Source organism: Castor canadensis, chromosome 18, assembly GCF_047511655.1.
Source record: "Castor canadensis chromosome 18, mCasCan1.hap1v2, whole genome shotgun sequence".
NCBI classification, from domain to species: Eukaryota; Metazoa; Chordata; class Mammalia; order Rodentia; family Castoridae; genus Castor; species Castor canadensis.
Window position 1 is genome coordinate 41055967 of NC_133403.1, and position 284179 is coordinate 41340145.

General features: G+C 48.1%; 7 protein-coding genes across 56 annotated transcripts; 3 read left to right on the forward strand and 4 right to left on the reverse strand.

The window, feature by feature from the left end:
• Positions 1–13094: 13094 nt before the first annotated feature.
• Positions 13095–51630, reverse strand: Abcb9 (ATP binding cassette subfamily B member 9). 3 transcript variants are annotated; one of them, XM_074060694.1, is made up of 12 exons: positions 51507–51630; positions 33389–34076; positions 28203–28317; positions 27594–27724; positions 26440–26645; positions 24023–24220; positions 22738–22866; positions 20414–20602; positions 19837–20010; positions 16676–16835; positions 16169–16305; positions 13095–14266 (listed from the first exon to the last, which is right to left on the reverse strand). In XM_074060694.1, the coding sequence occupies exons 2-12, from the start codon at positions 33987–33989 to the stop codon at positions 14006–14008; spliced, it is 2301 nt and encodes a 766-aa protein (XP_073916795.1). In that variant the 5' UTR covers positions 33990–34076; positions 51507–51630; the 3' UTR covers positions 13095–14005. The 3 variants fall into 3 exon arrangements, with proteins under 3 accessions (XP_073916795.1, XP_073916796.1, XP_020014993.1); XM_074060695.1 differs by lacking the exon at positions 51507–51630 and adding an exon at positions 40024–40189 and having other exon boundaries at positions 19837–19902; XM_020159404.2 differs by lacking the exon at positions 51507–51630 and adding an exon at positions 40024–40188.
• A 268-nt stretch (positions 51631–51898) lies between these two features.
• On the forward strand, positions 51899–55425 carry Ogfod2 (2-oxoglutarate and iron dependent oxygenase domain containing 2). 5 transcript variants are annotated; one of them, XM_074060696.1, is made up of 7 exons: positions 51899–52033; positions 52419–52475; positions 53107–53220; positions 53315–53414; positions 53709–53836; positions 54063–54320; positions 54395–55425. In XM_074060696.1, exons 1-7 carry the CDS (start codon positions 51902–51904, stop codon positions 54656–54658), a joined length of 1053 nt encoding a protein of 350 aa, XP_073916797.1. In that variant the 5' UTR covers positions 51899–51901; the 3' UTR covers positions 54659–55425. The 5 variants fall into 5 exon arrangements, with proteins under 5 accessions (XP_073916797.1, XP_073916800.1, XP_073916798.1 ...); XM_074060699.1 differs by lacking the exon at positions 53107–53220; XM_074060697.1 differs by lacking the exon at positions 52419–52475 and having other exon boundaries at positions 51901–52033.
• Positions 55426–55943: 518 nt separating this feature from the next.
• Arl6ip4 (ARF like GTPase 6 interacting protein 4) lies at positions 55944–58451 on the forward strand. Of its 7 annotated transcripts, none has more exons than XM_074060705.1 (6): positions 55944–56070; positions 56406–56576; positions 56937–57161; positions 57336–57453; positions 57889–57958; positions 58240–58451. In XM_074060705.1, exons 2-6 carry the CDS (start codon positions 56417–56419, stop codon positions 58294–58296), a joined length of 630 nt encoding a protein of 209 aa, XP_073916806.1. In that variant the 5' UTR covers positions 55944–56070; positions 56406–56416; the 3' UTR covers positions 58297–58451. The 7 variants fall into 7 exon arrangements, with proteins under 7 accessions (XP_073916806.1, XP_073916803.1, XP_073916804.1 ...); XM_074060702.1 differs by having other exon boundaries at positions 56961–57257; XM_074060703.1 differs by having other exon boundaries at positions 56406–56543; positions 56937–57257.
• A 434-nt stretch (positions 58452–58885) lies between these two features.
• Pitpnm2 (phosphatidylinositol transfer protein membrane associated 2) lies at positions 58886–196163 on the reverse strand. 17 transcript variants are annotated; one of them, XM_074060688.1, is made up of 28 exons: positions 196052–196163; positions 165575–165676; positions 109900–109984; positions 98646–98822; positions 84414–84628; positions 83267–83388; positions 81914–82141; positions 78007–78312; positions 76865–76960; positions 74320–74424; positions 74072–74142; positions 71509–71756; positions 70900–71089; positions 70652–70771; positions 69501–69733; positions 68835–69013; positions 67494–67664; positions 66784–66933; positions 65607–65771; positions 64965–65126; positions 64014–64162; positions 63560–63676; positions 63116–63232; positions 62860–63008; positions 62614–62763; positions 61987–62170; positions 61773–61901; positions 58886–61685 (listed from the first exon to the last, which is right to left on the reverse strand). In XM_074060688.1, exons 4-28 carry the CDS (start codon positions 98721–98723, stop codon positions 61362–61364), a joined length of 4158 nt encoding a protein of 1385 aa, XP_073916789.1. In that variant the 5' UTR covers positions 98724–98822; positions 109900–109984; positions 165575–165676; positions 196052–196163; the 3' UTR covers positions 58886–61361. The 17 variants fall into 17 exon arrangements, with proteins under 17 accessions (XP_073916789.1, XP_073916790.1, XP_020015024.2 ...); XM_074060689.1 differs by lacking the exon at positions 196052–196163 and adding an exon at positions 194601–194922; XM_020159435.2 differs by lacking the exon at positions 109900–109984.
• Positions 196164–200395: 4232 nt separating this feature from the next.
• Positions 200396–249580, reverse strand: Mphosph9 (M-phase phosphoprotein 9). Of its 16 annotated transcripts, none has more exons than XM_074061342.1 (23): positions 249425–249580; positions 244738–244847; positions 241670–241759; positions 240967–241490; positions 240017–240140; positions 234714–234804; positions 233351–233457; positions 231644–231766; positions 231020–231477; positions 230272–230427; positions 227386–227473; positions 224432–224647; positions 217577–217624; positions 216575–216639; positions 214575–214676; positions 211045–211179; positions 209378–209553; positions 207407–207553; positions 206392–206512; positions 205582–205685; positions 204668–204915; positions 204353–204421; positions 200396–200968 (listed from the first exon to the last, which is right to left on the reverse strand). In XM_074061342.1, exons 2-23 carry the CDS (start codon positions 244792–244794, stop codon positions 200867–200869), a joined length of 3351 nt encoding a protein of 1116 aa, XP_073917443.1. In that variant the 5' UTR covers positions 244795–244847; positions 249425–249580; the 3' UTR covers positions 200396–200866. The 16 variants fall into 16 exon arrangements, 15 of the variants coding, with proteins under 15 accessions (XP_073917443.1, XP_073917441.1, XP_073917442.1 ...); XM_074061340.1 differs by having other exon boundaries at positions 240005–240140; XM_074061341.1 differs by having other exon boundaries at positions 240017–240143.
• Positions 249581–249617: 37 nt separating this feature from the next.
• Mtrfr (mitochondrial translation release factor in rescue) lies at positions 249618–264280 on the forward strand. 5 transcript variants are annotated; one of them, XM_074061351.1, is made up of 6 exons: positions 249618–249884; positions 253418–253629; positions 256221–256393; positions 256507–256686; positions 259876–260185; positions 261964–264280. In XM_074061351.1, exons 5-6 carry the CDS (start codon positions 259904–259906, stop codon positions 262201–262203), a joined length of 522 nt encoding a protein of 173 aa, XP_073917452.1. In that variant the 5' UTR covers positions 249618–249884; positions 253418–253629; positions 256221–256393; positions 256507–256686; positions 259876–259903; the 3' UTR covers positions 262204–264280. The 5 variants fall into 5 exon arrangements, with proteins under 5 accessions (XP_073917452.1, XP_073917454.1, XP_073917453.1 ...); XM_074061353.1 differs by lacking the exon at positions 253418–253629; XM_074061352.1 differs by lacking the exons at positions 253418–253629; positions 256221–256393.
• Cdk2ap1 (cyclin dependent kinase 2 associated protein 1) lies at positions 264274–273138 on the reverse strand. 3 transcript variants are annotated; one of them, XM_074061355.1, is made up of 4 exons: positions 272989–273138; positions 268831–268928; positions 267251–267377; positions 264274–265021 (listed from the first exon to the last, which is right to left on the reverse strand). In XM_074061355.1, the coding sequence occupies exons 1-4, from the start codon at positions 273065–273067 to the stop codon at positions 264954–264956; spliced, it is 372 nt and encodes a 123-aa protein (XP_073917456.1). In that variant the 5' UTR covers positions 273068–273138; the 3' UTR covers positions 264274–264953. The 3 variants fall into 3 exon arrangements, with proteins under 3 accessions (XP_073917456.1, XP_020015014.1, XP_073917457.1); XM_020159425.2 differs by lacking the exon at positions 272989–273138 and adding an exon at positions 272798–272921; XM_074061356.1 differs by lacking the exon at positions 272989–273138 and adding an exon at positions 270448–270468.
• Between the last annotated feature and the right edge of the window lie 11041 nt (positions 273139–284179).

Genomic DNA, 284179 nt, shown 5'->3' on the forward strand with positions numbered 1-284179 from the left:
TACCCAGCACCAAACAATAATTCATTCATTCATTCATTAAATGCTATATATGGCATAAAATAAAATTCCAAAAGCAGAGGAAGAATAAAATTAAAAAAGGTGCTTGGGAAGGAGGCTGAGGCAGGAGGGTCACTTGATCCCAGAAGTGTGGGGTCAAGCCTGGGTAACAGTGAACCTGCCCCCCTCCAAATACAAAAACCCTTCTTTACCAGCTTCTTGATTTTCCTTCCAAAAGCTTTTTCAATGTCTATTCAAGCAACTATATTCACGTCACTCATATTTACCTTCCCATCCACTCCTTTCCTTTCTCTTTTTTGTTTTTCACTCCGCTACCCACTCTTTATCCTAAAGCAAGAAAGATTACACTCTGCTCAGGAGAAACGTGTCGTTTTGAAATCCTGAAGGTAAAGACACATCCATGTGACCCACAGAGAGTTCCCAAAACACTTGAAATTCATCAGCAGACACTGTCCAAGTTTACAATTCCTCTCTTAGTACTGAAAATAGTTTGGATAGGGTTTGTTTTTTTTCCCCCCTTCTTCTTCAATTCCATGCAGGATTTTTTTTTCAAGTGAAGATTCTTCTCACAGAAGGTGTTAACTCAGACACTGAATCTTGACCGTCCTAACCGCTGTGAAGTTTCACATGTCTTGACTTAGACGCTAAATGTGTGAAGATCCGGGATTATTTCACTTACTTCATCTCACACTCCTGTACCCCCACCTCCTCCCCCTCATGCTTCTAACTGCAGCGTTCAGAAGCCTGCCCCCCCCCGCATCCTGTTCTGTAACATCCTTCTTGTGTAATTTATTATTATGAAATCATATAAGTAAAGACTAGATGCTGGATACAGAGGTGCATGCCTGTGATCTTAGCACTTAGCATCCACGAAGCGCTGGCTTCCACCACAGCGCATACATACACATGGGGCCAGGTATGGTAGCACACATCTGTAATCCCAGCTACTTCAGAGGCTGAGGTAGGAGAATTGTGGGTTCAGAATGGACTACATAGTGAGATCCTGTCTTAAAAATGAACAAACAAGCACAAATAGAGACTTTGGCAGAGAGAGCGATTTGGGGTCAATCAGTTAAGGCAACTCATCTCAAACGAAGAACAAAGTGTGAGCATTAATCATTTATCTACAGTGTTTTGAGGCTCATGCAAAGAGTTTTGAGGCATTTGTCACTGTTACAGGACAGAGGCAGGGCTTGGGGTGTGGCTCAAGCAGGACAGCACCTGCTTAGGAAGGATTAGGCCCTGAGTTCAAACTCCAGTACCACCCCCCCCCAAAAAAAAGCAAAATAAAAAGACAGATGCACCTAAGAAATAATGTGGATCAGCTCTGCCTTCCTTGACGCCTCCCTCTCTCAAATGAATCCCCCCGGGGGGGCTTTCATTTATCTATCTTTTCATAAACTTTTATTGAACGCCTGTTATAAACCAGGCACAATTCTGGACACGAGGAATATTGCAGTGAAAAAGAGAGGCAAGGCCTTTGTCCTCACAAGACTTGCATTCCACTGCAGAGAAGCACACGACAGTCAAGGAAAGCAGTTGTATAACAAGAGAATTTCAGACAGCAATAAAGCCAGCTCATGTTTTTTGTTTTGTGGTACTGAGGACTGACTTCAGAGTGGCTCCACCACTCGAGCCACATGCCCAGCTCTTTTGCTTTAAGTTGCTTTTTCAGATGGGCTCTTGTGCTTTTGCCTGGGCCAGCCTCTAACCATGATCTTCCTATCTCTGCTTCAGAAGTAGCTGGGATTACAGACATGTACTACCACACCTGGCTCCAGGTGTCATGCCGGAGGTGGAACCCAGGGCTTTATGCATGCGCCTCACCCCTGGGCGATAGCCCCAGCTAGGCCTTTTCTATTACAGTGACAGAATTAGAATCCAATATGGGAATGCAAGAGGCAACGGAGAGCTATATGCAGGGAAATGATGAATTCACATTTTATGAAGACCCTCTGTCTCACTCTATATATGAAGCCTCTTCTGGCTGTGGTGGAGAATGGCCTGTGGGAGGCCAGCCTGCTGCAGTGGTACTCCCCCTCCTGTTTGACCAGCCACGTTTTCTTTGTTCTCTGCAGATCTGTCCTTGTTTGAATCCTTTGTAAGCCATCTGAAACCTTTGCCACCAGGGTTTGACCTATCTCCACCAATTAGCTGTGAACGCCAGGGTCAGGCACAGCAGATGACCTCTGTGGAAGCTGGCAGTGCTGGGTACACACAGCGGAGAACACAGAGTGCTGCTGTGTGGTTCCAGTGAGTTGAGATGGCCTGGTCTGGGCAATGAGGGCTCTGGTCATTGAGAACAGAGTACTTTGTTTCTTGGACCTCAATTTTTCCATCTGGAAAATGGGACTAATCGCCTCAGCTCCTTCACTACAGAAGGAGGGATCATGTTTACAGAAAGGCATGCAAGACACAGGCATACTGCCATGACAGGTGGGCCCCTGGCAGCCCCGTCTACATGCTGTGTGTTTGCCTGAAGCCTGCTGGGGATCCAGAAGCCACAGGATGAAAACCCCCCACGCCCTTCCTAACTCTGCTCTTTCCTGCCCTCTCAGTAAAGGTGGTATTAGGCTTGGTTCTTCTAAATTCAAAGAGTTTTCTTATGCCCCTTGAGAGAGAGGCTACTACCCAGGCAGAACCGTTCCTCTTCCAGGAGGGGGAGAGAAGGTTTGGGAGGATCTGAGGCTGCGAGCTGAGCTTGTCACAGCTGAGTCGCTGGGCAACATTCCTCCCCTTGCCTGTCTATTTTAAACTCACAGATAACCAGGGAGGCAAGGCGGAGGCAAGACAACAAAGGCTGAACAGTGGGTGAAGGGTATCTGGCAGGGAGAGCTGGCAGCAGGCTCACTGGCTTCCAGCGATGAGGACTGGCTCCTGCTGTACAGAGCCCGGGGAAAAGAAGGGGCTTTGTGTCTGGGGAAGCTGGGGGGGGCAGGCAGGGCACACAGATGGGGGAGTCATCTTCACTCATCCTTCACTCCTCCGCTCAACAGCGAATGCTTGCTCCCATCAAATTTGGAGACTGGAGGCTGTCTTTCAGCAAGTCTAGCTAATCCCCAGCCATCATCATCATCATCATCATCACCATCATCATCATCTCTCTCTCTCTCTCTCTCTCTCTCTCTCTCTCTCTCTCTCTCTCTCTCTCTCAGTACTAGGGCTTAAATTTAGGGCCTGACACTTCCTAGGCAGGCGATGTACCACTTGAGCCACTCCATCAGCCGTTTTGTGATGGGGTTTTTTGAGATAGGGTCTTGTGAACTATTTGCCTGGGCTGGCTTCAAACTTCCATCCTTCTGATCTCTGCCTCCTGAGTAGCTAGGATTATAGGTGTGAGCCACTGGTGCCTGGCTGTCTTCTGTTTGGTCTCTGTGTGGCCTTCTGGATAATTGCTTCTGCTATCTTTCTCATTCTTCCACTGCTATCAAATACAATGCTTGAGTTTATTATCTTTTTCATTTCTAGAAGTCCTATTTTCTTCTTTTTATTACTGTCGTGTTGGAGGTACATTGTGACATTTACAAAAGTGCTTACAATATATCATAGTTGACTTCACCCCCCCCCATTCTCCTTTGTTCTATTTTATTCGTGATACCACTTTTTATAGCCAGCTATTTCCAGCTGGATGGGTAACTCCAGTACCCGAGATCTGTGTTTCTGCAGGTCCTTGCTCATGTTGCCTTGTTGCCCTTCAGGCCAGGATATTAGTTCCCTTTTTGCTACAATGACAAAACACCTGAGGCAGAATGCTGAGGTGGCTCAGGACATCCTATGGCCAGAGGCTCCTCCTGTCTCTCTGCTTATAGAGTGTCACCAGGATTGAATTACGGGCTCCACCCGGAAGGTCTTGTCTAATTCTAATCAACTCTCAAAGGCCCCATCTCTAAACACCATAGCTGGATTAAGGTTCCTCATGAACCCACAGAAAGCACACTCAAATCAGAGCAGACATGTTTTCTTCCACTGTGTGAGGGTCACTCCCCTTGAAAAATTACTTGTGGGGACTCCCTGAGGCCTAGGAAGAGCAAGCCATCTTCTGGAAAGATTTGTGTTGTTGCTTCTGCCAGCTTAGGCTCTTGATGACAGGGCTACCGCACATCAAGTTCCCAGCCCTGCTTCCTGGGCAGGCAGTAGACGCGTGTCCATGGGCAGGCAGAAACGTGGCAACAACTTCTACAGAAGTATTTTCACTCCCAATTCCTTTTTCCTTCTCTGGGTTGCTGGGTACCAAGCGGATGGCATGTCAGAACAACAACAAAAAATCAGTGGAGCCAGGTGTGGTGGTGCACATCTATAATCCCAGTGCTCAGGAGGTTGAGGCAGGAGGATCACAAGTCCAAGGCCAACCTGGGCAAAAAGTTCATAAGATCCCACCTCAAGCAATGAAAGCTGGGTGTGGTGGCACACACCTGTTATTCCAGCTACATGGAGAGTATTAGTAGGAGAATAGAGGTCCAGGGGAGTGAAAACAAGACCCTATCTGAAAAATAACCAAAGCAAAAAGGGCACTCAAGTGGTAGAGTGCCTGGCTAGCAAGAGCAAGGCCCTGAGTTCAAACCCCAGTACTGTCAAAAAAAAAAAAGTCTAGTTTTAAAAACAATTCCCCTGCTGTTTTGTGGAGAATGTGTTATGGGGTAGGGCCCAGAGAAAAGGAGAAGGCAGATGAGGATGACGACACAGCCCCTAGGTGAGACAGTGGCTTGGTTCTGGGTGGGGCAAAGGACTTGGGGAAATAGGTCCAGCTCAGAAGGGAACTGACAGACAGGTCTCCAGTCCTTGCCAGGAGATGAATTGTGGAAACTGAAGAAGGGCAGGAGTCTCGTCAAACGCCTAGATTTTTCGACTTGAGCAACTGGCACACAGCACCATTACCTCAGATGTGCTTGAGTGGAAGAAAAACAGGTTTGGGAGAGATCTCAATAGGCTTTACTTCCTCCAGGCTGGGTCTGAGGACTGTTGAAATACCAGACAGGGGCTATGCAGGAGGAAAGAGACAGATTGATTCATGCAAGGGCTAGACCGTGAGCACCTACAGTGAGCTAGGAACACACCTTCCTTATGAGGGACCTGGTGCCGGCCTTTAGGAAGCTTCTAGTATGTTTGAAGAGCAAGCAACATGCCAGGGGAACTCAGGTCAAATAATGAGGATGGAGACCAGCTCAGGTTGTGAGAGAGAAATCAGGGGAGACTGCCTGGAAGTGGTAGGACACAACAGGCATATAATCTAGGTATACTTAAATCAGTGTTTTCCCGTTCTGAAAAAACACAGTAGTTGCTGATGCTGTCACCAGCCTCCAGTCAGGTGCTGCAGCTTGGAAGAAGCTAGACTTTATCCAGAAAAGTCAGATATTTAAGGGTCAGAGGGCAGGGAGCTAACACTGGCAGCTGACCAGGCCTCATCAACACCAGGCCTCTTGCTGGGCTTAGACTGTGAGTCAGTCCGTAAATCAATAATCACCTCTGGGCGGGTGTGTCCAGCACTGATCTGAGGCCAGACAGGGTGAAGCCTCCCCAACACCAGGACCCTCCTAATGGGCCACATTTTGCAGAAATTTCCTAAAAGTGTTTCTCAATGCCATGTCAACTAGTAAGGTTCCTTTGGTTATAAATAACATCAGGACATCCTGAGCGGGACATTGCTGGGGGGAAGGCCCAGCAATGATGCAATGGCTGCCCTGCTCCCCTGCAGGCTGCCTCACATACAGAGTGGGTAAGCCAGGCCCAGCACCCTGGAGGTGGCTGCTGCCTCTCTCGGCCCTGTCCCTACAGTCTGCATCCTGGGTTGGAAGGAACCATCATGTCATGCCTTGATCAAAACCCCCCATTTTCAAAACCCTCCGTTTTGATCAAGTCTTAGATTAAAAGTCCAGAGATCCCTGCCTGCCACCTTCCTGTCCCCTCCTCCCTCACATCCTCTACCTTCTGTTCACTGCCCACTGCCTGCCCCACAGAAGTTCCAGCTCCTTCCTGCCTTGTCTTTGAACTTTCCCTCCTCTGCAGGATCAATCATCTCCCCCACACATCTTTGTCTTTTAAAAAAAAATCCATTTTTCCCCTTAAGGAGGTGGGGATCACGTAACACGTAACCACCCATCTAAAACATACAAATTCTCTAGTGTTCAGCTGTTCACTAGATGAACAGCCGTGCAGCCATAGGTCTGCAGTTTTCAAACTTTCTCACCATCCCATAAACACACCTCATCTCTGTCACCCCCCATTCCTCCCTCCTGGCTCTGGGAACCAGGAATCTGCTTTCTGCCTCTGTGGATTTACCTGTCCTAAATCTAGCATGTAAAAGAAACATATGGGGCTGGGAGGAGCACCTCTTGGTGCTTATGAACAAGGCTGTTATGAATATTCACGCACAGGTTTCTATGTGGACAAGTTTTCATTTCTTTCAGGTTTTTTTTGGAGGAGGAGGTAATATTTTGGCAACAATGGGGTTTGAACTCAGGGCCTGTGCTTGCTAGGCAGGTACTCTCCTACTTGAGCCATGTCACCAGCCATGTTTTCATTACTTTTGGGTAAACGTCTTAGTAGAATCACCATCTCCATGTTCCACTTTGTTTTTGATGTTGGAGCTCAAACCCAGGGTCTTGTGAATGCTGAGTGACACCCAGCCTCAGAGTCCATTTTCAGGAAGTACCAAACCTTTTTTTTTTTGCTGTGCTGGGATTTGAACTCAGGGCCTACACCATGAGCCACTCCACCAGCCCTTGTTGTGTTGAGTATTTTTGAGATAGGGTCTCACAAACTATTTGCCCAGGCTGGCCTTGAACCTCGATCCTCCAGATCTTTACCTCCTGAGTAGCTAGGATTACAGGCCTGAGCCACCAGCACCTGGTATGCGAAACTATTGTTTGTGATGCTCTTTTCTGTCATCCAAGGTTGGCCCCTCCTTGTCACTCAGGTCTCAGCTCACATCACCTTCTCACACAACCCCAACCCAAGTCACTCTAGCCTCATCTTTTCACGTCTGGGGGATGATCAGCCATTAAAAGGTATGGGACCTCTGACCTTGGAAAAAAGTGAGGCCTTATCTCAAATTGTTGGATCTGGGGACCTACAGGACAGATGAATGAGTATCCCATCCCCCATGGAGAGCACTGTGAGCCATGCACCCTGAAAGGAGATACATGGTCTCATAAATCTGCCACAGGGCTGATAAACAGAATGCTCTCCAGGGTATTTCCCCACATAAGGGGCACACAGACCAGCTCATCAAAGACAGCACGCGTGCACGAATCCATGGCCGATGGAAAGAACCCACCTAAAGGGAGTGTCCATGAATCCATGGCCGATGGAAAGAACCCACCTAAAATGTCCATGAAAAGCCCCAGCCTTCACCTGAGCAGGGAGCCACCGGTTTCTGGGCTCCACGGCACTGCTGTAGCTGTAGTCTTTCCTTTCTCTAATAGATCTTACTTTGTGTACTGGCCTTGTCTCATGAGTCACTCAGCTGCCCCATGAGCCAGTTCTTTGGCCTGTGAAGGCAAAGACCCTCAACACCAGTCAGCAATATTTCACACTCGCATGAAACAAAAACACAAGGCAAGAATGGTGGTTCACATCTGTAATCCCAGTACTCAGGAGGTAGAGGATCTGAAGCTGGCCCACACAAAAGCAGTTAAAACAACCCTGAAGCCAAAAGGACTGAGGATGTGTCTCAAGTGGTAGAGCACTTCCTAGCAAGCATGAGGCCCCAAGTTCAAACCCCAGCATGACAAAAAGAAAAAGGCAAAGGTGGAAAAGGGTTTGAGTGTGGCATGGGATCCTCACGTGAACTTGTGGTCAGTCTACTGTGCTAGTTACTAAGGCTTCCACCTTGAGGGGTTCAGGTCCCGCTTTGTCGTTTAGCTATGTGACTCATTTTTCTTTATTGGAAAATCAGGTTAATTAAGAGTAGCTGCCCCTAGACTTGTGAGGGTTGAAGAAGTTCGTGTGTTACAGAGCTTGGACGGGTGCTGGGTGCACTGAGGAGTTTCCTCATCTTTATCTCATCCATCTTGGTGCTGGCGTCTGCAGGCTGGTCATTCAGATCAAGGGAGACAATGAAAAGTGCTTTTAAAAGCTAAAGGAAGCAATGTGAGTGGATGTTCTACCTTGGGATTGTACAATTTAAACTGGCTAAAATGGCCAATTCATGCCTTGGGCATTTTACCACAATTTTAAATACTAAGTACTAAACAACCTCTTTTTTAGGCCCTTGTGTGTGTGGTGGGGGGAGTTAAAGAATTTTTCTCTATTTTTCACAACAGCTGGGGCCAGAAATAAGTTGGCTGAGTAGGAATGGCTGTGTCTGTGTGAAATTCTAGAGTCCCATCTCTGTGGAGTTTTCTAGAAGGCCAGGCTGGCCCATTTTCAGGCCCTAGAGAAGGGCAGGACTGAGGATTGGTGGTTCTTAGGGAGGGAGGACATGGACATGCCCTTGGTGACTGCCTGGCAGGGTCCGCTTGCCCCCGGCGGCTTTTATTTTCAGTGAACACAGTGCAAACACGGCTGATTTGCATTCCCCAGCCCAGCGGAAGGAAGGAGTGGTGTAGGTTCCTTTGACTGCCCACCTCCAACCAAGGGGATGTTTGAATACTCAGAAACATCCACAGAGCAATGTAACGTGGGGGTGCCCACCACTGACAGATGGCCATGGTGACCCTTTCCTTCTGCTTGCTTAGAGTCTATTTTTCTTTTTTTTGAGACAGGGTCTGGCTGTGTAGCTCAGGCTGGCCCTGAAACTTTCAATCCTCCTGCCTCAGCCTCCCTCGTGTTGGGACTACAGGTGTGCACCCTCATGCCCTGCTTATTTTTATTCTTAATGAAAGAAGCAAACTCTTCATATCATCTTCATGTCTCCCATCCCCAGCGAGAAACTCCATCGTGATTAAGTGTGTGGCCCCCAGTCCATTAAAACTTTAGGCTCATATTTCCCTACCCCAAAATATATTTGATATTGTTTTGTGTTTTAATTAACATAAGCAGTCCTGTTTTTCTGCAGTAGGCTTTTTTGCTCATTTTGGGGTTTTGAGATGCATATTCCATCTATGCCTTCCTTTTTGAGCTGGTATAACAAGACATGACAGACCAGGAAATTTAAAATGAGCAAAAAAATAATTTGCCTCACTTTCTGGGTGCTGGGAAGCCAAGACTGAGGGGCTGCGTCTGGTGAGGACCTGCTTACTTCGTCAGAACTTGTTGAAAGGTGTCACATGGCAGAGATACAGACAGGACTGGAATGGTTTTTATAGCAACCCTACTCCCAGGGTGACATTTACCCATTCATCAGCCCCCAAGACCTAATTGCTCTTCTCAATATTGGGGATTAAGTTTCCAACACATCAACATTGGGGGACACATTCAAACTATAGCCTCCCCCTGCGTAAATTTCCACCACACGTCTTGTACTGTACTTAGTTTAAAAAAAAAAATTGAGTGGGGTGCTGGTGGCTCAAGCCTGTAATCCTAGCTACTCAGGAGGCAGAGATCAGGAGGACTGAGGTTTGAAGCCAGCCCAGGCAAACAATTCTGCAAGACCCTATCTCGAAAAAAACCTTCACAAAAATAGGGCTGGTGGAGGGGCTCAAGGTGAAGGCCCTGAGTTCAAACCCCAGTACCATAAAAAAAAAAAAAGCCAAACCCACTGATGGTGGGTAATTTATAAAGACTAGACGTTGTTTAGCTTACGGTTCTGGAGGCCAGGAAGTTCCAGTGCATGGGGCTGACGTCTGCTTGGCATCTGGTGAGGACCTCTTTTTGCATCATACATTTCAGAAGACACTGCATGGCAAGACAGAAAGCTGCCAGAGAGCTGGGCACTGGTGGCTAACACCTGTAATCCTAGCTACTCAGGAGGTAGAGATCAGGAGAATCGAAGTTCAAAGCCAACCTGGGCAAGTAGTTCGAGAGACCCTATCTCAAAAAAAACCCATTGCAAACAAGGGGCTGGAGGAGTGGCTCAAATGGTAGAGTGCCTCCCTAGGAAGTGTGAGGCCCTGAGTTCAAATCCCAGTACCACCAAAAAATAAAAAATAAAAGAAAGCTTCGAGAGAGAGCTACCCTACCCCATTTATCCATCAGTCCATGCAGTGGATTAATCCATTCCAGAAGGCAGAGGTAATCACCTCTTAAAAGCCCCGCTTCCCAACACTGCCACCATGTCAGTCAAATCTCAACGGGAGTTTCCAGGCTGGGGAATGTAGTTCAAGGGTAGAGTGAAAAATGTGAGCCCTGGTTTGCAGCTTATTCAGAATTTCAAGATGGCACCTGGAGAGCTTTAAACAAGCATGCGTCCTTTGTGCACGAGGCCTTGCATCTGCATGGCTGCATGCCTATGAGTCTGCCCCGCCTAACCCTGAATCTCACGCAGGACTCAGCCTGCTCAGGTCCCCACAACCCTCCTGGCTTCCTTACCCATCTCTCTGGCTGGATATGACATGTGCCTGCAATCCCTGAAGACCCAGACTGGAATGGCTTTTCCTGGCTCAGTTGTAGCATAGCGCCTGGGACAGATGGCAGGCTAAATTAATTGCAACCAAAAAAAAAGTTACCTTTCAAAGTCATCTCTACCTCTCCCCCACTAGGATGGCTATAATTTAAAAAATAAAAGATAAAAAAAATGAATAACAGAAAACAGAGTGACTTATGTGACCCAGCAATGCTTAGTGTATACAGTGTAAACAGAAGTCTGCACAAAAAAAAGATGTTCACAGCAACACTATTCATAACTATCCATCAGTGGGTGAATGATAGACACTCTGGTCCCTTCACACAATGGACTATTATTTAGCCAGAAAAAGGAGGAAAGTTCTGACACATGCTGTAATACGGATAGACGCTGAAAACACGCTGAGTGAGAGAAGTCAGATACACAAAGCCGCACATTGTAGGATTTATGAAAATGCCAGGGGCTGGGGGAAGGGGAATATGGGGTTGTGGTCCTAAGTTGTTTTTTGGGGGGTGGTGATTAAAAATATTCCAGAACTATATAGTGGTGATGACTGCACAGCACTGTGAGTGTCACTAATAATGATTTTTTTTTTTTTTTTTTTGCGGTACTGGGGTTTGAACTCAGGGTCTCATGCTTACTAGGCAGGCACTGTACCACTTTCCGTCATTCTGCCAGCCTATAAATAAAAAAAAAAATCATATCTCTAAATCATATCATGTAGTACCCTAGATTGAGTCCTGGAACAGAAGAAAAGACAGTGGCAGAAAAATTGTAGAACTAGGGATCTTCAGATGTTTCCAGAGAAGTTGGAAGTGAGGTCAGCTGATTTATTACAGATCAACTTAAGTTGTTTTTGTTTTGACAAAAGCAGGACTAACAGGGTGCCCCTGTAGGTCGTCTGCAGCTGGGGGGGTCCCTGGTTTGCAACCTCAGTGTTGAAGCAAGCTGTTCTCCAGGGTCCGTGTGGTTTCCCAAGGTGAAATACCAAAAAACTCAGTTTCCTTCATTGATGTGTCTAGCTGTGACAATCGAACTTTAGGAGGGGAGATGTTTGTGTAACACTGGGAACTGTTAGGAACTCTGTATTTTTTTCTGTAAGTATAAAATTATTCCAAAATAAGGCATTTATTTAAAACTCTACCTTCTAAAGAGGGGCTGTCCCTGGAAGTTTCTTTTGTCTGCCCAGGATTCACTTTTGGGTTTGGGGTGCTTGAGCTGACCTCCTTGGCTTGGGAGAGGAAGAAGACTCTGGGGTCCCCAGTGTGGGAAGGAAGAGATGAGGGAAGCAAGGGGCAGAAGGGGAGTATAGGGTCTGGGAGTCAACGACCCTGGAGAACAGCTTGGTTCAACACTGAGGATGCAAACCAGAGAACTCTCAGCTGGAGATGACCTACTGGTGTGCCTTGTTGGTCCTGCTTTTGTTAAGATGTCTTAAACCAACCTATAAAACAGCCGATCTTAAAAAAAACAGCTGGTCTCTTTCAATAGAATTGGTACTTCCAGCTTCTCTGGAAACACCTGAAAATCCCTAGCTCTCCGAACACTTACACCCTCAAAACCAAACATCAATTTCTGAGGTTAACATGAGCCAGGGATGCAAGTTCCCCTTTGTAGGGAGCTCAGTCATGGTCCCCCAAAGAAGATTCCTGTCAAATCCCTGGAACCTGTGAATGAAACCTGGTTGAAAAAGGGTCTTTGCAAGTGGGATTAAAATTTTCTTTTTTATGTTGGATATTTTCAAGATAGGGTCTCATGAACCATTTACCCTGGCTGGCCTTGAACTGTCATCCTGCTCCCTGAGTAGCTAGGATTACAGATGTGAACCACTTTAAAATAGGAAGAATACTGGTCTCTGAAGGTAGTGGTGAGGATTAAATGTAACAAAGGGAAGCTCAAATTAGGGTCCAGGCTGGCCTGGGCCAAAAATCGAGACAGTCTCCAAAACAGCAAAAAGGGCTGGAAACATGGCTCAAGCAGTAGAGTACCTGCTTACCAAGTGAGAAGCCTTGAGTTCAAACCCCAGTACCACCAAAAACAAAACAAAAGAAGAAAACACCAAAAAACCTCAAACAATGAAAAATCCACAGGGTCCACCCAGGCCTCCCTCTGAGCTGTCCTGCAAGGTAGTATTTTTGTGTGTGTTTGGTATTAGAATTTAAACTCTGCCTACACCTTGAGCCATTCCACCAGACAGTGATGGGGTTTTTTGAGATAGGGTCCCTCGAATTATTAGCCCAGCTACCTTTGAACTGCCATCCTCCTGATCTCTGCCTCCTGAGTAGCTAGGATTACAGGTGTGAGCCACTGGCACCCACGGTAGTATTTCTCTACTTCATGGGGTAGATGAGTGTGGTGGGCCTGGACCCTGGTAGAAAACACAGGTGGTGTTTGCAGGGTCCCAGCCATCCTGGGACACAGAGAGGTCTCAGATTTGGAGATCATTTTTATCACCCTGCAAAGGCTCAGAGAGACAGATGGGCATGAATGCCTGGGCTAGAGATCCTGGGTGCAGATGGCCTCCCAGACACTGGGTGGAGGCCTGGGGCCACCCAAGGTCCCTTGGCAGCTCCACCAAACAGGGCTGGGGGAAGAGCCAGGCAATGGGGCAGATGGCCCAAGGACAGGTCAGAGGTCAGAGGTAGTACACTTTATTGACCGGACTCTTCCAATATCCAGCAACCCTGGACAAAGCTGGACCCTGGGCTTTGCCACAGTCCCATCACAAACAAGGAGAGAATGCACCTTGCAAACAACCAGAGGCCTCCAAACAGCAGAGCAGCAGGTGGACATGAAGGGAGGCTGCCAGCCAGGGGGAGGGGCGAGGCAGGCCAAGGGGCTAAAGCGCTGTGTGCAGGGCTGGGGGCATCTGGAGGACCCCCAGGCCTGGCCAGCGCCTCACTCCCCTGTTGAGGTTCGTAGTGGTTCACAGTGAGACTGGCTTTGATTGGGAGGGGTAACGGGCAAACGGACGCTCTGGCACCCACCCTGGCCTGACTCACGGAGCTGGCGGAGAGAGAGAAAGAAAACCTGGCTCCTATGTCTGGCTTGAGACAGGGAAGTCCCTTCTCTGGAGGGGTGAAGGGTAGGGCCTAGTTCTCTCCTGACATCCCCCAGGTTTTGGGAAGGGCAGTTCACTCCTGGCTCAGAAGTTTCTAGAACATCTTGGTGAACTTACCACCATTAGTCCTAATTAGAAAAATGGTTTTGAAATCTAGGAGTTGACTGGAGTGAATTGAACCAAGCAGTAAAAAAACCTGGTAAGGTCTTGATTTAAAAAGGTGGCTCTACATTTACTACAGCCTGGGAGGCCAGGTGGGGAGACTAGGACAGGGAGGCCGATGGCAGCATGGGGCTGGAGGTGCCCTCGGGAAGAGGGTGGAAGGAGGCGAGATGCAGGAAGCAGTGAAACATGGGACGTGGCAGGTCACCCTCCAGTGTTGCAGCCTGGCTGTGGACAGCCACTAGGGGCTGCCAGGGTCCCACGGGCACATGTGCCAGGCAGGCATGGGGTCTCTGCCCCACTGGGAGAAGCCATGCCGATGGTCAGGCCTTGTGACTACCGTTCCCAGGTGGCTCCTTGTGGCTAGCCGTGTAGTCTGAGGGGGCTTCAAGCCCCAGCATCTGTCGCTGCACCAGCTTGGCATAGAGACCTCCCTGAGCCAACAGCTGCTGGTGTGTGCCCTGCTGCACCACACGGCCCTTGTCCAGCACCACGATGAGGTGCGCCCGCTCCACAGTGCTCAGCCGGTGCGCAATGATGAGCACTGTGTGCTTCTGCAGGTTGCCGTGGATGGCCTGCTGGATCTGTGGAAGAGCAGAGAGCAGGCTCTCAGGGCTGCTCTGTGCCACCTCGGCCCCCACACCCCTGCTCCAGCTCAACCTGAGACTCAGCTCCCCATTTGTAAAATGAGGGCTGCATCTTCATTTAAAGAGAGACAGAGGTCAGGGCCCAAAGTTTCAGTGGACAAAATCAGGCACCTGCCTCACCTTGCAGCATCACCCAATGCTGTGAATCCTGCAGCTTCTATCTCCCCACAGTTTCCCTGTTCCTGTCTCTCCCACCATTACTTGTCACCTGCATGCCTACGACTTTCCTGCTTGGCTCCTGTGCATTTCCCAAATGGATTTAAAACATTTTAGTCAATTAAGTTTGTGGTACTGGGGATCTAACCCAGGGCTTGTGCATACTAGGCAAGTGCTCTACCACTGAACTATACACCCAGATCTAAAATATGGTTTAATCAGTTCTTGTTAAACACATGCTCCAAACCCTTCAATAGCTCCGTATCTGACATTAGGGTATGTCTCAACTCCTAGGTGAATTCTTGGGTAGTGGTACTATTCTGTATGGCATTGTGACTAGGTATCTGACTTTCTGTGTTTGTCAGAGGCCACAGAACTGCATAACACCAAGACTTGAGCCCTAAGTAAACCATGGATTTTAGTCACTTTGGTTAACCAATTGTAACAAACATGTCATGCTGGTGCAAGAGCTTAACAATGGGGGCCAGAGGGGAGTTTAGAAGGGGGTACATGGGAACTTTGTGCTTTCTGCTTTGTCTTTAAACCTCAAAAACTGCTCTAAAAAATAAAAGTGAATTAATTGTTACAAAAAAGTCCAAAATCCTTACAAGGGCCCAAGGAATTTGTGTCTTGCTATGAGTGTGTCCTGGCTTCTTTCTGCTCAACCTCCACCTACCAGCCATATTGACTTTTTTGCTTGGCTTTCAACTTGCCAATGTCATTCCTTGCATCTGCTGCCCCATCCTCCTGGGATGCTCTTACCTCTAGAACTGCTAACTTCCTTGACTTGGGTCACTCACACAGACACAGGGCCTCACTGTATCCACCCTGAGAACCTTGGTAATTCTGCACTTGAGTCCCTGCTCTCTCCTCTCCCCACTCTCTCCTTCTCCCTTTCAAACCACCCAAGGCCTCTGCACAAATGGGGATAGAGCTCAGCAGTTCTGACTGTTGCCCGTTACTGAACAAAAGCTGGTTTCGGGATGTCCAGCTGTGTTTGTCTTTGGCAAGGACAGCCCCTCCCAAGCTATCTGAATCACATGATCTTTCATTTTCTTTTGTAGCACAGGCCACAGGGGGAACACATGCTTGTTTCCTTAGTTATTATCTGTCTGCCTTCCCCGTGGGACTAGAAACACCATGGGACAGCTGTCTTGTTGCCAGGGGAATGGCGGTCAGCCAATCACTGTAACTCCAGCGCCTAGAACAGTGCCCAGGAGGAAGTCAGTCATTAGCCATCTACCAATACATTACTGGACCTTCTTTACCAATGAAAATGAGACTTAAGAGAGGAGAGACTAGTTCAAGGTCATGTTATAAGCTGCAGGGTGGAGCTAGGGGTGTAGTTCAATAGTGTACTTGTGCAAGGACCTGGGTTTGAGCCATAGCACTACCAAAAAAAAAAAAAACCCAGAAATAAATAATTTTCAGGGTGGAGCTTCTGATCCAAGTCCTCTGACTCTGATAACCTTTTGTTCCTGTATTAAATGGCTTTAGTTGTGACTAGAACTGGGAGGCTGGGCCCAGAGTGACCAAGGCCAGGGCCTCCTCTCCCCACTACCCCACCCTTAGCAAAATCACCAGTTCAGGGAGCTGATGGCCTGGGGGTGCCTATGGCCATCTATAAGCTCTTCCTCCTGGAGCTACTCCTGCTCCAGCATTCCTTGGCCACCTGCCACTCACCAGGTACTCGCTCTCTGCATCCAGAGCACTGGTGGCTTCATCCAGGATGAGGACAGGTGGGTTCCGCACCAGGGCCCGGGCCATGGCCACCCGCTGCTTCTGGCCGCCTGACAGCTGAGCACCCTTCTCCCCCGTCTCTGTGGTGGCGGCACAAAGCAAGTTAGCAGGAAAGAAGACTGGGAAGCCACTGAGAAGGGCAAGAAGCCTCTCCCTGACACCCTGGGCAATGGGCTTTCCATAAGTTTCAAGGGATCCTGTGGCTAGAACTACCAACAGCTGGGACTCTCAGGAAACTGAGTTTATGAACCCTGTTTATAAACCACACAGATTAAGCTTTCATGCAAATGGATACCATGTTAAAATGGTAATGTTTATGTTATGTGAATTTACCTCAATGAAAGGAAAATAAATGACAAAGAACAGGTGGCAGAGGACAATGTAACTCAAGAGGGTCTCATCCCTAAGGGTGGCTTCCAGGCACAGTGGAAGTGATGCTAGACTCTGTACCTGTGCTGTAGCCATCCTGGAGCTCCATGATGAAGCCATGGGCGTTGGCCTTCTGTGCAGCCTCCACCACCATCTCAAAGGGCACAGTGGGTAGGCCATAGGAGATGTTGTCTGTGATGGAGCGGGCAAATAGCACAGGTTCCTGGCTGACCAGGGAGATCTGTGAGGGAGAAAGGAGGCTGGGAATGGGTCCATCCAGCTGTCACCAGCAGCTTCACCAGCATGGCCAGGCCGACGCCAGGAGTCTCAGGTCTGAAACCTGATCTAGTGGCTGTGCTCAGCTGCCTCTCTTCCTTCCCAGTGGAAGAGACCCACGCTCCACAGCCTCCTAGCCTCCCCAGTTGGACCCAGTGGGGCCCACTAAACATGCTGCTCTGGGCTTAGCCACATCCACCGTCTGTGCCTGTCCTGAAAAAAAGAAAGAGCAAGTGAGAATGCAATTCTGTGAACGCACCTGCCAGGTCAGGAAGCAAGAGGCCATAGCAGGCCTTCGGGCCACAGAGATCTCCCTGACAGTTGTCCCCTCCCTTCTAAGGGAACAATTCAAAGAGCTATTGTCCTATGATCCGGTTTAGGAATCTGGCCTATAAAAATAATGGCATGGAAGATATCATTGCAGTACTGTAAAGGGAATGAGTGAACGACTGGAAACAACCTAGCTGTCCATAAACTGAGGGCTGGTTAAATAGCTACATTCACACAACCAAACTGCAGTAAATACATATAAATACCATGATTCTACTTCGCTAAAAATTATGTTCCTGTGCTGTCATATGTCGATGTATTTACATAAGGACAGGAAGTGAACTGGAAAGGAATATACCAACACTGGCTACTCCATGGGGTAGAATTTGAAAGGTGAGATAGCAGGGCACTCATGTCCTCATTATAAAATTCACTGAAAATATGGGCTGGGCTGGTGGAGTGGCTCAAGTGGTAGAGCACCTGCCTAGCAAGCCTGAGGCCCCAAATTCAATCCCCAGTACTGCCAAAAATAAATAAAAATAAAAATATGGGACTGTGGTGAGGTTGCTATGGTTAGTTCTTCTAGAACAGCAGCCTGGTGGGTCACAAACTTAGATGGTCACTTCTCAGCCATCTCTCTCTGGTTATATATGTTCCATGTATGGAGATTTCCCAGTCTGTGGCCTATGCCACCATCTGGAGTTTGGCAGGGGCTGGTAGTGTAGCCCGGTGGTAGAGTGCTTGCCTCGCATGTATGAGGCCTGGGTCTGTCCCCAACACACAATCACACAAAAGAGCTTGGTCAGTAATTCTGGAACCTGTGTGCCAACCTTAGGTTCTCATATGACTTAGTGTATGTTGATGTAAGTGCCACCCCCTAATACTTGGTGTTCCTTGGACAGTACATAAGTGAATGCCCATATAGACCTTCTTGCTTGTGTATCAGCACAGATCCAGTGTTGAGGCTCCTTTTCTGAAAGGATTACCAAAATTGTACGGTCACTACTAGCTTCCTTTGAGCATGCGAGATGACCTATGTGTGGAACAAACGCAACGCCTATCAACTGCTAGTGGGATGTCATTGGTACCATCACCTTGGAAAACAGTTATGCAGAAACTGGCAAAGCTGGGGATAGGCACCAAGCTTTTCTACTCTGAGGATTACACTTCGGGGAATACTCACGCACACCAAGAAACAGGGACACCCTTCATTGGTAGTGTTGGTAATGGTTAGAAAAAAAAGAAAAGGAAAGAAAGCTGGGTGCTGTGGTTCACACTTGTAATCCTAGCTACTCAGGAGGCAGAGATCAGGAAGATTGTGGTTCAAAGCCAGCCCAGGCAAATAGTGCGAGAGTATCAAACTATTTTGAGAGTATCTCAAAAAAACCCATGACATAAAAGGGCGGTGGAGTAGCTTAAGGTGTAGACTCTGAATTCAAACCCCAGTACCGGGGTGGGAGGGAAGAGAAATGACCCAAATACCCATCAAAAGCAGCATGTGTGCATAGACTGTGTGTGAATGTCAGCACAGTGGAGTAGCATTTGGCAATGAATGTGAGTCACAGCCACAGCCTCAGCCTGTTACACAATGCAGAGCGGGACAGTGAGATTCAAGCACAGTCATCCCTCTGCATCCTCAGGGGATGGGTTCCAGGACCCCTCTGATATCCAAATCCCTGGATGCCCCAGTTCCTTGTATAAAATGGTGAGGTATTTGCATAGAGCCCACGTCCATCCTCCTCTATATTTTTTTGCTCTCTTTTGGTTTTGGCAGTACTGGGGATTGAACTCAGGACCTCACACTTGCTAGGCAGGTGTTCTAGAACTTGAGCCATGCTCCAGCCCTTCCCTTATAGTTTTAAGCATCTCTAGATGACTATGATACCTAACACATTGTAAATGCTCTGTAAATAGTTGTTATACTGTACTAAGGAACAATGATTAAAAATCTGTACATGTTCAATACAGATACAACTAAAAAAATCATCAATCCACAGCTGACTGAATTTGCAGAACCCATGGATACAGACAGCCAACTTTGATTCTTCTAGATGAAGCTTAGACCAGATGAGACAGAGCTATACTGTTTGGGGATGCACGAAGAGATAGCAAAAGTAATGAAAAGCAAGAAAATGAGCCAGGGTAGTGGTACATGCCTAACATCCCAGCACTCAGGAGGCAGAGATCCAGGAAGATTGCAGTTGGAGGCCAGATTAGGCAAAAAGTACACGAGACCCCATCTCAATCAATAAAAGGTAGTGTAACATGGAGCCTGTTGTATAGCTATGGGGGAGGTATAAATAGGACTGAGGTCCAGGCCAGCCCCAGAATATAAATGCAAGACTCTGCTCAAAAAATACCTGAAGGGAAAAGGCTGGGGGCATAGCTCAAGTGGTACAGCATCTGCCTTGCAAGTGGGTCCCTGATCCCAATGCTACCAAAAAAAAAATACATAAATAAATAAAAGAAGGAAGGAAGATAAGAAGATGGTGACTGTGAAAAGTCAGGTGCAACTTTACCCCTGGGGGAAGAGAAGAGGCATGTGGAGGCTTCTTGGGTGCTGGAATGCTGGGTCTCATGACCTTGGTGGTGTCACACTGGAGACAATTCTTCCAACTGCACCCTTCTCTTGAGCGTGCTCAATCATCCGAGGGAGAGGCAGGGGGGCAGGGGAACAGCAAGGCTGAGGCACTCACCACACGGTGCAGGTACTTGTGGTCATAGGCGCCGATGGGCTTGCCGTCCAGCAGCACACGGCCACCCTGCAGCGGGTAGAAGTTCTCCAGGATGTTAACACAGGAACTCTTCCCACTGCCTGAGGGCCCCACAAGGGCTGTCACCTTGCCTGGGGACAGGCTGAAGGAGACATTCTGCAAGGAACACAGAGGCACTGTGTGGGGTCACTGCTCAGGTCCTGAGACTGGAGGCTTGGGCCTCAGACAGATGGCTGCCCTTTCCACCCACCCCATGTCCCCCTCCTTGGCTGGGCACAGCTGGCCCCTGGATGTTGTCCTTTCTAGGATACAGGGGCACCCTTATGCTTCCTCTGCCAAGCTCATACACTATCTCCAAACAGTGCTCTGGTTTATTTTCTTCCCAGCACTTCTTATCTGGAGTCATTCTGTGATGGCCACATTTTCCCCAACTGGAGCCCAGACTTTTCAGGGCAGGGACCCTGCCTCATGTATTCCTGGCCACTGTGCCGGGGCCTGGTGTGCAGGAGGTGCCAGAAGCAAGAGGGAAGAATTCAGGCAGACCCTGAGCCCCTCTCACCTGCAGGACCTGGGTATGGGGCCGAGTGCGGTAGGTGAAGGTCACATTCTCGAAGTCTACCCGGCCCTCCAGGTGGTCTGGGGCCAAGCTCCCATCATGCACCATGGTCGGCTGTCGGTCAATGAACTCGAACACCTTCTCAGCAGCCCCCACACCCTGCATCAGGCCGCTGTACACGGAGCCCACGGACTGCAGGGAGGAGACACACATTCCCGTCCCACTGACAACCCGCTCCTGAGTCCCACCATAGTATCAGGGAAGTAAGCAGGTGCAGGGAGAACGAGGACAGAGAAGTGGCTTTGGGGGAAATGCAGAGCCCCCCCCCACCTCAGGGTGCTACGTGCTACTACAGTGTACAATAATGATAATAAAAAAATGAGGGTGGCAATAAAAAGTAATACTGCATTTGTCAGAGCAGTGGGAACCACGCCTCACAGTCATTATCACTAACTAATTCCCCCAGCATAGGTGTTACCAACCCTCCAGAGAAGGAAACGGAATTGCATAGAAGTTAAAGGAAGCAGCAAGAAATGTGTCAAAACTGCAATCCAGCCTTGGTCTTCCAGCCGCTGTGTTTTAATTTAAATTTTAAAAATGGGTCTTTGTGGATATTGTACATAAATATATTCTCTCTTTGGGCAAAAATATACTCAATATAAATATGAATAGTAATAATGGTCCATTTTGTTGACTTTTTTTTTTAAGATAGGGTCTCACCCTGTATAAAGAATATATCCTAATAAAAAATTTATAATAAGAAAAAAAAAGGATAAGTGTCTCACCGTGTACCAAGATTTGAATTCAGGCATGCCTGGCTCCCGAGTTCAGGCCCTTAAAGGCTCTGTTGGAGTGTCCTTAATGGTGATATGGGGGTAGCATTAACACCAGGGGCATGCTGTCGTGAAGACAGTGTTAGCATTGAGGACACACTCAATCAGCCACAAGTGAGCTGGTTACCACTAGCTTCAACACACTGCTGAGAGCAGGGTTACTAATGATCAGAGACCAAGACTGTGTAGAGGGGCTTTCATCCCCTTTATCCCAGAGGCAGCTACCGGCAGCAATGCACTGCATCTTTCTAGTCCTTTCTCTGGCATTCCCAAACACAGGCACATACATGGTTAGGTTGTTTTGAGATTTTCAAAAGACGCTAATGGGATCAGACCACATCTTAGGGATCTGTCTTTTGCACTTGGGGGTATGTTAGCTCACATTACGCCCCACTCCCTGAAGGCTGCCTTGGCTCTCCTGGGACGACAGGCTGTCTCTGGAGTACAGATGCAGCATACTTACTTATCCCATCACTGCTGCATGGGCACTGAAGGGTACTTCTATTTCTCACTCATAAATGACACTGCACTGAACAACCTGGGAGGTGCCTCTTCCCTCTGGTGTATTTTTGAAGCACGATTCCCAGAGGCAGAATTATTGCTAAGTCAAAAAAGCAGCAGCAGTGCCACTTTGGGGCTTGTGCAAATGCTGCCAATGCCCCCACATCCTTGTGCCTCACCACTGTGGAACACAGATCCAACCTCTAACTACCTGGGAGCCTTTTCCTTGGGAGGGAGGCAGAGCAGGGAATCAGCGCCCACTCCAGACTCACCTGGCACAATGACTGCTGGCAGGTTGGGTATAAACTTTCTGGGGTTCCCTCGCCCTCAGGTTGGATGCTCTGAGGTACTGTGCTACACTGCCCCCACGATGGAGCACCTGGCCATGCCAGGAACAGGCTTGGAAAGTGGCCCTTTGTGGACTTCCTTCCTTTCCCATCTCATTGTCTATCTCTGCCCCATTTCCTGGACACCTCCTACATAAATCAGTTGTACCCCAATTCTGTCTCAGGGTCTGCTCATACTGGGACCCATGTAAGGAACCCAATCTGACACCCCTGGTTCTCTAAGGGGGGTGAAGATAAAGTCCCACTTGGCTAGCTTTGGCATATTCTTTTTTTTTTTTTTTTTTTTTTTTTGCGGCACTGGGGTTTAAACTCAGGGCCTCACCCTTGGCAGTGCTCTGCCATTTAAGCCACTCCCCCAGTCCACCTGGCTAGCTTTGAACCCAGTTCCCCCTCCAAGCATGTGGGTGGGTCACTTAACCCCTCTCAGCCTCAGTTTCCTTTCCTGAGAAATGGGAATTTCACAGCACTTGAACCTCTCATGGAGCTCCTGAGTGTTTCCCAAAGCCATCTCTGTCACTGTCCCTTGCTCAATCAATGGAGTCACCTGTTGTTAGCAGCACTGTCACACTTGGGGCTCCTCTGTTCTCTGCACTACCTACCTCAGGCATCCCAGCCAGCCCTTCTTGGACTCCCCCTCGGGTCTCACCTCCATGCAGTCCCCCAGCACAAACTCGTAGATAATGAAGGCGATAAGGTTGCCGCTGGTCATCTGCCCTGAGATGACGAGGTGGCCCCCGTAGTAAAGGATGCTGACCTGAACCACCAGCAGTGTGAGCTGCAGCACATGGAGAGGAGGGCTCAGGTTACTAGGGGTCTTGCCTCAGCCCCACCCCCCATTCTCTACACCCCAGGGAGGTGGGATCAGCCTGGAGGACTCAGCACACTGCAACAAACTGCAGCTCCAGCCACTGGCAGGATGCCCTGGAGCAGCTCCCTATGAGGCCCCAGCTGGGGCAGGCTGTGGGCTTGGCCTGAGAACAAGGCTTTCTTTGTAAGGGCCTGGCTCACACATGCTACCCCCAAGCTCCTCAGCTGAGCCAAGTGGGGACTATCGGTCTTCCTCATTGAAAAGAGCATGGCTCAGAGAAGTTAGGTACACTAGCTAAACTCACACAGCCAACTGGGCAGAGTAGCATGATGAGATCTTTGTTTCCTCCTCCAACTAGGCTTCATGAAGGAGGGGTGTGCCTGGGGCACCTTTGCCCCCATCCTGCTCTGCTGTTGTTGCAGGAGGAGGTGTTCAGGAGATGAGCGGATTCTGAGTACCCACAACCCACAACCTAAGCAGGGTCCCAATCAGTTCTCCCCATGCTACATGAACAGCTGGACCTAGCTACAAATGATGAGTGGTAAGAATGGTGCCCCTGCTGGGGACATATTGCTAAGAGGCTTGGCTAGCAGACTGGAACTTTGGCCCTTTCTCTCCTTTGCTGGTGCTTTTCAGCAGGGGGTGGCCTCCTGGCAGAACCAGATGGTCCCTGCCCGGGTTCTCCAGCAGATCTCCAGCTCCTTCCTGCCCTGAAACTCCAGCCCTTCTCCCTCCTCCCCCAGCTAGCACCAGACCAGCCGCCTCCCATGGAGCTGTGAGGCAGTGAGGGATCATGTACTCTGATTCTCCTGAGGAGTGTATATGGTTGTGACACTGGACCTACTAGAAAGTGACCTAGGTTGGTACCTGGCTGGCCTGGGGGTGAAGTCTCTGATGTGTCCCCAGCTGGGAGAAAAAACTTGTACCAACCCTGCCACCTAGCCCAGGAGCAGGACAGAGGCAGCACACAGAGGGCATATGCCAGGAGCTGCACTCTTTTCTGGAAAGATTCTCTGCTACTTTGATGCTAACATGTGATGGCTGTGCTAATGTCCTACATGGAGGGGTCCCCATCTGTGCATCTGTCTCCTGTGGTCAGATGGCCCAGGCCAGGTGCACATACCCCGCTGCCCCAGACATAGGACATGTAGGCCGCCGCCTCCTTCCTGTTCAGCTTGTACACCTGCTGCAGCTTCCGCAGGTATACTTCTGCCTCCTCTTCCTCATTGGCAAAGCTACGGACCGTCTTCATGGCGCTGATGGTCTCCTCAGCTGTGTTGCTGGCTCTGGCAAGGGCGCTCTGGACCTCTTTGGAGAGCCTCTGTGGGCAGGAGGGCAGGAGGAGACCTCAAAACAGAGAGCTTCACTATTTTCCCGGCTTTTCCACCCTTCTGCGATGCCAGCTCAGTGCAGGAAGCTCCCTGGGACAAAAGGACAAGATCTACCTCCACTACAATCCTATCTCCCAGCTTCATCTGACATGCTCAGAGAACAGACTCAGGCAGGGCTCTTGGGCGAAGGATGAGGAAGAATAAGTCACCTTCAGTACTCAAAGGCTACTCACAATGATGGTTTTAGGTAATTCTTTCAGAAAAGAAGCTTCAACACCTGATCCTGTGCTGGAATAAGAGCAGGGAGGCCCTGTGCAGTACTTTAGGCTGTACACAATACAAGAGACACCAGCTCTTAGAGGACACTTCGATTCTCCACGTAAATTAGTGAGAGTCTGAGAATCGGTCCAGAGATTCCAGAACTCCCAGTCAAGTTCTAGATAGTGGTGGACGCCTTGGGCTGAGAAATCTGCCCACATGGTGTGTGTATAACCACAGGAAGATGGCAGAGAAGTGGGCCTACCATGATTCTGATGGAGGGTCTGGGCAGAGCTGCTCCAACTGTGCAGCAGTTAACACTTGGATTCCCAAACCAGCCTCTGAGAGGCCAGGATGGGACTGTGCACTGCATGTCCTGAGACCTGCATGTCAGGCCTAGTCAAGGACAGCAGGTAGGGCACCCCGCACCCTAGAGGAGCCACTCCACGCCCTGAGTCATGTCTGGTGGGTGGTGTGTGTGGTTTGTGGGGATGACTTGCTGGTGACAGTCTACATTTAGGCATGAGGTGGAACATAATGGAGCTTCCTGGAGGCTCCACCCACCTGAACATGGAGGAGGGGATTGAGGTGCAGGGAAGTGGAAGAGGCTGAGGGCTCCAAGGTTCCTGACCCAAGGGCTGGTGGGCAAGCAGAAGGTTGGGTGAGGGTAGAGGAAGGGAACTGGTTCCAACCCCAACTATCTTCTTTTTCTCCTTCGTGAGGAAACTAGTGAGGCTCATGCCTCAGGACTGCAAGAAAGAGGTCCCTCCTGTGTGGCTGGAGGAGGCTGTGGGGAATGGGTTCATTTGGTGCTGGCAGGAGATGGCTCCTCTTGCTACCCTGCCTTCAGGTCATGGGCACTGAAGGTTCCCACAGAGCTGGGGACAGTGAGCTACCGAGTAAAATCTGGAGCCCCTGCTCAGGACCCTCCTCCCAGGATCCTGGTTTGTTGGGACAGAGGCTGCCTGCACCTGTCAGGGGGCCCAGGCCTGTCTGAACTCAGCCTGGGTTCCTTAGGCCTTTGGGGCACCCACCAATCCAGGAGGCAAGGGAAGGTGAGGCTGGACCTACCTCTGCTTGCTGGGAGGCAGTGGCAGGAGGAGGAAGCTAGAGGGGGCTGTCGCCTGCCCTTCACGACACCATAGGCAGGGCCTAAACTTCCCTCCCCACCAATCCATAGAAAGAGCAAAGGGTCCTTGCAAAGGCCTACACCATCTGGCCTGGCCTGTCACCTCCCTGCTGTCCTCGTCACTCCAGTCTTACAGTTTCTCAAACATGCTAAGCACATTCTTGTCTTAGGGTGTCTGCACTGACTGAGCCCTCTGCTCAGAACACACTGTCCCAAGCTGCTTGCCTCCTTCAGGTCCTTACTCCAGTGTCTCCTTGAGATGTGTGCAGAACTGCAGCCACACACACTCCCATGCTGCCTGCCTCCCTGCCTCGTGTTTCTCCTCAGCACCCACCATCTTTCACCACATCATGTATTGATATTGTCACTATCTATGGCCCACCTATTCCAGTAACCATTAGTCCCATGAGGGCAGGGGTCTGTTTCACTGATGTTTCCCAGGCCCACGTACAGGAGGCACTTGGTAAGTATTTATCAAATGAGCCAGGCACTGATGGCTCATGCCTGTGATCCTAGCTACTCAGGAGGCAGAGATTGGGAGGATCATGGTTTGGGCAAAAATGTTTGTGAGACCCTATCTCGAAAAACCCCTCACAAAAATAGGGCTGGTAGAGTGGCTCAAGGTGAAGACCCTGAATTCAAGCCCTAGTACCACAAAAAAAAAAAAAAAAAAAAAACCAAATGAATGAACACAAACACAGCCTCAAGATGTCCCTTCCTAGCTCCCTAGACACTCCCACCTCCGTGGTCCTCTGAGCCTCGTTTAAGGGGGTGGAGTAGCTGTCAAGGCTCAGATCACAGCAAGGACAAGGCGAGGCCTACCTTGTAGTACTTGCCATAGATGTTGGACACCATCATTATGATGGGGAAGCCCATGAAGGTGACCAGGGAGAGCTGCCATGAGAGGCTGAACATGAAGACCACCACGCCTGTGACCTTGACTGTGTTCCTCAGGAAGATGTTGATGTTCTGGGAGACCAGGTCACTGACCATAGTGGTGTCCGAGGTGAGGCGGGAGATGAGGTCCCCTGGAAGACAGGCAGCTCAGCTCCCGTTGTAGTAACAAGGGCCACTGTGGTGGGCGCGAGAGACACTAGGGGGCTTCTGAGACAGACATGGGGGAGTAGGACCTCCCCTCACCTTCTGGGTGGAATGGGGTTGGGGAAGAGACACCCCTCCAGGGCTACGGGAGCCAATCCTGGACACTGGCATCCTATATAAACCACACACCTTCCCATCACGTGGAGGCAGCGGCTGAGGTTCAGATGGAGATAAATTCAGTGCCACAGGCTTGCCTGTGACTGAGCCAGATTTCAGACCTGTGTCTACTCCCTGCACTGTCAGAGAGGTAACTCTCCTATTCCCTCCTTGTGAAGGGGAAAAGAGCAGGTACCTCTCGCTCACCCAGTATGGTACATCGGGCTGTGAACCTCCCAGCCCCATGGATGTTCTTATTGTTCCCATTTCAGAGTAGACAGTGGGCTCCGAGAGGTGAGTGGTGGAAACTGAGCTAGGCCAGGCTGGTCTGTCTCAATACTGTGACCTTGGCTGGATGCTATATTTCCTTCCCTGCAGTGGCCTGCATTCCACTGCTAAGCCCGTAGGAGCTGGGCCTTTGCTGGCCTGAATTCCACTGCTCAGAACGTAGGAGCTGGGCCTTTGCAGGCCACAAGTTTAGGCATTCCTGGCCCTTGTGGCTTCCACAGGGCAGTGAGAAGTGAGGCCTTGGTCTCTCCAGGGACCTCGGGTGGCCTGGCGAGGGTCCTAGGAGGCCACAACTCACACCAAAACCTCAGCAGGCAGGCCAGCTCCCCAGGGTTCAGAATGGACTTATGATGCAAGCCAAGCCCTTGTGTGTTTCCACCCTGAACTTGACCACAAGAAGGGTCAGGAAAGCCAAGACTACCGATATACCCACTTGACTCCTCAACAGGAGGCAAGCCCACCCTTGACACCCAAGTCTCTTGAGTACCAACCTGTGCGGTTCTCATCAAAGAAGCTTGTCTCCTGAGATACCAGCGAGCGGAAGAGACAGTTTCGGAGGCGAATGTTCAGTCTGGCAAATATGAGGGTAAAAATGCCGCCCCGAATACCTGCGGCAAATGAGCTAATTGCAGATAAGAGATGTTATAGCACGATGTCCTTCTGACAAGCAACAGACACCACCCGGCCCCTCCCACTGCCGGCAGGTGAGGGCCCCTTGGGGGGCAAAGGCAGGTGCTCAACCTCAGGCCACTTTCCAGGGCCAGCATGACTGTAGGGTCTCCCTTGTGGCAAAGGACCCAAATCTGTCAGCTCATCTCTTTCCCTTCCAGAATAGCACAAAACAAGTCCTCCTTTTAGGCCCAGCTTCCTGCTCAGACATCAGCCAGGGATGGTGAGAGGGAGCCCTTGGGGACTAAACCATTTTTAGGGACAAGAGGGTATGGTTCTAGGATGTGGTTCAACTAAAGGGGTGTGGGTTCTAAGCCATCTTGAGAGCTGCTCAAGACATGTGGGACATGTCTGAGGCCTCACATTTCCTTTCCTCCCTCCTAGGTGAAGGCGAGGGATGTGTGGGACAGGGCACAGGGTCGAGCGGCTACCTGCCGATGGCTAGCAGACACACGACGACGACAGCTGTGCTGAACTGATCCATGCTCTTCTGGATGACAATGCTGTCGATAGCGCGGCCTGTATAGTAGGGCAGGAAGGTCTCGCCTGCAGGAGGCAGGGTGGGCTCAGGGTGGCTGCGCATAGTGGGGAGACCACACTCTATCCTCTGTGCTCACTTCACAGGTGACCTTTCCTCCTAGAAAACCTCTGCTTCCCTCCACCGGCCCTGTGCTGCCTACTGCCCTTCTCTTCAGAAGAAGACATTCTGTGGGCTGTCTCTTTCCCTTGGTGGTGGCCCTGTCATCGGCCATTTTACACATGAGGAAAGAGAAGCTGAGGTAAGATGCCACACCCAGGCCACACAGCTAAGCATCTGATGACTGACGCCAACGGTGATTTCATTCTTCTCCTTGGTAGAGGGGTCAGAGTCCAAATTCTAGAACCTTGTAAGGTGCTGACACTGGCAATTGCTGCACTGCCTCTCTTGGTGGGGCCCTTTACAGCTTGCCAGAGAAGGTTGGCCCTCTCTTGACCTTGGCATTCTACATGTGAAGACACAGTGTCCTTCCCTCCTAAGGATACAGCAACAAGGCCTCATCTTGGAACTGAGAGCAACCCTCCAGATACTGCTTGCACCTTGGGCCTCACTTCCCCGACTCCAGAACTGTAAGCAAGACTTTTCTATTGTTTACAGACTACCTAGGCTGGGGGATTTTGTTGTAGCAGCATAAACAGATTAAGACAACTGCCCCCAATAATCTAGAATGTGGTTGGGTGTCAGTGGCTCACATCTGTAATCCTACGTACTTGTGAGGCTGAGCTCAGGAGGATCACAGTGCAAGGCCAGCCTAGGTAAATAGTTCATGAGACCCCCCCCCCATCTCCAAAATAACCAAAATGGACTAGAGGTGTGGCTCAAGTGGTGAAGAGTGTGCTTAGCAAGTGCAAACCCGAGTTCAAATCCCAATCCCATTAAAAAAAAAAAAGCTGGTGGAGTGGCTGAAGTGTTAAAAGCACCTACTCATATTTAGAACACTTGTGTAACAGGGGAACTTCTCTATGGGACTTGGGGAAAGAAGGAAAGGAAAAGAACGATACAGCATCAGTAATATCGTAAAACAAGACATGAAGGTAGAGGATATAGGATGTGTATTGAAAGCTGTTGAAAAATGGGGGGGTGGGAGGTAAAGGGGTAAAGGAAGGGGTTAAACAGACCAAAGCAAAGACTATCCATAGTGGGCATTCATTGAGAAACCCCTTTGAACATCAACTTAAATATTAATAATGAAAGACAGGACTGTAAAATAGGTACAATGTAGGGGGGGTACTTGTGGGAGGGGGAGGGGGAGTTTCTAATAGGAAATGTCACTATGCATTCCCCCCGTATAACAAATATATCCTAATAAAAAAGATAAATAAATAAATAAAAAGAGCAAATAAATAAAAAAAAAATAAAAGAGCACCTGCCTTGCAAGTGTGAGGCCCTTAGTTGACAGTGCTGTAAAAAAAAAGAAAAACCCAACAGTCCGATGCCCAGTGTCTGGAAATGTTGGCTGTGAGATGCGGAACTCTGGCCGGGTCCTTCCTCTCTCAGGACATGCTTTCCCTGCAGCCTTCCAGGCAGAGCTGGGCTTCAAGCTGGGCCTCAGGTAGGTGGTCAATAAAGAGAACACCCTGCCACGCAAGCTCTGTTTGGCCCTGACCAGCAAGGTCTGCTGTGTGGCTCTGGTGCCCTCTGCTGGACATGGCACAGGAGCCACCAGGTGGCAGCCTAGAAGGCCTCCCATCCCTGGGCTTTGGCCAGCTGAATTCCAACTGAGCTGCAGTTCTACCTCAGTTTACCCATAGGGAAGAAAAGAACATAAGGCAGCTCTGACAGCAAGCACCGGTGACAATGACAAACTTAGCGGGTCCTGGGTGCCATGCAAAGCATTATCCAAACTCAAATGTGCACAAGCATCACATGAACCTTTGAGTCCTGTCTTTGGGAGACTTCCAGAATCCAACCCCTGCACTGCTTCAATGCCCCAGGCTGCTCCAAGCCACCAGTCCCACACCAACCAGCTCAGTAACCACTCCCACTCTTCTGCCCTTCCCTGCACCGGCAGAGAGTGGTCCTGTAAAAGCCCACTCAGCTCTTTCTTCCCCTTGGCTCAATACAGTCTGCTGGCTCCTACCTAATCCAGGGCAAAGCCAATGTTTTTGCAATGGCGCATGACAATCCTTGTGATAGTGCCCCTGTGAGTGACCTGATTTAAGTCTTCTACCTTCCCCACCTTGTTCACTCCACTCCAGCCACATTGGCCTCTGCTATTTCTTTATCAACCAAGGCGCACATCTGCCTCAGGACCTTTGCATGACTGGTCTCTGCCTGGAGCACTCTCACCCCAGATATCTTATCTCCTTTACGTCCCAAATGCAGCCAATGTCCCATGGGTTTGGTAGTTTGTTCTTGTTGTTTGTGGGTGTACAGTCTTTTTACAGAAAAGGAGACTGGAGCTCACAGCAGTTAAGTCACTTGCCCACGTTTACAGTTGGGGTGCCAAGAAATCCACATTAAAGAATCCTAGCCAGGTGTGGTGGTCACACTTGTAATGCCAGCACTAGAGAAGCTGAGGTAGGAGGGTGGAAAATTTGAGGCCAGCCTGGGCTACATACAGGCCCTGTCTCCCAAAGCAAAACAACAACAAAAATCATGATTTCAAAGAGAAAGAAAAAGAATCCTGATTTCATAGGAAATAGTCAACACTATAATTAACCATTCCCCCCCCAGTGAGTGGGAGGGGTTTTTTCTTTTTTCCTTTCTTTCCCTCCTTCCTTCCCTCCTTTCTTCATTTTAGGTTACAGAAAAAGGTAGGAATGCATGTTCATTGACTGAACAATAGTACTTCATGATCACAGTACCTAACACTATCACTTTTGTTAAGCACCATGCTGCATCTCATTTAAAGCTCACAAGAGCCCAAACAAAGCCCCATTTCAAGATGGGAGACTGAGGATTGGCCAGGTTAAATAACTGGCCTAAAGTTAGCAGTAAAGTCGGGGGCCTGTGCTCAATCTGAGTCCTTGACCTTCACCCAGACCTACAGGCTAGCGAAGTCTGTTCAGCTGTGCTGTAGGACATCTGTGTTCTGCAAGTGTGCATCAGCTGACAAGGCCCTGCACACAAAGTCGTGGGGTAACATCTGTCCATGCAGACAAGATGGCCACTCATGCCTTTACTCATTCACAAAGTGAGCCTGTCTCAGTGCTTGGGATGTGGATCCAGGGTGAGTTAGGCTTGGTAGGGGAGGCAGGACAGGGCATGACTTCTGCCATCAACACTGTAACTGAGGTGCAGATAAAGGCCAGTTGGTAGGATCCAAAAAGCTTCCCAAGGAGGGACATCTGGTCCTTGAAGCTGGAGCAGGAAGAACTGTCTGGCTAAACAGAAAGGGGTCACCCCAATACCCAGTCACCATTATCTATGGGGCTTTCCGTACGCCAGGGGCTGTCTAAGGCCTTTGCTCCCCTCGTCTTATCACCAGTGATGTGACGGTGACATATGGTTTGGATCTTAAATGTCTTCCCAAAAGCTCATGTGTTGGAGGCTTGGTCCCCAGCCCCTGACACTATTGGGAAGGGGTGTAACCTTTAGGAGGTGGGCCTAGCTTGAGGAACTGGATCATTGGGGGTGTACACTTGAAGGAGATGGGGGGACCACAGTCCCTTCCTCTATCTCTCTGTGCTTCCCAGCCACCATGGGGCGAGCAGCTTTGCTCTACCACACTGTCACCATTGATGTTCTGTCTTGCCACAAGCCAGAATGCACTGGAGTCAGCCGATAGTAAACGAAACCTCTGAGTCAAAATAAACCTTTCCCTTTTTTTCTTTTGCAGTACTGGGGTTTGAAGTCAGGGCCTAAACCTTGAGCCACTCCACCAGCCCTTTTTTGTGATGGGTTTCTTCGAGATAGGGTCTTGTGAACTATTTGCCCTGACTGGCTTTGAATCTCGATCCTCTCAATTTCTGCCTCCTAAGTAGCTAAGATTACAGGGGTGAGCCACCAGCACCTACTTGTCCTGTAGGTGCATTTTTAATTCATGTTCACAAGGCCAGGAAATAAGGACTTTACTGATTCCCCTTCCACAGAAGAGGGATGTAAAGTTCAGAAAGGTTTACAGACTTGTGCAAGGTCACACAGCTGGGCAGGAAGCAGGACCAGTGTTTGTACCCAGGCCTTGCTGGCACTAGCATCCAGGGAGCAATGCCACCTTCCAGCTCATGTTGCTGGAGGGGACCAGATCACACCAATCACCACATTTTGCTTCCAAGCCAAGACATACATGTGAGTATATATAAATAAAATAAAAATTCCACAGATTGGGAGCCATGCCTGTCACTCAGGGGGTGGAAGTGAGATGATTACAGATAAAGTCAAGCTTAAGACCCTATCTGAAAAGAAAAATTTAAATCAAAATGAGTTGAGGTGGCTTAAGTGGTACAGCACCTTCCTAGCAAGGCCCTGAGTTCAATTCCCAGTACCACCAAAAAAAAAAAAAAAGAAATCCACAAAACAAGTCTTTATCTTACTACAGGGAACATTCTCATAGGTTTTCTATTCTACTCTGTTTTATTACCAAAATCCCTTTTGACCCAGGGACTCTACTTCTAGTGATTTAGTCCGAAGATCCATTCATAGTCATAGGAAATGTGTAAGAACAGCGTTACTCATTGTAAAAGAAAAAGACCTGAAATAACCCAAGAGCCCAACAATGGGAGACCAGCTGAAAAACCTATGCTGTAGCCACACAATGGAATACTACATAGCCAGAGAAAAGAACAGAATCCTGATGGGGAAATTCCAGAATATATTAAGTGAAAAGAGCAAAACACCAAACAGTATGGTCAAGGTGAAGAGTGATGTGTCCTACGTGCTTGTAGCTGCATAAGTAAACACTGGAAGCATAAAAAAAAGGAGAAAAAGTGTTTTTCCTGTCCACCTGGAAGTTCTGACTATCTTTTTTGTAGTTAGTCCTGGGCAGAAGGATAGGCATAGGAGTGAAATTCACAATGTTTTCCTTTTCATTTCACTTGGAGGTTTGAACAGTGTTAAGTAAAACGGTACACATTCAAGAGGGAAAAAGAGGTGGCGGGGCTCCCCATAGTGAATTCCTGGGGCAAGGTCCTCACTTACCCAGAGCTGCCATTATGAGGAAGAAAGAGGCAGCCACAAGGAAGGCCACGTCAGGCTTGGTGTAAGAGAGCAGTTTCTGCAGTGTGGCCCCAGATGCCTGCTCAGCAGGTGGCCGGTCCTCCCTGTGGAAGCCCTCAGCCTCGGCACCAGCCCTGGGCTCCAGGGCCTCGGCATCAGGCCGCACAGTGGACAGCAGCCACCAGAGCAGGAAGGAGGCAGCGAGCGAGATGTACGTCCACACAAAGATGGCCCAGAACCATGGGTCCCGGATGGGCCTGCGCACCTCTGAGAAGAGTAGCAGCTTGACCATGGCGTAGATGCCCACAAAGAGGCACACGAGGGTGATGACGACCCATGAGGCTCGCAGCCGCCGGGGCCCCAGGGCGCTGTTTTTGGCCACACCAATGGTGGCCCCTAGTAGCAGGCAGCTGCGGTATAGGCAGGCAGCCCAGAGGTCCAGCACCGAGTCAAAGATGTTGAAGTGGCGGATGTCCTCCAGCAGGCTGCGGTCGAGGTGGCTGAAGGCATAGATCGCCGTGGTCACACCAATGTCCGTGGTCATGAAGGCCAGGGTCACCACCACCGCCTTCCACAGCCGCATCCTGATGGCTGGCAGAGGGCGGGTGTCCAAGCGCAGGCTGTACCTCACCGGGGCAAGGCCATCATTGTCTGTGGGGCAAGGCCAGACCTACAAGGGTGACAGTGAGCATGAGGGCCTGGGTTGAGTTTGCTGCTTGGGGCTGCGTGACCCTGAGCAAGACACCTGGCATCTCTGAGCCTTAGTTTCCTTATCTGTGAGATGGCAATAAGAATACTGACTTCCTGGGGTGTTATGAGTTCCCACTCATTTGAGGAATATTTATTGAGCAACTGCTATGGAGACAGACTTTGTCTTTTTTTTTTTTTTTCAGTGAGATTGGGGTTTGAACTCAGGGCTTCATGCTTACAAAGCAGGCACTCTGTGGCTTGAGCCGCACCTCTAGTTCATTTTGCTCTGGTTATTGTGGAGATGTGGTCTTGAGAACCACTTGCCCAGGCTGGCCTAGAGCAGCAATCTTCCTGATCTCCCTCCCAAGTAGCTAGGATTTCGGGCATGAGACTCCAGCGCCTGGCTGGTTTTTTTTTTGGTGGTGGTGGTACTGAGGGCTGAACTCAGGGCCTCACACTTCACTTGAGCCACACCTCCACCCCTTTTTGCTTTAGGTATCTTTTGAATAGGATCTCGTATCTATGCCTGGGCCACCTTGGAGCACAGTCCCTCTATTTATGCTTCCCATATAGCTGGGATGATAGATGTGTGCCACCACACCTAGCTTTTATTGGTTAAGATGGGGATCTTGTGAACTTTTTGCCTGGGCTGGCCTCAAACTGTGATCTTCTTTATCTCTACCTCTTGAGTGATTAGGATTATAGATGTGAACCACTGTGCCCAGCCAGACTCTGTTCGTTCTGTTAGGATTTAACAATGAACAAAAATAACAAAGATCCCTAGTCTTATAGAGATGATGTGCTGGTGGAGTGGCACAAGTGATAAAGCACCTGCTTAGTAAAGTCTAGCAAGTGTGAGGCCCTGAGTTGAAGCCCCAGTACTGTCAAAAAAAAAAAAATTTACATTAGCGATGACATGGTCCTGGGGGAGACTGATACATATTTTTGTGGTTTTTGGTGCTAGGGATGGAACCCAGGGCCTTGCACATGCTAGGCAAGCACTCTACCACTAAACTACATCCCAGCCCGAGACAGATTAATCAGTAAATGACATAGAATGTTAAGAGATAAAGGCTATGGGGAGAAAAGAGGGGTGAAGGGGGTGAGGGGACTGAAGGAATTTTAAATAAGAGGTTCAGGGAGGATCTTGCTAAGAAGATAACACTTGAAAGAGACCTGAAAGAGATGAGGGAATCTGCCATGTGGACATGTATAGGAGAAGCATTTTGAACAGGTGGAGCAGAGAAGGCCAGAGCCCTGAGGCAGGAGTGTGCCTCATGTACTTGAGGAAAGCAAGGAAGCTCCAAGCAGTCAAAGAAGGGAACAGGAGGGGAAGACCTGGAGGGCTTTGTCACCCCCATGATTGTGATGTTGAGATTAGCAGGTTGCCATCAATTGATGGTGCTGTTTTTAACACTACTTATTCTCTGAACCTATTTCCTCACTTGAGTGCAGTGTTTGTAGGTCCAGTGGGCATCAGTGCGGGGCACAGTGCCTGGCACATAATTGCTATTGGTTGTTACCAACTGTATACCACAAGACCTTAACTGAACCTTCACCTCTGACAAAGCAGTAGACTGAAGGGGGTGGGGTGGCTGGCTTTCAGGTCCCACAGCAACCCAGAGACCTTTGCATGTGCTTAGAAGTTTCCAGATCTTTTTGTCCAGCTCAGGCTGGCCATCATCCCCAGCCCTAGGACTCTTTGGTGATCTTGATGTCTACTTCATCCTAGCACCTTGTGCACTGGACCCCTCAGGACTCAGTGGACCTGGCAGACCCCAGAGCTGTGGAACCTTAAGAACAGGCCTGGTAAAAAGGACAGGTGATGGTGGCTCACACCTGTAATCCTAGCTACTTGGGAGACTGACATCAGAAGGCCAGCCTGGGGAAATAGTTCATGAGACCCTATCTCCAAAATAACCACAACAAAATGGAGGAGGTATGGCTCAAGCTGTAGAGTACTTGCTTGAGCATGAAGCCCTGAGTTCAGATCCAGTCCCACCAAAAGTAATAATAATAATAATAAATTAAAAAATAAAAAAGTTGACCTAGTGACCTCCTGGGTTTGTCCAGGGTAGAATTGGGACCAGACTGGGGTGTGTCCCTGGGCACTGCCTTCTGACCAGCCCTTCCTGGGAAGGGGCTTTGTTGTCCCATCTGCAAAATCTCTGAGCCCCATGTGGAAAGGAAGGCCCTGAAACACAGGAGATCACTGGGTCATGTCTGAGGCAGCCCACCTAAGGGAAGCCCTCTCTCCTCACCTACAGAACCAACTTCATGCTGTGTCGTGGTCCGATATCACATAACCCAGTTTCTCCCCATTCTCACTTATAGCTGGCAAAACTGAGGCACAAAGAGACAAAGTCACTTGCTCCAGACACCCAGCCAACAAATACCCAACCAGCACTTGAGTTGGTATGTGAAGGAGCCCAGCACATAGCCTGGTGTATGGCAGGTGTCTACTAACTGCAGTAGTTATGTAATGCAGTGCTTTCTCTGGGCCCTGCCCTGAGATGTGTGCCTCATGTGCAGTCACTTAATCAGTCCTCATAACAGTTTTTCACTGTCATTATCCCCATTTAGCAAGTAGAGAAAGTGAGGCCCAGAGAAGACAATAACTTGCCCAAGATCACATAGCTGGTGAATAGCAGAACTTAGAGCTGTTTGAATCAAGGATCTAGCTCTTAATCATTAAGCTAAGACTTCTCAAAACAACAAATGCTAACAGGGTCCAAATCAGAGGGGGTTCAGTCAAGCAGCAGAGGTGATAATGATGTAAGGATGATAATAACAATAACAGTTGACATTTATATTAACATAGAAAATACTGTTTTAAGCAGTTTGCATACATTAACTCAAGAATCATATTAAGTAGGTTCTATTATTATCCCCATTTGATAGTTGAGAAAACTGAGGACTGAGGCACAGAAAGGACAAATGATCTGCCCCAGATCATGCAGCTAAGCAAGCTAGGACAGGAAGCTCCAAAATCAGTGCTGTCAATTCCAAAGCTTTAACCCTGAAAAATAGCCTTTTTGGGGAGTAGGCAAGACCTCTACTGATACTAAGGAGGGGCTTGAGATGCAGAGGGCTTGGGGTGTGATGGCCCTGCCGTCATTCCAGTGCCTCCAAGCACATTCAAGCCCATCTCAGATATGTCACTTGGAGCTGCTTAGTCAGCAGCTCCAAAGGGAGCCAGGGCCAAGTGGGGTCAGGGTGTGGAGAGAGTATAAGACAGGAAGGCATTCCTGCCCAGTCCGCCCTTGCTCCATCCCATCCCATCCCATCCCATCCTGAGCTGAACTGCCAGCACAGCCTCCCAGGCTCTGTACTGCAATGCAGAGGCCTCGGGGAGCAAGTGAGTGGGTGAGCTCCAGCTAAAGCCCAGGAAGGGAAGCTCCTGGCCTAGCACTACTCCAGGCCTCCTGCCAGCCCAGCCATAGACAGCTGCTGCCTCCTCTTGGTGGGCACAGGGATCCATGGCCCCAGAAAGGGGCTGAGACTCAGCAGATTAGCCAGAGATGGGAGGCTGGCCTATAGCCCAGAGGCTGCTGGCTCTCCCCACCTAGGACTCCCAGTCACTGGGGGAATTCCTTCCCCATACTCTGACAGCCCAGGCAGCCAGCTGCCCACCTGGCAGCCCAACTGTTTTTGTTTTTTGTGCTGGGGATTGAACCCATTACCTTGTGCATGCTAAGTAGGAGCTTTGTCACAAGATACACTCCCCAGCCCAACTATTTATCTTCATTGGAATATACAAAACTCCAAACACCAAAAATCACAGACTACTGAAGCATGATTTGCAGATGGGGAACCAGAAGCTCTGCAAGTGTGGAGGTGAAATGTTTGTAGAGCCACCCAGGGCAGAGCAGCGATGGCACCTGATCCCCTGCCCCCACCCCCAACCCAGGGCTGAGTTCTTCTACTCCAAGCTCCCTAAAAGCAGAATCCAACTGGGGTTAGGTTGGGTTACAGTCCTCAGTGGGGGCAGTTTACTCTTGTTATTTTTAAAGTTATTGAGCTCCAGAATGAAGGGGATAAGACCACAAGCTAAGACTTGGAGGTGGAGGATGGGGATTGTGAGGCTGTTTGGAGGCGTGTTCCTGCCCTCCATCTACCTGACTCCAAGGATGCAGCTGGATTCAGCCAGGTAGAGATGGAGGGCAAATTGTGGGCACATGGGTGAAATGTGCAGCCTAAGAGACAAGGACAGGTAATGGCCAGAGGCCACAGCAGTCCCTACCCAGGACCCAACATGGCCCAGGAACAGTGGCACAGGATTGGCAAACTACCCCCTCCCCTCTGGGGGGGTCTTGTAGAAGTCTTTCTTTCCCAGTAGAAATGCTGGTCGAGCACCTCTAGATGTCAGCTGCAGAAAAGGAAAGTATTCACCTATCTAGCAAATGTGTGGCCTTCAGTTCAAACCCCAGAGCCATAAAAAAAAAAGGAAAAGAAAGAAATCTAAGCAGGGTATTGGTGGCTCATGCCTGTTAATTCTAGCTACTCAGGAGGCAGAGATCAGGAGGATCACAGTTTGGAGCCAGCCCTGAGTAAATAGTTTGGGAGACCCTATCTTGAAAAATCCTTAACAAAAAAGGGCTAGTGGAGTGGCTCAGAGTGTAAGAGCCATTAAGCCTGTCTAGCAAGCGTGAGGCCCTGAGTTCAAGTCCCAGTGCCACCAGAGATTTAAAAAAAAAAAAAAAAAAACCCCAAAAGGAAAGTGTGGAAGTCTGGAACAGCCAGGAGATCATAAGTAACTATTATAACACCCACAGTAGCTATTATTTTCAAGCACCCAGCACCTCCAGGCTCAGTGACCCACTGCCCCGGGAGGCTCAGGTCATCATGCTCATCCCAGCTTGAAGTTTGTGACCTGCGGAAAATGAATGAAGGAGAACAGAAACCCAAGACTTGACCCTGTGGTGGGCCCTTGCCCAGACTACTGAGGGACAGGGAAAAAGGGTCCTGACTTGGTGGCACATAGAGGCTGCGGTGTCACCCTCATGAAGTGGGCCCAGAGAAGGAAAGGCGGAGGCAGCAGGGACTGGTGACAGGCCCATTTGGTGGAAGGAAGTTGCAGTGGGGTCTCTGGAGGCGGGGACCTGCTTTGGCTGCCATCCTTACTGCCACCCTTGCTGGGCCATCACATCCACATCCCACGCTGGGACTGCCCCTCCTCCTGGCACATGGGAAAGTTGCCTCAGGTAGCTCGTGGCTTTAGGCCAAGCAAACTGGAGGAGCCCTGGCTACAACCGTCCTCTTGTCACCTGGCGCTGCGCCATCTGAAGCGAGGCACAGGGACCCCCGCATCTCCAGGGGGAGGGGCAGAGGGCGGGAACCCTGTCAGCCCAGTTTACAGCTATCTCAGCTCCCGCAGCCTGGGGAGGAGGCCCAGAAACAAGGGCGGGCGGGGAGGGTGCGGGAGGGTGCGAGAGCGGCGCCCGCCCATTGGGCAGCTGGGGAGACTGAGGGGAGGGAAGCGCTTCGCCCAAGCCGCCCTCCAGCCTCCGCCGCAGCCAGGGCGCTCGGGATGCCTGGGCGGGCCCGCCGTGATGGGCAGTCCTCAGAAGTCACGCCAGCGGGAACCTGCGGGGACAACTGTCCTCCCAGAATCACCTCACACACTCCCCAGCACCATTTTTCCAGAGACTGCGTCGCCCGAGGGCTTTAAAAAAAAAAAAAAAAAAAGCAACATTCACCCTGCGGGCGCAGAAAGGATGCCGCAGAGATGGGGGGCTGGGACCCGCGGATGCGGGCTCCGGGGTGCCGGGGCAGGCGCCCGGAAGGCCCCCACGAGGCTCCCACCTTCCACCGAGATGCTGCTCCCACCGAGGCAGAGGTAGCCAGACGCCCCCTCACCGGTGTCCGGCCTGGCGCCACGGCTTCGTAAGGTCCCGGGTCGGGGGTCCCGAGCGCCGCGCCCTTACCTGCTACCTGGCACCAGGTGAGCCCGGGGACGGGGGCGCGCAGCGGGTCTGTGTGGCCGGGACCGCAGGTTCGGCGCGGCTCATTGGAGATCGCTCCGGCTCGCGGCGCTGCGCTCCCTCAGCGCGGCTCCGCCCGCTGCTCCTCCCGCCTCCCTCGCGCGCTGCGCCGCTGCAAGGTCGGAGCCGCGGCCGGCTGACGGGCGGGGCCGCAGGGTCGGAGTGGGCGTGGCCTCGGGACGGGGCGGGGCCTCGGGGGCCGGGAACGTGGGAAGCCTCCCTCGTGGGGTGGGGCCTTAAGGGGGTGGGCGGGATATCCTGGACGGGGCGGGGCTTCCGGGGCAAGGGGCCAGCGGCTGAGTTTACCGCTCCCACCCATGCAACAAGCTCCGCCCCCACCTGGCCAGCAGGCCGGGCTTGCTCGGAGCTCTTCACCTGGAGGCATCAGCGCCTCCTCAGCGGACAGAAATGGCCCCACCTGATTTTTAACAGAGACATCCTGTTCCTTGGAAGGACAGCCAGCCAGCCCTGGAGGATGGGGGTTATGGTCCTCCCTCATTCACTCGTTCACTCAACATCAATTATGTAACACCTATTATGTGCGATACATCATTCTAAGCATTTCAGAAGCCGGGCGCGGTGGGAAGTACGCATCTGTAGTCACAGCTACTCAGGCTGAGAAAGGAGGATCACTTGAATCCCGGAGTTCAGAGCCACCCTGGGCAGCACAGTGAGACCCTGACTCTTGAGATCCTAAAGCGAGCCAATCAAGATCCCTTCTCTCCTGGAGTTGACAGTCTAGTGAGGAAGTCAGACGATATATATAATAAGTAAATTATATTAGAAGGGAATACATTATATGGAGAAAAGTAAAGTAGTTTATGGGAGAGGGAGAAGAGAGGCAGCAATGTGTACTGAGTGACTGCTAGGAGCTGGAAATACAGCTGTGTGTGTAGAGCCAGGGAAGGCAAGAAAGCCACAAGAAGATAATAAGATAATTTCAGGTAGTGTTAAGGTCTGAAAAGGAAATAAAACTCAGGGAGGCCATCAAAAGTGGCCTGGGGCAACTTTAACTGGAGGGGGAAAAAGTGAGCCACAGGAAGACCTGGGAAGAAGGGCAGTTTAGATGAAGGAACTGCACGTTGTAAGGCTCTGACGTGGGAACTAGCCTGGCCACTGGAGGAACACAGAGTCAGTATGGTGGGACTGTGGGAATGGGTGGGGGTGAGTGGCCAGGGAAAGACTCCCCAAGTCTTCACAAGCTCAGGGGACCCTGGGTGCTCAATGAATTTAAAACAGCTCACTGCTCTCATGGGACAAGCTTATTGGAGGGAAATTTGATAGAGTTCAGACTTGAAAACTCATTTTTTTGACCCAGTAGGAATTTCTTCTACAGATAGACTTGTTGAAGGGAGCTAAGATACTAGCTTGAAAACAGTTACTATAGTAGCAAAAATCTAGAAATAACCTAAATTACCCTTCCATAGGGAACTGGAGGAATAATTAGAGGGCATCCCATCAGCAGAACACTCTGTAGCAGGAAAAAAAAAAGCACATACATGACAGAAAGTTATATAAAGGTATGGCATGACCTCTTCAGTCTACCGAGTAAAGTTGAGCCACGTTACTGTTTGCGTGAAGACGTGTATATAATTGTACTTAAAGAGACACTTTTGGATGGGTTATCTAAAAAGGTGAGTGACTCAGAGCTGGGTCCACATCCAGGCTCTGTCCTTTTTGCTGTATGACCTTGGGAAGGTGACTTTGAGTCTGTTTCCTTATCAGAGAAAAGGTAATAGGTAGTTAACACACCGGGGTACTGGGAAGGAAAACTGTCCTTAAAAAGGCAGCCCCTGGCACATGATAAACACTCAATAAATGGAAAGGAGGATTATTTTACAAAAGCTAAGTGACTCAGAGCCTTTGGGCACTGAATAGCACTGGAAATCCATCAGCAAGAACTGTCAGAGTTGTGAAACTAAGAGATGTGTCCGTGTCATCCCATGCCATTCCTCCACATGAACTTCACCTTCTGGTTGACAAGATTCTCCAGTCCCTTACACCCTTACATTTCTGTGTAGTTCATCTGTCTCCAAGGACAGGCTTCCCCAAACCTGGACACTGTATCCCTTCTACATGAAATCTGGCCTACTTTTTCCCCTCCAATAACATGGTGCTATGTAGTCCAGGCTGGTCTTGAACTCTGTCCTCCTTTCTGACATCCTTTCCACTCATCCCCTACTGTGTGGCTGTTCACATGGGTTGAGTGACCCCATGCCCAGCCTTAGTCAGAGAAACTGGCTCAGGTAAGCTGGGACTAAAAACCATTGTGTGAACGACTAATGTGTCATTTCTTCTTGGAGAGGAATGCTCTAAAGGTTGGTTGTGAGGATGGTTGCATAACTCAGTAGTCTACTAAAACCATTTTAAATATGTGAATTGTAGGATGTGTCAGGTATAGCTCAACAAAGCCTTTATTAAAAGAGAAGAAAATGAAGACAATACTGTGTGCATTTGTCTAAGCACAGGAATTGATTCATAGAAAGTAAAACTCAGGACTTTCTCTGTGAATTCTGGAATACAGACAACTTTCCTTAGACATGGGTGAAAAATAAATAACCCCAAGGGCTTGAAGTCACACAGGGGACCCAGGGAATCCAGGCTAAATAAAGTGGATACACAACAGTAAATACAGGGAAGGAGGGAGAGAGAGAGAGGACACCAATGAACAAGAGGAATTTGAAATTTAAAATTATACCATCAGTCAGGTGTCAGTGGCTCATGCCTATAATCCTAGCCACTTGGGAGGCTGAGATCAGGAGGATCATGGTTCAAGGTCAGCCTGGGCAAATAATTCTCAAGATCCCCATCTCCAAAATAACCAGAGTAAAATGGACTGGAGGTGTGGCTCAAGCAGTAGAGAGCCTGCTTTGCAAGTGGGAAGCCCTGAATTCAAATTCCAGTCCCATCAACAAACAAAACATAATACCATTTACATTAGCACCCCTGAAAACAAATACTTGGGTGTTGATCAAAGAATACAAGATCTATGGGGAAAACTACAAAACTCTGATGAAAGAAGTAAAAAGAGGGAACTATGCAAATGGAGAGACTTAATATTGCCAGGATGCCAATTCTTCCCAACTTGCTGTAGAGATTCAGTACAATCCCAATTAAGTCCCAGCAGGTTATTTTGTGGTTATTGACAAATGGCTTCTTTTTTTTTTTTTTTTTTTTTTTTCATTTTTCTTTTATTATTCATATGTGCATACAAGGCTTGGTTCATTTCTCCCCCCTGCCCCCACCCCCTCCCTTACCACCCACTCCACCCCCTCCCGCTCCCCCCCTCAATACCCAGCAGAAACTATTTTGCCCTTATCTCTAATTTTGTTGTAGAGAGAGTATAAGCAATAATAGGAAGGAACAAGGGGTTTTGCTGGTTGAGATAAGGATAGCTATACAGGGCATTGACTCACATTGATTTCCTGTGTGTGGGTGTTACCTTCTAGGTTAATTCTTTTTGATCTAACCTTTTCTCTAGTTCCTGGTCCCCTTTTCCTATTGGCCTCAGTTGCTTTAAGGTATCTGCTTTAGTTTCTCTGCGTTAAGGGCAACAAATGCTAGCTAGTTTTTTAGGTGTCTTACCTATCCTCACCCCTCCCTTGTGTGCTCTCGCTTTTATCATGTGCTCATAGTCCAATCCCCTTGTTGTGTTTGCCCTTGATCTAATGTCCACATATGAGGGAGAACATACGATTTTTGGTCTTTTGAGCCAGGCTAACCTCACTCAGAATGATGTTCTCCAATTCCATCCATTTACCAGCGAATGATAACATTTCGTTCTTCTTCATGGCTGCATAAAATTCCATTGTGTATAGATACCACATTTTCTTAATCCATTCGTCAGTGCTGGGACATCTTGGCTGTTTCCATAACTTGGCTATTGTGAATAGTGCCGCAATAAACATGGATGTGCAGGTGCCTCTGGAGTAACAGTCTTTTGGGTATATCCCCAAGAGTGGTATTGCTGGATCAAATGGTAGATCGATGTCCATCTTTTTAAGTAGTCTCCAAATTTTTTTCCAGAGTGGTTGTACTAGTCTACATTCCCACCAACAGTGTAAAAGGGTTCCTTTTTCCCCACATCCTCGCCAACACCTGTTGTTGGTGGTGTTGCTGATGATGGCTATTCTAACAGGGGTGAGGTGGAATCTTAGTGTGGTTTTAATTTGCATTTCCTTTATTGCTAGAGATGGTGAGCATTTTTTCATGTGTTTTCTGGCCATTTGAATTTCTTCTTTTGAGAAAGTTCTGTTTAGTTCACATGCCCATTTCTTTATTGGTTCATTAGTTTTGGGAGAATTTAGTTTTTTAAGTTCCCTGTATATTCTGGTTATCAGTCCTTTGTCTGATGTATAATTGGCAAATATTTTCTCCCACTCTGTGGGTGTTCTCTTCAGTTTAGAGACCATTTCTTTTGATGAACAGAAGCTTTTTAGTTTTATGAGGTCCCATTTATCTATGCTATCTCTTAGTTGCTGTGCTGCTGGGGTTTCATTGAGAAAGTTTTTACCTATACCTACTAACTCCAGAGTATTTCCTACTCTTTCTTGTATCAACTTAAGAGTTTGGGGTCTGATATTAAGATCCTTGATCCATTTTGAGTTAATCTTGGTATAGGGTGATATACATGGATCTAGTTTCAGTTTTTTGCAGACTGCTAACCAGTTTTCCCAGCAGTTTTTGTTGAAGAGGCTGCTATTTCTCCATCGTATATTTTTAGCTCCTTTGTCAAAGATAAGTTGCTCATAGTTGTGTGGCTTCATATCTGGATCCTCTATTCTGTTCCACTGGTCTTCATGTCTGTTTTTGTGCCAGTACCATGCTGTTTTTATTGTTATTGCTTTGTAATATAGTTTGAAGTCAGGTATTGTGATACCTCCTGCATTGTTCTTTTGACTGAGTATTGCCTTGGCTATTCGTGGCCTCTTGTGTTTCCATATAAATTTCACAGTAGATTTTTCAATCTCTTTAATGAATGTCATTGGAATTTTGATGGGAATTGCATTAAACATGTAGATTACTTTGGGGAGTATCGACATTTTTACTATGTTGATTCTACCAATCCATGAGCATGGGAGATCTCTCCACTTTCTATAGTCTTCCTCAATCTCTTTCTTCAGAAGTGTATAGTTTTCCTTGTAGAGGTCTTTCACATCTTTTGTTAGGTTTACACCTAGGTATTTGATTTTTTTTGAGGCTATTGTGAATGGAATTGTTTTCATACATTCTTTTTCGACAAATGGCTTCTAAGGTTTGTGTGGAGAGACAAAAGACCTGTACTAGTCCACAAAATCTTGAAGGACAAGAATAAAGATGGGGGCTGGGATGTAGCTCGGTGGTACAGCGCTTGCCTAGCATGTCTGAGGCCCTGGGTTCAATCCCAGCACCAAAAAAGAAAAGACTAAAAAAATAAAAAATAAAAAAAGAATAAAGATGGAGGATGGACAGTCAAGACAATTTGATATTGGTGGAAGAGTAAACGAATCAATCAATGGAACAGAATGGAGAAGCCAGAAATAGACCCATATAAACTTAGTCAACAGATCTTTGACCAAAGACCAAAGGTGATGGAATGAAGAAAAGACAAATGGTGCCAGAACAACTGGACATCTACATGCAGAAAAATGAATGTAGATATGGAACTTACAACTTTCAAAAAATTAACTCAAGGGATAATGGAGTATCCCAAATGGTAGAGCACCTGCCTAGCAAATACAAGGCCTCAGTTCAATCCCCAGTACTGCTCCCCAGAAAAATTAACTTAGAGGGCTGTGGTAGATGCTTCTCTGGGTTCAATCACCAGCACTACAAAAAAAAAAACCCATAAAAACTATAAAACTTCTAGAAGATAAAAAAGAGAACGTTTAGATGGGATGGGTTTACTGATGACTTTAGACACAACACCAAAGGCACAATTGACAAAAGAAATGACTGATAAGCTGGGCTTTGCTAAAATTAACAATTTCCCCTGTGAAAGACAGTGAAGATGAGTTGCAGACTGGGAGAAAATATTTGTAAAACATATATGTAATAAAGGACTGTTATCCAAAACATCTAAGGAATTGTTTTTATTTTTTATCTTTTGGCAGTGCTGGGGTTGAAGTCAGGGCTTTGTGCTTACCACGCAGGCACTCTACCACTTGAGCTATACCTCCAGCCCACAAGGAACTCTTATAACTTAGAAGAAAACAAAACATTCAATTAAAAAATGGCCCAAAGACCTTAATGCACACCTCACCAAGGAAGACGCACCGTTAGCCAATAAGGGTATGAAAAGATGCTTCATGTCACAAGCCATCAAGAAATGCAAATTAAAGCAGGAGGAGAGGGCTCACACTTGTGATCCTAGTCACTTGGGAGGCTAAGATTGGAAGGATTGTAGTGCAAGGCCAGCCGAGGCAAATAGTTCATGAGACCCTCATCTCCAAAATAACCAGAGAAAAAAATGGACTGGAGGAGGGGCTGAAGTGGAAGAATGCCTGCTTTGTAAGCATGAGGCCCACCAAAAAATAAAATAAGAAATGCAAATTAAAACAACAGGGAGATACCACCACACACCTATTACAACAGCCAAATCAGAAACGCTGGCACCAGCAATGCTGGCCAGCACTTGGAGTAACAGGAACTCTCCGTCATTGCTGGAGGGATGCAGAATGGCGCAGCCATCCTGAAAGACAGTTCAGTGGTTTCTTACAAAGTAAACGTCCTCTTCCCACACGGTCCAGCAATCATACTCCTTGGTATTTAACCAAAGGGCTTGAAAACTTACGTCCACACAAAAAACTGCACACAGATATTTCTAGAAAGCTTTATTCAGAATTGACTAGCCATGAAACCAGGTCCTTCAGTAGGTGAATGATAAATAAATTGGGACATTCAGGTAGTGGAATATTACTCAGTGCTGAGAGCAATGAGCTGTCCAGCCATGAAAGGACTTCAGGAAGACTATTAAATTCAAATTAACATGTAGAAGAAGCCAACATGGAAAAGCTTCTTAATTACTGAATAACTCCAGGGTTGGAGGGTGCTTCAATGGTGCTTAGCCTATGTGAGGCTCTGGGCTTAATCCCCAGCACCAAAAAAAAAAAAAAAAAATTAAAACAAAAATAAACAATTAATGTATAATTCCAACTATGTGACATTCCAATAAAAGCAAAACAAAGGAGGTACCTTAAAAGCCACGGCTGGGTTGTGGCTCAAGTGGGAGAGCATGTGCCTAGCATGCTTGAGGCCCTGGGTTTAATCCCTAGTACTACAAAAGAAAAGAGAAAATAACTGTATTTGTCAGGGATGAGGGAAAGGCAGTGAAACTGCACTGCCTGATGTTATAATGGTGGACACAGGGCAGGGGGCATATACATTTTTCTTTGTTTTGGAGTCACTGGGTAAGCCAATCCACCAGTATTTTCCAGACAAGGGTCTTTGGAACAATTTACCTGGGCTGGCCTCCAATCTCAACCCTCCTAATCTCTGCCTCCTGAGTAGTTATGATTACAGGTGTGAGCCACCAGTGCAGTGCATTTGTCAAAAACCATAGAATACACAACTCCGGGAGTGAACCCAAATGTAAACCAATGTAACAAAGATTGTCTGTGTGGTTCAGTGACATCACATCACTCCTCTATGGTGTGGGATGTTGATGGGGGCAGGACATACATGAGTGTTCTCTGTACTTTCCACTTGATTTTGCTGTGCTCCTTAAACTGCTCTAAAAACAAAACCCATTAAAAGTATCCAGAACAGTAAATCTTCCTATGCATATTTCACCAAATGTTAGGAAAAGCAGCTTCATTCATAATACTGTCAAGCTAGAAGCAGTATAACTGTATGTGGATGGACCGTGAAAAGCTCACCCTAGGGAATGCAGCACAGTCTGGAAAAAGCATGAGTGGCTACACACAAGAATGAGGCTGGGGTGGGAGTGTAGCTCAGTGGTAGAGCACTTGCTAGCATACATGAGGCCCCGGTTTATATTCCCAGCAGCACAAAAAATAAAAAAGAATGTGTATGAGCCTCAGGAACAGAGGGCTGAGTGCCATCAGTACACAAAACAGTAATACTACATGACATCATTTATATCAAGGAGTCCTGGTAATGGTCACCCTTGGGAAGTGAGCAGTGACTTTGAGGAAACATGAGGATGCTGGAATGTTCTGTGTTGGACTGGATGTTGGTATCATGGTATGCACTTTGAAAATTCACTAGATCGTACACTTAAGATTTGTACTTTTTTTTGTATGTGTGATTGATGCCTATTAAATATTGTGTACACACAGATACACAAATATATGTACCTGTGTGCATTTGTACCTGCACACACATGCCTAATACACACACCACTCTGGAGTCAGATGTTCTCATTCTTGTTCTGCCATGCACTAGGTTTTTTAACTCTAGACAGGCCATTGGGCCTCACTGAGCCTCAGTTTCCCCATCTGTTAAAATGGGGTTAACAGTACCTCCAGCAGTCAATGGAGACACATGTCAGTGCTGTGGACAGACTTGGTGCTTACTATATTCTTGCTGCTGGTCCCTTTGGTGACTGAGCCCAGGCTGAGGCAGGGTGAGGGGTGGGGATAGTCTGCAAGGAGGGGCTCTTGCAAACCAGTGCAAAGGGAGAGATGCAGTCAGGTGAAGCTGGGTGGTAGGGGCTACCTGTGCCAGGCTGTGTGGTGCCTGGTGCCTGGCTGCGGCTGGCCGCCCTGGAGAGAAGGGTAGTTAGGGAGTTAATGAAGTTTGAGCCAGGGAAAGAGATCCTTTCCTGGACAGCAGGGCCTTTCCCTATCGCTGGGCAATCAAGATATCTGTAAAACTTTAAACACCTTGACCAGGCAGCTCTGGGGTGGGGAGCTGGGTCCTTGAGGCAGAAGCATACCCCTCACAGTCACTCCTCTTTGGGGAAGCCCAGTACCTTCAGGATCCCTGTGTTCCAGCAACTTCACATCTGAGAGAGGGTACTGTTGGAGACAGACAGTACAGTTAGACTTGGGTTCAATGCCAGTCTCCACCACTTACTCCTCCTCAGGTGGGCCAGTCAACCTCTCTCAGCCTCATTTTTCTCCTCTGTAAAATGGGGTTAGTTCCCACCTCCCAGTGTTTGTCGTGAAGATTAAACAGCTTCCCTCTGTATGCAGAGTAAAATCCAAGATTTTACAACGATTTCCCCGCAGGCCTACAGGGAACTCATTCCCTATGTCTCAGGCTTTTGCGTTCCTTGCTGTTCTTCAAGCAAGCCAAGCTCATTCTCACCACAGGGCCTTGCTCTTTTGGTTCCCCTGCCTAGAACCCCTTCTTGTTGCTGCAGTTAGAACTCAGCTGACTGCCACTCTAGAGCCTGTCCAGAGCAGCCACCTCCAGGTGTCCCTCCTCCTCACCTTCCAGTTGCACCTGAATGGGAAAACTGGATGGTGAATTTACTTCCTTGCTTAGCCTGTCCACTTGCCTGACAGCTGTGGAGGGTTGAGTGATGACGCTCCCTAAAGGCAGGTGCATGTCCTAATCCCTGGAACCCGGGACTAGGTTTGGAAAGTGGGTCTTTGCACATGTAATCAAGTGAGGGCTCTCAACATGAGGTCATCCTGAGTACCTGCCTGGGCTCTACCTAAATCTGATATGTGTCCTGTCAAGACACCTGGGGAGAGATGATCGGGAAGGGGGAAGGCCAGGAAAACAGAGGCAGAGGCTGGAGTGATGCAGGTGCAAGCCAAGGAACACCTGGAGCCACCAGGTGGAAGATGCAGAGAAGGCCCCTCCTCTAGAGCCACTGTGGCTCTGCTGACACCTTGATTTTGGATTTCTGGTCACCAGAATCATGACAGAATCATTGTCTGTTGTTTTAAGTCACCCAGCTTGTGGTCATTGTTATGGTAGCCCCAGAAAACTAATATAGGCTCTTTTGTAGCTCCAAACACACTTATGTGCACTTTTTGCATGCCCACACATACACATGCAAGTACACACCTGGGAGGACTCACTGCCAGTGTGAAAACCAGTAAGGTTGTTAGAGCTTTGCCTAGAGACCTTCTCTATCCCCTCTGGTGCCAGCTGGAGCCTGGGATCACCAAATGTGCTGATGCAGACAGCTAGAAAGGACTCAAGCCCAGGACTGCAGGATGTCAGAGAGCCTCGTTCTCCTTCTGGAGCAGCCACAGGGTGGGCTTGGAGATCAGCTTGCCAAACAGAAGATTGTGCTGGTGGTGTGCATACAGATGAGTGTGTGACATCTATGTGTGAATGATGCTGGATGTGGAATGTTGGGAGTGGAGGTGTTGACAGTGTGAAGATGACTTTGTGTTGGAATCTTTGTGTATCAGTGCATGTTGGTGTAAGATTGAGAATGTGTGAGTGAGAACCCTGAGGACAAATGGATTGAGTCTGTGAGACAATGCCAAGCTGCCCAAACAATAAACCTGTAATCCCAGCTACTCAGGAGGCAGAGACCAGGAGGACTGCAGTTCAAAGCTAGTCCCACAGTTTGAGAAACCTTATCTAGAAAACACTCACACAAAACAGGACTGGTGGAGCGGCTCAAGTGGAAGGCCCTGAGTTCAAACCCCAGTACTGACAAAAAACAAAAACAAAAAAACCAAACAACCCCTCCCCGCCACCAAATCCTCTAGAATACTGGGGAATGGAAAGTGGGACTCAGAGGGTAGACTGTTGGGTTCAAACGTCATACTGTCCTTCACTGGATGTGTGACCTGGGGCAGGTCACTGTACCTCTCTGAGCCTCAGACTCCCCACTTGTAATATGATGGTACCTGGCTCAGAGGCTTGCTGTAAGAAGAAAAAGTGATAAGGTGGGCGGCAGATTCTCAGCGCAGGTCCGGATAGAGGAAGAGAGGTCAACAGGAGCCATCACGTGTCACCTGTTTATCTGGCACAAGGGCTTCCCTACCCCATCCCCGCACTACGCTGGGCCGTACAGGGAACTCTAGGGCAGGGGACAGTTACAGGGCACACGACTTCCTCCCCCACTCGGCGCCTACTGTACACCTGGGGAGGAGGGGACTGGCGGGCGACAGCGGGGACCCTGAGCCAGGGCTGTGTGTGCTGTGATGGGTTTCCCACAGGTCTGGACGCTCACGCCGGAGGACATACTTAGCTCACGCTGCGGCCGAGCAGAACTTGAACCAGGTCCACACGTGAGGCGTGGCCACCGACAGACCGCGATCAGCTCCCCGCCCACCTACGATCCCGCCCACGTCGCATCCCGTGGGGTCGCTACCGGAAGTGATGCGAGACGGAACGTTTTCGCGGAGACACCCTCCGAGGCATTCCGGGGTTAGGGTCTGAAGTTCTGGCCGAGGTACTGGGAGCGCCGGCCAGGGATCCGGGACAAAATGCTAAAATCGAGCTCAGACGCACAGAACCGATGGCTCCTACCAACTGACGGGAACGAGGTCGGACCTCAGAAATCTCACCTGTCCTGACTTCCACGTCAGGTCAGCAGGTTCTCCAAAAGCTACTAGCAGAAGAGAGCATAGCGGTTCTGCATCCCAGCCTCTCGTCTTACGAGGGTGTGAATCAGTTCACCTGTCAGTAAAGTGCGACCACTAGTTAGTGCCTCGCGGTAGGGAAACTGAGGCGAGACGAGGAGACCTCGCACTCTCTGCCAGGGGCGCCGCTGGCCCACAGTATGGCCAGGGAGCATCTTTCTTCTCGCCCCGACCGTTTTCTGGAGAAGAGCGTCTTCGTTTTCTTTTAATCTTAGAAACTTACAACAACCCCTCGGCCGCTGAGGCCACACCTCCCTCGGCTGTGGGTGTAGCCGGAAAGAGCCTCTACGGAAGCCGGCAGGGCCGCGCGGCGCTTCACCATGGCGACGGCTGGGGCCCCGCGGCGCTTCTGCCGCTGCGCTTGCTTCTGCTCCGAGAACTTGTACGTGGCGCGTTACGGGCTGCACCTGCGCTTCCGGAGCGAGCAGCAGCTGCGCCAGGACTATGTCCCCGTGAGTGTCTTCTGCTGGCTTTCCGGAGAAATGCGAGGGCGGAGGAGGGACCTTCCTCCCCGAAATCGTTTGCTTTGCCCGCCTCGCGCTCCGGGTGCTAAGGCTGGCCCTCTCCGTGCCTCAGTTTCCTCGTCTTAAAGGGAGATCATGGAATCTCCTGCGTGAGTGGTGAGGAATGAATGAAGGCGATGAAGTGTGGAATGCGCTGGGTGGGCGCAGCGGGGAGCACTGCTCTGTGCTGAACGAGGTGTTGCAGTCCCCCTCCAAACGATCCTGTGACATCGGGTTCTCAGCTTCTTTTTGAGGGGGAAATGGAGGCTCAGAGACGTTAGGTGATTTGCCCAAGGTCACGTGGCCATGCCCACTGATGTCTTTCTACTTCTAGATTCTGCGCAGCCGGGGCTGTATTAGCCCCCAGGACTTCCAGCAGCTCTTAGCAGAGGTAACACTGCCCGCCCTTCCTCTAGATCTGTGTCAGCAGGCTGCGAGGTCTCCCAGCCTCAGGCCTGGCCTCCCCTGATCCCTAAAGGACTTCTTAGCTCTCCTCCCCGACTCCTGGGTCCTGGTACCAGGAGAGAGAAATCAAGAAATGCCAAGTTGTTTGCCCCTGGCCATCACCCCCACTTGGGGACGAGAAACAAGTGTTGGTCACTGGCCAGGGTCTCTCACAGCAGGTGGAGTTAAAACGGCTGCAGGCCCCTGGGCTCTTCCACTGCACTCACTTCTCCCATAGGTTGGTGCGAGGGCTGCTGTGGCATCCCTTGCTGCCTTCCCCACCTGGGGCTGCTGGAATGCAGGACTTGACCTTGACTCTGTTCTCTTCTCCTGAGTGGCTCAGCTGGTTAAGGTCCAACCAGAGGCTCTCATCCTAGGCAGACTCAGGCTGGGGACAGTCCCTTGATGCTCCAAGGTAACAACTTGGTGCTGCCACCCACCTAGATAGACTCAGGATTCTAGGGAGACTTGGCTAGGAAGCCAACTCTGGCTTTCCTGGGCCTCGGTTTCTTCACGTGTACAATGGCTTCGGGGGGCTGCGAGGCTCTGCCTGACAACTTAGCCCTGTGCCACCCCAGCTTGAGCAGGAGGTGGAGCGGCGGCGACGACTAGGGCAGGAGTCAGCTGCCAGGAAAGCCCTCATCTTGAGCTCTTACCAACCAGCACGGCCCGACATTTACTACCCACTGCAGGTACCAAGCAGGCAGCTTGGGGCTGGTTACTGGGAGGAGGCGACAACACTCAGGTGGGGGCTGCCTTTCCCACTGTTGGTGTGCTTTGCCCCAGGATGCAGCTCTGGCCCCTGAGTTTCTGGCCGCTGCTGAGTACAGTGCATCTCCGGGCGCAGACCTCCAAGGCCTTCTGCAGCGGCTGGAGACATTGTCGGGTGAGGTCTTGGTTGGACTCGGGTGGCAGCCTGAAATACCTGGGCATGGGGGACTGGGGACCCTTCACCTGTCATTTCTGCCCTCGAAATCCAAACCAGCAGGAGCTGGAAGGGCCAATGGGACTACCCTGCCAGGAGCAGGGTAGAAGTGAAGGCCCTCCATATCCCCATTGTATAAACGAGGAAACTGAGGCTGGGGCAGTGCAAAAACATGCCAGGATGCTGAGACCTAGGCTGGTCCAACCTTTCCTCAGAGCTCCCAGCCCACTGTCTGTCTTTCTGCTCTGTCCACAGAGGAGAAGCGCATCTATCGGGTGCCTGTGTTCACGCCGACATTCTGCCAGGCCCTGCTGGAGGAGCTGGAACACTTCGAACAGTCAGACATGCCCAAGGGAAGGCCCAACACCATGAACAACTACGGGGTGGGTGAAGTCTGGCCTGGGCACCCGAGGGCAGGGGCAGCCAAGTGGGGACACGAATCCCAAGTGCTGCAGGTGATCTCCCTGTCTGTCTGCAAAATGAGGTTATGGCAAATGAGTTGATACCTGCAGAACCTTTAGTACCTTAGTGTCATTAGTAAGGGATGTCCCATGGATGCAGGGCGAGGCCCCAGCAGTCCCCCTACTCACTCCAGGGACCCTCTCTCAGATGCTGCTTCATGAGCTAGGCCTGGATGAGCCACTGGTGACACCACTGCGGGAGCGCTTCCTGCAGCCGCTGATGGCCCTACTGTACCCAGATTGTGGTGGGGGCCGGCTTGACAGCCACCGTGCCTTCGTGGTCAAATACACACTGGGCCAGGACCAGGAACTAGGCTGCCACTACGATAATGCTGAGCTCACCCTTAATGTGGCCCTGGGAAAGGCCTTCACCGGGGGTGCCCTATACTTTGGGGGCCTCTTCCAGGTGAGCGGTGTGAAACCCGCAGGGCAGGCCCTGGGGTAGTTGGGAGTGCCCACACCTGACCCCTCTATCTGCAGGCACCCGCAGCCCTGACGGAGCCCTTGGAGGTGGAGCACGTGATGGGCCAGGGTGTGCTGCACCGGGGTGGTCAGCTGCATGGCGCCCGGCCCCTGGGCACTGGCGAGCGCTGCAATCTCATCGTCTGGCTCCGGGCCTCTGTAGTGCGCAACCGCTTCTGTCCCATGTGTTGCCGTGAGCCAGACCTGGTGGATGACGATGGCTTCGGGGACGGCTTTACCCGGGATGAACCCACCACCGTGGATGTGTGTGCACTGACCTGACCAGGTTCATCCAGAGATGGCAGTGGTGTGACATGACAAGTGAAGGCTCTGCCACCTTGGCTTGGGAAGGGCAGAAATAAACTCTACAACCATGACACTCCTTGGATCAAAAGGCCATGCTGGCGCTGGAGGCATGGCTCAAGTGGTAGAGCACCTGGCTAGCAAGCATGAAGCCCCGAGTTCAAATCCCAGGACCACTCCCCATCCTTTCCCACCCCCACCCTTAAAGGCTTCTGGGTTACTGTATGGCAGGTTTGCTTGAAGCAGAGCCTGACGGGGGATTCTTGGAGAGAGACCTCAGAGGTGTGTGGGGGGGAGCAGAAGAGAGCACACAAAGCAGCCTCAGCCCAACCCCTGGAGGTGAGTGGGAATCCCAGCACAGTTGTTTCCCAGCAGCAGCTAGTGGCTCTGGGATGGGCCAGGGAGGAGCGAGTGACTTCCCAGACATCCTCCTCTTGGTCAAGGGCTCCCAGTGGCCATGGGAGGCCTCCAGCAGAGAATACATGTGTCACCTATCTGCAGTGCTAGGGGGTTGGGTGGGCCACCAGTAGCAACCTGTGGGTAGGTGTGGAGGGCTTAAGCCACACCGAGTTCAAATCCTGGTTCCGCCACTCTGGCTGTGTGTGTAACCCTGTGGACTTCTTTGTACCTTGGAGGGTGGTGTGAGAATCCAGTGATTTCGACACTTAAAAAATGCTTTACAACAGCCCTCCGTGTTTGCTGCTGTTAATAAAACGCTCAAAACTGGTGGCTGCAAGATTAGACGAGACACATGTGCACCCGAGTTTTCCTGGGGCAACAAATTTGAAACCCAGGGGATTTCCATATTGAAATCTTGACTTCTGGCTTCCCTGGAAAGGTGGGCAGATGTGGAAACACCAGTCCCCATTCTCACACTGCAAAACCCAGCTGTAATGAAGCCTTAGTTGCGCACTCCCAGGCCCGGGGGGTCCACTTCTTCCTTCGTTGTCATCATCTCTCTGGCCCCTCTTGCACCCCCGGTACTGGGTGATGTTAGGAGGCCCTGGAGCCCAGTCTGATGGCCTGGACAGGCCCGCAGACAAAGCGGGAAAAGAGCGCTGCGCAAGAAAGTCATCTTCCCAGTCTTGAGGAGACTGGTGATGCGGGTGCGATTCTTTTTGGAGGAAGGCAGAGAGAGGCGTGAGGGGTCTGAGAGCTCAGGGCTGGCGCCAGGCTGGAGAACCCTGCCTGGTCCGGGCGCGGAGCTGCGGCAGTGGGCGCGCCAGGGACGGAACCCGGGGCTTCGGAACTAAAGGCAGCTGTCCTCGCCTTACGTCCGGACGCGTCCCAGAGCACCGCCGCGGCGGAAGTGGGTCCGACGCCACCTGGCGGCTGCTTTCTCATGCGAAGGCGAGGCGTAGGCTGGCGGTGCGGCCTGATGGGCGGTTGAGGTGGGAACGGAGCAGCCTCGGGACCTCCCTGGGGCGGCGAGGCCGCGGGAAGCGTGGCGGAAAGGACCCCAGACGCCCTCGCGGCTGAGGAAAGCAAAGGGCTCCCGGGGCGCCCAGCTGGGTGCGCAGGCGTGGAGTGTCCGGGCGGGGGCGGGTCCTTAAAGGGGCCGCAGCCAGGGTTTCAGAGTCCCTAAAGGGCACGGGTGGGAGGCCACCGCGCGGTTGTTCGGGTCGGTGACAACCACTGGGCGCCCCGTTGGAGCTGCTCTTCGAGTCCAGTGTGTGGACCCGTCCAAAGGGAGCCGCGGATTAAGCGCGACCCTTACCGTCTCCAGCCCGCAGAGCAATGGCTCACATTGGTTCTCGCAAGCGCTCGAGAAGTCGCAGCCGGTCCCGCGGTCGAGGGTCGGAAAAGAGAAGGAAGAAGAGTAATAAGGACACTTCGAGGAACTGCTCGGCCTCTGGATCCCAAGGTCTCAAGGCCAGCAGCATCCGTGGGGCGGAGGGTGAGGACCACAGGGCCTGGGAAAGGGGGTGCGCCAACTTCCCTGGAGGCAGCTGCAGTTGCTGGGCCAGCTTCCAGGTACTGGCTGCTAGCAGCAGTCGGATACCGTGTCGGGCCTGGACTGAGAGGCCGCAGACGGGAGGAGGCTGGGTCTGGCCATGCCTTTTGTGTAGCTGGGCCTGACACATGGGGCCCGGCCTCCGTGCTGGGCAGATAGTAACTTCCAGGAGCCCGGAAGGTGCTCCTCCAGTGTGTGATCTGCCCTGGACAGCCCTGCTGGGAAGTCTCACCCTGTGCAGGCCTGAGCCTGCCCAGGCCGGAGCAAGGGAACCAAGGCTTACTTCCTCTCCTGGCCTTCCAGCCTCACCTTCTCCCTGCATCACAGAGAGAAGCAAGCACAAGGCCCGGAGGAGACCTCGATCCAGCTCCTCCTCCTCTTCTTCCAGTTCTTCTAGCTCCTCTTCTTCCTCTTCGTCCTCCTCCTCTTCCTCCAGTGATGGCCGGAAGAAGTGGGGAAAGCACAGGGACAAGAAGGACAAGAAGAGGAAGAAGAAGAAGAAGAGGAAGAAGAAGCTGAAGAAGAAAGGCAAGGAAAAGGCAGATGTGCAGCAGGCTGAGGCCCTGCCTGGCCCCTCACTGGACCAGTGGCACAGATCCACTGGAGAGGAAGAGGACGGCTCAGGTACCATGTCGCCCAGCATGCAGGGCCAGGGTCTGCTGCCCAGGCCTGCCTAGCATCTCCTCCCATCTTCCCTTCCAGTTCTGACTGACGAGCAGAAGTCCCGCATCCAGGCAATGAAGCCCATGACCAAGGAGGAGTGGGACGCCCGGCAGAGTGTCATCCGCAAGGTGGTGGACCCAGAGACAGGACGCACAAGGTGGGGAGCCTCAGGCACAGCCACGCCCCACACAGGACATCTGGAAGTCTTGGCCCGGATGTGTACTTGGGGGGTGTGTGCCACAGCTGCTCCAGAAGGCCAAATTGGAGGGATGGCCACTTGTGATGGCGACATCTCTGCTGTTCCTTGCTGTTGCCCTGTGTGAGCAGCTGCAGGGCTGCAAGGGCCTTGAGGCTTTTCAAGTGGCTGCTGTTGGCGGGGCTAGTGGTACAGGCACAGGCCAGCAAGACAGAGCCTCCCTAGTCTACCTCCATTCCTTTCCCAAAGCTGCTTGGTGGTTGCAGGGAGGAAGCACTCAGTCCCCCCGCCCACCTCAAGATGATGGGGCCTGAGGTGGCCCTGGTTCTGTTGCTCTGGCATGAGGGGCTCAGGCTCAGCCTGTTCCTTGCTTAATGGACATCCTCCCACCCCCAGGCTCATCAGGGGAGACGGGGAGGTCTTAGAGGAAATCGTAACCAAAGAACGGCACAGAGAGATCAATAAGGTCAGTGTTGTCCCTTTGCCCCGGGTCTGCCCTCAACTCTTTTTTTTTTTCCCTTTTAGTGGTACTGGGGCTTGAACTCAGGACCTATATCTTGAGTCATTCCACCAGCCCTTTTTTGTGATGGGTTTTTTGAGGTAGGATTTCAAACTGTTTGCCAGGGCTGACTTTGAATCGTGATCCTCCTGATCTCTGCCTCCTGAGTAGCTAGGATTACAGGCGTGAGCCACGGGCGCCCAGCCCCAGCTCTGTTTCTGATGCCTCCTCCTGTTTTTCTTCTCTAGCAAGCCACCAGAGGGGACGGACTGGCCTTCCAGATGCGAGCTGGGTTGCTTCCCTGAGGGCTCTGGCTGGCTGAGGCCTGTGGACTGCTGGCGGAGGCCAGTCTGATGGGGGCATCTACTCCTTCTCCGATGTGGTGGGGGGGGGTACCTGGCCTCCTCAGCACCACATCTGGATTACAGTGTCCCAGTATTAAATGTTCCCTTGTTACAGACTTCCTGTCCTGTTGGTTTCTTGTGCTGAGGGGGTCGGGAAAAACAGGCTCCAGGAGCTTTGAGGAGAGCTGCGCGTCTGCTGATGGTAGTAAGCACAGGTCACCCCAGCCAACTCTGTTCCTCCGTCACTCCACTCCTAAGTCCAAACTCAGGCTTCGGGTGAGAGTGCTGCCTGGCTGTGCTCCATAGATCACCACAAACTGAGCCCCAGCTCCAGGGCCAGGTGGCCTGAACGGGAATGCTGACCCTGACTTACTGGCTTTGCTTCCTGTGCAGCAGAGAGGCTAACAGATCCACCTCACTCGGTGCCTGGAAAGGGCCGTCAGCCTTCCTGGCATTGCTGACTGGGAGGGATGCCTCTCCCACCATGGCCTCAGCTTGAGGACCACCCTGCCCCACCTGTACCATGGTGCCGCAGTAATGAGACCAGAAGGAAGCGCCTGCTTCTTTAATTGGTGTAACAGATAGTGATGCTGCATACAGAGCACACTCAGGCTGACGATGCAGGGACAGCAGGGGAGGGAGAGTGAGGACACACTCACACATGGCCCAGAGAGACAGACAGCACGAGGACAGACAAGGGGCCGAGATGTGAAGACTGGACTGGATGGGGCAGGGTCTCTGCGGAATCCCTCTTCAGAAATCAGAGAAGGCAGGTGGTTGGAGCTGGGTGCCGTTGAGGCTCAGTCCTGGGGTCTGGGGTGGGGGTGGGAGTGATAAGGCTTCTATTCTAACAGGCCTGGGATGGGGTGGCAGTCAGCGAGGCCTGCCTCACCCTTTGGTTACCACTGGTCAGGCCTGAGCCCTGCAGCTCAGCACCCAACGCTGTAAACATTTTTGGTATTTTAAAGGACTGTGCCTTCCCTCTTAGCTTCTTGGAAACTGGTGCTTCCTCCTCAAGAGAAGACTGTGCCAAAGGAGTCCTAGGGAGGCAGAGAGCAGACCTGGATACAGAGTGGAAAGGATGCCCGTCTCGCCATCGATGGCTGAGGGCCCTGGGAGAGGCCCAGGGGACTATTGCTGTTGTCCTTGGCATGGCTGGCGGCTGGGCAGGTGGGGGTAGGGGAGAGGTTGAGCCCGCTGCCCACTGGGCCTCCCAGCTGGGAGGCCTTCTGGCCTTTATTGCAGGTGGGCCCAAGACTTCCAGGTGCTTCTCTGGATGGCTGGTCACTGAGAAGTAGGCAGGACAGGGTGAGGTGGGGCCAAGAGGAGGCATTGGCCGCAGGGCCCTGGCAGGGTCTGTCTGTGACTGTCGGGCCAGTGGGCTCCTGCCAGGAGCAGAGGGGCCAGTATTGCACTTGACTGCAACACTTACATGGAAACTTGGTCCATAAAATAATTGTTGCTTTATACGTAACTCCTGAAACAACAAAAAGCTACATCTTAAATATGAATAAACCCTGAAGGTTCTTTTCCTCCAGACATTTTTCTCTGCACAAAATAAATAGCTTTCCCTCTGTACACATCTACACAGGAAAGTCAGCGCCCACTGCGTTCCTCCCTGGGCCAGCCACACAGCTGAGGCTGAGTCCAGCTTGGTAGTGTCTCAGGGACAGCCTGGTTACTGGACTGGGGTGGGGCCAGGTGGGCTCACCCACTTCAGGGAAGGTATAGAAGCACAGGAGGTCGCACTCAGTGCTGGGATGGGAAGGTAGGTGCTCAGACCCAGCGTGCAGGACAGTGTGTCCTTGTTCTGGTGAGAAATGAAGTTGAGGCTGCCTGCTGTTAAGCTAACGAAGCGAGCTGTGGCTTCTTAGATTCAGCATCGAAACGGAATTGGCATAAAAAACCTAAGTGTGTGCCCCACCCTAGAGTAGAAATTCAGTGGAATTAATGGGTCAGGTGAGGCAGGGAGACCACACCTCGCTGAGTGGGCCAGGGGCAGGGCCCACAGGCTAGACCAGGCTGGACTCCGTCACAGTGCTGGGTGTTTCCAATGTAGAGGGGCTGCGCTTATACTGAAAGAGTTAAGAAAAGGAAGCAGCCAAGGATTGCTCATTTAAAAAAACATCATAGAAATCAGATTGAGAAGTAGAAAGGCGTAGAAACGCGGGTGGGTGGGCCTGACCCATGGCAGGCAAGGAGTGGAAGTGGAGACCAGGCCTGCCCAGGCCCTGCAGCCCAAGGTGCGGCCACTTGGGCTTCACAAGCCTCGTGCCTGTACTGTGCTCAGGGCTGGGAATGACATCGGGCCTGGGACCAGACTGGGCTCCAGATGGGGCAGGTGGACAGGTGGGCAGCAGTCCAGGGCTGCCACAGCGCTGGAAGGCCAGGCAGGGCTGCAGAAATTAAGATATGGCCTTTCTCTCCTGCTTGCACAAGGATTTGCCACACTGGAACCTTCTGTGTTAGTGACCAGTTCTGATCAGCAAATACTGAATTTTCATGCATATCAACAAATCTGTAGCCACAGGAGATGGTAATGGGTCTCCACTCTCAAAAATCAGTGCAAAACCAGTGAGGTTGAACAGTTGAGAAACAGGAGTCAACAAGAAGCAGGCTGGACTCCTGTTGGAGCTGCTACCAAATAGGAGGGGCTTGGGGGAAGGGAAGCTAGTGGACAGGGCGGTGGCAGGTTGGGCCTGGACCCACACGTGGCACCAGGAGGCTAGGAGATCAATGCAGGGAAAAATGTTCAGGAGTGCCTCCCAGGCCAGACTAAGTGGGGTATCCTGGTCCCTCTGTCATCCTGGGCTGGTTGTCCTGCCAGCTTCCACAATAAGCTGGAACCCTCCACCCTAGGACACAGGACTGTGTGGCATGGCTATGTCCTCCAAGGGGCCCTGGGACAAGCTCCCAGGCTGCATCTGTGCTTGTCCCCAGCTGCCGGCATGTTCCCAGGCCAGGCCTCCCAGTGGGGCTGGCACCCTGGCCTAGCACCATGGAGACCATAGCGCCTATAATGTGCCCTACTTGGGGCCCATGGCTGCCCCAGGTTCCAGCCGGCCAGTCATGGTGCGGCCCCAGCAGCTGGCTGCCATGCTCATGCTGCGCTGGCCCCGCAGCTCACTGTCTGCCTGACTCTGCGTCCGCTCATGCCGGTGGCTGGGCCCCGTGGGCTGGGCTGAGATGGTGCGGAGCAGGTGGTTCCGAGAACGCAGGAAGTCACCCTGGCCGGGCAGACCAAAGCTGCCTTTGCGCAGCACCATGCGGGTGGCTGTGTTGCGGGCTGGTCGCGCCCGGTGGTTGTACTTGAGCTGGGCCAGGTGGGCTGCATAGCCATCCGTGATGAACTGCAAAGGCACAGAGGGGGACAGGCTGTCAGAGGGCCAGGGGCTGCCTATGCTGCCCACCTGTGCCCCCTCAGTGTGCCCACTCACCTGGCACTGCTGCTGCAGCTTCTTGGTGGGCCGGCCCACAATGTAGATCTGCATGGGGGACAGGCTGATGGAGCTGTACACTGCCACGTCCTTCGTGGAGCCGTATGCTGCATGCACGCGCAGGTGCAGCTGTGGGCGAGAACAGCGCGGGCACTCCAGGTCCGTCCTTGTCCTCCCACCCCGCTTCACTCTGCCCTCTGCCTCATGGTCCCACCTCGGAAATCAGCAGCTTCAGGAAGTTGGCCTTGTGCCTCAGAGGGTCGTGCACCAGGCCATCACAGAAGGACACCACCCCGTGGGGGAAGTTGTGCTGAGCCAGCCACGCCACCACCCGCTGCTTCTGCATGTCGGGGCGGCCGGTCACATAGATGATGAGGTAGCCCAGGTCCTGCCAGTGCCTGCAGCGAGGGGGCAGGCTTGGGTGTCCCACAGCCACCCCTCCTCTTTCCTGGCCCTCCCTGTCTCCTTCTTGGGCCACCAAAAAGTGCATCTCTAATGGAGCTCATGACAGTGGTCAAAAAGGATGAGTGACAGCAAACCCTCCTGGGTTCCTAAGTGAGCCACAGTCCTCCCAGGTGCTGTGGCAGTGGCAGCCTGCTCTCACCAGCAACCTTGTCATATGGGAACTGAAGACTGGCATCAAGAGCTTCAACAACTCACTGAAGGTCACGCAGGTAATGAGTGGTGGCAATGGACTCTAGAATCAGGTCCCCAGGGCCCAGGGGTTGTGCAAAGTTCCCTTCCTGGTGCCACTGGGCCCTCCCCCACCTGGCCTGCAGGATCCTCCTGCTGCTAAACCCACTTTTGTGACAGTTACGTTTTGCCCCTCCGGGCTACTCACCGCACCACATCCACAGCCCCGGCCCGCACCTTGGGGTCACTGCCCATGATGGACACGCTGGCGGCAAAGGAGCCGTCAATGCTGAAGACCACAAACTCCGTGCCCTTGGGCAGCACAGTGATGTAGCTGTCGGCAAATGTGTGGTCTCCCCTGGCCAGTGGGGACAGCTCATCAGAACCAACCAGACCCCTCCTCCTGCCCCCAGGAGGCTGGCCCTGCCCTGACCACCCTGTTGGAGGTGCATACCTGACCACCATCTTGATGGGGTAGACGCCCACTCCCAGGCGGTGCGTTTCAGGGATGGTGTAGGAGACACGCCCACTGCTGTTGGTCACCAGTGTGTCCAGGTGCAGCCACTCACCCGAGGGTGGCTGCATCATGACATGCACATCCACCTGGGAGGCCAGGCAAGCTAGTCACAAGCTGCCATGTCCTGGCGTCCTCAACCCCTGTGCCCCAGCCAGGGGAAGCAGGGGTTTCCTAAGGTCCCCTGTGTCCTCACCTTCTCCCCAGTCAGGGTGACCATGTCTAGGGGCCCATACATGAACCGGCCTGTCACAACCTGTGGGCCGTCCTCATTGGCAACCGCGTCATTGATCCGGTGGTTGGCTGTCACATTCTGGGGAGGGGAGAGTGATGTTGGGTGAGGGTGAAGCATGGAAGGCCACTGGGGTCTCAGGCTCAGCTCATGCTCCTGTGGGTCTGAGAAATAAACTTGGGCTGAGAGCCACACAGCCCGTGCTTGGTCCAATTCCTTGGCCTTGGGGAAGAGAGGAGCCTTTCTGGGCTTCCTTTCCTGGTACTGTGCAAGGGGCTAACAGCTCCGGCCCCACACACACAGAGTTGGAAGAAACAGTGCGCCTCTCTGCCACTCAGCTTCCTCAGTAAGACTGGGGGCTTCCATGAGGGCTAAACAGGACTTCAGGGGCAACCAAAGGACCCTCACCCGCAGCTTCACATGGGTCCTCTTGCGCTGCCACTTCTCTCTTGGCTGTGAGGGGGTGAACACAGACACCTCCTTGCCGTCCAGCTCCAGGATGCTAGAGCTGTCATGCCTCATGACCTGGAGGGCAAGTCACAGGGCAGGCTCACATCGGGTCTGCCTGCTCCAGGGGCCCAAGAGGCTGGCAGTGGGAACCTGTGAGGGTTTGGGGGGGACACTATCCAACTCTCTTCAGCCTGCCCCCGGGCCCCCAAATGCCCATCTGCTCTGTGAGTGTGCAATGTATTCCCCTCATCCCCCAAAGTTGTAACACATCTCAGCATAAAAGTTCCTCCATCCTGCATGGCCTGGTAGGGGATAGAGGGAGGAGGTCCCTTATCCATGGTCATCTACCCACAGTGTCACTCAAGGCCCCCCGTGAGGCCTGGCTGCGCCCAGGAGGTAGGGCTCTGGGTACCTGTCTTAGCAGAAAGGAGACCACGTCTGTTGACTCCCAGTAGCTGGCATGGAAGAGGTGGGGCAGCGCCACTGTAGGGAAGGCTGTGAGGGCATCAGGGCAGTACAGGGCATAGTCGATCCGCTTTTGGCCCCACCACTTTGCAGCGACTGCCAGGAGGAAGGGCCATGACTGTGCTGGGCTGGACACTTGGGCAGGGACTCCAAAGGGTCACCTGGCACCTCAGACCTATTTAGCCCAGACTTGCCTCCCTCCACCTGCAGTCAAGGCCCATCTTCTCTCAGGCCAGTGACCAGCAAGTAGCTATGTGAGTAGAAAATGCCAGGAAGCACAGGCAGCCCAAGGGCCCAGAGGGTGGCCCTGTGGTAGCTGAAGGTCTCCTCAAAAGTTGTGGGGGTGCAGGGACAAGCCTGGGTTTGGAGACAGGGCCAGCTGTCCTGATCTGGTGAGCCTGCGCCTGCTCTGGTCCTTTGTGCCCCCAGGCTTCAGGGCTGTGAAAGGCATCATGGAGGGAGTGTTTGTTTCATAATTCCTGACCCTCGAGGCCAGGCCTACTGCCTCTCTCAGCACCTGGACTGCCCCAGGATATAGGTGAGGCCTTCCAGAGGAGTGGTCCTGGGGGTCCTCTCTCATACAGCCAAGGTGTGTAGCATGCCCTGCCTGGTGGCTGCGCAAAGGAGCTGCCTGCTTTATGTGTCCTGGCTCCCTTGAGTTCTGTCTTCGGCCTGTGTGACAGAGGACTCTGAGGTGCTCCATTGGTCCTCATCTGGTCTCATTCCAGGTCCTTGGGATCCCCCTGAACCCCCTGCTAGCTCCAGCAACTCCCCCCTCCCCCTCTGGAAGTCTTCCTTCTCCCAACCCAAGGCTCCAGGACCTGGCGGTTAGGCGGTGAGACATGCTTGGCATAGCAAGTGACCCCAGAGTTAGAGGGTGTGCTGTAGGCGGAGATACCTTCTCTGAAGTCCAAGTCAGGGAGGCAGGGGGCCCTCTCCAGGCTGGGGCTTGCCTGCCTGGCCCAGGGGCGGGAGCCAGGGGTGGTGGGAGATGGGGGGGGCAGGGCAAGCAGGGACAGACGCCTGACACTGGGGGTGTGGCTGAGCGACGAGGGGGCCTCTGAGAAGCAAGAACAAGGGGAACAGCTCAGTCACACCGTGGGTCACCACATTGCCAGGGGCCAGGGAGGATTCTAGGAGATAGCCAAGGCCTGGGGCCACTGAGGGCAGACTGTCCCCATAAGAAAGAAAACTTTCAGAAACATCACATCAGCCCCAGCTCCAGTGTTCGCTGCTCTGACCACAGCTCAGAGAACCTGACCCCAGCACTGAGGGTTTCTGAGGTGGTCAGGGCCAAGCAGCCAGAGAGGCCATGGGCCTCCTCAAGCCCCTCTCTCCAGCTTCTCCTGATGAGGCCACATCCCTTAGGCTGGCACTGCTGACCCTGGGGGTCCCTGTGGTGGGGCTGTCTTGGCCCTGCAGGCTGGTTTCTACCAGCTGGATGCCACCAGCGCCCCCCTCCCTCCCAGGTGTGGCAACTAAGAATGCCTCCAGTTGAGACCACTGTGTCAGGGAGGGTGGTACAGGAAGCAGTACTCACTCTGGGTGATGCTAGATGCCGTGTAGCTCTCAGCCATGCCAGACACCTGGCTGGCAATGCTGACTTCGCTGGCTCTGCGGAAGCCACGGCTGGTGGGGGCTGTTTCAGGTGATGAGGGGGCTGCATGCTCCTGGAAGACTGTGCTGTGGGTCTGGAGTGCATCCGCTGTAGGTGGAGTGACAGAGGCCCAGGTAAGGGAGGCCCAGAAGTAGGAGAGGCCAGGGTGCCAGATGCAGCGTGTGCCTGGGCTAGGTAAGCTGGGCTGTGGCCTGCTCAGGTATTGAGAGCCAAGGGTCTGAGCAGAGGCAGGGAAGGAGAGACAGACACACACAGACACCAAGTGGGGAGGCAATGCATGGGCTCCCACCACCCCTGGCCACCTCTTGCCCCATAGGGCTCCTCAGCTGGTCTCTAGTAGCCCCAGCAGCACCCAGGCTCCCGGGCTTTACCTAGCCCAGCCTGCCCTGCAGCTTGCAGAGCAGTGGTAGCCCCAGCTTGGGTTTGAGGGTGCTAAAAACAGGGGCGTTGGGTGGCTTCCTAGGAATCCCCACCATATGCTGAGGAGCAAGGAGGCAGCCTGTGGGTGGCCCTCACACATGGGCCATATAAAGCCATCATGGGGGGTCTGAGGACAAAGGCAGGTGCCGAGGGTTCCAGCAAGGCTCACCTGGGCCTGGGCTGAGAACAAGACAGAACAGGGAGGACAGGGCTCAGCTAGAGGAGCCAGTCTGGATGGAGTGTGTGTAAGGGACCTGGACATCCTCTAGGAGTGATGGGTGGGACCTAGAGACCCCAACTCCTTACTGGGATCAATGGCTTTTCCTAGGTGAGGGGTAGGGGTGACTGACTCAAGGCCTCACCCCAACTCATCTGCTCCTCACAGCCTCAAAAAGGGACAGCACCCTGTGACTGTGTCACTGTCATGCTGTGTGACCCTGGGACAGCCTCTGCCTGTCTCTGGGCCACTGGGACCTCTTTTGCTTTGGGTCTCCTCAGCCTCTGGCCTACCACATACAGGGAGGAGGCACCAAGGCTAATGCCCCAGGGTCTTGCAGGATCTCTCCTTGCTACCAACATCCCACAAACTAAGTGGCCAAAGAAGGCATAAAGGTGTGTGTGAGGACCAGGGGTCAGCAGCCAAGCAGACATTGGTCATCATGGGGGAGGGGGTACACACACTCAGCACAGCCCGGGCTCTGGCGGGGCCCGTCTTGCCAGGTGAGCGCGGGAACGGGGATACTGGTTTCCAGGAAGCCATTCCCTTGGGGGAGAGGGGCCAGGGGGCCGCCCTCCAGGACCAGCTCAGGGTTTCTCTGCACGGTCTCGACTAGAGGCAGACGGGGAGAGAACAGAGAGGACAAGAACAGACACTCGCGTGGGCCTCTGCACACGCATCAACACACACTCAGGTTCCTCGAGGACCAGGATGCACGACAAGATACCAGGATACACACTGGGGTTGGGAAACGGGCCTCTCTGGGGCTGCCCCCTCCCAGGCTCCCAGCCCAGTCTCACCCACCCTGTGCCCCTATCTGGGCCAGCTGCCTGCTGTGACGGACCCAGCCCACAATGCCTGTGAGGGGCCCTCCTGGGTCCTCAGCTGGGTGCCAACAGAGCAAGAGGCTTGGAGGAGAGGAGTATGGCTCCAGCTGCCCCCGAGGCACCATGGAGAAGCCTTGACCTGTGCCCACTAACAGGAGAAAGTCACTCTTGACTCACAGGGATCAGTGAGGACAACGCACCCCCACCTTGCCAGGTATCCACTGGGGATAGGTATCAGTGTCACTGTCTCTCCCCCTTTGGAGAAGCCACAGCAGTTTCACTGCGGAAGCTAACCCCAGCTCGGAGAAGGCGGTATGCTAAGTCCCACCTTCCTGGAAGCCTCACCCAGCAGTGTGGAGCAGCCATCCCCCAGCGGGTAGCGCTGGTAGCGAGGGACGCTGAAGGGTGGCAGGGCGTGGAAGCGCCGCTCCAGCAGTGGCTCCAGGCGGGAGGCTGATGGGTCCGCGGGGTGGAAGAGGTTGTATATTTGCTGGCAGGCTGGCCGCAGCTGGAAAACTGGGGCAGTGGGATCAGATGCAGAGAAAGCACACTGGGTGGGAGGTGGGGTCTAGATCCCAGGCTGCCTCTGCTACACCTTAGAAATTTGGGATTTTTTTTTTTTTTTTGCAGTGCTGGGGGTAGAACCCTGTGGTACCACTGAGCTACATCCCCAGCAACCAATTTTTGTAACTGAAAAAGTTATCATGACCCTGAAGAACTGTTTCAGGAGAATATAGGAGGAAAGGCCTCCAGAACTCTGCTGTGACTTTGCGTGTATCTTTGGGAAGTACCACACAGGCCGTGGCTAGGGTTATTCCACTCCTGTCAGCGTTTAGCAATGTCTACTCATCTGTCCGATGGGGCTGCTGTGCAGACCTCCCCCTGGAGCCGTGAGGACAGGATGCAGGTGTGAACGAACTTTGCTCCCCCTCTCCCTAACACAAAAACTGCTCAAGTTTTTCGTTCTAGCACGTGTAGTTCCACCTCATTCTCTCATGGTGGCAAGAGCCCCACTGTGGCCTCTGTGCATGTGTGTGAGGCTCTGTGCGATGGTTCCAAGTGGGCTGGATGGCACTGCCCTCCAGGTGGATGGCTGCTCCCATAAGTGCACCTGGTCCTGAGGTCGTTTTAAGGCTGTGGGCTGCCTTGTGGATACTGAGCCCAGTCTGCATCTTCACCCAGCACCATGGACTAATTGCTCTTGGTGGGTGTTTAGGCTTCTCTGAGCTTCAGTTTCCCCCTCGCAGTCCATAGACATCTGCTACTGTGGGGATTCTGTGACTCCCTGGAGCTGCCCTGGATGATCCAGCAGGGCACAGGAAAGGATTCCTGCTGGAGGATGTCCAGCCCTGCCACATGTCTGTGGAGACCATGAGAAACCAGGAGGCCACTGTACCCAGGAGGTTCTGGGGGTGCTCAGCTTCACATCTTCCCTAAGGGAGGGCCTTACACCCAGAGACTGGGTCAGTCCTACCTGACCCTGTTGGTGCCTGCAACTAAGTACCTTTGAGAGGGAGAAGTGGCAGGTGTGGGGGCAGTCAGAGAATAAACTGCCAAAGCAGAAGAGGGCAGTGGCCCTTGTTGGTTAGGGTGTGAGAAGGGCCAGATGTGACCGTGGCCTCAGGATGGGTCCAAGAAGCTCTTGCCCAGATCGTGCCCTCTGGCCTGCCCCTGTAGGGCCCTCACCATCCAGTGCAGGAATGACGGTTTTCCTCAGGGCCAGGACCAGCCCTAATGGGCACCCAAACAGGAAGAGGTCAGCGATCTCGAAGTCAAACTTGCCCAGGGCCCCGGTGCCATCCAGCATGGTGGAGCTGCTTGAGCGGCGGGAGCTGGACTCATTCCTCAGAACACTGGCATGGAGGCTGCAGTGGGGGACATGCAAGTCATGCCAGGGTCTTTCTTAAGGCTGGCCTTCCCTCAGACTCATGGGGGAACAGGTGGGATCTGATAGCCCCTCAGGGACTCAATCCTGTGCTGTCCTGAGGATACAGCTGCCCAGCTGCCCAGCGGCTGTTGGGAAACTTCTGGTGCTAGCCAGTCACAACCTTTGGGGAAGCCCTGAGTGGACCACACTGTCCCTGGGCACTTCTGCCTCCACCTTGGCAATGCTCTACCCTCCCCCCACCCCAGGACAATGTTTCCTATATCTTTGGGTGGCTTTGGTGCATACAGGATGACGATACCCAGTAAACTGGGGCACCCTTCCCAGTACAGCACATCTGGTAGAGATCTCCAGGACCCATGCCAATGGCTAACATTTGGGTAGTGAAGGGCCCTCTGGTACCTCTGCTCTGGGCTGCCCCTCCCTCTGGCAGTGTCCTTCTTTGCCCAGCCTGTCCCGAGCCTTACCTGGACAGAAAGGCCTGGTGCTGCTGGATGGTGTCCAGCTCGTAGGTGGAGGAGTCGCTCCTCTTGCGGGGCAGCTGCCTTTTGGGGTCCTCTGCACCATTGCTTCGGGGGATGTCGACGTTGCTGCGGCTTAGGTGTCGACTGCTCTCTAGGTTGGAGCTGCTGCCACTACCACTACCGCCAGAGCAGTGTGCTGCGTTCACCATGATGCCCGGGGAGAGCAGATCGGCATCCTGGAATTGCCCCATGTAGGCTCACTGCTGGCCAGCCCTGGCTTGGCCCCTTCTTCAATGTCCTGTGCTGCCCATCCTCCTGACTGCAGGCCCTGCTGGCCACTGCCCAGATGTAGGCTTCTCACCCAAGCCAGAGAGGAAGAGGGGAAGCCCTTATCTCCCACCAACCCTAGACCACCAGCCAACTCCTAGCAACCTTCATTCCTGGCCTAGCTGACCACTAGGGACCTTGGTGATCTCCCTTAGGCCGTTGGCCACTCTGTGGCAGGGGGACCTCAGTCCTCCCTCCTTGATGGGAGGACAGGGTCCACCTGTCTCACCTTCTAGTACCAAAGTCTGCTCCATATGCAGTAGGCCTTGGTTTGTGGTCTACTATGCATACTTCCCTGGGCTCAGCCATGATGCATGGTTCATGTGCTCTCATGCACCTGTCCTGCCACATCTGGTCACCTGCACTGGAAGCCTCTGCTCTTCCCATCCCTCTACTGAGGGGATTCTTAGGAATTCTCCCTAGCTCATGTGGGCTGATGTGGACCTGTGCCTTGGTTCCTTCCTTGACTCAGCTCTACCCCTGGCGGGCATCCTCTGCTCCCCTGCACCAGTTCTAGCCCTCCTCGTCTCCTGGTCTAGAGGGAAACTCCTGCCAGGGTTAGGTGCTCAGTGTTTGCTGAGTGAACAAAATAAATGGAGCTAGGCTGGGTAGTGTGCAAGTCAGCTCCTTGGGGTCTTTGCGGGGCACTCTGGTTGGGAGCACAGCATGGGGCTAGGTTAGCTTGGGGCCCCACAGCAGACCAGGCAGCCTGATGATAGGCGATTTGAAGGCCTTGTGACACATGACATATAGGAGATGAAGGCACTGGTGAAGCTTTGGGGCCAAGGGAGGGTGGTCCTCCTGTATAGTATCCCCCGCTCAGGTACCTGCACGCTGACCACGCTGCCCCGGCGGCTGCTGCTCTGACTCTCAGACACTGGCTGGCTGCTGTAGCATAAGGCATCAAATGCCAGGATGCCCCCAACGCAGTCCCCAATCAGGCAGACCTGAGGCAGGAGGGGCCCAGAGTCCTGAGTGTCCACCATGCTTGCTGGGCTGCAGGCTGGGGAAAGCCATCCCCCAGTCCTCTAGCCAGCCCACCTTTCAAGGTCTTCTCCTACCCACTATGACTCACCTGTCCATTGAAGGTCACACCCTCCTGGGACTTGATGAAATCCCCATAGGCCAGGTTGGCCCGCTGAATCACCATGGCAACTGCCTCCTGGTACTGTGGTGAGGAAGTGGCCAGCAGGGGCAGGGCAGCCAGGGGCATGTGGTCCTGGCTGCTGGACAGACAGCCCTCGTCGTGCCCATAGGGGCTGAGGCTGGGGGGAGGGGCTGGGTCAGGAGAGGGCAGGTGGCCACAGCTTAACTCAAGAGCCTCCTCCCTTGCCCTGGGCAGTAAGCTGGACAGTAGAGTCCCTAAGTGTTCATGGAGATGTGCCCAGGCCTGGCCCTGGGCAGGCTCAGGGGACCAGGGCCACTGAGTAGAGCCATATTCCAGAGGCACATCAGTATCCCCACATAAACAGAATTGGAAACTGAGGCTCAACTTGGGCCTACTCTCCTGGAATTTAAGGTCAGCCTGTCTACATAGATTCTCCTATCTTTGCAAAGAGGGGCTGATCAGGGGACTGCACACTGAGGGGAGCCCCCTGATTCTCTGGGCACAGAGATAGGGGCAGTGTACCGCCCCTCCCCTCCCTGTGGGGCAGGGAGGCTGTAGTGGGCAGAAGCCACTCACTTGGAGACAAGGGCGAAGGCGTCAGCGCAGATGGGTGGGCAGGGAACCAGGCGGAGGGCAAGGTGGCCCAGGGCGCTGGGGTAGTGCACACGCATGACGGTGTCGAACACACTGGCGATGGTGTTGGTGTCGCCCTGCTTGGCGCTGGGGTCCCCGGCGCCTGCGTCCAAGATGGTGCCTCCGTGCAGCACCAGCAGCAGCACGTGCACCTTGGAGGGCGGCACAGCCAGTGGCTGACTCACCTCGTCCTGCACAGGTAGGGGACAGGTGTCACTCATTAGCAGGTCCCTGTACCCTGGGTGGGAGGCCTGTCTTGGTCCAATTGCTCTAAAAGATGATTTTGTATCCAGTCGTGGGCTATCTCACAGGAGTCACTGCCTCTGCCTCTCCCTCAAATCCCTGCAGAGACCAGAATCTGAAGGAGGAGTAGGGAGGCCGGAAGGGAGCACTGAGGACCTAAGGGAGGAGATATTCTTCTGAAAGCACTAGCTCTATTTCTTTCTGGGTGCAGGTGCCGTTTCAGGTTGGGATCCCTGCTTCAGAGGAGGTTGAGCCCCTTGCCTAGCCTCTGAAGCTCTGCTTCCCCATGTTTCTAGGTATGGGTCTGTCGTGGCCCAAGCAGTCAGGGCAAATCAAATGCTGGCTCAGAGTCACAGGGGTCCCTAGGAGTAGCTGGGGTCAGGGTGGCAATCTGGCCACTCTGCCTGCAGCTCTGCTCTGCTGGTACCCAGGCCCCCAAATGCAGAGGTGTCCTGGCAGAGGCAGGGCACCAGTGCCTTCTGTAAGGATGGTAGCACAAGTTTGTTAGCCTGATTACAAGGTCCTGACCCCTCCTTCCCACTCATCAGGCTTGCATGTGAGGTCAAAGTGAGACCACAGAAAGCACACCTGTGCATAAAGGTCTGGAGAGGAGGTGGTGGAGCAAGGAGAGGCCCAGGGACTGGTCTAACATATGGCATGTGAGCACCAAGCCACATCGAAGCCCCTGTCAAAGCTGAGGGCCCCCCAGGGGCCTCCTCCTGACCCCCACCCAAGCTTCTGGTGTGTGACTGGGAGGCAGGATGCCCAAGAGGGGCCACTGGTGAGTACATAGTATGTTATGCCAGGGTGTGGGCATGGGCTGGGAAGGGAACTGAGAGGAGACCAGTCATGGGCCAGAGGGCTCTCTCTCCTCCCAGGGGCCAGAGCAGGACCAGCACCTGTCTCCACCACTGGCTGGACTTGGCAGGAGGGATGACTAGACAGCCTTACTGGGCCCATGTGAGGACTTCTCCAACGCAATGAATCAAGGGCTATGGAAGAAATGTCTAGGATAGCCTGCTGTCCAGTGGCACTAAGTCACCCGGGCATAGGCAGGGTGGAGCAGTAGGGGCTGGGAGAACCCTGCATGTACTGGGCCCAGCACTAGAGCCCCCACAGGGACCACTGAAACACAACTGTCCTCATACCTGGCCTAAGACAGAACTCTTCCTGCCCTGAAACCCTGTGGGAACAAGCCCACAGGTATCATGGGGCCAGCTCTGGAGAACCAAGGTGTCCCCCTATCAGTGTCTCCATAAAGCTGCCCTCTTCCACAGGGGAAGACTCCAGGTTGGGGGTTACTGCCAGCAGAGGGGTCTGACTTTGGATGGTGGTACCCCAGAATCAGTGCTGGGTTTCAAACGCACATCCCAAGACAGATCCTGAGCTCCAGGCCCCTCTGCCCCTCCACTGGGAGCAGTCAGAGCTGTGTGTGCTGCAAGTGGGGGAGGGGCTCTGCTTTATGTAGCCATTAAGTAGCATCTGGAAATCACTCCCCTTATCTGTTGCTCCTTCCAGAAAAGCTCACTTTGACCCCAGACCTCAAAGAAGACCCCAGGAGGAAGGGGAGAGGTGTAGATGCTCCCCCTGCCAGACTCCCCCCGGTGACCTGAATTCCTATGGCAGTGCTGTCTCCACGTCAGGCAGCTTGGGGCCAGAGCAGTGTGACCGCAGCATGGTACAACCTGACTCAGCCTGGCTCTTGCCTTCAGTGCAAACAGCTCTGACTGCCCGCAGGTGGAGGAGGAGGGGATGAATTCCAGCAAAGAACCCCTGAAGCGGACATAGACTCCACAAAGACAGCTTTATTGGACACACTGAGCTCTGCCTGACCCCACGGGCCACCTCGAAGGCCACGGCCACATCACTTCTGCCTAGGCGACTTTTGCTTTCTTCCCTTCCGTCTTTTTATCTTCAGGAACAGCAGACAGGCTGGGCACAAGGTGAAGATCTTATTTTTGATCTGGAATTTACAAGTTTCTCATTTTACTTTCCCAACAGGTGGAGCTTGGCCAAGGTCTTCCTTGGGGGCTGTCTGCTGTCCCTGGTTCTCAGACATCAGCGAGGGCTGGCAGACCCTTCCCTAGCACAGTTGCAAGGAAAGGATGCCCTGGGCCTTTCCAGCCAGTGCTCCAACAAGCATGGATGTGAGGCTTTGGTGCAGAGTTCTATTCTGAACCCCAAAATAGGTCCTCTGTGCCCTGCCCCCCCTGCAGTTCAGGCAGCACAGCCCCAGATCCTCAGCACCCAGGTGGGTACCCACCTCAATGATGTTCAGCTGCTCCACGCTGGAGGCCACTGTGAACTCAGGGCCACTCTGGCGGTACGGACCATCTGCAACACAGAAGCCGTGTTGTGAGCTGAGGTCCAACTGGGTAGCCTGGCCTGAGGCTGAAACTGTGATGAGGGAACTTGGGTCAGGGGTCCGCCCAAGCCCTTGGATCTCAGCACTGTGCAGAAGCTGGGTGAGAAAGGAGCGGGCAAGCTCCAAAGACTTCTAGTGCTGGTTACCTTGTGTGTCCTCTGGCTCTGGACTCTCCATTTTGTCCATGAGGTCATTGGAGCTCCACTTAGTGATGTCCTCAGGAAACATTTCCTCCGAGTCAGACAGGTCCTCTGGGAAGGTAGGGGCTTCACTGGAGACTGGGGGCCACACTGAGAGACCCTGTGCTTGAGTCCACATGTCTAGTGTGCTTGGTTCTGCTCTCTGCCCTCTTAAAATAACAGCCATGCAGCTGCATACCACCTGACCTTTCCTTTTTTTTTTTTTAAATGTGGTCACATTCACATAACATTAAAATTTACCATGTAATCCATTTTAAAGTAGCACTTAATGCATTCACAATACTGTGCAAGCATCACCACTCTCCAGTTCCAGGATATTTTCATTACCCATAAATGGAACCCTTACCTATAAGCAGTCAGTCCTCACCTCCCTCCCAGCCCCTGGTCACCAGGAACAAATCTGCTTTGTCCTCTGTCCACTTGCCCGTTGGCAGAACCACATACTCTATGGCCTTGTGTGCCTGGCTTCTTTCACGTAGCATCACGCTTTCAAGGTCCATCCACGTTATAATGTCTCAGAGCTTACTTTCTTTTTATGGATGAACCTGATCCTTTTGTTTATCCATTCAGTAGGGTGGTTTTTTGTTTTGTTTTGTTTTGTTTGTGGTACTGAGGATTGAACCCAGGCCTCAAGCTTCTACCACTTGAACTACTCTTGTCCTTGTTCCTAACTGTGCCAGGAACTTTTTTTTTTTTGGTGGGATTGGGGTTTTAACTCAGGGTTTCCAGCTTGCCAAGCAGGTGCTCTACCACTTAAGCCATACCCCTAGTCCACTTTGCTCTGGTCTCTCAAATGATTTGCCTGAGCGGGACTCAAACCACGATCCTCCTGATCTAAGCCTCCCAAGTAGCTAGGATTACAGCCTCCCAAGTAGCTAGGAGCCACCGGTGCCTGGAGGCCTGGAACTCTTGAACCGCCTGCTTCTGTCTCCCAAGTAACTGATGTCTTTTGTTTTCTATTTATTTTTTGGTGGAACTGGGGTTTGAACTCAGGGCTCATTCATGCAAAATAGGTGCTCAAAAACCAGGCACTACCAATTGAGCCACACTTTTAGTCCTTTTTGCTCTGGTTATTTTGGAGAAGTATTTGCCTGGGCTGGCCTTGAACTGTGATCCTCCCAATCTTAGCCTCCCAAGTAGCAGGGATTACTGGCGTGAGCCAGTGACTCCCGGTGCTGATATCTTTTAATGAGAGCAGCTTAGTGAGAAAGACTTCTCTGAATACTGCATACCTGATCCTTACTTCTGTTTTTCTGGAACTTCCTCTAGGGCAGAGGCAGCTGTCCGGGCTTGGGGTCATGCCCAGCCATAGATGGCCTCCTGAGCCAGGTTCCCTGGGACACTGAGGCTCAGGCATCTCCAGCTTTCTCTCTTCTCTTTTACAGCTTTTCCTATACTTGATGTGTACTTTCCTCTTGTCAGGGACAAAGTGCCAGCTGGGAGGGGTGGGACACCAAAGACATCACCCTCAGAGAGGCCCCTCATGCAGAATTTGGCTCAAGAACCACCTGCCACCCCTTCTAGGTAGTCCTGCTCCAGGTAAACAAGGCACTTTTCTTTTGGCTGGACACTTGAGTCTCCAAGTTCTTTCTCCTTAGGGCCAACTGGTTAGTTAACTAAGGTGCTACACTTAGGTGGATCCTCTGCTCCTCTGAGCCACAGTGGTGGCATAAGAGGGCTTTTACCACCCCTGCCCTACTGTGTATCTGTGAGCAAGTCCTCATCCCTTTCTGAGCCTCTGCCCTGCCGCACACACTGGGGACTGACTCAGCATCCAGAGGAACCCATCTCCCTGTGCCTTCCTGCCCAGCCCCTTCAACCTCTTTGAGAAAAACAGTCAAGGCATCAAGCCAGTGAGTTGGTACTTGCACCTTTCCAGCACAGGTGATCCATCAGCTGTGTGCTCATGGTGCTTATTTTGGGATTGGTGGGAAAACGGACAATTCATCTAGTCTCTATTTATTGCATTTTCTAAAGTGTCTATATTACATGTGTATATAATTTGCATTAATTGTATTAATTTAATCAAGACAAACAAGGTAAGTACAAAATAAAATTTAGAATACTGTAAGTTATACTTCTTACAGAAATAAATTCACATAAGAAAAAATGCCTCCATGCCGGCAGTGTAGCTTAAGTGGTAGAGCCCTTGCCTAGCAAGTAGGAAGCTCTGAGTTCAACCCCCCAGTACCACCAAAAAAATGCCTCCATGTTACTGTATATCCTTTTCGGGTATTTCAAGAAAGAAGCCTTCTCCTGCCAGAACCATAGCACATCCTGACTTCTGGTTAGGATGAGTCTGAGACCCCAGACTCAAAGGAGCTGGCCTCCTGGTGATAGTATCTCATCCTTTGTGCCCCATCCCCAACCTCAGGCTGCCCCTAGGATGGCACAGGTATAGGTCACAGGAATAGCACAGCTTTGGGCAATTCCCACCACTTCCTGCCACACCCAGGAAGTCCCTAAGGGCTATAGGGAGCTGCCGACCTACCGTGTGCATCGAAGAATTCATCATCCGAGCTCTCATCTGAGTCTCTGGCGATACTCTGCATCCTCCACTCTGAGATGCTGTGGCGGGAAGGGCTAGCTGGAAGGTAAAACTCAGACTGACTGCCAGCCTGCAGGGGAGGGCCTAGTGGCCCTGCTGAGCCAGCTACAGCAGGAAGGGAGGTGTGAGGAAAACCCACAGGCCTATGCAGGCATTGTCAGAAGCTGCCTCTGGAGCCAGGAAGATTCAGAGATGGAAGAGGAGGCAGGAGGGGTATCCTGGACCCATCTTGATAGAAATTCCTGGATCCCTCAAGAAGAGCCCCACAGCCCATCTGACACAGGGTAGCCATGTCTGGGGAGAATGTGGGTATAGGGCATTGGGCCTAAGCCTAGGATGTGTGTTCAGATGTGCATGGTGTGCTTCTGGGCCTCTGACCTGGGTGTGATGGTGAACAAACACCTTAAACTCAACTACAGCACAGCAGACAAATGGTACAGCACTCAGGGTAGTGAGGGAAGATAGGGAGGTGACAGCACCATCTTTTTCCACAGCTGAGCCCAGGGCTGGGCTCATGGGAAAGTGGGCTTTCGGGGGACATGCTGGCCTGCATGGGGGGGACCATGCATCATCCCTTTGCCAGGATCTGATGTCTCATGTGCGCCCCTCAGAAGGTGAGGCCCCTCTGCAGGTCTGGGGAGCCCATCCAGACCTATCTCCTGGGCTCCTCAGTCTGTCTTACCCTAAGCTGTGTAGGTTATTCTGGGGGCCTGCTAGATGGGGGCCCTAACTTCACCGCATGGTGAGATCTAGCCTGGCACAGTTAGAAAGAGAAGGACTAGAAAATGCCTACAGAAAAAAAAAAAAAAAAAAAAAAAGAAAAGAAAGAGAAGGACTTTGGGCTGGTAGACTGGCTCAAGTGGTAAGAGCTCCTGCCTAGCAAGCATGAGTCCCTGAATTCAAACCTCAATGCCACCAAAAAAAATAAATAAAGAAAAAGAAGGTTCTGTGTGCCCTGACAGGCTTAGCTCCATAAAGTCTATGGGAAAGAGGTCATTTTCAGAGCTAGAAGGACACAGCAGTGGATGGCTACAGGGTACAGGGACCCCAGGATAGAGGCTGGGCAGTGCTGGAGCTCAGCTCACCTCCCCGCTTGGATGACCTTGAGGACTTGGAGGACGTGGACCACTGCTTCTTCAAGCCCCGTCCCACCAGAGGTTCCCCGTTGCTGCTACTGGTCTCAGGGGGCACCCCAGACTCCTGGTCCTGGGCGGCATGGTCCTTGGCGAGCTCTGCAGCCCCCTCATCCTCAGTGAACTGAGCCATCTTTCGGGACAGCATGAGCTGTGCCTCCCTCTCCAGCTCCCGGATGTTCTCCATGCTTAGCCCATACCACTCGTCTTGCCAACACCAAGCCTGCCGGTGGGCACGCACCATCACCCGCCGCAAGCCTGCACGAGCAAGAGGGACAGGGGAAGGCTGAAGTCAGAGTGCCCAGGAGGTTCCTGGGCCAGCAGTACCCAAGGTGCAAGTCAGGCTAGAATCACTGCTTGTCTGTGCCTCACTTTCCCTACCTGTAAATGAGAGGCCTGGCTCCCAATGACCCCACAAATTCACAGTGGTTCTACAACTAAAGGGGAGGTGCTTCCTATTATAGTGTATCTGGTCAAAAGCCATAGTTAATGTGGGGGTTCCTGCCCCAGAGGGAAGTGGAATAGGATTTCCTTAGAGTCTCCTGTCTCAGTGCTTGGTTTACTTTTCCTGTTGAATTTTCCATGGAAAATCAAGCTCAAGTTCATAGTGGATTGGTCCTTCTTTTTAAAAAATGCTTTTAATAGCATTTCATTATGCATATGAGACAGAGAGAATTATATTATATACATATAATAAGGTACAAAAATATATCGTTATTTTTTTGAGACAGGGTATGTAGCCCAAGCTGGCTTTGAACTTGAGATCTTTTTGCCTCAGTCTCCTGAGTGCTGGGATTATAGATGTGTACTACTGTGCTCAGCTTAATAAAATTCTTTTTAAGGTATGAAGAGTAAAAAAGGAGCCAGGTGCCAGTGGCTCACACCTGTGATCCTAGTTACTTGGGAGTCTAAGATTGAGAATATTGTGGTTCAAGGCCACCCTGGACAAACAGTTCTCCACGCTCCATCTGCAAAAAACCAGAGCAAAATAGACTGGAGGTGTGGCTCAAGCAGTAGAGAGCCTGCTTTGCAAGCTTGAAGCTCTGAGTTCAAACCACGTTCCCACTAAAAAGAAAAAAAAAGATAGTAATAAAGGAACCATAGAGACAGAAAGCAGCTTGGAGTAGCCTTGGTCAGGGTGGGAGTGCAGATGACCCCACCCCTGAGGTGATGTGGCACTCTGAAGTCCAATACACAACTATGAATACATGTCCTAAAATTGAACTAACTGCTCTCTTACACAGGTAAAGTGGCATGTAAGCTTATGTATCCATGAGGCTGCTTTACAAAACAAGAAAAGAGGGCTGGGGACATGGTTCAAGTGGTAGTGTTTGGCCTGGCTCGCATGAGGATTTGGGATCAATCCCCAGTACTACAAACAAACAAACATCAAAAGAAAATAAAACATCCATATCTGCATTGCCCAGCAAAGGAAGAGTGTCCCCAGAAACAGAGCCTTCTACACACATGTCATGCTGTGTGCTTCTACACACACTTGCTTCTCTGGGTGAGTTTTATCCATGTCTACACTTGTATGGGGCTCTAGGGCATTGGGTTTGCTGTGGCATGATTTCATGTTTGAAACACATTTTATTTAGTCCTTTTCCTGCCAGTTGGCCCTTGGCTCATTTGCCAAATGGAATAATGATTTGTTCTCTTTGTGAACTTGCATGAGTCTCTTCAGGGGCCAAACCTGGAAGCAGTGGTGGCTGGCTCACAGGGCATACATCTTCCACTTTCCTCTGGAACACTGAATGGTCTTGCAAGTGGCCCGGCTCTGCCATGATCTCAGGCTGGTTCCCAGGTCTTCCTCCCTCTCCTCACCTTATGCCTGCCTCCACAGCCAGGTGCCTTCCTTCCTAAACCCATCCTTCTGAGAGGCCATCTGTGGAAGCTTTTGCACGCCTAGCTGTGGGACGGTGCTCTCCTTCAGCTGGCCCAAGCCCTGGTGGGGTGTCAGACACTCAGCACTAGAGAGTCCTGGTTCTCCTCTGGGCCTATCTGCTGGTCTCACGGTGCTGCTCTAAGCCAGTCTGAGCAAGGCCTTCTCCTGAGTGGCTGGAAGGGCTGGGACACAACACTCTGTTGATGTCCAAGCAGCAACAAGGACAGCTAAGACTTGTACCAACCCTGGTAGTCTCCTCTCCAAGGCCACCCAAGGAAACCAGGCCCAGCTCATGTGGGTTTGCTTGTGAGAACATTAATGTTTACAGTGTTCAGATGTGCCTGTGTGCCACAGCCATCCTTGGATCCTGCAGCAGGCCTGCAGGACTGGTGTTATTATACCCATTTTACAGATGAGGAAAGTGAGACTCAGAGAGGCAAAGAGACAGGTTGCTATATGGCAGAGCTGTAACTGGACATTAGAGATTGTGTCTTTTCTTTCCATCAACCTATTTTCTCTTCTGAGGGAAGAACTAACTTTTAGAGGGCTGTGAGTCCTTGAATTTGGCTTGGATCTTAGTAGCTTCATGTGTCAGGAGCAGGCTGAGGCCTGGGCACCATTGGCTCATGAGCCAGGAGCCCATGCATAGCTAACCCCAGAGAAGTCTCAAGGGGAAAGTGAGACAGGTCATACAGCTGACAGATTCCTGGAGGTAGAGAAAGAAAAAGGAAGGGCATGGGTAGGCTGAGCAGGAATGGGGAGCCATTGCCTAGCTCGTCACATGACCCCTGTGAGGTGAGAACTGTCACTCCCATCTCAGAAAGTAGGACCCACAACAAGAGGGGAAAAACCCAGTCTGGCAGGCAGTCTGATTGACACCCACACTGTGTCCAAGATACCGTTTTCTGACCTCAGAGTTGGTAATGTGGGTCCCAGCCTATGAGCCCTGGGTAATAGAAGGCTGCTTTGGGTCAATCTCAGCTCCCATGTGGTTGGACAGTGGGAGGAGACCCTTTTCCAGCCACCTCCCCTGGACACTGGTATCTCTCCTGGAAAAGGAGTAGTGCATGATGTGTCTGAGATTCTGCCTTGGGGTTGGAGCTGGTGACACCATCATTCACTTTTCAGGCCCTGTCCACACTGCATCTCTGCCTCTCCAGGTGGAAGACACACCTCCTCAGACTCTAGAGCTCTGCTTTGAGCACACATGCCTCTCTTGGGGTCTCCAGCACTGACACTGCACCTGGCTGTCTATGGAGATACCCCTACTGCTGGTACAGAGAACATTTGTTCTAGAGTTCTGTTCCTTCCTATATAAACACCACAACAATGGCTACCTTTATGAGTTATCATGAACAATGTAACAAGGGTGAAGTGTGTTATTAATAGCGTACCTCTGGTTCATATTTAAATTATATCATTCTTGTTTGTGACATCACAAGGTATCTACCTGAAGCTGCCTGGGTGCCTCTCTAAGGACATGAACCTGGGGCTGGGACCAGCCTGGGTGCTGATGTCATGTTATATGGTAGAGACTAAGGGCTCTAGGGAGGGAAGGAGAGCACTTGCTGGGCTGGGAGCCCCCAGGCACTTGTTGATCCCTGGACCCCTGCTCTGGGCAGGCTTGTGTAGGTGCAAAGAACAACAAAGTCTGAGTCACTCTGCCACTGGGAACTTCCAGCATCCATAGCTGGGGGCTGGGCCTAGGGTAAAGGAAACAAAGCCTGGGAACAGGAAGCCCTGATGGGCAGCAGAGAGGCTGTCCCTAGGACTGCTCACTTCAGGTCGGGAACATCTGGGCATCAGATGTTCAGCACAGTATTCAAGGATGGCTAAGACAGGCCAGGTGAAGCTGGACACGGGCTTTGGGGTCTCCTTTTAGAAAGCAGACAATGGCAGGCAAACACATGGAGCAGAGAGGCAGACAGGCAGGTAGGCCGGTAAGTTCGTGCCCACACTTCCGGGTGTGCTCACCTGTGTCATGGATGAACCTCTCGATCTTGGACTGCATACCCCAGTAGCGGAACTCCACCTTGCACAACTTGTAGGCACACATGACAGGGAGGAGCCGCCTCTTGTACTCCTCAATCCAGTTATCGGACAGGGGCCCTCGGTGGGTCTTGGTTGACTGGAACAGCTTGGGATCTTCTTCTGTCTTATATTCGTTGGGGGGCACGGGGTCCTTGACGATGTCGATGAAGTCTGTGGAACACCCTATGAGTGGCCATGTCTGCCTAACGTCTACCTCATCCCTCTCAGGCCTTCTTCCCCCAAGTCCTTGCAGGGCTCTGGCCTTGACACGTGGGAGGGAAATGATACAGAGTGAGGATACCACTCCCGCCTGCTCACTGACTGCCAGGCCTGCTCCTTTTCTGTTGTGTTTTTTGAGGTTATCTCAGCAAAATCCATGGTCTATGTGCAGCCTACTACCAGACAAACCAGGTAAATGAGGCAATGAGCTGAAGAAATACTGGGAGGTGAATTTTCATGGAGAATGTGGGGGTGGGGAGAGGGACAGATGAGAAGGCTGATAAGTTTCCCAGGTGGCATTTTGGCCAGAGGAGTGGGATTGTGAGGCTAAAGGTCCCAGCAGCACTGATGGTGAAATGAGGTGGGGTCTTAGGGAACCATCACTATTGGGGAAGGGGACAGCTATTACAAAGTGATGGGGATGCAGCTGGACACGTTGGCCATTTCCTGCCAGACAAGGTGTCCAGACAGCAGCCTGAGCCAGGTGGCCCTATGATGCTGAGGGCTTATCCTAGGAGGGACCCAGGCTATTTGACCCACTTGAAAAAACCCCTCTGGACAGAGGGAACTGCAGAGCTGCATTTGGCCCACAGATGTGTTTTGCTTGACCAGTGTAAGATTATTTACCAAGATTTTTAATTAGTTGCCAGTGTTTAGGAATTGGGAAATTTCACACGAAAAAATCCTGATCTCTGTCCTTTTTTTTAAAAAAAGGATTAACAAATTGGGCTTGTTTCCTGCAGGGCAATATCATCTAGAGGGGAGGGAAGTGGAGGCCACTCACCCCCAGGGGACACAGGCCCATCATCTGCCATAGCCGCCAGCCTATGGCAGTGATGCATAGCTGTCAGGCTAGGGTGGCTCCCCAAGAACATGTGGCCCCAAGCACATGTGTGCACTTCTGGGGATGGAGGAAAAGGCTTGTAGACTTGGGGTGTATGTCAAGAACATGGAAATCTGTCCTGTCTTGCCCTTGAGCCTCCCTCCACCAGGCCAGGGGATGAGGGGCAGCTCTAGTGGAGCCTGTGGATGGGGGTATAGAATGCGGCCACACAGGGTTCCAGTCCTCCTGCTCACCTGTTGTCAGCTGGTTCTTTTCCACGGGGGACAGGCTGAACACATTGGGATTTTCCCCAGCATCGGTCTTATAAAAGGTCTCAATGTCGATGGAGAACTTCTCCACGAAAGGGCAGGTGAATCTGAGGGCAGGAGAGCATCCATCAGGACTACACTTAGGGGGGCAGTGGCTGCCTGTTGAACCTCACTGGGTAGGGGCAAGACAGGGAGAGAAGGAGGGTAGGGTTGGCCGAGATGGGATAGCCCCATTCACCTCCTAGACTGTCACCTTATCCCAAGAACAGCCAGGCCAGCTTGGGGGAAGGATAGGATTGGTGAGAGGGGAGACAGGGAGGAGCTGCCTAGCTTTCTTAGCAGCTTCTGGAAGTCCCACATCTGGCATCCACTTGCTTATGGTATGGTAGGAAGGCAGGCACAGCTATAGCAGACAGTGGACTGCTGGGACATGCTACCCCACCCCAGAGGAGCTGGCTCTGGCAGGAGGGGAACAGCCCTTTTCTGAGATGCAGATGAGCTCCTGAAATCCTCCAGCAAGTCCCAGGTGCTCCCTGGGTTTGTGGGCTTGGGAAAGGAGGCTCTGGGAGGCTTGTGAGGAGTACACCGCTCAGTGAAAGTATAGCTAGTAGGAGCAGCCCCTGTCCACACAACCTAGCAGTGCTGAGCTATGTACTGGGGGCCATGGAGTGGGGATCCCCTGCTGGGAGCCCCGAGTCAAGCCCTGATCAGCATGGGATGTAGCAAAACACTGCCACAACAGCTGAAGGGCCCAGAGGTGGAGGACCCTAATGGTCCACCCTTAGTTCACATTTCTTCTAGCAGGCTGACTGGCTGGCCTGCTCGGCTGAACTTAGAATGAGTTGGCATTCCCTGAACTTTCCAGAAGCAAAGTGGTTTCCAGCAGCTCTCACTCAACTCCTGCCTTTGTGGCCTCCACCCTTGGGTAGCTTGGGAGTCACCCCAGGTTCCAGCTTTCCTTCTTCTGCATGTGATTGTCCTGGGGAACCTTCAGAGTATCCATCTGGGCCAGAGCCTGGTACCATTGGGAGTGGAAGGGTACAGCCTGCCTGGAGGTCCCAGCCCCTGGACCTGTGCTGCAAGGTTCCTCCCCCCAGGTGGTATGCTGAGGAGGAAGCAGAGGTAGGCACACCTGGTTCGGGTGTAGGGGTAGGCATTCCAGGATTCCTCCACCACCCGCAGGGCTGCCTTGGGCAAAATGGAGCGGAACCAGCCAGGTATGTGCATGCCCACATGGTACACCTTGTGTGTGTACTGCCCGGAGCCACCGGGACCATCAGTGTAGGGCCGGTTTTCCAGGATCTCCACACCACTGCCTTCACCATACGTCTCATTACGGCTCTTCTTCTGTGGGGACAAAACACCATGATGTGTGTGGTCAGAGCAGTCTGCACAAGGGAGGGGCTTAGGAGATGGAGCATAGGTGTGGAAAGGTAAGAGGGGGATTGGCTGTGAGGTTGGCTTCTCTTGTCACACTTTAGGACCCTTCCCCCAAATCTAGACCCAGGCTCCATGTGCCCTCATCCCTGAAAGGGCCCCAGATTCCCTCTCCAAGCCCTAGCACACACATGCTAATTATCTCTTCTGACTCCTTTCTGTTCCAGGACTGAAAGTTCCCAAGATCAGGAGCAAGATAAGGATGCCCACTTTCTTGCTTCAACTCAGTACTGAATGGAGGTTCTACCCAGAGCGATTATGCAAGAAATAGAAATGACAGGCATCCAAATTGTAAACAAATAAAACTATCTCACCTTGCTATATAAAAACCCCAATGAGGGCTAGAGGTGTGGCTCAAAGAGTAGACTACCTGTCTTGCAAACAACTCCAGTACTGAAAAATAAATAAATAAATAAATAAAAAATAAAAAAAGAAGCAGCTGTGTTTGGTGGTACACACCTGTAATCCCAGTACTCAGGAGGATTAAAAATTTGAGGCCAGTCTAAACTACATGGTGATACCCTATCTTAAAAAACAAAAACAAACCCTAAGGAATCACTCCCAAATCTGTGAGATCTAATAAATGAATTTGGCAAAGCTGCAGGATACAAAACTAGTACATGAAGGTACAATGCAAAAAGGAAATTAAGCAACCAGCTGCATTTACAATAGTACCTGAAAGTACAAATACCAAAAAGATGAAAATTTAACCAAAGAGATGAAAAACTCTTGCAGGGAAAACCACAAAACTGAAGGAAATTAAAGGCCTAAATCAACAGAGAAACAGCCTAAATTCCAGATTATGTATACTCGTTGTACAAGACCAGAAGATTTAATATTAATATAGCAATAATCCCCAAAGAAACCTATAGATCCAATGCAATAACTATCAAAATACTGATGGCCTTTTTTTTTTTTTTGGTAGAAACAGAAGAGCTGATGCTAAAATGTTTCATATTCATTATTGCTGAAATAGGCAACAATCTTGAAAACAAAACCAAATCAAATTGCAGGACTAATACTTTCCTATATCAAAATTTACTTAAAAAGCTACAGAAATCAAAACAGTGTAGTACTGTCATGGGATATGCAGGTCAATGGAAGAGAATTGAGAGTCTAGAAACAAACCATGTATTGGTAGCCAATTAATTTTTGGTAAGGGTGTCAAGACCATCCAATGGGGAAAGAAGAGCCTTTAGCAAATGGTGCTGGGACAACTGGATATCTACAAGCCAGAGAATGATACTAGGTCTTACCTCACACCATATACAAAGATAAACCCAAAATGGACCAGAGACCTAAATGCAAGAACTAAAACTATAAAACTCTTACAAGAAAACATGGCAAATAATGACCTTTGATTTGGCAATGACTTCTTAAATATGGTATCAAAAGAACAAATGGCAAAAGAAAAAGATACATTGGCATTCACTAAAATAAAAATAGTATCAGATGACACTATAAGAGAGTAAAGATAAACTGATGACCAAGAGAAAATATCTGCATATCACGTATGTGGTAAGAGACTTGTATCCATGATAAAGGACTATAATTCAACAGCAAAACAAACAACCCCACTCAGAAATGAGCAAAGGACTTGAATAGCTTCTTCTCTAAAGTGGGTATACAAACAACTAAGAAAGAAGGACATGAAAAATGCCTTCAAATCAAAACCACAATGAGATAGTACTTCATACTCATTAAGATTATTATTATTATTATTGATTATTATTTTTAAAAAAAGCAGATCACTTCTGGGCACTGGTGGCTCATGCCTCTAATCCTAGCTACTCAGAAGGCAGCAATCAGGAGGGAGGATTGAGGTTCAAAGCGAGCCTGGGCAAGTAGTTCATGAACCCTCCACAAAAAATAGGGCTGGTGGACTGGGTCAAGGTATAGGCCCCAAGTTCAAGCCCCAGTACTGAAAAAAAAGCAGATCACCCATGTGGGTAAGCATGTGGAGAAAGTGGAACACTTTGAACTGTTAATAGGATATAAAATGATGGGTATATAAAAACTGTGGGAAACAGTTTGGAGGGTTCTCAAAAAGTTAAACACAGAAGGAGCATATGACCAGCAAGTCCGCTGCTGGGTACGTACCCAAAAGAATTGAAAGCCAGGATTCAAACAGATCAGTAGTTCCCCTTATCTGCAGTTTTGCTTTCTGTAATTTCAGTTATGTGAGGTCAACCATGGTCTCAAAATATTAAACGGAAAATTCCAGAAATAAACAATTATAAGTTTGGGGTTTTTTTTCCGTGCTGGGGTCTGAACTCAGGGCCTTCACCTTAAGTCACTCCACCAGCCCTTTTTTGTGATGAGTATTTTCAAGATAGGGTCTTGAGAACTATTTGCCAGGGCTGGCTTCATACTGCGATCCTCCTGATCTTTGCTTCCTGAGTAGCTAGAATTATAGACATGAGCCACTGATGCCCAGCTTGCAGCAGTAACTTCTTTTTTTGGCGGTACTGGGGTTTGAACTCAGGGCCTTATGCTTACTAGGCAAGTGCTCTATCACTTGAACCACTCCACAGGCCTAACAATTCATAAGTTTATTAACTTATTTCAGTGTGTTACATTTGTTCTATTTTATTATTAGTTATGGGGGATGACTGTACTTGTACACCAAGCCTTCAGATGACTAATTCCACTAGCTGATGCCAGGTGCCCACACAAAAACTATACACCAATGTTTGTTGCAGCACTATTTATAATAGCCCAAAGGTGGAAACAACTCACTTTCCACCAACTGAAAAATGAGAAACAAAATATGGTCCCATACCATGGAATATTACTTGGCCACATGAAGAAATGAAGTACTGATATGTGTGTTTCAGCATGGATGAACCTTGAAAACATCACATGAGAGAAGCTAGCCACAAAAGAGATGGAGTCATACATAGTGACTCAATCTCTATGATATGTCCCAAATAGGCTGATCTGTAGAGAGAGAAAGTAGAGTAGAGGTGGCTTGGGGCTGAGGGACATACGTGAAGTGAAGAGTGACTGCTAATGGGCATAGGTGTCTTTTGAGGTGACACAAATACTCTGATGGACATTTTGGAGGGTACTGGGGATCAAAACCAGGGCATGTAACATGCAGACTATGAGCTGTATCAATGGGCCAGCCCCTGAACACTTGTGGAATTAGACAGTGGTGACGGTCACACAACTCTGAGTATAGGACCTGGCTGCACACCTGACATGAGTGGATTGTATGGTATCCTTACTATTTTGTCAGAGCTCCTCGGACCCAGAGGGCAAGTTATTGCTCAGAGCTGAGAAAGTTCTGTTTCTAGAACTGGCGCTGCTTACACAGGTGTGTTCACTTGATGTGACCTGCCATAGTAGGCATTTATGAATCTCACATACTTTTCTGTATGTTAAGTACTTGAGTTAAAAGTGAACAGACGGGGCCAGGGTATGGCTTCAGTGACAGTGCCTGCCTGCTTACGAAGTGTGAGACCCTGAGCTCAGAACTGGCAGTTCAAAAATAAAGAGAGACTGGAAAGTGTGGTGGTTCACATCTGTAATCCCAGCACTCAGCAGGGTGTGGCAGGAGGATCTCAAGTTTGAGGCCAATCTGGGATACCCTATCTCAAAACAACAAAAGATTGTAAGAAATCTAACTGGGGAAGAAAAGCTTACAGTCTGCTCAGAGTACTCCACCTTCAGAAGGCCAGGCCACTGAGGACCCTTCCTCAGTCACATTGCAAAGGGAAGCTTCAATTCATTACTTTTTTTTTTTTTTTTTAAACTCACGGCCTTGTGTTTGCTAGGCAGGTGCTCTACCACTTGAGTCACTCTGCCAGCCCCTCCAACTTACCACTGACTCTGATCAGTTGGCAAGGCCCTGGAGAACAATGGATGGCCCTTCTCTCCCTCTGGGAGTGTCAGAACTCTAGCTTCATCCAACATAGGGGAAGGCAGAGGTCCTTATAGTTCAAAGCTCAGAAATCTCTGAGGTTTGCTTCCCTAATGGAGGAGCCAGGCCTGGAGACTCTGATGCTTGGAGGCTCTGGGGATGTGGAGAGGTGTAGCGACAGTGAGGTGAGGGGCCAGGCTGCTATTTCTCTGCCTGGCCATGTTTTCTGGCCCTGGGTCAGCCACTGATGCTGGTGAATGGGAACTGAGGACACAGCAGAGGGGAGAAGATGGGTCCCCCATCTGCCTCTGAGCAGGACACAGCTGGGGAGGAATCCCCCCTCCATGGCCAAAGCATGAAGCCTCCTGAGGGACCCATAGGGCCTCAGATCTGGGCACTCTTGGAGCGTGCTGGAGAGACAGCAGTCATGGGCTGGCCATTGCTATCAGGAGCCAGTGTGGGCAGGGAAAAGCCTTTCCAGTAGAGGCAGCTGGGGGTGTGTGATGAGCCTTAGTGAGAGCCTTCCTGACCCTGCCTCAGCCTGAAGCTCATCCTCGCACCAGCATGTTCTCTGCACCTCAGAGCCTGCATTCCCCATTCTACAAGTGAGGAAACTGAGGCACAGAGTGCTGGAGGCAGCTCACCCAAGGCAACAGCCAAGACTCCCAGGCCACGGGTGACCATGCAGTGTGAAAAGAGAGGAAGTTGCAGACACCTGGAATCTCAGGCACTGCACAGGCACCAGGCCCCTTCCCTTCTGATGGGCCAAACCATGGCTGGCTTGTCTAGAGGAATAAGGGGGCTGTGTCTGAAGAAGGGGCATTGGCAGGATACACTCGGGGATCCACATGCCCTGATGCCCTAAGTGCCTCCCTCCAGAGCCCTACCTGGACCAAGCAAGTGTGGCTCTGAGCTGTCTTCTCTCACTGCCCTGGCCACCAAGTGTGGGAAAATGAGCCATAGCTTCTCCTGACCAGTAGTCCTGACATGAGAGAAGCAGTCGGCTCACAGTATGACATGGGCTGGGGCCAGGCACAGGGTCCCTGATCTTTGGAGGGACTTATTGCCAAAAAGCCTAATCCCAGGGTAGAAATGTGTGTCTCAGGTTCAGTATATGACCTGGGAGAACAACGGTTATGGCCTCATGGTGGGCTCACCAAAGCTGCTGCTCAGGATGTCTGTGTGCATGTGGCATGCATGTGTATGCACACGTGTGAAGCATGTACACATGGATTCAGGGCTCTTTTGAGCAAGGCAGAAGGACAGCATGCTAGGCGTGGTCTCTAGAGACTCCAAAGGCAAAGTCTCTTGCTGGGAGGACATTTGCAATAAGCACATTCTCAGGCTAGGGACAGAAGTGAGTGTGAGGCTAGCCAGCCAGGGGGCCAGAGCAGCTGGTGGGGGGCCGGCAGCAGGAATTTTGGCAGGATCCCTGGGCAGCACAGAGGGGCCACAAAACTCCCCAGAGGACATGACTTTTTCACTGTTTCTGTTACTAACTTATTAAAAACACATTTCAGGCTGAGCACCTGAAATGCTCACACCTGTAATCCCACATACTTGGGAGGAGAGATGGGAAGGATCACAGTTTGAGGACATTAGGGAAAAAAAATTTTTGAGATCCCATCTCAATAAAAAGCTGGGACTGGTGGTGTGTGTCTGCCATCCTAGTTTCTTAGGGGGCTGTATGTAGTAGGATCATAATCTGAGGCTAGCCCAAGGCAAAAAAACCTGAGACTCTAGCTAAAAAACAACTAAAGCAAAAAGGGGAAGGGGTGCAGCTCAATTGGTAGAATGTTTGCCTAGCAAATGTGAGGCCCTGAGTTCAAGCCCCAGTACCATCAACTTCCCCAAAAAACCAAACCAAACCACACATTCCCCTGAATGAAAGAGCTAAAACTATAAAACTCTTAGAAAGCTGGGTGAGGGGCTCACACCTGTAATCCTAGCTGCTCAGAGGCAGCAGAGGATTGAGCCAAGGCCAGACTGGGCAAAAAAGTTGAGAGATACCATCTCAACCAATAAAAGCTGGGTGTGGTGGCACATGCCTGTTATCCCAGCTATGTGGGAAGTATACATAGGAGAAATGGGGTTCAAGCTGCCCAGGAATAAACACGAGACCCTATTCTCCAACTCTAAGAATAAAACACAGGCATAAATCTCACGACCTTGGATTAGACAAAAGCAATAAAACACAGATAAACTGCACTTTCATCAAAATTAGTGACTCTTGTGTATAAAAAAAAAAAGAGAACCCGCATAATGGGAGAAAATTTTTGTCAGTAATATACCTTGTATCAGGAACTTATAATCAAAATGCACAGAGAACTCCAACTCAACAACAAAGAGACTAGTGACCAATTCAAAAGTGGGCAAAGGGCTTGAATAGCCATTTCTCTAAAGAATACAAACAAATGGCCAAGAGGCACCTGCAAAGATGCTCAGCACTGGTCATTAGGACGATACAGAGCCACACCACAATGAGTCAGCACTCCATACCTTAGGATGGTTAAAGATGGGCAACAGTATCTACTCAAAACAAAGGAAAACATGCCCACACAAAAATTTACAGATATTTAGTCACAATAGCCAAAAGCTGGAAATAGCCCAAACGCCAGTTAATAGACTAAACAAATGTGGTGTATTCATCCAATGGATTAGATTCAGTCATAGAACAGAATGAAGGTACCAACACCTGCTACAAGGTGGATGAACACTGAAAACATGTTTTTTGTTTTTTTTTCGCATCTCACAGACACAGCTTATTCATACCACATAGTAAATGGTACTCCTACGGGTGTACAGCAATGTCCCGTGTTCCCATCTAACAAAGCTTGCTGAAATTTACAGGCAGATTGATGTTTCATCTCGTGTGTACTCAAGAGCTGGTTAATGATGACCATGAGCAGGTGCAGGACTGGAACTTTTTAAAGATTTACCCCATTCCTACCCAGATCTCCTGGTAAGCCTGGGTATATTAGGGCTTCATGGGGACCCAGACATTTTTAATAATGCTTTGAAGCATCTTTGCAGGAGCAAGGGCTCAGGCCCCAGCAGACCCCGTAGCCAAACAGGAAATGAAAACATGTTAAGTGCCAGAAATCAGACACTGAAGGCCACATATTGTGTGGTACCAATGATGTGAAATGTGTGGAGTGGACAAAGTTCAAGTATTAAAAACAGATTGGTGGTTACCAGGGGCTGGGAGTAGATGAGTGGTTCCCTTTTAGGGAGATGAAAATATCCTACAACTGACGGTGGCAATGGCTGCATAGCTCAGTGAATATGCTAACAGCCACTGACCTGCATTTTAGGTTAGGTGAATGAATTATATGACTCTTATATCAATTAAGGTATCATAAAACTATCAAAACCATTCCTACCTCTTGGACTAACTAAAATTTAAGAATGGGAAGGGGTTTGGTGACTCTGTCTGACAGAGAAGACATCTGGGTCATATCTAAGTGTCTCTGTCACCAATGTCCTTGTCAAGTGTCCAAAAAGTCACTTTTCTGCTTATGCAAAGATGTGATGTTTGAGATGCTGGTGACTTTAGCCTAGTGCCTGTTTCCATGGTGATGTGACGGCATAGCCAAGGCCATTGCTAGTCAGCTTCCTGAACAGCAGCTGTGTGTCCATGTGTATACACGCTCAATGCCTGGCTAAGTGTGCACATCCAAGTGCCAGAAGCGTGTGCACACACAGCTGCTCCCAGTGCATTGCCTCACATGAGCATGACCTCTGCAGGGCACAAAGATGTGCTCCATCTCCAGGGCCAAGAGTGACTAGAGCCCCTTTTGATAAAAGAAAAGACCCAGGAGGAGGCCAGAGGTGGGATCAGACAGGTGTGTGCCATCTCTATCTCTCATGGAGCTCAGGGGCCAGGGACTAGACTGGCAATGCAAACAGCTCCTGTGTTCTGGACCTTTCTAAGCTCCTGCCTCTCAGCAGCCGTGGACCGTGGCTGGGCTGATGCTTTGTGCACACATTCTCCTTCATTTCCTGCATCACCCCCTGGAGCAAGGGGCGATATTGCTGTGATTCCATATGCAGATAAGAAGGTGGAGGTTAAGAGAGGTGGAGGTTAAGAGAATTGTTACACAATTCTAAATGGAAGACTTGGGTCTTGAACTTGTTTTACTCCAGGGTCTGCTCATCCTACAGCCCTAATTGCCTCAAGAAAACTCCTCAGCACAGGGCAGGGCAGGTGTTTGGTAAAATTTGAAGAAATAAATGGATTCTAATTTTAACTCTGTGGCTAACTCTCTCTCAGCCTGGACAAGTCACTTCTCTCTGGTCTGTTTCTAAAGCTAATGTAGTAATGGGGCTATCTATCTAGTCAACCCCTGGTTTAAAGGGTTGAAATACCCTCCCTCTCCCACCTGAAAGTTACATCTACCTAGAACCTTATTTGGAAGTAGGGTCTTTGCAGGTGTAATCGGAGTGAGGCTGCCACAAGTCACAGAGTGCATGGAGCAGCTGGAAGAGGCAAGGAAGGCCCTCACTCCTTGAGCCTTTGGAAAGTGTTCGGTTCTGCAGGCACCTTGATTTCCAGCTCCTGTGTTTCTGAACTGTAAGAGAACAAATCTCTGCTGTTTCAAGTCACCAGATCGTGGTTCTCTGTACCATACCAGGAAGCTAATCCATTGGGGTGCTGAGAGGCTCAATGAGATGTGCAAGAGTTTCTGAGGGTGGAAGGGTGTACCTCACCTACCATGCAGCTATGGGTGCAGGACAGGGGAAGTTGGAGAAGGGGCAGGGTTAGGGGAAGGTTTTTCACCCTGGACTCACAGGGTGCTGGGGGTATTACTGAACAAAAGTCCCCTGTCCACTCAGACAGAACTAGGCCTGAGCCATTCCCAGGCTCCTCCTGGAAAAGGAGGCATGCTGACTCAGCAACTCTCCCAAGGGTTCTAGGGAGGATTCTTCCTTGCCTCTTCAGCTTCTGGTGGCTCCCAGCAATCCTTGGCATTCCTTGGGTAGTGGCAGCCTCACTCTTATCTCTGATCTCTGTCTCAGTCTTCCCTGTGCTCCTCTCTGTCCTCTTTTCAGCTTTTTTTTTTTTTTTTGATGGTACTGAGGGTTTGAACTCAGGGCCTCACACTTGCTAGACAGGTGCTTGAGCCACTCCAACAGCCCCCTTTCTTCTTCTTATAGAAACAACAGTCATTTAATTTAGGGCCCATCCTAATCCTAGGTTATCTTATATCAAGATCCTTAACTAATTACATATACAGAGCCAGGCATGGTGGTGCACACCTATAATCCTAGCACTTGGAACACAGAGGCAGGGGGATTGTTGACTTTGAGACCAGCCTGAGCTACATAGCAAGTTCCAGGACAGCCTTGGCTATGAGGACCTGTCTCAAAAACAAAACCAAACTAATTCCATATACAAAGACCCTACCTACAAACAAGGTCATGCTCCTAAGTTGCAGGTAGATGTGAATTTTGTGTGTGGGGGGGACACTAATCAACCAGCTGGGTGAGTAGTCACAATGGACTCCTGTGACTGAGCTTCAGCCTGACTGTCAGATAAACAGGAGCACCACCTACTGATCCTCACCTGCCCAGCAGGGGAAACCTCGCTTCTCAGGGGGGTTTTTGCACCTCCTGCACAACCATGTGACTTTCCTCAGAGGTGGTGACTCTAGACCAACTACACCACTCAGGCCAGGCTGCCTACAAAGTGACCTCGAGTTATATGTGCACATATGAGTATCTGTTGTCTCTGGCAGCAAGGAGTAGGGCTGTGTAAAGATGGTAGGGGAAGAGGGCATCCTGCAATCTAATCATAGCTCTAACGTCAGAAAAGGTAAGAGACAGGATAGACTAGAAGATCTCAAAGCACTCAAAGCATGGAAAGTGGCTGGCCACGTCTCCAGACAAGGACTGGCATCATCAGGTCAGCTGTGCACCCCTGGAGAGACTCCTTGACATCCCTGGGCCTCCTCATCTGTAATGCTGGGGAAAGGTACCACAACTCTACAGGTTATCAAGAGGATTAATGCAGCTGATGTACTTCAGGCTCAGGGCACCTGGACTATCCTCATCACTGGGTGATGGTTATGGATAGCTGTGGTCACTCATGGGGGATGGATACAGTGGGGAGCTCAGAAGTGTGAGGGCCACAGTTGGTAACAGCAGAGTAAGAGTGGCCCTGGAGTCTGGGTGACCCCACACAGCACCTTGGCGCCTCTGCACAGAGGATACTTGGTAAAGAATGTTGAGTGAACCACCAAGTCTAGTCCCTAACTGTCACCAGGACCTCCGGAGCTGGCATCTCTTAGGGCAGCCAGACCTTCCCAGGTTGACTCCTGGGTCTCCACAGGCCACAATGATGGAGGGGTGGCCTGCCCTGACATGGAGGAGCAAGCTCCTCTTAGCTCACCCTGCCTTCTGCCACAAAGGAAACGTACATCCTTGCCCCCAACCTTTCCATTAGCAGTGTGTGGTACCTCCCTCAGAAAACTGAGTCAGCAGACAGTCTGGCCCTGCTGAAGACCAAGGGTACAAACATGAAGAAACACCTGTAGGCAGCAGCTCTCTGAGCTGTCCAGGGTCCTGGCCAAGCCCTTCTGGCCACTCCTGGGGTGGCAAACCCTCTCTAAGTACCTACTAGAAAAAAAAACAAAAAACAAAAAAAAGTACCTACTAGAAGGCCATCACTTGGTCTTTGTTTTGATACCATGCATATAGAGTGCTACTTAGATGAATGCTAGGTGCTTTTACATGCAAGCTTAGTTCATCTTTCCTGCAACCTCATGGGGACGGCTAATTCAGAAGAAGGTCTCTTCCCAGCTGCTGCCAGCTGTGGGCAGCGCGGTGAGAAATGAACTGAGCCTCCTTGCTAGTCTTTCCATGAAAATGCAGCTGCTTCATAAGGCCCAGTACAGAACACGGAGTGTCTGCCTGAGGCCTGCGGCCTGGGGCCAGACCCCTCTCCTGTCCCCTGGCCCTCTATACCCTTGCCTATATTTCACTTGGCTACAGTTGTATTGTCTCCCCAGATATGCTGGGGGTGCTTCATTCACTTCTGAAACCAGCCTTGCACAGGTAGAACACAGAAAATCAGAGTTTGACTTACTGTTCTAACAGCATTATGAAGATGTGACTGCCACACAGAGAACTAAGCTCTCCAGGGGCACCTGGGAGCTGGGCAGCTACAACCCTGGCTCTGGGGAATCTCAATTTCCCCCAACCCTTGTTTTTTTGTTTTGTTTTTTAGCGGTACTAGGGTTTGAACTCGGGGCCTTCACCTTGAGTCACTCTTTTTTGTGATGAGTTTTGTCAAGATGGGGTCTTGTGAACTATCTGCCAGGCTGGCTTGGAACTGCGATCATCCTGATCTCTGCCTCCTGAATAGCTAGGATTATAGGTGTGAGCCACCAGTGCCCAGCTACCCATCTTTAAAACAGGAAACTGACCTTTCAGAGCTTCTCAGGCTGACCTCCACAAAAGTCTAGCTTATGTTAGAAATGAAAAAACTGAGCTTGAGGAGGCTCAACTGTTTGCTCAGCACAGCTAGAACTCAACCCAGGGTCAGCTAGGCCCTAAAAGCCCACACTTCCTCCAACAGACCAGATTCCTAGCTGTGCTGTTTCCTGGAAACAGATCACACCTCAACCTCAAGCCAGGGCCACACATAAACATGGGTGTCACAACCTCTTTACTTAGAATTTGCTGCAATGCTTTTGCTACATGGGGACTCAGTCTTCTCTGCCTTCCTGCCAATGTGGGCCATAAGGAAAGGCTGGGGGACCACCCTTAAGTCTCTTGGGCAGAGCCTGGTGTTGCCTTGCAGGGGACCTGGTGTCAGAGGAAGGGGCTGCGCTGGTACTGAGAGTGGCCAGAGAGGAATGTCACATCCTTCCAAGGTCTCAGGCATGTCATATCCCTCCAGTTCTCAGGCCTGTGGGCCTCTCTCAAGTTTATGAGAACTGGAATGTGATTGTGCATGTCTGTATAGGTATGTGTGTGCACACATATCTGTGCACATGTTGGTGTGTATTCCAACCACATCCCCCAGCCACCCCTCTTGGTATGCTAACACTTGGCACAGAAACAATTCCTGGTGACACCTGGCTGGTTTCACCTTTCTATCTTAGGGGAAAGCAGATGTGTGTACATGTGCTTGCTCACCAGAAGGAACACAGGGAAATACTCTAGAAGCTCAGAATAGTAGAGGAGTCCAGCCAGTACTTAAGAGGCCACCCTGGCTCAGTTCAGCTGGAAGTGATGCCCCTTTGTTGGGCGTGACAGTTTTGACACTCATGATCTACAAGGTGGGTGACATTTCAATCTACCACAATCCTAGTTAACAATCCACATTCCTCAATGGACACTGCATGTGTTGGTCCAATGGACTGTTCAGAGCAGATGAAATGAAGGTCTGAGTATCACAATGGGGCTTGTGGGTTACTCAACAATTACATTCATTGGATAAAGACATGTTGTAGAAACTGCAGGTATCTGGAGGGGGCCAGAGTCAGAGGTGATTCTATGCTGGAGAAGTCCTGAGATATCCCAGAGACCTCCAGGTCCATTCTCCCGGAACCTGACTGTCCACCCCAGCAGGCCAGGTGCAGATGGGGGCTGCCTGCTAGGATCAGGGGGCTCACTGTTGGGGTGGGAATTGAGAAGCAACAGGACAAATGGTAACCTTGGCAGATGAGCCTGGTCCTTGAATAGGCTGAACTATTTCCAGAATGCTCAGAGCTGGGGCCTGATTTAAGCCTTTTCCTTTCCTTGCTCTCTAGAAATAATTAAGGGGTAAGTGGTTCAAGAGGGAATTGAGTGGCGCTTCTAAAGCAGCTCAGAGCAAACAGCCCCCCAGAGAGGCTGAGGGCACCTCCTGCTCTCTTTCCAGCTGAGATTCCCATGTAAGGATCTTGGTTAAACTCTGATAGCTCCACAAAGCTCCTCCCAGACTGGAGCCAGGGCTCCAGGCACTGTTGGGGGCTCATAACCCCTCCCCAAATAAGGCTGAAGGTGTGAGCCCACCAGGAAAATCTGGGAACAGGAGGTGGAGGCCCTGCCACTACAGCTTTCTTCCCACTGAGGGCTCAGTGCAATGGTTTATCTAGGGGGCTATACAGTGAGAAGCTGTAGGTAGGCCCTACTTGGTAACAGGGACCACAGACTCCATCCAATATACCCAGAGGAGCCAGGCTCATAATCGGTATGGGAGACCATGAGGCCCTAAGCATGGAGGCTGGGCAGAAGGCCAGCAGTGGGGCTAAGCAGGAGGCACAGAGTGAGGACATGTGCCCCTCAGTGAGGACACATCCTGTGCTCTAGGCTGGCCAGGCACTGAGGAGGGAGACTAGCAATGTCTCTCAGGAGTAAGTGGTGGACTCTGGCTCCTCACAGATTCTGTCATCCTCAAACTCAGGTGTGACAGTAAAGGCCACATATCCTTTCTGGGCAAGTCATTAACCTCTCTAGCATCACACCTCCCTGTCTGTTAAATGGGGTGCTACCAACTCAGTGTTATGTCTCCTTCAAATCCTTACACTGAAGATTTAACCCCCAATGTTATGGTACACACAGAGGTGAGTCCTTTGGGAGGCAATTAAGTTTAGATGAGGTCATGAGGTGGGGTCTCCATGATGAGATTAGTGTACTTACAGGTACCCCCCACCCAACACACACCATTTGAGGACACAGGGAGAAGGTGGATATATACAACCCAGGAAGAAAACCTCAACCAGAAACCAGCCCTAGCAGAAGTCAATCTGAGATGCCACTTAAGTCATAGGTGAAGGTACTTGTGATGGCAGCCTGAGCTAACTAAGATGTGGTCGGTTAGGTGACAGGTAGTAAAAGCAAGCAAGGAAGAGTGTTAGAATTGTGGCCCTGGGAATACAGGTCTGGAGAGATAACCCGATGCCACGGAGGTCTCACGATGTCCCCATGTGCTGAGCCGCACGTACAAAGTGGCACAGATGTTGCTCACCAAGAGCTCATGGTGCAGACCCTGCGCAGTGAAGAACAGGACCTCACTGGACCCATGTGCAGGTGTCTGCACACACAGAACTGCCCACCTCACCCTGAACCCACCTGTATCATGTACAGCTGGGCGATGCGGTACTCCTCCACAGTCATTGGCAGGGGAATCCGGTATTCCTTTATAATCATCTTGGAGTCCACGCCTTCTTGGCGATGGGGAACTGCGTGCGTGTGGGGACTTCTAAGCAAGGTTCCTTAAATAACCATGACAGAATTCACCAAGGACCCCTGAGAGAGAGAGAGAGAGAGAGAGGACAGGACAGTCACTTTCTGCAAAGCCTGGTGGATGCGATAGCAGAGGAAAGGCCGGTCTAAACCACAGGATAGAATTCTGGCCTCAACCCTGTGAGACAACAGTGTGACCTCAAGCAAATTCCTCACTTCTCCAGCAGTCCGTTTCCTTACTTGCTAAGCAGTCTTGAAGAGCTGCCGGAAGGACTCAGAGGCTGTGTGTGAACCCTCCAATCATAAACAGTCTCGGGGAGTGAAGGATGGCTGGCCTGCTCCTGAGGGCGGGGACAGGGCAATGTGTTCTTGCCTTACAATCCTATTGAGCTGCAGCCTCAGTTTCCCCGTGACATAGTGGTACTGATGGCTGTTCATGGGAAAAATTAAGGGTCAATGGGGCTGTTTCCAAAGCTTTTCCATGTGGTTCTTCATTGCAGTCCCAGGATCATCCAGCCCAGAAGTTTCTATAAAAGTCACAGCAGACCAAATGCTACTTGGCACCTATGCTCATATCTGTGGGACCTGAGGTATGTTCCTTCATTGTCCTGGGGTAAATGCAATTACCCAGAGTAATTCCCATTTTGCCATCTGACTCACAAGAGGTCAATGCATTCTTCATGTTCTTCAGACCCTCAGGAGTCTAACCCATCTGCCCTTTCTGGGCCTTAACTGATGCACGGTGAGTGACCTGTTCATGTCGCACTCATATCCCACCACATCATCCCTGTTCTCCTGGTTTCCCGGCTCCCCAGGGGCTGCGGCAGGCTCCTGGGTTAGGGGTGAGACAGGACCCTTGGGGGTGGACTAAAGTATGTTTCTAAAGCCCTGTTCCCTCACAGGGGACGAAATCTCAGAGCATGGGCCAGCACCCAGACACTTGGTCTCAGACTTCAGAGGCTCTGTGAGCACTCATCTAGGACAGGTACATAATGACACCCTCTAATGACAAGCTGCCAGGTGAGCTGTAATCACAGGGACGGTGTCCATACCTCCACCTGCAGGCAGAGGAACAGAGACACAGCCAAAGGGCCCAGAGGTCCCTTGGCTCCTCCTTACTAGCTGGGCTAGTGGCAAAGCTTAGAGCTGATTGGGGGCAGCCACATGACCATTCAGAGGGCCATCAGACAACGAGAATGCTTAGGGTGCAATTCCATCTATAACTAGGTTAGAGAACAGGGACTGTGCTTCTGCCCACAAAAACCTAAGGAACTATGGAGGTAAGCAGGTAGGCAGGTAGATGCACTGGCAGAACAATGGAATAAATAGTTTGGTACCCTTACAGGTGAGTGCAAAGTGACTAATAGCAGCAGACAGGACTCAACTCCAAGAATAACATAAAATGTGACAGGAGGTCAGTCTGGAGTTCCCTCTGGGATCCAACTGCAAAACCTGACGCTGCCACTACTAGATCCATGGCTTCCTAGGACAAGTTTTGTACCCACTGAGCCTTGGTCTCTCCATATGTAAAGTGGGGCTAAGACCACCTGACCTCGAGTTACCCTGAGTGTCACTAAAAGAAGGGTAAGTGAAGCGGATGGGCTCCCTAGGTGCCAGAGGACTTGGGTAAAGCTTTGCAGAAGGTGGAGCTAGAGTTCCTGAGAGCTGCAGGAATCTACTTGGCAGATATGGGAGCAGATGGGAGGGCATGCTCTAGCCAAAGGAACAGCATGAACAAAGGCCTTGAGGCAGGCGTGTGCTGCACCATTGGAGCGTCCTTGGGCACATCTCCAGGTCATGATACATCCTGGGGAGATGGTAGAAGACATGTTCACTCACAAGCCTGTGAAAGTGAGTGCCAGGTGTGGGGCAGAACAGGGTGGACTGAGAGTGTCACTGGCTTCTAGAGGTGCCCTCTCCCCCTGGAGGAAGAAAAGACACACATCAGCTGGAGGAGTAGCTCAAGTGGTACAGCTCCTGCCCTGAGTTCAAACCCCAGTATGACCAAAAAAGAAAAAAAAAAAAAAAAAGACACACACAAAGAGTGCCCATCAAGTATTAGGTTGCATGTTTCCGTGTTTGTCCTGCAAAGCAGCCCTCTGGAAGGCAGATGCTCAGACCACGTGTGCTATGACTTCTTTTTGGGCAGTTTTCAGAGCCCAGTACTGTTTTGGGATATGCCTAGCAGACAGAGGAACTGGGGAAATGGAGTCCCTTTCAGGAGCTCACGATGAAGGTGCCAATGGTCCGCCTGGCCAAGCCCTGGCCTTTCCTTGCTGAACCCACTGTCAGCATGGCATCCTGCTAGAGATGGCCAACAGGAGCACTTCAGCTCCCTGTCCTCCCTCCAAGACCAGAAGATTGCTAACAATTGCATTGTTGATAAAACGAAGAAATCATGACAGCAGACTATGAGGACACCATCCAGGTTCCATGAAATCCCATGGGAAGAAGGAACTTGCTAAGAGCTAATAAATGCCACCCTGGACTCCCAAGTAAACATCACCTCCTCCAAGTCACACCACAATCCTCTCATTGGAAAGATGAAGTCAAAGGTTGGGCAGGTACCCCAGGAAGGGTGAGGAATCTCCCTGGTTTTTATTTGTTTTGCTTTTTTACTTTTCATTGAAGTATTACAGACATACAAAGAAAGTGCCTATATCCTAAGTAGAAATTTTCATCAACCAAACTCATGCATGTGATTAAGCATCCATTATCAAGGAATACTGGGGCTGAGGGTGTAGGTGAGTGGTAGAGGGCTTATTTAGCATGTGCAGGTCCCAACACTGCAACAAAGCAAGCCGCCCACCCCTGCCAGCAGCCTGGTGTCTTCTGGCCACCCCCCCAGCTATGAGTAATCCTGCTTTTTGTGTTTTTGCACTTTACATCAGGTGGAAGTCTATGAATTGTCAACATTCACCTGTCCTTGACCTACAGGAAGAACAGTTTCATACAGAAACACACTACATGAATTCTTTAGTGTCTGGCTTTTTATGATCAACATCTCATGTTCATGGGATCCATACAAGTTCTTACACGGTACAGATTGTTCATCCTCTTTGCTCTACAGTATTCTGTTGGGTGAATGCACTGATTGCCTTAACCATTCTATCTTGATGGGCATTTGGGTAATCTCTGGTTTGGGACCAATGTGAAGAGTGCTCCCGTGGGTTACTGAGTACATGCAGAGATGCACTTTCACATTAAATGGAAGAGGTGTGTGTGTTGATGTGAATCACACCCACACACTTTCTCTACATGGGAACAGTTTTCCAGCTAAGGGAGATGCTGGAAGTCTAGAGGGGCTTGGGAGATAAGAGTGACAGGGAGAGGTAGGTTCTAGCACAGTCCAGGACCTATAGAACTTTGCTGTGAGTCACAATGACCTCATGAGCCCTGGCGCTGACAGAGGTGCAACAACAGCTCTAGGACGAAAGTCTTCCGATGATTCCAGATCACTTTGCACATTCTTCATGCCCTAAGAGGTCTGAGCTAAAGAAACAACATCAGAAAGGAACCCATGCGAGTCCTGCCCTTAGCGTTATGTGCTGCCGAAGAAGCATGAGACACAGAAATTTAAAAGAAATTATTTAACAACAGAGAGATGAAAGCTGAAAAGTGACCACGCTAAGCTCAAAGGAGAAAGAGAAAAGAAAACAATAAATACATCAAAGATATTTTTTTAATACTATGTTAAATCATGAATAAACAGGCAAAGCATGACATGAACAAGAGATGTGGGGACAAGTTTGAGGAAATCACAAGTTAAATGGAGAATGAGAGAAAATGGCAGATATGAAGCAAGTAATAGCAAGACACCCAAAAAAAGTTACTAACCTTAAATGATAAAGAAGGAAGCACACAAGCAGGAGTTGCAGGGAGTTGGGTTGGGGAGAACCAGGTTCCAAAGCAACACAAGTACAACATGGTGGAGTAATGTCTATAGAGTTCTAACAGACAGAAGTCAGGAAGCAGAATTTATACTTAGCTAAACTGTCCTGTAAGTATTAAGTTAGTAAACACTCTGAAACACGTCTGGGAGTTTAGACATCCATAAAGTCTCTCTCTTTTTTTTTACTTGACATTGAAATCTAAAAGAGAAGTAAATTCATTCATGGAGAAATCCTGATGAATACTGAATTAGCATTTTTGCAACCTTGGCAATTATGGTTATTGAAAAGAGTATAAAACCTCAAAAATGTACACAAATGATAATATAACAAAACTGGGAGTAAAAGAATGATTTGGAAATATAATCTTCTCAACTTTCATAGCATAGTAGTTGTCTCATCATGTAGGTAAAGAAGTGAATGAGGGACAAACAGGCAGAGCATGCAGGGCAGTGAAATTGCTCCATAGGACACACTTGCCCAATGCACACCACCAAGAATGACTCCTACTGTGAACTGTGGGCTTGGGTGCTAAGGGTGTGTTAGTGTGGGTTCCCACTCTGGTGTGGGAAGTTAGTAGTGGGGCTGTGGATGTGGGGACGGGGGACATATGAGAATTCTTTGTACTTCCTATTTAATTTTACTGTGAACCTAAAACTGCTCTGAAAAATAAGATTTATTATTTAAAAAATTAATGACTCCAATCTTTTAAAAGCTTTTCTCTTATGAATTAGATTAGCAGTGACCTGATGCTGGGGAAAAGAGGGCTGGGGAGCCATTGTGTAATAGTTAGAGTTTCCATTTGGGTGAAGAAAACATTTGAAAATGTAGAGCTGATGATTGCACAATATTGTGAGTACACTTAATGCCATGGAACGGAACTCTTGGGGAAGGCTGAAATGAGCTGGGGCAGAAGACTTGCCTAGATGTGTAGGGCCCAAGGTTCAATCTGCAGCCCTGAGAGGGGAAAAGGATGGCTAAAATGTCAATTTATATATCTATATATATATAGGTATACATATAATCACAATTTAAAAAATCAACAGTGTAACATACTAAGACCATTGAATTATACATTTTAAATGAGCAAATGGTATGGCTATGTAAATTATACTTCAACAAACCTATTATTAAAAAGTCTTATTTTTTTCTTAATTTTAACCTTTTAGAAACTGCTATTACTCATGATGAAGAAATGAGAAATGTTTTTCTGAAGTTTAACAATTCTCTTCCATTTCAGTTTAGATAAACTCAAATAGTTTTGTCTTTGGTTATGTTCAAGTAAAATTTTAAAATTTTAAATATTGAGGTGATGGGTATGCTAAAAAACAAAATTAATTTGATTTTTTTTTGGTGCCTTTGTATATTACTTGGCAGCAGACATTGAGCAGTATGTGTCAAATGGCCAGAGAAGGGCAGTTAGTGTAGTGATCACAATCATCAACCAGACCTTCTGCCCCCTCCTAGCCATGACCAACTGTGGAGGCAAACTGCCTATCTCTCCAAAATCTCATTTCATCCTCTACAAAACAGGGCAAGAGCTGCCCCAGAGCTGTGGACCATCTTGTGGGACAAATGAGACACTATTCAGCAAATGCTCGGCTTGATCTAGCTCTTCAGGCCTAGCAGGGTCGGTGAAGTGGGTCATTGGTTAGAGGGTTTTGGCCACACTGGTTGGTCTGCCACCCCCAGGAGTAGACACTAAATCCAATAGCCACAAGGAAAGAGGGTCTGACCCTGCCCCCTCCAGGCACAGAGACCCAAAGGAGGAGTACCCAGCTGTAGGTATGGTCCCTCCCCATTTGGAGAAGCAGTGTGACTGTGTCTGCTTGCCCCCACTCCTCAGCCAGCAGCTGAACCCTCACTCAATCAGTACACCCGCTGCAGCTGCCTGCCCATGAGACAGACATGTTTCATCATCTCTGGTTTAGACAGAATTATAGTTTCTGCTTTCCACAGGGCAGCTTTTGGAGCCTGGCACAGGGAGAGGAAAAATGAAAAACAGAGGTCTCCTTGTAAAGAAAGCCAAGCCACGCCAGCCAGTGGTCTGGCTGTGCCCCTCATACTACCTATATGGGTCCTCCTCAGGGAGGACTAGGAACCTCTCTGGGGCCTCAAATAGAGTACTTGGGCCTTTTGAGAAGACTAGGAGTTCCAAACCCTGCATTCAGGACCCAAGAAAGGACCATCCACCCTGTGTTCTTTGGTGTCTTTGGCCATGTCAGAGTGGGGCTACATACTGTGGTATCCAGGGAGGCCATGGGAGCAGGGGAGACCAGCCCTGGCAGGGTGCAGGATGTAAGCTGCATCTGGGCCAGAGGGAAGGTGTGCAGGGATGTCACCCCAGGAATCAAGGAGATGGCCTTCCCCAAAGCCCAGACCATCAGGCTAAGCCTCTCACGCCTGGAGCCCAAAGGTCTTCCCAAATGGGCCTTGCAGGGGAGGGGAGAGCAGGGCTCCACGGACAGGGCTGGCCAGTTGGAGGCCTGTGGGGAAGATTTATGGAGGATTATCAGGGTTTGGCTCTGGGGGTTGAGACAGTGGGCAGGGAGTTGGGTGGCTCCTTAAGACACCCTGACTGGGAGTGAAGGCAGGAGAATTAATCTGTTTTTCTGTGATTAGCTGGGGTTTGACGTCACAGATGGGATTTAGTGGTGAGGCTGTGCAGACACGAAGGATGGAACCCATCCAAACAGTTCAGCAGCATTCCATTAAGTCTGGATGGTGCTCGAAACCAGGCCAGTGGTAGCCTTGACTTTGGCAGCAGTGGGGAGAGTGGTGGTGGGGAAGAAAGGGAGTCACGTTTGATAGGAGGCCCTGGTACTCAGGGTGTCTATCCTCTACTCCACAAGCCTACTAGTCCCCAAGCAGGACCTGAGGAAGGTAAAGGTATGAAGGCTGCCCCACCCCCATACCTGCCCCTCCATCCATCTGTATCTAGAGGTTAAGGGGAGGTGAGAAGGCCACTGCAGAGCACAGGGGAAAAGCAGCTTTAGGCCTGGGCTAAGGTTGTGTGGTTGCTCTGGATATGTGTATGAGGTCAATACTGACCAGCAGTCTCTAAGTAGGAGAGAACATGTCCTTGCTGAGTCCCCTAGTCCCTCAGAGTACTACACATTCACCTGTCAGATGCTGGGCTCCCCACAGGCTTCGTTTCAGGAACATACATCTGGGCTAAGGAAGAAGGACACAGCTCCACCAACCTTCTCCTTACAAATGAGAAGACCGAGGTTGAAGAGGGAGCATGATGAGTTTTTCTCCTCCCTAGCCACCCTACCATCCTGGGCAGGGCCCCTTTAAACAGGATGCAGCCCTCTCCTGCCCTGGCCTGAGAACTGAAGGGAGGCCAAAGGGAACCCCAAATCCCTGGGCACTGCTGCAGTAGCCTCAAGTCTCACAGAAGGCCATAAATCTCACCATTATGCTGGGGTGATTGCCAAGCCACTGTGGGACTCGTCACTGGACCCCATGGCCCAGCAGCCAGCTGGGGGCACCACAAAGGTTCAAAGCTCTGCAGGGCATCTCACTTGTGACACTCCAGGACGCCCTGGGAGGCCGCCAATGCAGAAGCCAACAGCCCGGAGAAGGTGGCATCCTGCTCAAGGACAGCCACCTGCCAGGGGCACCCCGTTTTTATGACTTTGTATCTCTAGTGTGGCTGCCAGCCTTGTTACCTTGACTGGTGGACAAGAGCAGAGGAGGCCTGTGTGTGAGGAAATGACACTGAAACCTAAAGTCAAGGGCCAGGGACTTGCTGGATCTACCCTACTCAGGCCTCTGGAGACTGCCACCATCACACTGGCTTGCAGGGTTGGCTCCTCTGTTAAACACAGCATGGTCAAAATGAAGCTGGGTCCATCACAAAAAGCCCTGGGAAGCTCAGAAATGACAAGACAAACACAAACCCAAAGGGGCCCTGGGGTTTGTTTGGGAATCCCCCATTCTTACTCCTGTTCCCTCCCCAGGACCCCACCACTTAAGCAGCAGCACACAGATCCTCCTATATCAGACACGATAGCCTCCCAGGAGGCCGCTGGCCCAAGAAATGATCCTCCTCCAAGGAACAAAACCCCCAGTACCTGGGCTTTCAGGAGGGAGGACTCACATGCTCTAGGAGTGTCTCCAGGGCAGGAGGGTAGGGGGGCTTTTCAGGGAGTTGCTGTACCGAAAACACCGCCCAAAGCCCCCCAGGGAAAACCAAGCCTTAGAGAAGTACACCAGCATATCAATTACTGGGATTTTTACTAGCGGCTTTTTGCTCCAAAGCGGGCAGAAAGCCCTGATGTGACTATGATGTATGATGACACTAACACCTGCTAAATGTCAGCAGCAGTCACTGTACCATCTGGGACATGAACTCTGGGTCAGCCTTGCTCAAGGGTTTGAGGAGATACCTCAGGAGGGCCCAGCTCCTGCAATCCAACTACATCCATCCAGTTCTGTACTTTCCACTCTGGATTTCATGCCTTTTCTCTTCTCTTCTCTTCTCTCTCTCTCTCTCTCTCTCTCTCTCTCTCTCTCTCTCTCTGGTGCTGCATTTGAACGTGGCCTTGAGGCTGCTAGCCAAGCTCTCCAACACTTGAGCAAGAAGTTCCCAGCTCTTTTTGCTTTACTTGTTTTTTCAGATAAGGCCCCACATTTTTTTGCCTGGGCTATGCATGATCCTCCTACTTACACCTTCTGCATAGCTGAGATAACAGGTGTGTACCACCATGCCCAGCTTTTTTGTTGAGAAGGAGTTTCCTTAACTTTTTATGCAGGCTAGTCTTGAACCTTGATCTTCCTAATCTCCATCTCCTGAGGAGCTGGGATTACAGCTGTAAACCACCGTGCCCAGTGATCTTATCTCCTTAAACTCCCTTCATTAAATTGGACCAACCCACTGCATCAAGTCTACCTGCTGCCCTTACAAGTGGGCATCTCTGCTGCCATTAAAGGCCAACTCTGGCACTGGGCCCATTCCTTCTTGTCATTCAGGAACGTTTTCCCATAGTGATCCCCTCTCTCTGGCAGTTTTTACCACTCTGCTGAAGACCCCCCATTAGCATTCAAGCATGACAACAGCTCCCAAATTTGCAAAAACAAAATCAAGCAAAAGCCCCCAGCCACACTAAACCTGATGTCCTCAGTATCAAATCCTCCAGAAAGTCATTTCCACTCTTACTGGTGCACCAATCTTTGTCCAACTCACTTTGGGCCCCCACTCCACTGAAATTGCATCTGTAAGGACACCAATGACCATGACCTCCCTTCAATTAAAGCGGTGGCAGATCCTCATCAGATTCCACCTTTCCTTAAGTGCTGCATTTAACAGACAGAGGGCTGCTGCAGGTGTCCCATGGCTTGTAGGCAGGTAGGCATATCCCTGAAGTATGATTCTGCCAGAAAACTTCTTTCCTTATTTGGTCAAAACACCCATGAATTAACCTCTGCCTGGAGCACACTGTGTGCAAGATTCCAGCCTGAGGCTCTCAGCTAACTCATTCAGGGGCCCATCAATTATCAGCTGGTGCTATGAGACCTGCAGATGGCCCTGGGAGGCTAGCCTCAGTCTAGGGAGGCACAAATATCATGGTGGAGTTCTAGGAACCAGGGTCCCCACGTCCTGCCTCTTAAGTTCTCCCTGCTCATGGGACCAGGAAGGCATCTGGCCCTATATCCTGAGTCTCATGGCTATCAGGGTGTAGGCCCAGTGGATAGGCCTTACAGTGAGAGCACTGGAGCCCTTTAGCACCAGGAAACTGCCCGCAGCTCCCCAGCTGGAATCATCCACAGTGTTCCTTAAAAGACAGATTCCAGAACAGCCAGAGCAACCCAGGGGTTCCAACTCAGTCTCCACTTCCCCACCCCAATTATTTATGCTACTGTGAAGAGAATAGAAGAGAAAGCACAAAGCCATCCATCCCAACTCCCCTGGGGATATCACCAGGATGAAGGCTACCTCCTGAAGGCTGCACCAGGATCTCCTCAAACACCATGACTGGCAGCCCTACCCTTCAGTTGCACACCTGGAGAACCAGGTGGTGCCTTGGTGTATAAATCTCTTCAATTATTTTACATGCTCAAATTGTAAAAACTAATCCTCAGTGCTACCTTGAGTTATATGTACTGTCCCTGTCAATTTACTTACTTAATGGAGATATAATTCATATACTGGAGTTCACCCTCTTAAAGTAGTGTTTAGTGCACTTAGATTGTGCAACTATCTCCACTAATTCCAGAATGTTTTCTTTACCCACAAAGAAGCTCCATATTCATTAGCAGTCACTCCTATCACCACATCCAATCCTACCCCCTTCTTCCCATGGCACATACTAGTCTACTTTGTCTCTATGGATTTGTCTACTTGGGACATTTCCTGTAAACAGAATCATAGAGTTATGTGGCCGATTGTGTCTGGCTTCTTTCGCTCAGAATCATGTTTTCAAGTTGATGTAGCACGTGACGGTGCTTCACTCCTTTTTATGGCTGAGTCATATTGTACTACGTGGCTGTAGGAGACCGTGGCTTTCTGTCATTAAAGTACCTCACCCCAATCACTTGGTAGGTAGAGGAGTCAGGCGTATCTACTGTCCAGCCAGCTTAAGAACAAACAGCTTAAGAACTGAGCCATCATGCTCTCAATTTGTCTCCATTTGTATAGACATAGCCCCTAACATAGAGAATAGCATTACATGACTCACAAACACTCTTAGCCTTTTCAAAACAATCTTCCAGAGTGGAAAAGGTAAGGTGTCCCCATTCTGAAAGGAATCAAGACCAAAATTGCAGTGGTATGCATTTAGGATGAATGGCAGCTGCATCCAAATCTGTATGTCACATAAGGCAACAGAGCAGCTTCAGTGCTTTCCAGACACATGATTTAAGGAAATAATTATTGGTTTTTTTCTTTCAGATTGTTTTGTAGCGAGGGCAATCCTTTGGGCTGAGGGAAAGCCCTAATTAAGTCCCATCAAAGAGGGGTTGTTGGTTTTATTGTAATGTTTCCGACTGATGCTAGAAATAAAGTTGTCACCTTTTTCCAAATACAGGCTCCTTGTTTAGCCCAAACCGGCTGCATTTTAAAGGCAGTCTGGGAATATGTCTTTAATACACTCCCTAGGCAGCAGGTATGAAGGGAAACATGTTCCTGGATGCCAAAGCAGTATAGCTGGGCAAATAAGGTCTCATCTGATCCCCCAACCTCATCTCCCTGCAAGAACCCATGTCCCTCAGTCAGTCTGAACTTTGTGCTTCTCGCCAATACTCACTAGACACTTGCTAGGATCCAGGCTCTGTGATGGGCAGTGAGGGTTCAGGGAACCAAGATGGAGTCCTCAGGGAGCCTCCAGGTTACTGGGAAGACAGATATCCGTGAGTCAAAGCCTGACAGGAAATATCATTCAGCCTTAAAGATGAACCTTAACGGTATTATGGTAAGTGAAAAACACAAGTCCATGCCAGGTGTGGTGGTTCAGGCCTGGGTCTTAGTTCCAGGACTAAGGAGGCCAAGGCAGGAGGATCACAAGTTTGAGGCCAGCCTGGACTACATAATGAGACCCTTTGTCAGAGAGGGGGAGAAAGGAGGAGAGAGAGAGAGAAAGAAAAAGAGAGAGAGAGAGAGAGAGAGAGAGAGAGAGAGAAAGAGGTACTGGATGATTCCATTTACATGAGGTGTATGCAGTCAGAGCCATAGTGGCAGAAAGTGGCACTGTGGCCATGGGACAGAGCTTCACCTTGGGAGGGGGAAGCTCTTAATGCCACAGAACTGAGCATGAAACATAGTCAACAAGATAAACTGTAGGTTATGTAGTTTTGTTAAAAAATAAAAGCTGGGAGGGGGTGGGGGCAGGGGGGAGAAATGACCCAAGCTTTGTATGCACATATGAATAAAAAAAAAAAAAAAAAAAAAAAGCTATGGTGGGGCCACAGTGGAGAAGTGGGGCTACTGGAGGTTCCTGGGGCCACTGAGCTCGGACAGCCCCTCTCTGAGCCTCTTCCTCTCTCCCCAGCCCCAGGCAGGACTTTGTGCAGGGCTCTTTCCTGGCAGCAGCTCACTCTGCACATGGTTTACTTCCATCTTCCATCTTCCATGCCTGTAAGACTCCGTGCAACCCTGGCCCTGCCTGCCCATCCATGAACCGCATCTCCTCCATCACTGTACTGTGGCCACTGAGCTGCTGCCGTGCCCATGCTTGTTAAGTGCCTTCTGTCCCCATGGCTTGGTCACAGCTGATCCTGGGCATCATCCAGGCCTTAGTCTAAATGCCACACCCTCCTGCCCCTCTGCAGGCTGGCCCCCTCCCACCCATTCCATCCTGCAGCTCCTCTGAAATGATGTGTCTTGTTTACTTGTAGACTGCCTCCCTGTCACCCAGAGCGGGTGAAAGGAGGATAGGGGTCTGCCTGGCTCTTCTGTTGCTGCAATCCCAGCAGCTGGAGGCACAAATGAAATGATGGTGAGTTTGGTGGATTTGTCCATCTACTCACAGCAGATGCTAGGCAGCACTCAGTAGGTGCCTAACAAGGGCTGCCTGGCAAATGCCCACGACTCCCATCTCCAGGCAGACAATGCTGCTCAACAGTCAGAGTGCTAATCCCAAGCTGCTCCGTTAGCTGCTCCTCAGAGCAACTGTAAGATTCTCCAAGAATAGTGCAGTCGCCCACCCTGCCTGCCACGGCTCTGCTTCCTGACAGTATTTGTGACTCAGACTTTTCATGGAGCCAGACTTGCCTCCCCAGAGGGTGCATGCAGGGGAACAAATGCCAGATACAGACAATGGCTGGAGGCGGCCCTTCATGGCGTAGTGGTAGGCACGGAATATAGGAGGCTATTCAGACCCCTTTTGATGGTGGAAGTTGGGGAGAGGCAAGGATGGCCCCCAGTGAGACCCAGCAATGCTTGCAGAGCATGTGTCACGGTTTCTGAGACAAATGCTACAACTGCAACGCTGGGTGCAGTCAGGGCAAGATGGAGGGAGGACAGCCCAGAGGGGCTGAGTCACTGATGAGGCCACACAGCAGGTCACACAGCCAGTCAAGGCAGATAGTACTAGAATCCACATTTCTTGGCTTAAAGCATTCTCTGGTAAGCAAGGGTCCAGGGTGTCTCGGGTCACCAATAATCAATTCTGAAGGGCCTGCACGGTCCCAGACAGTGTCTTTGGGGAAGTCAGGACAGGCACAACTTCACCTGAATTCTCACTGCAAGTGCTTAGGTCTTTACCACCAGACCTCCTAGGGCTTCCAGGAACACAATATGTCTGGAGAAGTTCCCAGGTAACTGACTCTTCTTTACAGAGCTATTAGCTTCCTTTCATCATCCCATAAAAATTTCCAGCTGATGATGGAGGCCATTACTTTCCAGGGAGGTAACAGAGGGAGGAAAAAAAAAACCTGGGAAGCTCCATGGCCACATGGGAAAGAAAGGAACAGAACTATCTGGGTTGCCTAGTTCATGTCACAGGTTGTGTACTGCCCAACTCTAAGAGGTGGCAATCTCATGGACTGCAATGCAAATGGTACTCCCTTGAGTTAGGCAGTGCAGGGAAAGGGCTCTGCCTGATTTGGGGCCATGTCTTCAATATTCCCAAGGTCCAAAGTAACAAAAGCAGCATGGTATTATCACAAAATCAGACATGAAGACCAATGGAACAGAATAAAAGACCCAGAAACAAAACCACACAACTGCAGCCACCTGATCTTTGACAAAGGAGTCAAAGACACACACTGGAGAAAAGACAGCCTCTTCAACAAATGGTGCTGAAAAAACTGGCTGTCTACATGCCAAAGACTAAACTAGACCCACATCTCTCACCCTGTACAAAAATCAACTCTAACTGGATCAAAGATCTTAATGTAAGACCTGAGACACTGGAACTACCACAGGAAAAAATGGGAAAATTCTGGAAGATACAGCCTAGGTAATTATTTTATGAGCAGGACTCCAGTTGCCCAGGAAGTAAGAGCAAGAACTGACAAATGGGACTGTATCAAATTAAAAAGTTTCTACATATCAAAAGAAAGTCACCCATAATCAAAAGACAATCCACAGAGTGAGAGATTTTCACCAGCTATTCAACAGATGAGGGATTAATAACCAGAATATACAGAGAACTCAAAAAACTAAACAGCAGAAGAACAAATAATCTGATTAATAAATGGCCAAATGAATTTAAGTTCAATTCTCAAAAGAAGAAATAAAAATGGCTATGAAGCAATGTTCACCATCCTTAGCCATAAAGGAAATGCAAATAAAAAAATAAAATACACTAAGATTCCATCTCACACCAGGCTGGCTGTCATCAAGAAAACAAATAAGGGGGATGAAGGAGAATGATGGAGAGGTGAATCTAATTAAGATACATTGTAAGCACAATGAAAACTCCCTGTACAACAAATATATGCTAATAAAAATTAAAAAAAGAAAACAAACAACAAATGCTGGTTAGGATAGCAGGGAAGGAACCCACATACACTGTGGTGGGGATATGAACTGGTGCTACCCCTATTTCCATAGTGAGTATGGGGTTCCTCAGAACACTAAAAACAGACCTCCCTTATGACCCAGACATCCCACTCTTGGGCATATAGCTGAAGAAAAGTAAATCAATACACAAGGGGAATAGCTGCACACCCATGTTTACTGCAGCTCTCTTCACAATAGTTAAACTGTGGAATCAGCCAAGGTGCCTGACAACTGATGAACAGATAAAGAAAACTGCCATAAATATACCATGGAGTATTACTCAGCTGTAAAGAAAAATGAAATTATGTCATTTGGAAGAAAATGGATGGAACTGGAGATTGTCATGCTGAGCAAGAAAAGCCAAGCTCAAATGGTCAAATATTAAATGTTCTCGCTCATTTGCAGAACCTGGAGCAACAATGATGATGATGGTGGTGGTAATGGACTGAATGTACATGGTGGACTGTCTGAGGGGGGATCAGCGGGAGGGGAAGGGAAAAGGAAAGGATGCTGGGGGCAGTGAGGAGGATGAAAGTACACTGTATGTATACATATGGAGCAGCATAATGAAACCCACCAAACCCTGAAAGAGAGAAGAGGGAGAGGAGGGATGGGAATATACTGGAGGGATGGATTTACTTAAGGTACACTTTATGTATGGATGGGAATCCCCTTGTATTATTAATGTATGATAAATTTAAAAATACTCTCAAGTCCCACTCGTCACTGACAAGCCGTTGCTCGGTCTCAAGACCTGCTAATTGGTAACCTTCAGGCAGGAATAACTGACCAAGAGGGAGAAGTCACGGCAAAGAGATTGGCATCCACCTCTTGAGTTGTTCTAGGGGCTGAGCTGGAATCTATTCTAAGCCCAGGGCCCAAGAGAAGTATAGCTGTCTTTGGAGAGCTGACTCCCACTCATATGGACTCATTTTCTGGAACTCTGTATTAGATGAATGTTAGACTTTTTCCTTCTGGTGTCTTATCCTCTTTACAGCTTCCTTTTCTTTCCTGCATTGTATTCTTCATAATTTCTTCATATTTCACTTCCATGTACTAATCCTTTCTTTAGTCATGACTTGTCTCCTATTATAAAGTTCTGTTTGGTTCTTTTTCTTTTCTTTTTTGGCAGGACTGGAGTTTGAGCTCAGGGCTTCATGCTTCCAAAGCAGGTGCTCTACAGCTTGAGCCATGCCTCTAGTCCATTTTGCTCTGGTTATTTTGGAGATGGGGATCTTGAGAACTATTTCCCTGGGCTGATCTTGAACCACAATCTCCCAGTCTCAGTCTCCAAGTAGCTAGAATTACAGATGTGAGTCACTAGCACTTGGCTTGTTTGGTTCTTTTTCAAAATTGCTTCATCATTCTTTAGAGCTTTTTATTCCTGCTCGGATTTTCAACTTTGCCTTTTGTTGATTTGAATGCACCAAGCATAGCTCTCTTACTGGCTGTGCTTCAATGCTGCAGGATGTGAAGTTGCCCCAAGGGGTGGCTGTTTCTGTTCTAAGTTATCTGTGCTGGTCCTGGTCCATGGTGCTTGGTCTCCTCTTGCCCAGGTTTTTTTTTTTTTTTTTTTTTTTGCAGTGCTGGTATCAAACACAGAGCTTTGTGCATGCTAGACAAGTGCTCTACCACTGAGTCACACCCTCAGTCCAGAAAATGCTCTGTGGAAAGATTTTTCTGTGGTAGTGATTTGCAGAAGTCCTTTGACACAAAGGCCTATTTTTCCAGATAGGCCTTATGCTTGATTTTTCAAATGCTTGGAGACTACCCATCTGGGATGACTCTAAATTCTAAGAAAGAGGTCATTTTGAACCTCCAGGTGGTATAAACTCACTATTCTCAGTCTACTCTGCTCTGCTCTACCTCCAGGATAGATATGAGGTATACTCCCTTCTTGGGATCACTGTCATCACGTACTGAGTGGCTTTAACCAACATAAATTTATTCTCTCACAGTTCTGGAGGCCAGAGGTCTAAAATCAAGGTGCCAGTAAAGTCAGTTCCTTCTGGAGGCTCTGAGGGACAATCTGTTCCTTGCCTCTCTAAGCTTCTGGTGTTTGCAGTAACCTTTGGTCTTTGGTTGGCAAGTGCACCGTTCTGATCTCTGCGTGTTGTCACATGCATTCTCTCGGTGTCTCTGTCTGTATGTCTGCATATGGCCTTCTTATAAGGACAACTATCAGTGAATTTAGGTGTCCTTTGGACTTAAAAGATATGGCCAACTGGAACCTCACCTGTGAAAGACACCCACAGAAGGTATGTAGGAAGGGCAGCAAAGCAGCAGCCAGGTGTCATCCATAGTCTATTCTATGATGCAAACAATCTTAATTTTGAACAGCTTGACCATTAAAACAAGTCAATGAATTAGATGAAATATCTTCTAATACTGAATTTTCCATTTGTGAGCTAATCCTATTTAGTCACAGATATTATTCTTGTATTTTTAGTCTTACTGTCTCTAAATAACTGATTTTAGGGCTAGAGATTTTCCTTCCATAGTACTGATTTGGCTCCATCCCATAGGTTTTTATATCCATTTCCACTTACTGCCATGAAACACTGTAGTTTAAATTTTTCACTCTACCTCCTGGGATTCCTTATGACTTCTGTTCCACTAAAGGCATCTCTTTGGCTGCATGGGCATGCCCATGCCCATATGGGCTTTTCATACTATTTGTTCTGGAATATTAAGGGATTTGGAACAGGAAGAGAAGGTGGTGGCAAGTCCTTGAACTGCAACCATGATCTCACCCTGCTTAAACTTCTAAGAGACCTTTTTTTTTAACTTGGGGTCAAAGAGAGAAAGTGGGTCAGTTCCTCACTGTGGCCAAGGCCAGAAAACTGTCAGCAGCCAGGTCCTTCTCCACGGAGCCAGTCCAGGACGACCCTGGGTACCCATCATTGTAGAGGCTGGCTACACCCCTGCAGTGACAGGAGTACTCCAATTAGGTTCCCTTTTCGCCTGAGCTGGCTCAAATGGATTTCTGTTACTCACAGCCAGAAATGTCCTGACTAATCATAGGCTGATACATCTGCCTTTGACCTTCTGCATGCTACCTACTTGTTCAGCAAACCCTTTCCTCCTCACAGGCAGAAAGGCACATTTTCCTCTACCCCAAGGTCAAAAAATGATTAAAAACCCCCAAGCGATTATGTGATTTGTCCCTGTATAGTCATTCTGAACTCCTGCAGTTGGTCTTGGAGTCCAGTAAGATTCTGGTCCTGGGTGGGGTGAAGGGTATGTGCAGGGAAACCTGATATCCATGTTCTGGAAATGTGTCACCATTCACGAATGTTGGCACTTTCTGTGACTCTGGGAAGGTGTTCCAGGCCCATGTGCATGGGACCTAGAACCATCTCAAAGGAGTCTTCCATCCAGGAGGGCAGCAAAGGTCACCAACCTCAGCCTACTCACTGTGCACACAGCACCTCGAGGGCTGGGTGCTTAATAGATACAATACTTGGGACTAAAATAAAACCCAGCTTGGTGACATCTTGATGCAGCTTTGTAGGAACAGCAGGCTCCTGTGTACGCATGGTTTCCCTCTGTATGCCTATTTGTAAATTAATCACACATCAGTAGACTTGGATCCAATTCACATTCCTGGACCACTTTGAGGGTAGATCAAGCTGTGGGACCCTCTGTTCAACTTCCAAGCCAGAGCCTTTCAATAGATCCCATGAGTCTCCTTCCTGCCAGGCTCTCTCCAGCCACCCTGCTTTTGTCTCCCCAGCAGAAGCACTCGGGGTGGGGGAACAGCAGCTCCCCAGTAACAAGAGTGTCCCCAATATACTAATATGATAGTTTTAAGACACACACGTGCTTGCAAGATTTGAGTGAAAGCAAAATGAAAAGAAACAGAGAGAAGGTAGTTAGAGTGGCGCCTTTTCATTATGTGTTTACACTTTGCCAGTTGTTGTCTGTGCATCTTCTCCCTGGGGTTTTTTCATGTGGCACTAACCTCACTGTGGCTCCTGGATCACTGAGGCGTCCCTGAGTCATCTCTGAGGGTCTGGCCCCAGAGGTCAAGGTGGTAACAGTGAGTCAGCACTGTGGGTCAGGGGAAAGGATGTTAAGCCAAGCAGACTCCTCAGGGCCAGACATGACCCTGGCCTCAGTTTACTGACCTGGGAAGAAGATAACACCTGAACTTAGCCAAGTTTTCAGGCAATAGTGCTGGGGGAGTGCAAGCTGACGTCTCATCTGCGTGTCTAGGGGAGACAAATTCCTTTGCTATCTAGAGGTGCCTCACAGTGTTCTGTGCCAGACTCTTACCCTGAAGAGCCACTTAAGCAGATAGGTGTGAGGACAGTGCCACCCGGGTGGCTCACCTCGGCCCGACTTCATGGGCCCAAGTCAGGTTCTCTGCCAGCAGTTTCTGCCACCTCCAGGAGGCCAGGACCAGGTGCTTCTCCTTCTGAAAGACTCAAGATGAGAAACAGCTGAATTGCCCCCTCTTTCAGAAAGTCCTCCTGGATTAATGAAGAAGGGCTCTCCTTTCCCTGAGTGACACTGGACAGTGTTCTGTTCTCCCCTGGGGAGCCCTGGGCCAAGGGCTGTGGTGACCTTGGGGTCTGGCTCTCCTGCATTCAGTGTCATTGGGGTCCATACAAAGGATTTTAATGAGGATGTGGTGAGCAGAGAGGATAGGAAATACTGTGGTTTTCCCTGAAGGACTTTGGAATCCAGCAGTTGATGGTTCACTGAGTTCCATCCTGGTCTTATGTGGGGACCAGGAAGGTAAGGACTAGGAGCCTGGTCCCCCTCACTGCTGGTCATTGGCCAGGTCAGAGCTTGGAAGTCTTGGATCCCAAGCACATCAAGTGTGTGTGGCAACTCCTTCCCAAAAAGAACCTGGAAGAACAGGGGAAGGTGTGTTCCTAAAAGTGCAGTCCCACCAGTGTACCAGTGCCCTGGACAGACTGTCTGAACCCAGCCTGAGGTAATGGGATGTGACTGCAAAGGGCTATTTGTGCTGCCCCAGACAATAGCTTCCAGCCTCTGATGCTGAATACCTAGGCAGGCCCCTAGGTATGCTGGGACATACTGGGCCAGTATATTGGTGGTGAGAGCTCAACTGAGCTAATGTTGCCCCATACTGAAGGCCTACATCCACCTTAACTGAGGAGCAGCCCGGGCTTTAGATTGTGGAAAAGGAGAAGGGAGAGAAAGCAGGACCTGCTGGTCCTGAATTATTAACCATGGAGGAGGAGAAGCAGGCAGGTCTATGAGTGGGCTGAGGAGAATACTAGGCAGGGACTGGGGCTCTCTGGTGTAGAGTTGAGAAGTACGTGGTTCCGGCACTTTGGGAACCACTTCTGAACACTGCTGGGTGTGTCCTCCTCTCAGGGCTGCTCACATATGGCCTTCATTCCCTGACCTTTTTCTCTTCTAAGAACCAGCATTCCTCATTCCTACTTTTTGGGCATCTTGCAGAAGGGTAAAATCCCAGGGGAAGGCACGGCTGGACAGAGGTCAGCATTCTGGGTAAGGAGAGGACTAGGCACAGAGAAGACTAACGGTCTTTTCCAGGTGTTGAGAGAAAAGGGGCTCACAGGCTTTCCCAGGGATGGTCTGGGGAAGACAGAATAGGCCAGCTACCTTCTGTATTCACCACCCAGGCACACATCCACTCACGCCTTGTTCTAGGGAACACGGCACAGCTAGGGATAGAGCCCAGAGTCCCTACCTCTCAACCCAAAGCTCTCCTGATGGGGCCATGGCTAATTTGTTCAAGTTCCCAGTAGCTCTGAGAAACTTTCTGATCCAATAAGGGACAGACCCTGCTAGTGAAATGGGGGGATGGTATTAGGGTTCATGATGGGGTGAAGCCTATACCCAGCCCTGCTCTGAGGCCAGGCCTCATTCACAGCTGAGTGCAGCTGGCTCCACTCTGCAGATAAGGAAACTCTAGAGAGTTTGCCCACCACCCAAGGATTGGAGTGAGGGCAGCCATGATTAGTCCAGGGCTCTCTGCACACCACGATCAAGCTCTCTCACTGCACAATGGCAACACAGGTCATGAGTAGCTGAGGCAGTGTGGGAGACAGGTGCCCCGGAGAATGGGCAGGGGTCCTTGGGTGGTCATGGGATGATAAGTGTCAAAAAAGGCAGATGAGAAAGAACCTGGACACTAAGAGTATGAAAGCCTAGAACATCTGGGCCTGCCAAAGCTCCTGTATCCAAGGGGGTTTTTGAAGGCCGTGGGTGGAGGTGCCTGCCAGCAGAGTCCCCAAGAATAGCTAATAGATAGGATCCGGACAGTGAGGACCTCTCACTGTGTGCTGGTAGCTTCAGATAGTGCTGGGGAAAGACCCAAGAGCTGGAGCAGCCACAAGGGCTATGCTGCTGAGAACAGTCACATTGGGGTGCAGAGGGGCACAGGTGCTTCTACAAAAGGAACTCTCTGTGGACTAGAGGTGTGGCTCAAGCAGTAGAGCACCAGCTTTGCAAGCATGAAGCCCTGAGTTCAAACCCCAGTCCCATCAAAAAAAAAAAAAAAAAAAAAGAAAGAAAGAAAGAAAAAGGGACTCTCTGAGAACTATAAACTACAGGCAGGCAGGGAGGTGGTGAGTGGTGAGTCCTCAGGGATGCCTTGCTGTAGTCATAGCTGGATCCCCTGCTTCAATGGAGGCAGGCCTGGGCTGTGCCTGCTCCCCTCCCTCCACTTGGATCTGGGTCCCCAGATGCTTGCTCCTTCCCAATCCCTATGTGCTTTGGCTGCACATCCAATGAAACAAGTTGTCCTGTCCCCAGACTTCCCAGAGGTAGCAGGATAGAAAACAGTTTGGCCCTTCTCACTTCTCTGTACTTAAGAGAGGTTATCAAAGACATGGAGCCTCAGTTTACTCATCTGTAAAGGGGGTGATAATTTAGCCAGTGAGGGGTCTAATATAAGTGGGAAGAGCATCCACATGGGGTTTGGCCACAAAGATGTGTTTAGTCACTCAAGTAATATTAAAGACATCTAACCGCTGGGCACTCTGGTGGATGCTGTGGGGCCAGGCCCCTCTGGCATTACCCCTTTAGCTCCAGGAATCCCAGGGGAGGGACACTGGAGGGGAGACAGAAGTTGTTACAACCAGCAAAAAAAGCACAGAGCGCTTTGCTCTAGGGGCCAGATGCAAGTAGGATTTCAGAATTTCCTGCACGTCAAACAGGTAGTACTGCATATTTCAGCAGGGCCAGTAATCAAATACACCGAAAATTCTACAGTGAATACGTGAGTACAGAATACATAAAGGGTATAAATAGCTTCACTTGGACTATAAATAGCCTCACCTCAGTTAAGAAGGACTTTGCTGCCAAATGAGCTATGACGAAGCGCTTGGTTTTAGAGCTTGCTGGATTCTGGAGTTGAGAGTAAGGACTTGTGGGTGTGCATGTCAATGTCCTCACCACATGCTGTGAGCCAACTGTACATCATCCCTGCTTCATCCCACAACCCACATGGTCCAGGGCAGGGTTACATGTGCCTTGCTCTAAAACTCACCAGGCTCTCTGACCTTGGAGGACACAGGCTAAGGACATTAATCACATACAAAACCAAACGCACAAATAGCAATGCCTAAAATAGAACCACCTCAGCCACGTGCATGGAGGTAAACAGGGACAGGGAGCCCAGTTCTGGGGAAGCACCCAGTGGCTACAGACCCCTGCTCAGGCTAAGCCCTGCCTCCCTGCACTGACAAGAGCCAGGTGAGGATCAAGACTAGAGCTCAGTGGGTGAGAACTTCCCAGTCTCTGCACGTGCAGTAGGGCAGGACTGCCAAGCAGGGGGTTCTGATCCTGGTGCTGCTGCTCATGAGCGGTAACTGACCTGGCTGAACCGCATTTCTTCACCAGAAAAGTCTGCACCACAGGTCTTACAGGATGTTGGGGGGACATGAGGGCGCCCCTAGGGCTTGGTCCACAGTTGGTAGTTGAGAAAGGCCTGCTGGTTATGCTGTAAAGTTTCTTAAATGTGTAACACAAAAACCAGGGGCTTAAATGGGTTGCCCCCTCAGTCCCAGAAATGCTTCCACATGTCCTGGGGCTCTGTTTCAAGCCCCAGACAGTTCCCCTGTCTGAATGTAGATGGAACCTTCTGGATGCTCCTCTGAGAGGCCAGGTTCAAGATCTGCAGGGAAGAACCTGAAGCAAGGCAGTATTCTCCCAGAGGTGGGGCACAATGTCAGCAACAGAACACAAGGTGTGAAGTCAGGATGGGGGTTCTGCTTACAGTTCTACCCCTCATCTGGTCCCAAGCAAGTTACTTAGACTCTAAGCCTCAGTTCTATGTTTATAAAACCAGGTCCAAATCACGGACATCTCCTAGGGGAAGAGTGAGGGGTAATAAGTTAAGAGACAGTGGCGAGACACTGGTGGCTCACACCTACAATCCTAGCTACTCAGGAGGCAGAGATCAGGAGACTCATGGTTCAAAACCAGCCCGGGCAAATAGTTCATAAAACTCTATCTTGAAAAATCCCTTCACAAAAAGAACTGGTGGAGTGGCTCAAGGTGAAGGCCCTGAGTTCAAACCCCAATACTGCTCCCCCCACAAAAAAAAAGAAAGGGAGAGACAATGAATGTAAACCACGTCACACAATATTCAGGAAATGGCAGTGGTTGCCATGATGACAATGATGGGAACAGTCCTATTAATGGAGGGCTTCCCTTAATCTGTGACCTCACACTCAAAACAATCAAGATTAGAAATGACCCTGGTATTACTACTTCATCACTGCATCATCACCAACCTTCCCAGCAGCCATTGAGACCTCCACCCTGCTGCCTCACTCACCAATGCCGCAAGTAGGTGGGTAGGTGCCCACTCCCTACTTCAAATTAGAAAACTGAAGCCAGGAGAGTGACAGGGACTTGGTCAAGGTCATCAAGTAAATCAGTAACAGGGAGCAGGTAAGAATACCTGAACTTGCGCCCAAGGTGATACCAAATCCATCTTAACCAGCACCCTAAAGGCAGTGGCCACAGCAACCTCTGGCACACGGGGGCACAAGTATGTGGAGAAGCGTTGGGTGGCCTGGCCTGAGGGAGGGCTTGGGGCAGAGGAGCAGCAAGAAGGAGAGGGGGTGGCCAGGGTATAGGGAACTGAGTCATCTTCCAACTGGTCCAAGCCCATCGCACACAGTCTGGCTCCTCTATCTTTGGCTGGGAGCCGGAGACTATTCTGGGAAGCTCTGCACACAGCCTGCCACTTCCCTGCCAGGCTGACTGGGTCAAAAACAAAACCAGCTCAGCAACAGCCCTGTGTTAACAGGGTGGGAGGTGAGGAGGCGCTGAACAGCCCTGAACAGAACAGCAGGAATGGGGAAAGTTGGAGGAGGTGAGGGGAGAGCATGATCACCCCCACCCTGCAAAAGTGCAGTGGGGCAAAAACAAACAAACCAAGTTAGAGGCAACAAGACACAGTGGGAAAGACTAAGATCAGACAGACCTAAGTTCTGATGCAAGCTTTGTCTTTAACTCATTTAACTGCTCTGGGCCTCAGTTTACCCATTTGTAGGGCTAGCATCCACTTCACTGGGTAAAGGAATTCATATTGTTGGAAGGTCACAGTGGACACTAGGCATATGACCAAAGGGTAACTAATGCCTACTGTCTGCCTTGGACCACCATATTCTACTTAACCCTCAAAGCCCTGGCTCAGGACCACCTTTGCTAGGTAGCCCACCTACAATCCTATCCTGCAGGCATGGGCCACCCACAGCAGCTAAAGCCACTGGATGGTAGAATGAGGTACTTGTCTATCTATCCTTGTGTGACCACCGTGCTGAGGCCAGAGTAGCTGCCCAAGCAATCTATGAACTCAGGCCCAAAGGGCCACCCAGAAAGCTCTCTGAAGAGCATCCAAGAAACCAGAAGGGAGCACAGAGTCTCGACCCCCAGCATCATTGTTATGGGGAAAGCAGCAGGGCTCAGTTGGTCACTAGCTGCAACATGTCCTGGGCCATCTTGTCCCAGGGACAAAGCACAGTGCCCTGCCTACAGCAAGTGTCCACAAATACCTGTGAATGACCAAATGGAAGGAGGGCTGGCAGCAGAGGCAAAGGAGCAAGGATGGGAATGACCACTGACGGAACATTTTGGAGGTGCCACGCTCTGTGTGAGGAGCTAACATATGGGTCTCAGATGATTGTCTTTTTGACAGATGAAAGAGCTGAGAAGGGAAGGGACATTCCAGCTCTTGGAAAGTGGAGACAGGAGGATTGAGGTTGAAGCCCAGTCCTGGGAAAAAGACCCTATTTGAAAAAAACACACTAAAAGCAAAAAGAGCCAGGTATGAGACTCCATATCCAAAATAACCAGAGCAAAATGGACTGGAGGTATGGCTCAAGTGGTAGAACACCTGCTTCACAAGAGCAAAGCCCTGAGATCAAACTCCAGATCTACCAAAAAAAAAAAAAAGCAAAAAGGACTGCGTGCGTGGCTCCAGTAGTAGAGTACTTGCCACTTGCCTAGGAAGCTTATGGCCCTGAGTGCAAACCCCAGAACCACCAAAATACTGAGGGAACACACCCAAAGTCATTCAGCAGGGGCTATGGTTCTCAACATGCTATCTCCTGAATGAGAAACAGGGCCCTGGGGCAGAAAAGGCCACCAGAGGATAAGAAAGACAGGGCTCTCAGCAAAGAGCATCTTTACACTGGGGCCTGGGGCTATTTATAAATTGAGAGGTGCTTGGAGCATGCATTGGGGATTTGAGTAACCCTGCTAGACCCTTGGCCCTGGACTTTTCTCACTTGACTCTCAGGAAGTCCCACAGTTGAATTGGCAAATAGCCAAAGCTGGAAGCAACCCAAGTGTCCACTAATGAATGAACTGACGAGCAAAATGAGGTCCATCCCTGCAATGGAGTGTGATTCAGCCTTTAAAAGGAAGGATATTCTGATTCCAGCTGCAACATGGAGGAGGCTTCTGGACATGATGCTAAGTGAAAGAATAGAAACTAACAGAAGAACAAACACTGTTAAGAGTCCACCTATCCGACGCATTTATAGTAGTCAAACTCAGAGACACAGAGAGTGGTGTGGTGGATGCCAGAGGCTACAAAGTGGGACAAATGAGTAGAGTTTAACGGGATAGAGCTTTAGCTTGGGAAGATGAAAAAGTTCTAGAGATGGATGGTGGTGAAGGTTTCATAACACTGAGAATGTGTGTTCATTAAAATGCCACTGAACTGTGCACTTAAAAATGGTTAAGATGGTAAATTTTGTTTTATATATATATAACATAAAAAAAAAGACAGAAAAAGAGTCCCTAGATTGAATAGAGTCTTCTGTTGGAAAGGTGCAAGTTCTGGAACTAGATAGAGGGATGCTTGCACAGCCTTGCCACTGTCCCAAATGCCACTGAACTGTCCACTGTGAGATGATTAATTTCATGTTATATGAATCCCACCTCCATATAAAACATTGAGAAAGGCCCTGGTGTGAGGTAGCAGCTCCAGCCACCAGGTACCCAGACTAGCCTGGGAACTCGAGGATGTCATCACTGAGAAGTCTGTTAGTACTGTCAGAGAGGGAAGGGAGGAGCAGTAGCCATGGGGCATCTGTTATTAGCTATGGGGGCTGTCTGGATTAAGAGCATTTCTGTCACCCTGGACATCAGAAATTCCCAGAAGAAACACAGAGGAAAGGCTTCACAGAGTAGCAGGATCACTGTCATTAACCAATGGGGACACAGGGTACTTTGAGGGGCAGACACTCACCCAAGGTCTGTGACAGTCTTGATGAAGCTGGGTCTGGTTCGCTCTCAGCCCAGCCTGGTGTATGGAGATCAGTATCACCTTCCCTGCTGAGAGATGTAAGGTACACCTCATCTGGGACAGGCCCTGACACACACAGATAAACTCCAAGGTGCCAGATGTGAAGATGGCAGCTCCACAGTGTATCCCATCAGGTGACATGTCTAATGAAGCCAGGAGCCCTGGGAGCCAGGGCTGAGCTTGTGGAGGCTTGCCTGGCTGACCCTGGAAGAGGCAGCTCCTGAGGGGGCCTGGGAAGGAGGCTGAGCTTCAAGACAGAGTGCAGGAGCAGAAGAGACCCACCTGTGAACCACCCAATGCAGGACAGTGCAGGGAGGGGACCCAGGAGAGGGGGCCTGTCACTGCTGCTGCCCTGGCAGGGCATCGTGGGCACACACTCTCCCTACCCCACAAACTGAAAAGCAAGCCAGGAGTAAGAGCCCAGGCCAGGCCTGTAGGGAGGGTCTCGGGGTCTGAGGCTGGCTCTGCCACCAACACCTTGGATGGCCTTGGGGAATCCCTGATCTCATCCCATAGCTGTCAGGTGGGGCATGAATTCCTGAGACTCAGGTGGGGCCATTAATCCTTGACAGCAGCATAGACTCAAAGCTCTGATGGACAGGACTCCCTCCCCAATGCCCACCCTGTACAGGGGGCTCCTCCTGCAATGGGACACTCACCACTACCAGGAATTGCTAGAAAGTGCTAACACTGAGAGACTCAATCCAGTGTCTTTGGTGGCTCTTCAGAGCTACCTTCAGCCTTTCTTTTCCCCGACATCCTGATGTCAGTGTTGAATGATACCCTCTCCATAAAGGCTGTCTATCTAGGCACTCCTCAGTTCCTGCCTCTGATCTATTTTCCAAGGCAAGTAGTCCTAGCTGATGATGGGCCTGATGTGACTAAAAGCTGGAGATCTGTTTCCTGGACCAGTTGCCAGACCACTGCTCCCTCATCAGTGCAGCAGCAGGTTAACACACACACACACACACACACACACACACACACACACACACACACACACCCCACCTGCCAAATTACACACACACACACACACACACCTGCCAAATTCCTATCTCCTTGCAACCTCAAAATGTGACCTTCCTTCTTTGGATATGGGGCCTTTTGCAGATGTGTTAAGGATCTCCAAATGAGATTTTACTATATTTAGAGAGGGTTCAAAATCCAACAACTAGTATCCTTAGAAGAAGAAGAGACACAGAGGATGAGGCCCTGTGAAGATGGAGGAAAGATTAGGGTGACACAGCTATAAGCCAAGAACATCCTGGAGCCAGAAAGTAGCTGAAAGAGGCAAAGGGGATCCTCCCCAGAGTCGTCAGAGGGAGCGTGTGGCCCTGTTGACACCTTGGTTTCACATTTCTGGCTGCCAGAGCAGTGAGGAAGCAGAGAACAGATTTCTGATGTTTAAGCCACCAGCTTGTAGCACTTTGTTATGGCAGCCCCAGGAGACCAGCACACCATTTTTGTGCCATTGGGAGACAATACATATCCCAGGCTGACCATGTGCATAAGCCATGGTCCTCTGCTCTGGGCACCCAGTGGGAGATGAGCTATTGGCCTCCTGTCTGGGAGTGTGACCCCAGCACTTGGGCAGGACTGAGCTAGCCTGCTGCCAGGCTGTTACCAGGCTTCAGTTCAACTAGCTCAGGGCACTTGAGAGCCAGTGTGAGAAGCCAGGCTGCATCCAAGCTATTAAGACACTCGAGGGGAATTGGCCACCCAGCCTGTAGTGTACTGACTTCCTGTCACTCACCCTCTCTGCTCTCCCCACTGTCCCACACTGATGCCCAGACTTCTAGGCCCCCAAGTCAGGTGAGGCCAGCCAGTCCTGCCAAAAATTCTGGGGTGCACCAATGCTATGCAAGCAGCTTTCAATACTAACCCAAGGAGAAAAGCCTGGTGTGAGGTCTGAGACATATGTGATTCTCTTGGCTTAGCATCTCCTACCTGTCTCTAGTTTGTGGAAGCCTCTCAGGATGGGGAAGGAGGTGGTACCAAGGCTTCTAGAAGCTTCAGGACTAAGACCAAGGATGTCGCTGACAAAGTATGGGATCACAAGCAGCTTCAGCACTGGCAAGCCCTTCGCTTCCACCCTCCCAGCTCCACTGGCTCTCCAGGTCAAGCAACATGGTCAGGACCACGAGGACAGACACTGTAGGGCAGGGTCAAAGGTATCTGAGATGACTGAGTCCAGTACTGCGCAAACTAAAGTGCATGAATGTGACACTCTAGAAACACCTAGCAAGTGTCTACAGTGCAGACTCCTGGCTCTTCCTCCCAAACCCACCAGCTCACACCTTGTGTAGGGCATGGAACCTGCACTTTGAACACATCACCCAGGGATATATGGGAAGCACAAGGGGCCCAGTTCCATCTCTCTTGTTCACAGATGGAGACATTGGAGACAGGATAGGTTTGGAGAGGTCACATGAGAGCAAGGTTGGACTCTGGTCCCTCCTGTGGCCTGAAGTGCTCCCAGAGTCCTCTACCTCATGTCTCAGGCTCCAGAGACTTTCCCCTGTCCTCGGGCACCAAGGACAAGCAAACGACTTTGCTTTTGATCTTCATCAGGTTGTTTCTTGGCCACATGTGCCTTTGAGCTCAAGTCCTAAGCCTTGTTCAAAGTGGTTTCTTGAGTGCTGGGCCAAATGAATTGCTCAATAAAAGAAGGTGCCTAGTAAATATTTGTCAAATAAACTATTTTAATTCCAAATTCTGTTCCTGAGTGGTTATCTGACCGTGGGCAGGTCACTCAACTTTTGTGCCTTTAGGTGGAACATATTCTGGTGTTTGCCCTGACCATGTCACAGGCAAAGTGAGAGGCAGCTGACAGATCAGACACAATGAGCTCAGGAACTAGAAGGCAGCATCAGACTTCAGCCCTGCACACTGGATCCCACACAACAAGCAGGTTCTCCCCAGAGATTAGCCCCAAGTACAGAGTGCCCAAAGTATGTGAGACCCATTGGACAGATTTTGAAGGGGGACAGAGGCAGTGGGAGAGAGCCTGGGGGCAGGTAAGCATGAGTAAGGTGGACAGGCAGTTTCCAGAGGCTCCACTTGCCTCCTTCCTACATAAGCCCGGGGTAAGAGGTGGCTATGCCTTCCCTGGTCCTGCCCCAGCATAGTTCACTGCTCTTGGGGGCTTCCACTGCAAGGAGCTGGGACCAGCTCCTGAATGCCAACAGGCTGCAGACAGGAGGTCATATCAAGTACTGGTCACAGTCCCTGAAAGCTGGCCCTACATGGGCTTGAGTTTCCAGCTATGGAGGAGGGGCTACAGCAGGACCATACCCAAGGGCCCCAGGACTGCAGCAGTGGCACTGCCATTGGGGTCTTGGAAACACCAACAGGCATGAGTGTTGGAGGGGGCGGCAGGGAAAGGTCTGTCCTGTTGGAGAGAGAGCTGCTCTTGGAACAGCAGCGGGGAAGGAGAGCATCTTGTGCTGAGGCTGGCAGGAGGCATATCCCCACCGTTGGATGCCATGGGGTTCACAGGAACTTTTGAACCTGCGAGGGGAGCTGAGCAACCCATGGGAGGGATGTTTTTCAGTGGGCTGTTTCCTCATGCTGGGCAGGAATGGCTCACAGGCCAGGCCTCTGCCAAGAAGAATCTGGGGAACTTAGGCCTGAGCCCCGCGCAACTTCCACATTACCTTAGGCTAGCTGGAGGGGAAGGGAGGCTGAGGGCTCTGCAGCAAAACACCCTTTCATCTGTTCAACCTATGCAGCAGGGACATTAGCTGTGGCTCAGGTAACTTGGTAAAGCCACCTGAGTCTTTGCCTGTCAGTTCCCCATCCATCAGGTCTGACTTGGCTGTTAGTGTGGGACCTGCCCAGAGAGCAACAGACAGGAGCATGCTGGACTGCAGCAAGGAGGGCAGAGGGCTGTGGCAGCAGGGAGGGGACAACTATGTCTCCTCCAAACAGAGGCTACTTCTCTGGGTCCTTGGCACCGTGACCACATTCAAACTCCAACAGTGAGATACAGAGCTGCCTCCTTAACTTGCACTGGGGAGAGGGGCTGTCAGAAAGAGACCTGAGAGCTGGTTAGCATTGTTCCCCCCCCACCCCCCGCAAAAGGCAAGCTCATTTTAGGGAACGCTCTAAAGTCAGTGGCTAGTGGGTGTAGACAGCTCAGGAGCTGACCTAGCCCAGGACCTAGGATGAGCTGTGGTATGGTGCAGTCATTTGGAGGAGAGCCTATGAAGACTTCTGTGCCCCTTCTCAGAGAAGAGTGAGGAACAGTTTTGGAGTCTCACATAGCACTGAGGAGCGTGGGAACTGCACCTGTTCTGCCAAAGAAGAAATGGACAATGGGATTCAGCGGGTTCCATGGGTCACATGGCTGGGACTCAAACCAGGATCTGTATGGCTGCCATGTTTTACAGTTCCTACCATCTAGGAAGTCCCCGCCCCCAAGAACCCAGTCCCAATCCTCTCCATCCCAGGAAACCAGTCCTGGAGAGAGGACTTCAGCCATGTGATTAGCAGGCACTCAGCAGGCAAATGAAATCAGGTAGCAAGAGTGTTTTAAAATTAACTGTTCCCTGTTCCCTGTCTGCACAGCCTTGACAAAGCCCGCTCACAGCCACAGGCTGCAATCATGCTGTGCCCACGCCTAGAAAGCTGTGAAGTTCTTTACAAGGGCACAGGGCACCCGGCAGAGTGAGCATGCTGGCACAGAACAAAGTGCGCTGCATATGCCATTCCTTTTGTCCTTCCCAGGCTCCTGAAGGCACCTGTCACTAACCCTTGTGTACACCAGGAAACTGAGGCTCAGAGAGACCAAGGGAATCTCTAGGACCTCACCACCAGGCTGAAGGCGGAGTAGGGACAAAGACAAAGTCTTCCAACTTGCTTTCTCCCCCCACCCCCCAACTCTGCTTTGGGAGAGGCAACAGGACCTTATGAAGGAAATTTCTTTCACTATGGTAACGAGATGAGGAAACTGAGGCAGAGTGGGCAGTTGCTGCAAAGATGGACACTTGAGTTAAGGCTGGCAAGCATCCCCCTTCTGTCCATTACCAAAACGCCACACCAGCCCTTTTCAGGGTGACCACACATACAGGCCCCTGATTATTCATTTCCACTAAGCTTGGTTTTGTTGGAAAGGCAGTGGTGGTTTAGAGAGGTTCCCATGGAGCACAGCGGGGACCACAGACTCTCAGATCCTGGATCTAGTGCTCCCGCTCAGCAGCTGTCAAAGTTCTGAGGTTGGACATTTACATGAAAGGGGCTCACAAGAAGTTGAGTGGCAGCAGAGAGGGCCATAAAGTCCACCTGACAGGGGAGCCTGCTACTGTATGCTGGACCCAAAAGAAATCAGTGCCCAGCTCCAGAAACCAGCATAAGATCCAACTTCTTACCTAAAGCCCTAGGAGGAACAGCTGGGGCGACCAGCAGGGACTCTGGGGAAGGAAGCCAAGCCTGAATCCTGAGGCCCACCCTTGGAGGTGCTCATGTTTAGAGGAAGCCCTGCTTCAGAAGTCTGACTGATGACCTTGAAGACACAAGCCCCCATCACCCACACATCTGTCCCTTCACCCCCATGGCTCCATGAGGATGGAGCTTCGGTTTTATTCATTTGCCTTCCTGTGTGTCCTCAAGGTGCAAAGCCCCCTCTGTTACGTAGTAATCTGTCCGCCTTTTAAGAGGAGCCTTAAATCCTTAAGGCTTTTTGTTTTGTTTTATTTTCACATAATCTCTAACTTACAGAAAAGTTGCAAAACTAACCTAAGAATGTCATATACTCTCCCCTGTATTGTTAACAGTCCCTGTGGTGCCCCTCTCCCTCTGTGCACATCTCTACTGGCATATTATCTGTCCTGGCTGGTTAGAGAGGAAGTTACCAGAACATCTTGTCTGCCACCGCCAGTCCATGTGGTTCATTGCCAAGCACGTCACACCTGTCCTTTGTGTTAGAATGAAGCAGGCAGTGTTATCACCATGTCACAGCTGGAAAACTGAGGCACAGGTTCCTTCATGTGCAGTGCCTCTCCTATTACATAAAGCCACTGATCCCTAAGTCCTCTGTACAAAACAAAAATCCCCCACCATACAGACCATCTTCTTGATGCTGGGATTACATTGTAACAATTTGTAAAAGGAAGAGAGCCAGGCTGCACCCATAGCAGAATAAGAGCAGCTCAGGGCTAGGTGATGGGGATTCCTACAGCAGAGTTGACTCACATATGGTGGGCAGGAGCCTTGGGCGGAAGGGTGGGCTGGGTGCAGGGCTCCCCTCCCACCACTCTTCCCGAGTCTACTCCCTTTCCCTTCTCTTCCTCAAACAATGGTGATGGGGGGAGGAGTGCAGGTGGAGCCTGCACTGCGCCTGCCTGGCCTCCTCCCAGGCAGGCTTCCTCCCCAGGGCAAGAGCTGGGCGCCCTGGGCCTGCTATGCAGAGCAGCTACACGAGTGACTGATGAATGAGTGAGTCAGTCATAGAGCAGAGTTCTGGTTCTGCGCTTGCAAGCGCAGGCTGCTCAAGCCCTGAGATTCAGCTTGCAAGTATGCAAAATGGGTGGCTGCAAATCATTCAGTGAGACAGGCAGTGACGGTGCCTGTGTGGAGTGAGACACCAGGTCAGCCATGCTCAAAGTGTTTGAAAATGGGGAAAATGGACAGGAAGCCAGGAGGCCTGAGTAAGAGCAATGCAGAGGAAGTGTGTACACACTAGGCACACCATGCAGACACACAGATCCCATACACAGACACCACAAGACACATATACCACCCAAGCACAGGCATCAACACATGCACAAGTACACACACCCCATATACACACATCCATACCACAAAACACCTCACATACATACACATACCACACTATACCCCCCATGCACACATACAATGCACTACACATGCACATATCACACATGTGTGCACATGCCAAACACCCTACATGCACACACATAAAAATCACACCTACGCATGCACACATGCCCAACATACACACATTCACATGCATACTTGCACATATCCCACATATACACTTAACATACCACACAGCAGAGACCACATACATGTGCATACCACACACACTTGCACAAGTCTGTACACATGTATAACACACACCATACACACATACTACAAATACACATGCACACAGCCCACATACACCCATACACCACACCACACATACACAGGCACACATGCCCCAATCACATATACACACACTACACACTCACATGTACACACGAGTTCACACATACAGCCCACACAACATACCACACACATGTGCACATATAAATTCATGTATCTCCCCACATGTACACATAGGTTCAATATACACCACATGCTCACACTCTCCCCAGTGTATATACATCATAGGTCCACATTTGTGTGCATTCTGACACATGTGCACACATCCCACATACAGACATACATGCCACATACCACACTCACATGTACACACAGACTTGCAGCTCAGCACACCTTAAGCTTAGCAATCTTTCTCTGACAACTCCCATACCCTGAGACTGGAGACCCTCAGTGAACAGATGCCCAGGGGCTTCCCTTGCAGAACAGGCCCATCTTTGTAACAGACAGACAGCATAGCACAGCACAGCACAGGATGAAGAAAAGAGGGACAGTGGAAGAGGGAGGCAGTTCTTTCCAGAAGCGGACAGGATGGTCTGTCTCACTCAGGTGAGACGCCCAAGCTGGAAGGAGATGCGTAAAGGGACAGCTGCACGATCTCAGCAGTGCTGGGAACAGGTACCAGAGATCATGTTAACATGAACAGAAGGACAACTGCTTCATGTGCTCCTGATAGCAGAAGGGAAAGATATATTTGTGTGGTGTTTGCATGTGTGCATGTGTCTGCATGTATGTGTTGTGTGTGCATATGTGCATGCATATGTAAGTGTGTTGGGGAAATCACAAGGGCCCAGGGGAGAGTTCAATGTTCACGAGCTTCCTTCTTCCTGCACAGTTGAAGTCATTCATGTAACACTACCAAGAGACTTCAAGAGCTGGGCATAGGGTGACCTGGGTGGAGACAGAGGTTCAATTTTCCAGATAGATGCTGTCCTGAGCCCCAGAATTCCTGACCTGGATAAAAACTACCTGTTCTGCCCTGGCACGGTCTCAATGGTGGACCTGAGCACAGGGGAAATAAACCAAACTTTCCCCCTCAGAGCTCCAGGGCTCTGAGGTCTGTCCAAACCATGGGCTTCCCATCTGGCCCTTCCCTAAATCCCAGTGCTCCTGTCAAATTAAAGAAGAAAGACCCACTCACCGCCTGCAAGCCAGCTAACATGGTGATCATTCCACTTTTCCTGGAATGAGCTTTCCACACTTTCGCTGGTTGGAGCCATCGGCAGCCTGGGCTCCCACCTCTCCAAGCTGCTCTCACACCCTCTGCAGCTCTGTGTGATGCTTTCAAGTAAGTCAGTGCTACGTGCAATTGCAATTACACTTCAGAGCATCCACTTAAGAAAGATGTGGAGGGAGGGAAAGGGGGCAGGGCCAGCGGGACAGCACTCAGGGTCCACCTGGGGTGGAGGAGCCTGCTGTCTCCTTGACTCAGCTCTGGCTGTTCTTCCCAGGTTTGCTTTTTGATCATGTACTTGGATTGCCCTAGGCAGAGAAAACCCCTGCGAAGACTGCAGTGTGGGGCTGGATGGGCCTCCCATGGAGGATGAGGGCAGAGATAAGGACAGAGTGCTGCACTTGAGGGCTGGCCTTTAACATGTCACATCAGGTTTTCCATTTGCAGGCAAACAAAATAAAACCACACACTGCTTCCCCACCCATCATGCAACTGGTAAACTCATCAGAATTCACAACCAGCCAACCAGAACCCAGATGTAGGTAATGGCATTAAGAAGCCTGCACACCACAAGATGCCAGGAGGGGCTTGGTGAGTCTCCAGCCTTAAGCAGAGGAAAAGCAAGGCACAGCTCCGACTGTGTCTGCAGACAGAGTCCTCCTCTTTTCCTGCCCAGAACGATGGGTTTAATTGCTCAGAGGGAAGTACCAGTAATACAAGGTCTGGAGCAGCTCTCCCTCAGCTTTTAAAAAAATGGGGCTGTGGGGGAGATGAACACTAGACCACAGAACCACACAGGGAGCCCTGCCTTGGCTGCCTTCAAGGCTCTGATTCCGTATTAAAGCAATCTGTCAGAGAGAATGCTGAAACAAAAATAGCACCCAATCAGGTGGCTGTGAGCCTGACTTTACAACAGAGCACTAAGTCCTGTGCTCTACTATTCACTTAGTGAGCCAGTGCTCACCCCACCCTCAAGCCCACCAGCACCTAGGGACACAGGTACATACCTGAATGGCTCAAGGTCTCTGTAGTCAGCCCCCAAGCTGTGTATCTCTTTTAGAGTTGAGTATGGATTCCCTGGTACCCCCACCAAACTTTGAAGCTCTCCTGTGAGTCAGACAGGGCTACTTGGTGTGCGCTTTCTATTTAAAGATCAGACAGGGCTTACACTCAGAAACCATTCAAACCCAGAGCTTCTAAGAACTGGGTGCTAAATCTGGTTTCTTCGGCCCTCACTTTCCATCAACACAGGAGACGTTCTTATTTCCATCACTGGCTGCACAGGAAGCAGAGGTGATGGGGGAGCTGCCTATCTCTGGGCGGGGCTGTTGAAGGACATCAACATCAACTCCCTCTGGGAAGGACGTTCAAGAACAACTCAAACGCCACTGTTGAGATGGGAAGAAACGGAGAATGGAGTCCTGTCTGAGAGGCCATCCCAAATTGATGGGCTGCTGGAAACAGGCATAGGGCATACAGGCAGACAAGCCTCTCCACACCATCTTCTTAGAAATCTTGGTGGAGGGACAAAACATTGCTGCACTGAACGCCCATTTTCAGAGAAGGGATTAGTCAGACAGACAGCCAGCCTGTAGCAGGAGCCCTGCCCGCTGGGGGGCATGTGCATGCTTCTAAATTTCCTCCCCTCTCCTTGTTCCAACCACGCTCGAGGAAAGCAGACTGTCTGTGCTCTACAGCAATCATGGGGAAAAATGGAAGTGCAACAGAACGACAATCCCAGCCCCAGGAGGCAAGCTACTCACGGACTCTCAAGAGGAGAAGCTCATGCGCCCAAACTCTGTCCTGCCTGCTGAATCTGGGCAGGCCAAACCAGGCCTCTCTCTCCTCTATCTCTCCATCCCAGCTCCTCAGAGAAAACAAGTAGCCTGTGTGACCAGATGGAGCCTCCCTCACTAATAAACCCATCTTAAGGCTGAGATATGTTTCAGAGGGAGCAGAAAATTACCTTTCAGGAAGCCAATGTGAGGTAAGGGGATGGGAGGACAAAGTATCAGAGCCGGGAGCCACTTGCCGCAGAAGCCGGCCTGGGGTTCGTCTAGCAGCCCCATCCCTGCAGAGGTGTGCCAGGCTCCCCAAGTGCTGGCCTCAGAGAGCCACCCCTGGCCCTCAGCACTCCGGGCAGCCCATGCCTGGAGCTGGGAGGGTGTCAGTCTGCAGTCCCCCAGGCTGGGTGGGCAGAGGAGCCACAGCGGGCAGGGAGGAAGGCAGGCCAGAGAGGAAGGGGTGGGGAGCGGAGCGGGAGGGCGGGAAGGAGGGAGAATTGATTCTCTCTCCTCCACTGGGACCACTGAGCTAAGTTGCCATGGAGAAAGGGGAGCCGCTGGCAGAGCTCAAGGCGGGTGGAGGAGCCATATGCCAGAGGGAAGGCGTCAGCCGAGAGCCAATCCCACAGTTCTGCTGCTGCAGCCTCCCCCAAGCAGGCCTCTGGGCCCTGGGCGACAAGGCTAGGAGGGGCACCGGCCAGACGGAGGGCACAAGCAGCAGCCTTTGTCCACTGTGACCCTGAGGAAAAGAAAGGCCTAAGGGGCTGTCTCCCTGACTTGAGGAGCTCTGCTACCCCTTGGCCAGGAGCCTGGACCCCCTCTCATGCCTCCATCCTCACATTGCCTGGCCAGAGCCCAAGGTCAAGATCCCTAGGAGTAAGGAGACCATAGGCACCTCCCCATGTCTGGGTAACACCCTGGTCTACACCTGCCTGTTTCTTGAAATCAGTTGCTAAATCCTGAGTCACGCTTTCCCAACCTCAGAAAGGGGACCTACCTACTGGAGGGCTTTTATGAGCCAGAGCCACCCAGACAGGAGGCAGAGAGAAAGGAGATTGGGGACACCTGGGGCTAGACCTGGACTGGACTACACTTCCCACCGGGCTGCTGCTGTGCAAGCTCCAGCTGCAAGACTGGCTGGGTCTCCTGCTTCGTGCATGCCTGGAGCTGCAGAAATGGGGATAGGGCAGAGCCAGAAACCAGGGCTGGAGATTCTGTCGCTCCTCTTGGAGATCTCAGGCAGGACAAGTCCAGTCACACCTCGGGGCTTCCACTTCCTTATTACAAATGGGGACAGGTCCAGCCCACTTTGCCAAGCTGTACCCTGGGGCACTGTGATGCTGACAGAGCTGGGGAAGACTAGAGAGTGGATACCATGAAGTGCTCAGCTCTACTCGGAGCTGTGCCCTACCTTGGAGCCAGAAGCCCAGGGGCAGGACCCAGCTCCTGACTCCCTTCACTGGCTCACATGGCCACCAGACCTTGGAACAAAACCTAAGGCCAACTGCAGAGCCAACTGAGGCCTTGTCTCCCTGACACAGGAACATGTGAGGGGTACCATGCGTGACTCAGTGTCTAAGACCACAGCAAAGGAAACACTCTCTTTTCCCAGTTCTTCTCGCACTTCACTTCTTCCCTCAGTGTTTTACTGTGAGGATGCTCAAGCATGTGGCAAAGATGGAGAAATGTAAGCAGAACATCCCTACACTCACTGCCTGTTTCCTCTCACTTTCTGACTGTGGTAAATACATAAAAATTTCCCTTTTAACCATTTCAAGTGTACACCTTAGCGACATAAGGGTATTCACAATGTGGTGAAGCCAAACCTCTACCCAGTTTCAAACATTTTCAAAAGGAGAATTACTAGGCAACCACTCTCCATTTCCCCCATCCTATCTTTTCTATCTCTCCAGGTATGCCTGTTCTGGACAATGCACACAAACAGAACCATGCAGCACACATGGCCTTTGCAGACTGGCTCCTTTCACTTAATGTCATGTTTCTAAGGTTTACATGTGTCGTGCCCATTCAGTGCTTCATTTTCATGGCTGAGTAATATTCCATTGGATGGATGATCACATTTTACTTATCCATTCATTAGTGGATGGACATGTGGGTGGTCTCCAACTTTTGGTATTGTTTTCATACTTTTATTTTTATTTATTTATTTTGGCAGTGCTGGGGTTTGAACTCAGAACCTCATGTTTGCTAGGCAGGTGCTCTACCACTTGAGCCATGTCCCCATCCCTTTTTGTGTTGGCTATGCCCAGGCCAGCCTGAACCACGCTTCTCTTCTTTGTGGTTTTCCACACAGCTGGGATGATAGGCATACGCCATTGTACTCAGCCACTGGCTGAGATAGGGACTCGTGAACTTTTTGCCTTCACGGGCCTTGGATTATGCCGTGATCCTCATGATATCTGTCCCCTGATTAGCTAGGATTATAGGCTTGAGCCATCCCGCCTGGCTGTCTTCTCACTTTTAAAATGAGTTTTTCAGGTCCTAGAAAAGTGTCCTGGCATGTCCCCCCAGAGCATTTGCAAGCCCCAGTTGCAGTCCCCAGAGGCCCCAAACTGAATGTTAATCCACTCTGTCATTCCATTAAGCAAAGTTCCGTACTAGATGGGTAGTGAAGCTCTATCTGCCCAGGGGCCCAAGACAGAGACCCAAGTGGCCTCAGTCTCCTCTGTCCCAAGGAGACCACAAGCTGAGCAGGACACACATGTGCCACCCCCATGCTCTCACTCTGAGAGCAGATGAACCTGGGATTCTGGTGCTACCTGGCGCCTCCTGGCTGCATGGCTAGGGAGTCACTCCTCTCTCTAGCTACAGCTTCTCCGTCTGTAAATGGGGGCAGTGCTCTCTACCTTATGGGATTGCTCCAGAGACGAAGACGGCCCTGCACAGTACAAGTCTCCAGGATGACCGAATCTCAACATGCACCCTCCCAGGTGGCTGCTGCTACCACCACTGCCCCAAGTGGCTACTGAATACTCAAATATGACTAGTGTGAGTGGGAAATGGAAACTTTCATTTTAATTTACAATTAAAACTAAACAGTCACATGGGGCCAGTGACCATCACCTGAACAGAGCAATGCTAAGGGTTGAGGAGATGGCCAATGTGGAAGGACACGTGGCCCAGTCAAAGTGCAGTTCCTGGGTCTTCATCCCTCCCCTTCCTCTCCCTACTTACCCCAGGTGTCTGAGCGGTGGGGCAGGCTTCTGTCTGCAGCTTGGCCAGAGGCCCCTCTAGAAGGACAGAAGGTGAGGGTGGGTGATGGGGCCCTCAGGGAACCAAATGGATGTCAGCTGGGGAGTAGGATCCTCAGACTCCATAATGGCAAGGGTGTTTGAACCACAGTCCCTTCTCTCTGTTCTGTTCTAGAACTCTGTCCTCTGATCTCCCCCAGCAACTCCTGAGTTCATCCCTGGAATGTGTGGGCAGGGACTGGAGGATTAGAATTCCCCCACCATCCCCAATGTGGTGGCAGAACCCCCCTTGGATACGTCACAGAGGGTCCTTGGTTTTGGGTGGGTCGGGTGCTCAGGGAGACTTCTCTCGTGCCACGGAGCTGCTCTCTGGTGTGGAGAGTCTCATCAAGTCCACAGCACACTTTGGCCTGGCCCAGCCTTCTTGCTCTGCAGATGCAGAAGTCCATGCTGCAAAAAGGAAGTGGCCTCTCTCGGCTCACCTGGCAGTGAGAAACAGAGCAGGTCTGAGCCTAGGCCCGGCCCCTACTGGTGTGCAGCTAATGTGAGCATGCACCTTCCTGGGGCTTCACCACTCAACCCTAAGCTGAGCAGACACAGCTGTGAGCCTCAAAGTCCAGACAGCAGGGACTGAAAAGGGAGCAAGCCATCCCCATCCCATCCCTAGTCATCCAAACCTCCCCACAAGTGGGGGGAGAAGTGATAGGGAGTGGTAGTAAAACTCCAGGTAAACAAGACAAATTTAAACAGTTATACACAAGGTACAGTCGGCCTTCACACCTGTGGTTTCCACATGCAAGGATTCAACCAACCACAGACTGAATATACTCAGGAAAACAAATAGTGTGTGTACCAAATGTGTACAGGCTTTTTTCTTGTCATCATTCCCTAAATAATACAGTATAACAACTACTTCCACACCATTTACATTATTGGGTATCTCAAGAGGTGATTTAGAATGTCTGAAAGGCTGGGCATAGTGGTAAATGCTTGTAATCCCAGCATTCGGGGTGCTGAGCTAGGAAGATTATGAGTCTACAAACAAACAAAAGTATATGGGAGGATGTTCACAAGTCAATTTTCTGTAAGGGACTATAGTGTAGCATTTTGGTATTCTGTGGAACCGATCCCTTGGATACTGGTACTGAACCAGGGAACACAGGCTATCCAGACCTGGGAGCTCCACTGAGGACAAGCCTGGCCCAACCCTGCAGAGAGTCTTTACTTGGCTCTGCCCACTCTCCCTCCCCCACCATCCTCAACAGACTCTCTTCAAACCTGTGGGCACAGCCTGCCCTGCTCTGCTCAAAGCTCCTGAGGAGCCTCTCTCTGTTATATTCAGAGGGAAGGCCAGAGGACCTGCCTTACCTTCTCTCCTGGGGCAGGCTCCTGTTGGCTTCTGCTGGAGCAAGCTTCTCACTCAGGCCTTCCTTGACCACTCTTACTTAAAACTTAATCCTGACCCTAACGCTGGCACCTCATGTTCTTCAGAGCATCAACCTTATCTAACACGCTATCTACTTTTCTTCTTAATTTTTATTTTTTAAATGATGGTAAAACACATTTGCCATCCCTATCTATCTTTGCCATCCTACTCAAGTGCTCAGATCAGTGGTATTAAGTATATTCACATTCCTATGCAGCCCTCACCCTACTTATACCACTTGTTCATCTTCCCAAACCAAATGGCACTATCAAACACTATCCCCCACCCCAGCCCTGGACCACTGTTCCACTTCCTGTCTCTACCGATCTGACTCCACTTGGCACCTCACAGTATAATCATGTGTGTAGAACCTTATGATATATGTTCTTCTATATCTGGCTTCTTTCATTTAGTGTACCTTACAGAGCAACTGTTTTGAATGAATGGGTGGATGAATGCATGGCACATGGATGAATGAATGGATGGAGGCATGAATGAATGTACAGATGAATGGGTGGATAGATGGATGAATGGGTGGATGGATGGATGGATGGATGGGCAGATAGATGGAGAATCTGTAGAAGTTAGCACCTCATGGGTCTGCAGAGGCATGAATGAATGTACAGATGAATGGATGAGCAGATGGATGAATGGGTGGATGGATGGATGAATGGATGGATGGATGGATGGGTGGGTGAATGGATGGCTGGGTGGATGGATGGATAGATGGATTAGAGGATGGATGGATAGATGGATGGGCAGATAGATGGAGAATCTGTAGAAGTTAGCACCTCATGGGTCTGAAGAGGCATGAATGAATGTACAGATGAATGGATGGGCAGATGGATGGATGGGTGGATGGATGGATAGATGGGTGGATGGATGGATAGATGGATGGGCAGATAGATAGATGGAGGCTCTGTAGAAGTCAGCACCTCATGGGTCTGCAGGCCCTATCCCCTTACACAGCCCCTTGCCTTGAAGTCCAGGTCCACCACCCCTGAGGGCACTATATTCAGCTTGGCAGGACCCCTCAATTGGTGGCAGGCTCATTAGTTGCTTTTGGGAATTCCTTTCAGATGTGGCACATGCAGGGAGAAATTTTTTAGGTAGATACAAGTCCCCAACCATGATATCACAATGTGCCCGGGAATGTTACAGGGCAGCAGCCACCAGTGCAGAGAGAGAGGCCAGGAAGTGCCCAGAGCATACAGATTCTGCCCATGGAGTCCAAGGCCAACACCCAAGTAGCAGCAGCCTAGGTAGGTGTTCAGGAACCTGGGGGCTTGCCCTGCAGCCCTGCTTTGGAGCTAGGCCCACAACCCTGGTGGGGCTTGCCTCTCACCTTCTCTACATCCTGCCTGGCTACTTATAGCAGTCCTCTCACTGAGTACTCCTTTACCCATTTTTCTGAGCTGGAAAAACTTGATAAATTGAAGTCAAGTGGACCCTACCTGGACCCCATCCAGTAAACCTGAAGGGGTAACAACACTAAGCCAGGCCTGCCTGTCACCCTATCCTGTGACAGGGATCCTCAGGGCCTGCTGAAAGTCATAGGTGACTTATACCCAGTCAGGCTTGAGGTGCCCCTGGGGAAGAGGTGTCCAAGGTGCAGCCAAGCACCAATGCAGATAGCAACTTGGAGTGCTGAAAGATGGTGACCCCAGAAAGGCCTAGGTTGCCCCAGAGCATCTCTCTGCTCCAGGAAAGACAGAAACATTGGGATGGTGGGAAAACGTCTGTACCTTTAAATTGTCTGGCCCACAGAGATGAAAAACATTTGCACACTGAAGCTGTTTGCATCTTTGGTTATTTTTAGGGTGAACCCAGTTGCCTCCCCTTGGAACCGGATAAAGCCCTGGAGGCACGTAGTCCTTTTTCCCAGATGGGGGTCCTGCTCCTGCTTCCCTGGGAATGAGGGCTTAGCATGGGCTCTCTGGGACCCCTCTTCACCAGCACCATGTGCACACTGTGCTCAGCTCAGGCTGGCGGGAAGGACTCATGGGCCTGGGAGCTGGGCAGGTCTGCTACTGACATGACATCCACCTCCCTGAGCCCAGAGAGCCCCTTCCCGCTCCCCACAGCAGGGTCGGAAGGGAAGAGGTGCTACCTGCTGCCTGGACCCGTGCCAGGCCCCACTGATGGAAATGTCTGGCTGACGTACTTCCAGAACAAGCAGCAATTAGAGATTTTCTCTTCCACTCCCCCTCCCCAAAACAGGAATAAATCAGTACTACCAATTTCCCAGCTAATGATTTCCTCCATTAAATTAAAAAGAAGAAAATGTTTTTAAATGGATTACCAGCCCTCTGCTTTCAAAGACCACAAGACCTGCCAACTCCTCTTAAGTCCGGATACATCAAAGCCCCTCAATTGATTTTTAATAAATAAAACAATCATAGTGTAGGAAGCACCACCCTGCCCCTCCCACCACCCCCATTCACAGCCACATAAGGGTCCACTTGGGGCTGCTTTGGGAAGTCGGCTAAATTGGGCCAAAGATAATTCCTGGCAGTCAGGGATCAAGATCCTTGATTGGAAAAGCAAGGCAGAGAGATGTAAGGCTCCTCAGCACAGCCTCCAGCATCCCAGGAAAGCTAAGAGTTGTGACCTGTACCATGGAGTATAAGATGTGGATCAGGGCCCTTGATTTCCAGGTGCGCCTACTGGGAAAATGTGAGCAGGTGAACCTGGGCGCTGAGGAGCCCAAGCAGGAACCATGTAAGGTATTGCCACCATGGTGCAGACAGCAAGACATGCCCTTCTTGTTGTCTGTCTCCTGCAGCACCTGGTGACAGAGCGCTGACACCCTGTTTGTTTAAAAATGTCTAACCCCAACAACACAGACAAACCCTGAAAACATGATGCTAGTAAAAGAAGTCAGACACAAAAAATCACGTATCCCATAAATTCATTCCTGTGAAATGTCCAGCATAGGCAGGTCCACACATATAGTGCGATAGAGGTCACAGGGATGAGGAGACAGGAGCTGATATTAAGTAGGCGCAGAGTTTCTGTTCAGAAGATGAGAAAGTTCTGGAAAGGAGAGGCTGACAATGCACACACAGCACAGTGAATGCACTTAACAATACTGACTTGGACAACTATAAACAACCAGCACAGTGGGTTCTATGTTATGTATATTTGTCACAATAAGAAAAATACAAGAGAACAGAGGTCCACATTCCAAATGCTATTTGAAGACACAGGGGTGGCTGGCTGTGGCAGGACCCTCTGCAGTCTGCCCCAGTTCCAGGCAGGCCTCACTGCTACAGTACAGCTCAGAAGCCCGCAGGTCCTTTCACATCACCTGAAAACCCAGGGACCTTCAGGGAAAGCCTCCTCATGTTAGCCAGTGTCACTGAGTCAGGACTCCCTGTCTCCCTAATGGCTGAGGCTTGCCAGATGCCAAAGTGAAGAAACAGGCTTCAAGGACCCCCGGGATGCCCTCTGTGGAAGGTACAGTGGGGCCTTTGCATTTGCCATGCCCCCTCCCTGGAATGCACTTCCCCAGATGTTACATAACTTGCTTTCCTATTTATTTAGGTTTGTACAGAGGGCTCCTCTCTGACCATCTACAGTCAGAAAGATGCAGGGACGGTCACTGGGCCAGGGAAGGGAGCCATAAGCATGAACAGGAAGCCAAGAGCTCTGCATGTCCATGAGAAGCCAGCCCCTGTGTACTTCACTTGTGGGAGGCTGGCAGGTCCTCCTCCATCATTTATCAGCTAGAGGCCCTTGGAAAGTTCCTTCATCACTCTAAGTTTCTGTCTTTTCTTCTAAAAAATGGATGGAAATACTACATGTCTCTTGGGCTTTTTTAAGGATGGCATAGATGACACACTTATAGTATTTAGCATATGGCTAGGACATGGTCAAATCAGTAAATAGGTAGGACAAATGGATTATGATTATAATCTCCCAATCATGGGGGAATGTTGCTCCTAAGAGGATCAGGACAGCCATCCTGGAAAGCTCAAAGAAGGCCATGATACAATACTAATCACTCAAGGCTGGCCAGAGGCAGAGGAAGGACCAGATCAAAACCACAACTACTGCTAGCAGCATGTAAATGAACTGGTTTAATCCTTTTGTCCCCATTTTGCATGTGACCAAACTGAAGTGCAGAAAGTTTAGTGATTTGCCCCTCAGTCACACAGCTAGGAGGTTGTGAAGTCCAGATTCAAACCTTGGTTGTCATGCTCCAGACCTGAACTGATCACCACTGTTCATAGGGTGTCTCAAGGGAAGTGAGGAAGGAGGAAGGAGGAGACAGGCATAGAGAGAGCCTCCAACAGGCAGAGGCAGGCCCCAGCTGCTTCCACAGCTCTGACACTGGGACTGCATGAGTCTCTGGAAGCCCAAGGGAAAGGTTCAGTGCAGTCCCTTGGGGAACCCCACAGGATGGCTGAGAGGCCTGGTGCATTTCAAGGGTCTCCAGGGTCAGGCCCAAGATTTTCGTACTTTGTTCCTCTGGCCCGGCTGTTTTGGACAGCACCCAAGTGTGCAATTAACTCCCTCAGAGCCAGGGCTGGGAGCTGGAGGGAAGGGATATCTTCACATTCTTGCTTGCGAGGGCTTCACCAGCCTCTTGGAGACCCAGGGACACCTGGGGCCCAAACCCTTCCAGGAGCTGAATCCCTCACACACAGGTGAGGGACTCCAGATGAAAGCTGCTTACAACCTGATCTGAAGGTACTGTGCTGCTCTCCAAGCAAGTTCTAGAAACACCTACAAGCCTCTTCGCTGCTGACTCTCAGCCCACTGCAACACAGAACTTCTAAGCAGGTCAAAGCAAGCATGTTAAAATGCAGAGGTAAAGGAGATGATGTCATTCTACCTCAAAAGCCTACCTTCAGACTTAGGATCAAGTCCAAGGTTTTCACCATGACCTATGTATGAGCACCCAAGACTGGGCCCTGACTCACCCTGCCATCGCCCATGGCCTCTCCTCCCAGGTTGTATCCCTGCTGTTTTTCAAACTTGCTAAGCACACTTCTGCCTTAGGCCTTTGCCCTACTGTTCCCTCTTTCCCAGATGTCACATGATTGCTTCTCAGGTGTCTGTGGTTTCCACAAAGAGTTCCTTTCCACTCACCCTACTTGACACCCACCACTCCTCTCTCTCCCCTCCTTGCCCTTGCTTATTTTTCTTCCTGGCATTTACATCACTGAAGAGTATTATTTTAGGAAGAGAGTTGAACCCCTAGTGCTTAAAACAATGCCTAACACAATGGCATTCAAAAACTCTGCTGACAGCTTTGGAAACAAGGTGGAAGGTGGTGATTCCAAATAGGATGAGGCAAGGGCAAGAGGGGCTTCTGTGGATTAGGGAAAGAAGACACAGAGAGCTTAGATAAACAAGCATGAAATAACTTAAATGGTCAGCAAAGATTTTCCCTGCCCCCCCAAAACACCAGGCCCAGCTAGTTTCATAGGTGACTCTAGCAAACCTTTAAGACATTAAGTGGGAAAGCTCACTTTGTTGAAGGGGGAGCGGGGACAGGCATGGCTTCATGAACAAGATGCCATTCAAGCAGGCCCCAAAGTAAAACTGGGCATGAACCATGCAGCAAAAACTCGGTATCCCCCAGGGAATCATGCGCTACGCCTCCTTTGTGCGAATGCTGCTTTCTTCAGAAATGCCCTTTCACCTTTGTGATCTGTACCCTCTTTCCCCTTGCCAGCCCTATCCATCATTCTGGTCATTAAAGCACACAGTGAGCATCCTGTGAATATCAGCTGCTATTGGACTCACTCGTTTATATCTCGATTCTCCTGCTCATTAACAACCAAGCTGGGAACTTCCTCTAATTCATTCTGATACCCCCACTGCCTGAAAACATAGCAGATATTCTAAAAATGGTTAAGGAAATGAACAACACGTACAAAAGGCCCAGAAGCAGCCACACATTTACTTAAGAGCTTTCAGGAACCACTGCTGTGGGTATGCAGACCAAGGCCTGCAGGCTGTATCTTTAGGCCCTGTAAGCTAAGGCAGCAAGGCCCTAGGGGAGCCAGGGCGCTGGAGTTTGCCTGTCTTAGGCTCCTACTGCAAGCAAAGAGTTGGTAAGCCAGCAGAAATTGTGCCTCCTCCCAAATAAGGCTGAGAGGGAGGCTCTAAAACTGCTCACTTTTCTACTTGTTTACTTCCCTATTATGCAGCTCAGTTACTGAGATCTTTCTTCCTACTAGTGGGGGATGGAGTCCTGTGGTGAGAAAAAAGGAATCAAGGCCTCATTACCTTGGGTGGTCCCTAAGGTTGAGTCAAGGGAAAGGGAGAAGAAAGTTGGGAGAGAAAGAGAAAACATTTTCCTTTCTACACTCATAAAAAAAGATATCCTGGACATCCCTGCTTTACCTGCAAACAAAGCCAGGGAAAGCCTAGGATCACTGCTGTACCAGGAGTCAATTGGGTCCTTCTCACCCTCATCCACCCATCCCTGAGTGGCTCTCAAATTCAGGCCACAGACCAATGGTTCCATGCAACAGGAAAGCAGGTAGGACCATCGGTGCTATGAATATGACAAACCACAGTTCTTGTGGAAAAGCCACACTGAAGACATCAAGACCTGCAAACTCGAGTCAGAGCCAACAAGTGGACATCTTTGCTACTGGTGGAAGTGGTGAGCTTTGCCCCAGGAACAAAGATTAATCAGTGGTGGAGCAGACAGGGAACTGATGTTTGGGAAGATCTGCATGAGTTATCTATGGCTGTGTAAAAAAAAAAAATCAGCTCCAAACGGTGGTTAAAACAACAAATGTTTATTACTTCACGCTGTTTCTGTAGATAAGTAAGCTGAGGTAGCGTGGTGGTGGTGGTTCTGGCTCAGGGTCCCTCATGGGGTCATGGACAAGATGTTGACCAGGTCTAGGGCTTTGGTCATCTGAAGGCTTTTTTTGGGATGGAGAGTCACTTGAAGTGATTATAGTTAGTGCAGGCTGTTGACTAGAGGTCCATCTCTGTTCTTCCCCACCTTTCCAGAGCTTTCCAGAGGGCTGCCTGAGTATCCTCACAAGATGGCAGCTCACTTCCCAGAATAAATGATTCAAGAGAAAGGGCAGCAGAAACCATGGTCTTTTTGTTTTTCTATTTTTATTTTTTGGTGGGACTGAGGTTTGAACTCAGGGTTTTGCACTTGCAAAGCAGGCACTCTACTGCATAAACCACACCTTCATTCCATTTTGCCCTGGTTATTTTGGAGATAGGGTCTTGTGAACTATTTGCCTGCACTGGCCTTGAACCATGGTTCTCACAGTCTTAGCCTCCAAGCAGCTAGGATTACAGGCATGAGGCACCTGGGTCTACAGTCTTTTTAAAATGGGTCTTGTCATTTCCAATGTCCTACAGTATCCACAGGATGGACCTACTCATGGTCATAAGGGTGTGACGATGAGGGAATCCTGGAGGCTGCCTGCCTAGACACACTGTGGTGCTCCTGACCCTAGATCGAGACCATCTCCAGGCAGCCCTTGAGGGAGGCATTTTATCTTATTTCACAGACCTAGATCTCAAGCTCTGAAAAGGTAATTGCCCCACTTCCTACCAGAGTTAGAAACCAGCCAGCACCTAGTCCTGCCTAGCTAGCTCTCCACGACAAGCCCCTGGGCAGCTCAGCCTCCAAAGAAAGCCAAAGGCCAGGCCAGCAATAGCTGGCCATGGTACCAAATCTCTTGGCACGTCCTCATCTGTAAACTGGTCAGTCAGAGCCCTGTCTTTATGGACTGCTTGTGAGAGGTGCAGCCTGTACAGGCAAACACTCAGCAAAGGCAGTAGATGCTCTAACAGGCTGGGAAATGCGTGTCTTGATTTGTCCATGATCCCACGGCCTGTGAGGTTCCTGCAGGTCCTGCTGACTGCAGCTTCCTTGGTAGATAGGATAACTGGTAGTGAGCTGAGTAATGAGGACATGGCTGTGGGTGCTGGGAAAAGGGAACGCAGTTGGTTACTTACACTGTAGCCCCTTGTTGCCAGAGCCAGGCCACCTGGCTGCAGGCAGCCTTACAGAAACAGCAAGGAGCATTTCATCTCACAGTCCTGGCCCCCTGGCCCCCTGCCAAGGTGCCTGGCTTTGCAGCAGGATCCCCATCCTGAAGCCACTTCACTAGAAAGCAAGGTGTGTAAGTGGGGCCTCAGATGCACCTCGTGGGGTGCATAATTTACAGCCGCTCCAAGGTACAGGACCCAGGTGAAAAAGACATCAGTCCCGCCAGCACAACCAAGGCTTATCAATTTCCCCACATCACTCTTAACACCACAGAAAGAGAGAAAGGAGTGATCAGTCCATGAAGCTAACTTACCCCCTCCCAGGTTCCTTGGTTCTCTCCCTGGTGGTTCCTCTTTCCCTACACAGACCCGGCCCACTGTGGGTAGGTCTAGAGTGTAGATGGAAATCAGCACATCATCTACCCTCAGGACCAACCACTCCGAGGCTCCAATGCAGAAAAGTGCCCCATGTGAAAAAGCAACAGCCAGGTGTGGTGGCCATGCCTGTAATCCTAGCACTGGGGAGGCTGAGACAGGAGGATCTTGAGTTCAAGGTCAGTCTGGATTACATAGCACCACCTTATCTCAAAGAAACAAACAAACAAACAAGCAACCAACCAACCAACCAACCAACCAAGTACTAGGGTCAGCTTTGTTGATAGTCTTAAAGAGATGGTGTCATTACAATCCTCAGGTGGGCCACACTGACTCACAAAGCCAGAGCCTTCCGGAAGTCTGGCTGTGAAGCCTCATCTCCACAAGCCTGATGTTTCTACACAGAAGATGGGCTTTTCCTTTGAATAAAGGGACTCTTTTCTCAAGAAAGCACTACCATACCATGTAGACAGAATTACTAGTCACTGTTAGAAAAGACAATCAAAGCAAGATTAAACTGCCCTTCCCTTATTCCCCAGGCTGCTATCACTCAGATTGGCTCTAATCTCCATTCCATTTCCAGATCTGCCTTCAAGTCTCCTCAAGGCCTCAGATCTGCTCCTCAAAGCAGGGCCTCTTCAAAGCAGAAACAGATGGAGGCTCTAGGGTTTCTGCCCCCCACTCCCTCTGCAGAGCTGTGTCAGCCTTGGCCAAGCTTTCTTACCCACCACTGGCTAGACCTTCCTGGGTCTGGGAAAGAGTAAAAAGAGCTGTCAGGAAGCCTAAAGGAGACCCTGTTCTGCCAGGTCTCAGCTCTTTCCTTCTCAAGTGACTCCTTAAAAAAGATATAAACATGGAAGGTGAAGATGGGAGGATCGAGATTTGAGGCCAGCCTGCACAAAAAGGTTAGTGAGGACCTACCTCAAAAATAAGCTGGGCTGGTGGTACACATCTGTAATCCCAGCTATGCAAGAGGCAGAAGTAGGATTGTGGTCTGAGGCTGGCTCTAGGCAAAAGTGAGACCCTATCTGAAAAAATAAACTAAAGCAAAAAGAGCTGGGGGGCATGGCCCAAGTGGTAGAGTGCTTGCACAAGGCTCTGAGTTCAAACCCAGGTACTGCCAAAAAAAAAAAAAAGAAAAGAAAGTCAACCTCTAGATGCCCTGGAACTTCTGATGTTTATATTCTCTGTTACATTATTCCCCCATTCTCCCACCAACTAGGAAGTGTGTCAAGATGTAAAGTTACCCTTTAAAAACACACTTGTCATCAAATGTGGCCTACCCACATGATGGAATGTGACTCAGCCATAAAAAGGAATGAAGTTCTGATGCACACTACAATGGGTATCAATTTGAAAACATCCCACTAAGAGATGTCAGACATAAAAGGTTGTAGGAATCCATTTGAATGAAATGTCCAGAATAGGCAAATCCATGAAGAGAGAAAGTAGATTAACGGTTGCCTAGGGCTGAGGATTTGAGGAAAATAGGGATCTGGGGATGTGGCTCACTGGTAGAGCACTTGCCTAGCATGTTTGAGGGCCTAGGTTCAATCCCTAGCACTGGAGAAAAAGAAAGAAAATAAGGAAGGAAGGGAGGAAGGGAGAAAATGAGAGAGGGAGAGAGAAAGAGAGAGAGAGAAGGGAAAAGAAAAGAAACAGGGAATAATGTCTTCGGGCATCTTTCTGGGGAAATGAAATGTTCTAAAATTGACAGTGTCGATGGTGCACAACTCTGAATATTTTTAAAAGCACTGAATCGAGCTCTCTAAATGAGTGGTCTTTATGGTATATGAACTATATCTCAATAAAGCTTATTTTAAAATGCAGGGAAAAAAAATCAACCCCAAACAAGCACCCATAAGCACTGTACAGCTGCTGAGGAAGGCTGTGGTACAATCCGTCTGCTCCTGTGTCCCTCCTTTCCTGTCACTCAGCAGGTAGCCCCACCACGGACACTGCTCATGCCCTTGTCTCTGAAGTACCAATTCAGGGCCAACCCTGGGTATGAGAATGGGGAAGACACAAGCTCCCCCAGAGTGACCCACAAGAAATCAGAAAGCCCAGTAGACAGGTCGTGGCCCAGGCAGAAATACCATCCAGACCCTTGACCCCTTCCATCCTGTGACAGAAAGCTGCAAAACACAGACATCTAGGTGGGTTGTGAGTGAACAGAGCTGACTGAAAGAGGGTGCATCTTATCTTTACAAAACAACAGCAATGACAAACACTGCTCTCCCACGCCCACCCCCCAGACAGACATGCCCCCAGTTATCCCTCCTTGTCAGGCCCAGCTGCATCCTGGCCCATCTTGCTGCCAACACCAGGCACTCAAGTCACACAGGTTGGAACAACTATTAGATGAGGCTAAAGTGGAGGTCAACAGGGCTTAGGGGAAGCTGCAGAATGATGCAAAGCCAGTGGGCCTGGGCAGGGCCAACCTGACAGCACCCTCTGAACTAGGCATTTTACCCAAACTGGACCCACTCCTGGGATCTGCCCCTCATTTCAGGGACAAAAATCAGGTTCCCAGGGAGAGTTACTGTGGGCTGGCCCACAATCATGGGATTCCCAGCATCTGTAAAACTGCTAGCCTGGCAAGCCAAGAGACTCATTTCAGAAAGTTTTTGTGTGTGTGTGTGTATGGTCTGGGTTTGAACTCAGGGTCTACACCTTGAGCCACTCCACCAGCCCATTTTTGTGATGGATTTTTTTTCAAGATGGGGGCTCATGAACTATTTCCCTAGGCTGGCTTCAAACCATAATCCTTCTGATCTCCGCTTACTGAGTAACTAAGATTATAGGTGTTAGCCACCAGTGCCCAGCATCATTTTCAGTTTTATTTGAGTTCACCAGGCTGACTGTAGACTTAGAGAAAGTGGCCTCAACTCAGTGACAGTTCTGTTAGGGAGATGGAATTGGAGTGGTACAAGGGGCCTAGAGCCCTGAGAACCAGTCCAGGTGCTCAGAGAGTTGAGGGGAGGCTTCCCAAAGGAGGTGACCCTGTTGACCCCAGAAAGGCCCCATGTTCTCACCTAGTGTGCCTGAAGAGGGGCCTAGCCAAGCAGGCCTGGAGCTCTGCTTACACTCCAGGCTTGAAATCTGGAGCCTCTGGCTCATTCACTGAAGTCTCTATCATTTGCTCTGGCCCAGGAAAGCTGGCTGAGTCCCCTGGGGATGTTATCTAAACAACTGCCTTCAACTCTAGCCCTTAAAGCCAGAAATTTGGGAAGCTGATAACTAGGAATTCTTTTCCCCCACAGCACCATAAATCATCACCCTCCTCTGCACAGCTGAGTCAAAGGCCAGCAGAAACTAAAGCTAGGCTCAGGTGGGGGTGGTGGGGGTTCTAAGGTCAGCCTTCACCTCCCAACAGTGGCTTCCAGACTGCAGAGGAGAGGGAAGGGAGTTGGCTATGGGATGGTGGCCTGCAAAGAAGGAAGCCAAATTTCATCCAGACCTGTCCTGAGCACCTAGGACAGGCTTGTCCTCCCTCCATCCCAGAGGAATGGAAAGGCCTTCCCAAAGCCTGGGACAAGATATTCAGGCCAAAGAAAGAAAGGAAAGAAGAAAGAAAGGTTCTCCAAAGTCTCCCCATCCTTCCGATGTCAGCACAAAATTAGTCCTCAGATACCTCAGAAGTGCCTGCTAAACGATGAGGAAGCTCAGCAATTCACCCAGTGCCTGGGAGTGCCAGCCTGGGCTGTGTGCAAACCGGCCTGGACAGATGAGAAAGCTGCCTGCAGTGACTTGTTCAAGACCATCTAGCTGGCCCCTAACCTCTGACCAGGTCCCTTCCCTTTGTCCCCAGTCACCCGTAACATTATAGAGGAGGGCAGCAGGATTGCTGCTTTGTGGAACAACAGAGCCCCAAGTAAACAAGGTACAGGGCCATGCAGGCACCAGTTCTGTTGATTTCCTGAGTCTTGGTTTCCCTCTCCGTGCCACCACCTCCTTCAAAGGTCAGCTAAATGCCCTAAGGCCACATGTAGTCACTGATCTGCTCTGTCTTGCTTCATCTGAACCTCTGCCAACCTGACGAGGACGGCACTTTACGATTCTCGTTTTGCAGTGTGCCTGGCAGAAGCTCAGAGAGACAATGCTAACTTGTCCAAGGCCACAGAGCTCAAATCCCTTAGATCATAAGATGTAGGACCTCTGTCCCTGCACTGACCTGCCTTCCAAGTCACAAAAGTGGGGCACATACATCAGCCCTGCTTGGCCAGAGGTATGAACAGAAAAACAGAATGAGGAAGCCAGGGTCCCCAGGAAGGACTACATACAAGTTCTAGCATGGTTTGGTGTCCATCAGCTAGGGCAGGTACAAGAAAACCTCTGGGAGTCCCCTAGGGCCAAGTGAATGTGGCTTCCTCATTCTGCTGTTCCTCTTAGGGAGAGAGGAGAACAGACACCACAGATACCGGGAGAAGGCCCAGGGGAAGCTTGGCATCGCTTTTGGTTTAAGGCAAGCTCTGTTAGGTCCCATGTATGGGGCTGGCACCATATCCCCTGTCCCCACTTTCCCGTGGCTCAGTTTCCACATCTGAGATTTAGAGGCCCAGGACTGAAGGGCCAGTAGGAGTCTCCGTCTTGGCATTCTCAGCCTAGAAACAGTGTGGCCTTGACGTCAGCCCTTCACAGACACCACCCTATCCCCAGGGCAAGAGGGCGGGCACCCAGTCACTCCTTTCTTCATTGTTTATCAGTCAGCACCTGCATAACCACACACATGAAAATATTTACACTACCAGACTAACTTTGGGACTCTTTGGTCCCTCGTGCAGACATATTTATCTGTCGGTCACACAATGTCTTTTCCCTTACTTCTCTTTGGAGGCTGGAGTTTCTGGCTCCTAGCACCAGGGTGAGAGGTTCAGGATGGCAGGCAAGGACCCAAGCCCCGGCCTTGGCCTGAGCAGCTGCTGGGGGAGCTTGGTGATAGTTGGGCTCAGCCCATGAGGATAGTCATCTCTGCCTCAGACCCGGTTACACAGGGCCATGCTTGCTGGACAAAATCACTCCCAACGAGAAGAGCTGAGCACATTAGAAGCACAGGCTCCTCGTCTGCCCTGCTAACGGCCACTAAGTATTGCCATCTTTAGAAATAATGGTCTCTTGGACACGCACCCACATATGTACATCCCGCTTTCACAGGCTCCATGAAAAGCAAACAAAAAAAAAAAAACCTTTCAGGTACTCAACAAAGCAAGATATCGTGATGCTGTCACTAGCCCGCCGTCCTCCCCCACGCCTCCAACCTGTCACCCACACAAAGTCAGATGAAGCTTCTCCTAATAAACACATCAGTGTGTGTCACTCCTCTGGATTCTAAGATAACATCCAAACTTTTTAACCCAGGCGCAAGGCCCACTGGCCCCTCCCTCAGCCAGCCTCCCCTAGGCTTCCACAGTCAGGAGCTCACCACACCTCCGCCTGCCTTGGTCCCTTGTACGGGTTGCTCCCTCTGTTCAGAAGGCCTTTCCTTACATCCACCTAATCCCACTGTGTTGAAAGAACTTGGCATTCTCAAGGGTCCAGTTCATATATCAGCACCTCAGGAGCACCCTTCCCCCTTAGGTATCACCAATGCCTGGGGCTCTGCCCCCTCATGAGCTCCTTGAAACCAGAGACCCAACCTGGTTCATCCTGGCAGCTCTGTGAGTTCAGAAGAACATGTCCATATCAAGAGGCCCACTCAAGAGGCCAAAGTGGCCCTGTGGACAAAGAGTGCCCTCTTTGTCCCCTGAAGCCCTAAAGCACAGGGAGTACATGGTGAGGCACAGAGCACTCCCACACCAGGGCAGCTGCTCCCCTTCAGCAGTCATGAAGCACACTGGGGGTGCTTATTCACGAGATATTAATATATACCACTTATCACCAGGCCCTGCTGTACTCTCCAGAGCCCAGCCCTTGTTAAATTAGAGTGCAGAGGGGACAGGCTCACAGGATGCCACTTTCCAAATCTGGTGACTGCACAGAGATGGCATTTTATTCCCAGTGAGTTTCCAGGATCTTTGCCAGCTTACCAACTTCTATCCTTTTCCACGAAAAGTATCTCTTGAGCATAGTTCTGCTCTCTTCCAGCGCAGCCCCAGGTATCTGCTTCTAGTCAGGAGAAGGTGGAGAGAAGATGGGAAGAGGAGGCAGGAGGGGAGGAAGGTGGAGGCATGCATGAAGAAGGGGCAGGGAGGCAGAAACATCTGGGATTCCTGCCCCTGTGGCTAGCCCAAACAAGGGCTACCAGGAGAGCTGAGGATTGGCAATGATGACTGACCGGGAGCCAGAAGATAAACAAAGATGTGTTCTTGCAAAGAGTATGGATCAAGGCAGCACAGAAGCAGAAAAAAAACCAAACCAAAACACACCAGCATGAGGCATATGACAGCTTCCAGCAGGACTCCAGCCCAAGACCTTAGTATTCCGGAGGTCCAACCCGGCCCCTACCTGGCCCCTCTGCAACAAAGAAGCTGTGAGGACTGACTGGAGTAGGGCTACCATTCTCAGCACAACACACTTTCCATGCCATATGACTGTCCCCAGCACCCTCCTGCTGGGATACTCCACTATGTTCCCTCTATAAGTGGTTACACAGTGCTAAGGGGGAAGACTCGCAGCAGCCTGACCTGCTGTCCAAACTTTCCACCAGACAGCACCTCCCTCCCTCTCTTCAGCAGACCTTCCCGTGTCCCCTCCCCCTCCCCCGGCCAACCCCACAGGCACAAGTGCACTAGGGCAGGGACTTGGTGAATAAAGCATGTCTTCCGACAGCATGCACGCACCACACACGCACTCTGGCCTGGCAGCAGCAGCATGACTGGGGAGGTATTCCAGCAGACTTATTTATAGCCGAGCCCCGTCCACGCTCCCCAGTGCTGCCTGCCTGCCACTGGGGCTTTTCAATTTGTGTCTATATTTATCACTTGAAGCTGTTGGGATAATGGCAAGGCCAGAAATAGCCTTGAAGACATTCACGTGAAGCTGATGGGCAGGTCCCCAGCTCCCAGGCTGACCTCGCCTGGACATCTGGCAGTGGGGAATGGGGAACAGCTGGACAGAGCCAGGGAGGCGGCTGTAGCCAGATGGGAACAACATAATCCTTCTTTCCCCACTGGCCTCGGCCCTCTGTAGTGAGGCAGGGGACACATCCAAAAATGATACATCACAGCTGCCAAGCCAAGGGGAGAGCAGAAATGACATGGTTTCCTGATGTCAGTGTTATAATCAGAGCAAAGTGTCCAGCTCAAGGAAGGAGAGGAGAATCAGAGGCAGCAGGCCCAGGCTCAGTGAAAGCAGGTCATTGCTAACCTGGGGTTGCAGGGAGCTGCCCTCTTGCCCTGTCCCTTGCACTGGACTTGGTGCTGTCTGGCAGCAGGACAGCAGACCCCGTTTCCTGCTCACCTGACCACTTCCTACTTCAGGGTAGGAAGATACAGATAGTCCAGCTGACCAGAGAAGAAAATGAGGATAGCTGGAGCACTGAGAACCCCTGTTCCTTTTTCAGCCTCAGCTTCCACCTGCAGAAGTACAGCTGACAAATATACTGACAACCTCCCAGTAGGCAAGGGAGCAGTAAAGGACTCGCTGCGGAGTCAGAACAAGCCCCTTAGCATTGGCTGTATCACCCATGGTATGCGGGTGAGGGCTCAGTGTTCCGGAGCCTTACTGTCCTGATCCCAAAGTGGAAAGGCTGGCATCCCCATCCAGGGATCCTTCTCTGTCTCTCTCCTAAAGTTTGAACTCAGGGCAGTGGGCTTGCTAGGCAGGTGCTCTACCCCTTGAGTCCCATCCTCAGTCCAAATGGCTCCGCCCCTCCTCTAAGAGACTTTCCCCATCAGCTGTTAGTGGCTGCCATCTCTCTGCTCCAGCTATACTACGTGCCTCCCTAGTCACCTAACAGGAATGCTGATTTGCATGTCCCCCATCCCAGAGGGCAAGTTCTTCCCCAATGGATTCAGTAAACATTTGCTAGGTGAGGACATGAACTAATTACATCCTCCATGCTTAACCAGAGCTGTTGTTTTTTGCAAAATAAAGAGTTCAGCCTCATACCTGGACTCCTTAGCATGATGGGGCAAAAAGCAGACCTGGGTGCTCTTGGACTCTTCCTCACTGTATTCCTCAGAGACACCTGGTGCTGCCAGGTTGGGAGGGAGCTGCTCTACTGGTCTTTGCCAGCATGAAAAGCAGGCGGCCTTCCTGCCAGGGTACTTGGGCCATGCCTGAAGCTCTGGGGCTTCACAGCAGGGTTTCTACTGCTAAGTGGTGCTCTGTGAGCTCCTGGGCAGGATGCTATCTCCTTTCAAGTGGCCCATCAAGAGCAGAAGCCAGGTATGAAGCAAAACAGCAGCTGTGGGCTGCAACTTCTGAATGACCCAGTGTCTCCTGACTGGTGCCAGTGCTCACCCTGGGCTTGGATTTGGGTACCTCTCGACAGTAGTTGTTCCAGGGCCCACTCCAACCTTACAGATCCTCACAGCTGCTGTTACCCCAAGCAGCCCTTCCAGGTGGGAGAGACCCACAAGTGTGTGAGGCTCCATCAGCCTGAAGGCTTCACCTCAGGGGCAATCAGAAAAAAAGAGTGACAGAGAAGGCAGGGCCCGGGGAACAATGCTGGTAGCTAACATGATCAGCCTTGTCCTGGGACTCCACAGATTCGCACTCATTCAGTCCTTAGGAAGAACTTGAAATAAGTCCTGATGTTGCCCCATTCATGGACAGGGAAAGTGAGGCACACTGAGGGGCCCTGCCCAAGATGCCCCAGGCAGTTTGGCTCGAGGGTCTGCATTAACCAGCACACTGTATAAAGGAAGGTTTCTTTACTGAGCACCTGTTAAGTGCCTGGCATTGTGCATGAGTGTATTGTGTGTGGGGTTTTTTTTTTTTTCATTTTTCTTTTATTATTCATATGTGCATACAAGGCTTGGTTCATTTCTCCCCCCTGCCCCCACCCCCTCCCTTACCACCCACTCCGTCCCCTCCCTCTCCCCCCCACCAATACCCAGCAGAAACTATTTTGCCCTTATTTCTAACTTTGTTGTAGAGAGAGTATAAGCAATAATAGGAAGGAACAAGGGTTTTTGCTGGTTGAGATAAGGATAGCTATACAGGGCATTGACTCACATTGATTTCCTGTGCGTGGGTGTTACCTTCTAGGTTAATTCTTTTTGATCTAACCTTTTCTCTAGTACCTGGTCCCCTTTTCCTATTGGCCTCAGTTGCTTTAAGGTATCTGCTTTAGTTTCTCTGCGTCAAGGGCAACAAATGCTAGCTAGTTTTTTAGGTGTCTTACCTATCCTCACCCCTCCCTTGTGTGCTCTCGCTTTTATCATGTGCTCATAGTCCAATCTAGGGGGGTTCTTATTGCCTGTCTTTCTCTTAGTCCAAAGAAAATGTACCTGTAACCTCAGATGTGCCCTAGGGTGGGTATCAGGCATCCTAAGCCAATCTGAGATACCATCTCTGCACCTCCATCTCATCTCACTCTACCTGGCTTGTCCTGCTTTAATGGACTTCTCCACAGTGGAGACCAGGGAGTGACTTGGCCCCATGTACTGGGTGCATTGCCCTCTGAGTGACAAATGGAGGGAGGGCAGCGCTTGACTGAAGAAGAGAGAGGCAGAGGACAGCTTAGCACAGGGACAGTAAGCGGTCATTTTCCTAAGACACTCAAAACATAGCCCTTGTTTCTTTTACCTCCAGCACATAGTGCAGTTCAGGCACACAGAGGGTACTTAATATATGCTAGTCCAAAGATCACCCTGCCAACACTGCTCCTCCTGCCCATGAACCCACTTGCTCCCAGGTAAGCAGCAGCAACCTTTTCTTAAGGGAGATAGAAGCCAGGGAGTCCTGAAGCCACAATGTGATAGCACAGCCTGGGTGCTGCACCCAGCCTCAGGGGTCCCAGGCAGCCTCAGGGTTCTAAAGCATAGGTGTACACCTAAGATCAATTTGTGCTAGGACACCACGGCCCAGTGCAAGAGGCAGCTGAGCAGAGGGGCTGGAGTGCTTGGGGAGGATGGGGGTTAAAGGAGATGTGTCTTCGCTGCTCTGATTTCCTTAAGGACAGCAAGCTTGTCTATAGTTATTTTTCCCCCCACTAAGACAGGATCTCTCTATGCAGCTCAGACTGGCTTCAGACTCACAATCTCTCTGCCTCTGCCTCCCAAGTGCTGGGATTGCAGATATGGGCCACTAAGCCTGGATTTTAAGTTACTTCATAAGGGCAGGGAGTTTGTCTCTCATTTCTTTGCTGTCCCCACCCCACACTTCCTCTAGCCTCAAGAAGGTTCCAGCAACTGGCTTTCTGAAAAGACAAGGGACTTGCCAAACACTGAGCCTAGCCAGGGCACCCTGCTTCCAGTGCCCAACCCTGCTTGGTCCATCTCTGGTATCTCATTCTTAGTCATGTCCCTTGATCACCTGTGACTGCCTGGGCACTCACTAGAGCAAAAGGCAGTTGCTGGAGGTGGCCCATAAATCAATCAGTGGCAGCAATTCTCAAGTTGTCATTCCTCAAGAGTACATTTATTATGATGGGAACAGATGACTTAAATGGCTGAAAGAAAAATCAAACTGGATTTTTGCTCCCCCTTTGGCCTATAGATTCAACTTCTCTCAACAGAGCAAAAGCAAAATCTTTCTCCACCTTCCCCAGGCAACCCTTGTGCTAAAGATGAAACCCAAGTCCTCCCCTCTCCAGCTCAAAACTGCAAAGGCCTCCTCCTCTACTCCCCTGGCCACAAGGCACTGTAAAGCCTGTCATGGAGTAGCCTTGCAAGCCAAAAAAACAGCGACCAGCACATATTCTCCTTCCAAAGAAGCACCCATGAAATACAGTGGTCTTCTCAGCAATAGTGATGGAGCCAAGTGCACAGCAGGTCCTCGTGGTTTAAGGAACACCTGTTCTCAGTGATGCAGCTAAAGGGCAGTAAGGTTCTGGCCTCCATTGGCCTTCTGTGCCCCCTTTATTACAAGAGATGAAATCACAGATTGAAACAGACCATGTGGTAGATGGCTTGTGTTCAGTGGGGCAGCTGGTAGCTGCAGAGGCTGTTTAGTGCCTGACTTTATATCCATGATCCCTTGACCTTAGCCAGTTCCCTGAATGTGCCTCAAACAAGGCTTTTTGACCTCCACCATGGGCTTATCCTGAACTGTCAGCTCCTTGAAGGCAGGAATGCCTTGCTATTCTCTGGCCTTGAGTTTAGTTAGCAGAAACTCAATAAAAGCTGAATGAAGAGTTCATGGGAAGCCACACACTGGTGGCTCATGCCTGCAATCCCCGCTACCCAGGAGGCAGAGATCAGGAGGATTGACGTTCAAAGCCAGCTGGGCTGATAGTTGATGAAATCATATCTCAAAAAAAAAAAAAAATCACAAAAAAAAAAAGGGCTGGTGAAGTGACTGAAGATGTAGGTCCTGAGTTCAAACCCCACTACAGTAAAAAAAAAAAAAAAAACAGAGTTCATGGGAGCTTTGGCTTTGACCTGCCCAAGGTTCCAAACATCATCAAGACTGCAGCCCAGCCAGGTGCCAGTTGGCCCACACCTATCATCCTAGATACTCAGGAGGTAGAGATAAGGAGGATGGTGGTTCAAAGCCAGCCCAGGCAAATAGTTCAAGAGACCCTATCTCAAAAAAGCCCATCACAAAAAAGGGCTGGCAGAGTGGCTCAAGGTGTAGGCCCTGAGTTCAAGCCTCAGTACCGAAAAAAAAAAAAAGACTGCAGTCCAACTAAAGTCAAAACTTAGGACAGGGCTGGCAGAGTGGTTCACATGAGGCCCTGAGTTCAAACCCCAGTGCTGCCAAGCAAAACAAAACAAAACAAACCTTAGGTCAGGTGGTCATGGGATGCCTGTAATCCCAGCTACTCAGGAGGCACACACAGTAGGATCTCAGACTGATGCCAGTCCCAGAGAAAAGGGAAACCCTATCTGAAAAATAATCTAAAGCAAAAAAGGTTAGGGGTATAGCTCAAGTGGTAGAGCAGCTGCTTAGTGAGTGCCAGGTCCTGAGTTCAAACTCCAGTACTGCCACAAAAAAAAACAAAACAAAACAAAGCAAAAAAAAACAAAAACCCTTAGGTCATGGCCTAGACATTGCTGCTAAAAGCCCAGAACACTAAGAATCCTCAGAAGACTAAGCCTCAGATTTCTGCCTGTCAGTGAAGCCCACCACCCTGGGTGCTACTGGCACTGCCAGGATCCCATAGCTCAACTGCAGGGGCTTGTTTGGCCCTTCTTCCTGTGCCCTCAAACCTGCACAGCCCTACTCCCAAGAGGAGTTTTACAGTTCAACTGCAAAAACATTTGGCTTGGATTCCAGAGGCACAAATCTTGGCTCTACCACTAACCAGCTTGTCATGTTGCTTTGGACAAGTAACTTGCTTTACTGGGCCTCAGTTTCCCCACAGCTTACACACACACAAAAATCAGACAAGATTTCTTAGATCCTCCGAGTCCAGAGAGCATTCTTTTAAACAGAGACCAGCCAATGCGCTAGGAGACCTTCAAGCTCTACCTTTATTGCCCACCTGGAGCTCAATACCCTCCCCATCCCTGTTCCCTGGCAGCCTTCCTGGTTCAAGTACCCCTAGTGCAATTGAACCCCATGCTCTCCCTGCTTCCTTCCTCCATCCTAGCCAGTCTGTGCTCAACACAGTAGCCACAAGCCAAATCCTTGTCCTGTACTACTCAAAAGTTTCAGTAGCTTCACACCCTGTAGCTATAAGGCTCTGTTCCACCCAGGCTTTACCCTGCTGAGCTCACCCATCTCCTGCCTTGTCTCCTGTGACTCTTCCTCTCATTCACACTCTCCAGCTTCTTGAACATCCTTAACAACTTTGCTACAGTTTGGTTCAAGTTTATCCCCAGCCCTTGGTGCTATTAGAAGATAGCAGAAACCTTCTAAGAGATAGGGACAGTGAGAGATCTGAGATCACTGGGTATGTGCCCTTGAAGAGGATAAGGGGACTTAGTTCTTTTCTCTTTTTCTCTCTTTTGTTCCTGGCCAAGAGGTGAACAGCTTTGCTCTGTCACATTCTCCCACCATGATGTGCTTCCTTGCTATGGACCTAAAAGCAACAGATCATGGAATAAAACCTGTAAATATATTTTTTTCTCTTTATAAGTTGTTTGTCTCAGGTATTTGTTACTGTAAAGGAAAGCTGACTAACATAAAGCTCCTGACTTTTGCACAGGATGTCTCCACTGCCTGCATTAGATAGTCATTCCTCTGTATCTTCAGGTTTCACATTCATTGATTCAATCAACCACAGATCAAATATATTTGGAAAAATATTTGCAAATTTTACATCAAGAACTTGAACAGCCTTGGATTTTGGTGTCTGCAAGGGGTCCTGGAACCAATCCCATGGATATCAAGAGCCAACTGCACTGACACATCTTACTGCCTCTTTGTTCATTATTTGTCTATTGCACTAAAATATAAACCCCAGGAGGGTCAGAACTGTTTAGTGATTTATCACACTCTTGGATCCACTGTGGGGCTGCTCATACCACTCAAATGAACTGTCTGGAGCTACATAACCCTCCAGCTTGAATGTATCCTCTCAGGAATTCCTCCAAGAATTCCTAGTTCTGGACACTATCTCCGGGAATAAACACGGTTCACGTCTCAGGAAGTATGTGAAGGAACAAAGCAAGGAAATGACACAGGAATGGATCCAGAAAGCCCCTCCTGATGGCACCTGGCTATAGGAGTTACGAGGGGCCAGTTCACAAGCAAAGGCTTGCAGGTGTCTCCTAGCCAGGCATGATCAGGTCACAAATACAGGCTCCTTGAGCACACCCAGCACCCATCATGGGAAAGCACAGGAAAGAAAGGAAACAGAGGCCTCCTTATGAGAGCCAGGAGAATGTAGCCTGGAGGAGGAGGGAAAACAAAGGTGGAGAGAAAGGGTTTCCTGTGGAGACCCTGCAGCCCAGCTCAGCTCCAGAGGAGCACTCCCCTCTTGTTGGCTTGGGCTGCTTAGGCTTCACAGCTGGCCCTGCATGCCCTGGAGTGCTCCATCCCAGCACTCTCAGGCCCATACCTCTCAAAGTATGGCATATCTGGGCGTACCTCAAGTGACAGCAAGTAGTGGCCAGAAGCACAAGCCAGATTCTGCCACCTGGTTGGAAACAGAACATTCTTAGAAGGACGTAGCCCACCTAAGCCAACAGAGCAAAGGGCAGCTCTGGGGAACAGGACAGGCAGAGTGAAAAGGCCAGCCCTGGGGGCATACATCAGAGGAGGGGAGCGCTGAGAGCAAGGACCAGAGAGTTCTGGCTGGAGCCAGGTCCTGAGCAATGCTGGGTACAACTCAAAGTAGTCCATCAGACCACAAACATGTAGATGGGAGAGGACAGCAGGGGCAAGGTGACAGAGCTGCCCTGGGCATGACCCAGAGCCATCAAGCCTTGCCCACCTCTCTCGCCAGCACTGTGGCAACAGCAAAGAGTTCAGTACAAGTTCCCTGCCCTCACGGACCTCAGAGCAGTGTCTTTGCTCCGTGGCATATCACGTAGACCTCTCTGTCCCCTGGTCTCCCCCTGGTCTGGCACATGTGGCCTAGACCCAATGGAATGGGCTGTCCCCAGGGAGGGAGGGTAAAGCAGCACCTGTGTCCTGCTTCAGGCCAGGGCCAGGCAAAGGAAAAGAGGCCAGCATGGGGAGGTGGGTACCACCAAAGGGAATCTGTGTCTATTGCCGCTATGTTTTGAGGCCCTGCCCATGTCATTAGCTATCTCCCTCCTCAACAGTGACCTTGCAGGCTTGTCATGGAGACAATGGCAGGAGGTGTCCTTCCTGGTGAGCCCAGGAAGGAAGCCATGGCCTGGGCCAGGAGACCCTCCCTACTGTTCTCCTACCCCCAAGGATGCTGAAGTGAGAGCAAGGCCAGGAGCCCCGCTCACCTACTCAAAATGGTAAACGTCTTCAATTTTGAAGGGGACATGGAGGGCAAATGCTCTCCCCAAATTGGATCCCCTCTTAGAGGCAGACCTTCTTTGCAATCAGAAGAGGCCAGCTTGTGCTAAGAAAATCCAGCTGCCCCTACCCCCCACCCCTTTCTGGAAGGAAGGGCTCTGAGATCCTTTGGAGCTTCTCTAAAAATAAACCCTGTTACTTGGGCCCTTTCCTTCCTCAGCCCCCCTCTGAGGAGAGGATAGGGAACATTCACGTTCTCAGCATCACCCTTCACCCTCCTTTCTGCCCAGAGTTCAGCACTCTCTAAGTCCATCACAGAGACAAAGTCCTAGGGTAGCTCAGGGGCCTGAGGGGTGAACCTGATTGTCCCCACTTGGCCTGTTATATTCTGGGTCTGGGAGACTTTATAAGATAAGAAGGTGTTTGTGAGGACTGAGGGAAGGAATGGAGGTCCACAGTCTCCCCCATTAAAGGGTTCCCAGGCTGATGGCATACACAGACACTGAACTATTTGAGGGCATATAATGCCAAGAACCCTCAGGAAGGAATGACAGGCCAATGTAGATCTGGGGCTTACAAAGAGCTTTAGAGAAGACAAGGTATTTGAAATGGACTGGGAAGGGGAGACAGGAATCTGACAGACAGGGCCTGGGAGGGAATTTCAGGACAATGGAATAGTATAAGCAAAGTGCAGAGTACACTAGGGCACAAACTCTGCTCACATGGAGACTTTTTTTTTTTTTTTTTTTTTGTGATACTGGGGTTTGAACTTACGGCCTCACCGTTTACTAGGCAGGCACTCTACCACTTGAGCCACTCCACCAGCCTCACATGGAGACTTCTGTCTGAGCTCACAGCTGCCAGGGGGCACCTGGAATGGTACCTAGTACATATTAAATACCCAATAAATACTTTCTGGATAAGTAACTGAGCAGAGAAATCCCTGTGGACATTCTGGGTCCCAGCCAGTACCTTCAGGTGAGGTGGACTGTGATGTCTCTGCAAACCCACTGATCTCTGGGATGCAGTTACTACTCAGAAAAAACAAAAACAAACAAACAAACAAAAAATCCCTTTCCTATAAAAAAGGAAACAGGAAGCAAGCTGCTGGGTCAGGGTCTCTCAGAACACCAATAGGCAATGTCAGAGCTCAGGCTATGTGGGGCAAAGCTCTCTCTGGGCCCTTGCCTCAAGCAAGAGGCAAAGTCCACCAGCACGTGGAAAACCATGGGGCTCCAACCCAGCAGAACCCAAGTGACCACAGGAGAAGCTGAGAGTTAGGGCTGGGTTACAATACCACTCTCTTTACACCCAACTCCTGAAGCTGAGACACCTTGAAAAGTGAATTAAAACAAAAACACAACACAGCACTCTCTCCTTTGCACTTGGAGGCCTTTTCACAGCAAGTAAAGAAAAAGAACAATTAAGAAGAAAACAGTCCATGGTGGCAGCCTGGAAGCACAGAAGTGAGAGGAGCATACTTGCCAAGCCAGAGGCAGCCCAAGAAGCTCTGTGCCCTGCTCAAGCTCCCCAACCAGGAAAGGGGCCCAGGACGGGCAGCAAGTCTGGGTGGAGTCTGGGCTGAAATCAGCGGCCTTGTGAGTTACAGTCTCCATCTGGAAAACTGGGCCAAGAGCTTTTGAGTCTAGATTCAGGGTTCAATCTCAATCCTACTGGTGACTAGCTGTATGACCGTGAGCCCAACATCTACTATCTCTGAGCCTCAGCTTCGGCTCCCTTGTGTGAAATGGGATCCCAACAGCCACTGTTGGGCTGCTGTGGGATCCAGCAGAGATGGTACATTCAAAGGCCACAACCCAGCCCCCAAACAGCAGATAACGTGGGTACTAAACCTCCCTCCCCTCCATTCTTCACCTTCCCTCAAAGGAATACCCAGTTTCTGAGCCTCCAAAGCTTCAACTAGTTGATGAGTACCAGGGAGCAGGGTGCCTGAGAACTTAAAGAAAGAGAAAATCACTTCGCCTCCTGTCCTACCTGCCACAGACCCTGTCATGAAAAACAGGGGACAGGGTGAGACCCTGCATATGAAATGAAATGAATAAGGAACTAAGAAGCCCTGGGGCTCCTATGTTGGCTGTGGAAGGTGGGAGGCACCCAGCACTGGACCATTCAATTCCTGGACCTGAAGTGGCTATCTTCTCAGCTCTTGCTGTGGGAGTGAGTATGCCCAGAGGGAAAGGCCTAAGAAAACACACACAGGTAGGTTTCTGGGCCACTGTCATGGCTTGTAGGCAACAGAGTGAGAAAGCAGCCCAGCCTCTGTATATTGCCAAGGCTAGAGAGTGGGAAAATCCTGGACTTCCCAGGCCAGAAGAAGCTACTGTCTTCAAGTCAAAACTGCCTGCCCCATCCCAGGTCCTGTCCTGTGTCCTGGGTGAGGAGGCCAGGCTGAGCCACGAAACCATGCCCTAGGCTCTGTAAGCAGGAGAACAGCAGCTGCAGAAGCCTCCAGGCCCAGTCTGAGGGGTTGTATTGAGTTTGGAATCTCAAGGTATGCTCGGGCAAACTCCAATCCTTCTTATTGAGTGAAGCTAAGTCAATATTTGCAAGGAGCATAATCAATAAACACAGTCTACCCCACGGCAATCCAGTAGTCAGGTTTTTAGGGAAGAAGGAAATGGCGAAGTCTCTGCACCCCCAAATTCCAGAGGCACTCGGAGGTAGAGTCACTGTGCAAGTGGTTGGGCCTTACCTGTGGGTCTGAGCAGCTCAGGTTGATGTCTCTGCCACAGGGAGGGACGGATCAGCAGGCCCATAGAATGGTGTTGGGGACCAGGACACATGTACCAGCATCCTGCAGGGACAAACCCAGTGGGAAAGCTGATGAGATACCTGGACTCCCCTGTCCTCTACCCCAATGGGACAAGAAGGGGGAATGCAGGTGTCTGACAGAGGGTTTCTCCATTTCAAAAAGGGGCCCCCGTCGAGGATGCATTGAAGGAGCGAGTGTCTAACTAATAATGGTGACAGATGTGCCAACACTGCTCAGGACCCACTGCTTAGGAAAACTGTACAGTGAGCCAGAAGTGATGGCTCCAACACACATAGGTGCCTTGTTCTCACAGAGGCTCAGCCTGAGGTCTTGGACTCCAGCCTGAGGGTTGATGGGGGCTGGACTAGACAAAGTAGGAAGGAGGAAGGAGACACTCAGCCCAACGGTCCTGAGTTAGAAGATGCCGGTGACTTCCAGCTTTCCCAGAAAGCCCCTCCAGTTGGACAGCATGGGATCAGACAACCACCTCTGCCAATTCCCAGGGACCAGAGCTGAGCGCACAAAACAAAATGAGAAAGACGGAGAAATGGATTTTTAGGGAATCTAGGGTCAAACTGGCCTCACAGACAACAGAATATTCATAGGCATCACTGAAGCCACCACATACCCCAGGGGACTGAGACACCCCCAGGTCCCTAACACAGCTCAACACACAACCTTGTTTGCCTGGCACATTTATGAATCCCTTTACCTATGCCCGGGAACAGACAGCAGCCTAGAGACCCTCCAAAGACCATGACCAGAAGGCAGCTCCCTGCAGGTGGCAGACGTTGGAGTTGTCCCAGGAACCAATGGCCAAGTCCAGGACAACCCTACTTCAAGGGATGAGGCCAGGCACCAGGACTCCTAAGGCAGTCTACAGCCCTAAAGGGTGAGTGGTCTTGATAGAGGTAAGAGTAAAACCTGAGGGGAATTTAACGGAGATTCGGGATGACAAAGCGATCAACTGCCAGTGAGCAGCACAGACAGCAAGAGCCAGAGGAGGAAGAGAGGGAAATTGGGGAGGTGCAAAGAGAACTAGAGATGCACAGCAGTGGGAGGTATGGCTGCAGGTAACAGCGGCGCTTCACATGCCACCCCCATGTTGCATGTCCTACACTCCCAGGAAGCCACAGCAAGGGGAGCAACCAACTTTTGGAGGCTAGCTTTCAGGGCCCCAGGCTCCTTGGCCATCCTGCCTCTGCCACTCACCTTTGTGGCCACACAGACACAACCAAGTACATGCTCCACTCCTGGAAAACAGAACATCCCAGGTTTCCACTGCCCGGTGGGTGCAGCTCCCCAGGCCTTCCAGCCTCTCTCCTCTGCCTGTCACCGAGTATCATAGCCTCTGCATCTACTTCTCAGATTTCCCCAACACACCTCCTGACAACAAGGTCAGTGTTAAGTCTCTCCATTTTGGAGTAAGGAAACCCATGAAGGGATTGGGGATCTGTCATTAACGCCTGGTCAACAGTGAGCCCCCTCCATTTCAGACTCTTCCCTGTGGGTGAAAAGGTCAATAGTGACTCACACCCAGCAGAATCAGATCCACAGGAATGAGGCAGAAAACGTGGAGAAGGGCGCTGTAGGACTTAGGTCTCTGACAAAAAGTACTGAGAGACAAAAAGTACTGAAAGTGATACAGGGTCAGGGGCACAAGGCTTCCCTGGAATGAAATTAAACATGCTGCCATTAACTCAGGTTCCCTCCAGTGACCCCCAACATATGCACAGAGAAGCAAGCCAGTTCACTCCCTCACAACGCAATGAAAACCCACACCTAGACACTGTTCCTTGATGAGATCTACTGCTTGCATGTTCCACACATGTGTAGCCATGGCCCCGGGGTAAGGTCTACACCCAAATAACACACCCTGTGCTGCTGTGCCCAGAAACAAGAAGAAACATTTCATTGCTTTAAGTTTTAAATCATTAGTGTGTCTCTTGAATGATATGGACAACTGCAGGAAAACAAAGAGAAAAAAGAAAATAAAAACAGCCTGAGAAATAAAAACACCAAAGTTAGAACTGTTTTCACAAAATTCTCTCAGAACCCTGATGCTGTTTCAGTTAGTGGAAGTGAATTCAGATGTGGATCTGTTTCTCTATACAATTTCTAATAATAGAGTATCAGTCTCTGCTCATCCCCACTAAACAAACGTCAAACAAACACTTAAAGAATACTGGTTGATTGGGCACCAAGTTGCAAGCTTGCCCAGATGTCCGTATGCCTCAAGCTGGCCCTGGCTGGAAGTGTAAGTTCCAAACCAGTGGGTAATGTGCTGAAGGCAAACGCTCTCTCCACCCTCGCTGACACAGAGACTGAGGCAGACGGCTGAGAATGGGTAGAGGATGACACACATGATAGGTGGCCCCGAATCAAACTGTCCAGCTTCGACTGACAGGCCAGGGCCTTGGATTCCATGGGGTGGCAGGGCTCCTAATTTTTTAAAATTCAGATACAATGCACATGCCATGGAGTTCACCCTCTTAAAGTGTTACAGTCAGTGGTTATGAGTCTGTTAACGAAGTTAAACCTGTAACATTTCCATCACTCCTAAAAGAAACCCTACCCATAAGCACTCACTGCCCATTTCTCCTCCACCCCCCACCACTGGCAATCACTAATCTACTTTCTGTCCTTCTGAAATGCCCATTCTGGACATTTCACCCCAACGGAATTATATAATATGTAGCCTTTCATGTTTTCAGAGTTCATCCATCTGGCATGTAAGCATGAGGCAGTACTCCATTACTTTTTTGTGACCGAGTAATATTCCATTGTGTGCCAGAACGTGTAGATTACATTTTGTTTTTCTGTTCAGGTGTTGTTGGACATCTGGGTCATTTCTACTTTTTGGCAATTGTGAATAAAGCTTCTGTGAGCATTTGTACACAAGCTTTTGTGTGGGTATGTTTTTGATTCTTTCATGTATATACCTGGGGTTCCTCTTTTTTTAAATAAAACAATGTTAATTTTAATCAAGAAATATATTTGCATCTATTTTTTTTTTTGAGACAAGGTCTTGCTATGTAGCTAGGGCTGGCCTCGAACTCAAAGTCCTCCTGCTTCAACCTCTCAAGTGCTGGGTTTACAGACATATCCCACCACGCCAAGCTTTTCATCTGCATTTTTAAAACTCTTAAAACTCCAAAGATAATATGGGCATAGAGTGACTCTTCAGTGAGTTTCTCTCTTGTCCCTGGCCCCAGCACCCACTTTCTCTGCCCAGAGGCAAATTCCAGCTTCGGCCCAATCTTCCCAGAGGCTTCCCCTACACACACACCCTGCTTCATATAAAGACAGAGTGGCTGGGAGGAACGGGCAACTAGATCAGGCTGGAGTCACCTGGTGATGCCAGGGAAAGAGCACAAGGCACTAGATGAGTCCCATGCCTGCATTTGTCAGTGCTGAGCCCCTGGGAAGCCACGTAGCCTACAAGAGGAAGCAGAACCAAGGCTTGCATGTGGATGGACTCTGAAGTTGGGTTCTGCCTTGTCCTGGCTCTGAGACCTTGAATGAGCTGTGGAACCTCTCTAGGACTCTCTTCTCTTATCTGAGAGAGAGGACACTAGTACCTTCATCACCCAACTGCAGTGAAGAGTCCATGAGAACAGCTACTTAGCATCCACCAGGCACATAGCATGTGCTCAATGGGTGCTGTCATTACTATTTCTGTGCTACTCACTGAGCTGATCTTGGCTTCCTCATCTGGACAATGCAGTAGGCACCTGCATGCACACAAGACTCCAGGCTGAGTGCCTAGAGCCCAGCCACTTCCAGGCAGCAGGACTCAAAAAGTCAGAGGGACTGAAATGCATGGCCACGTCCCCACATGCTACTCCAGGCCCTTCTGAGAGCCAGGTCCCCATCCTTTCTCCCTGAGAACTGTTCTGGCCTTCTGTTGGCACCCACCCTTGGGGAGGGCCAAAGGGAAGAGCCTCCTCTTGCACCCCGCACCTGGGCAGGCGGGCTCAGCTTCTCAGTGCTTGACACTTCCAGTTCCTTCTATCTGCTTACACCTCACAGTGGTGGAACAGAGTTGCTCTTTCCCAGGCCCAGCCTGCTGTAGGCAGCAGGAAACCCTCAAGACCTTCAGAGTGGAGAGCCCTTGAGTGCAGGCGGAAGCATTAGCAGGGCCATCGGGAAGCCATGAGAGCTCTTTTTCTCTGTTGGTGGACAGTAAGGGCAAAGCCGAAGCATGAAACCCAAGGCTTGGAAAGCAGAGATGGGAAAAGAAACCCATTGCTTCCTTGAGTGTGTAAGAGTTCATAGGGGAAAAACCAACACACACACACACACACACACACACACACACACACACACACCCCAGCACATACATGCATAACAAAAAGGAGAAATTCTTAGCCTGCAGCAGTTGGTAGCATTATGTAAAATCCCAAACCACAAAAATATCATTTGGATGATAAAAAGTTAAATTTAGCTAAGTACAGAGTGACTAATACTATGAGGGAGAGGCAGCACCCCCAGTTGCCTGGAGCTGATACAGCTGGCTTTTAGAAACTTCTGACAAGTAACCAGGGCCTGGTGCAGCACAGAATAACAGATTATGTAATGAGAGGCACAGCCATCAGAAGCACAGAACATAGAGCCAGTGAGAAAGGAGAGCAAGGCAGCTTTCTCCAAGGAGGGAACAGCTGGGGCTGGCCTGAGCTGTGCTACCTCAGAGAACCCGGGCGACGGGAACCTGGGCCAGAGGGTTCCAGACAAGCAGGCCCAGGTCTTGGATGGATTTGTGAGAACAGGTCTCAAAGGGCTTCACCAGGGTTGTGACAGACTGCTACTTTGGTACCTGAAAGGAGCCACACTCTTGCAGCTTCTCCACCCTTTGAATCCAGTCTGGCCCTTCGACCTGTTGGAACCAACAGAGCACGTTGGAAGTACACTGTTCTGGCCTTTCGCCTCAGCCTTAGGAAGGCCTGGTTGAGAACTGAAAGCAGATACTTGTCCACCTATATTCACAGGAGCATTATTCACGACAGCCAGAAGATGGGAGCAACACCTGTGTCCATGGACGGATGAACGGAAAAACAAAATGTGGTCTAGCCACATAATGCATATTGGCCTTAAAACAGAAGGGAATTCTGGTAACACTACAGTATAAATGAACCTTGAGAGCATTATGCTATGTGAAGTAAGCCAGTCACGAAGGGAAGGGTACTGGATGATTGCATTCACATGAGGTGACTGGAGCAGTCAAATTCATAGATGGAAAGTAGAATGGTGGGTGGAGAAGAAAGGAGACAATGTGTAATGGCGCTTCAGTTTCAGATACGAAGAGTTCTTTGGACAAATGGCTACACAGCAATGTGAATGCACTTTAATGCCACTTAGCCATATACTTAAAAATGGTTAAGTGGTCAATTTTAGGTTACATATATTTTATAACAATAAAAAAGTTAAGAAAAACGAAGAAAGAAGTGGGGCTGCAGGCTGGATGCTTCTGACTCGGCTCTGGGGAAGCAGCAGACATGTTGTAAGGTAGCTCCCTGGAGGTCACCGAGCTGGGGGAAGGCCAGCCTACTTATCGGAAGCAGTTATGTGGAGGCAGCCCAGCCGGTACAGTCAAGTGCCAGTATGAAGCCGCCGCTATGGGAGCGGGGCCATCTTGGAACTGGATCCTCCAATACAAGTCAAGTTGTCCCAGCTGACACTAGTGAGCAGAGAGACACTGTCCCCGCCAAGCCCTGTCCAAATTGCCACACCATGAGCAAATACACAAAATGGCCAAGTTTGGGAGCATCTGGTTATGCAACAGACAAGTGGCCACGGTGCAGCTCTCTGTGGGGTTTGCAGAGTTTTCTGTTTCTAGTGGGAGACTGAGGAAGACCTTCTGCACTTTCGCAGATGAGTCACATGAGTCACGGAGAGGAACCACTGTGTAAGTGAGTCTTGGGAAGACACTGACTTTCCACTCTGCTGTCCCAACGGGGTAGGTGATAGAGTGAAGCCGGTGCTGAGGTACAGCTGTGCTGAAGCCAGGGACCTTCTCTAGTGGCCCAATGGAGGACCCAGACCACCAGTTGATCAGCTCGAGCTGTCACTTAATTATGAAACTCTCTGTCACCTTGTCCACAGCAGGGATGTGCACACAATTTATAGAATCGCAAACATGGGATTCCCTGTGTGTAGTGAATGATACTTGATGTGGAGTTGAGACAAGCTTTAGCTGGTTTACAATGTTAGTAAGTGGGCTCTCCTTGCTGGGCCTTGGTGTCCCAGCAAGATGCAGATGTGGATGTGAGGCAGAAGCTCTCTAAAAGGAGTCTCCATTCAGCAACCCCACATTTCTGACAGAAGAACATGTAGATACAGTACAGAATGTAAAACCCTGAACAAAGTCCCCTGTACTCTAGGTGAAGAGGCTACACAAGGTAACTGTGTACTCCTGTCTGGCTCTCTGTCTCTGTCTCTGTCTCTGTCTCTGTCTCTGTCTCTCTCTCTCTCTCTCTCTCTCTCTCTCTCTCATCAGCTACTGGACAGATCCAGAGGGCAGCAGAGCCACAGTGTGAGAGGATCCTGGGTCCCTGGCTCAATGCAACCAATTTGAGGATGACAAATGAGGGAGGATGGCCTTTATTGTGACTGGTAACTAAGATGAGATAACTGTTTGCCACAGCAGCCAGCATCACTTATCCCAACTAACCTATGTACCAAACTAATACTATGTGTCCAATATGTGACAGAAACAGGAAAATTCAGCCCAGGCCGAATCTGGGCTAACCCTCTTTGAACTACCAATCTAGCTCATAATTTAGGGAGATCATATGCAGACCAGTTCTGCACCCAGCATACATAGGCTAAGTACATAAAGGGAGCTTGTTTGTGCTCTTTGATACTACCTGCTTCCGAAAACCTTACAGCATAAAATGTTCACTGTATTTTCCCCAAAAAACATGAGATGAACAAAGAAAGGAACCAATAGGAAAGAGAAACTCTATATCACAACTCCTAATTGAGGACAATTTGCAAGCAAATGAGTAAAAAAAATATTAGCTGTGTGCTTCCTGGTAGGCAAAGTAAAGAGCGAAATAAGCTGGGTGGCAGAGCCCTTCCCACCTGGAGAACACACTGGCTCACAACGAGATGTAAACTCTGTGCTTGTATAGAGCTCTGAAGGGAATGGTCCACACAATCACCAGTTACGGTCTCAGTGCCAGGGCAGGAGCAGCCAGACACCAAGCTCGCCCCATAAGCCATCTGCCTCCAGGGTGTAGGGGCAGCTTTCAGCCCCATTGCGGCATCACTGTTCTTGAAGGGGAGCTCCTTGGCGTAATTCTTCATCATCATTAATGTCAACACAGCAGCACCATGATAATGATGGAAATATTTACATACCATGCCACTGATGGGTTGTTTGGACCATCTGGCTACTGGATGCAGTAAGTATTGTCAAACACATGGCCCTTTCATGAATGCCTTGCCTCAGTACTGACGGAGGCTGGGCTGGGCTGCAGGGACTGAAACAGCATCATTTGACCCCATCCTTGTCACATTCTCTACTACAGGGAACCACAGAGGCCATCTCCTGCTCCAGTCTCTGTGGCCTGTGCCCACAGGCAGCCTCAATCACCCAAAGGTCAGGAACAGGGCTTTCTTAATCCCATCCACTGTTCTATCCACAATGATGGTCGAACTTTCCCAACTGAGGACCTTTTCAGTACTCAAGTGTTCCAAACAAGACATCACACACACTGTACTGCACAAACAGCAAGGCAGCACTGATTCTGCAGCCACCTGGGGCTTCCCCAACCATCTCAGGGGATGCTGGGAATTCTCAGATGCAAATGGCTCAGCTCATCTGCACTGGAAGCAGTTTCTGCCTCCGTTCTGTCACACTCAGACGTGATTCAGACCTTACACCTGCAGAAGAGGTGGAAGATACTGACCTCAGCCTTGCCAAGGGGAGAATTTCTTCTTCATTTTGCCCATGTGTCTCCACTGAGTTCTAATGCCTTGCTGGACACACACAGTTTTTTTTCTGGGTTGATATTAAAACAATTTTTCTTTTTAAGTCTGGGTTGTTGGTGGGTTGTTTTATTATTATTATTTTCTTAATTTTAGTAAAGGGAAAAAAGTTCCGTTGGAAGTCTGTCCTAAAGTAGCAATTTTCTTAATGAGAAGCACACACTTGCAACCCACATGAGAACTGTGGCAGCACAGCACAGCAGGCACATTGCCCTGTGGGTATGGCAAGTCATCTCACCTCCTGACAGCCAGTGAGTCAAAGGGAGCTGGTCACCAGATGCCTGCATGTCCACCTGGGATTTGCTTCATGACTCTGATATGGGCTTTCTGAGAGGCACACCTACAGGGGAGGCCTGCCCTTGTTTCTGGTACTTAGGAGGCCCCAGGGTTGAGCCCACAGGCTTAAACCCTCTATGATTTAAAATGCCTCAATAAAACAAAGCCTGTAACCCCAGCACCCAGGAAGTAGAGGTAGGAGGATCTCGAGCTTGAGGTCAGTCTGAGCTACCTAGTGAGATCCTGTCTCAAAAAAAAAAATTAATTAATTAATTAAATAAACAAAAGCTCCAACAGGAGTGTTCAGACCCTGGAAAACAGACTGGGGTCAAGTGCCAACTCTGACTGCCTGGCTATGCAAGCTTGGGTAGCACCTGGCCTTCTGGAATTTATGTTTTGGCTATAAAATGATTACACAGTTCCAACAACTTCCTGATGTTGGGACACACTGGCCACAGACTCCACATAGGGTCACTGGTCTTCCCCAGGACTAGTGCTTTTCTTTCTATTGTGAGGTGAGGGTTAAAGACATCTCCTATGGGCAGAAGACTGTTACTAAAGTCAGAGACCTTGGCCAGATGAGACAGGAGGCTCATCTGCTGTTAGAGGCCACCCCTGGCCAGAGTGAGAATGAGCACACCCTGGACAGCACTGTGACTGAGTGGTCATGTTTCCTGAGAATTATAGTCTGGATGACGGAAACACCCAGTACCTCCGTGAGGAGAGGTGGCCGTGAGAGGCTAAACCAGATCTCAGCAAGGCTCCTCCTTGCCAGTTGGAGCCTGGAGCCCCAGCAGAGATGCATCCTGTGAGCACCTGCTCTGCATCACCCATGAAGTTCCAGATACCTGTTCTGTTCACCTGCATCTAGATTGCCTAGGCAAATGCTAGTTTTGCAAGTCATCTGAGCTCCTGGAGAAACAGGAAAATCATAAGGAAGCCCACACCTGGTCACTAAGTACTTCACCTGTACCAGTTCAAAACACCAAGCTTCTGGCTGGGGACGCATTTGTTAAAACACAGGAAAAATGAGATGTCCCCAGAGTGCACAGTGCCAGTCCCAGGTCCTCTGAGTTAGAGAAGAGGATCTTAGGCTCTGGAACTGCCTTGGGCCCAGTTTACCCCCTTCTTGTGGAGCCTCCCCCAGCTCCAGCATCATTGGTCTCCCTACAGCTCCCAAAGCCCACAGTGGATGGACTCCAGTCCTGGCCAAACTCTGACCAGCTCAAGGTGAAATGAAAACCAAATAGCCAATGGGCCATGCTGTTAAAAAAGCTCCTCAGTTTCTTTATTCTTAGATTAGATCTTTCCTACTTCTTTGTGTCCTTTTGTTCATAAGATGAAGGCTGTAGTAAACTGCAGCTCTTCTGTTAGAGTAACACCTAGGCAGTTCAGGAAGCTACTTCACCTTCCTCCTGTGCTTCCCTGAGACCCATAATCCCAGGAGATGGAGGGACAGGTGTGCAGGGTGTGATGCATAGTATGCCACATCTCCCAACAGGGTTATTCAGACAAGTCTCCTAGAATGCTCTAGAACACCTTTTTGTGCCATTAAGTTGTCATTACAGAGGCCAGAGGTCCATTATCTCAATCTTGAATGATTAATGCAACTCCATGAAAGATGAGCCATTCTCTAGGCATCCTCTGGGAGGGACTCTTGGGATGGTCCTTTAGATTTGTGTTCCTGCCCTGGCATCCCCAGGGCTGCTACGTAGAGTGGGAAGGAGGGCAGTGTTTCCAGGAGACCCAGGTGAGAACATCGGGGTTGTGGGAAGTAAATCATTAACTCCTGCTAGAAACCAGAGCTCAGCCACTACACAGTTTCATGGCCCACGTGAGGACACCATCAGCCAGGTTCATCACATTTTCCCAGTCAGTATGCTGATCTTTCTCAAGGGTATCATTTCTTGCCTGTCTTCCAATCAGCAGAGAATACTGGAGACAATTCAGTCTTTGAAGATGGCCGAGTTGTCCACCAGGGGTGGACAAAGTTCCTACATCACGAGCTGGGTTGCTCTCTGAAGCCACAGGAGGTGGACCCATTAAGGACTCCACACTTGCTTTTGGAGTGGTCTCCCGTCCTCCCTTGTGCTTTTTCTTTAGTTTTGCTTCTTTTAATTTTCTGCCTTATTTCAACCACAAATATCTGTGTGAGTGCCTGAGGAGCCAGTGTAACTCTCCTAGGAGTGAAGTCCTTAATTTTGCAGTAGCTTTTCCCTAAGGCTTGGTGATGGTGGTCTGCCAGTCAGCCTGCTTCTGAATGCCCTTAAGTTGTTGCCATCCTGCTCTGCAGGCCTAGCCATGCAGGTGAATAGGCAAGGTTCACAGTCAAAAGTTCCCAGGCTGGCATGCAGCAGTCCCTGGAGAGGCCCAGGGGGTCTGGTTGTTTTTGGTTGTTTTCTGATTCTTTTGGATCATAGAAGGAAGTGTGCAGAACAGTCCATAATTTGGTTCCAATAAACGTATTTTAAAATTGTTTGGAAGTTTCATCATTTTCTAAGCATTCTGCTATTTCAAAAGAAACATTTAATGTCAGCATTGTCAACGTAAAATAGTTATTATATAACACCACTATCAGTGGTGTGTATCATCCTCGAATCTTGCATCTGGGTTTTTTTGTTTTTTGTTTTTTTGCTTTGGACCTAGGTATCAATCTCTCCATTAGTTTTGGAACCTCTCCCTTCTCTAATTATTCAAGTCTCAATTTTCTAATATTCCAAAAACATTAGTTTTCAGATATTTTTCTTCATTATTCAGTCACTTGATCATTCACTCATTCTTTCATCTACAAAAATACTACAAAACCCTCAAAAAGTTGTGCATGACATTAACAAGATTCTAAAGATAAATTAGATCTATACTTTGATTTATGGAACTAAAGTACATAGATTATAGGGACATAATAAAATATACAATGGTCATATATGCTATTTTAAAAATCATTTGGATAAGTAATGCATTTGTACTTGGTACCAAATTGAAAAGGATCCATAGGCAAATGTCAGACTTCCTGCCACTCTTGTCTTCAAGTGTCTTAGTTTGCTAGTTGGTATGTATATGTGTTTCTAAGAGATTCTCTGCATATATGAATTTATATTACTTTTTAAAAATCAACACAAATAGCTGCCTACTATACCGTCATGCATCTGCTTTTTTTGACTTCACAGTATGGACTCAGAGAGGACTCCTGGTGGCTCATTTAGCACTGCTGTATCTTCAAATGGTGGGCTTCATGTACTGCTGATGGGTAGACCTTCATTTTTACCAGTTAGTTCTCTTGCTGATGGAGTTTTGGATGGCACTAGGACAGGAAGCAAAGGTGTTGCAGCCAGGGTCCTGGGAGTGTAGATTCTCATGTAAATACCTCTTACCTGCTGAACACAGTCCAAGAAGGTGGGGTTGCTGGGTCAGTGGTGCGTTTTCCTCTTGCTTGTGATGGCCATGGCTAAATTGCTTTCCATAAGGATGGGCCAATTTGCACTAATTTGTATGAATTAGAGGCAGTGGTTTTTAACCTCAAAACCCCAGGTGAGGAAGAGCTTTTAAGTAAAATGAAAATCTGGAAGCAAGTCCTGAGTGAGTAGCTCTTCTACCGCAGAGGGCAGGCTGCAGTGGGCGGACAAGAGCTCCTACACTTGTTAGACCCACTTGAATGTGACAAAGGGGCCCTTGGGTTTAGAGTCCTGCTGTCAGACTGTGGGGGAAATGAGGGGAGGGCAGTAGCTGTCTTGCCCTCCCTCTGTCAACTTGTCCACAGGGTGTCTAAGAAGCAACGGTCACTTTCTGGATACCCAAGTTTGACCTGACCAGAGATCTCACTTTTGGGGAACTATGTTTTGGGAGAACCCATTTGTGCTCAGGAGGATCCTTAATAGGCCTGTGACTTGGATTACACAAACTTGTGAAATTAAAAATAATTTTTCCAAGTATTCCATTATTCTAAAGAGTTCCCTTTTGGTCTGGAGGAATGGCTCAAATGATAGGGTGCCTTCCTGGCAATTGTGAGGCCCTGAGTTCAAGTCACAGTACTGCCAAAAAAAAGAACTCCCTTTCACAGAGGGGAAGTAGGGAGTTAGTATCAAAGGGGGACAGAGTTCTGCCTGGGAAGATGAAGTGCTCTGGAGATGGATGGTGGTGACATTGTACAACACTGTGGGTGAATGTAATGCTACCATACTGTATACCTCCAAATGGTTTAGTTACTCTAAACAGAAAAATGGGGTCACTGGCCACTGACGCCTAAGCAAATAGATGCTACACATCTCCTTTCCATCATATTCACCAACCAGTTTCCACTGACACATTAGAACAGGATGGTGGTTACTTATTTATTTTGCAACAGGCCACCATATTGTCTTACTGTACTTTCTAATTATTTTCCAGTTTATCTCCTTTGAAGACTTAAGATAATCACTGTAACTATTCAAAACATTAATTTTTAATCTCCTAAGAGTTATGTTCTGCCTCTTTTCCCCAGCCAAATGCACTGACCTGAATCTAGAGCGAGGATTAACAATGATGAGAGAGGTAATAGACATTTAAGGCAATGCCTTTTAGAAGAGATTTCAGGGTGTTATTTGGCCCAGGGATCCTATCTTGATGTAATACCCAGATCAGTAGTTCGTGTTCCTCAAACACACTTTAGAAAATACTACTAGAGTGTTCAGTTACTAAGGATGAAGTCAGTGCTGACTGGTGATGTTATCACATGGCAATCTTTGCCTATCCCTATAGTCTGTTTTTGAGAGTGATGGATATTGACCTTTATCAAGTGCTTTTCTGGCATCTATCCAAATCATCTTAGTTGTTTTATTTTTCCCCTCTTTTTCTTTTTTAGTAGATATCCCAATATGTAATCATCTGCTTATGTTTTTGAGGCTGGTCCACAACCTACTGTAACAAGCCCTGTGCAAAGCACAATACCGGGGGAACACAGAAAGGTGCAGAGAAACAAAGACTTCCTGACTACAGACTAAAGAGAAAGGAGTAGCCAGATGTAGTGGTTCATGCTTGTAATCCTAGCTACTTGGGAGGTAAAATTGGGAGGATGGAGTTTGGAGGACAGTCCTGGCAAAAAGTCAGCAAAATTGTATCTCAACCAACAAGCCAGGTATGATGGTGAACACCTGTGATCCCAGCTACTGGGAGGCATAGGTGGAGGATTGTGGTCTAAGGCTGGCCCTGGACAAAAGTGTGAGACCCTCTCTGAAAAATAACTAAAGCAAAAAGAGCTGGGGAAAGTGGCTCAAGTGGTAGAGTGCCTGCCTAGCAAGTACAAGGCTATAAGATCCTAAGTTCAAACCCCAGTACCAAAAAAAAAAAAAAAAAAAAAAAAGTGTGTGTGTGGGAACACAGGAAAAACCACTTGCACATACACACACATGCACACCATGGGAGCAGCAGGCTAGTACTTGTGAATTGATGTGTCACATACAAGGCACAGTGAGGACCCCAAAGACGAATCAGGCTAATCACAGAGGGTTTCTTGCAGGAGGTGGTACAGAATGTTTGGGGACAAAGTGGGAATGAGAGCCTCTGGATGGGAGTCCTGAAATGTATGGGGCCCCAGGGGACACTTCTGGCCCACAATTTTGTTAAGAGTAAAACAGCAGCAATATTACAGACTAACGTGATGTTCAGAGATGCCCAGTTTAGCCTTCTTTATTTGCAAACCGAGACTGAAGTTCAAAAAGGGAGCTGATTTGTCCAAGGTCACGGAACCATCCCTATGTCTTTCTTGGTTCCAAGAGAGGAGGATAAACAAGTGAGGGTTCTGAGATCTTGGGCAAAAAGAGAACACCTTGTGTATCACAATGCTCCCTGTAATAAGTATTATGTTTATGGCTCCTACCTGGACAATGGACCAAGTCAGGAGGCAGCCAATGTGCTAGCTCTGGGGACAGTGACCAGAGGTAGAAGGGGCCTGGACAAGCAAATGGGCCATCCTGAAGCTGCCCCCAAGGCATACTCAGGTAAGCAGAGTTGCCTCTACCTTCTACATCAAGATGCTTGAGCAGATATGCATGATGGCTGTTCACGTTCATTCTTCATTTAGGCAACAAGTATGGAGACGGGGCTAGCTTGAACAAGGTCACTCCAAATTCATGTTCTTCTCAGAGACCCCTATTTGGAAATAGGGTCTTTGAAGATGTAATTAGTGGAGGTGAGGTCACAATGGAGTAGGGTGGGTCCTAAACCCAGTAGACTGGTGTCCTTACAAAAAGAGAAGAGACTCAGAGTCGTCCTGTGACTGAGGCAGAGGGTGGAGTGATGCATCAAAAAGCCAAGAACACCAAGGATAGTGGGCTACCATCTGCAACTAGGGCAGAGGCCTGGCACAGGTTCGCTCACAGCCTCTGGAAGAAACCAGCCTTGCAGATTTGCTACATTTGGACTTCTGGCCTCCTGAATAAATTCTAGGTGTTTGAAGCCACCCAGTTTGTGGAATTTTGTATGATGGTCCAGAGACACAAGGAGAAAAACATATTAGTAAGCAGTCCCTCATAGGCTTGCCCTTGAACAGAACTCAACAAAGCAGAGGGAATGCCTGGTTCCACATGGTATCCCTTCCCGGCAGCATCAACAGCCCTTGTCCTGCCACCAGCCTCACCTCCACAGCACTTCAGGGACTGCGTTGCCTGAGTCTACTAGGATCCGATGGAAGAAGTAGCCCCAGTTGACTGCAACCACTCGCTGGAAGGGATGGTGGCCCAGATCAAATCTAGTAGGTACAGTTAAGTTCTACGATGTCAAGGCTCAGTGCTGGGCATTCTCACACTTTCTCCTTTAAGCCTCAGAGCCAGCTGAACACAGGACAGGAAATACAGCTCCCAGAGAACAAAGGACTACTTCAAAGTCACCAGCAGGGCTGTGGCAGAGAGTGGCTCTAGACCCAGCTTGTCTACATGGGGTCTGGGGGTCCTTAAGGCCCACTACTCCCAATGCCCTGGCCTGCAGCCTGTGCCCCTTAGCAGTGTCATCTCCCATTCACTATGCAGCTGGGGATCCAGGGACCGCCAGCAGCTGGCATCTGGTCTTTGAAAAAGTATTTGTCTTTCCACTTGCTGAGAGCAAGTGAGAGCCATAAAAGGTCATGCCCAGCGTCAGGTGCACCAGTGCTCCACGGAGACAGATGTCGTTCACAGACTGTGCTGTGGCCATGGCCGTTAACTGCCAGGAACGCCCTCACCCTCATGAAGAGCTTGGGGCCCTGCTAAGTGGGAGATCTCTCTTGGTGTCTCTTCCCATGCCTGAAACAATGAGGTGCTTCATAAATGCAGAGCAAGGTGCCATCTGCCCCAAGGGCCACTGGAAGTTCTGAGAGTATCCATGAACAAGCCCACAGGCCTGAGATTTGTGTTTGTTTTCTCTGTTTCATCATTTAATCATTTTAAGTATACAACTCAGTAGCATTTAATACAATGACAGTGCTATGCCACCCTTACCGTTCCCTACCCAGACCGTTTCATCATCCCAAACATACATTCTGCATCCACCAAATGGCAGCTCCCATCTCCCCTCCAGCAACCCCTGCTAACCACTCTTACACTTTCTGTCTCTGAACACTCACCTAGTATAGGAACTTCATATAAGTAAAATCATACAGTATGGTCCTTTTGTGCCTGGCTTCTTTTATTACATCATGTTTTCAAGGTTCATCTATGTGGTTGCATGTGTCAATGCTTCAATCCTTTTTCTAGCTGAATAATATTCCATTGTGTGAATGGACCACACTCTGCTTATCTGTTCATCTGTTGCTGGACACCTGAGCTGATTTCACCTTCGTGCTACTGTGCATAGTGCTGCTGTGACCAAGTGTCTGCTTGAGTCCCTGCTTTCAGTTCTCTTCCTTTTCCTTTTCTTGTGCTGGTAATCAAACCCGAGGCCTCAAGCATGCTGAGCACATGTTCTACACTGTGCTACATCTCCAGCTTTTACTTTTCATTCTCTTGGGTGTAAATCTACAAGTGAATTGCTGGGCCCTGTGGTGATTCTGCAGGTAACTACTTGAGGACCTGCTGGACTGTTTGCACAGCAGCCAATACACCCCACCAGCTACACAAGAGCCTTCAACTGCTCCACGTCCTCTCCAACACTCGTTATTTTTTTTCTAGTTTGGGATAATAGCCAACCCAAGATTGTCAAGAGAGGGGAGCCCTGGATTTGGCTCCATGGCAAATGCCATGTGTCCACTTTGGACCTGCTGTTCCACAGAGGGCAGTGGAAAGTATGAGTGCTGGTATAGAGTCAGCAGAACTCAATTCCAGCCCCAGCTCTGTGCTCACTGGCTGTGTGACTCTAGACAAATACTTTAACCTCTCAGGGTCATCCACGGGAGAGGAGCTCATGCACCAAGTGTTACTTCCCCATGGAGGCGGGGCTGTGAATGCAACACCATTTGAGTATTTTCATCAACTATATGGGAAAACACACAGGTGGGGGAGGGGGCCTTGATATTTCTTTTATGATAAGGCACAAAGGGGACTAGAATGTTTTTTCCTCTCAACCTCTTCTCTGACTTCAAATGGAAAAGGTAAAACAATTAAAGGGTTTTTGTTGTTTGTTTGTTTGTTTTGGCTGTACTAGGGTTAGAATTTAGAGCCTTGTACGCCTACTTAGCAAAAGTGTCCTGAGTTCAAATGCCAGTGCCCCCCAAAATAAAAAAAATCTAGATGCTTTCCTGAGGGCAACCTTAGCAGCACAACAATTACTGCATACACATGTGCTCCTGCGCGCCTCCCCCAACACCCACCCCCACCCCCACATAGACACACAGAACACTCGTCTCTTACTATAGACTCAAAATTGTCTCAATCCATTATGTTGCCAGATCCAGAAAAGCACATAAGGTAGGTAGTACCATTCCAATTTATCAGGTAAGGATGTGAGGACCTAAGGAGATGAAGCAACCCTGTCCAAGGTCATGTAGCAACTCAAATGGGGTCCCCAGACTCCTCTTGGTTCAGTCCAGCCAAGCACGAGACGCCATCCACACACAGGGCCAAGTCCGAGAGATAGCTCAGCAGCAGTGACAGGAGCAGCAGCTCCAGCCTCTGTGTCCCTGTCCCTGAATCCCTCTCTCCATGTCTCTGGCTCTCTCTCTCCCTCCTTCCCCCTCTCCTCCTCCCTCTCTTCCTCTCTCTCTCTCCCTCCATCTCTCTCTCTCTCTCTCTCTCTCTCTCACACACACACACACACACACACAGACACACACACACCCGACGAAGGTCTTCACTGTGAAGTTGCAGGAAGGAAACAGGACCCCTTTTCCTCCCTGCCAGTTGAGGCATGAAGCCCCATGGGCCACCAGCCTCATATCTCCATAGTGACAGAGGCTGTGGGGCTAAAAATAGAACCTTTACCTGCTGAAAGCCCTGTGTGTCCAGCTCTAGCTGCATGGGGCTCTCAGAGTTTGAGGACTGACACCTTGACAGCAAAGAGGCCCCTGAGCCATAAGAAGGATGACAGCAATCTGGGACACCACCCACGCTCACAGGAGAGGGGGTGGGTGCAGCAGCGTAGCCAAGGACTTGGGCAAATAAGCTCTGCGTGGGTGGCCCCGGAAGGCCTCTGCAGAACCATCCTGCACAGGCAAACACCCCTTCCTGGCAGGCCGTTGTCCTCAAAAGCCTTTGACAGTAAGAACTATCCCTTCTAGCCAAGAACCTATGGCTCATGCCTAGCTATTTTGGAGACTGAGAGCAGGAGGACTGAGGTTTGAGGCCAGTCCAGACAAGGAATTTTTGAGACCCATCTCAACCAATAGCTGGGTGTGGTGGCATGCACCTGTCACCCCAACTTACTTAGTAGGCTGGGATGGGGAGGATCAAGGCCAGCCCAGGCAAAAATAAATAAATAAAGTTTGTAAGACCTCGTCTCACTAGAAAAAAGCTGTGCATGGTGGCACACACCCATCATCTCAGTGATGGCAGGAAGCTTAAAAAAAAAGGGGATCATGGTCCAGGAAGGCCTGGGCAAAAAGGGAGACACCATCTCCAATCTAACTAGAGCAAAAGGGCTGGAGGTGTGGTTCAAGTGGTGGAGCATCTGACTAGCAAGCTCGAAGCCCTGAGTTCAAACCCTAGTACCACTAGGGATAAAAAGTACACATTCCCAGGTAAGCCCTGGAACAGATTTCTCACTAAGAGCTGGACAGTCTGAATATGATCCAGGAGCACCAGGAACTTTGAGGATGTGACCTTCCCTTTCTGGACCTCAGCTTTCTCATCTGGGTTAAAGTTAGGGCACTGTTGTGCAGTGAAGTGAGGACCCATCACACAGCCAGTGTTCCAAGGAGCATCATACCTGGTAGGACCAAAACTCAGTGATTCAGCAGTGGGGTGAGGTGTGTTTTGCTGGTGGTGGGCTAGCCTGAGAACCTAACCACATAAACAGACATATCCATGGAAACCAGCTTTTTGCAGCACCACCTGTGTCAACTGGACACTCCCACAAACACCCAGTACTTCACACACCAGAGCTTAGGTTGGCCACAACCAGCCAAGGAGACCACAGGGCAGAGGTCAAGCTGAGATGTCCAGGATGAAAGCGGAACTGTTTCTGGTGACAGGATCACTCCTGAAAACCTTCAGGTTCAGGTAGGGGCTGTGGGCACAGCTAACAGTAGTAGAGCACCTGCCTAGCAAGTGTGAGGCCCTGAGTTCAAACCCCAGTATGAGAGAGAGAGAAAGAGAGAAAGAGAGAGAAAGAAAGGAGAGAGAGGGAGAAGAAACAGGGCTAGGGGTATAACTTAGTGATAGAGTACTTGCCTGGCATGTATGAGGCCCTGGGTTTGATCCTCAGACAAAAACAAGTAGTAAGTGTTTTTAACTGGAGAACACTGTACTTTTAATTTTATATGTGTTAAAACTACTTGACATTTTAAAGGTTTTTAAAATGGCGGAAAATATTTTATTGCAGTAAGAATACTTCACTTGAGATCTACACTCTTGATAGATTTTCAAGCGTGCAATTGACTGCAGTCCCTTGCTGCACAGCTCATGGTTACAGCTGATTCGCCTTGCTCGACTGAAAGTTCTACCTGTTGATGCACATGTGCACATACAACTACCATTCCATTTCACTCTCATTCTCTGAATTTGCTACTTTAAGTACAAATATGTGGAATCGTGCAGTACTTGTCTGTCTGTGACTTGATCATTTCACTTAGCATAATGTTCTCAAGGTTCATCCATGTCCCATGGCATAATTTTCAGCTTTTTAAAGCCTGAATAATATTCCATTTTATAGATATGTGATATTTTCTTCATCTATCAACAGACATTTTTTAAATATTTATTTTTTTAAGTGATACTGGAGTTTGAACTTGAAGCCTTGTGCTTATAAGGCAGGCACTCTACCACTTAAGCCACACTTCCAGCCCAACTGTTTTATTTTTTAAATTTATCTTTGTTAATTTACCATGAACATATATTACTTTAAATCTTTATGTAATTTAAAAACTGGGAAAAAATAGAAATTTAACTTTGGTCTAAAGAAAACTGGTCTCTTTCTCGTCCTTTCTGAGTGCCCCCCCTCACCCCCCCCCCCCGTCTCAGTCTCCATCTCCTCCATGTGACCCTGGCCAGGTCTGTGCTTCGAGCTCAGCTTATCTTCTATGTGATCTACAACGTGCATCACAACTTGAGACTCCTAGTACGATACTAGCCATGCTACGGTAAACTTATAAACAGCCTTAACATTCTCAAGTAAAGCATGGCGAAATGCAGCTCCTCAGTAGTGGGGCCCTGAGTTCATAATTAAGCACCCTTAATCCGGGGATATGGAGAGGCAGCGCTGCTTCCTAGGCAGCACTGCGTGAGGCCGGCCAGCCCTCCAATGCTCTGGCTCAATGAACGTGAAGGTTAATTAGCCTAATGAAGGCAAGTGTGAGTCTGTGAATTCCAGACTGCCTTCCTGCTCTCACTCCGCCACCCCAGGAAGCTGCCAATGTCACCTCCTGGAGCATTTCTTAGAGCACCAAGGAAGGGACCCTGTGTCCCTGTCTTCCTTCCTGTTTTCTGTGGGCAATCAGTGAGCACTCAGGCCACCTTGCTCAAGAACATTGGCCAGGGAGGGACCATTTGGCAGGCAGAATCACTGGTGAGCCTCTCTGGAAGTCCAGGTCCACCAACTCTTGTCCCTGTGACTTCTGAAAACCAGCTCTGTGCCCAACTAGGATGACCATGGCTCCGCCACCCAGCCCATCTCTCACCAGACCACAAAGCATCCCTGCCCAGAGGAATATCACTGCCCTGATGGGTAGGTACAAAAGTCAAGGTTCGGAAAGGTGTGACCATCAAAGGCCATTTGCCTGGGGAACAGGTACTCAGGTCTCTGGCTCTTTTAAGCCCTCCTAACCCTCGTCTTCCAGAGGCAAAGAAAAGCCAGAACCTCAGTGGCCCAGAAGCACCCAAACGGTAACCGTGACCACGTGAAACAAAACAGTCTATCTACACAATTCGCCCCTAGGAGGAAGGAAATTCTAACACATGCTACAATGTGGGTGACCCCTGAGGACACTATGCCAAGGGAAAGAAGCCAGTTCCAAAATGCACGCTGATTCTAAGTACTTCTGGTCTGAGAATAGTCAAATCCATAAAGACAGAAAGTGAATACTGGTTTGGGGGCAGGGATGGAGGCAGTGATGGGGAGCTGTCACTCAAGGGATAGAGTTTAGCTTGGGAAGACGAGAGAGCTCTGTGGATGGGTGATAGTGATGGCTGCACAACATGTGAATTATTGAGGCTGTTAAACTGTGCACTTAAGATAGTCAAAGTGATAAAATTTATATTGCGTATTTTTTTGTGGAGACCAAAGCCAGGGCTTTGTGCAAGGCAGGCCAGTACTCAGTACTCTACAATGTGCTACATCCCCAGCCCTACACTGTGCATATTTCACACAAAAGAAAGAAGGAAGCACTGCGACATGCTACAGCATGAGGAACCACGGACACTCAAGAAGGCTGAGTGAAAGACGCCAGGAACGACAGGCCACACGCATTGTAGTGTGTTTATATGAAATATCCAGAATAGACAAACAGCATAGCTTAGTTGTTGTCAGAGCCTGGTGAGGGAAGAATGGGAAGTGAGTGCCAGTGGGTACCGGAGTCCCTCTTGGAGTGACTGAAGTGTTCTGGAATGAGACTGAGGTGAATGCACTCAATACCACTTAAAAAGTGGTTACCACTACATGATGGACTTTCACCTCGGTAAAAACAAAGAGAGCACTCTCCTACCATGCGGCCTCTCTTCCCCGCCTTGCTCCCAGTGCCCTGAACTCCCGCAAGTCCCGCCTGCTGAACTGGCTCCTCCTCTCTGCACACTCATCTTGAACATAGCCAGAGGCTGGGATACTGATTTATTCCAAGTGCCCAATCAAGACCAATAAAAGTAGAGGAAAACTGGTAGTCTGACACCTGTCAAAACAGGTGGGCCCAGTCCTAAGATCCAAGTGATGACCGGACCCCTGACTCTGCCATCCAGGGGCCTCTGTTTCTCATCCCCCAAGTTTTCCTTCACTCAGAGATTTAACTAAGCACTTCCCTTCTCCAAGTTCAGAAGCAGTCCAGGTACTCTGAGGACATCAAGAGGACTAACTGGGCCTGTCCTTGCAGGTCCCACTGTCTAGCTAGGACACCAAAGCCCTGGGAGCTAAGCCAAAAGAACAGTGATGCAAATGTGACTTTAGGTGGTTGGTGAAGACCTAGTGAGGAACTGGGTCTGCTGCTTTGAACCTACTGCCCAGGCCTGTTGGGGAAACAGGACTGATCTCTCTTGCCCAAGAGGCCTGAGCCCAAGGCTCCCAAACTGGGCCCATCAGCATCACCCCCATATCGTTTTAGTTGAGTAGCCCCAGACCCTTGAGTTCCTTCTATTCCCAAGAGCCCATAGCCAGTAAGAAGACCCATAAGGAGGATGAAGCCAGGTCTAGGCTCCTCCTTCCTTGGCTGGCTACCTGTTGCCCCCTTCACAAGACCAGCTAGAAGTCCCCTCTTTTGCTAATGAAGCAGAGAACAGGAAGACTAAAAGTGCGCAGGCAGAGGGAAAAGATGAAGATTGAATGGACCCTGCTCTCCTGGACAAGCCCCAGCCCACTCAGAACAGTGGTCCTAAAAAAAAAAAAAAAAAAAAAAAACCCCTTCCTCGCCATATACAAGGATCCTGTGCCCAGCTGTGATCTGTCCACTCTTAAAGCTACTTTCCCTTTGGGGCAGAAAAAGGCACTTACTCCCATGTGAGGCACCTCCAGGACCACACCCAGGGACCAGCCCATGCCTGGCCTCTGACCTCTAGCCGCCAATGCATGGCCAGAGGATGGCATAGCAGGATCAGAATTTGGTCTCAAAATCCCCTAAATAGACAGGACTGCAGAGCATATGATCCTGTCTCAGGGAATCTTCTCAGTTCATGGAGCCCTTTGGCCTCTTTTTGGAAAGCAAAAGCTATAGAACAAACAGAAGAGGAATTGTTTTCCCCTGGAGAAAAAGAAAACCCAAATTGAAAAGTCTTCGCACTGTTCAGATACAACTAGATCAGGAAATACTGATGGATTAAAAACCTACATAACTGCACAATGTGGCCTGTATAATAATGTGACCAAACACAAACAGGAATCTGGGACCTCACTAGGCCAGCAGTTAACTTCCTGTTTGGTTGGACCTAAATCATGACCTTTCTGAGTCACAGGGTCCCATCTGGGAAACATGACAGGTGAAAGCACTGGTGACCAGATCACGACCTTTCTGAGCCTCAGTCTCTTCAGCTGTACAACTGGCGCAATGGCATTTGTGAGTCAGACGCAGTGCGTGGACAGGAGCACTCTGCTGGGTGGGGTGGTACACAAAGGCAGGTGAGGGGAAAGCGCCCTTAACCTCTGTACCCTTTGCCTCCCGACAGGCACCAGGTCCTGAACGATATCCAAGCTGCTGTGTCAGGCACTGGTGACCCCAAGATAAGCCACAGCCTCTCACAGCACATACAGCAGGTGGGCAGCCCGAGGCCCCAGTGGTCTGCAGGCTCCCACGACAGGGCAGGCGTGTCGGTTGTGGAGAAGTCCACAATCCAGGGTCAACCCAGATGCTGCTAACCTGAATTCCCCAAGTGTTCTCCAAGTCCTGCTGCCTTGAGGCCACCAAGACAACCTTGAGTGAACAGGATGTCCCAGATTTTATTAGCTGAACTCTAGTTCAGTAACCTCATCCTTGAGTGTTAATCCACTCCACTGCCACTGCAACCACCCAGCCCTGTAATCTTAAGAGTTTCAGGGAAATGGAAAGTCTTGCTCTTCGTGGAAAGGTCACACTCTTGGACTTGTTATTTCCCAATGCCCCTTCTGACTCTCTTTGCTTGATTCTAATTCCTTCCTTCTCCCTATCCCCCACTGCAAAGTCAAGAGAGCATTCCTCAGGAAAGAGAAAGTGTGTGTTGGGGCGGGGCAGGGGGATAACCAAGGTGAAATGAAAAATGAGAGACATGAGAGTATAAAAAAACCTAGATACCAAGGAGTACGGGACAAACGCACTGGTCAGCAGTCATTACTGTGGACTCACGATGCTGTGGTGAGTCACCCAGGGCCGGGCACTGACATCAAACTGCCATTCTTCGTCACAGTACAGGAGGGCAAGAATCTGTGACACATGTCCCTTGCTACCCCAGCAGCAAGTGCACAGGCTATGCTGTGCCTTGGTATAAATTTATGAGCTCCTTTCCTTGTTGGCTTCACATAAATCGTGCTCTGGACCAATTAAAGAAGCCACTTCAGGACTTTGCTTCGCTGTATGGGAATGTCAGGCATGGAGAAAAATGAAGTCTCAGTTATGCATGTCTGGGGATGCTGAGCAAGGGAGTGTGCTTTTGGAACTCTGAGGTTTTTGTTATTAGTGGTGTTTTAGTGTTGGCTTCTTAAACACATCACACAAATTTCCTTAGACTGGAAGTAACTGACTGCCATGGGGAAGGCTGCAGGCCTCCCACCTCCCAGATGGTCCAACCACAATAAATGTTTGGCCTGTCAGATGCACAACACTGACGAACTAATTGAAATATGCTGCAATGAGCAAACCCCAAATAAATGCGAAATTACCGTTTCTTTACAACAACCCTCCAAACCGCTGGCACATCTGCCCGGCTCTGCTGATTAAATGTCCCTCCCCCTCCCCCTGCCCAGCGAGCTTCACTTATGTGCGGTTTTCAAAAGACTTAATGCTTTTTTTCAGTGTGATTACCCAAGTGGGGAAAAGTATAATTGCAAAAAATGTTTGGTTTTTCTCCCTCTTAAGAAAAAAATCCAAGTGAAAAGTCAACTCTTACAAAGCGTCAAGGAAAGCAATTAATGGGCCGTCAGTAGGAGAGAGGGTCCGTCCTACCCCCTGGAAGATGAAGCACACTGGACCTGCCATAAGCTCTGACTCTGGGCTGGTAGAAGCTGTTCCCTCATGGAGACAACAGGAATGGCCACCTACTTCTGCCAGACACACAGCCCTCACTGTCCCCCTCCCAACTGCACCTTTTACCTGATGCTCCCTGGGCCCTCACAAGGAGGCCAGGGGGCTGCAGAGCCTGAATCCAGTCACAGGACTAGGCTGGAAAGAGGCACGGCCTGTGAGCAGACCTGGGCAGGAGACTGATCACAGAAAAAGGCAATGAAGTCCCTCTTCAGAAGGTACTTCTCAAAGGGAAATAAAGAACCCTGGAGAAGAAAAATAGTAGTAGCCTGCAGGACTGATGTACCAATGCTTGACAGGGCACATGGAGGCACATTTTTGGAAAGGTTTAGTGTGAGAGACCCAGAAGTAAGAAGCCAGGATTGGAGGCATGGAGCCCAGGAAGCCTTACTGAGGCCTGAAACACTTAAGGAGGAAGATCATGTGTTTGGGTTGAAGGCCTGCCCTCAGCTCCTTATAGCAAGGACCAGCTCTGTCGTGGGTGGACACGGGACTGCTGACACTCCGTTGCATAGGGTCTTTCCTGTCCTGTGGGAGGGGGAGATTGGCACCACTCAGCAGGAAGCAGGCCCTTCTGGAAGAAGCTGTAGGGGGTGAAGGGAAGGTCTCCTTTCTCTAGCACCTACCACAATGAGTAATCTGAGCACTGGCCTTCATCTCTAAGCACTGGTTGAATGGCAGCGAGATGCCCTGATCTGGGCTGGACACACTGCAAGGGGATATACATGAGGTTTAAGGTGGCAGGGCTACATTAATAGTGGGTTCTGTATCTGCAGATTCATCTACTCACTAAGATTTATCTGTTCCCCCCAAATCCATGCTTATAGTGCTTTCAAGGTCATGTTCAAACTTGTGCACAAGGCAAAAAATGTGGGTCACCTGATGTGCAGGTTCCCAGCTGAGACAGAATAAGGGGACACTTTGCCTGTTTCAGCTCTTATACTGTTAACAAGTATCCTCCTGTGTCCTGTTTAATACCACCTTTTTCGCATGTCTGTGATTTTGGTTGATTCGTGTTCATTTGTTTAAAATGACCACACGCATAGTGCTAAAAGTATTGTCTAGTGCTCCTGTGTGAAGTTATGGCAGGCAGGGAAAATATGTGTTAGATCAACTTCCTTCAGGCATAAGTTACAGTGCTGTCGACCATGAGTTCAATGTTCACAAACGGATTATATATATTAAGGCAGTACTAACTCCATGTCTGACGTGACTTGAGTGAACCTATACACCTTGAATGACAAGACTCAGCAGTCTATGCATATGTGAGGCACACCATATTTTATTGACAGAGGTGCTCCACTCTACAGGGCCACCTGCTCCTATGGCTGCAGGTTAGCACATCCAACCTGGCAAGAAGCCTGAGCTGTCAGTTTCTGCTCTGAGTTCACTGTCAGCCTCAGGAGATCCCTGCTCCTTCTATCAGGTTCTACCTGCTCTACCCATGACCCCTCTGTTCTCCCTGAGCTCAATCTCTGACTGCCACACCAGGGGGAAGGGACAACATACAGGGTGAAGGCACTTACAGGAAAGCTTTGTGATGTAGGACTTCAGCCAGGAGAGAGTGATACCAACTTTTCTTTCTTTCCCCAAGGCAGTTGCTTGGGCTTTATTTTTATTGTTGCTGTTTGGTTTTTTTGAGACAGGGTGTAGCTATATAGCCCAGTTTACCTACAACTTGCAATCCTCCTGCCTCCACCTCCCAAAAGTGCTGGTCTTACAGGTGTGTGTTACCATGCTTATGGTTGCTTGAGGTTTTCATCTGTCTGTTACTGGATCCTGGCTACTAGTTAACTTCAGTTTTGTCCTCTGGCAAGGGCAATTGTGGATATGAGTAATATAAGCAAATGCCAGCCTTCCCTCCTAATAGCACTCTTTCTGCCTTTGGCCATAAAAGTTTAGCAGATTTTGTCATGGCGTTTGTTAGGCTGGGCCTAAGGAAGTCAATACCCTTGTATTTCACTATACAGGAAAAAAGGAGCTATGTAAGGGCTGTGGCCACCGCCAGCCTTGGGAGCATAAAGAAAGAGGACTAGCTGGTAATTAGGGACCTTGGTTCCAGGCTGGCAGCGTGGCCTTGAGCAACTCAGTTCTTTCTACCAGCCTCAGCCTTGCATCCCTAACAGCTCCCTCCTTGGATAAGGATTTGAAAAAGCATCACCAGGCCCCCTGCTTCAGGCTCTGGAGCAATTCTCCCCTTTCCCCTGGAAGGCCTGCTCTGGTGGGGCTATGGTGACTGTCATTGATTTAAGTCCTACACACCTTTACAGTCGCTGTGGCTAATCAGAACTGCACCATTCTTCAAATTCCACTCTTCCAGGAAGTCAGCCCTGACTGCATTACACAGAAAGGGCGCCTGCCTCTTTGAACTCTGCCTTTGAGCACCAATTATCACACACATACACACCCTGGTTTACCTGAGGAGTCACCTCTAATCACACTGTGAGTTGGCATAAGCATTAGGTGAAATGCTACTTATTGCATTCAATTCACCTATCTGTCCACTGTTTTCCATAAATGTTTTGTGATGACTTATAAAGAATATAGATAAGCCAGGTATGGGGGCCCACACCTGCAATCCCCATATTCTGGAGGCTGAGGCAGGAGGACAGTGAGTTTGAGGCCAGCCCTGGCTACATAGCAAGACCCTATCTCAGGGAAAAAAAAAAAAAAAAAATATATATATATATATATATATATATATATATATGTATACACATATATACGTATATATATAGTAGATAGAGTTACACGTGAACACATATACACATACAGAGATAGACAATAAAGTAAAAATAAACATGCTGACCATGAGGCTGAGTATAAGTGCTACAAGGGATGAATACTGAATTGTATGGTGAGCATCCTGGAAGCCAAGGAGAAAAGGGAAATCCTATTAGTCAGAAAGGCTTTGTGGTATGGAAAAAGGCAGAAATGGGTACAAAACCAAGTAGACTGTGGTCAAATCAGTTGATTTCCCTGATTCTAGATTTCTTCCTCAGAAAAATGGGGAAAGAATACCATTTACCCTGAAGGGTCAGGGAGTCCTGCTTGCATACTGTGTGCTGCAGAGTGTGCAAACAATACACGTTTTCCTTCCCTGCTTTCCTTTTCATTATCAGAGGAGAAAGCAACCTAGGTCCTCAGGGACGGCCCTAAATTCTAAGTGGAATTATTTTTCATGCGAAACACTGTAAGAATCCTTTAGCTGAGGGGACACCTCACATTACCAGACAAGATTTGCCATGGCTCTATTTGATAATATGTCAGCATACCCAGAAAAACTCAATAAACATCAGCCAAATGTTCAGAGAAGCTGTGCAAAGACCACTTTAGCTGCTCAGGTGTCTGGAGGCAGGGGGTCCTGTTAAGCAGGTTTCAGGGTGGCCATCTGCACAGGGATTGAGCTCATCTGAGCAAATCTGAGACATGGTATGCAGGCAACAATGGGTCCCTCCAGACTGACTGCATGGGCAGCAACAGTGAAAGACATCAGGGCCGATCACCGTCCTCCCACTCACAAGCACACAGCCCCAACTTCTTTTCCAAAAACAGCAAGGCAGTGATCTTGACACAGCAGACATTTCCCCTTCTAATCTCTTCCAATAACTGCACATCCTCCATGACTGGCTCTTCTCAAAAACCAAGTTGTAAAGCCTTACCCGGCAGGGCTGGTTAGGAAAACATCTGCCTGTTATTAAAACAGGCCTCCAGACAGGGAGGAAGATAATGTGCAGGAGAATTCACCACAAGGGACTGGATCTCTCACTACTGAGTCAACATTTCCCTAGGTGACTACTGCATGTTGAGGACAGAGGAAACAGGATGCAGCATCAACTGCCTCAGGGCTCATACCCTGCGGGAGCCACATGGAAACAGCAGTCATTCCTCCTGGGCAGTCAGATTAGGGTGGTGCAGAGACAGAGGGGATTGACCTCCTGGGAAGGCCAGGGAAGACAAAGTGTGTCCCCATAAGTGAAGAGGTGATAAGCACATGGGGACTTGGAAAACTTTGAAGAAGCCTCAAGACTGGAGCTTAGAGTGTGAAGAATGACACGATGATGGAGCAAAGGCAAGTAGGGTGGACAGTCCAGATCCCAAGGGCCTTGTATATGGAGAGGAGTTTTCTTTCAGATTCCATAAGGAGCAACCAAGACCAAGAAAAGCTGGAGATTTAGTGAAGTTTATATAGCAAGTTGGAGGGGAGGCCAGCCAGGGAAGGCCAGAAGAGAGAATGGCCCATGCCACACTCACCACTGGAGTACAGCCGGGCTTGGTCATCTTCATGGCAGAGAATGTGCCGTCCTAATCTCTTGGCAAGTCACTCCCTACAGGAACAGCCTTTCCTAACTCACTGTGCTCCTCTGCAGCGGGAAAGGGCTGGACATCATTCTCACCCCAGAACACAGCTCCACCCAAGAAAAAGAATTGGTTCGCCACAGTCTTGAAGCCAGACAAGAGAGGGTGGGGAGGCAAACCTTAGAGGGACTCCTGTTCCATGCACAAGCTGACTGCGCACAGGGTGCTGACCAGGGCAAGCACCTGAGATGAATCAAACTCTCAGGAGCTCACAATCTACCAGGGGAGATAAGCCAGGCACAAAAGTAACCATAAAATAAGGCAGACGGTGATAAGAGCTGCACAGATAGGACACAGGACACAGTGCGGGGCTGGGGGGGGGGTTCAGGGGGAAGAGGGGCATTCAGATGAGGGTGAGGGTATTTAGCACTTTCCCCTTCACTCCTAGAGGGGGCCTACCCTACAAGTTGTGGTGCCTCTCAGATGGGGTCGAGGGGGAGTCGGGGGGGGGGGAAGCTGGCAGTGGACAAAAGAAAGACGTTCAGTTGTGGTCTCCTTTGAAGAAGCCAGATTCTGCAGAGAGAAGGCAGGGAGGCCCAGAGTTTCAGAGATAAGAGGAGATAAGAGATCGGAATCTAGGATTTCTATGCAGAAGCAGCAAATCCATACAAAAGGGACAAAGCTAGAGGCCTTGCCTTGAGATGGCATCTATGTGGCAGGCACTGTGTTTACTTGCAATATCCATCTAGGAAGGGGAGGGCGGAGTGTGCACATAGGGGAAGGAGGACATTAAAGTTTCTGTCTCCCCAAGCCACCATCAGGCCTGCCACTGATAAGGAAGGATGTGGGGTGGGTGGAAGAGGAAGCTGTGGCCCTAACAGGGAGCTGACATCTCCCAGGACAGCAGGAAAGGAGACTTGGGATGGAGAAGAGCGACACCCCAACCTTGGGCCCCAGCGCCCACCCAGCAAGCAGGGCAAGAGGGATGTCCTGCTGGCCGCTGCACGGAGCCAGCCAAAAAGCCCCGCTTCCCGCCAGCCATACCGCAGCTTTCAGCAAGAGCGGGGGTCGCTGGCGCACGCGCCGCACTGCACCCCCCCCACACACTCACACCTGCCCCTTAACCGCGGTGACACTTGTCACAGGGGGGAGGGGTACTCCACAACCCGACACCAATGGGGTCCAGCGACTCATGCCGGCGATCCCCGGGGCGGAGGTCCCGGCCGCCACGCCCGCCTCCCGCTCCTCCCCGCGCGCCGGCCCGGGTCTGCCGTGCTCCGCTCCCGCCCGCGGCGCCTCTCGGGCCCTCGGGGCACCCTCGCGGGTCCCCAGCCGCTGCCCCGGGCACTGTGGGCTCCCGCGGGCCTGGGAGGGCCGCCCGCCGCCCACAAGACACGCTCACTCACCCGCTCCCGGCCGCGCTCGTCCTCTTCGGTCGCTTGGGCCGCCGCTGCTTTACGCCGCCTCCCGGGCAGCGCGGGTCCCACGGCCCCGGCCCGGCCGCCCGCACCCCGCGGCCCCGCGCGCCCCCGTCAGCAGCCGGCCCCGGGCGAGCGTCCGGGCAGCGGCGGGCATGCTCCGGGCCGTCGGCGGGCGCGGCGGCGCACGTGCTGGCGCCGGCCGCTCCCTGCGGCGCCGCGAGCTGAGCTGAGCCGAGAGGGAAGCGGGCCGGGCCGGCTGGAGCGCTCTGAGCTGCGGCGCCGCCGTGCCCCGCGCCTCAGCGGCCGCTGCTACCCGCGCGCGCCGGCCCGGCTCGCATTCCCTCAGTGGCGGCGGCGGGCGGCGCCTCCTCAGGCCGCACGGGGGAGCGGCGGCGGCGGCGGCGGCGGCGGGGGCGCGTCTTTGCCCGAGTCGGGCCGGCCGCCGCCTTCGCCGGAAGAGCCCGCTCAGACTCGGGCAGCCCTCGGGCCCCGCGCCTGGCCGCCGTCGCGGCGGCATCAGTGGAAAACGAAGTTCCCCGGGAGTCAGACGACGAGGCGGGGAACAAACTGCGGTAAGAACTCGGAGGACGAGCGCAGGCCCGTCCTGGCCTCCACGTGGGCACCGGGGCCCGCGTCCCACCCCACGGACCCACGGGACCCTCGGGGCCAAGTGTGGTGTGAGGGTGGAAGGAAAACGCTAACCGTGTAGGCTGAGCAAGGGCAGACCTGTTGCGGTGGCCCGCCAGTCCCCTGCAAGGGCGAGGGCGAGTCCAAACCCCGAGGCCCGAGCCGTGCCCTTGAACAGCCGGGGTCGCGGGACACGAGGCCGCCATCTCCTCCGCACAGGACGTGACCCCGGCTCCTCCCGAGGGCCCCAAAACACCCTCTGGAGCACGTGGGGTCCCCGCCCTGGCAGCAGTCGGCACCGAGTTCCCGGACGCCGAGGACACCGTCCACCGGCGTTCGCGCGACTGCACGCAAACCAGGTCACCCCAAAGAACCCGCGTGGCGGTAGCGCTCGCCAGCAGCGTGAGCACAGCAGGCCACGGCGTTCACCCACGAGTTTTATTGTACGCCCACGTGCAAGAGTGACGGCGAGGTCCCTGCGCTCTCACGGCGCTCACAGCCGACCTGAAACCCGCACCTCGCGGCTGGACGCACCGCAGGGCACCCGCCTCCGCCCCCAGCAGCGGCGCGTGAGGCCGCTTCACGCAGGTCACGGCCGCCAGCCACGGCCACGGCACGGCACGGCACGCAGAGCGCGGCGGCGCAGACTGATGGCTGTCCTGAAATCAAGGACAAATGTGACAGCCACGCTTAGAGACGTCACGCAGGTCCCAGCTCCGCGGTTGGAGTTTAACTCATCACCAGGCCACCATAGCGCTCTTGGCACGGCAAGAAATTTCCAGCAAAACGTGTGCAGTATTTTCAGTTTAATCAGACCTGCAAATCTCAACTATACACGATCCACTCAGGACAGACAAACATGTTTCCTTTACGATCCCTAAGGGGCTCCAGGTGTACTTACTTTTAAGATCCTTAAAGACTTGTAGCACATTAGAATTTAGTGAAGCTGGGTGCCCGTAATCCTAGCTACTCAGATCAGGAGGACCGTGACTTAAAGCCAGCCCAGGGAAATACTTCGAGACCCTAGGAGAAAAAAACCATCCCAAAAAAAAGGGCTGGTGGCGTGGCTCAAGGTGCAGGCCCTGAGTTCAAACCCCAGTACTGGAAAAAAAAAAAAAAAAAGCAAAAACTGCTGTTGAGACATCTAAAAATTAAACTGAGGAAAATGTCTAATTTTACCACAAACATAGGTACAGGGTTCAGAATTCAAATAGCACTCAACAAAACAGCTGGCTTTGGGGGGGCGGTTTAAACATCCAACTCAAAATCTCTGTATAAAAGTAATTGCCAATACAGGCATTTCACGTGCTCCTGCTTCACAGGCCATCCCCTTGAGAGGTCTACTCATCCAACATCTGAAGAAAAAATTTTTATTAAACTGGCAATAAACTTTTAGAAAAACAGCCTATGTTTCTATCAAATAATTCCCAAATCACCAATTAAGATCAAAGTGCTTTCTGAACTTACATTTAACAGGTTACCATTTCAAAATAAATTTAGCCCAAAACAACAACAAAAAGATCTCACCAGAGGGAAACTTATTTAAACTCCCAAGTTTTTATGCCGAACAGACAGACCTTAGACCACCTAACAGAAAGTATCAACCCAATGTGGTTTTTAGGTCAACTGGAACAAAATCCTCCGTTTGAAAACAAAATCACTATCTCAAAAGCCTAGTAACTCATAATGAATCCAAAACGTACTGTTTATTGCACTTACTAAGCACCAGGCACTTGGCATAATCTCCCTTAATAAAGGAATCTTATCCTTTGGTCTTATCACAGCTGAGAAAAGCAGACCTGTGCCACGGTGTGACCAGGACTACGTGGCTCCAAATCTCCCCTCTGTGGTCCCCTGCCCAGCCGTGCGCTGCCCTGGTATGGCTGCTTTGGCTTCAGTGCTATTGCTTCAGCAGGAGAAGCCCCTAAGAGAGATGCTGTGTAAGGGGAAGGACAGAGCAGGTGTAGGTGGAGAGTTCACTTCCATTTGCATTTTAAAAGGAACTTCCACAGGTGGGAGATTCACTTGGGTTTTTTACTAGCTGCAGCATAGCCCAGCACAAGAACAGTTTACCTCTCTGGGGTAGTGAATGCTCGTTAAGATTGCTACCTTTCCCAATTTTAGGTTGAGTTGCTTTTCAGTCAAGTGTTCGTAAGATAAGCACTACCAAAGGGAAGAGCTGGAAGAATTTTCCTTGGTTTCCCCTTCACAGCTATAAAGAAAAAAAGAATAGTTTTTCTTTTTTAAATAAGTAACTGATAGTTCCAATCTAGTAATCAAAGCATATGCTTTCCGAAAGGCACAGAAGATGTGTTGATGGAGCTTAATACCTTTTTTGGAATAAGCCAATTATAGGCTACGAAGAAGATAACTCCTTGGCAAGATAAAACTTTTCTTTTGAAATGGCAATTTCCTTATTAAGAATATACTAGACTTTACAATAAAATTAGGGAACAAAGAAATGTCTAACCATGTTCAAATTAGTTTTGAATGTCACAAACAGGAGCACATAAAGGAAATGCCACCAGTAAACTCAATCTCTTCACAAGGTCAGATACAAACTGTAAGGGAGTTTCATTAAATAAACTTCACTGTAAGTAGGAGATATTTTTAAGGGCTAGGAAAAAAGTCAAGGATAAAGGCACTTGATTCTATTGATAATTCTGAAATTAATTCTGGTTAGCTAAGTCTTCAACTGGTTGTAGAAGGTGTGTGCAAAAGTTCAGTTTTGTCCCAACGATTCTCTTCCTGGCTGAGAATTACCCCAAGGGCCCCCAGGCCTGGAAATCAGCCAGATGAAGCTTTGGTGAAAGGTGTTCAAAGATCACCTGAGAACTTGCTGGAAGGTATATACAAACTCTTAATGGAATGACTCGGGTTGGTTTGGTTCATTGTAATTACATATTAAGAGTCACATAAGGGAAAAAACCTCAAAAGCAAATCAAAATTTAAAACCTGAGCATTGTGAATGGGAATCGGTTCTGAGGAATTATATGAGTCTGTTTATCAATGTGTGCCAACCTCCAATATCTAGGCACTGGGGTCTGACTGGCCACCAAAAAGTGGGTGGGGTGAGCAGCAGGAATCTCCCCAACAATCCCAACACAGACCTGCTACAGTACTTAATGATCCTTGATCAGAGCAGCACTTCCTGCCCACACACAGCTCTAACAGTCAGGAGGTACTGCTCAGGCAGTGGGCCACAGCCCCTTCGCCAGGGCAAGGCCTCAGACTCTAAATACATTCCCTGTCCATTAACAGGCAGAATACATTGTTCTGACCTAAAACCTAGTGTTACTTACAGCACCTATGATGCAAGTACTTATTTTTCATTTTGGCAAGGGTGGAGGAGGTGGGTCAGGGTTAGGAGGGTGAAAATGTTTGGATGTCAACTTTAACTGGTGGTTGAAGCCAGGCACCTGAAGGAAACCAGGGCTTCTTTGGTTTCTCAGTGGCTGTGTGGCATTAATGCTTCGTCCATCCACTTGGTGTCCAGAGTGGGACACAAGTTACACTCAGAACGATGACAGAGAGCTACAGCTCTCCAGTTGTTTTTTTGAAAGTACTACATATAAAATTAAATGAAAGAATTATATCTCATTTTTTTTCTTTCCTTATAAACAATGCAGTTGTAGGGAAATGAGTTATATTGATGCAGCTTTCAAAACTCTCCAGTAGTCCATTATCACTATTCTGATTGCATTATGTTTTTAAAACCTCTAGGGAACTGAAATCCAACGTACGCTATAATTTAATAGTTAGCATGTATTAGTCTATCATTATGGAAGCACTTATTTTTAAAAATGAGTTCTATTTACAACATAGAATAAGTTTATAAAACTGGTGTGCAAAGTTCATCGTAAAAGGATAACACTATTTCTTTAAACAAACTGCCTCCCTGTTTACTTCTCCTTATTCTGAATATAAATTGATGACATATACTATTTAAAAATAATGTTTTTTAAATAGTAAAATATACAAGAGATTCCTGAGCATAACAAAAATTTCTTGAAAATATGTGGCCATTTGAAGTATAAAATAGCTAGTGTAAGAATAGCATGATTGTAAAACTACTGTTAAAGGCTTATAAACAGTACAAAACAGCTTGCTTTTCTGAGTGCATAATTATACATTAGTGCAAACAAAATGTCTCAAATTTAATGGCTACAAATCTCAAAGATTTGCAGAGGTGCGCAAAACATGGAACTTCTTCAGCGTCATGCGGACGGAGCCCAGCTCTCGGTTAATCTTTTCCAAACGATCTTCCAAGGCTTCCTAGGTAAAAATAATGGGAAGGGGTAATGAGAATTCCACATCAAGTTCATTGGTTTTCTGATTCTATAATTACCAACAAACTGATCTTTTGCTTTCTACACAAGTCTTCCTTCCTTCTTCCTTCCCTCCCTTCCTGGAATTGAACTGGGCCTTACTCATGTAAGTCAAGAGCTCCACCAATTGAGCTCCACCCATAGCTGTTATTTCTTTTAAACTCAACAATGTGAATCAGCTTCTCAACTCTTCAAAGTTATTACTATATTTTAAAATATTCTTGTGTTTTTTGGGGTTTTTTTTGGTATTGGGCTTTGAAGTCAAGGTTTCGTACTTGCTAGGTTGGCGCTCTACCACTTGAGCTGCTCCTCCAGTCCTTTACTGAGTTGTGTATTCTTGACATAAGGTCTCACTTTTTTCCTGGACTGGCCTCAACCCTCGATCTTCCTGATCTCTGCCTCCTGACTAGCTAAGATTACAGTTGTGAGACACCAGATACCAGTGTATGACTTTAAAATTTTCTTTTAAGTTGTTGTGCTGGGTGGGGGTACATTGTGTAATTTACAAAAGTTCTTACAATATAGCAAACATATCATATTTGAATTCACCCTTCTCCTTTTCCTCCTCCTCCCTAAAATTTTCTTAATGTTTGGCAAATTCAGTATATGGAAATTCTAGCTGGGCATAGTGAATTACACCTATAATCTCAGCTAAAAGAGAGGAATATAGGATCACAGTCCAAGGCTGGCCCTGGGCAAAAACTTGAGAACCTATCCAAAAGATAACTAAAGTAAAAAAAAGGTCCGGGGCATGGCTCTGACAGTAGATTGCCTCCTTAGAAAGTGTGAAGCCCTGAGTTCAACGCCCCCCTCCCCTGCCAAAAGTAAATTCTAGAAATAGCAAAACAACCAACTGAAGGGGATGAGTCTTTGACTGAAGAGCTAAACGCAGTCCAAGAGTCAAGAAAGCACTCAACACAATTGATCAGAAGAAAGGGACACATGCATCAGGCTGTATCCTGTTCATACATATATCACACAACTTTTCTTCTGATGAAAATTTCTAAGCTAAAAAAGAAAAAAAGGACGGGGGGGGGGGGGGGAGGTGTGCTCAAGTGGTAGAGTGCCTGCCTAGCAAGTGCAAGGCCCTAAGTTCAAACTCCAGTATCTCAAAAAGGAAAAAACACTAGAGGAGACTTCTCACAAAAAAAAAGATTTTCACAATTACAATGAATAACACTAGTACCATTACTAATTACTAATTACTAGTTATTAGTACCATTAGTATCATTTTTAGATACTTTGCCTCAGTATTGACTCAATGGTAGGTATCCTGAAATAAAACTTAAAATTTTATCTTTGACAACTTTAACTGTAAAATGATTGTTATAGAATATTTTGAAGATAAGCAAAAAGAAATAATCATTATTCCCCGTTCCTATTTCCCCTTTTTTAAAAAGAACAATAAAAACAAAATCAAATTATATTTTAGGCTTGTGTGATGTCTTACACCTATAAATCCCAGCTACTTGGACTGCAGTTTAAAGCCGGCCTGGACAAAAAGTTAGCCAGGTCCCATCTCAATCAATAAGCCAGGCATGGTGGTCTGTGATCCCAGTGAGGATCATGGTCCAGAGCCAAGCAAAAACATGAGACAGTACCTGAAGAATAAGTAAAGCAAAGAGGATGTGGGGTGTGATTCAAGTGGGTAGGTTCTCGGAGGTACTGTTTTGAGATGGGGTCTTGCTGTGTAGCTCAGGTTCTTCTCAAACTCAGTCCTCCTGCCTCATCTCCCCACTGTTGGGATTACAGACATGCACACTACCACAACTCAGCTGGGAATTACTTTTTAAAAATACCTGCTAGTTGGGTACTGTTGGCTCACACCTGTAATCCTAGTTACTTGGATGGCTGAGACCAGGAGGATCAAGATTCTAGGCCAGCCTGGGCAAATAGTTCTCACGACCCCCATCTCCAAAATATCGGAGCAAAATGGACTAGAGGTGTGGCTCAAGTGGTAGAGCACCTGCTTTCCAAGTACAAAGCCGAGTTCAAACCCCAGCCACACAAAAAATTTAAAATTTTTAAAGATGATGCCTTGTTTAAGTGTGTATCTTTCTTATTCAACAGTGAGGCTGAACCTTTTTATTTATTCATTGGTGTTAGGAAGCAAACTCAGGGCCTCATGCATGCTAGGCAAATGCTCTAACACTGTGCTATACCCTCAGCTTGAGGCTGAACATTTTGGATCTTCTTTTTGCTCGGCTCGGTTTTACTTTTTCACTTATAAATTACATATGATTATCCCTAGTCTCTTTTTTTCTGCCATGTTTTCTCCAAAGATTGAAGCAACACTGATATATATGAATAGAAATTACTGTCCTTTAAAAAGTCTTATAAGAGCTAGAAAAGAGTTTCATGTGTTAAATCTTATAAATTATTCAATTAAACAATTTCAGGCTGGGCATCAATGACTCACACCTAGAATCCTAGTTACTCAGGAGGCAGAGATCGAGGATCTCAGCTCAAAGCCAACCCAGGTAAAAAGTTGACAAAACCCTATCTCGAAAATACCCATCACAAAAAGGGCTGGAGGAGAGGCTCAAGGTGAAGGCCCTGAGTTCAAGCCCCACTACACCAAAAAAAATAAATAAATGGGAAAAAATTCAGAACAAAGACAATACAAAGACTTAAAGTCACAGAAAAAGGAAGGTAGGATACAGGTCCTGAAAGAGCTCTCTGCGATTTTCTTGGATCGTTCTGATACTACAGTATGAAAATGAACTTTAGCTGAAGTTAAGACACTGAAAATCCTGAAGAAATGTATTTGCTGTTATGTTTAAAATGTTACTAAAACAGCAGATTTAAAATGTCCTATGGTTGGGTGCATTTTAATTCTTTTTGAAAAGGTACTAAAAGAAATGCACGCAGGCCATATCACCTGCGCCACCTCCTGCTCAGTTCTGGAACTGCATCTCTCTCTAGTGTGGGGATTTGTTGTTTCTAATCTCTACAGCCATTCCAGTTACAAAGTACAACTGTTTCACAACAGTTAGTTGTACTAAATGGAAAGGGTACAGAAATAAATGTCAGATGAGGGAGGTGATTAACTTAACAATGTTCAGATCTCACACACACACACACACACAAACACACTGGTAGTTTACTCAGAATATAATGACATGAACATCGTTTTCTTGAGGTCTAAAGATAAAATCAGTTTTTATTCCTGAAAGCTAGCATGCAGTTATCAAATAACTCGCCAAACACTTCGTGTAAAGCTGAAAGTTTTGGCCTCTGCTTCAGTATGCCATGGCTCTAAGAACTCTTGTCAATCAGTGGAGCACTGACCCAGTGAGCTTCTATAGTGATTCAGGCTAAGCTGTTTCACCTGGTTTAATCGTGTCTGTAATGTGATTCTTCCTCCAGGAGAAGGCATTCGGCTTAGTGCTGCCTCAATCTGTTAACACAAGAAAATTTTCAAATAAAAACAAAAACATTCTAATCATTGGAAGGGAGGCTTATGACACAGAAATGGAAAGAAAAGATTTCAGACTAGCATTTTCTTATCCATTTTAACTTAATGTAAGATGGTACCCGGTTAACTCCCTGAACAGCTTTGATTCAATAATTCCCTTTTGACTATTCCCTAGACATAAGCATTAAGTTCAGAAAAAGATTTTTAAAATATTTTTGTTTGTTTTACCTGGTCCTTTTCTTTTGTAAGTTCATCAAAAAATCGTTCCGTTTCAGCTAGGGTCCTAATTTTTGCTGTATATTCAAAATCATTACCCTGTGGTGTTACTGAAACAGGCTTACACTGTTCATAGCTAACTGATTTATTCTTCTCCCAGGCTGGTCTCACAGACACTTTCTTCACTCCATTTGGCAAGGGTTCTGAGCAAGAGTTATGATTAACATGGTCATCGTTGGCTTTTTCTGAATATTTTTTTTCTGTCAGAGAAGAAAGAAATTTCTTATATTTCTTTTCAATTTATTCCAATAGACTGTATACATATTAAATATGTTGCTCAACTTCACCTTCTTGAAATACTTGGTATGTGTCCAAAAAGTAATGAGCAAAGATATAAAAACAAATCATATTTACTCAGGGCTTTTTCTCTAAAGAATCTAAAAGCTTTGCCCCTCACAACTTTCCTAATGATTGTAAGTAAACTTTATGTAAATGTAGTTGAACTTTAAATAAGAAAAAAAAAAAAAAAAAACCCGAAGCCTAAAAACTGAATGACTCATCACGTATAATGGATATACACTAACACTAAACAGTTAACATTGTGAGGGCCTGCCCAAGTAATTTTATGTATGTTATCTCTTGTAACTTTATTCCAAACCTAAAATATAAATGGAAAAATTACCCAAAGCCTAAGTTGCTTATAAATATAGAGTATAAAAGTAAATAAAATTACTGAACAACATAGCCCTGGTAATTAAACATTAATGTTTGCCGTAACTCAATTTCCCAACTTTTCACTGAGGAAAACAACGCTGACATAATAATATGAAGCATCATGAATATATCTTTAGAACCTTGAAAGATTCCAGAATCTCAAACAATGAATGACTATAACCATAGCTAATGCTTTTCTTAGGGAAAGATACCTTCTGAGTCATCTAGAGGAAGAAACTGGAGCTGCTTTCTTGGATTGGCTCGTTGTAATGTAGACACAGGAACAGTATCTAAATCATCCAAAAGTATATCAAATCTATTGAATGAAGCAAGTTACTTGTGAGAAAAAAATGTTAACTGATTTTCCCTATCTGCACTAGAAAGATGAGTTGGCATCCAGGGAACTCATGTATTTACATATTCTCTTAAAAGAAAGATGGTCATATATTTTTCTAAAACTGAATTTAATGTCTATTTAATAACACAAAATTATTTTTACATACTAGAGACCTAAAGCACTTACCAAGATATTATGTCATTGGATCTTTTTAACAAGCTTTTGGATTAGAAGGGGAAACGGATGCTCAGTGTGCTTCACAGAGCACCCAAGAGCCTGAGGGAGTGGGTCTAGAGCAAAGAGGCAACTTCCTTTACACCACAGCACACACTGCTGCCCACTCAGAGAGGACCATTGTCTCAGCAGCAGGAAAACTTGCATCTGGTGCCACAGCCATATCTGAGCAGCCCACTTTTTCACCCAGTGTTTCCCTGTATCGTAAATCCTTCAAGACAAGAACTATCACTCTCTATCTTAAAAGCTGAATGGGGTGCTGAGACAGTACTGAAAATCTAGTAGCAAGTTAACATAGTTAAAAAACTGTTTTCATGTTTTATCATACTTTATTACAATATTCACATAAAATATGTATTAAATTCACTGATAACTGAAAAATCAGTGGTAGCTATACATAAGTCAACATTTAAGAAATTAATAATGTATTCTATAATTTTAGAGAACTTACCGAATTGGATTGCTTTCATTTTTGCTAAGTAGATGACTAAATCCTGGGGACAAATTTTCTTTAGGGGATCGCTTTGGACTATAAGCCACAGTCACTGGTGTTAACATAATCTCCCTTTTTGCTGAAAAAGAAAGTAAAGAAGAAATATTCTTTTCCTTCTGCCTATGTTTATTGGCAGAACAGAGACTTTCAGTAGGGAATTTTTTCCTAATTTTAAAAGTAATATAATTTCATCATAAAACTTTGAAAGATAAATAAGAATATACAAACTAAAAACAAAATAACCCATAATCCTAACATCTAGAAGTAGCTAATCCTGATGATGTTTTAGTATACCAGCACTCTGAATCAAAACTGGTTTTTCAAGATTTTAGAAGTCAACTGGAAATAAGATGGAAACCCCAGTGCAGTAGTGAACACTCCCATAACACAGGAAATACAGAATCTCTTCAGCTAGTGTAAAACAACACTGAGGAGCTGGAAGTGTAGCTCGGGTTGTATAGGCCTGAGTTCAAACCCCAATACTGCCAAAATTAAAAAAAAAAAAAAAGCAATAAAGGACACTAAAGACACACAAATTCAATGCTTAAACTTTAAAACAAACACATAACTGCAAAAAAGAAAAGGTGACTGATACAGAGCAACACAGGTCAAATATATAAAAAGGATCTTTTCTTTTTGGACTAGTATGAATTATTTGAATTATGTTTAATTAATGGCTGTCTAATCTCAAGCCTTTTAAGTGGTATTCATTGCAAACAATTTACTGGACACAAAAACGTCTGAGTAATAAACTCAGATTTCTTAAGTTATATTTATCATATCTGTGCAATCAGTTTTCTCACGGAAGGAGACCCTGTGCTCAGGGTCTCATATGGGTTTTATATAGGGACCCTGTGCTTCATTGGTACTCTACTAAGTAATAGGGAGAGCACAAGAGAAACAGGAAACAGACAGTACATGACTCATACTTCACTCCCCAGCCCAAGCTGTAACACATCTGTCTAAGTCTTACTTGGAGTACTGGATTTACGATTTGAAGGTGGTAAAGATGATGATCTCTGTGAGGCAGAATTCTGTCTCTTTTGTCTCTGTTGGGCACATTTCTCTGGGGAACGACTTGCATTGACGGAAGATTCAGTTTGCTGAGGATTCACTAATTCTGTATCAGACAAATGCAAAAGAGAGAAAAGAAAAACTCAAAACAAGCCTGGCTTCAGTTATCTACCTTTATTACAGATGTCACACGGCACAAGGTTCTCCACTGAGTGTACACTCCACTCAGAGCACTTCTTCTCACCATCTAGGTGGTAAAAGTTATTTGTCAGTGTACCATGCTAAGACAAAAAATGCTTGATGAAGGAAAATGTGGGAGTTTACAATGAATTTATAATGAATTCATTCTGGCTTCCTGTTTTACAACTGGCATTCAAGGTGATTTTTCAGAAGAGTTTATTTTTAGAAAGCAGGTTACTATTTATTTACTAGGAGACACTGCTGTGGAGATGCAACACCAAGAAGTCGAGAATGTGACTGGCAGGTCTGAGAGCAAGAAAGCACAGTAGGAAGTAAAAGGAGAGAAAAGTACTATTGAGCTGTACCTTTGAAAAAAATACAGCATTACACATACTTCTCTTTAAACCCCAGTACTGAAAACAAAACAAAAGAGTGGTGCTGGCATGCCCATAATTCTAGCACTTGGGAGGCTGAGACAAGAGAATTGCAAGTTTGACGCCAACCTGGGCTACAATAGTGAGTTTGAGGCTAAGCAAGGATATATGATGAGACTCTATCTCAAAACACCAAAATAAATAAATGTACTTCTCTTCCTCTCTACAGATGTTCAGTAACCAAGAAAGAGAAGTAGGAAAAGTTACTCCTTGCTTTATGAACATCTGTCACAACATTCTAATATTGCAAATGAAATAACTGATGCAAATGTTTTTAAAGTATTTTTAAGAATGTCATGTGTTGGGCACCGGTGGCTCACGCCTATAATCCTAGCTACTCAAGAGGCAGAGATCAGGAGAATCAAGGTTTGAAGCCAACCTGGGGAAAATAGTTCCCAAGACCTTATCTCAAAAATATCCAACACAAAACAGGATGGAGGAGTGGGTCATGGTTCAAGTAGTAAGAGCATATGCCTAGCAAGTGTGAGGCAAGGCCCTGAGTTTTCAAGACCCAGTTAAAAAAAAAAAAAAAAAAAAAGTCATGTAAGCTTTTTTTTAGGGGGCAGTATTTTTTTGGCAGTACTAGGGTTTAAATTCAGGATCTTACACTTGCTAGGCAGATGCTTTACCATTTGAGCCATGCTCCCAATCCTTTTTTTGGTTTTAGTTATTTTTTTAATAGAGTCTTGCATTTATGCCTGGACCATTATCCTCTTATTTATACTGCCTGCTTAGCTGGGATGTTTTATTGGTTGAAATGGGATCTCATGGATTTTTTCCCTGGGCTGGTGCTGTGAGCTGTGTTCCTCCCAATCTTTGCCTCCTAAGTAGCTAGGATAATATGAGCCACCCCACCTGGTCCATGTAAGCCTTTTTAATAATCAGAACATAACATGGAATTTGCGTATAGTATATAAAAGGTACATGTTATGCCAGGACTGTGATAAATTAGGGGATTCAATTATCTATGAAATGGGACTGAAATGATAAGTTTCATAAATTAAACTTCATTGTATTACATGAGAAATTAAATTTTTTTGGTGATAGGATCTCACTAATGCAACCCAGGCTGGCCTTGAACTTGCAATCCTCCTGCCTCAGCTTCCCAAGTCCCTGGATTACAGGTGTGTGACACCACACCTGGTGAGGAATTTAATTTTCAAGAAAGTAATGTAATAGGGAAAGAGAAAATACCGGTAGCTGTCTACATGAAATAAGGCATAAAGGATGGAGGCACTGCTCAAGCTGGAGGCCGTGAAATTAATCCCCATTACCTCCAAAAAAAACCCAAGAAAAACAGAAGTAAAAATACTTACTACTTGAGGTGTCTTCTTTCTCTGTCTGTGTCCCCCAGTTTTTAAATATTCTTTCTTCATCAAGTTCTTTTAAAGCTTTCATGATTGGTGTGTCTGGAATCTCTCTCTGTCCTTTAATCAATAGGCTTGTTGGTGTATTTCCAGGTGAAGAATCCTTTTCTGGAGGAGAATGGTACCTTAAATGATAATAATATCTGTTAAGTGCGATGGATTGAATATCTCTATGTCCCCCACCTGATTAATGAAGAGGCTGAAGTCCCAGTCTGCTGGGATGTTATTTGGAAGCAGGGCCTTTGCAAGGAAATTAGAGTAGAGAGAGGAACTCCCACGATGGGAATAATGTCCTTATAAAAAGAGGAAGAAACAGCACTATCTGTTTCCAATGACAATGACAAGCCATGTGAGGTCTCACTCAGCCAGACACTGGTGGCTCACACCTGCAATCCTCACTCCTTGGGAGGCTGAGATCAGAAGGATCATGGACAAGAAGTTTGCAAGACCCAAAAGCAAGACCCTATCTAACCACAGGGCTGCCCAGCAAGCGGAAAGCCCTGAGTTCAAACGCAGTACCACCATCTCCCCCGCCAAAAAAAACCCCAAAAAACAAAAACCACCCTCTCCAAGACACTATATCCAGTCTCCAGAACTGAAGAAATTAAAGTCTGATGCTCATTACAGCAAACCAAGCTAAGACACACATTTTACTAGGATTGTTAGGGGAATAACAGGAGAGTTGACAATTATCCTCACAATGATATGAATCCTTTACAATGCAAATAATTAAAACTGAACTGCATACAGTAAATCTGTTCTTCCCAATCCTTTTAACATGCTAGCACATACAGAAATATTCTATTTGAGCCAGGTGTGATGGCACACAACTACAGTTCCAGCACTCAGGAGGCAAAGGCGGGATGATTGTAAGGCTAGCTTGTGCTATACAGGGAGAATGTCTCAAAAAGCCAAGGGCTAGGAGTAGAGCTCAGTGGTAGAGTGTTTGCCTAGCATACGCAGTGCCTTGGGTTCAATCTCCAACGCTGAGAAAAAAGGTAAAAGAAAGAATTAGGACCTCAAAATTAAGTAAAGAACCAAAGAGCCAAGGCACAGTGACTCAAACCTATAAGACCAGCACTGAGGAGACTAAGGCAGGAGGATCGTGAGTTCAAGGCCAGCTTAGGCAACATAGCAAGTTAGTAAGACCCTGTAACAAACCACCAGAAAAATAAAAAAAACATAGTTCTTGGGTTGGGAATGTGGCTCAGTGGTAGAGCACTTGCTGGACATGCTCAAGCCCTGGGTTTGATTCCCAGCTCGGTAACAAACAACAACGAAAAACTCGAAATGGCTTTTTGTATCTTTTTTGAACATTTAAAGGCAAGTGAAGGCCGGGCACTGGTGTCTCACACCTGTAATCCTACCTACTCAGGAGGCAGAGATCAGGAGATTCGAGGTTTGAAGCCAGCACAGGCAGATACTTGGTGAGACCCTGTCTTGAAAAAAAACCCATCACAAAAAAGGGGCTGGTGGAATGGCTCAAGGTGCAGGCCCTGATTTCAAAGCCTAGTACCACAAAAAAACAAACAAATAGATAAATAAATAAATAAAGGCAACTGAATCTCTAAGAAAATCTAACATTTCTAAGTAAGACTCTCTGGCAGTTACCTTACCCAGGAACATGGGTTTCCTCCAGCTGGTTATTCACCTTCTTGTCCTGGATGTCCAGAGGCTGGCCAGTAAAGATGGAATACTCTGCACCTGGTATCAGCCACTTCCGCCTGCTGACATCTGAGGTTGCTAGCGTGCTATTAGAATGAGAAATGTTCCAATGTGTTGTAAGGCTCGCACTTCAATTTAGACAGCAAACGCACGTTAAAACAACCTGCTTTTAAGTAGTATTTACCTATCTGCACAGTGACTTAAAAACTATAAGGAGGCATGGCTCAAGCAGTAGAGAACCTGCCTAGTAAGCACAAAGCCCTGAGTTTAAATCCCAGTACTGCTTAAAAAAAAAAGGAAAACTGCATATAATAATCTATACTTTAAATACGTGAATAGTATTTTAAGTTTTAAGAATCAACTGAACTTCTGAATGTGGCCTAATTACAGTCATGATATTCAGGTACTCACAGCTTGCCACAGCCCTCCAGCATACTCCACACCTTTATTACCCCTGCAGCAGCTCAGGTAAGGAGATGAAGAAGGGCTGCCCTTTGTGTTCCTTCAGACCATTGCTGAAGAAGCCAGCAGAATGTTCTGCAAAAGCAGAAGCTACCGCATTGTCTGGCACAGCAGACACAAGGGCAGCTGCTTCTGAACGCCTGGAAAGTGCTGTCCAGACTAACAAGTCAATTTAAAATGCTTATCTTAACTGACTTCAAGTCACATGTATGTGCCATCAGCACAGTGCTATACTGCCACTCCTCTAGGTTTCTATGGAAACACTGCTCACCCCATCACATTAGACTTTGAACCTGTCTCATCTTCTCTATAGATACACTGCTGTTGTGAGAACAGACAACTTCAGGAGCTGTCCTTGACTTCTGTCCAATAACATGAATCCTCAGTTGTCCACCCTGGAAGATACATCTGGACTCTGTCGTCAGCAGAGACCACAGCCTCTTCCTCTCTGCTCCCTTTCACAGCCAGACTTAAAGAGTTGCCTCTCATCTATTTTCACTTCAACTCTGTCACTCTTTTGTCAAAAAGGTTCAAACCTGAAATCCTAGCTACTCAGGAGGCAGAGATCAGGAGGATCACAGTTTGTGGTCAGCCTGAGAAAATAGTTCCTGAGACCCTATCTTGAAAAAAATCCATCACAAAAAAGGAAAAAATGGGTTTTTTTGAGGTTCCAGAGACTAAACCCAGGTCCTCATGCATGCTAAGTACACTGAGGTACATCTCCAACCCTTCTTCTTCAGTTTTTAAAATTAAGAAGTATTTCAAACACGATGCCACTTTTCCTACCCAACACTATGTTTGTGATGTATTCATGTTAATATGTATAGCTTTATCATTTAATAATCTATCCACAATATGAACACAAACTATCCTTTCTCCTGGTGATGCATATTTAGTTTCTAATATGTTCAACAATGGCACAATTAACATATGTAAGAATTTACCTAAAGTTGGTATCTAAAAACAGAACTGTGGAGTTTTGGGTGTACCCATAGTCTTCAGTCATTCTGGCTATTGCCAAATCACTCTCCAGACAGGTTGAGCCAACCCCAGTCAATATGAGTTCCTATTTCTTTACATCTTTGCCAAACTTTGGAATGATCAGATTTTAAGTTTGGCCTGCGTAGTGGTTTGAAAGATATTGTTATTGTTTTTGTTGTTGTTTTGTGGTACTGGGGACTGAACCCAAGGCCATGCACTCGCTAGGCAAGTGCTCTTGAGCCAGACCCCATAGTTGTTCTACACTCTCCCTTTCTTGACAACCAATTCCCAACCACATTCTGTGGTCTCTGCACCTCCCCTCGTGGTGCACTGCCAATCTAGTCTCCTTGCTCCCCCTCTCTCCTTCTCCACATTTTCCTCACGGTAGGAGTGTTTAAAAGTCAGACAACATGTTTTTACCATACAAAGCTTCCAAAAGGTTTCTCGATGGGTTTAAAGTAAACTCCCAGCTCCTGACTCTGACTTCTAAGCCATATGACCAATCTATGATTTCACCTAGGGCTACTTTTATTCTTGCTGTAACTATGCAAGTCACACTAGCTCCTCAGTTCTTCAAACATGCTAAGCCCTTACTTAGCAAGGATGATTATTCTGCCTAGACCATCCCAATGGACCACCCCTCCATATCTTTTGCTCCAACAACTCCACACCATTTACTTATCTGCTTACATGTCATCCCCACACACAAAAAGTCCTCTACAGCTGACAATCTTAGGCTCCTTTTGTTCTCTCTCAAATACTCAATTTCAGTTTTTTACCTCATTTTTCCTTTTTTTTTTGATTTGGAAGTACTAGGATTTGAACTCAGGGCCTTGTATTTGCCAAGCAGAAGCAAACACTCTACCACATGACCACAGCTCTTTTTGCTTTTGTTATTTTCCAAATAGAGTTTTGCATTTATGCCCAGGTGAGCTGGGGCCAAGAGTCTCCTTATTTACACTTTCTGTCCACATGCCATGTGCCCACTTTATTAGTTGAAACGTGGTTTTGCTAACTTTTTGCCTGGGCTGGCCTCTAACTGCAATCCTCCTAATCTCTGCCTCCTGAGAAGCTAGGATTACCAGCACGAGCCACAACATCAGGCATAATACTTCCTTTAAATAAAAGAACTATATTCTACTAGGATTGATTAATTAAAGATCTAGGAAGTTTCTCATATAACAAACTTAAAAGGGTGGTATCACAATTAAAAATTTCTGATAAACATCAATATTATGAAGTAATAATCTCATTAGTACTATTTGTACTGTCATAAAACCACTTTCCAACATAAAAAACCTTTTTTTTTCCTGTAAACATGTTACCAAGATAATGCTCTGAGATTATCCAAAACTAACTGTGAAGAAACTAAAAAAACAAAAAAGAAAAACATACAACCGAATGCAGATGCATCTTCATAGGTCTTTCCAGTAACATAAGAACAGTATGTCTGGAATTTCGGCTCTAAAAGACTTTTTGAGATGTTCTACCCAGTGTCCTTGTTTTCACAGATAATAAAACTAAGCTACCAAGAATGTATGTGATCAGTCTAAGGTTACACAGCTGGACAGTCAACAACAAAATACATTCCCAATTTCCTTATTCTCAACCTGATTTTACCATTTCCTCAACTTTGGCAAATGTCTTTAGATATGAACATGAAGGAGATCCAATAATTCATTTTTTTGTCAAGCAAAATACTTTAATTAGTAAGCTGATCATAAATAAATCCACATTAAAGATTTAACAGAATTATGAAGAGTTTTGTGTTTCTTTTGTAGACTCAATTCATAATATGCATTAGTCAACCTCATTCTCTGTGACAAAAAAAAGAGTTGTCATCCAACAGTGTAGCACAGTTTAAGCAATTCATATTTTGTAGTTACATTTTTATCCAATAATTAATGTTTTAATTCTTCTCTAAGTTCTAGGAGGACATTTGAACTGACTTTCACATGATTTAAGCAAATGCTCTTCTCATCTTAATAGAAGTGCGCACCTACTTCTAGCTGTACAGAGATTAAGTGAAGTAACTTACTTGGCACGTGAGGGTCTCATGGGAGTCTTAGAATTGTGACGAACACTTAGCATATTTTCATGCTCCACTTGCTTCACTTGAGCTTCAAGTTTTGAAATCACTCTGACTCAAAAGCAATGAGACACATTAAGTACATTTCAGCAGGTTTAGGATACAGCTCAGCTTCAAGCTATGCAGATGAGCGTGAGAAAGGATTCCCTATTATGTCTTTTTCATAGCAAAATGCCATCAGCAAGCTTTTAAAAGCCCAACAAAATCAGGGAAAGTGACCAGAAAAGCAAACACATGAGATTCTAGGAAGGAGCACATCATATACTAAAACTAAAGAAAGAAACAAGTGTAGTTAATACAGAAGTAAAACAAGGCTATGTAAATCTGACTACAAATGAAAAGCATGCAGGGTATAAATTCAAGTGAATAGGAAATAAGCTGCGATCATGCTGCACTGTGATCTGCGCGTATGCCAAGTAGAATAGGTCGGAAGCAGCCTTAACTTTGAAAGGCTGTCACAGCTATTAAAAATGACTTTCAGTATCCCACACAACTCAGGTCTACAAGCAACTGGTCTCTGTGCTGTGCTCAGAACAAAGCATACTTCAATTTCACAGCAGTAGATAATCACTCTGGCCAATTAATTGTTCCCAGGATATCTTGGCCTTCTTTCTGCTGTTTTAAATTTTGTGCAAGTCTTCATCTCAATTTTTTTTTTCAATGCTAGGGATGATGCCAAGGGCCTTGCACAGGGCAGGTGAATGCACTACAGCCAAGCTACATCCCAAGCCCTTCATCTCATCTTTTCAACCTGAATCCTTGCCTACCCTGATGCAAGAAAGGCTTGAAAAAGAACAGGCCCAAAAAATCTGATGTGACAAGGAATCTATCACTAGAATGAATGAGAAATGTAGACAGCTTTTCTGTTTGTCTCTGTGAGAAGTCCTTCTGACTACAGTAAAATTTCTAAATTCAGGTCATTAATCCAAATACAAAATAAACAAATAAATAAATAAACCATTCTAAAGCCAGGTTACGGGTTTCTAATCACTTGCAATATTGACCATTTATGATGATGTTCCTACGTAATTAAGCAAATCAGAACATTAACAGAGCATTCAAACCAGGTCTTTAAGAAAGTAGATGAGCCAGGTGCCAGTGGCTCAAGCCTGTAATCCTAGCTACTCAGGAGGCACAGATCAGGATGATTGCAGTTCAAAGCCGGCCAGGGCAAATAGCCCGTGAGACCCTATCTCGAAAAAAATGCATCACAAAAAAGGGCTGGTGGACTGCCTTAAGATGTAGGCCTTGAGTTCAAGCCCCAGTACCACCAAAAAAAAAGTAGATGACCACAAACTTGGAGAAAATTCTATTTTCTTCTGGAGCACAAAACTAATACAATGATTTAGACTGCTTCATTTTTTTTCTTTTTAGGGGGCTAGAGTTTGAACTCAGGGCTTCACACTTGCAAAGCAGACTGTCTACTGCTTGAGCCACGCCTCCACTTCATTTTGCTCTGGTTATTTTGGAGATGCCTGGGGTGGCCTCAAACTGTGATTTCCCCACTATCCACCTCCTGAGTAGCTAGGATTACAGATGTGAGCCACCAGTGTCCAGCTCTAGACTGCTTCTTAAAGCTCCTTCCAGTGGTTAAGTATCATTTAGACTTTACCTATGCTTAGAAATCACATGATGTTTAGAACACACGCCTCTGAGGCTTACCCACTAATATGTTCTTTTTCTCTTTCCCAGTGCTGGGGACCAAACCCAAAGCCTCGCACCTAGGCAAGGGCTCTGCACTAACTACATACCCAGCCCCTACCAATATGCTTTAGTCACTTAAAAATCTCATTGGGCTAAATGCAAATGTATTTCTGTACCAACAGACGATTACAACAAAACTTGTTCTCAAACTACTTAAAAATATTTAGAAGGCTTCTTCTTATCACTCTCAACACAGACACACCAAAGAACAATTAAAGGCATGTGCTATTAACAAGATATTTTACCTTTTCAAGTCAGAAATCTGTGTGTGTGCATCAAGCAATTTGTTCTCAGTTGTGTTTAATGTATCCTATGAAAATAAAGGAAATATTCACATAACTGAAAGGTACTCAGACATTCTTTTACTTAAAACCCATAATATAATACTAACCAAAGGCTAAAGCAGCCAGCTGCAAATTCTACAAGTACTCAGCACGCATGACATCAACTGCAGAGCCAATACAGAAGAGTCAGAGGAAAAATCTGAGCACAATCACCAACCTACACTGTAGTTCTGCATAATAGGTACAGTCCATTATGCAGTGCTTAATTAAAAACAATCCAGGGTTAAGATGGATATACTTTAACTACGAATTTGACTAAAAGCTTAGTAGAATGCTAAGACAAACACCTTCAGTGATGAGAGTTCAGAATCTTTGGCTGTCAAGCTGTGCAAGCTTTTCAACTAACCTTAAATATCCCCAGCCCTGTGTTGTATGCAACAGAATTCTTGGACCCTACTTAAGAGTATTATTGTGGGATTTCACTGAATTCAAATACATACACTCCAAAACAGAACTTTAGGAATTCACACTTAATGAATAAAATCATACAACCCTATTTAAAAAAAAAAGTGCTTTGAAAATTAAAACTTTATTTATTTATTTTGGTGGTACTGGGGTTTGAACTCAAGGCCTTGCACTTGCCAGGCAGGCACTATACAACTGGAGCCACACCCCAGTCCAAAACCTTTCTATTTAAACAGTATTAAATTATTTGAATCTTTATGATACCTTACAATCCTCTGCAAACACTTTCACCTCAACTCATTTCAAATGAGTTGTGAATGCTTGTTAAGTAGCACAGATATTTGAAACTACAGATATTAGCACAGAGAGGATAAGCTCGTGGGCTAGTTCAAATCGCTGCGGGTTGAGGAAGGAGAGAAAGGAGGATGAAGGGTCAGCTCTCTCCATGCCGGCCCAGTGCTTTGCATAAAGATCAGATCAGAAACCATTACTCCTTACCTTTACTCGGCTGTGTTCTTTTCCAAGGGACTCATACTCTTCTAAGAGCTACAATGAAAAGCAAAGAATCGCACCACAAAATTACACATTATAACATAAAATGAGGGATAGTCTACAAAACAACAGTACCCTTCAAAAATGCCAATGTCATGAAAGAGAAAGCTTAACACAGAACTGGAGATTCAGGTAAAGGTAATATGAAAACTCCTAATATTATTTTTCCATACTTCCTTTAAGTTTGAAATTTTTTCAAAAGTATGACAAAATAGTATCAGTGTCCTTGAGTATTTCATAATATTAAGATCTATTTGTGCTGTTCTTTTTAAAAATTGTTACATATTACATTTTGCTAACTTTGTTCTATAGAGTAAAACATACAATGCCAGAAGACTAATACACTTTATTTAAAAACACATGTTTTTAAATGTGTGGGCAGGCATGGTGACACAATGCTGTAATCCCAGCACTCAGGAGGTGGAGGGAAGAGGATCAGTGTGAAGCCATTCTGAGCTACACAGAGCAAGACTGTAGTAAAAACACCCACAACCACAACAGAAATATACATGTCACCTTCTGATTAAAGAAGACAGGTTCCTCACAGAATTTTGTACCCTTCACCCTAAGATCACACTAAATGATCAATGAAGAAATGAAAAAGCAAACAAGAGGTGACAGTAACAGGTAAGAGATTTAAACAAAGTATCTTTAAGAAGATCAAACAGAACCTACTCTGGTAGCTCACACCTATAATCTTAGATACGTGGGAAATAGTTCTTGAGACACTGTCTTCAAATTTCCCAACACAAAACAGGTATGGCAGAGTGTCTCAAGTGGTACAGCACCTGCTGAGGCATGAGGCCCTGAGTTCAAACCCCAATACCACCAAAAAAAAACCCAAAGGATCAAATAGAGACCAAACTGCCTCATCAGGGTAGAAGGTGGAGGGGCAACAACCTCCAGTTCTGAATTAGGAAATGCTGATGCAAAGGGTGACATTTGAGAGGCTACAACTTGGAAATCTGGGTTCTGAGGTGATCAGGGTTGAAGCACAGTGCTGGTCATGGGGAACCTTCCCCTTGGCACCACAGAGGAACTGTTTCCAGAATCACGTCCATGCTAAGTATAGGAAGACACAACACGGTAAGGCTCAGCTGCCTCCAAATTAATCCAAAAACTCAGTGCAACTGCAATCAAGAGCAGAGTTTTGCACAAACATGTGGAAAGATGGTAGTTTTAGATAAAAGAAAACAGAGTCAAGAGTAAGCAAAATAACTTTTATTTTCCTCTTTTCCTGGCACTCACTGTAAACCCAGCTGCATAGGAACCTGTGACAGGAAGACTGCTTAAGCTGATAAAATGAACAGCAGCAACATCGTGTTTGAGAAAACAACATCTCAATAGAAAGGAGCTTAGTGAATTTCTTTAAGTTGTTTTAATGCATTTGTATTCAAGTTTAATAGGTATCCTTTTAAGTAAATTGATAAAATAGTTTTACTTTAATTTAAAACCGTGTTCGATTCATGAGTGAATTCAACTATATTGTAATTGTCCTTTTGCTACAAATTTATGCATTTGAGTTATTTTCATTATTGTGCCACTGAAAAATAAATGGTAATTACTGAAAAAAACTTTTAAAAGACCAGAAGCAAGGTAAAAGGGCCAGGGTTGGAAGAGCGCAGCCTAGCAAATACGAAGCCCTGGGTTTGATCCTACTAAGAGACACACACAGACACACATGCACGTGCACATGCGACAAGGAAAAACTGTACCAAAAAAATCAAAGTTTGTTATAAAATGCTACTATTCAATATAGTATGGTTTCAATTCAAGAACAACAGCAGCAACAAAATCAGACCTATGAAACTGCCCCAAAACGGACTTACATGGCAATGAACCATATCACAGAAGTGGCATTAAAAGTCAGAAAGGGAAGAATGAGCTATTAACAAACAGTTACTCATCTGGAGAGAAAAAAAGCTCAATTCCCACCTCACACCATATGCAAGACACCATTCTGGGTAGATCTAAGAACTGGATGTATTAAGTAATTCTTCATAATGTGGAGTAATTTTCTGATCTTTGGGTGAAGAAAGATTTTGCAAAAAAAGCAAAAAGAGGCCAAACCATAAGTGAGAAAAGACCATGTTTTGGACACAAAATTCAAAATGTGAGGGCAGGAGATACAGCTCCATGTAAGAGCACCCGCCTAATATGCCTGAGACACTGGGTTCTATTCCCAGTACCACAAAAAAAAGCAAAACAAAACTTGTACCCCATAAAATTATCACAGAATAAAAAAGCAAGCTACAGTGAAGAGAATATAACAATACATATACCATTTCACATTAATCACACTGGCAAAAAATTAAGAGGTTTGACAATACAGAACATTAAAAATAAGCTAGAAAATAAGAATTCATAGCTGACATGATTGGGGCAGAGATTGGAAAGACTACAGCAATTAAAGAGCAGGCTCAGCAAAAAGTGAGCAAGACCCATGTCAACAAACAAGCTGGCCATGGTAGCAGACGAATGTAATCCCAGTTACTCGAGAGGCTGAGGTTGGAGGACAGAGGTACGAGGCAGGCTCTGGACAAAAACGTGAAACCCTACCTGGAAAAAACAACTAAAAGAAGAAATGACTGAGGTGTGGCTTAAGTGGTGGAGCACCTGTCTATCAAGCAAGAGGACCTGAATTCAAACCCTAATAGAGACAGAGAGAGAGAATATGAATGAATGAATGAGATTGATTCTCATACCCTCCTGTGAGAGAATAAACTGATACAACCATTCAGAGAGCAAGTGAGCAGTATTTAATAACAATGACATGCTCAGGTGTGCGTGTCAGTGCAGCTTGCCCCAGGCATGTGCTCAGAGATACTCTTGTGACACACTGTATTTCCCAATAACGGTCACAAGCAGTATTTCCAGTCCTACCAGCTCTATAGAACCCTGCTGTGCCCCTTCAAAGGATTGTATGTATTTCCCCTCCTCTTAAACCTGAGCAGGATTCTGACACTGCTTACAAAACAGAATGTAGCACAATGAGCTCTGTGATTATGAATTCGATCAGGAAAGGCAGCAGGACTGCTGGGGCACTGTACTCAGCCATTATGCTGCAAAGAAGCCCAGACCAGCCACACAAGAGAGGAACTGCTGCCCTACGTGTCAGCCACCAGTCATGACTGAGCATGCCTTCAAATAATCCCAGCTGAGGTCAATACACGTCACAGAGCAGAGATAAGCATGAGCAGAATACAGTAGGTTTTGTAGCTATGGTAACCAGAAATACCCCAGAGTAATGGCACACATTAACGCAAAAAGCCATGTACAGGAGGATTCACAGTAGTGCTGTTCATAACAGCAGAAACTGACTGTCAACAGGAAACAAGAGGTCCCCACATAAGACTACAACGCAGAGATCAAACAATGGACAAGAATCACTCCAAGTCTCCACTTGGATACTCTTACAAGTGAAAAAGTCGCACAACAGTAAATTCCACATGACGACATTTGTAAAAGTTTTCAGATATGCCAAAGAAAATGACATTTGCATAATTCAGGCAGAGGTGATGATGGATCAGAAAAGATATACAAAGACCGTCAACTGTATCTCAATTCTTAAGATGCATAGTGGGTCCATATGTACTTTTTTATTATTCTTTAGACCTACCTTTTTTTTGGCAATACCGGGTGGGGTTTGAACTCAGGGCCTCATGCTTGCTAGGCAGGCGTTCTACCACTTGAACCACTCTGCCAACCCTTTTTTCTGTTGAATATTTTCAAGATAGGGTCTGAGAACTATTTCCCCCAGCAGGACTTGAACCGAAATCCTCCTAATCTCTACCTCCCGAGTAACTAGGATTACAGGCATGAGCCACCAGGTGCCTGGCCTCATTAGACCCTTTTATATACTTGAAATATTTCAAATATAAATGTTTAAATAAAAATGAGTAAAAGCTAAATGTAGCAACATAGATTTCAAAAACAATGTTCAGAGGGGAAAAAAACAGAAAGATACATGCAGTGCAATACAGTTCACATATAGGTTACACACATTGCTCACAAATACATGCCTCTGTGGCAAAAGCAAAAAGCAATGCATGGAGAAAACCACTAACACACAGAGCAAAGTGGGTACTTCTAGGGTAGGAGAGAAAGGAAGAAAAGAAGGTGTTTCAACTGTATTTACAACTGGCTAGTTGGCGGGTATTCATTTTGTTATTCTTTACACTTTTCCGAATGCTTGAAACGTTTGATATAAATGCAAAGTCAATGTTCTCATCAGCTGTATTAGTGTAATTCCAGCTAAAACCAAATAGGTACCATTCTAGCTATCCTTTGCTGCCCCACAGCTACTGGAACCTAACTGTGGTGGTTTTGGAATGATTAGAAACAATGACATTCCAGGAGCAGATCTTAGTGTCTGAACGCCTTTTCCAGCAGGAGGAAGCAGGGCTCCATGGGAGAGTCACCAGGTCTAGGGACAGGACTGAAAAGTGCAAACCCTTCTGTGGCAGCTGCTGTGCAACAAGGTGTGGGGCTGCTTGCAGAGTAACGCAACGAGCAAAATGAGAGCACGAACCGGGCACCAGTGGCTCACACCTGTAATCCCAGCTACTTTGGAGGCAGAGATCAGGAGGATCACAGTTCCAAGCCAGCTTGGGCAATAGTTCAAGAGACCCTATCTCGAAAAAGACCTATCAACAAAAAAAGGGCTGGTGGAGTGGCTCAAGTAGTAGAATGCCTGCCTAGCAAGTGTGAGGCCCTAAGTTCAAACCCCAGTACCGCCAAAAAAAAAAAAAAAGCATGGTGGCCAGCTTCACGTGTCTTCCACTGGCAAAACTTGGGACAATGTAAGCATCAAAATCACAACCACAGTAGCCTGCAATCCTAGCTACTTGGGAGGATCACAATTTAGGGCCAGCTTGGCATAAAGTTTTGTTTTGTTTTGCAGTACTGGGTTTTGAACTCAGGACCTACACCTTGAGCCACTCCTTGTTAGGTATTTCCAAGATACCGTCTCACAGACTTAATTCCCCAGGGCTGGCTTTGAACTGCGATCCTCCTGATCTCTGCCTCCTGAGTAGCTAGGATTATGGGCATGAGCCACCGGCGCCTGGCTGGCATAAATTTCTTTACAACCCATCTCAACCAAAGGCTGGGTGCAGGGGCTCACACTTATCATTCCAGCTACCAATAGGTGGATTATAATCGAGGCTGCCCCAGCATACAGAAAGACTATCTCAAAAATAATGGATACAAAAAGGCTGGAACGGTGGCTCAGGGTATAGGCCCTGGGCTCAAACCCCAGTACCACAAAAAAATAGTAATAATTAAATCCAAGTGAAGTTTTAATCAGAACTGGAGGCGTGGCTCAAGTAGCAGAGCACCTGTCTAGCAAAAAAAAAAAAAGGAAATAAATGATAGGAAAATAGGACAAATAAAATCTTAAACAGAAATACTGGAAAATAAAGTTGAAGAAGGCTCTTTGACAAAGTAGAACAAAAAAGGAAAGAAGTGAAAATACGAAAAAAATGATTTTAATATTAGACAATCAGGATGAGACCCAACATCTGTCTAATAGGAATTCCAAAAAGAGAGAACAGCAAAGAAAAAATAGACCAAAAAAATAAAATTTCCAGTGTTACAGTCCTTCAGGTGCTCTGCAAAATAATGAAAAAAGCACCAAGGACATCACTGTGGAATTTGAGAACACAGAGCTATTTGGGTAAGATCCTAAATATCTCCAGTGAGAATGGGAAAATAGGTTATAGAAAACAGGTAATCACATAGCACCGTCCTTCACAGCAGCAGCACTGGAAAGTAGATGTCACCAGCAATGACTAAAACCAATTAGAGCAACAAAATAAAGTAACTGGATTGTTACAAGTAATCTGAGTACCTATACTACCAACTGTGATTTTCATTTGCGATCTGAGTAAATGTATTATGCTCATTACATGTATTATGCTCATGAAAATGAACTTTAAAAATCCAAAGGAACAAGAAGCGCATCCAAAGCTACCAAGAAGAAAATGTCAAGACCAAGTACTCTCAGACTATTTATATAACATGATAGATAACGTGAAAAAAAATTAAGAAAAACTTAGGGACAGGGACATGTTGCAGTGGTAGAGGTGCAAGGTCCTAAATTCAATCCCTAAGACTGGCAAAAAAAAAAAAAAAAAAAGAAAAATTTAGGCTGTAATCCCACTCAGGAGATAGAGGCAAGAGATCACTTGTTTAAAGCAAGTCAGAAGCCAGGTACTGGTGGCTCACTCCTGTAATCCTAGCTACTGAGGAGGCAGAGATCAGAAGGATCAGGGTTCAAAGCCAGCCCAGGCAAACAGTTCAAGACTCTACCTCGAACTCTACCTTGAAAATACCCTTCACAAAAAAGGGCTGGTGTAGTGGCTCAAGGTGAAGGCCTTGAGCTCAAATTCCAGCCCTGGGCAATATGGTGAGACCCTGTCACAAAAAAAAAAAAAGAAAAGAAAAACTTAGGAAATGTACAACCTCAAACCTAATGAAGTATCAATGTTATATGAATCCAAATCTCAAGAATTTCATCAACCCTGCCCTAAATCTGGCTCATAGCATTTTACCCTGCCAGACACAGATGGCACTCAAAAGCTGACCTACTAGAGACAAAAAGCGTGAGAGAACACTATCCTTCTAAGCTCTGACTTACGGCAAGACAAGACCCACACGGCCTGCTCAGGAGCATGTGAGTCTGCAGCTACAACTACACCTGAGATCAAAATGAAACTTATGGAGTAGCCTGAATTCTACAACAGACAAACAATTATTTTTAGCTAACCAGTCATTAAATTCCCATTATCTGTTACTTACATCTTGAAACATCTTGTTTTCCTGTTTTAGTCTAGCTTCTTTATCATCTGACAATTTGTAAGCATTCTCAAATGCTTCTTCTAAATCCTGCAGTCGAGATTTTAGTCGAATGATGGTATTGTCTTTTTCCTTATTGCTTGTTCTCATTTCCTCTATTCGTTCCTGCAAAATTTTGGAAGCACTACTGGCTGCACTGAAGCGTTCTCTCAAATCATTCTACAAAATAAAAACAAAGATAAATTATTTTAAATGAAAAGATACATGCCTCAATAATAGCTAATAAATTATGGGCATTAAAATATAAAATAAAACATATAAATGGAAATAAACAAATTCAGTATTTTATTGCATTTTGGAAAAAGAGTCCAGAAGGATTACTGTAACTAGAACAGTCCAATGGCATTACCGTAAGTAGTCACAGAAAACTACTGTCTGGGGCACAATGACGCTAGGATTCCATGGACAGCAGTGCTCATCAACTACCTTAATGAGGAAAAAAAATAATCCAGCTATCAGGGAAATTACTCAGCAAGTCTAGCTGGAATTTGCTGCCTTACTTAATATTTGGAGGGGAGAACATGTCTTACACTATTTTCTCATTATGAGAACACAAAAAATTTAAAATACATCTGATATGTAAATATTCACTCAAGAATATTTCTAAAATAACCAGTTGGTACCAGGGACTAGTGCACTATGAATGTAAGGTTAAAGTCAGGCACATCTGTAGTCCCAGATACTTGGGAGGCAGAGGTAGAAGGATCACTTAAGCCCATGAGTCTGAGACATCTCAAAAAAAAAAAAAAAAAAAAAAAATCTAAGATTGAGCAGGGCATGGTGGCTCCAGCCTGTAAACCCAGTACTAGGGAGGCTAAGCTAGAAGGATCACTGAGTTTGAGGCCAACCCAGGCTACACAGAGAGACCCAGCCTTAAAAACACCCAGACATTATCTTAAGACAGTGTTCTCAACTATGTGAAATTTGTATTTCTAAATAAATAAATTTATAATACTAAAAAGTATCAAGGAAAGGCTGGGTGCCAGTGACTCACACTTGTAATCCTAGCTATCTGGAGGCTAAGATCAGGAGGATTTCGGTACAAGGCCAGCCTGGGTAAATAAAACTAGGGCCAGATGGAGACTCCATCTCCAAAATAACCAGAGCAAAATGGGCTGGAGGTATGGCTCACAACAGAACACCTGCTTTGCATGTGTGAAGACTTTAGTTCAAATCCCAGTCCCACCAAAAAAGCATCAAACTATATATAAATATATAAAACAAAACAGGCATTTCTGCCAAAATTTTGTTGATAAGGTTATGTGTAAAAGAATAAAACTAGGGCCAGACACGGGAGCTCATGCTTGTAATCCCAGATACTCAGAAGAAGAGACTGGGAAGATCACAGTTCCAGCCTGGGCAAAAAATCATTGAGAATCTGTAACAATCATTAAATTGGGTGTGGTGGCACACACCTGTGGTCCCAACTACTCGAGGCCATAGGCAGGGGGATCTAGGTCTGAAGCCACCCCAGGGCAAAAACTGAAGACCCTACCTGAAAAAAATAATTGAAGCAAAAAAGGGCAGGAGGCATGGCTCAAGTGGTAGAATGCCACAGAGCAATTCTGAGGCTTTGCATTCAAACCCCAGTACCTCCCCCAAAAAAGTGTACCATGCCTAGTTACATACCCAGGAAAACTAAAAACACATACACACAAAAAATCTTGTACACAGGGCTGGGAGTATAGAGTACAGAGCATTGGTGGCAGAGCATGTGTTTAGTGTCCTAAGAGTCCTGGGTCAATCTTCAATTCCGAGTACCACAAAATACATATCAATCTTGCACAATTCATAGTAAAACAATTCACAGGGGCTAAAAGGTGAAAACTACCATCTATCACTTGATGAATGGATTTTAAAAAATATGACATAGCTGCACAGTGAAATTTATTAATCAACCATAAAAAGGAATGAAGCAGAGGGAGGAGAAAGATGAAGTGTAATAGAAGGGATAAGTATGATCAAAGTACCCTATGTGCAATTCATGGAAATGTCATGGTGAAACCCTTACTACGTGCAATTTAATATGCCAATTTAAAAACTTAAATTTAAAAAAAGGAATGAAATACTGTTACATGTCACAACATGTATGAACCTTAAAAACATTCTTTTTAATTTTTTTTTTTTTTCAGTATTGGTGTTTGAACTCAGGGCCTTGCACTTGCTAGGCAGGCACTCTTATCACTTGAGCCTAGCTCTAACCTTAAAAAAATTCTAAGTGAAAGAAGCTAGACACAAAAGGCCACAGAGTGTATGATTTCTTTATATCAATATCTAGAACAGGCTAATCCAAAGAGGCAGAAAGGAGAGTAATACTTGCAGAGAAGAGTGTCTGGGAGGTGACAACTAGTGGATGTAGAACTCTTTTTTGGAGTTCTGGTGATGAAATCTAGGGCCTTGAACCTACTAGGCTCTACCACTAAGCTACACCCCAGCCCTTGTTTTTTTTGAAACAGGGTCTTGCTATGTAGCCCACACTGGCCTTAAACTAGTGATCCTCCCACCTCCCTGAGTGCTGGGAGTACAAGTAGGCACCACCAGGCCAAACTTAGAGCTCATTTTTGACAGAGGAAAATATTCTACAATTGACTATGGTGATAGTTGCACAACTCTGATTATATTAAAAAACACTAAATTGTACACTTTGAAAAGGTGAGTTTTATGGTATACAAATTACACATCAATTTAAAAAATAAAAAAGTTTTAAAGGATTAAAGCTTATTTGTCATATGAAGCCAGCACAATGAATATAAACTTTCTTAAACAGACATCCTTAAGAAGACAAGAAACACACAGCCAGCATAATCATGAATCTATTCCTGTCTCTCAAGTACAGTTAATAAGAAGGCTTTTTAACATCAAACCACTAGAACCACCACCAGAAAAAGAGTACTTACCACTTCTATTTCCAGTAAGTTATTCTTATTTTCAAGTGTCCTCACAAGATTGTTAGCTTCATTCAATGCACTATCTAATTGGCCACATCTGAAAACCATAAGTTCAGCTTCGATTAGAAGATTAAATCTTTTCCTTTATAAGTATTACATAAGCCTAACTGACTCACCAATATGCATAATTCTCCAATGTCAGCTAAGACCCAGGAGCCACTTCAGTACAATATATCCCAAAGAATTGATGATGACAGTCTAGTATCTGGAGAACAGATCAGACTAAAATAACAATATGAAAAGATTCCTAAAAACTATTAAGTGGGCTGAATGCTGGATAGTTCAGTGGTAGGGCGTGTGTTTTAGTGCGTGTGGCCCTGGGTTTAATCCCATCACATAAGAAAAGGGGCGGGGAGAAGGAAGTAAAAATGTATGAGAAGGTATTTACACACTGTGTTCACAGCCACAATACGCACAACAGCCAAAAAGAACCAGCAACTAGCCAGGCGCCAGTGGCTTATGCCTGTACTCCTAGCTGAATCAGGAGGATCATGGTTTGAAGCCAGCCCCCGGGAAATAGTTCTGGAGACTCTATCTCAAAAAAACTCCATTTCAACAAAATACTTAAAAAAAAAAAAAAAAAGCCATCACAAAAAAAGGGTTGATGGAGTGGTCAAGGTGTAAGCCCTGAGATCAAACCCCAAGACCACAAAAAAAAAAAAAAATTACCAATTAAAGTGTCTTTTAACAGGTAACAGGTAAACAAATGTGGTAATACACACACAATGAATTATTGAACTTAAAAAGGCAGAAAATTCTGATGCATGCTATCTATAACAGGAATAAACCTTGAAAGCATTATGCTGAGTGAAATGTGAGTCACAGGTTGGAGGTGTGACTCAAGTGGTAGAGCACCTGCCTCACAAGCAAAGCCCTGAGTTCAAACTCTGCCCTGCAGAATAAATGTTAACGGCCCCATCTGCAGTACCAGTAGAATTTTTCAATTAGGAAAAAGCTGGTGTGTGCACTGGTAACACCTCCCTGCCCCCAGGGAAATTATTTCTCCAGTTCTAAAGGACTGCGACTTCTCGCATTTTTCCACTATCTTCCCTAACATTTAGCTTTACACTAGAAGCTAGATCAAATTCCTCTGGGGAAGTAAAAAAAGTAATGTATTTGCTTGCATCTTGTTGCTATATTTATTCCATCCCACCAGACTGCAGGCCATTAACTGTTACAATGCAACAACTGACTTAAAACCCTGGCTTCTGGCCTGCTCCAACGGCTCCAGAACCTTCTGGACATACGAAATGTTCTACATTTTAATTAGCTGTAGTTTCTGGGTGCCTTCATTAACACCTTGGCAGTAACCTTGAAAAGCCCACTATGGGCTTCACATTTCTGTTTACCACCAGGAAGTACCTCTAATCATCTCTGTTTTGTTCAAATTAAAAATATAATAAATTAAAAAATAAAAATTAAAACAACCAACAATGTTCCCCTAACCTGCTGCCTTCTCTCTTCTCTTTATATTTAAAAGGCTAATCATGGGGCTGTGAGTGTGACTTAGTGGTAGAGTGGTTGCCTCGTATGCAAGAGGCCCGGGATTCAATTCCCAGCACCAAATAAAGAAAAATCCAGCATTTCTATTATGCTTGGTATGGTAGTACATACCTATAATCTCAGCACTCAGCAGGCTGAGGTGTTACGGAAAGTTTGACAGTAGCTTGGGCTACCTTTCAGGAATTGAAAGTTCAAGGAAACTCTGTCTCAAAAAACAAAAAAACAAATAACAACAAAAACAATAGGGCCTGAGGCATAGCTCAAGTGGTAGAGCACCTGCCTAGCAAATACAAGGCCCTGAGTCCAAATTTCAGTACCATCTAATAATGATGATGATTATGATAATAACAATTAAACCTAAAATTCTATTAAAAATGCAAGATAACATGTATGGGCCACCAAAAAGAAAAGAATAAAAGACAGCCTGTATGGTGGTACACGCATGTAATCCCAGCAACTGGGAGGGTGAAACAAAAGGATCATGAATTGGAGGCCTGCCTGGCTACCACACAGTGAGATCCTGTCTCAAATAAATAAATTAAATCAATCAATCAATCAATCAATCAATAAATCCTAAACCTGACTTTTTTTTCCCTGCCTCTTTTCAAGTTACTTCTTCCTATCATTGTACCCCCACCACCAAAAGCAAAATGGAAGCTACAAAAACTCAGGGATAAGACGGCCATGTCAAATACAACAGCGGCCAGCATTTACTTAGTATAAAAAGTACCTTCTTAAACTCTGAAAGTTGAACTGTGACTGAGCAGTTAACGGAGCATTTCTTTCTCGGCCTCAGAGAGGAGCTCTTGGTCTAGATCACACTTAATTCAAATATGCTATAGTACTCAGCTACTGATGCTAGAAGACAAAGCTCAAGTGCTGTAACGGACTCTCACTAAAGCAAGTCGCGAGTTTCTACGGCTCTCCTGAATGGGTAACTGGCTCTGCAGGCTCAAGAGCACAGTAATAGTTTACAGTCATTGAAGTCTAGCCAAGCACTGCCACTGAGCCACTCCCCCAAGCCAAAAGTTACAGAATTTTTATCAGGGACCTCATAGTTCTATTTTCCCATAAATGACACTATTGTACATGCACAAAGTGTGCTTGTTTCAGAATTTTCTCCACCTGAAACACAAAGATTCAAGTCAGCTATTACAGTGCTATGTAAGGTTACTTCAAATCTTTAAAAATTGTTTAGACAAACATGTCTATTAGAATTTCAAATACAAAATGCAATGTTTTCAAAGTGTTTTATTACCATAATATACTATCTTTATGGGGAGGTAATGCATCTGAGTTAGAGAAACACTAACTTCACAGTGTTAGTTTTACCTGTCTACAAGAACCTGATTGCTCTTCTTCCATTCTTCAACTGCAGAAATTTCTTTTGCCTCCAGTTTCTGCTTCAAACTATTTATTTCTGATTCATAATAAGCTCGAAGATCAGCGATGTGTCGAGCATGCTTTTCCTTCAGGTTCTGCCTGATCCTGTTGGTGAGAGGAAAAACACCCCATCCCATAAGAAAAACCAAAAGCACAGTCATTCTCACAAGCCTGTTTCCTTTGCACACCCCCAGAAAGTAAATGCATGCTCCGTGTGCTCCATCATTTTCTAGACATAAAAATGTCCTAATTTGGTATCATTTACTGAGTGAATTTTTCAGCACTTACTTAAAACCTCAATAAAGTTAAAAAGAATAATTACTTAGCTTTCAGATGCTTTTTTTTTTTTTTTTTTTTTTGGTGGTACTGAGGTTTGAATTCAAGGCTTCACATTTGCAAAGCAGGAGCTCTACTTCCTGAGCCCCACCTGCAGTCCATCTTGCTCTGGTTATTCTGGAGATGGGGTCTCTTGAACTATTTGCTCGAGCTGGCCTTGAACCTCGATCCTCCCAATTTCAGCCTCCCAAGTAACTAGGATTACAGGAGTAACCCACTGGAACTTGGCTACTCTATCTTAAAGATGCTATATATTGCTTAAAGATTTTACAATGCTGGGGTTCAATAAAAATGCTTATCATTCAATCAGACATCACAGAAAAATCTATTAACATTACAAGCCATTCACTGAAATACATACTTAGACAACATCACAGGATCTTCCAGGGAAGTCAATGTAATGCATTCTGGGACACTGTTGGCTGTACCTGGAAGCTGGGACTGACTGACTGAGGTTGAAGCTACCATGACAGTGTTTTCTTCATCTACGGTGTTGACGGAGATGTCATTGCTAGTAACAGTATACACTGACGGAAATGTAGAACTCCTACTTTCACTTTGGAACACGTGACTTTTCCAAGAGTCCATCGGTGAAGCTTTCATATTTGAAGGATATTTTGGAAAACCGGATAACTGAAAAGCGTTATTACTTGCTTGTGAAAATGAGTCGATGTCAGAGTGACTAGACATACTTGGTTCTAGAACAGAGTCTGGTGAAAAGGATACTCTCTCATCAAGAACATTCAAAAAGCCATGTGGTTGAATCCCTGAAATCTGTTGGTTTGGCTTCATGTGCAATGTCGGATCTAAAGTCAGTACCTAGAAATAAGACAGACAGCTGTTAAGGTTTTGCCCTTAGTACTCAGGTTGGTTTGCTTGCTTTCAAGTAAGCAGGCTTTAGCTCTCCTAGGGAAAATGAAGCTGTGATAAAAGTTAGAGCCATGAGCACCTTTCATTTCACGCAGCAGAATGTTGACAACTTTACCTCTGATGGATGATTTGGATTGGAAGCAGAAGTGAGATGCCTCTCAGGTAACTGCTTGTTTTCCCTTTGTTTTTTATAAATATCCTTCAGGGATGGTAGCTTCATCTCATTACTAGTTTTAGACTTAAAGATATGAAACAAAATCATTTAAATAGTATTATTAAGACCAGTACCAGTACCATAAAAACTTTTTGAAAGATCTTAAATAAACTGAAAATCTGGATTGTCAGATTAATGCAAGCTTGGAAATCATTTCCTATGATGCATTCATATCTCTTAATGATAAACAGTAAGGGGATAATGTGAACCTAAATTATTTAGCAGCCTATGGATACCTCCAAAGAATAAAATATTCGGTAGTCTCTGATACGGTTTGGATCTTGAATATCCCTCCCCTGGCATGGTCCCCAACTAACAGCACTCCTGGGAGATAACTGAAGCTTTAAGAGGCAGAGCTTAGTGGAGGAAGTGAGGCCACTGGGGCATGTCCATGATGAAGGCATTGGGTCCTTGGGTCCCTTCCCCTCTCTTTTTGTTTTGCTTTTCAGCCTCCATGAGGTGAGTAGTTTTCTCTGTACAGCTTCTGCCATGATGTACTGCCTTGCCACAGGACTGGCCCAAAAGTAACTTGGCCAACCACCCATGGACTGACGCCTCTGAATCCATGATCCAAAATACCTCTTCCTCCTCTTTCTTACATATTTTTTCACAGTCATGGAACGCTAACACAGTATCCCCAGTCACAGTAAGAACTGAGTTTTTTTGTTATTGGTTTTTTATTGGTGGTACTGGAGTCTGAACTCAGTGCCTACACCTTGAGCCACTCCACCAGCCCTTTTTGTGTGTGTGTGTAATGAGCTCTTTCGAGATAGGGTCTCATGAACTATTTGCCCAGGCTGGCTTCAAACCTCAATCCTCCTGATCTCTGCCTCCTGAACAGCTGGGTTTAAAGGGTGAGCACTGGCACCCACCTTCTTTATGATTTTTTTTGCAGTGGAGATGGAACCCAGGGCTTCACACATGGTTGGCAAATGCTCTACCACTGAGCTCCACCCCAACCCGTATTTTTCTCATGTCCATGAAATTTGGAATGGTGGGCTCTGTAAGTCTCTGTGACTCTATGACATAAAATATACCTGGATGTCCCACTGTCCCATCTGTCCATACACTGTCCCTCACTTTTACAACTCCTTTGGTTACTTTAATTGTGTCTCTCCTTTTCCCAGTCTACTCTCTCACTATCTGATCAAAATGTAGAAGTGAAAGATGCAGAATATCACTGTACATGCGCTCAATGGTTCCATTTCTTTGCTCTGAACAAAATATTTACATGTCTTATTCAAAGAAAGTACATCAAATTATGTTGCTCAGAATTATGAGCAAATGGGTCGGACAGAGGTGCAACAGGATGGGAAAAAGGGAAGAAACTGACAAGTAGCTGAAGACCTGCTGTACATAGAACAGCAGCCACAAAAGCATTTCATCCAAGTTCACAAAACTTTAGGGGGCATTTTAATTCCACTTTTAAGTAACTATTCTAAGATTACAAAGGAAATAAACTGAATTACATAGGAACAAATGACAGAGAATTTGAAAGCAGATGTGTATGGCTCTAAAGCCCATGTTTTCTACTGTCAGAAGTTTAACTGTAAAATTTATTGTGGCATACTTAACTACAATCATAAAACACAAATAGTCTTAAATCACCTGGCTTGGTGGCCTCTCTGCAGGGGAGGACTGCACAAAAGTGTTCTCCAAAGCTTCAGGCAAAGAGTGATACATGTCCTTCTCCTCCAGTTTCCAGTAAGTCAGTCCTAATGTGTATAAGCATGTACAATAAAAGGGAGTAAGAAAAGAAAACAAAAATGCCTTCTACAATAACTTATTTCTACTTAAAAAAAAATTAAAAATTGGGAGGTACTAGTTTTCGGCTATCTAGTTATAACAACTTAAATTTTTATAGGAAAAGAGTTGCATAAGTGTCTTACCATGTAATGATACTAACTTAATGATCCAAATATTTAAAACTGAAATATTATTAAAAGCCAAAAAGTATTAGTACAGCTCAAAATATATTTTAAACTAGACATGAACTTCACCACTAATACAGCCTTACATAAAATCAATGTAAAGGATTTAAATATCTGCTAAGCATCTCTGTGCCCATCTGGGAGGCAGAGTGAGCCATGAACAAGTAAGTCATGCACAATGCAGGTAGCACGGCAGGTAACAAAGCCGTGAGCACTCTGAGGGTGCAATCTGAAAACAGAATGAAGGGCTGGAGGGAGGCAGGAACTATTTTTATAGGGTTGTCAGTTGGCTCACTGAGAGGGTTACAATTAAAAAGTTTCCCAACATGAGGAAGCAGCCAGTGCCAACAGCCCTCGAATGAGAACATACTGGTGAGCAGACAGCATCCTTGCTAAAGACAAAGTAATACAAGAGGTGACAAGGCTAGATCCTACTGGCCTTGAGGCCTCATTATTGTGGGGACATGTGAACCATGGCCAAGGGAGGAGTCATGATCTAACTTATCTTTTAAAGGGATCACTCTGGCTACTGTGCTGAGAACAGACTTAAGGGCGGAAAAAAGCTTGCAGCAACCAGGTGACAGATGAGAGGCTTCATTAGGGTGTAGTAGTGGAGGTGGTAAGAACTGGTTTAATTCTGGAAATTTTTGTAAGCAAAGCTAATTCAAACTGATGAATTGCATGTGGGATGTGGCAAAAGAGCAGGGGAAAAGGAGTTAGTATATAAAGTCAGTAAAACTAGAATAGCTCACCACGGAGTGTAAAGAATGGCTTACAGAGGGTTTGAATTTGTTAATTCATTTTGGAGCAACAGAAAGAGGTTAAAGCTGTTAGAACAAAAGTACATCTTCCTGCTGTTCTTACAGAACTTGTGGCACAAATTAAGGGAAGAAAGTTATAGATAGCAGAGTAACATGACATACAGCACATTTACAGAAGCCATACTAACACACTGCATACAACTCTTATTGTATCCTGAGAAATACAGGCAAGTTGCTAAAACACACATGTACACACTTCAAAAATATGAAGTTCTATACCTGTTCCTGAATCAGACATCCAAGAATTTGAACTTCCATCTGGTTTACTGAGGTAAAAAGCACGAGGATGTGAAGTAGTAGCAAAATCAGACTGCAATTCAAAAAAGAAAATGATTGGTAGACAACTAAAATTCATTAAGCCCACAACGCCAACCCAAAGAATGCCAGCCAGGTGTCAAAGCCAGATACAGAGATCTGCAGATGGCACATTGAAGAAGAAAGCCTGGTTTTCTCAGGGTTACAAGCACACAAATTGATAGTATTACCAGTGAAGGGCTTTCATTCCCTGCACAATTTATAAGTTTATTTCAGTTCTTGGTGGAGTGGGTAGGAGAAAACTGGGAGTTAAGTGTCATCTAATGAGTTCAAAACTAAAATGGATTTATAATTTGCCATTTACTTACAAAAGAAATTTGAGGTGTCTGGAATTAAAGTCATTTAGTATAAAAAATTAATCTTTAAAGGCAAACTTTTTTTTTTCATTTTTCTTTTATTATTCATATGTGCATACAAGGCTTGGTTCATTTCTCCCCCCTGCACCCACCCCCTCCCTTACCACCCACACTGCCCCGTCCCTCTCCCCCCCCCTCAATACCCAGCAGAAACTATTTTGCCCTTATTTCTAATTTTGTTGTAGAGAGAGTATAAGCAATAATAGGAAGGAACAAGGGTTTTTGCTGGTTGAGATAAGGATAGCTATACAGGGCATTGACTCACATTGATTTCCTGTGTGTGTGTGTTACCTTCTAGGTTAATTCTTTTTGATCTAACCTTTTCTCTAGTACCTGTTCCCCTTTTCCTATTGGCCTCAGTTGCTTTAAGGTATCTGCTTTAGTTTCTCTGCGCTAAGGGCAACAAATGCTAGCTAGTTTTTTAGGTGTCTTACCTATCCTCACCCCTCCCTTGTGTGCTCTCGCTTAAGGCAAACATTTTTTGATTGGGGGGGGGCATGCTGAGAATTGAACCCAGGGACTCGTGTATGCTAGGCAAGTATTCTACTACTGAGCTACATTCCTAACCAAAAAAATCTTAACAACTTGTTTTTATCTTTACAACTTGAATAGATCAAATTATCTTGAAGACTACAAATCAATATAAAACTTAAATAGATTACTTCTCTATTTTTTGTTTTGTTTGGTTGGTTTTTTGAGATGGGGGTCTAGCTATGAAGCTGAGGGTGGCATTGAACTTTTGATCCTCCTGCCTCCACCTGGTGTGCACCACGACACCTAGTAAAGACTACTTCTGGAAAACCTGTTTGGAGGGTGTAGCAGGAGGGCACAGCTACTTGTACACCCTTGACTGAACAATAATCCTCCTCTATCAGGGAAGGTTGTCATCTTTGACTGAATGCACAGCTTTGGGAGGGACACACCTGAAGAAATAAGGGAGGAAAGGGACACCTGCTTTAGCCAGCCAGATCAGCTGAATTCAGTTCTAGCCATCAGTAGGGTGACAGATGTCGCAGCCAGATATCCCTCACATCCTAAAACTTTTCTTTGTGTGTGTGTGTGTGTGTGTGTGTGTGTGTGTGTGGTACTGGGATTTGAACTCAGGGCCTTGTACTTGCTAGGCAGGCGCTCTACCACTTGAGACACATTAACAGTCCCTAAATTATTTCTTATACACTAATAATCTCTGGCATTGTCACAGGGGCTGGGAGTGTAGCTCAGTGGTAGAGTGAATGCCTAGCATGCACAAGGCCCTCAGTTCAATGCAGTGAGGGAGGGAAATTGGAGAGGAGAGAGAAAGAGAGAGAGAAGATATCTATGTTTCCAAACAGTTTTATACGACAGATATTTCTATCAAACTTTTTCTTATCAATTTCGCCATCGTCAAACTTTTTGTTCCTGTTAAAAGTCTGCAAGTAGCACTGCTGACAATCACTCATGCAGTCATTACAGAAGAATAACCGGGATGGCAGTACTTTACCTACCAGGTTTAACCACTTAGCCTCTTTTGATCCAGGGAGAAATTCCTAAGCCATCTTTTATCTCAAAACTCCTCTACTTGTGTTGAATTTGTGTCAGTACTTTAAAGACCATGGAAAGGTGACTAGAGATGACTGAGTCAAATGCTCCCAAGTAAAATGTTTAGTCCCACCACAATGCTGAGGTACAAATTGTAGCACACTGGGTGAACACACGCGGTAGGCTGGAGGCTCCCTGCACACAGCTACTGGCTGCATGCTTGTGGACAAATAAGACATCCATAAAGAAAACAGGCTCCACTTCAGATGCAAATAACAGCATGGTCCAACAAAAAGCCCCACAAAATGTAAACCTTCATTTACATGAAGCAATGGCTCAGACACGTAATCCTAGATACTCAAGAAGGCAGAAATCAGGAGGATTGCAGTTCAAGCCAGACCCAGGCAAACAGTTCCTATAAAAATCAGGTTAGGTTGGGTCTTTTCTGTCAAAGGATTTGATCAGTAACCACCGCTGTAAAAAATGTTAGTCTCACTAACTTGATTTCCATATGCTGGCTTCATGGACTCTGCCTAACCTGATAAGAGTTTCTATTAAGAACAAAGGGTTGTTATCCTCAGCTGGGCAAAATTCTGCTAGATGCCCTGGTTCTGGAGCTGATAACCTAAAACAGTTATTGCTTCCCTGAACTTTTAAACTTCTTTGTCTTCAAAGCCCTCTCTGATCTGTCCCCATTCTAAATAGCCAACTGCATAGATTGTGAACCTGAAATCTGCCCAATCCAGGGGAGGGGCAGCACTGCCTTAGAGATAAAACCCTATTGGACTTCCCACCCAGCATGCTTGCTTCCCAGACTCTTTGTAGGGTGCACACCCTTCTGCAGAAGTAAATTTTGCCTTCCTATTGACTTCTGAGTTGTGTCATCTTTCTCATGACACAGTATCTTAAAGATATTTCTAACAGTTCCGGAGACCCTATCTCCAAAAAACTCAACATAAAATATGCCTGACAAAGTGCCTCAAGTGGTAGAATGCCTGCATAGAAAGCATGAGACTCTGAGTTCAAATCCCCAAAACCACCCAAGCAGTTCCAACATCCGGGATTGGCACCCAGGATAAGTACATTGCTAAATCCCAAGTGATTCCAAAGTTTGGAAACCACTGGACCACAAATACAGACTGAGTTACAACCACACAAGACAGCAAGGTCCACTATCTATTGAGAACACAACCACAAACCCAAAGTGAAAAAGTCTTGGGGCTGGGGATGCAGCTTGGTGGTAGAGCACTTGCTTAGCATGCACAAGGTCCTGGTTCAATCCCTAGCACCAAAATAAAAGCTTTTAAAAAGATGGAAGCCAGATATAGTAGCGCACCCTATAATCCCAGCACTTGGAAGGCAGAAGAAGGTTCAAGAGTTTCAGGCCAGGACTGGAGGAGTGCCTCAAGCAGTAGAGCGCCTGTTTTGCAAATGTGAAGCCCTGAGTTCAAACCCAAGTACCTCAAAAAAAAAAAAAAAAAAAAAAAACCACCAGCCTGGACTACATAGTGAGATCCTGCCTCAGAGAGGAAAAAAAAAAGATGAAATTTTATTCTTAACCTTCATAAAAACAAATTACTACGTAAGAGAACATTCTTCCTTTATGCCAACCAATTCATCAATTCCAATGATAAATGCAATTTTTACCCCAGTCTCCAAATGTTTTCATACTATCATATTCTTGATGGCATCCAAGTTCAAAAGAACAGAACCATTCACAGAACACTAAAGGGGCTTTCCAGAATAGGACTACCTAGAACTGTCCCTAGAACACTAAGGAGCAGAAGTACAGACAGCAGTAACCTGCTTTTCTAGGCTACAAAAGCTTAGCAGCTCATGAAGCTTCATTTACCTTTATCTCCTTCAATATAAAACTGAAAAAGTTCAAAGATGGTAATATTATGAAGTCTAAATATTACAAGCTGAAAAAAATTTTATTGAAAGAAAAGAGAAATAAGTAGTGCTTAACAAACGCTAAGGGACTTCTTATGATTTACACCCTTTTCCTATGATGATCGAGACAACCAATTTCTAAAAGTATCCGATTTGTAGAGACCTGATTTTGCAACTTCAATGTTATTCTATGACAATTTAGGCCACTGAAGGCTATATGTGTGTAAGGCTTTAACGAAAAGAGCTGCCATGTCAGCAAATGGGCTACTACAGATTAAATGTTTTATCTCTTAGTTGAGCACCAGTGGCTCACATCTATAATCCTAGCTACTTGGGAGGATCAGGATGCTCACAGTTCAAAACCTGCCATGACAAATAGTTCTCAAGACCCTATCTCAAAACCACTCAACACAAAAAAAGGACTGGTAGAATGGTTCATGTGGTAGAGTGCCTGCCTAGCAAGCATGAGCCCCCACCTCCAAAGAAAATAAGAAAAATTTAATCTTTAGAATTTGGATTATAAATTTAGAAGCGTACAAATTTCAACATTTTCTATAAAGGTATCTTAACACACACACAGTACCACTTTTAGAGCCTAACAGTTAAATGAATTACTTGAAAGTATTTTTGCTTGTTTTCTGCAGTGCTGGGAAATGAACTCAGGGTCTTATTCCCAGATGGCACTCTACCACTTGAGCCACACCTCCAGTCCATTTTGCTCTGGTAATTTTGAAGACAGGGTCTCTCAAACTATTTGCCTAGACTGGCCTCAGTCCTCCCAATCTCAGCCTCTCAGATAGTAGGATTACAATCGTGAGCCACCAGCACCTAACCCAAAAAGTTTTCAAAAGCAATTAAATGGATTACTTTCTGGCTAAATATAAGAATCTGCAGTACAAAGAGAAATAGGACTTTAAAAATTTATTCATTTTTATATTTTATGCCTGATGAACTCTGATTTCTAGCTTACTAAAGAAGAAGTGTTTGGTTTTTTTTTGTTTGTTTTGTTTTTTTGTGGTACTAGGGTTTGAACTCAGGGCCTATACCTTGAGCTACTTGGCCAGCCCTTTCTTGTGATGGGTTTTTTTTTCGAGATAGGATCTCAAAGCCAGGCTGGCTTCGAACCATGATCCTCCTGATCTCTGCTTCCTGAGTAGCTAGGATTATGGGCCTGCGTCACCGGCATCCGGCAAGAAGATCATAATGTCCAATCTTGACACGAGACATGAAAATAAAGATTTGTGCCCAAAGCCCTGAGTTCAAACCCTACTATAAAGAAGGAAGGAAAGAGGGAAGAAGGATGGATTTGTAAATGAATGAAACAATACAAAAGGAAGGAGCAGCTCAAGTGGTAAAGCGCTGGCCTAGGAAGTATCAAGTCCTGGGTTTCATAAACCCAACATAACAGTCAGAGCCAAGTGTGCGTACCTCATCACCTACTTTCTCTCCTGCAGGGTTCTGGCTCTGCTCGCTCCCTTGCTTCAGTCTTGAACATCCATCTTCTCCATGGACTCTCCTGGGCTGGTTCTGCTTCAGCTTTTGTGCCCATGACGTTACAGACTTACTACTTAAGAGAAAACCAAAATTACTCGTCCTTCACATTATCAGAGTAAACACAGTAGATACCGTTTCAGTGGAAAATGCTTTGCTTTTCTCCTACTGGAAAGATGATGGAGTTCAACTGACTCAGCTCAATTTTCAATTTGTTTATTACCAAGTCAAAGTAAACAAAATGACACAGAAATTAATAATATAAAGTCTGCAGAGACAGGAAAAAACAAAAACCACGGCACTGGTCCCTTCACGTACTGATCTCCACTGTGAATGCATTCTTTGGCATGAATTAATAATTATACTTTAGGGTAGATAGTGTGTTGCTATAGCTAAATGTCTTATTTCAGTGACACATTTCAGAGATATAAAGCTGAAAATTTAGAGTAAACTACAAAATTTTACAAGATTTGCTCTATAAACATTCAGCCAGTTTCTTTTTAAAGTCCAAAGTCAATCTTCATCTATAAAAAAACAAAACTGCTTACGCTTATATATAATTTCTGGTTTCAAATCACATGACAAAATTCCTCTATGAATAGAGTCCTACATGCTAATATCTAGCAAGCTCCCAGTACCTAGAAAATCTAAACGGTACTTTTCCACAGTGCCTCCCACCTTCAGAGCTTAACATTTCAAATGAGAAGGAGGTCAGATGTCACTCGGACACAGCACGCTTTATTTCCGTTTTCCACATACAACAAATAAAAGACTGATTTTAATGATAAAACTGATACGTGTTCTGCTACGTCTCATTCTACTGAAGCACAAGTAAAGGAATTTACTAGATTATAAATAATAAGCCAACTCCCTTCAAATAATGGAAAAAATCTACTTACTTCTTTGTTTTTCCACTGTATACTTCAGAAATCTTATTTTCACCAAGAAAATTACATTCAAATTCACCAGGCAAAGTGGAAATGTCTTCCTTTAAAGTTGCACAAAACTCTTCAGGGGTCTGCGCGTAAAAACCCCTATTTCCTGCCCCATCTGCTGGGGGGTTTGTCTGCACCACAGCTGCCAGGTGATGCCCCTGAGAAACACCCGTGCGCTCCATGAGTCCTGCGCGGTCTTGCGATTTGTAGGTTTTTAATTCCGAGACGCAGAAGGTGCCGTAACCACTGCTCACTGAGCTACTATCCACATTGCAGTCTGCTTGTGATGTGGGCATTTCCTGCTGCATTTCAAGTTCCTTAGGCTCAGGATAACTAATGACAGATTCATTTCTCTCACTATTTTCAGAAAAAAAGCCCATTTGGCTTTCCGAGGATAACTGTTTGCTTGAGGAACCTGTATCACAGGAAGCCCAGGAAGCATTACTGATCTGCAGTTTGACTAAATTTTTGATCTCTTCCTGTATACGCTGGGAACAAAAAGTTAGATTTGGGTAAGAAAGTATATTAAACATCACATTTTTATAAACGTTATATAGTATGTTTCAAACTATGACGATCTATCTTTAGTTTATAAACAATTGATAAATTGTTTTCCTACAAATCTTAGAGTTAAAAAAAAAAAAAAACAATAAAAATGACAACTTACTTGAATTTGATTGTGGAACTGTTCCTGCTGGACAACTATCTGTTGCTGGCATTGTTTCTCCACCAAATTAAACAACTGTAACCACCTGGCCTATTAAATTATAAGACAGCTTAGTTAACAATAATCAACTTAATATTTCATAGAAAAATTATTCCAGTAAGAAATGAATACTTTTTTTTTTTTTAAGGTGGGACTGGGGTTTGAACTCAGTGCTTCCCACTTGCAGAGCAGGCACTCTACCACTTGAGCCACACCTCCAGTCCATTTTGCTATGGTTATTTTTTTCTGGGGGGAGGTAAATGGGAATTTATTAAAAGTTAGGAAGGGGGCTAGTAGAATGTCTCAAGTGGTAGAGCGTGTGCCTAACAAGTGTGAGGCCCTGAGTTCAAACCCCAGTGCCAACAAGAAAAGAAAAAAAAAGTTAGGAAAGGAAAATACAAAAGGGAGAATGGTGAGACCCAGGGGAATCTGGAGGCCGAGAGATGCTCTGGTTATTTTGGAGATGGAGCTTTGGAAACTATTTGCCCAGACTAGCCTCAAACCAGGATCCTCCCAATATCAGCCTTCCAAGTAGCTAGGATTACAGGTGCGAGCCACGAGGACATCCAGTGGAATATTTTTTTAAAAGTCTTAATGTTAAATTTCTAAGCCAAATTAAGTAGTTCAAATATATATTTAATGCCAAACTACAAGAGACAGAAGGTCAGGTACCCTTTGCTTAATGTAACCTGAGTCTGGGTAAATCTGAGTATCTCAGTCTTATTTCTCAAATGGCATCTTACTTTGATATTATGTATTTCTGATTAGTCAAGATTGGAGGAGGATGGACATGGTAGTGCACGCCTGTAATCCCAGCACTCAGGATCTGAAGGCCAGCCTACTATGCACAGTAAGACTCTTGTCTCAAAAAAGAATGTAAATGCACTTTACATTTGTCTTAAGTTCCTTGTTCTTTCTTCGTAACGGTCAATGATTTTCTTAAATAATAGCATATACCCAGAAGAAGAATCCCACATTCTAAATTAAGAAATGGTTTAGTATTATGAGAACTTAACCCCTAATATGTGATTCAATTAAAATACCCTTGTAATATCAGATATTTAAGTAAGATGAAAATGAAAGGAATGAAAAAATGACTGTAAGCCTATGGAGCTGGCCTATAACTCAGTACAGCCTCGGTTAGGTTATGATCTGCCCTGACTACCAAGAGCAGTGAGTACTTGCTAACTAGACACACAATGGGAGCAGGGCACTGCTGGCTCATGCCTGCAATCCTACTACTTGGGAGGCTTATGGTTCAAGTCCAGTCCAGGCAAATAGTTCCTAAGACCCCACCTCCAAAATAACCACAGCAAAATGGACTGGAGGTGTGGCGCAAGCAGTAGTGCCTGCTTTGCAAATTCAAACTCCTGAGTTCAAATCCCACCACAAAGAGAAACACATTAGGATGGGGGCAGGACAGAAACAAGGTATTTTCCAGAAGACTAAATTCAACCTCAAGGCTGGCACACACTCAGTGGTAGACTATATGCAGTCTCTTGGTTGAGATCCCATCTCACCCAATAAAAAGCTAGGCATGGGGGCACAAGCCTGTCAGCCTAAATAGAAGGATTCTGGGATCTGGGGATGTGGCCCAAGTGGCAGAGTGTCTGCCTAGCTAGCTCAAGGCCTTGAGTTAAATCCCCATTACCTCCAAGCAAGCCCAGTCATAAACACAAGACCCTATCTCAAAAATGACCAGAAGTATGGGCTGGGGACTCAAGCAGAAGGTGAGCACCTGCCTAGCAAATGCAAAGCTCTGAGCTCACAAAAACCACAAACAATAATAACAATAACAATCAAAGTAAACGCTCAAGGCCCCCACTTCAAACCCTAAGACTGACAAAAAAAGATTCTTTCAATTAAATCAAACACATAGCCTTCCCAAGTTTAATTGGCGGTAATAAACTTAAGAATTCCAAGGCAGGCAAGTTTTATAGCCAGGCACTGGTGGCTCACGCCTGTAATCCTAGCTACTCAGGAGGGAGAGATCAGGAGGATCACGGTTCGAAGCCAGCCTGGGCAAATAGTTCACGAGACACCCCCCTCCACCCCCACCCCCACCACCGCCCCCGCCGCCAAATCTGGAAAAACCTATCACAAAAAAGGCTGATGGAGTGGCTCAAGGTGAAGGCCCTGAGTTCAAACCCCAGTACTGCAAAAAAATAAAATAAAATAAAATCCAATACAAAGGAATGAGGGCATGACTCAAGAACAGCTCTTGCCTAGCATGTGAGAGGCTCTAGGTTCAATCCCTAGTACCACAAAAGAAAAAAGAATTATTATTCTAAGAAGTATGACTAGTGTTTAAAGCAAAATCTATTGCTAAAAATTTAATAATACTAATGTTTTATATACATTTCTATACAGAATTACCATCTCTAGACTATCTTGAAAAATAGGGAAAGACCACCTTATTATTCTATGAAACAAAATTTACACAAAATTCTTTTGATTTTTTTTTTTTTTTTGGTAGTGCTGGAGATGGAAGCCAGGGCCCCATACATGTAATACAAAGCGCCCCACTGCTTAGCTATATCCCCAGCCCCCAACTATTAAATTTTTATATCACAATTTAACCTGCAGAACAAAGAATCAGTGACCTGAAAACAATATAATGCAATGTGTCACAGAGGAATGTGATACAGTACTAAACAGAAGGTTCCATCTGTAATTAGAACATATAAAAATTCTAACTTGGTTTTCCAAAATGAGGACAGCTCCTTGAGTTACTGGGAATATTACAGTTCAGCAATTGTAATGATTTGAGAGTTCCCAGTTCTCTGAACAAGACATTTAAATTCACATTTAATATACAAATTAACATATTTAATTACTTCTTGCTAAAATATTTTTGATGACTTTTTTCACATTGCTCAGTATCATCCCAAACAATACACTTGAGCACTTTACTTTAGCAGTGAGCATCACGCTCTTCAGGACATAACTTCCTAATAATTCAAAGCTCAGTAGAAATATGTGTCAATATAATTACTTTTAAATCCCCAAAATAAACCAAAATGAAATACCTCACAGGTTTTCCAAAGGTCTGAATCAGTCTTTCCACTGTTCTGTAGCTCTTGCATTAAAGAGGTTAGGACTTCAACTGTACCTTGAATGACAGATGGTCTGGTCTTCCCTGAGAAAGAGGATACCCCATTTGTACTAAGGTGGAGACTACTTCTGTTGAACATAAACAATTCAAATGGTTTCCTTCATTCTTTCAAAATGTTAAATAATTCAGCGTTCAAGATTTAGCAGAGCAGTACAAAACCACTGACACTTAATCCTTCTAATGGTACCTCATTTACTGAAAATCTGATCACAAGTTTGTCCGCAAAAAGAAAATAGTAAAATGACAGGCAGTACTTATTTTGTTAAGGACACAACATAAAAACCTTCTGTAGAAGTGAGAGAACACTCCAAAAAGTATCAGCACAAGATAAGCAACTCTCAGCTTCCCTGTGAACACTGCAGAGGCCACGGTGGCCCACTTGGAGAACAGCCCTGCATTGTGTGCTGACGGAGGGTTCTTCCTCCACTGCCCAGGAGTCAAGTCAAGTCCTTCTAACTGGATCCCCTAATTTGGTGTGATAAGCTCGTGCTTATCACTGCACTACCTTTGAATAAAAGTTGTGCCAAGCAAAGTAGCAGCAAATACTCATGATTTATTTCATTTATTTAGTGTGTAAAATAACACTGATTCTTTCCAGAAAGTCTGTATTTCCAAAGGAGTTTTATTCAGATTTTATAAACACACAAAGCATAGTTCAAGACATTAAAGTTTAAATCTAGTTACTGAAACATCATTTTCATTTGCTTATTGATACCTTGCCTTGTTTCACACAAAAAATAATTATAAAAAGGCACTAATGAAAATAATAGTAGCTAATACAAATTAGGACTAAAGAAAGTATTAACAAGAATCCAAGAGAGAGAACATAATATGTTGTCCACAAGGGATTACAGTTGCAATAATCTAGTTTCAACATGGCAGATTTAACTGTCATTCACAAAGAAAAGGGAGACAAGTTCACTAATAATATTCATGAGATAGGCACATTTAGGTTCCTCCAAGCAAATCAAACACTGTGTTCTGAAAGGAATTTCTTGTAGAAGTTGACTTATTATGGACCATCAAGTGATATTCCTAGCACTACACACACACACACACACACACACACACACACACCCAAAACCCCAGTACTGGGGTTTAAACTCATAGCTTTGTGTTTGCTAGCCAGATGCTCTACCACTTCAGCCATACCTCCAGCCCTTTTTTTCCTGTGATTAGTCTTACTTTATTGCCCCGTCAGGCCTCAAACGGAGATCCTCCTGACCTCAGCTGACCTCCCAAGTACCTTGGGTTACAGGTGTGAGCCACCTGTGCCCAATTCAGGATAGCTTTTTAAAAAATGTATTTTGTTAACTATTTTGTCAAATCAGAATCTGGTTTTTGCTTAGTTCTTAATATTCAACTTTGAGGTGTTTCTGCAATATAAAACATTACTCTTGTGCATTGTTTTTTGGTGGTACTGAGGTTTAACCTCAAGGCCTCATGCTTGCAAGGCAGGTGCTCTACTGCTTGAGCCACTCCACCATCCCTTTTGTATGTTGGGTATTTTTCAAGATAAGGTCTCTCGAACTATTTGCCTGGGGCTGGCTTCGAACCAGGATCCTCCTGATCTCTACCTCCTGAGTAGCTAGGATTACAGGCATAAGCCACTGGTGTCTGGTTTATAACATTATTTATACCGTTAATTTTAAATGTAGAAATAATATGAAGGCAACTAAATTTTAAAGATATGCTTGTAATTTACCAAAAAAAAAAAAAACTGTAAAGGAATCTACACCTACCAAAATGTTTCTATGCAAAATGAAAATCACAGAAAAGCTAAAACTATTTTCAAGTTAAATTTGACTGTGCCTAAACAGTTCCTGATCATAGCTGGTTTTTTTTTTTTTTCTTTTACAAAAAAGAAATGTAAATCAGTCACTGTGTCACTATTTGGATACACTGGTAAACTATCCAATAGTTATGTAGCTCTGTTACACCAACAAGTATCTATTCCACTCTTACCTATCAGCATTTAAGCTCAGTCCAAGAGAATGGGGAGAACTTTTTATATCAGATTCTACAGAAGATGAAGTTTTTTCTAAAGTTTTCACCAAGTCAAAATCCTCCATACCGCACAGAAATTGTTATACTCTCTTATTTGAAAATATACATTCTTTCACTGTTTGAGGAAATTGAATCCGAGTCATCTTCAGATGCTTCATCATCTACCAGCATTTTCAGTTGCTAACATTCAGAACTGTGAAATATCCTAAGTTTTTCCAAGAGAGTCTGAAAATGAATATAAAAAGTCACTAAACTTAGCAACTGTCTTTTCATGACTTTGGAAGCCTTCACTTGTTTCATATGAATCTACATTAAGGATTCCAACATTATTCATCATGACCAAATGTAGAAACAACCCAAAGTGTATCAACAGATGAACAGATAAACTAATTTGGTATATACTTCCATATAACAGAGATTACTCCATTTTCACTCTTGCGGTTACAAGAAATGAAGGGGCTGGGGACACAAGTGGTAGAGCGCCTGCCTAGCAAGCAAGAGGTCTGAGTTCAAACCCTGGTACTGTCAAAAGGAAAGAAAGAAAGAACCATTGACACATGCTACAACACAGATGAACAACAAAAACACTATGCTAAGTTAAGGAAACCAGTCACAAAGACTATATATTGTATGGTCACTTACATGAAGTACTTAGGACAGGCAAATTCTCAAGTAACAGAAAGCAGACATGTTTGCCAGCAGCTGGGGAAGTGCAATGGATGCAGAGTTTCATCTTGTTGGAAGGTTCTGGAATTAGACACCAGGGATGGTCTACATCCTGGTGATACTAAGACCACTGAATCACACGTTGAAAAGGATAAACTTTTTTGGTATGTGAACTGTATGTCTCAACAAAAATCTGTACGGAGGGTTATTAACAAAAGTATCATCTCTTTCAGGTAGTATTTCAGAGTTTTTTGAGCTTAATAATCAAGGTTCTACACACAATTCTATTATGTAACAATTAGGATTCTTACATGACTCATTCATTAATAAATCTACCAAGCATAGCTGCATGTTGATTTATAGTGACTAGAAGAATTTAAAACCTTATTATTTAATCTGCTATTAAAAAGAACCATTTAAACTGTTAGCACAGGGGCCCCTCCCCCCAATTGGCTGGAAGTACATTTTGCACTATGCAAAATGTACTGTGCATGTTTATTTCTTGAAAAGTAAACTGTTTGCCAGGCCAACTACAAATTTCCTGAAGCTGGTATACAGAAGCAAATTGGGTGCTGTAATGAGTCAAACAATACGCCTACTTCTTAGGGAATTCATACACTTTTTAAAAAATGGAGAGACAGGCCTAGTGGCGCACACTCACAATCCCAGCACAAAGGAGGAGGCATAAGAATAGAGTTCAAAGCCAGCCTGGGCTATAGAGTGAGACGCTGTCTCGAAACACACCTTAAAAGAAAAAAAAAATGACACAGCAAGAGAAAAAGAAAACCCATGTTGCTTAGAAAATGAAAAGTTTAAGACAGTGCAACCGAGGAAAATTACTTCATATTCGGGTTCCACTAGATTCCTAATTTCTAGGGCCTGGTTTTATAAAACACTGCAAAAAAAAAAAGGAAAAAAGACCACACTCAGATGGCGTTAGCACTTCCTTCGGGGGGGCAGGCGTGAAAGCCACGGGTGACCCGACACAACTCCCGCGTTTCTCCCCGGAGGCTCCGCGCAGCACCCACGACAACAGGGGTACTGAGGAGGTCGGGGCTGCCCCTCTCCACTGGCGGCCAAAACACCTTGAGTCCGTGGCCCTACTGTCACAGCAGGGAAACCCGAGCCCTCCCCGGAAGGGTCTGCACCCCTTCCATTCTCCCCCGCGGAGCTAATCCGGATGCAGCAGATGGAGAAGGAAAACCGCCAGCAATTCATTCAAGGATGCTCCTCCGGGCGGCCGAAGGAAAGACAGACAGACAGAACCCGAGATACGAAGCAAATTTTTAAGAGACGAACTTGATAGGGAATGAATTAAGGGAGAGACACGTTTTTAAACTGCCCAGCAACAAAATGACGCTCCCACCCCCGACCCTGCAATCCCCGGCAAAAAAAAAAAAAAAAAAATAGCGAGTTGGGAAAAGGGAAGGACAGACGGGCTCCACCAATGATGTGAACGTTAGGGAGGCGTGGGTTTTCGCCGGGAGTGAGGGGAACAAGGACGCGAAGGCTTTAGGCGTTGCAGCCAGACCCCAATCGCTGGTGGCGGATAATGGCCAGCAGAGAGGATGGAGACGAAGCACTACCACCAGAATACCAAAGGAAATCCTGGCACCTCTTCCAAAAAAAATAAATAAATAAAAAACATAAGCCCACCAACCCCACCCCCACCCCCCGACGCCCCTCGAGAAGGCCGCTCTGCAATTGGGCCGCGCGGGTGTCACTCAAGGGCACTTAAGCTAGATAAAGCAGACGCAAGCTTAGAGCCCCCCACGCGGCAGCGGGCTCCGATGGGGTCGGTGCTGTGGCCGTTGTCTACCTTCAACTTGGCCTCTCAGCACACCCCGGAACCCGCTAAGATGATGTCTTCTAACCTTGTCCCTCCAACACCCGCGACCGGCAGCTCCCCGCAAGCCAGGGCCACTTACCTGGCCGCCGGCTGCACTGCCGATGTTAGGGCCGGGCGTTCGGCCTCTCGCGACCGTTAAACTCCGACGAGCGTGCGCGCGCCCGGCGTATCGCTTCTGATTGGCTGCTCCGAAGGGGGCGGGCACGTCGCTTGCGTCCACCTCCCCTTCCCTGGCGCGCAGCTGGTGGCAAAAGAGAGAGGTCGAAAGCCGAGGGTGTCAAGGGAGAAGAGGGTGGAGAACAGGGCTGCGGTCAAATCCTCCTCTCTGATTGGTTCTCTGGTAACCGACCGCTGCCACGCGGGAAAGAAGCCTGAGCTTCTCGCATGCGCAGTTAGTGAAAATGAGCCTCTGGCAGGTAAGGGAAGCGGCGGTGAGAGAACTACGCGTGCGCACACCGGGGAGCGTACTTATCTCAAGTACGCGGTGCTTTGGATTCTCACTGGATATTTTGGGCGGGGAGGCTGATCCTGAGGCCCAGGTAAGCGTTCGCAGAAAAGTCAGGCACCCCTACGGCTGCCCCCGACTGGCACGGGCTCAAAAGAAGCCTGGAAGCCAATGCACCTGCATTTTTCCCGGCTTGTGACCAATTTACCTGCTGGCGGGGAGGTGGAGATGGCCCTGACCCCTGAGCTAAGTTTACCCTAAGCCGCTAGGGGTTGGCCCTGGGGCTCTTCAAGCACTTGGAACGGGGGACAAGAGGTGGGTGACCGCCTTGAAGTTTCACGGAAGTCCTGGGAGCGATGGGGCGATCCACGTGCACGTGATTATTGGGCTCTGGCCACGCAGCAGGTGCAGGTGCAAGAGTGGCGCGGATGGGTGTCATCCCTGCCCTTACTGGGCTCTCAAAGGGCCGCAGAGAACGATCTCTGACGCCCTGTCCAGCCCACGTTCTTCAACCCCGTGAGCCTAGAAGGTGCTGGCAAGCACTTAAGCTTCCCTCCGGTGTCGAAGCACTGCCACTCACGTGTGCCAGGGCTGGTATTGAGAGGCAGGGGGATGCATTGCCCTGGGAATGATACACCCAAGGTATAACGGCCGGGAGACATCGCATGTCATCTGCGCCTCTTTAAAGACCTACAGGTTATTCCTCAACAGTAAAAACTTCACTCTCCATCCAAAACACCATCAGTGTATGTCATAGCTCAAACTTAAATAAATGGAACCCCCCCGCATTGTGTTAATCCACCAGCCAGTATTATGATCATGTAACACTTAACCAAAATCAAATCATTTTTAAGCATAAAGCTGTTTTCAGTTACCATATTCCAAGCCCACGTTCCCCCCCCTCAAAAAAAAGAGGGCTGTTTTATCATTAATTTTAGTTGGCCACAGTCTATTAGACACTGTAGAATCTTGCACTCACAGGACTGAGGAGTGTGAATTCCGAAAACAGCTCCAGGCAGAGAGATGTGTTTTCCCACAAGGAAAATATGAACCTGAAAGGCAAAGTACTAGTGATGACTTACTAGCCACGGAGAAGGTAGAGCTACAAAATCAGATGGGGCTGTGTGAGCTTGGGAGTGTATGTGTTTGATTTGGGTTTTTAGGTCATTTCTTTTTAATCCATTAATGTTTTAACAAGACCAACATGTTCAGGAGCTAGCATTCTGATAAACTTATCTTGTTAATTGATGGATGTAGTGACATATTTTGGTAAGGTTGCTTACACTATAGTTCCTACTTTAGGTTTAGCTATTTAGGATTTTTTTTGTAATGGGTTTCATTGTGACATTTTCATATATATAATGTACTTCAATAATATTCACACACACCTATTTTGGTAGGGTCTTAATTTTTTTTTTTGGGGGGGTGGTGATTGGGGCAGTACTGGTGTTTGAACTGGGCCTCATACTTCCTAGGCAGGTGTGTTAACACCTGAGCCACTCCACCAGCCCTGTTTTGTGATGGGTTTTTTTCAAGATGGTCTTGCAAACTGTCCACTCAGGATGGCTTTGAACCTCAATCCTCCTGATCTCTGCCTCCTAAGTAGTTAGGATTACAGGTATGAGCCACCAGTACCCAGTGGCAGCATCTTAATTTTTAAAAATCCAAAGTGGAAACTCCCTTTGACTAATAGCACTAGACAGAAGTGTCTTTTTAAAAGCTTTATAAATAGGCTAAAAAAAAGCAGTTCTTAAAAGTCCAAATGTCTGAATAGAAAACAGAAGTTGAAGGCTTCAGAAATGCAAGTAAATGTGTTAAGTATAACTGTTCCTCTAATCTAACCTTCCCCCATACTTGAGACCTTGCATTAATTGTAAGCAAGCTGATATCACTATTTTATGGCTCTTATGATTGGTAATTATTATCTTATTATAACATCAACTTTTCAAATATTTGTCATTTGTTGACAGGGTTTCAATTTGACAGTTTTTAAGGGGAGATCTTTCACATCAGTGAGGCAATTCAGTAATAGGAAGCTGATAAGTGGCCGGAGAAATTTGGTTTGCTCCAAAAAAAAAAAGAGAGAGAGAAAGCCAAAAAGAGAGAGTTAAGAAAACCAAGCCAACATTTTTTTTATTATTATTATTCATATGTGCATACAAGGCTTGGGTCATTTCTCCCCCCTTCCCCTACCCCTTCCCTTACCCCTCGCCCCCTCCCTCTCCCCCCACCCCCTCAATACCCAGCAGAAACTATTTTGCCCTTATCTCTAATTTTGTTGTAGAGAGAGTATAAGCAATAATAGGAAGGAACAAGGGTTTTTGCTGGTTGAGATAAGGATAGCTATACAGGGAGTTGACTCACATTAATTTCCTGTGCGTGGGTGTTACCTTCTAGGTTAATTCTTTTTGATCTAACCTTTTCTCTAGTTCCTGGTCCCCTTTTCCTATTGGCCTCAGTTGTTTTTAAGGTATCTGCTTTAGTTTCTCTGCGTTGAGGGCAACAAATGCTATCTAGTTTTTTGGGTGTCTTACCTATCCTCACCCCTCCCTTGTGTGCTCTCGCTTTATCATGTGCTCAAAGTCCAATCCCCTTGTTGTGTTTGCCCTTGATCTAATGTCCACATATGAGGGAGAACATACGATTTTTGGTCTTTTGGGCCAGGCTAACCTCACTCAGAATGATGTTCTCCAGTTCCACCCATTTACCAGCGAATGATAACATTTCGTTCTTCTTCATGGCTGCATAAAATTCCATTGTGTATAGATACCACATTTTCTTGATCCATTCGTCAGTGGTGGGGCATCTTGGCTGTTTCCATAACTTGGCTATTGTGAATAGTGCTGCAATAAACATGGGTGTGCAGGTGCCTCTGGAGTAACCTGTGTCACAGTCTTTTGGGTATATCCCCAAGAGTGGTATTCCAAGCCAACGTTTTTTAAGGAACTGGGAAGAGAACAGATCTGAGAGATTATGAAAGACGATGAGACAAACTGGAGGGAAAAACTGAAAATCAAATGGTCTTCCAAGATAGGTCTTCCTGGGACAATTCACGTAGTATGTGTCATTACTCTGTTTATTTGTATCAAATACAGTCATTGTTTGCTTGTCTTTTGGACACAGGATCTCCATATGTAACCCAGACTAGCCTCGAACTTGAGACTATCGTGCCTTTGCCGCCAAAATGCTGGGGTTACAGCTGTGTGCTACCATGCCTGGCACAATAACATATTTTATTTAAAGTGCTTTGGAAACAATTAAGTCCTAAACAAATACACGGTATAATTAATGGTAATACAAGCTTTGAGACTTTGAGGAGAAAATCTAGAGTGTTATTATTGCTGCTTTTTATGTGTTTGTTTTAATCACGTAGATGATAAATTATAAAGTTCCTGTGAGATGCTATAAATAGAAGAAAGTCACAGAAGTGCACACAAATAGGACAGGTGTGATTCTCTGTGGATTAAAAGTTCTGTGTTTAAAGAAAGATGAACGGATGTGGGTACTATGTGAGTTAGATGTTTTTCTTTTTACATACTTCATGAGTTTTGTCTTAAACTCTGCAGCAGCAAGCCTGTTGAAAACAGACCAGACCCAGAGTGGTCTCCTTTTCCACTTGTCCCCCAGATCAAAGACACGCACTCTGCATGTCCTCCTGAATCTATGGTGCTCTCCTGGTCGGAGAAGTGATTCCTGGGGACACTGACTGGGTGTGAGATGCTTGATCTTCTCCGTGAAGCCCCTACTAGGAAAGGACATGGTCTGCTCCACACCTGGCCTGTGGTACTATGTGGTCCCTTGGAGAGGAGTCAGCCCTGGGATGCACTGTGGGCCTGCGGGTGAGCTACACAAGAATGACAGAGAAAGGCTACTTGTTTTTTGACTCTTATTTTGTAGGGAGCACAAAACACTTTTGAGGGCTAGAATGTAGCTCCATGGTAGAGTACTTGCCTAGGATGCACACGGCTCTGGGTTCAAATCCCAGCAATGCCAAAAATAAAAAATAAAGTAAAAATAAAAACATCACACTTTTGAAGCCCGGTGTGATGGTGCATACCTGTATTACCAGCACTCAGGAAGTGGAGGTGAAGGATTGCAAGTTCAAGGCCTACCTAGGCTACATAGAGAGACCCTGTATCAAAAAAAAGAGAGAGAGAGGCACCACACTTGAAACATAAAGCACCTCTCAGAAAATCCTGCACTGCTCCTTTTACTTAGCTTCTGGTGCCATCAAATAGGCCATTTTGTCTTCTTAAAACTCCAGTGTTGCTGGGCACCAGTGGCTCATGCCTGTAATGCAGAGATCATGAGGATCTCGGTTCTAAGCCAACCCGGGCAAATAGTTCATGAGCCCCTATCTTGAAAAAGCTGTCAGAAAAAAGGGCTGGTGGAGTGGCTCAAAGTGAAGGCCCTAAATTCAAACCCCAGTATCACCACACACACATACACACACACACACACACACAAACCTTCAGTGTTGCCCATTAGGCTATTTAAGCTGTGTCTGGTCCTCAGCCATTTATTAGATCATTGTTCTGAGACCTGGGGTTCCATCTCCTTATTGGGGAAGGGAGACGACATGAATAACCAGCAATCAGCACTCCTGAATTCTAGTCTCGGCTTCTTAAATGTCAGAGAGATAGCATCTTTTTAAAGTATCCGTCCTACAACTGGCAGAGTAGCTGAAATACTCTGCCTGCTTAGCAAGCATGAGACCCTGAATTCAAACCACAGTATAGCAAAAAAAAAAGTGTGCTAACAACCAGAGACAGGGTCTCACTGTGCAGCCCAGGGTGGCCTCCAAAAAAACCATCCTTCTGCCCTCCATCTCCCAAGTGTGAGATTACAGGTGTGCATCACCACACCTAGCTACCCGAGGATCTTTATTTTTGAAAGTCAGTCATCAGATTCTCTTATTTTTTAAATTCATTTGGTAGTACTGGAGTTTCAACTCAGAGCTTTGCACTTGCTAGGCAGGTGCTCTACTGTTTGAGCCTCCAACAGTAGGCCACCTGAGGACCTTAACATTCAGGTGTCAGTTAGTAGGTCTGGGTACAGCCTGAAAGCCTTCATTCTTTGTGTGTGTGTGTGTGTGTGTGTGTGTGTGTGTACTGGGGTTTGAACTCAGGGACTCATACTTGCTAGGCAGGTGCTGTACTACTTGAGTCACTCCGCCAGCCCCAAGTCTTCACTCTGAACAAGGCCCCAAATGGGGTTGTTGCCTACACTCCATGGACCACACTTGCAGTAGTAAGGTCTATAGCTACATCCTCCAGTACAGCATCCCCCAGCATGGGTGGCTTGGGAACACTTGATATGTGGTCAGTTTCTTGGTATTTCATGTCATTAGAGAAGGCAGAAGCTCAGATGCACATAGCAGTATTTGTTGGGCAACAGCCCTCTAGAACATTAGCACAATAGAGGTGACATTTTTGATGTTCCTTTTTTTTTTTTCAGTTTCTCTATCCCCTGGTCACCATGTCACTTTCTCTGGAGCTCAAGTTCTTTTAATTCTTTCTCTAGATGACTTCCTTACCTTCCTATCCCACTCCCTTTCACCTCCTGTGTCTCCACCATTGCCTCATCATCCCAGGGCTTTCCTCAAGCCAGGCTACAAGTCAAAGCCCACAGCAGTGCTACTCAAAATGTCCCTGGACCAGCAGCAACAACCTCACTGCAGGGGCCGCTTGGAAAAGCAGAGTCTGGCGCCCCGCCCCCACCACGCAACCAGTGAGATTTAACAAGACTCCCAGGTGGTGCGCGCACACCTTAAGCTTGAGTGGCGAGACTGGCTGGTGACAGCGTCAACACATGTCCTCCCAATCACCCTGCTAGTCTCCACATCCTCCTTCAGCTAGTTTTAGTGAGGTTTCTGAAAGTTGTGGCCAAGGAACACTAATATTCTAGTACTCCACCAGTCTAAGAAAAACACTTGGGCCGGGCTATGGCTCTAGTGGTAGACTTGCTTGTCTAGCAAGTGCAAGGCCCTGAGTCCAAACCCCAATACCACAAAATACAGGTGATGGTGCACATCTGTAATCCTAGCACTGGGGAGATGGAGACAGGAAGTATGAAAGTTCAAGGCTAGCCTGGGCACATTCAGTGAGACTCTCAAAAAGTCAAGGGCTTGGGGTAACTCAGCAGTAGAGCTGTTGTCTAGCAAGCATAAGGCCCTGGGTTCCATCCCCAGCACTACCAAAAAAAAAGCCCTTAAATAGTGAATTTTACATTACACCATCCAGAAGGCAGTTCCAGAGAGAAAATAGATTCAAACCAAATATCCTTATCTTTTTGATTTTTTTTTCTTTTTTGAGGCTCAAACCAGCGCCTTAGGTACGCTAGGCAAGTGCTCTACCTCTGAGCTACACCCCAGCTCAACCCTTTTCATAGAGACAGAAAGGACTGGTAACCATCACTTTCCTCTCTGCAGAGCATAAACACTCTTGGTGATCCAGCATCGTCCCTGCATCCGGTTTTCACCTGGGATTGCTCCTCACAGCCTGGCCACAGCTAGCCGGCTTTCCTGGTTTGGGTTGCCTGTGAAGGACTGTGTGCAGGCATTTAATAGAATACAGGTTCCGGATCCTGGTTACAGCACTCCGGGTGATTAAGAGCATATTAAAGTCTGAGAACTACTGTTCTATGGCATGGTATCCATCCTGGAATATAGCACGCACTGTATTTATACATGTCTTCCTTTCCCTCTTATGATGCAGGCTCCTCGTGCTCCCTGAGGCCCACGTCTGATACTCAATAGATGTTTGGACAAATTAACATTCCCTTTTGTAAAGTCTTCGTATCATCATGAGTTGACCAAGTTGAAGGGGACTCAGACAATGAGAGAGGCTTTAATCTAAACTCTGATCAGCTATTTAGAGCAGAAGCCATCATCAAAGGTAAAGGAAAGCCGAGGGATAGAGAGCCAGCCCTAAATTAAAGCCCACACTCACAGAAAAGGATCAGGGCAGTTCCTCTCATGACTGCTGGTCTCCCTTACTGGCACTTTTTTTTTTTTTAACCATTTTTCTTTTTCTCTTTTTCATTAAAATGTCACAATGAACTATAATTTGAGCTGCTTTTGTTCCCCAAGGGCTCCAGGTTGTTCTGTGGGTATCACAAGAACTGAAATCCAATCTTTATTCTTTGGGCTTTGGGGAAGTGGAACCATGGGTGTGTTTGTCATTTTTAGCAGTCATTGGAGTAGGGCCAAAGCTCCAGGAGATACTAGAAGTGTCTAGAATTGTCTGATTGGCTGTCAGGATTAGCCATTACACAAAGCAGCCAGTAACTGAACACTGGGAACCTTCTTGAACTTCAGTTGGATGGGAGACCTTCCAGGGTGTCTGTCAGCTCAACTAGGACAGAGGGTAGAGATTTGAAACAGTGGGATGTGACAAAGCAGCAGATAGGAAGCACTCCCCTCATCATCCTTTGTCTGGGAGGCTCACCTTATCTCAGACCTGCTTCCTGTCTGTCACTGCCTGGTAGATTCACTATCTGGCTGCAGAGAAACCCAGGAAAGGCCCTGGGTTCATGTTCCAGGATGAATCCACTCAGGAACTTGAAGCTGTCTGATACACAAAGGAATGTTGTTCTGTAGACTGAAAGCAGAAATGAGGAAGGGGATTTCTGGACGTTAACTTAGTGTCCTTCCTTTACCTCTACCACTCACATAGAAGTAGCTGATTGTTTATTGAAGATATTTCAGAGAAAATGTCTGGGTTCCTCACTTACATCTTCTTGACTATATTTCATACACATTAAGCAAGCTTTTTTTTTTTCCTTTGGAGAGAACTCAGGACTTTGTGCTTGCAAAGCAGGCGCTCTACCTCATGAGCCACACCTCCGGTCCATTTTGCTCTGTTTATTTTAGCAATGGGGTCTCGAGAACTATTTGGCCAGGCTAGCTTCCAACTGCCATCCTCCCATTCACAGCCTCCCAGGTAGCTAGGATTACAGGCGTGAACCACCATGCCCAGTTTCCAAAGGCAATTTTTAAAGCACCATTTTCACTGGCACCTTCAGTTTCAAAACATATCCCTTCACAGCCATAGAGCATCTTCCAGCACTGTCTTATCACCCACGGGGACTGGCTGGACACATTGAATGTCACAAAAAGAAGACATGGGTGTAGACCATCAGGTCAGTCATGGAGCTGAAAGCTAGCATTAGGCTTGGGAAGTACATACGTGACATTTCCTTCTGTTTACTTCCCATAGAAGTAGCAGAGGTAGAGGTGAAGAACATTGTATTGTCACTCTAAAGACACCTGTGTGTCTCAGTATCAACTGAGCACTCAGATAGAAGAAGCTTGTGTGTGCAGTGTCAGGAGACGTACATAGAACGTCCTCACTAAGCGTCCTCCCCAGGGGTTCCCTGGGGCTCACGGTGGGCACAGCAGATGTTAGCAGTCACAGCTGACAGTGAACAAGGGGTAAGCAAGCTGAGAGCAAACCTGGGCAGTAATCTGGCTGTCCAGTTACTGAGAAGCTGGCTTCTTTCTATGTCGCAGCCCGGCTGCCGTGACTAGAACTGACAAGGTTTCAAATGGCACAAGTAGCTATTTAGAGGCTCGTAGGGAGCAGTTGCAAAAAAGAGCATACGTTAGTGATCAGTGCCTACACGGTCCTCAACACGCAGTAAGCAAATGGTATGATTGTAGTTCTTGGAATCCACCTGCCTGGCAGAGATTCTACTAAAAAAAGTCAACCCCAAGCTTTGAAAGGCATCAACAAAGTCCTCTCCAGAATACTTTCTTCTCTGATCTTTTGTAAGCCTATGTGGATTGGATGGGGAAAGGCTAATTTGGTCAGGCACCAGTAGCTCATGTCTGTAATCCTAGCTACTCAGAAGGCAGAGATCAGGAGGATCGTGGTTCAAAGCCAGCCCCAGGCAAATGGTTCAAGAGCCGCTATCTCAGAAATACCCAACACAAAACGGGTGGCAGAGTGGCTTACGTGTAGAGCATCTGCCTAGCAAGCATGAGGCCGAGTTCAAGCCCCAATACTGCCTAAATAAATAAGGCTAATTCACCCACTTTCCTATTGAGAGACATTTTGTGTTGTGCCTTGCCACTGTTCATAGGGGAGACCTTTCAGATCCTTCTGCCCTTGGCCTCTTGAGCACCCCTGTGGGATTCACCCTGTCTTCACAACGATCATTCCCTGGCTAAGTGGTTTCAACCTTATGCAGTTACTCAAATCTTTTACTGACTTTCCTGGGGCTGGGGGTGTAATTCAGTGGTAGAGTGCATGCTTAGCATGCATGAGGCCCTGTATTCAATCCCCAGAACCTCCCATGGCCCGCCCTCCACACACAGACAAAACAAACCCCAGCTTGCTCTTTGATACCTTCTCTAACTAGCTCGTAAGCTCCACAAAGAAAAGTCTAAGCTCTCTTTCATTGCCTATCCTCACTACACCTTGCATGGTGTTTTAAACCTGAGGCGCCTTAATAAAAACCACTTGATTTGGCAGTTGTAACAATGAGAATCAGTTGGATCATGTTACTGGCAACACGTCCAAGGGAACAGATGTTCCTGTTCAAATCCATGAAACTGGAAACATTAAAAAACAACCCTGACATTGATTGATAGTGACTCTTACTGTGTCAGACTGTTTAAGCTCAGCTGTAAAATAGACTCTCACACCGTCATCTTTACATTTTAAATGCAGATTTCAGATTCACAAATGTTTAAATACTGTCCCTTGACCCAGGTCCTAATTCTTGCTTGCTGTACTAATTTAATATTTCTTTATCAAATTGTAGCCACATCTCTTGAATTTCACACTCAAAAACTCTCCTTCCTGAGAAAATGGCACCTCTGGATGCTTGGAAGATATTCTTGGGAGTGTTAGGAGGAAGCATTTAGTAGCTGGCAGGGTGTAGATGGTGAGAACACCGGGTGGTGCAGGGCTGGAGAGAGGGGTGCCTTGCCGAGTCACTTGCTTCACTACCCTCCTCCACACCCTGGGTTCAATAGGTCATCGCTGGAAGGTTGTTTGAAGAGCTGTGTTAGGAGCTGAGGTGTCACCTTTGAGCAAAGGTGTACTACTGAAGAGCTGGCCTCTATTTGTCCTTTGCAGGTCCCATACAAGCCAAGCCACGTCGTTGATGGGCACCTGGGGCTTGTTGCGCTTTCCCACACCCCTGACCCGGCTGTGCACGGTGCCGTGGGGACATGGGCTTTGGGAGAAGCCGACACTGCTCTCCCCAGGAAGGGCTCCCACAGTGGTACAGATGGCAGGCAAGAAGCATTACCCTGCTCTGCTTGCCCTGGACGAGAATGAACTCGAAGAGCAGTTTGTGAAAGGACATGGTCCAGGGGGCCAAGCCACCAACAAAACCAGCAACTGTGTGGTGCTGAAGCACGTACCCTCAGGCATCGTGGTCAAGGTAGAGACTGGGGTAGGGGAGTCCAGGGGCTCTCTGAGGGCAGATAGTGGTCAGCCCAGGGACATGGTGTGGGCTACCCTCCACCAGCCAGGCTAATCGAGGGCACTGCAACCTGCCTGATTCCCTGAGCTGTTCTCCCTAAGGCACAGCCTCAGGAGCCAGGTTCCAGGGTCCCATCGGAGCTAGAGCATGGTTGCTGCCAGACCAGCAGGGTCTTGAGCAAGCGAAGCAGTGGCTGACAAAGGCACCCTGGTCAGCATGCTGCTCTAAGATGACTCCCGCTGCAGAGTGCTACAGGTCTGCAGTGCTGCTGTGGCTCCTGTCCCTGAGTGGCAACAGGCAGGCCCAGTAACATCCTCTATGTGCCTCTGCCCCACTTTGGTAAATGTTAACGACACCTGTCCTTCTGCAGGAGGACTGAGGGTGAGGTGGAGGCAAAGCATATCAACCCTCAGGAGGCAAAGTGCCACGCACAGCTGCCAGAAGGAATCTTCTTTATATCCAGTGGCACCCTTACTGACTTAAAGAGTCTGGCCTGCAGAGCACTGCAGGCCATCCTGCCACTGCCACCCCTAGTCACTAGAGGGCCCCAAAGCAGCTTCCACAAACCTTGAAGAGGCTCACACAGCTGGAGAGCAAACAGGCCATCTGTTAAAGTACTGATGGCACTAACAGGAAATATTTAACCACCATGTAACATGGTGCAGGTTTCCTTCTAAGTGAGGCTATACACTTTGCTTCTCCTGCTGGGACAGGATGGTCTGACGGGGGGCTGGGAAGGGTAAGCGTCACCACCTTGCTGGCCAAGGTGCCTAAGCAGCAGCCACCATGCAAGTTAACTCTCATTTTCATCCTGGCTCAAATGATGCAGTGTCTGCTTAGCAAGTGTGAGGCCCTGACTTCAAACCCCAGTATTGAAAAAAACTATCTGTCCTAACAACCAGAACTTGAGACAGAGGCTTGCTGTGTAGTCCAGCCTGCCCTCCATCTCTCAAGTGCGAGGTTTCCATTGTGGCACAGATGTGGAACTGAGACAGACAGGTTAGGTAACTTGCCCAAGTCCTACCAAACACACAGGCTATATTCCTGACAGTTGTGCTTCACTGCCCACGTTTTGAGCCAAGAGCATGTCAGTTAAAACCTCAGTCACTTTTCCTCCTTGGGGGGGAATCCTATCATTCCGAGTCACAAAATCCTGGAACCTGATTTGTTTAAGCTATCTGTGTTACATAGCTTCATGTTTGCTTTTGGTATTCTTTCATTCCCTGGCATTTTATCAATCAGCTTTGCAAGGCATGCACCCATAATCACACAGCTTTACTACAAAGACTTTTGTGGTCACCTCGGAGTATAAACCCTATTTTCTTCCTCCAGGCAAATCTTAGGCTTAAGAATGGTGCATGCAAATGGTGCACAGGTTGCTTCCTGGTCCCAAGCTATGTATGTCACTTAGTTTTTTCATAATCATTTTAGAATTTTTTAAAGTTATTGAAGGCTGTTGTTGCTTCTAAACAAAAATAACACTCCTAATAATAAAACATTTCCAGTGAAATCACATAATCCAACTGGTGTGTGACAAGACAGAGGCTGTGGGCCAGAGGCAGGAAGGGTATGATCTTCACCGTCACTCACTCATGGGGGCTCCTGGCAAGTGGCTGTGCCTCCCTGGCCTGTCTCTAACTGTAGAGGATAGATAGGTTGAATTCAATGACTGCTGAGGTCCTGTCCCATCTCTTGACATCCTGTGGTTTCACATTGCCAAATTTTATCTCTTACAGTGCCATCAGACAAGATCTGTTGATCACAACAGAAAGCTAGCTCGGAAGATCCTGCAAGAGAGAGTGGATGTTTTCTACAATGGTGAAAACAGTCCTGTTTACAAAGAGAAACGAGAGGCAGAGAAGAAAAAGCAAGAAAGGAAAAAAAGAGCAAAGGAAACACTAGAAAAAAAGAAGTTATTGAAAGAACTATGGGAATCAAGTAAAAATGTCCCCGTAGGAAGAACTGATTCTGACTGAACCTGCCCGAAAGTGCCTGGACTAGTGGTGGCCAAGCCCATCACACTGCATGGCTTTTAAACAAAGCATTCTGATGCACTTACAAGATGTCAAAGTTTTTAAATGCTGAACTGGAACTAGAGAATAGAATAAAACCATTAAGAAACAACGAAACTGTTACTGCAAAAGGATAGTGGCTGCTATGGGGGTAGACAGTCATGATCCAACACTTAGTTGGACTTCTGTGGTGACGGGCAGAGCTGTTTCTTGACGTGGGCAGTAGTTAGAAAGGTGTCCCCTACCCCCTTTTTGAGACAGGGTTTTCCTCTGTAGCCCAGGCCAGCCTCCAACTCTTAATCCTCCAGCCTCAGCCTCCCAGGGATCACAGGCATACACTACTACACCTGGTGGTTCCTTTTTTGTTGGAGACAGGGTTTTTACTTTGCAGCCCAGGCTGTTCTTGAATCTAAGATCCTTCTGCTTCAGCCTTCCAAGGAGCTGGGACTATTGGTAGGCACCACCATGCCCAGCTTCCCTTATTTTCTTAAAGCTACACATTGGTTTGTGTGGTTGTCTGTTTTATTATAATAAAAGGTTAGGAATAAAAACACTGAAGTACTAATATTGTAAGGTCGTCCGTGTTTATGGAGAGTTAAAACATTAATAACATTTCCTGGTACCTGGTTCATGAGGAGGCCACTTGCTCAGTGATGTTAAAATGTCATTTATACTGGTCAGGCTGGTGGCACATGCCTCTACATCCAGCACTCAGGAGGCTAAGGCAGGAGGATCTCGAGTTCAAGGGCAACATAGCAAGACTCTGTCTCAAAATAAAGAGAAAATGATGAAAGTTAAAAGTTACTAGCCAGCAAGTAGCAGAGTTGCCCACCTAGCAAGTGCAAGGTTGAGTTCAAACTCTGGTACTGAAAAGTCTTTCAATGTGGAAAAACATGTCATTACCTACATGTTTGTACGGAGTAGACTTAAGAGATGAGGTCCCAGAACCTGACTTGTAAATTTGTATCATCCATTTGACCTTACAATTTTTTGTTTTATTTTGCTTTTTGGGTTCTTTAAAACCATGGTTAGTCTTCCCTTGTTAGAACTCATCTGGATTCACACATAAAACAAGTAGGAAAATACAGTGAGGGGAGGGCCACTGTCCAACTGCCAGGCACAAGGCTGCCTTGCTTTGCAGTGGAGCCCAGGCCCCGTACTACATCCACCCAGGTAAACCTTTCTCTCAGAGGCTGCCAGGTTCCGCTCTGAGCTGCCTGGGATGCTCATGCAGCCCACGTAGGGCTCACTACCTCCTACTGGCGCATCCAGGACCCTTCCCATCCCTACGTCCCTTGAGCAGCAAGTCTCTAGAGTGATGTAAGAAGCACGAACAATGGAAGGGAAATTTGGAGCTGTAGCCAGGAGGTACACTGGCTTTGATGTCTCTTTTTGCACCTCTGCAATTCTGCCATAGGCACAGAGGAGACACAGAGAAGTTGACATCCAGATCCCCACCTGACTGGGGCCAAGCCTCCTGCCTACCACACTCACACCCTCTTCCCGAGGGAAACCCCATGGCACAGTCTGTGCCTGAGGTTACAGTGAAAACCAACTCAGAATCCTCATGGGAGACACCCTTAGAGGCCAGCACAGGAGGTCTCAATACAACCAGTGCACCTTGCTCTGGCTCCAGCGTGGGGTGCTTCTTCCCGTGAGCACCAGCTGAAGTAGCTGCAGTTACTAACATTATATGAAAAGCAGACTCTTCCAGCTCTCCGGATAAGGGTAACCACCTGCCAACGAATGGCAGGCAGGGGCACTAGGAACCCACCAAGTCAGTTACACAGATTCTACTATTTTCCTTATTGTCTTTCCTCCCACACATTTAGACTTGCTGCAGATAAAGTACACCTTCATGCTACCTCCGCCTGTGGCCTATGCATGCCCTCTTCCCAGCCCACTGAGCTAATGACATCACAAAAAATGGTACTGGGACAGGTGGGAAAATCCCTGACAGGTCTTTCCAGCCTCCCCCAGAGGGGCTGCTCTAAACGGCTCTTCAGAGCTCAAGGAACCCACATCTAATACAAATTGTTAATGAAAATAAGCTTTATTACATCAAGTAATAAATACGTACAAAGGTGCTAACAGTTTTAGTCGTTCTCTTCCCGATGTTTCGATAGCTTATAGGACATGTGGGACTGAAATCTGCAGTCTTAGCATGAAAATGTTCAGGGTGCTGGTTTAGGTTTGGTGGGGTGCTCTTCCTTCTGTATTTATAACTTGTCAATTTTTAAGTTTGACTTTAAAGCACTAAGAGTCATGCAAAAGCTTAAACAAAAAAGCTGCAGTAAGCAGAACCTACACTATGGCAAACGGGAGCAGCTACTAAGTAGAACGTGCTGTCGGTCAGAACACACCGGGAAACAAAGTCCTTGGCGTCGTAGGAGTTTATGGAAAAGAACAAAACAACCTGGGTGACATAAACGTATTCAGAAGAAAAGACGAAAGGGAGACACTGGGATCTTGGAAGCAAACAGTTTGCTGCAAAATAACTTCACGTGCATCTTTTAAATCAATGTTTAAAAAGCCCTGGGTCATTCCTAACGACTTAAAATGCAAACCCTAATTAACTGCAGAATCTTCTCAATCTTTGGGACGAGGTTTGGAGCCTAGTGAACCATGGGAAAAAAAACTAAACTGTTACCATTTGGAAAAGGAACAGGAGGGGAGCTTGTGGAAAGACAGGACCCTCCCGGCCGAGGAGGAGGCTAGGATCTGGCATTCCGTTCTGTCTCGGCCAAGCACTCCCGAACCAGTCCTCGGGCGTGGATGATGCCTGCAAGGGAAGCGGAGGCTGGGAATCAGCACTTTCACCCAACTCAGCAGGAGAACCCATTCCCAAACAGGAGGAGCCACCCTTAAAACCCTCAGACTGGAAGGGAACTCAGGGGACCCACATCCAAACCACCCAAACAAGCAGGTGGTGTTATGTGCGTGGAGTCCCAACGACCTGGGCAGCTGAGGCAGGAGGATGGCTTTAACCCCAGGAATCCAAGACCAGCAACACAGCAAGCCCCCTTGTCCTCTTATGTCACCCTGCTATGACATAAGCCTGGAAGGGCTTGGCTACTGGGTGGGGTGACCTGCCGCTCCCACAAGATGGTCACTGGTACGTCCATGTGGTCATCTGAACCAATAACTTTTCTGGGCAACAACAGATTGCCTGTTAGGCTTTAGGGGCTGGCATCTTCCCAGGAATTTCTACTCCCATAACCAACACTCTTAACCAAAACCATCTGCCTCATTTGATGTCCACACAGCAGTGCAGGGAGCAGAGTAATGGCCAATTGGCTCTCCGGGTTAGGCCAGGGTTACATTCCACATCCCTTGCCCAAATCCCTTCCAGCCAGTCCCTATTCTCCAGGCCTGTCCCCATTATCCAGTCTAGCTTTACAGATAGTCAGTCACACACTTCATCAAGGTTTCACAAACAGGTTTGAGCTCGGCACTTTTGCTTTACTTATTTTTTCAAGTAGGGTTTCCCTTTTTCCCCAGGGCTGGACTCAGATGTTGATCCTCCTACCTATGGCTTCCCATGTAGCTGGGATGACGGGCACACACCACCACACCCAGCTTATGATTGAGATGGGGTCTCACTAACTTTTTGACCAGGCTGGCCTCAAACCTCGATCTCTACCTCTTGAGTAGCTGGTATTACAGGTGTAAGGCACTGCAGTAACATTTTTAAGAACCCCCAAATCCCATCTGAGCTCAGGGCACTGGCTCCTCTAAACTGCTGCCTTCTAAAATAGAAGTTCTCACTTCCCCTCCACCTGCACTATGTCATAAGGGGCATTTCTTGATGTCCTCTTCACACCTGACACCGTTTCCTGTAACATCAGCCCTCCGCCTTCCTCTCTCTTCAATCACTGAAGAATCTCAAAGTGCTCACTCGCTCCCCATCCCCAAGGACAACTGAGGGCACTCCAGACAATGAAGAACCTCGCACCACAGCCCAGCCAGCAGTTTCCACAGGCACAGTGCCGACAGAAGCCTGCTGCATCTGGCTTCCCTCTGGTGTCACCCCACAGGAGCAGGACAGGCAGGGATCAGAGCTGCAGGGTCTGGGCTACAGGGATCCCTGGGAGCCTGGCGGAGCCTCTCTGGCAGCATGCAGTGTTAAGGAGGGCCTGGGGCGGGGCTGTCCTCTTCGGAAACCCCAGCCCCCAGCCTGGGGTAATGGGCGTCCAAGCCCTTCTACCATGCCCACGGCCCCACCTGCACCATCTCCACTGACATAACAGTGATTCTGTAACACAGAATCTGTAATCTACCCTCCAATATTTCCCACGCAAATCATTCTCATTCTCTCTCTCTCTCTCTCTCTCTCTCTCTCTCTCTCTCTCTCTCTCTCGTTGGGACTGGGCAGGGTTGAACTCAGGGCTTGGCACTTGCAAAGCAGGCGCTCTACCCCTTGTGCCACACCTCCAGTCCATTTTGCTCTGGTTATTTTGGAGATGGGGGTCTCACAAACTATTTGCCAGGGATGGCCTTAAACCGTGATCCTCCCGATCTGAGCCTCTGAAGTAGCTAGGATTCACTGGCATCCAGCTTCTCTGTTTTTTAAAATTTTTTTAAAGAAATGAGGTCTTGCTATGTTGCCTGTTCTGGCCTTAAATTTCTGGGCTCAGCTGATCCTCTTACCTCGGCCTCCTGAGTAGCATGGTTGGGACTAAGGAGCATGCCACAACACCCAGCTTTGGGAAATCTTTCCAAACAGCAAAGGGAAGACAGGTGTGGTAGGGCGTGCCTATAATCCAGCACTCAGGTGGCTGAGGCAGGAGGATGGACGACATAGGGAAATCTAGTCTCAAAAAAAGAAAACAGGGCTAGGAGGCAGCTCCATGGTAGAGCGCTTTGCCTAGCATGCAAGAGGCCCCGGGCTCAATCCCTAGCGCAAGAGAAGAAAGAGAGGGAGAAGGGAGGAGAGGAAAAGAAGAGGGGAGAAGACAAGGAAGGGAGGGTGAAGATGCCAGCCTGTGCGATGCCCCTGCCCACAGCTCACCTCTTTTCAGTCTCTCCATGGCGCTCTTGCTCCCCGCGTAGGTGGGTCTGATCTCTTTCCCCAACTCTTCGATGATGGCCAGCAGCTCTGCATACTTGCTTTGGGGCACCTGGCTATTCCCAGTTCCCTAGGATCAGAAGGGCAGGGGTTCAAATGGATTGAACCCTAACCAACTCCAACCACACACAGGCACAGCCCAGAGGCATGTTAGCGGAGGGAAAGCAGCCCAGAATGGGGCTCCCAGGGCATGTCTCAGTCTGGGGACAACTCCTCACCCTCACCTTCCTACACTCGCTCACTCAGAGATCACCCATCTCCAAAAAGCCCACAGGTACCATCTCAAAAGAAAAAAGAGCTGGCTGTCTCTACAAGGACAAGAGCTCATGGGGAGTTTCCTGGGACGTGGATGGAAGGCAGTGTCTCCTGGTGGGGAGGGGGAGACAAGCCACTCCTGGGCTCAGCAGGACCTCACAACTGCCAGAGATTTTTAGATGAGGCCCCAAAATGTGTCAGATCCACGCCATCTTCCCCAACAGCAGAAAGCCCTTTTCTCCAGACCATCACCATGCCCCAAGCAAGCACCCAGAAGGGAGAGGGACCCGGCTTGGGCCTCTCCTCTTCTGCCTCCCAGGCCTTCTCCTGCTGCGGCTGCACCAGGGCAGCCAGCTCCCTGTGGAGGGCCCTGGCCTGCTCCTCCCGCCTCTGCCGCCTCCGCTCCCAGGCCCAGCCCAGCAGCTCAGCCTCCTGGTGCAGGCGTCTCCGGGCCTCGCGCCTCTCCTGGCGCCGCCGGCGCATGGCGAGAGCATTGCGCTGCCTCTCCAAGCTGCGCCGCGGCCCGTCCTCCCTCCGCCGCCGCTTTTTCAGCCGGTCCCGCTCCCGGGCCCGCGTTCGCTTCTCCTCCCGGGACAGGATGGCCTGGCGGGGCATGGCTGGGGGCTAAGCATCACCACCTTGCTGGCCAACGTGGCTAAGAAGCAGCCACCATGGCGACCCTGGAACGCTGGCTGGGGTCTGACCTAGAGAGAGAATCTTCCACCTGGCATCCAGGCCTTAGAGGGCAGAAACAGGAACAGGAGGTGGTTCTGAGGTCATCCCACTGACCGCTGAGGAACCCGAATCCCCAGGAGGTGCCCAAGTAGAGTGGTGGTCTCATAAAGGTGGGACCAGCTGACTCGCACCACACTTAACCACCAGCTCCTGCCACAACAGCCCTTCTCCTGTCCCAGCCTACAGTTCCAGAGTCCACTCTAGCCTTACTTCCCCAGTGAAGAGGAGCCAGGAGACCCTCCAGGGCCACCTGGGCAGTGACCTCAGCAGGAAATGAGCTCAGGGGCTGAAGCCCTTCCTAGAGTGTCATCCCCCGCCCCACCTTGGTTCTGCACTGTCTGCAGTCCTGGACACCTCTCCATTTGGATGACTAAGGCGGTGCACGTTGGACCAAGCCTGGGCTGTGGGCTGAGGGAGTACAGGTGACTGATTCAATCTGCTAGTCCCCCTCCAATTCCCCTCTGCCAATATCCCCCAGGGTACCCAGGCCACCCCAGGATGCTCCTGGCACGCCATCACCCACACTGCCATACCTGGGTGTAGCCTAGCGATGGTGGTCCATAGTCACTCAGCAACTGGCGATACTGAGAGGGCGTTGCCATGCTGGTGGAAGGCGAGTGGACACTTCCAGCTACAAGGGAAAAAGAGAGGTGTCAGGTGTCTCCCAGCATTGACTAGCTATACCCAAGGACAACGGATCCTGCAACAGTCCCCTCCCCAGGTCTCTGGTGGTCACTCACTGCACACCACCCCCCACACACATACCTCCTCGCAGGAGGGAGCACCCCCAATGGGGCTGACTGAGCAAACTGCTATGCTCAGCCTAACCCTTGCCTACCCCGGCCCCAGGCCTGCTGAAGCCTAATGGCCAGAGCTTCATCCCTGCCTGGGCCCACCTGCTACCAATGCTGCTCCAACCTGGGCCAGGATTTCAAATTCACAGAAGCCTTTGTGCTCCTAGGCGCCCACCTCTGCTGGGCGAAACAGAAAGCAAGATGGCAAAGCATTGAATAAGCTAAGGCCAGCCATAGCTGACAACAGGTGCACTGCATATGCACGAAGCAGGGCTCTGGAGAACACAGCCTGCCTCTCTGTGCACCTCAGACAAGACCTCCCTCCCCAAAGAGGGACAGAACTCTGACAGTCTATGTCTCCCCACAGCTCTGTACTCCAGAAAGGGAGGCCAAAGCACCACATCGAAATACAACCCTTGCGGACACTGTCCAGGCCAGTCAGGACCAACTAGCGCCCAGAGCCCTACAGAATGCCTCCAGGATGTGGGACGGGGGAGGCCCATGGCTGGAGCACACAGACCCATAATGGCGTCCAAGTGGCCATGAGCGGTAAAGGATGTCCTGTGAATTACAAACAGCAGTAACCATGGAGAATTTACCTAGTCCTCCTCAGCAGCTGCCCGCCCGCCGCCCCCAGAGCCAAACAGTCTCTCTCTCATGCACACAGCGGGCTCTGCAGACTTGGCCCCAGGGATGGACAGCTGGTGCCAGGCTGGCCAGCGGACCAGATGCTCATCTAGTGTGGGCTAGGGGAGGGGCGGAACAAGTTCAGGAGCTCAGGCTGCTGGAGTGGGGAGGAGCACTGGAGAAGCCTGGATCACAGCCCCTGGCTGCAGAGGGGGCCTCGGAGGTGGGCCCCAGACCACCAGCAAGCTGGTGATCCCAATACATGTCTGGCTATCCGGGAGGCAGAGACAGCACTAGAGGGGGGTCTTTCTAGATCCTGAGCCCAAGTTTAGGCACCAAGAATGGATTTGGATCCCGAGTTGGACAGAGCACCAAGCTGCCCCAAGTCCATTTTCCACCAGCGATGAGACACCTGTGCTATGATGCTGTGAGGGATGGTGCCACACTCCAAGCAAGTCCCTGACCTCTGTCCACACAGGAGTGGGGTAGGGTGGGCGATCCCAGCTGCCTCAGCACCCCAGTCAAACCCCAATTTCCTGAGCATTTGGGGGTAGTAGCCTCAGTGTGTAGGTGGTGCAGGCTTTGTAGTCCCAGACGCAGGTTCAAATCCTGATGACTACAGATCATCACTGGGCTCAGGAGGATGAGTGGGTAAGTGACAGGGACAGTGTGTCATCACAGAACACTTCATGGTGCTCAGAAGATTCCAGCGGTACCTCCTGGCCTCACCTTCCCTGGACTAGGAGTTTATCCTAGCTGCAGGTCTACTGGCTGTGTGACCATAGACAAGCCCCTTCCCTCCCTGGGCCTCAGTTTCTCCACCTGTTCCATGGTACTGGGGTTAGGTCTGGAAGAGATGGAGGAAAGAGGGGAAATGAGAAATTGCCCCATTTTGGCGGAGAGGCTACAGCAATAGCAAAGAGCCTGGCTCTGCCATCACCTCAGTAAAGTGGCAGACACCCTGATTCTAATACCAAGGCCAGTCCCTCATTCCGCGCTGGTCCCGGGAAAGGGTGGCAGAGGAGTCCTCCGAGCCACTTATGCCCACTCCTTCCTGCAGACACAGGGACAGGGCTGAGAGGCGGCTCCACGTCAGCACAGCCGGTGCGGAGCATCGCAGACAATGAGCGCAGTGTGCCGGAGCCGGGAGGGCTTGGCAGAGGCCAGGAAGCTCCTGGGGCCAGGCGCAGCTCCCCGCCCCCACGCCAGACAAAGAGCGCCTGGGCCTGGGGAGCTGGCGGCCTTCCCGCCACTTGGGGCGCCTGGGGGGGGGGCTCTTGGGCGGGGGAGGCGGGGGCTTTGTCTAACTCCGCCACTGCCACCGCCGGCCAGGCCGCAGCTTGGCAACCCGTGAGCAGGAGGCAGGGCTGGAGGGCGTGAGGGATGATGACAAGGAAGGCGGAGGAGCAGCACGAGAGTCCATCTTGGATGCAGATGGCAGGGGAGCGCTGGGCTTTCTGCAAAGGGGTCCACTAGGAGGTGGCGGACCCCTACCAAAATGCCGGAGATCTGAGGACCTCTGCACTCCTGGCATTCCCCATAAGAGGAAAAAGGCAACCCACGTACAGGTGCTAGGAGCCCAGAACAGGGCTTCAGGGTCCCAGTGGCTGTTTGTCACTGTGACCCCCCCAAACACCCCAAGTCCCAGTTTGGGGACCTCGCCCCTGCAATCCAGGGCAAGCTTGGGGTCCCTGGCCCTGTCCAGGCTAGCAGCAGGACCCTGGGCACCTGGTACCCCAGGCACTAGCGAAAGAGGCTGCCAGAAACATCCTACCTGGCAACAAAGACTATCTCTATAAGGTTTCAGGACCCCAAGGGGATGACACCATTTGAGGACAGAGTAGGAGCTGCACGCTCTTGGGGGGCTCAGTGCCCACGTGTAGGCAATTTAACTCTCCCTCTCAAATACCCTGAATTTAACCCTTTCCAAACCCCAAATATCAGTACCTAAGAAGTTAAAAAAACATAAAAAGGCACCTGACTTTTCTGGGTCCCCCTTGGGATTTTTGGAGCTATAGTGTCAACATTCAGAAGCAAGGCCCCAAACTTGAGGCGAGCTGCCAGCGTGGCATTTTTGACCAGCAGGGCCCGACCCTCCCCGTTCCCTCTTCCCCCCACCACGAGCACCTCGCTTTTTAGGGAAGTCTAAAGAGGGACCTGGAGAGGGCACGAAGCCACCTCCGAATCTCACCCCCCCCACTTCACAGCTCCCTGGGTCCCAGGGACGAGCCCCTGGGCCCAGCCGAAAGCTGCCGGACAACTTTGCAGGAGTTTCCAGGGAGCGCTCAGCCCCGGCCCGAGAGGGAGCGCAGAGTCCCTCGGCTTTTGCAGAGGGGCTCTCGGGGTCGCACGTGGGGGCTGCGGGATGGGGACCCGAGTAGCTGCCGCCCCAGCGCAGGCCCACGCAGCCGCGGCGCTCCTCCAACTTCTTTCCCTGGGCGCCCGCCCCGGGGGGCCTCCCGCGTGCGCCGGTCCTACCGCTGCTCGTGCGCCCAGGCCGCAGCCCCTGCCCACGGGTCCCCTTGTCGCCCGCGACCCCCAACCCCGCCCCGGCGCCCGGCACCCCCAGGGCCGGCCGTCGCCGGGAGCCTGGCCGCCCCGCCCTGCCCACGCGGGCCCCGGCCCCGCACGCGCGTCCCAGGGCCCCGGCCTGTCCCCGCTCCCTGGGCGCCCCGCACAGCCCGGCCGCTCCCGCCTTCCGCCGGCAGGGGCCCTCGCCGAGCCGCCCAAAAGCCGGAGGAAAACGGAGCCGAGAGAAAGCCTCCCCCGCCCGCGCCCTCGCCCTCGCTCCCCGCGGTCCGCGGCCGCCGGCGCGGGGGACTCCTCGCGGCCACCCGGCCCCAGCACGACCCCGGCCCCCGCGGCCCGCCGAGCGCACCGCGAACTTTGGCAGCGCGGACGCCGGAATCATGGCGGCGGCGGCGTCCCGGCGGTGCCCTCGCCGAGACCCGGGGAACCTGCCGCCCCCCGACCGCCGCGGGTCCCCCCGGAGCTCCGAGCCGAGGGCCGGGCGCGCGGCCCCCCAACTTGGCGGCACTTGGGGCGCGCCGCACGCGGGCCTCGGGGCGCGCTCACTCACCGGCGTTGAGGGCGGCGGCGGGCATGTGCGCGGTCAAGTTCGGCTTGTAAGACATCCCCCCGAGCGCCGGGCGCGCCGGGCGCAGCCGGGCCAGGCCGCGAGGGTGGCGGCGGCGGCGGCGAGGCCGGGCGGTGGCGCGGCGGGCCCCGCGTCCCCGCGCCCGTCCGAGCGCCCCCCGAGCGCCCGCGTACTTTTTGTTGTTGACGGCTCGGGCCGCACCGGCAAATATGGCCGTCCCTCACCCTGACACCGCCGCAGTATATCACCCATACATCGGGCGCGCGGCGCAGGGGCGGCCGCAAACTTTGAGGCGAGCCAGCGGGGCCGGCCGGGGCCGGGAGGGGGCGGCCGGCGTCAGGGGGCGGCTCCGTCCGCGGCCGCGCCCCGCGCCTCCGGCTGCGCTCGCAGCCCGCAACTTGCCAAAGTTTGGGGGGCTGGGGTCCCGGTGGCGCCCGAGGCCCGCGCGGCTCCCCCGGCGCGCCCGAGGCCCCCGCGCCCGGACCACGCTCATTGGCCCGCGTCTTCTCCTTTCTTAAATAGCTAGGCAGGATTTAAGAAGTACTTTTTTTTTCCTCTCTCTCTCTCCTCTTCACTGTGGGGGCAGGGATGGAAAATTACCTGGAGAAAATGGTGGCGACTGGACGCTTTTTTTAAATAAATAAATTAACTAAAAAAGCACGTAGATCATCCTGGATGCCCAGGTCTGGCTATGCCCCAGAATGAGAATAACCCGTTCTTGACATTGATTTCGAATAAATTTCATGGCTGTCTGTATTAAGTGCTTCTTAACCCTTTGGAGGCCTTTGAGACTGACAAAAGCTAAGCGACCTCCTCCCCCTGGAAAATCTGCCCTGGCATCCACATAATTTGGGATGGTAACTCACTCGAATATTTAATTGGAGTGCCTACTGTGTGCCAGGCACGGTTCTAGGCGCTAAGGAAACAGGAAGGAACTTGGCAAAGTTTCCACTCCTTGGAGTTCACGTTGCAATTTTTTTCTTTTTTTGACCCTTCTTGTATCCCACCACCTGCCTCCATCCTCGGATCTGAATGAAACGTGTTTGGAATTCGGTGAATAACCTTCCGAAGGCACTATATTTTGGAGTTCTGCCTGAATAGTAATGCTTGTCAAATTACATAAAACGCCCACCCCTTTCTGTTGTTTTTGATCGCCCTGGTTTTCAGGGTGTTTTTTAATTAGTCACATTTAGACATCATCTCTGGATCTGGTGATAAAGGCGTCAACCTCTCCACCCAACAAGGAAGGGACTTCACACCCGACCCTCCCTTCTCTTCTGGACTGAAGGAGCAGGGAAGGGGACACTCCGTCCTCAGCTCAAGGAGGATCACTGCCCAGTGACATCCTCGCTCATGAAGAAATGAATGCTATTCCTCTGCACTGACCATGGAAACAAGGCGACCCACATACTAACTTTAATTGTAGTAGACACTTTAGAAAGTCAAATGAAAGGAAGTTAATTTTAATATTTTATTTAATACCATGGATCCCGAATGATAGGATTTCAATACATAGAAATTCATTAATAAGATACACTCTTTTCATCATACTAATTCTTTTCAGTGTGTTTTATATTCATAGGACACCTTAATCCACACTAGCCACATTTCAGCCACTCAATAGTCACAATACCTTGTGGTCACTGGATTGTACTGTGCAGGGCTAGAAGCTAAAAGCTGAGTAACCTGGGTACTAATTCTGCTCTGGCACCTGTTAGCTGTTTGAGGAGGTCTCCCTTTCCTTGGGACAAGACTTCACTCTCAGTGGCCACCCTGTCCCTTCTAGAAAGATTCTGAGCTAGTCTGTTTCTTATTGATAAGCATTTACGATTCCTGCCCCTCTCTTTAACATAATTCACTTAGCATAAATTTCACCTTTTTAAAGGATACAATTCACTGACTTAAAATACTCACAGAGCAGGGTGCGCAGTGGCTCACGCCTGTAATCCTAGCTACTTGGGAGTCTGAGATCATAAGGCAAATAGTTGGAGACCCCCATCTCCAAAATAAGGAGAGCAAAATAAATTGGAGGAGGAGCTCAAGCAGAAGAGCACCTGCTTCGGGAGCATAAAGCCCTGAGTTTAAACCCCAATCCCCCCAAAAAAAAAAACCTCCAAAGGAGTTTTGTAACTCCTTTGTGCAATTACAAAACTATCTAATTCTAGAACATGTTTCTTATCCCCAAAAAGAAACTTCACCCTCAGTACAAGCCACCCCCCAACACCGCTTTAGGCACCCACTAATTTACTTTGTCTCTATGGATTTATCTATCAGGACATTTTTACATGAGTAGAATCACACATATGTAGACTCTGTGTCTACGTTCTTTCACTTACATCATGTCTCCAAGTTTCATTCATGTTGGCATGTTATCAGTACTACAGTCCTTTTCATGGCTACATGATATTCCATTGTATTGACATATCCCATTTTGCTTATCCATAAATCTATTGCATATACTTCCACCATCCCTGCTTTTTGATGACTGCTATGAATTTTTTTGTACAAACATACTTTCAATTCATTTTTGTACATGCATGTTTTCAATTCTTTGGAGAATATACTCAGAACTACTCAGGAAGCAGAGATTAGGATAGAGGTTTGAAGCCAGCCCGGGCAAATAGTTTGAGAGACCCTATCTCAAAAAAAAAAAAAAAAAATCCATCACAAAAAGGGCTGGTGGAGCAGCTCAAGGTGTAGGCCCTGAGTTCAAACCCAGTACTACAAAAAAAAGAAAAGAAAAAAAGGAATCAGTGAATCATGTTAACAGTTTAAAAATTTTTTATCCTTTTGTGTATCAGATATTTGATATGTTTAGCTATGTAAGAAAGTGCCAAACTTTCCTCAGTGATTTCACCATTTCCCATTGCTCTCCACATCTTCCCAACACTTACCCTTATCGGACCTTTTCTATTAAAGCCAGGTATGAGTTAGGGGAGCATAGCGGTCTTCATTTTTATTTACTGTGGTTCTGGGGATCAAACCCAGGTCCTTGCTCATGCTAGCAAGTGCTCTATACTGAACTACATCCACTGCCCACTTTTTTTTTTTTTTTCACCGATGCCCTGGCTTCTTATTTTTGTCTTTCATCTATCAAGGCTCTGGAACTCACTCATTAGTGCTAACAGAATATGGGGTGGATTCTTAGGATTTCTGTGTACACGTTCATGTCATCTGAGAATAGACAGCTTTACTTCATTTTCCATGTTGGATGCTTGTATTTCTCCTCCCATGGCCCTGCCCAGAACCTGCAGCACGATGCTGGGTGGAAGCAGGGAGCACACCTCCATTTTCTTGGTGGGCTTTTCTCAGATGTCAGTTATGAAGTTCCCTTCTCTTCCAGTTTGAGTGTTTGTATGATGAAAGATTTTGTCACAAGCCTTTTCTGCATCTATGAAAGCACCATGTGTCTTTCCCCCCTTATTTACTGAGTTTCTGTCAGGCTCTATTCTAGGCCCCTAGGGTAGACAGTGCCCATGTTGTCAAGAAACACATACTCAGCTGGGCCAGTGGCTCATGCCTGTAATCCTAGCTACTCAGGAGGCAGAAATCAGGAGGATCACAGTTCGAAGCCAGCCCAGGCAAATAGTTTGCAAGACCCTCTGCTGAAAATGCCCAACACATAAAAGGGGTGGCAAGGTGGCTCAGGTGGTAGAGTACCTGCCTAGCAATTGTGAGGTCCCGAGTTCAAACCGCAGCACTGCCGAAAAATAAAAGCGTAAGCCTTCCTCCGAAAAGCTTTTCCTGGCCAGTTTTGTTTTTTTTTTCCTGACCTGTATCTTTGATGAGACTGAGGATTTTTTTTTTTCTTTTCTCCTATGTCTGTAACCCAGGCTACACACAACCCTCCTGCCTCAGTTTCTCAAGTTCTGGGATTACAGGTCTGAGTCACACGCCTGGCCTGGGCTTCTTGAATGGAAGAGTTGCATCTCTCCACGTTGGGGCACAGGACATTCCACAAATGTAATGTGCTTCTAGAATGAGACCAGTGTTGGCTCATTCTCATCTTCTTTCTGGTTACATCATCAGATGTGCTAGCTTCCCAGGACTGCCATAAGTTGCCACTCCAATGCTGGTTTACAACAAAAAAAATTTATTCCCTCAGTTCTGGAGGCCAGGATGTCTGATCAAGGTTTTGGAAGGAAGGGCCACACTTCCTGTAACGTCTGCAAGGAAAAATCCTTTGTTTCCGTTAACTTCTGGTGGCTCCACGTGTTCTTGACTTGTGGCCACATGGTTCTGATCTCTGCCTTTATGGCCACATGGCTTTCTTTGCTGAGTTGTCTTCCCTTCTCACCAGAGAACACTTGTGATTGGAATCAGGGTCCACCTAACCCAGGATGGTCTCATCTCCAGATCCTTAAAGTAATTATATCTGCAAAGACCTTTCTTCAAACAAGGTCACGTTTACAGATTGCAGAGAGTAGGGAGGTGGGGTCCACTGAGCTCACAGCAGGCCTCCACTTCCTGCCATGACTAAAAACCCAAAGGAGGAAGAAACATTCCACCAGAAACATTCCTGGTGGCTCCACTATAGCTATAGAAATATGAAACCCACTGAAGTAAACTTCTGTTAACTGTGGGCTTAGAATGGGCCAGAATGGTTCCCTGTGAGTTTAATGGACATTTTGGAGGCTTCTGGGACACACAGCAGGGGACTGGAGAGAGAGGGTAGGGGGCCCAGTGTGAACATACAGAACACTAGCAGATCCAAGTCCCAGCTCTGATGGATCAGCAGAAACCTCTCTTCCAGCCTCAAGTGACTGACTCTTCGTCTGACCTCCCTTCATGTGGAAGATCAGGGAGGTTTTACAGCATGATCTCTGCAGATTCGCTGCACACTTCACATCCAAAGCAGACAGAAAAGACATGTGCCTTTTGTTTTGGGGTTTTTGGTGGTAGGGTTTGAACTCAGGGCCTCATGCTTGTACTTAAGCCACTCTGCCAGCCCTTTTTGTGTTGGGTATTTTGAGATAGGGTCCTCCAAACTGGGCTGACCTTGAATGGTCATCCTCCTGATCTGCCTTCTCAGTAGCTAGGAGTACAGGGGTGAGCCTCCAGCACCTTGCAATGTCCCTCTCTCCTTAGTAAAAACATGAGCTCAGAAAGCCTATACAGTATTTTGGAAGTGTTTCCATCACTGGACAATATTCTGCTACAGCATGGGGTGGCCTGGCCTGGGTGATGAAATGGTTGATTCAGGAGAGAGGGAGTAATAGGATTTATTTACAGTATACATATGCTGTAGTGGGGATCTCAAGTATACTCCAAAGGCCCATCTGTTAAAGCCATCATCCCCAGAGAGACACTACTGAGAAGTGCTGGAACCTTTAAGAGGTGGGCTCTAGTGGAAGGGCCTCAGGTCACCTGGAATGTGCCCAAAAGGCACTGTGAGATGCTTACCTCTTCCTCTCTTTTGCTTCCAGGCCTTGTGCTCCTGCCATTATGTCTGCCTACAACAGACCAAAACCAACTGGACTAATCAATCACAGACTGAACTTCCAAAACTGAGAGCAAAGTAAACCTTTTCAGGACTGAGGAGTGGCTCAAGTGGTAGAGAGCCTGACTAGAAGCATGAGGCCCTGAGTTCAAACCCCAGTACCACCAAAAAAATAAAAGCAGATGGCAAACTGGGGTTCACCTCCTACCATGGTTTGCCAATCTATGTTCAGTGACAGAGCCCTTGCCTAGAATGTGCAAGGCCCTGGGTTTGATCTCCAACACTGCTGAATGAATGAATGAATACCCCTATCTTCATATCAATTACCTCCAAACACAAATGGACACACAATATAAGTGGTAGGAACAGAAAGCTAGACAGAACTCCAGTATTAATGTAGAAACCGAGAACTCTGTATCTCTTTTGTGGCTCCAATCAGGAGGCATCTTCACAAAATGCTTTAGCTTTTTTTTTTTTTTTAATCAGTACTGGGGTTTGAACTCAAGAGTCTCACGCTTGCTAGGCAGGTACTCTTCCACTTGAGCCACGCTGCCAGCCTGAACCCAGGACTCTGCGTCAAGTGCTCTATCACTGAGCCCCTCCAGCCCTTTTACTTCTCCAGACACTTTAACTTCTGACTGCAGGTTCATGCTGTTGGATTTTCTAAATTCCTGCAAGTAATAAATTATTCTAGTTTATCTGGTAATTAAGGGCTTGCACATCAATCTTTGTGAAAGTGTATCTTACCTGGACCCAAAAGTGAACAGACATCACAGCATTTTTTTTTTTATTTTTTTTTTTTTGGTGACACAGCTGCTAGCCGGGAGCAGGTGGCTCACGCCTATAATCCTACCTACTCACGAGGCAGAGATCAGGAGGATCGTGGTTCAAAGCAAGCCCGAACTAACAGTTCATGAGACTTTATCTCAAAAAAAAACTCATCACAAAAAAAGGGCTGGTAGAGTGGCTCAAACCCCAGTAGAGAAGGAGACAAAAAACCCTATCTTGAAAATACTCAACACAAAAAAGGGCTGATAGAGTGGCTCAAATGATAGTTATATGCCTATCAAGTGTGAGGCCCTGAGTTCCACCAAAAAAAAAACAAAAAAAGACAGTTGCTGGAGAAGCTGAAAGTCAGCATGGAAAGGGAACAGAGGGTGCACTGTAGGAGTGGGGAAGCAAAGCAATTTTCACTGCATATTCTCACTGCCTGTTGTCTTCTGACATGTGCTACTATTTATTCAAGCACCAGTCAAAAAAGTAAATTCACTATTTGGGACTAATATAGCAATAAGCCTCGCCATTTTACCTTTGTATAACACTCAAGTAATTCCTGATTGGATGGAAAGGACTTGGAACCAGCAGCATGATGATGCCTTGCCTTACCCAGCGATGCACTTGACACCCAGAGTGGGCAGCTTCCAGAGGATGGAGCCAATGTGCAGAGAACTGCACTGTAAAAATAAGTATTTTGCACATTCCTTTTAGCTTTTCTCCCCATAAAGGCCTCCACAGATGGCTTCTTTACATCATGCTCTCAAATGACTAGCTGATAAATATTCATACTTATGGAAATCATATTGTACATATTCCAAACCATCAGCCCGTTAGCATTTGTATTTTCTGTATCTCAGGGGTGGTGTCCTTTGTTCATGAGGCTTGTCCTCCCAAAAATGTACACCCGCATGTGCCTGTACACACAGACACACACACAAACACGTCACAGCACATGCAAGACACGCCACAAACACAAGCTTTTGCCTTTTCATGACTTATTTGCTTAGGACAATGGCTCACAACCAAGGGTGCTCTTACCCTCGTGGGACATTTGACAATTTCTGTAGTCAATTTTGGGTTGTCACAACTAGGGGGAAGTCATGTGTAGTACTAGGATCTGGTGGGTACAGCCCAATTCCCAGGGCAGCCCCCACTACAAAGAGTGATTGGTGCCAAATGTCGGTAGTGTCCAGAGCCACAAGGCAGGAGGCTGAAACCAGACTTGGAGACAGAGGAAACACTGAGAAGTAAGCAAAAGCAAACTGGACCTGTAGCTGGAAAACCTGATGGCAGAAGCTATATAATGAAGTTTGGTTTCTCATTGCTTTTTTGTGTATGTGGTACTGGAACTTGAACTCAGTGCCTGCACCTTGAGCCACTCCATCAGCCCTTTTTTGTGTTGGGTATTTTTTGAGATAGGGTCTCAAGAACTATTTGCCCAGTCTGACTTCAAACTGAAAGCCTCCTGATCTCTGCCTCCTGAGTAGCTAGGATTACAGGTGTGAGCCACTGGCTCCCAGCTGGTCTCTCATTTTTTAATTTATTCAAAGTAATTCAAATTTATTAAGAATGTATGTTTTGAAAACTAAGCTTCCTTTCAGTTTTCACAATCAACTGAGAAATAGTCGTAATTTAGAATACAACTTGCTTTTCAATTAATACAGTTATTCATGGTTTGTTTTTTTGACTGTATGGGGTTTGAACTCAGGGTGGTCTCACACTTGCTAGGTAGGCACTCTACCACTTGGACCACTCCTCTTTTTGTGTGTTGGGTGTGTTCAAGATAGGGTCTCATAAACTATTTGTCTGGGCTGGCCTTAAACTGTGATCCTCCTCATCTGTGCCTCCTGAACAGCTAAGCGTGAGCCGCTGGCTACCTCATGTATTTGATAGGTTAAATTCCCCGAAACACTGCTACCACTTAAAAATTTGATTAAGTTCTCTTACAAATTTCGAGCTACAACGTGCACAAGATTCTCTCAAGCACTTCAAGCACCACAGAGAAATTCCTGAAAGACATTTAAAAAAAAAAAAATCCACCTTGGGTTCCAACCCTTTTTCCTTCCCACCCTTGCCAGAGGTGGACGACAGGGCTGACTACTGGCCCCCACATGCTGAATGGCTGGAAGAAGGTCCCATACCTCTGTGGCTGTCTCATCTGTAAACTGAGGGCGACCACACTTCCATCTCATAGGGACTCTGTGAGGAATTAAAGCAGTTGGCTTAGGTTATCTCACATCCACACAGCAAGGGTTCTGTGTGACCTGTGACAAGCCAGTCATTTCTGTGGGATCTTCTTTACTCTTTATTCCCAACTCCTTGTCTTCCCACTCAGTGCCAGGCATGGGCTAGACTCCTGGCCCAGTCCTTGTTCAACAGTCATTAAATGAGCCCTAGTCCCTTTTGTCCTGTGACTTGTGTGCTGTCCCATTACAATAACTGCCTATAAACAAACCTACCAGGAAACACCATAGCTGCTTACTGCACTTACTAAGTCAATATTAAATAAGGGCACAGTTCCATGTAAATGAGAAACTAAAGGGACTTCCTGAGAACCAGGGAAAAGACGAACGACTGAGGAAACAAATACTCAAAAGATCTCGCCAGGGCCTGGCAAAGCAAGGGCACAATGCTGACTTCCGGCTCCATTCACGCTCGGAGTGGATGCCTGAGAACCATGCTTAGCATGGGAGCGGGGCCTCAGACCTCCAATCCCCAGCCCTTGTGGCTGCCCTCTGCTTTGTGGCCTTGGAAGCACATAGGTGACTGCCAGAGAACAAGCCTGCAGCACTACATGAAGCCAGCACAAGGCTGACTGGCTGCAGTGCACTTCCCTGTTTTGTGATGGTGTTTTCAAGACAGGGTCTCAAGAACTACTTGCCCGGGCTGGCTCTGAACTGCGATTCTCCTAATCCCTGCCTCCTGAGTAGGTGGAACTACAGGCGTGAGCTAGCAGCGCCCCTGCTTATAAACTCATTTTAAAAACCATGCCAACATGAAAATTTTTACCCTCCCCAGGGGAAGGCAACCTTACAGGTGAACAATGTGGCAATGACAGAGGACAATGGGTGCTCCGAATCTGGACCAAAAGCACAAAGAGAGAAGCATATTTTTTTATTTTGTTTAATTTATTTAAGAATTTTACAAAAACAAAACAAAACCCAAACAAAAACAAAAACCACAACAAAAACCTAGGTACAGAATGTGTTACGCTTCATGGTTGATCGCTTTTACTTGAAGAACAACCTCGCTAAATGCAGCCAGCATACTTTTATTGCATGAGACCGATTCTTAAGAGTTACACATCACAATGGCAGAAACACTCGTTCTAGCCACTCGGTACCATGTTCCCCAGGACAGGCTGAAGGTAGCAGTGCAGCATCACGAGAACAGTGCGTACCCTTCGTACAGACGGACACTCCTGAACAGAGCAGTGATACAAAAAGGGGAGACTGAAGAAGAAAACAAAACAATCCAAGAGTTCACATCACCTTTGTGTCAAATGGTCTTTGGATTCCGTCAGATGTTGTCTCAAGATGCACCATGTCAGGTTAGTAAAGGAGGAAGATCTACACCTACATATAAAATATCCTTTGCTCAAGGAGGTAGAACCTGGCAAAAGTTTTATTGCAGAGATACAGCATACCTCTTCCCACCTCTCAAGGTTGATGGTAGATACAAGTGGTTATTGAAAAATAATATCAGTAGTTTGCAAATTCAGTATAAACCATGAACAGGGTGATTGTTCCCGATAGCGGTGAGACTGCAATGTGCTACGTAGAAAAAAAGCTCCCGCTCCCTGTAAAGAGGGAGTTGGAGGAAAGGCTCAAGCTTCTTTATCCTCTTCAGTGCCACAAACACTGCCACAGTTAAGAAAGGCCCTCAGTGTCCTCTGGACAGAAATGCTGGCACAGGTACAAATGGCCCTCAGGGCAGGGTCTGGGCTAGAGGGCCAGCAGTGGAAAAGCCAAGTGAGCTCAACCAAGGGACCTGAACTTTCAGCCCTGAGGAGGTCTGAATTGCAAGAATCTAGAAGCAGGCGTCATCCCTTGCTGGACTCTGCTTTAACTAAGTATATCTGAACTGTGCCCTGCCACAGATGGCCACTGCTGCAAAAATGGCAGGTCAGCTACTTCGTGGGCACCAGAGGCAAAGAGGTGGGTAAGGAAGGTCTGAGCAGGGGATTCCCACTGCAGCAATCTCTGACAGGCCCCAATTCATGACAAGTTCCCAAGACTTACTGAAATGTAGACAACTTTTAGTTCCAAAAAGTTTACCAAGTTCATGGTAATGAATGAAACTTGTACATTAATGAAAAGCCAAAGATATGCTCACAGCAGTCTTTCCAGAAAATTATAGAGGAACGTTTTCTTGAAAGTGCAAATGATGAGCACCACCATTTCCCCAAAGACCCTCGAGCCTTCCATATTGCCAACACTGAACATCAGAGTGCTCTACTCCAGCTCAGCACATACTGGATCCCCAGCACAGAGCAGAGGCGCAGCTCATGATACCCACTGGCTAGTCTTCAGACCCCCCCCAGAACACAGCCGGCCTATGTGCTTACATGCCTCCACAGCAGGTGTGGTGCTGTACCTTGGAGGACAGCTGTTCTTCAACAAGCTTTCTCTGAGGTGACCTGCCAATCATCTACCAGGTTTGTCTCCCACCAGCTATAGATTCCCTTGACAAGTTATAGCAAAAGCAGATTACCTGTGCTTGCTACAAAGTAAGTTAGGTTTCTCTGAATGTTATTTGGGGGGGTTAACAGTATAGGCCCTATTTCTTAAATAAACGTAGGCAATTTACAGCAGCAGCAGGCCATGAAGCACTGTTTCAAATCTGTGCAGTGTTCCTGTCAGGTTGGTGCTGAGGAGTAAGGGTAGGAGGAAGTCAGCTTCCTAAAGAGCTAGGTTTGATCCCAAATGCACTGAAGAAGTTAGAGGAGCTTAAAGGAAGTCTTGAGAAGCAATTTCTTTTTATGTGAAAACATTAGGCTCACTATAGCTTCCAAAGAGCAATGTGAATGAGCATAACCAGTAACACACGACAGCATCAGAAACAGCACTCAAGTGCATCCCCCAGTACAATGCATTGCACACAATAAAAATCATAATAAAAATGCAAAACACAATCAGGCACACTGA

Bases quoted from the DNA above. Each gene is read 5' to 3' on its own strand.
- Mphosph9 (XM_020159430.2), bottom strand. From the start codon at position 246,895: ATGGAGGATTTTGACTTGGTGAAAACTTTAGAAAAAACTTCATCTTCT. The intron at 241,491-241,669 runs GTAAGTTGTCAT...TTTTGTTCCCAG, and splicing joins AGTTCCACAATCAAATTCAA to CGTATACAGGAAGAGATCAA. The intron at 227,474-230,271 runs GTAAAACTAACA...TATGGTTTTCAG, and splicing joins AATCAGGTTCTTGTAGACAG to ATGTGGCCAATTAGATAGTG.
- Pitpnm2 (XM_020159435.2), bottom strand. From the start codon at position 98,723: ATGATTATAAAGGAATACCGGATTCCCCTGCCAATGACTGTGGAGGAG. The intron at 71,090-71,508 runs GTGAGTGGCTTC...CCCTCCCCCCAG, and splicing joins GCCTTCGCCCTTGTCTCCAA to CCTCAGCCCCTATGGGCACG. The intron at 66,934-67,493 runs GTGAGGCTTCCA...GTCTGCCTCTAG, and splicing joins TGGCTGCTCCACACTGCTGG to TCGAGACCGTGCAGAGAAAC.
- Ogfod2 (XM_074060696.1), top strand. From the start codon at position 51,902: ATGGCGACGGCTGGGGCCCCGCGGCGCTTCTGCCGCTGCGCTTGCTTC. The intron at 52,034-52,418 runs GTGAGTGTCTTC...TTCTACTTCTAG, and splicing joins TGCGCCAGGACTATGTCCCC to ATTCTGCGCAGCCGGGGCTG. The intron at 53,837-54,062 runs GTGGGTGAAGTC...ACCCTCTCTCAG, and splicing joins ACACCATGAACAACTACGGG to ATGCTGCTTCATGAGCTAGG.
- Abcb9 (XM_074060694.1), bottom strand. From the start codon at position 33,989: ATGCGGCTGTGGAAGGCGGTGGTGGTGACCCTGGCCTTCATGACCACG. The intron at 28,318-33,388 runs GTAAGTGAGGAC...TGCCTCCTGCAG, and splicing joins CCTCATAATGGCAGCTCTGG to GCGAGACCTTCCTGCCCTAC. The intron at 26,646-27,593 runs GTTGGTACTCAA...CCTGTCTTCCAG, and splicing joins CTTTGATGAGAACCGCACAG to GGGACCTCATCTCCCGCCTC.
- Cdk2ap1 (XM_074061355.1), bottom strand. From the start codon at position 273,067: ATGGGTGATATACTGCGGCGGTGTCAGGGTGAGGGACGGCCATATTTG. The intron at 268,929-272,988 runs GTACGCGGGCGC...TTTCCCTTGTAG, and splicing joins CGAGCCGTCAACAACAAAAA to CTGGAAGTGTCCACTCGCCT. The intron at 267,378-268,830 runs GTATGGCAGTGT...TTCTGATCCTAG, and splicing joins CATCGCTAGGCTACACCCAG to GGAACTGGGAATAGCCAGGT.
- Arl6ip4 (XM_020159456.2), top strand. From the start codon at position 56,417: ATGGCTCACATTGGTTCTCGCAAGCGCTCGAGAAGTCGCAGCCGGTCC. The intron at 57,454-57,888 runs GTGGGGAGCCTC...TCCCACCCCCAG, and splicing joins CCAGAGACAGGACGCACAAG to GCTCATCAGGGGAGACGGGG. The intron at 57,959-58,239 runs GTCAGTGTTGTC...TTTCTTCTCTAG, and splicing joins GGCACAGAGAGATCAATAAG to CAAGCCACCAGAGGGGACGG.
- Mtrfr (XM_074061351.1), top strand. From the start codon at position 259,904: ATGGGCACCTGGGGCTTGTTGCGCTTTCCCACACCCCTGACCCGGCTG. The intron at 260,186-261,963 runs GTAGAGACTGGG...TATCTCTTACAG, and splicing joins CCTCAGGCATCGTGGTCAAG to TGCCATCAGACAAGATCTGT.